General features: G+C 48.8%; 2 protein-coding genes and 1 long non-coding RNA gene across 15 annotated transcripts; 2 read left to right on the plus strand and 1 right to left on the minus strand.

Moving 5' to 3' along the window:
• The first annotated feature begins 32,317 nt into the window (after positions 1-32,317).
• On the plus strand, positions 32,318-204,432 carry WIZ (WIZ zinc finger). Of its 6 annotated transcripts, XM_044994679.1 has the most exons (13): positions 32,318-32,453; positions 47,234-47,698; positions 140,640-140,700; positions 144,349-146,906; positions 147,219-147,584; positions 188,143-188,307; positions 190,414-190,920; positions 194,220-194,699; positions 196,545-197,081; positions 197,613-198,143; positions 199,353-199,877; positions 200,766-200,958; positions 201,568-204,431. In XM_044994679.1, the coding sequence occupies exons 2-13, from the start codon at positions 47,317-47,319 to the stop codon at positions 201,722-201,724; spliced, it is 6,462 nt and encodes a 2,153-aa protein (XP_044850614.1). In that variant the 5' UTR covers positions 32,318-32,453; positions 47,234-47,316; the 3' UTR covers positions 201,725-204,431. The 6 variants fall into 6 exon arrangements, with proteins under 6 accessions (XP_044850614.1, XP_044850615.1, XP_044850616.1 ...); XM_044994680.1 differs by lacking the exon at positions 32,318-32,453 and having other exon boundaries at positions 144,349-146,903; XM_044994681.1 differs by lacking the exon at positions 32,318-32,453 and having other exon boundaries at positions 199,434-199,877; positions 201,568-204,430.
• On the minus strand, positions 165,650-184,782 carry LOC123353541. Its single transcript, XR_006574527.1, has 3 exons — positions 183,544-184,782; positions 182,135-182,263; positions 165,650-166,068 (listed from the first exon to the last, which is right to left on the minus strand). It is a non-coding gene; the product is annotated as an uncharacterized LOC123353541 (long non-coding RNA).
• Positions 204,433-263,978: 59,546 nt separating the features above from the next.
• Positions 263,979-280,838, plus strand: LOC123353539 (zinc finger protein 271-like). Of its 8 annotated transcripts, none has more exons than XM_044994687.1 (4): positions 263,979-265,034; positions 266,033-266,299; positions 268,109-268,170; positions 278,699-280,838. In XM_044994687.1, the coding sequence occupies exon 4, from the start codon at positions 278,746-278,748 to the stop codon at positions 280,330-280,332; it is 1,587 nt and encodes a 528-aa protein (XP_044850622.1). In that variant the 5' UTR covers positions 263,979-265,034; positions 266,033-266,299; positions 268,109-268,170; positions 278,699-278,745; the 3' UTR covers positions 280,333-280,838. The 8 variants fall into 8 exon arrangements, with proteins under 8 accessions (XP_044850622.1, XP_044850623.1, XP_044850625.1 ...); XM_044994688.1 differs by having other exon boundaries at positions 278,735-280,838; XM_044994690.1 differs by having other exon boundaries at positions 278,738-280,838.
• The last annotated feature ends 5,953 nt before the right edge of the window (positions 280,839-286,791 follow it).

Here is a 286,791-nt window from a genome sequence, read left to right on the forward strand (position 1 = left end):
GGGTTGGTAATTGGACAGGACAGTCACCTTTACCAGGGTACAGACACGGGGGCAGGTTCAGCAGCAGGTCACACACACAGTGCAGTCACTAGGCACCCTGGTCAGTCTGGGAGGTAGTTTTCATGTTCTGTGGGGGGGGAGGGGCTATGTGACTTTGTGGCGGGGGAGGGCGGTTAGAGATCTTAAGCAGCGGTCCTTATCCTGGATCACAGAGCCACGCAGCAGGGGATCTGTAACCATCCTCCCCCGCCACAAAGTCACATAGCCACCACACACAGAGTCCCGAAAAGGAGAGGTGGCAAGCTCCATTGAAACAACCAGTCCGCCACTGTGGACCACTCTAGGAGCAGGAGCCTGTCATTCCTCGAGTTTAGAAGCGGTCTTTACTTCACTACGCACCCTACCCACCACAGTCTGCGTCCCATTTTCAACCCTTTACCGCGAAATCAGTAATAAAGAAAACGGTGTTAATTAACAAAGTTCCATGTATTTTATATTTAAGCGTGCATTGGAAGGGGGTGAACGGGGTGAACGGGGTATGTAACTGCAGAGGATAGTCAACATTAGCTGGGTAAAGAAACGGGGGGCAGGTTCAGCTTCTCAGTAAACAAACATAATAGTCACAGGTTACCCTGCTCACTGAGGAACCTAGCTTTCAAAGCCTCCCGGATGCACAGCGCTTCCTGCTGGGCTCTTCTAATTGCACGGCTGTCTGGCTGGGCGTAATCAGCAGCCAGGCTATTTGCCTCAACCTCCCATCCCGCCATAAAGGTCTCCCCCTTGCTCTCACAGAGATTGTGGAGCACACAGCAAGCTGCAATAACAATGGGGATATTGGTTTCGCTGAGATCTGAGTGAGTCAGTAAGCTTCTCCAGCTCCCCTTGAGACGTCCAAATGCACACTCCACCACCATTCTGCACTTGCTCAGCCGGTAGTTGAAGAGTTCTTTGTCACCGTCCATAGCGCCTGTATAGGGCTTCATGAGCCAGGGCATTAGCGGGTAGGCTGGGTCCCCAAGGATCACTACAGGCATCTCCACATCCCCAACAGTTATTTTGTGGTCCGGGAAGAAAATACCTTCCTGCAGGTGTGTAAACAGACCAGAGTTCCTGAAAACACGTGCGTCATGAACCTTGCCCGGCCATCCGACGTTGATGTTGGTAAAGCGTCCCCTATGGTCCACCAGTGCTTGCAGCACCATTGAAAAGTAGCCCTTTTGGTTAATATACTGGCTGGCCTGGTGGTCCGGTCCCAGGATAGGGATGTGAGTTCCATCTATAGCCCCACCGCAGTTTGGGAATCCCATCGCGGCGAAACCATCTATGATGACCTGAACGTTTCCCAGGGTCACTACCTTTGAGAGCAGTAGCTCAACGATTGCGTTGGCTACTTGCATCACAGCAACCCCCATGGTAGATTTGCCCACGTCAAAGTAGTTCGCTACTGACCGGTAGCTGTCTGGCGTTGCAAGTTTCCAGAGGGCTATGGCCACTCGCTTCTGCACAGTCAGGGCTGCTCGCATCCGGGTGTCCTTGCGCTTCAGGGCAGGGGACAGCAACTCACACAGTTCAAGGAAAGTTCCCTTACGCATCCTAAAGTTTCGCAGCCTCTGTGATTCATCCCAGACCTGCAGCACTATGCAGTCCCACCAGTCTGTGCTTGTTTCCCGGGCCCAGAATCGCCATTCCACAGCATGAACATGACCCATTGCCACCATGATCTCCACGGCGCGGTGTACCGTGCTTTGTGAGAGGTCTGTGCCACTCTCTGACTTCATGTCCTCACCGCGCTGCCGTAGCCTCCTCGCCCGATTTCTCAGCATCTGCCTGTGGAAAAGGTGGACGATAAGGTGCGAGGAGTTGACAACGGCCATAACTGCAGCGATGATCACAGTGGGCTCCATGCTCGCAGTGCTGTGGTGTCCGCGCTGTCACTCACCAGAAAGGTGCGCAAACTGATTGCCCGCCGGCGCTTTCAGGGAGGGAGGGCGGGAGTGACGGTTGAATGACGACAGTCGACACATTTTTTCCCCCAGCAGGCATTGGGGGCTCGACCCAGAATTCCAATGGGCAGCGGGGACTACGGGAACTGTGGGATAGCTGCCCACAGAGCACCGCTTCCAATGTTGATGCCTGCCCCGTTAGTGTGGACTCACAAAGTCGAATTACTGTCCTTAGTGTGGATACACACGTTCGACTTTGTAAGGTCGGTTCCACAAATTCGATTTAAGTAAAATCGAACTACTCTGGTAGTCTGGTAGTCTGGTATGTCTGTTTCCTTTGGCAGAGCTACAGGAGCAATCAAATTCTGTATTCGTTTGGGGCACGTTCAATAGTGGCATAAACAATAGGTAACAAAAGGTGTATTTCTTGTGACAGTGCTTTTCATAGATGTGCTTTCAAACTACTTTTAACTCATGCTGCTGTGTTGATGGGCAGATGCAATTTACTTTAGGGTGATGGTGGGGGAGTTCCCACTGGATGAATCAACATTCCTATGCCTCTTGGTCAGTGTTTCCTGTCTCCTTTTAGTTGCAGATCCATAGGAGAGTATAAGAACATACTATTGCTACCAGATAATGGTTACTCCTCTAGTTCTACTGTAGTACTAATAGTGCTGATGGTCCTGGATTCAATCCCCACTGGTTATATATTTATTGGGGGGTTATTAAACACTAAACTGTTATGCTGGGCATGATAGAAATGCAGACTGATGTCAGCTCTTAGGCAATTTAGGCTTAAACTTCTGACACTAATCTAATCTCTCATGACCTGCTGCAAGTAACTTTTAACAGCCGGGAGATTTTGCAGGCAGTTAGAGCCCTGAGTCAGAAATAATTTTATTTTTGATGTGTAATCACAATGCAGGTTTGGAAAATAAAGCATAATGTGTCTGGTCATTATCTGTCTCACCCCTGAACAACCAAATCATTGTACTATGCCTTACCTGTCTAATCAGCCTCAGACTCTGCTCAGCCCCCCCAGCTGCACCCTCCATGTCCTCTGCAGCAGGACCCACCTTGGCACAGGGTTGTGTTCCCATTGGAGGGGATGTAGCCAGCCCGGCACTTACACCAGTAGCTCCCATTGGTGTTGATACACATGATCTCAGGGATGCAGATATCTGGGGTCTTGCGGCACTCGTCGAGGTCTGGGAAGGGATAGCGGGGTAGAAGGGGGTCACACACAGCAGGGCAGGGGGCTCACTGGGGGTGAATAACCATGGCGGCGTGGTCTGTCGGTCAATCTGTCTGCTCCATCTAACCCCCCCCATTCTATTCTCCTTTCTTCCCTGCTATGTGCAGTGCCTCAATCCCTTCAGCACCTCTCCCACCCCATCCCAGACTGGAGACCAAATCTTATCCAGACCAGGCCCCTGCGATCCCCCCTAGAGCGTTGGGCACTGGGGCTATTCCCTGCCCCCAGGACCCATGGCGGAGGATCGGGGGCATGGCTGCGGCACACTGGGCTGTGCTTATTCTCTGCTCCCCAGAGCCCATAGGGGGTAGAGCGCACTGTGCTATGTCTATGGACCATATATGAGGCTCCTTCCCAGGCTCAGGGGGGCCCTAGCAGCCCGGATGCTGTGTGCTGGGGACAGCGAGGGCCCCACCCATCTCCCTGGTGCTTTTCTGCAAACCTTGGGGTTTATTCCCAATCCAAACACCGAGCCAGGGGAGATCCTGCCCTCACGTGCTGGGGCAGCAGTTGGGGGTCATGACTGATCACAGCCCCGGTGAGTGGATCGGGTGCCTTTGCTGCAGCTGGCAGCAGCCTCTGGTGCAGCACCAGGCCTGGAATGAGCCCAGGGGTGTGGGGGACTGAGCAGGGCATAGTGGCAGCAAGGGGAGAGCTCACCCTGGCAACTGTTCTCGGGTGTGGGAACTTGGCTTTCCCAGACCTGGACTCGTATCCATCGATGCAGCTGCAGGAGTAATTCCCAGTCACATTGGTGCAGTTGGTGTTGGGTCCGCAGTTTACTCCACTGAGCCCCAGACACTCGTTAATATCTGCTTCCCAGTCTTTATTCAGGCCATGTACATTGGCCAAACCGGACAGTCTCTATGCAAAAGACTAAATGGACACAAATCTGACATCAGGAATTATAACATTCAAAAACCAACAGGAGAACACTTCAATCTCCCTGGTCACTCAATAACAGTCCTAAAAGTGGCAATTCTTCAACAAAAAAACTTCAAAAACAGACTCCAACGTGAAACTGCAAAACTAGAATTAATTTGCAAACTGGACACCATCAAATTAGGCCTGAATAAAGAGTGGGAGTGGTTGGGTCATTACAAAACCTAGTTTTCCCCATACTAATTTGCCGCTACTGTTATTCACACCTTCTTGTCAACTGTTTGAAATGGGCCACTCTCATTACCGCTACGAAAGTGATTTTTCCTCCCTTGGTATCCTATTGTTAATTGAATTGACTGACCTCCCACTTGCTAAGGCAACTCCCATCTTTTCATGTGCTGTGTATTTATACCTGCTACTGTATTTTCCACTCCACGCATCTGATGAAGTGGGTTCTAGCCCACGAAGCTTATGCCCAAATCAATTTGTTAGTCTCTAAGCTGCCACAAGGATTCCTCGCTACCACTCTGAAACCTTTCCAGTTCTGAAGATTCTGGGTTTCCTTTCTGTTGGTAAACCGTATGGTCAACTGCTTGACTACACTTTGGTTTGTTACGCAATATGCCCAAGAGACCAAATAACCAATATCGGTCTGGTTTATTGCTAATACTCAGTAACAGCATATTACAGGAACAAAGGTTCAATACAACTCCAATTTTCAGGAACCCGTCTCCTGCAGCAGTGCTGAATTCACCTTACAAAGAAGGCTTGTGTCCAGAGTCAGATCCCTAAAGCTGTCCTTTTTATACCCAACCTGTTTACAAGAAAAGAGGTACCGTATGCACCCCTCTGAGGCTATTCTTAACTGATCATCTTTCTACCTTGTTTTTCCTGGTACCACACGGTACCCCTTAGCTCTTTGTTCTGGACTCAGGAATTCCAGGTACCAAGAGCGTGATGCACCTCCTAGGCTTGTCCCGTATATATTGTCCTTATCTTTGGGACATTCCAATGAGAGTAACTCCCTGCCTGTTACTACAGTAAAACACCCACATGTGCTGATCCTGACAGTTGTCCTGGCTAATACAGGTGTTATGGGATACTTAGCATGGGTGAACAAGACTATAGGAAGATACAGGCCACCATTCCAGGCCATGTAACTGCTAGAGGCGTATATACAATGGAATGTTATATGTGTTGTTAGAGGGTTTATTCCTTCACTCTCCCACTTCCCTGGTCCATCTTGCATGAACAGAGAGCAACAATACCCGAAGTCCGAAGGTTCAAACAATTCGATGTTTATTGGGGTGAACTTCCAGCAAGCTTAAATTCAAGTTCATTTTTCCTTATTTTCGAATCCAAACTTCCTGTTTGCCCCTAATTTATATAGTTATATTCACAGCTATACCTTAACCAATCATTCTGCTAAAATTTACCTAACCAATCCTAACATATTGTAACATGATTAGCTAACCAATTATATCCCACCACCTTAATTAGTTTACACCCAGCAAAATTAATTATACAGCAGACAGAAACAATCACAGAACCAGAGGACCTGTGATAGATTGGATCACCTTCCTAACAGCCCCAGATTGCCTTATTTCCATGTGACTAAACAGGGCCTCAGACTGTCCCAGTGAGGGAAGGCCCTTACACAGATAGTCAATGATTTTGATTCTTTCTTTTATACCTCTGTAAGTAGCTAAGGGATAAGAATACACCTAAATTCTTAAAGTATAGGCCTTTGCACACAGGCTTGAATATCTATATCTAACATGTGTTAAGCACATACTATCCATATTAATATATGTAATTTGAATGATACCTATTGATCATGCAATATATTGGCCCAGCATATATGGGTGAATGTGGTGGAGTAGGGACTGTCTATGTGGGGGTTGGGAGAGCCAGGGAGGATTTTAGGTGAGACGCAGGTATTCTCAAAGGCCATCAGGAAGGTATCTATGTCCTCCCCCTCCTTACGCCGGGCCAGGAAGCTCTTATCAAAGCTCTTTGTAGGCTTGGGTCCCCCCTCACTCACCGCCGCTGGGGCCTTACTGTTGTTCAGCTGGGCCAGTTCCAGCTCATGTTTGCGCTGCTTCTCCTTCTCCTCCCGCTCCTGCTGGCGCTGGTTCTCCTCGTGTTTACGGTGGTTCTCCTTCTCCTCCAGCTCACGCTGCCTTTGTCTCTCCTCATGTTCCCTCTGTTTCTCACGATCCTCCAGCTCTCTCCGTTTTTGTTCCCTCTGTTCCTTACGCTCCTCCAGCTCTCTCAGTTTTATCTCTCTCTCCCAGTCCAGCTGCCTGCGCTCCACGGAGGCCGAGCGTCGCTGGGACGATCCCCTGCTGGGGGGTGAGCTTCGCTGGGACGATCCCCTGCTGGCCGGGGGGGTCACGGTGTCCTCGGTAGCTGGGCTCCTCCTCCCCTCCCCCAGGCCTAGCTCATGTTACAGTCTGAATACCTGCGTCTCACCTAAAATCCTCCCTGGCTCTCCCATCCCCCACATAGACAGTCCCTACTCCACCACAGTGAACACTTCAGAAATAGATTTAACCAGACTGATCCATAGTTATTCCCTGGGACTCAGTAGCTGTGAAAGTTGTGAAAAGCCATCTGGGACCCCTCCACGCTCTGGTCTGATAGCGAGCCCATCTCAGCCAGCCCCAGAAATCTGGCCCAGTAAATCTAAGGGTGTTTCAGAGAATCTGCCTTGAGTTGGTGCAATGTGAGCATTGGCGGGAGCAGAGGAAATTGCACGTAACACCAATGTAGCATATGCCTAGGTGTAAAATCTATCTCGAGGCGACATACCCGGGCTTGCTCTGACCCAGGTGGCATGCAAAAATTGAAGCATGGCCGCGCTTGGGCAAGTAACAGGAGAGGCTCCCTGCCCCAAATACAATCCCGTTCAAGTCCACAGGTATCCACTCAGGGTGGCCAGCCTCTCCCACCACCATGGTGACACTTCTATTTCTAGCTAAATGAGAACTAGCGTGATTACGTCGTCTCAAGCTGGAACATTCATTCACCTTCTAGCCCTGGTGCAGACAGACCTATAGGCCCGCCGGACTCTCCTAGCCCCACCTGAGTTCAGCCCATGGACTTTGTTCCACTCACCCAATGGATACACGTCACCTCGAGTTGCCATGGTGGCACACATGCTATCAGGGCAGGTCGAGTTCTGAGGATTTTGAGCTTTGCAGCCTCCTAATCTTCGATAAGTTAGACAGGAAGCCAAGTTGACTCATGTCCTGTTACATTACATCGTATCAACGAACAGTACTGCACACAGGAAAACGCTGTCTTCTCAGCATAGAATCATAGAATATCAGGGTTGGAAGGGACCTCAGGAGGTCATCTAGTCCAACCCCCTGCTCAAAGCAGGACTAATTCCCAACTAAATCATCCCAGTCAGGGCTTTGTCAAGCCTGACCTTAAAAACCTCTAAGGAAGGAGATTCCACCACCTCCCTAGGTAACCCATTCCAGTGCTTCACCACTCTCCTAGTGAAAACGTTTTTCCTAATATACAACCTAAACCTCCCCCTCTGCAACTTGAGACCATTACTCCTTATTCTGTCATCAGGTACCACTGAGAACAGTCTAGATCCATCCTCTTTGGAACCCCCTTTCAGTTAGTTGAATGCAGCTATCAAATCCGCCCTCATTCTTCTCTTCTGCAGACTAAACAATCCCAGTTCCTTCAGCCTTTCCTCATAAGCCATGTGCTCCAGCCCCCTAATCATTTTTGTTGCCCTCCACTGGACTCTTTCCAATTTTTCCACATCCTTCTTCTAGTGTGGGGCACAAAACTGGACACAGTACTCCAGATGAGGCCTCACGAATGTTGAATAGAGGGGAATGATCACGTCCCTCGATCTGCTGGCAATGCTCCTACTTATACTGCTCAAAATGCCATTAGCCTTCTTGGCAACAAGGGCACACTGTTGACTCATATCCAGCTTCTCGTCCACTGTAACCCTTAGGGTCCTTTTCTGCAGAACTGCTTCCTAGCCATTCGGTCCCTAGTCTGTAACAGTAAATGGGATTCTTCCATCCTAAGTGCAGGACTCTGCACTTGTCCTTGTTGAACCTCATCAGGTTTCTTTTGGCCCAGTCCTCTAATTTGTCTAGGTCCCTCTGTATCCTATCCCTACCCTCCAGCGTATCTACCACTCCTCCCAGTTTAGTGTCATCTGCAGACTTGCTGAGGGTGCAGTCCATGCCATCCTCCAGATCATTAATGAAGATATTGAACAAAACCGGCCCCAGGACCGACCCTTGGGGCACTCCTCTTGAAACCGGCTGCCAACTTGACATGGAGCTGTTGATCACTACCCGTTGAGCCCGATAATCTAGCCAGGTTTCTATCCACCTTATAATCCATTCATCCAGCCCATACTTCTTTAACTTGCTGGCAAGAATACTGTGGGAGACGGTATCAAAAGCTTTGCTAAAGTCAAGGAATAACACATCCACTGCTTTTCCCTCATCCACAGACCCAGTTATCTCCTCATAGAAGGCAATTAGGTAAGTCAGGCATGACTTGTCCTTGGTGAATCCATGCTGACTGTTCCTGATCACTTTCCTCTCCTTTAAGTGCTTCAGAATTGATTCCTTGAGGACCTGCTCCATGATTTTTCCAGGAACTGAGGTGAGGCTGATTGGCCTGTAGTTCCCCAGATTCTCCTTCTTCTCTTTTTTAAAGATGGGCACTACATTAGCCTTTTGCCAGTCATCCGGGACCTCCTCCGATCGCCATGAGTTTTCAAAGATAATGGCCAATGGCTCTGCAATCACATCCGCCAACTCCTTTAGCACCCTCGGATGCAGCGCTGTGACGATGCGGTTCTGGCGGGACCCAACTGAGAGTGCCAAATCAGGACCAATTGCTTAAAGAGGGCAGTCACAGCCCTAGGCTGGGGTTTTTCCACCTCTAGGGCAAACCAAACCAGCCAGACAAAAAGGACTTTGGTCTCACCCCACTGGCTAACCACAAGTCACACAAGCAATTTCCTTAGACACTCCAGTCTCCCAGTATCACCACCAGTGCACTCGTCCTGGGGATGAATGGTTATGAAAACCAACACCCCAATAAAAGGAAAAGGTTCTCTCGATCGCAAAGGACCAAGCCCCAGACCCAGGTCAATATACACATCAGATCTTACCCACAAATCACGCTGTTGCCAATCCTTTAGAATCTAAAATCTAAAGGTTTATTTACAAAGGGAAAAAGGTAGAGATGAGAGGTAGAATTGGTTAAATGGAATCAATTACATATAGTAATGGCAAAGTTCTTAGTTCAGGCTTGCAGCAGTGATGGCATAAACTGCAGGTTCACATCAAGTCTCTGGAAAACATCCCCCGCCAGGATGGGTCCTCAGTCCCTTGTGTAGAGCTTCAGTTTGTAGCAAAGTCCCTCCAGAGGTAAAAAGCAGGATTGAAGACCAGATGGAGATGATGCAGCAGCCTTATATAGGCTTTTCCAGGTGTAAGAACCTCTTTGTTCTCACTGTGGAAAATCACAGCAAAATGGAGTCTGCAGTCACATGGACAAGTCTCTGCATACCTTGCTGAGTCACAAGGCGTATCTGCCTTCTCTCCATGGGTCAATTGTGTAGCTGATGGTCCTTAATGGGCCATCAAGCAGGCTAGGCAGAGCTAACACCAGCTTGTCTGGGAGGCTTCCCCCAGCAGCACAGCACAAACTTGAAATACAGACAGCATAGAGCCAACATTCATAACTTCAACTAAAAATGATACAGACATACAGACAACATAATTATAACCAGCAACCCATAATCTGGTCTTAGACACCTTAGATGACCCCCTTTATCTACGATTTGGTGCCACTGCAGGACCTTGGTTGCAACCCATGTTCTATATGGTCCTAATTTATATCAATAATGTCACAAGCGCATCCGGCCCCATGGACTTGTGCTCGTCCAGTTTTTCTAAATAGTCCTGAACCACTTCTTTCTCCACAGAGGGCTGGTCACCTTCTCCCCATACTGTGCTGCCCAATGCAGCAGTGTGGGAGCTGACCTTGTTTGTGAAGACAGAGGCAAAAAATCATTGAGTACATTAGTTTTTTCCACATCATCTGTCACTAGGTTGCCTCCCCCATTCAGTGAGGGGCCCACACTTTCCTTGACTTTCTTCTTGTTGCTAACATACCTGAAGAAACCCTTCTTGTTACTCTTAACATCCCTTGCTAGCTGCAACTCTAAGTGTGATTTGGCCTTCCTGATTTCACTCCTGCATGCCTGAACAATATTTTTATACTCCTCCCTGGTCATTTGTCCAATCTTCCACTTCTTGTAAGCTTCTTTTTTTGTGTTTAAGATCAGCAAATATTTCACTGTTAGGCATGCCCTGCTCTCCTTCCTTCTGCCCTACACTTCTCCCAGCCCCAAAAGCATTTACTGAGTACCTGATACCCTATGGGGGAAAATGACCACAGTGCAGAGGGCCTATCACCACTTCATAGAAATGTGGAGTCGAAGGGACTTCAGGAGGTCAAACAATCCAACCCCATGCACTGAGGCAGGACCACGTGCACCTAGACCATCCCTGGCAGGTCTTTGTCCAGCCTGTTCTTAAACCTCCCAACAACAGGAGGCTGTTCCTGAGAACCTTTTCTTTTGAAGTTTGCCCTTGTTATGAACCTCACCCATCCTCCATGAGTTCTGGAAGATAATTGCCAATGGTTCAGAGATTGCTTCAGTGAGTTTCTTAAGTACGCTAGGGTGAATTTCATCAGGTCTTGCCGAGTGGCATAGATCTAACTTAGCTAAATAGCCTTTATCTGTTATTTCCCTATTCTGGCCAGTTTCCTTCCCTCTCATTAAAATTAATCGGTCGTGAAGTATCTGTTCACAACTAACATTTTTAATCCTGCATTCAGTAAAACTGAAGAGGTGCCCATACTGAGTGGCTGGTTGCTAACATTATGGTCAGAGATGTCAGTGTCTTGGGGTTGTTAATGAGTCTTGCTGTAAGCAGTCATCTAAGGTGGTGCAGCTGTAATGTCGAAGTCACTTTCTGAGCAGTAGCTCTTCTTAACAGAAACAAACAGAAGAACAGATCTTCATCCAGCTCACAGTACAGCTCCCTATGCGTGAGATGGTGATGTCCAAGTCTCAGCTGTGATTGTAGCTCTTGTCTGCTGCTGTCATCTTGGAGAACATCAGTCCTGTTCCAGGTGGTGCCGTAGTAACAGGGTTAACACAGGAAGAAGATGGAAGAGGCGGCTAATGACTATCCGTGCTTGACGGTGTCAGAGAGCGGGATGTGGGTGGTCAGGTCTAGTGGTCAGAGCAGGACCTGGCAGCCAAGAACAGGAGCCGCGGGTCAGAGCCAGGGGCCAAATGCCAGCGCCAAGCGTCAGAGCCAGGGGCAGGAGCCAGGAGTCAAAACCCAGGGTCAGAATCGGGGTTGGAGCTGATGTTGGAGATGAGGAATCGGAGCTGAGGGTCAGAACCAGGTTACCTGGAGAGAGGCAAGGCAGGAGCAGGGCTGCACCAAGGCCGGAGCTATCACAGCTGTGGGCAAAAGCTTTGAGCAGCTACTGAACTGCCATTGCTGGGCTTAGGAGCCTCTCTGCTGACCCTTCCCACCAATCAGGCAGCTTGGTACAGGCTACCTGAGCTTGTTAGGTTGCCTGGAGACTGGCTCTGCTGCAGGCCCTGATTCCCGACAGATGGTCCTTGTTGATGGTCCCATAAGGCAGGTTCTTCAAGGGAGGGACTCCTCAGGACTTGGGACTCTCCAGTCCTCCCATCCAGGTGTCCATGGGCTCAAGGTGAAGAGAGGCAAAGAAATACACGCATGCTCCTCCTCCTATGATCACTCTCATGTGTGGGTCTTACCAGGTCCCCTTTTCTTGTGGCCCCTCCTAGAGGAACAGCTCTGGTCCAATCAGTGTCACAAACGTGCTTCTTCCAAATAGATCAACCTTCCACTGAGGAAAAACACTGCACACACAAGTGGGTTTTTCCCATATAAAGTCAGTTCCTGCTCAGTGACGTCCCCTTTCTCAGGTGTTTCCTGGTGGTGAGCTCTGTCCTGTCTGGATTGTGGTGAGCAGTGGGGTGTAGTTCACCTGCCTTATTTCCTCCTCTGTCTGCTTTAGAACAACACATTCCCTGTGGCTAAAGAATTTTTTTCCTCTCCTGTTTGCCATTGGCCAGTGGAGTTTATCATAGAATCAAAGAATCCCCCTAACAACATAGGGAAGGATGGGAGAGAGATCCTGGAGGCCAAATTTAGGCTGCTGGGTAAGAGATTGAATTCTAGGACTTCCATGGTACCATTTTTTGAAATGCTTCCAGTTCTACACGTCTGGCCAGTTAGACAGGCAGAACTGCAGGGTCTCAATGCATGGATGAGATGATGGCTTAGGGTCAAGGGGGTTAGATTTATTTGGAACTGGGGAACCTTTTGGGAAAGGGAGAGTCTATTCAGGCAGGATGGGCTCCACCTAAACCAAAATGGCACTTAAAATTAAAGAGGTCATAGAGCAGTGTTTAAACTAAGGGCTTGAGGGAAAGCTGACATGTGCAGAGGAGCACGTGGTTCGGACAAAGACATCCCTTAGGGGAGGATCTGTTAATGGAGATTCTCTATGACCTAGTATCAGAGGGGTAGCCGTGTTAGTCTGGATCTGTAAAAGCAGAAAAGAGTCCTGTGGCACCTTATAGACTAACAGACGTTTTGGAGCATGAGCTTTCGTGGGTGAATACCCACTTCATCGGATGCGTGTAGTGGAAATTTCCAGGGGCAGGTATATATATGCAAGCAAGAAGCAGGCTAGAGATAACGAGGTTAGTTCAGTCAGGGAGGATGAGGCCCTCTTCTAGCAGTTGTGGTGTGAAAACCAAGGGAGGATAAACTGGTTTTGTAGTTGGCTAGCCATTCACAGTCTTTGTTTAATCCTGAGCTGATGGTGTTAAATTTGCAGATGAACTGAAGCTCAGCGGTTTCTCTCTGAAGTCTGGCCTGAAGTTTTTTTGCTGCAGGATGGCCACCTTAAGATCTGCTATTGTGTGGCCAGGGAGGTTGAAGAGTTCTCCCATAGGTTTTTGTATATTGCCATTCCTAATATCTGATTTGTGTCCATTTATCCTTTTCCGTAGAGACTGTCCAGTTTGGCCAATGTACATAGCAGAGGGGCATTGCTGGCATATGATGGCATATATTACATTGGTGGACGTGCAGGTGAATGAACCGGTGATGTGGCTGATCTGGTTAGGTCCTGTGATGGTGTCGCTGGTGTTGATATGTAGGCAGAGTTGGCATCAAGGACAGAACAGGTCATGCTGGTGGGGGAGTGGCACTAGAAAACATTGAGTCAAATGAAGTAAAAATCTTAAATGAACAAAACTGTATGATGGAATCTCTATGGATAGTAATTCCCTGCCCTACTAATATAGTAGTAGGGATATACGACCGACCACCTGACCAGGATGGTGATAGTGATGGTCCCTTCTCTACCTGCGCTGCATTGATGACATCTTCATCATCTGGACCCATGGGAAGGAGACTCTGGAAAAATTCCACCATGATTTCAACAGCTTCCACCCTACCATCAACCTCAGCCTGGACCAATCTACACAGGAGGTCCACTTCCTAGACACCATGGTACAAATAAGTGATGGTCACATTAACATCACCCTATACTGAAAACCTACCGACCGCTATGCCTACCTTCATGCCTCCAGCTTCCATCCCGGGCACACCACACGATCCATTGTCTACAGCCAAGCACTGAGGTACAACCGCATCTGCTCTAACCCCTCAGACAGAGACCAACACCTACCAAATCTCCACCAAGCACTCTCAAAACTACAATACCCACACAAGGAAATAAGGAAACAGATCAACAGATCAACAGAGCCAGACGTGTACCCAGAAGCCTCCTACTGCAAGACAAACCCAAGAAAGAAACCAACAGGACTCCACTGGCCATCACATACAGTCCCCAGCTAAAACTCCTCCAACGCATCATCAGGGATCTACAACCCTTCCTGGACAATGATCCCACACTTTCACAGGCCTTGGGTGGGAGGCCAGTCCTCACCCATAGACAACCTGGCAACCTGAAGCATATTCTCACCAATAACTGCACACCGCACCATAGTAACTCTAGCTCAGGAACTAATCCATGCAACAAACCTCAACAGGGAAGGCCGTCTCCACCACCAAGCATCTCTGGCTCCCCCAGCTTCAGGGCCCAGAGGCTGGCGTAGGGCTCCTTGGTCTCCAGGCTCTATGCCGCTAGGGCACTCCCCTTGTTTGTCCTTGGGACCAGGGAGCATCCCCTCTCAGGGTACGTCTACACTACAAGACTATTTCGAATCAACTTAATTCGAATTTGTGGAATCGACCTTATGAAGTCGAAGTTGTGTATCCACACTAAATACACTAGTTCGACTGTGTGAGTCCACAGTAACGGGGCCAGTGTCGACTTTGGAAGCGGTGCACTGTGGGAAGCTATCCCACAGTTCCCGCAGTCCCCGCTGCCCATTGGAATCCTGTGATTTCCCCCAATGCATGCTGGGGGGAAAAATGTGTCGAGGGTGGTTTTGGGTAACTGTCATCATTGAACCGTCACTCCCGCCCTCTCTCCGTGAAAGCGCCGGCGGGAAATCTGTTCGCGCCCTTCTCTGGTCGGTTACAGCTCGGACGCCACAGCACTGCGAGCATGGAGCCCGCTGCGATCATCGCTGCACTTATGGCCGTTGTCAACTCCTCACACCTTATCGTCCACCTCTTCCACAGTCAGCTGCTGAGAAATCGGGCGAGGAGGCTCCGTCAGCGCGGTGAGGACAGGAAGTCACAGAGTGGCGCAGACCTCTCACAAAGCAGGGTACGCCGCGCAGTGGAGATCATGGTGGCAATGGGTCAAGTTCATGGTGTGGAACGGCGATTCTGGGCCCGGGAAACAAGCACGGACTGGTGGGACCGCATAGTGCTGCAGGTCTGGGATGAATCACAGTGGCTGCGAAACTTCAGGATGCGTAAGGGCACTTTCCTTGAACTCTGTGACTTGCTGTCCCCTGCCCTGAAGCGCCAGGACACCCGGATGCGAGCAGCCCTGACTGTGCAGAAGCGAGTGGCCATAGCCCTCTGGAAACTTGCAACGCCAGACAGCTACCGGTCACTAGCGAACCACTTTGGCGTGGGCAAATCTACCGTGGGGGTTGCTGTGATTCAAGTAGCCCACGCAATCGTTGAGGAACTGTTCTCAAAGGTAGTGACCCTGGGAAACGTCCAGGTCGTCATAGATGGCTTCGGCGCGATGGGATTCCCAAACTGCGGTGGGGCTATAGATGGGACTCACATACCTATCCTGGGACCGGCCCACCAGGCCAGCGAGTACATTAACCGAAAGGGCTACTTTTCTATGGTGCTGCAAGCACTGGTGGACCATAGGGGACGTTTTACCAACATCTACGTGGGGTGGCCGGGCAAGGTTCATGACGCGCGTGTGTTCAGGAACTCTGGTCTGTTTAAACGCCTCCAGGCAGGTAGTTTCTTCCCGGACCACAAAATAACTGTTGGGGATGTGCAGATGCCTACAGTGATCCTCGGGGACCCAGCCTACCCGCTAATGCCCTGGCTCATGAAGCCCTATACAGGCGCCTTGGACACTGACAAGGAACTCTTCAACTACCAGCTGAGCAAGTGCAGAATGGTGGTGGAGTGTGCTTTCGGACGTCTGAAGGGGAGATGGAGGAGCTTACTGACTCGCTCGGATCTCAGCAAAAACAATATCCCCATTGTCATTGCAGCTTGCTGTGTGCTCCACAATCTGTGTGAGAGCAAGGGGGAGACATTTATGGCGGGATGGGAGCTTGAGGCACATCGTCTGGCTGCTGATTACGCTCAGCCAGACACCCGTGCGATTAGAAGAGCACAGCGGGAAGCCGTGTGCATCAGGGAGGCTTTGAAAGCCAGGTTCCTCAGCAAGCAGGGTAACCTGTGACTATTAACTTTGTGTATAGAGAAGCAGAACCTGCCCCTGTTTCTTTACCCAGTTTCTGTTGACTCTCCTCTACAGTTTCATATCCCGTTCACCCCGTTTGCCCCCTTCCAACACACGTGTACAAATAAAGTTAATAGAGCATTGTTCAGCAACAACCTTCTCTGGACTACTGACTTCGCGTGAAAGGGTTGACACAGGGACGGTGACTGTGGTGGGTTGGGTGTGCAGTGATGTAGAGACCGCTTCTAGACTATAGGACTGATAGGCTCCTGCTCGTACAGCGGTCTCTGTGGTGAGGACTGGTACAGGTGCGTGTGCAGGAATGGGTGAGTGGTGCAGGCTTTGCGACGGAGTTTGGGTGCAGGCTCTGGGCTGGGGGCATAGGAAGGTGTGAGTGGTGTGTGATAATGGGGAGGAGGTGTAGGGGGTTGCGGGCTGGGGACTGATGGTTTGATGCATTGTAGAGGCTCAGGGCTACGATGGAAGGGCAGGGTGAGGGCAACCTGCCTTGCCACTTGTGGATGGCATGCTCGATGACCCTGGGGCAGCAGACAGCATTTCTGCGGGTAGCCTCTCTACTGTGAGACAGGGACGCGGCACGGCGGGGGGGGGGGGGTGAGACGACATGCCGGGGGAGGGGTGGCAGGTGGGGGCTGGTACCTGCTCCAGGCAGGGAATTGACGGGGCTGGGGGAGACCCGCGTGGGACAGGGCACGATCCAGGCATGGCCGGTGGAGAGACCCACCTGCAAATATACCTGGCGCAGGGCACTTTCCGCCTATGAGCAGAACATGAAAATCACCCCACAGACTGACCAGGGTGACTAGAGGCTGCACTCTGTGAGTGACCAGCTGTTGATCTTGCCCCCATATCTGTACCACTATTAACGGTGAAAGTCCTATGCAATTCCCAAACCATTCTCCCCCCTTCACGGAAAGTATTCTGCAAAGAAACCTGACGGGAAAAGAAATTACCAAAAAATAAAAACTTTTTATAATGAACAGCACATTAAGGGAAGGACTTCTCAAAAGTAAGGTACTGAGAGTGTTTTGTAAGTTTAGCACTCTGCTGTGGTGCATTAACATTTTTCACGGCCCCTGGTGCCCCTTCCTCTTGTCATTTTGGGTGATGGTGGGATTGGACTTTGCGGCGGGGGGCGGCGGTCGCAGATGCAGTGAAGGGGAGCTCCGTCCTCCTTCCTGCGGTGCTGCAGAACATCGACAAGGCGCCTGGATCAGGTAGGGATACAGTTGCACCTGTGTGACGGGAAAAAGTGAGTGAATTCCATAGAGAGATATTTTTGGTCAAAAAAGAAACAAAGTCTACTCAGTGTGTGTGAACAAGAGCAAGCACAGCACCTCTCTCATGAGCACTCACTTGGGGAAAGTTCGATTTCTCTGGGTTCGCTTTCATTGCCTGTGGTATTGCACTGCAGACCAGAGAAGCGGGGCAGGAAAGAAGAATCCATGGAGCGGCCAGGCATGGTAAGCCAATTTTTTTTTGCAGCTTTAAGTTGCATCTACAGCACTGTCCTCCTGCTGCAGGCAAACATGAAAGCAGAATCGGTGCCCCTGTTGCAGCCCCTCGCGGCCGTTCCCTGTTAGAGATCCCTGTATTCTCCCACTCTGCAGCCTCCTACACGTGGCTGTACAGTGACGCTTCTTGTTATGCAAAGGAACAGTTAAGCACAACCATTACTAATGGTACACAAATTACTCTAATTACATGCAGGAGTCTGCGCGCGACATCACACTGAGGAGAGTGTCACGGAGAGAGAGAGCGCGCATGCTGGAGGAAAGCCAACACAACCCTGGGGCCTATGCTGCCATGCTCGTGAAGGCGCTGGTCCCCGAGTTCCAGCTGAGAGCGTTGCGTGGAAAAGTGTGCTTCCTCGGGGCACCCAATAAGCAAGCCCTGCCCAGGAACCTCATGCAGAGGCTTGGCGATTACCTCCTGGAGAGCTTCCTGGAGATGTCAGAGGAAGATGACAGTTCCATCCACCTGTACATAGACCTTGTGTTCGCCTAGTTGTTTTCCCAGTTTATTTAAAAAATAAATGTTAACATGTTTGAAGCAGTTACCGATTGATCCTTCTCCTGATTCAGGGTCCGTGGTAACGGGTGGGGAGTGTTGGTAGGGGATCTCATTGACGGTGACGAAGAGATCCTGGGTGTCGGGGAAATCTGTGTTGTAAGCGCTGTCGACTGCCTCGTCCTCTTAAACTTTCCCGTACGCGAACATCTCCGAGGAACAGTCCGTCGACAGTATCCCATCCTCTCAGTCCACGGTCACTGGTGGGGCAGTGGTGGCAGACCCACCGAGAATGGCATGCAGTGCCTCGTAGAAGCGGCATGTCTGGGGCTGGGCTCCGGAGCGTCCGTTTGCCGCTCTGAGTTTCTGGTAGCCTTCTCTCAGCTCCTTGACTTTCACGTGGCACTGCGTTGTATCCCGGCTGTATCCTCTGTCTCTCATGGCTTTGGAGACCTTCTCGAAGGTCTTTGCATTCCGTTTGCTGGAGCGCAGCTCCGAAAGCACAGACTCATCGCCCCACACAGCAATCAGATCCGAGACTTCCCGGTCAGTCCATGCTGGGGACCTCTTTGTAGTGTGAGATTGCCTGGACTCCTCTGGTGGAGAACTCTGCATCATTGCCGGTGCTGCTGAGCTCGCCCCGATGAGCAACCAGGACATGGGATTCAAACTGTCCAGACAGGAAAAGGAATTCAAATTTTCCAGGGGCATTGACTGTGTGGCTGGTCAGAGCATCCAAGCTCGGACTGGCGTCCAGAGCGTCAGCAGAGTGTTGCACTCTGGGATAGCTCCCGGAGCTACTAAGATCGATTCGCATCCACACCTAGCCTAATTCGACATAGCCATGTCGAATTTAGCGCTACTCCCCTTGTCGAGGTGGAGTACCGAAGTCGAACTAAAGAGCCCTCTATGTCGAATTAAATGGCTTCCTGGTGTGGACGGGTGCACGCTTAATTCGATTTAACGCTGCTAAATTCGATTTAAAGTGCTAGTGTGGACCAGCCCTAAGATACAACCACATTTGCTCCAACCCTTCAGACAGAGACAAACACCTACAAGATCTCTATCAAGCATTCTTACAACTACAATACCCACCGGCTGAAGTGAAGAAACAGATTGACAGAGCCAGAAGAGTACCCAGAAGTCACCTACTACAGGACAGAGCCAACGAAGAAAGTAACAAAACGCCACTAGCCGTCACCTTCAGCCCCCAACTAAAACCTCTCCAGCGCATCAAGGATCTACAACCTATCCTGAAGGACGATTCCCTCACTCTCACAGATCTTGGGAGACAGGCCAGTCCTCGCTTACAGACAGCTTCCCAACCTGAAGCAAATACTCACCAGCAACCACACAACAAAACCACTAACCCAGGAACCTATCCTTGCAATGAAGCCCATTGCCAACTCTGCCCACATCTATTCAGGGGACACCGTCATAGGACCTAATCACATCAGCCACACTGTCAGAGGCTCGTTCATCTGCACATCTATATATGCCATCATGTGCCAGCAATGCCCCTCTGCCATGTACATTGGCCAAACCCGACAGTCTCTATGCAAAAGAATAAATGGACACAAATCAGATGTCAAGAATTATAACATTCAAAAACCAGTCGGACAACACTTCATCCTCACTGGTCCCTCAATTACAGATCTGAAAGTCACAATACTCCAACAAAAAAACTTTAAAAACAGACTCCAGTGAGAAACTGCAGAATTGGAATTAATTTGCACACTAGACACCATTAAATTAGGCTTGAATAAAGACTGGGAGTGGATGGGACACTACACAAAGTAAAACTGTTTTCCCATGCTAACTTTTCCCACTGTTACTCACACCTTCTTGTCAACAGTTGGAAAGGGGCCATCCTGATTATCACTACAAAGGTTTTTTCTCTTCTGCTGATAATAGCTCACCTTAATTACCCTTGTTACATTTGGTATGGCAACACCCATTTTTTCATATTCTGTGTATATATATTTTCCTACTGTATCTTACCCTGCATGCATCCAATGAAGTGGGTTTTAGCCCACGAAAGCTTATGCTCAAATTTGAGTACTCTACTCTACTTTTTTTTTTTAGGCTGAAATTTCCTAGATCTGCTCTCATTAACATAAATTTTGGCACTGCCTGACTTGTGGGTGCTCAACTGTGGGACTGTTGTGATGGATTTTGGACTGATAATACCCTCTTAGCATGCTTGTTTGATTATACAGAGCTTCCAGCGTATGAAAATCACTTTTAGGAAGATACACAATAAATATTAGTTTCACTGTCACATGTACCCTTCAGTAACTATGGATTTCAGACTCCCAAACCACTTGTGGTTGCCAGGTCCTAGTACACCTCTACCCCGATATAACGCAACCCCATATAACACAAATTCAGATATAACGTGGTAAAGCAGTGCTCCATGGGGGGCAGGGCTGTGCGCTCCAGTGGATCAAAGCAAGTTCAATGTAATGTGGTTTCACCTATAACGTGGTAAGATTTTTTTTTTTGGCTCCCGAGGACAGTGTTATATGGGGGTAGAGGTGTCCAATAAACTTGGGACACACAGGAGAGCTGGTAAGAGACAGCTGACTTGTCTTGCTTACACCCCTGTCACATGAAGGGGATCAATATCTCTGGGTACTATGACATCACAGGCAAATAAATAATACCAATCAAAATTAACAAAATAATACAGCTGATTAATAGAACATGGAAATGGAGATGTCTAGGATGGAAGTCAGGACACATGACCTGAAGACCCCAGGAGGTGAGAGGATTGTTCTGCCTCTTGAATGTTTACTGATCAATGTCCTAACCAATAAAGACAAGATGGGGTATTAGTTGGTGTCAGCTACAGACCACCAAATCATACTAGGGAACCATCTCATGTGCCTGTCAGTAATGTGTAAGGGGGGAAAAAAAGCTGAATGATGATGGGGGGACTTCAATCTGAGTGACATATCCTGGAGGTCTTACACTGCCAGTACTAAAACATCCTTGGAATTTCTTAAATCAGAAATTAGGAATTACAGAAAACTGATAAGGGAAGCAAAGGAGTACAAGGAGAAATCTATCACCTGCAGAGTTAAGAACAAAAAGGAGTTTTAAAAGATATAGTAGGAACAAAAAGAATCCTGATAACGATATTGGTGCATTACTAGGTGAAAATGGTAGAACTCTCAGTAATAATGCAGAAAAGGCAGTGATCTGCAACAAGTATTTCTGTTTTATAGCTGAGACTGTCATCTGTTTTTCCCCATCATTTGGTGATAACACTCTTTCCATTCACTAGTATCGCTGGAGGATGTTAAACATAATCTCCTTAAGTCAGATATTTTTAAATCAGCAGGTCCAGATAACTTGCATCCAAGATATTTAAAAGAGTTGTCTGAGGAGCTTGCTGGCCAGTTAATGTTAATTTTCAATGTCTTATAACACTGGAGAAGATCCAGAAGATTGGAAGAAAGTTAACATTGTGCCAATTTTTTTGAAAATCATAAATGGGATAACCTGACAGCCTGACACTATCCTGGACTAACGTAATGGAGCAGCTAATATGGGACTTGATTAATAAAGAATTAAAGGAGGGTAATGTAAGGAATACAACTCAATATGGATTTATGGAAAATAGAGCCTATCAAACTAACTTGATATCTTTATTGATGAGATTACAAGTTTGGTTGATAAAGGTAATAGAGTTGCTGCAATATACTTACTCAAATACCTTACATAAATTTTGGTGCCACTTAACATTTTGATTTAAAAAATTAAAACAACATAAAATTAACATGACATATTAAATTGACTAATGGATAGGTCTCAAACTGTAATTGTAAATGGAGAATGATTTCGGTGTGTTATTGGTGGGGGTCATACAGGGATTGGTTCTTGGGCCTATGCTATTTAACATTTTTATCAATTACCTGGAAGAAAACATAAAATCATCACTGATAAAGTTTGCAGATGACATAAAAATTTGGGGAGTGGTAAATAATTAAAAAGACAGGTCACTGATTCAAAGTGATCTGGATCCCTTGATAAATTGGGCACAAGCAAACAATATGTGTTTTAATATGGCTAAATGTAAACTCAAATCTAGGAACAAAGAACATAAGCCCTTCTTAGAAGATTGCGGGGGGCTCTATCTTGGGAAATAGTGACTCTGAAAAAGATTTGGGGGTTTGTGGTGGATGTTGATAAATTGGAGAGGGCTCAGAGAATAGAATCATGGAATATCAGGGTTGGACAGGACCTCAGGAGGTCATCTAGTTCAACCCCCTGCTCAAAGCAGGAGCAATTCCCAACTAAATCATCCCAGTCAGGGCTTTGTCAAGCCTGACCTTAAAAATCTCTAAGGAAGGAGGTTCCACCACCTCCCTAGGTAACTCATTCCAGTTCTTCACCACCCTCCTAGTGAAAAAGTTTTTCCTAATATCCAACCTAAACTTCCCCCACTGCAACTTGAGACCATTACTCCTTGTTCTGTCATCTGGTACCACTGAGAACAATCTAGATCCATCCTCTTTGGAACCCCCTTTCAGGTAGTTGAAAGCAGCTATCAAATCCCCCCTCATTCTTCTCTTCTGCAAACTAAACAATCCCAGTTCCCTCAGCCTCTCCTCATAAGTCATGTGTTCCAGACCCCTAATCATTTTTGTTGCCCTCCACTGGACTCTTTTGAATTTTTCTACATCCTTCTTGTAGTGTGGGGCCCAAAACTGGACACAGTACTCCAGATGAGGCCTTACCAATGTCGAATAGAGGGGAATGATCACGTCCCTCGATCTGCTGGCAATGCCCCTACTTACACAGGCCAAAATGCCGTTAGCCTTCTTGGCAAAAGGGCACACTGTTGACTCATAACCAGCTTCTCATCCACTGTAACCCCTAGGTCCTTTTCTGCAGAACTGCTGCCTAGCCATTTGGTCCCTAGTCTGTAGCAGTGCATGGGATTCTTCTGTCCTAAGTGCAGGACTCTGCACTTGTCCTGTTGAACCTCATCAGATTTATTTTGGCCCAATCCTCTAATTTGTCTAGATTCCTCTGTATCCTATTCCTACCCTCCAGCGTATCTACCACTTCTCCCAGTTTAGTGTCACCTGCAAACTTGCTGAGAGTGCAGTCCATGCCATCCTCCAGATCATTAATGAAGATACTGAACAAAACCGGCCCCAAGACCGACCCTTGGGGCACTCCGCTTGATACTGGCTGCCAACTAGACATGGAACCGTTGATCACTACCCATTGAGCCCGACGATCTAGCCAGCTTTCTATCCACCTTATAGTCCATTCATCCAGCCCATACTTCTTTAACTTGCCAGCAAGCATACTGTGGAGGCTTTATCGAAAGCTTTGCTAAAGTCAAGTAATCCACTGCTTTCCCCTCATCCACAGAGCCAGTTATCTCCTCATAGAAGGCAATTAGGTTAGTCAGGCATGACTTGCCCTTGGTGAATCCATGCTGACTGTTCTTGATCACTTTCCTCTCCTCTAAGTGCTTCAGAATTGATTCCTTGAGGACCTGCTCCATGATTTTTTCCAGAGACTGAGGTGAGGCTGACTAGCCTATAGTTCCTCGGATCCTCCTTCTTCCCTTTTTTAAAGATGGGCACTACATTAGCCTTTTTCAAGTCATCTAGGAGTTTTCAAAGATAATGGCCAATGGCTCTGCAATCACATCCGCCAACTCCTTTAGCACCCTCGGATGCAGCGCATCCGGCCCCATGGATTTACGCTCATCTAGCTTTTCTAAATAGTCCCAAACCACTTCTTTCTCCACAGAGGGCTGGTCACCTCCTCCCCATGCTGTGCTGCCCAGTGCAGCAGTCTGGGAGCTGACCTTGTTCATGAAGACAGAGGCAAAAAAAGCATTGAGTACATTAGCTTTTTCCGCATCCTCTGTCACTAGGTTGCCTACCTCATTTAGTAAGGGGCCCACACTTTCCTTGACCACCTTCCTGTTGCTAACATACCTGAAGAAACCCTTCTTGTTACTCTTAACATCTCTTGCTAGCTGCAACTCCAAGTGTGATTTGGCCTTTCTGATTTCACTCCTGCATGCCTGAGCAATATTTTTATACTCCTCCCTAGTCATTTGTCCAATCTTCCACTTCTTGTAAGCTTCTTTTTTGTGTTTAACATCAGCAAGGATTTCACTGTTAAGCCAAGCTGGTCACCTGCCAAATTTACTGTTCTTTCTACACATTGGGATGGTTTGTTCCTGCAACCTCAATAAGACTTCTTTAAAATACAGCCAGCTCTCCTGGACTCCTTCCCCCCTCATGTTATTCTCCCAGGGGATCCTGCCCATCAGTTCCCTGAGGTAGTCAAAGTCTGCTTTTCTGAAGTCCAAGGTACGTATTCTGCTGCTGTCCTTTCTTCCTTGTGTCAGGATCCTGAACTCGACCATCTCGTAGTCACTGTCTGCCAAGTTCCCATCCACTTTTGTTTCCCCTACTAATTCTTCCCGGTTTGTGAGCAGCAGGTCAAGAAGAGCTCTGCCCCTAGTTGGTTCCTCCAGTACTTGCACCAGGAAATTGTCCCCTACACTTTCCAAAAACTTCCTGGATTGTCTGTGCACCTCTGTATTGCTCTTCCAGTAGATATTAGGGTGACTGAAGTCTCCCATGAGAAGCAGGGCCTGCGATCTAGTAACTTCTGTTAGTTGCCGGAAGAAAGCTTCGTCCATCTCATCCCCTTGGTCTGGTGGTCTATAGCAGACTCCCACCACGACACCACCCTTGTTGCTCACACTTCTAAATTTAATCCAGAGACTCTCAGGTTTTTCTGCAGTTTCATACTGGAACTCTGAGCAGTCATACTGCTCTCTTAGGGTATATCTACACTATGAAATTAGTTTGATTTAATAGGTCGGGTTTTTTAGAAGTCGATTTGATACTGTCGTTTGTGTGTGTCCCCACTAAGTGCATTAAGTCAGCGGTGTGCGTCCACAGTACTGAGGCTAGCATCGACTTTCGGAGCTTTGCACTGTGGTAGCTATCCCACAGTTCCCGCAGTCTCCACCCCCCATTGGAATTCTGGGTTGCACTCCCAATGCCTCATGGGGCAAAAACATTGTCACGGTTGGTTCTGGGTACATATCGTCAGCCCCCCCCCCTCCCTCCATGAAAGCAACGGCAAAAAATCATTTCTTGCCTTTTTTCCTGGGTTACCCGTGCAGACGACATACCACGGCAGCATGGAGCCCGCTCAGCTCACTGTCACCGTACGTCTCCTGGGTACTGCTGACAAACGCGGTACTGCAGTGCTACACAGCAGCAGCTCCTTGCCTTTGCAAGTTGGCAAAGACAGTTACCAGTCATACTGTACTGTCTGTTGCTGTCTCCTGGTTGCTCCTGGCCGGCCTTGGTGAGGTCGGTCAGGGGCGCCTGGACAAAAATGGGAATGACTCCCCAGGTCAATCCCTTCTTTAAGTTTTGTCTAATGGAGATTCGGTCCTGCCTGGAATATCAGGCAAGCCTACTAAAGAACCAGAGAGGCAAACGGCTGCTCCAGGTCAGAGCTCCAGATATCCTGCAGAAATGATGAGCTGCATGCCATTCTAGAGAGTGCCCCTACACCTACCCCACCCGTTGCTTCCCTCCTTCCCCACCCCTCCCGGGCTACCTTGGCCGTTATCCCCCCATTTGTGTGATGAATTAATAAAGAATTGGAATCAACAAGGGCCGGGTTCAGTATCTTGGGGTTCCGTTTCAATAATGCAATGCAAAACCAGCTCGAGCCTCCACCCAGTGACCTGGGACAATTACATACCACCCCCCGGGCACCTCTAGGAGGCAATATTTCCCCTCTCGCAAGCATGGAGTTTGAGTGTAGCAAAATCCTTTCAATAAAGGAGGGAAATAATGCAGTATTATGTCGGGGAAACACCACAAACAGGATTCATAACACAAACCATGAGCAAAAGACCCACCCCCAAATAAGTTTGGCAGTATCCTTTTCCTCTCAGTGTCTTAAATCCAACCACCCAAAAGATCACCACAAAGTCCCAAAAGTCTCTTGAGTCCAGCAACCAAAAATCATCCAAAAGTCCAACAACCCAAAAGTCTCTGTCCCTGGTCAGTGCAGCCCCAGAGTTCAAAAGTTTATCTGCAGAGTTTTACCACCCCACCAGCCTGGGTGGAAATGGGGGGGAAGGGGGTGTGCGGGGTACCTTTCGTGGTCTGAGGCCAACTGCCCCTCCTCTCCGTGGGGTTCTGCTGCAGCCTTCACCATGAACTGCTCCGCTCTACCAGCCGTCCCCGCAAACTGCTCAGCTCCGCTCCTTGTTCCATGGGCCACTCCAACCATCCCACAAACTGCTCCGCTCTGCCAGCTACTCCACTCCAGCTGTCCCCACAAACTGCTCAGCTCCGCTCACTGTTCCATGGGCTGCTCCAACCATCCCACAAACTGCTCCGTTCTGCTAGCCGCTTAGCAATATATCGTCAGGCTCCCCCACTAATTAACGCAGCACTCAGTGATCTCAGCTCAGTAATTTTAGCTCTTTAGTGATTTCAGCTTGTAATAGGGGAGCCCTACTGCTGGTGCACCATTGCCCCAAAGTGAATTCAGCACAGCCATCTGTAACTAGACTCTTAATGGAATCAAAATTAGCTCTGCTATTTAACAGTGGAGGGGGAAGAAGGACATGCGATTGGTGTTCTAGCCCCACAAAAGGGGCCCATACCATCAAGTACACATACCTGTCCCCACCCTCTCTCTATTCACTGGGTTTTGGAACCCATGTCCCTTGTCTAGCGAGTGCTACTTAGTTGATGGTGAGACTCTCTGTCCGAAAACAGTTTCATTGTCCTTGTTTCACATAATCAGGGTAACAACCCTTTATTCCTCCTGCCCCAAGAACAGAGAAACTGTGGATCCCACAGCTGTCAAAGTGACCATTTTGGGCTGCTGTGGGCTCATGCTAGGCGGGGTGGGTGTGCCTATGCAAACAAGATCAGCCCCTGAAGTTCTTTTCCACACTTGCCACAATTCACCACCAGATGTCAGGGTAGAGCTCATCCTGACTCTGCTTACAAATGCATGAATTTGAAACAACACTGACTTTATTGCCTCTGCAAGCAAAGATCAAAGGGGAGGGCAGTTGGCTTACAGGGAAGTAGAGTGAACCACCATTCTGCACTTGCTCAGCCTATAGTTGGACTGCTCCTTACTACTGTCCAAGCTTCATGAACCATGGGAGCAAGGGGTAGGCTGGGGTAGGTGCGACCGCATGATCCTGACAACTGGGAGAGCAGCCTGAGGCAGAAGCCTCCAGCTGGCATGATATTCCAGGCAGGACTGAATCTCCATTACACAAAATTTAAAGAGAGAATGACCTGAAGTCATTCCCATTTTTGTCCAGGCACCCCTGACCAACCTCACCGAGGCTGGCCAGGAGCACCCATGTCTACCCAGGTGCCCCTGACTGACCTCACCGAGGCCAGCCAGGAGCACCCACAGGATGACAATGATGGCTACCAGCCATACTGCAAGGCAAGGCAAGGGGATGCTGCTATGTAGCACCGCAGTACCGCGTCTGCAAGCAGCACCCAGGAGACATACGGTGACAGTGAAAAAAGCCAAGAAACAATTTTTTGCCTTTGCTTTAATGGGGGGCCTGATGATGTACCCAGAACCACCCGTGATAATGTTTTTGACCCATCAGGCATTGGGAGCTCAACCCAAAATTTAAATGGTTGGCAGAGACTGCGGGAACTGTGGGACAGCTACAGTCATCAGTTGCCCCTCCTTCACTGAGAGTAATGGCTGAGAATCGTTTTTTTCTGTGCAGACGGCATAGCATGGCAAGCATGGAGCCCACTCAGATCGCCGCAGCAGTTATGAGCACTGTAAACAGCACACGCATTATCCTGTAGTATATGCAGCACCAGAACCTGCAAAGGCAGGCGAGGAAGGCGATGGCAGTGACGACAGGGTGATCACAAGAGTGATGAGGGCAGACTTCTCTAAAAGCACGGGCCACGGCAATTTATGCATCCTGGTGACAATGGGGCAGGCTCATGCCATGGAACGCCGATTCCGGGCCTGGGAAACAAGCACAGACTGGTGGAAGCACATAGTATTGCAGGTCTGGGATGATTCACAGTGGCTGCAAAACTTTCGCACATGTAAAGGAACTTTCATGGAACTTTGTGACTTACTTTCCCCTGCCCTGAAGCACAAGAATACCAAGAGGAGAGCTGCCCTGACAGTTCACAAGTGAGTGGCGATAGCCCTCTAGAAGCTTGCAACGCCAGACAGCTACCGGTCAGTCGGGAATCAATTTGGAGTGGGCAAATCTACTGTGGGGGCTGCTGTGATCCAAGTAGCCAAAGTGATCTTTGACCTGCTGCTATCGAGGGTAGTGACTCTGGGAAATGTGCAGGCCATAGTGGATGGCTTTGCTGCAATGGGATTCCCTAACTGTGGTGGGGCGGTAGACGGAACGCATATCCCTATTTTGGGACCAGAGCACCAAGGCAGCGAGTACATTAACCGAAAGGGGTACTTTTCAATGGTGCCGTAAGCACTGGTGGATCACAAGGGACGTTTCACCAACATCAACGTGGGGTGGCCGGGAAAGATACATGACCTTCGCATCTTTAGGAACTCTGGTCTGTGACAATGGCTGGAGCAAGGGACTTACTTTCCAGACCAGAAAATAACTGTTGGGGATGTTGAAATGCCTATAGTTATCCTTGGGGACCCAGCCTACCCCTTAATGCCATGGCTCATGAAACCATACACAGGCAGCCTGGACACAGGGCCAGTGCAAGGATATTTTGCACCCTGAGCGAAACTTCCATCTCTACTCCCCCATCCCTACGAGCATCGCTTATTGAAAACTTTCAAAAATGAATACTGCATAATGTGGCATTGTTCATTAGAACTGATACACATTCAGCTTGAAAATTTATTAATTTTTTAGTCTACATATTTAATTAAAATAAATGAATAATCTGACAGTGCTGACATTGTTATATACAATACACTGTCACAGAGTAATACGTTATAATTTAGAATTTATTTTTCCATGGGGAAGGGAAGCAGACCGGGTTGAGTCAGTGGGGTATCGGGTTTGGTGGGGAAGGGAAGCAGACCAAGTCAGTGGGGGATTGGGTTTGTCTGGGGAGCGGAAAGGAAGCAGACTGGGTTGAGTCAGTGGGGTATCGGGTTAGGTGGGGAAGGGAAGCAGACCAGGTTTGGTCACTGGGAGGCTCGGGTTTGGCTGGGGTGTGCAAGGGAAGCAGACCAAGTTTGGGTGTGGAGGGGGGTGAGGTAGGATTCAAAGAGCCGCAAGGTGAAATGGGCACTATCGTCTCCAGTCCCTGGCATGCAGCAGCAGCAGGCCAAGTGGACTTGCAACAGGGCAATGGGAGCATGTGGCCTGCTTTGCCTTTATGAGTCCATCTTGCTCTTGCTCCAGCAGGGGTGTGTGGGGGGCAGGCAGGACTGTGAAGGTAGAGAGTGCGCAGCCCTCATGCCAAAGCAGAGTTGGGAGGGTAGAAAGCTGGGGCGCAGGGAGGTGGGTTAAAGCGGCTTAGCTGACCCTCCATGCAAGAAAGTCTGCAGAGCTGCCAGCTGCGGCCTCCCTCCCTTCTCTCCCCAGGGAGCAGAGCCTCTGCCCTGGAAAACCTGCAGCCCGCTCTCCAAGGAGCATGCCATGTGCAAGCCGGCCCCGCTTGCACCACACTGACAGCACAGCTCAGTCCCAGCGGGGGGTCTTACACTTCCTGTCGCAAGCTGCTCCACTCTCCTTCTGGCTGTGCAATCTAAAAGACAGAGGAGCTAGTACTGTAATAATGTACCTACCAACACAGCAATCTGTACAATTATCAATTCACAATCAAAGAACTTCACTGGCTTTCTAAATGGCAGGAGTTGGAGAGCAATTCATTGGGAGCATGATTCTTAGTCTGCGATCTAATCAAAGGACTTTGCTAATCACTGGCTGTCTAAATGGCAGCGGCGGGGAGCTCTGAGCCCTTTAAATCCCAGCCGCGGCTGGGATTCAAAGGGCTCTGGGCTGCCCGCAGTGGCGGGGAGCTCTGAGCCATTTAAATCCCAGCCGTGGCCGGGATTCAAAGGGCTCTGGGCTGCCCACAGCTGCGGGGAGCTCTGAGCCCTTTTAATCCCTGCTGTGGAAGCCGGTGCGGTCCAGCACAGCGTACTGGGTCTTGCCAGTATGCCAGACCGGACCGGCTTACTTTCACCTCTGCATATTACCTTCCTTCTAAGAGCTTCCTCAGCTGTTGCAGTAACTACTCAGAGAAGCCTGCAAGATGAAACCCTCAGTGGGCTCTCCCCAGGTGAACTTCCAGGCAAACTCCCTCTGTTAGCCTCTGCTGTTCGCCACAAGAATGATTTAAAAGATTAGAAAATATGCCTTAAAGTGATAGACTTAAAGAGATCAATTTATTTAGCTTAACAACGAGATGGTTAAGGGATGACTTAAGTATCTATAGAAGGAATCACTATTTAATAATGGGCTCTTCAATATAGCACAGAAAGAAATAACACAATCCAATGGCTAGAAGTTGAAGTTAGATCAATTCAGACTGAAAATAAGGTGTACTTTTTTAATGGTGAGGGTATTTAACCACTAGAACAATTTTTCAAGGGTCATCACTAACAATTTTGAAATCAAAATTGGACACTTTTAAAAAAACTATGCTGTAGGAATTGTTTTGGGGAACTTCTGTGTTCTACTGGAGGTCTGACAAGATGATCATAATGGTCCCCTTTGGCCTTGGAGTCTATGAATCTTATTGCACACCTGTTGATAATAATTCTATCTGAACATCAGTGGGTTTTTGATCACATGACCACCACTACAGCTCCATTACCTGGTGCCTGTTTGAGGTTTCTAACACTTCACATTGTCAGGCTGGAGGAGTGTTTCTTTTGTCAGCAGAATTGTGTGTCTTTAGCAAGAAGTGCCAGCATTCTCCTTGATGTTGTCTGCCCTCCTTTTAGGCTGACCTTCAGTGGTGTTGGTGGTAGTGGCACAGATTGTGGTGTAGCCGCTTCTTTTGCAGGTTGCCAGCCACACGCTCTTCAGAATCTACTGCTCTCTCAAAGCCAATGACAGTACCTGGCATTGTCTTGGCCTAGATTTTTTTTGCTCCAGTTTCTTGAGTCACTGGAGACTGATCATGTGATGGGCAGAAAATATTGGTGCCACATGGCTGGGGTTAATATCCATTGATATCACTCTAGGGCAGCGGTTCTCAAACTGTGGGTCACAACCCCATTTTAATGGGGTCATCAGGGCTAGAGTTAGACTTGCTGGGACCTGGGGCCAAAGCCTGAGCACCATGGCCCAGGGCCAATGCAGGAGGGCTTCAACCCCGGGCTTCAAGCCCCAGGCCTCCCACTGGACCTCCCCCACTCCTGGGGTTGTGTAGTAATTTTTTTTGTCAGAAGGGGGTCGCGATGCAATTAAGTTTGAGAACCGCTGCTCTAGGGGTTACTTTTACACCCAGTCTTCTGAAGGACACACAGCCACCTGCAGCACAGCTCCAAGCCTGCTGCCTGCAGAGAGGCTCCCACCCTGTGAGAGGGAGCGGGGCAAATGCTGAGCCAGTCACTCATTGTGAGTGAGAAGAGCCTGCCGCTTCCCCGGGCCTGTCACCCCGCGGAAGAGCCTGACAGTCTCCTTCGAGCCTGTCACCTATGGGAGGGAGGAGAGGCTGACTCCAAGCCTGTTATCCCCTGAGGGGGGAAGAGCCTTCTACCCACGCGAGGATGAACGAAATCCTAGGACTTGTCTTTGCCTCCCCTGCCTCTTCTAAGATGGCGGTAGCGAATAGGCGTCGCTACTCGGTGACGCAAAACACCTGAGCCACGACAATGGGGCGTGGCATCCTCAGGTCAGTTTGGCTTGTGTCTCCTAAGATGGTGGGGGCTCTGACGGTCATACTGCGGGTGACGTAATCCAGCAGTGCCGCTGGGAGGGAAGCCAGGCTTTTGGCAAATGACTCCTTTGCCTCTCCTAACATGGCGGCTGCGAGTCGCGAGAGGCCCGGCCTCGGCCCTGGGACTTGCCTTCCCTGCCTCTTCCAAGATGTCGGCGGCTGCACTGTCGCACGCTCAGTGACGAGATCTGGCGCCGCCGTTGGAAGGGGGGCGGGGGAGCGGCCGAAGCGGCGCAGGCAGCGGCAGCAGCGGGACTGGCTGGGCCCCCGGAGGCGGGGGGGGTTTAAAGGGACCATGTCCCCGGCGCTGCTGCTGCTGCTGCTGCGGAGGCCGGAGCCGGGTAGGAGGCGGCGGCTGCACCGGGGCCGCTGAGGAGCCCTGCGGGCCCGGCCCCCTTGGGCGCCCGGGAGGCGGGGACGGCGCGTGACCGGGTGAGTGTCCGCTGGGAGCCCGGCCGGCTGGGAGACAAAGCGGAGCCGCCGCCGGGGACTCGGCGCCCGGCCCGGCCCTGCGGGGAGGCGGCGCGGAGCCTGGGGAGCGGCCCCGTCCGGGGTGCTGAAACCTGGACAGTTTGGGGCGGGGGCAGAGACCCAGGTGTCCGGGCGAGGCGCGGGGGGTCCTGGGAGTGGGGGCAGGGATTCAAGTGTCCGGGAGGGAGCAAAGGGGGTGCCGGGGGTCCAGGTGCCCGGGGTGGAGAGCGGTGGTTGCTGGGGGCAGGGACTTGGGTGTCCGGGGAGGGGAGTAAGGAGGAATGTTGGGGGTCCAGGTGTATGGCAAGGGGGGAATTCTGGGGGTGGGGCACCAGGTGTCTGAAGTGGGGAGGGAACATGCTAGGGCAGGCCCCTAGGTGTCTGGGTTGTGGGGGCAGCAGTGTGGCAGGGCCCCAGGTGAGGGAAGTAAGGGGGGAATTCTGGAGGTGGGGCCCCAGGTGTCCGAGGTGGGGAAGGGACACAACGTAGCTATTAGGGGAAGGGAGTAAGGGCAATCAAGCTGTCTGGGAGGGACAGCGGAGGGATTGCTATGGGGCTCAGCCCCAGGTGCCTGTGGATGGAAGGCTGATGTCAGGGGAGGGGTCGTGGGATGATCTAGGGCTGGGAGCCTGATGCTAGGGGTTGTTGGGGTGGCTGGGAGCCAGGTTTCCTGAAGAGGGTCTGATAGAACTGGGGGTCAGGACCTGGAGTTGATGGTGCTCTAAGGAGTAAAGGAGCAGGGAGGCTGGTGCCTGGAAATGAGTGCAGGGGGATGCTGCCATGCTGAAAGACAGATGCTGGGGGTGGAGGGCAGACTGCTGGGGCAGGGAGGATGGGGACAGTGGGCTTATGCCACTCCAGGAATGGAAATGAGAGGGAAGCTGATAGGGCCTTGGGAGGCAGCAGCGAGGTTGTCTTTTCATGAGGAAAGGGGGCCATGGGCATGGTATCCACCTGTTATGAGCTGCCTGACATTTAGGTTGTGAGCTCTCTGGGGCAGGAACTGTCTGCCTTGTTACTTGTCCGTAAAACTCCCAGCACAGTGGGAACATGCTCCTTGATTGGGATTCCTAGGTGTTAACATAATGCCAATAACGATGAGGATCATCTTACCAGGCAGGTGGTGCATAAGGCACAATGCTTGGCATGGGGAGGGCTCTGGGACATGATGGCTTGCTACTGACAGGCCTGGCCCATGCTAGGATTTTCTCCCTAAAGTTTTCTTCTATTGCTGCTGCTGGTTCAGATACATCAGTGAGAGTGTTAGCATGGATACTATGCCAGCAACTGTTGGCATTCTAACCACAGTGTAATCTAGAGCTGTATTGAACGGGGTGAGACAGTAGGGTGCTTAAAATGCTGGGGGCTGGTTAGACCATGTGGCCACTAGTGCTCCCAGCACGGCTCCTGAAGATGGAGCACAACTATTGGAAGCAAGGGTGAGAATTTAAAGGTGATAAAATCCTACTATAGAGACAAGACACAGTGCCAAGTCTTTGGAGTTAGCTGTAAAACCCCATAAAGTAACTGCACCAGTGGCAGGAGGAGAGATAGGGAACCTTTCTATTCAAGGTTCTCATGCCTGTCACTGTGCTGTCTGATCATCTTCCAGAAGGTCACTAAGTGACATGACTCATCTGTTGCAAACTTCTTCCTAGCCAGTGACTGTGGTTGGATTATGTCAGGGTGGCTGATACAGCCCTCTGTAAAGGAGCTGTCAGGGATGCTGATGGTGCCTGAGTTGGTTATGTGCAGTTGGAGTAGGGATGCTCATGATGTAGGGGATGAGTTGTGATAGGAAAGATTGAAGGCTGCTGGTGATCTAGGCATGGGAGGTGATGGGGATTCAGACAGGCTTGGGCAAAGAAGGCAACAGGGCAGTTGGCTGTACTTTAAGGATGTGAGGCTAGTGGTAGCCCGTTGAGGGAGGTAACCTTCGTGGTGTTGCCTGGGGCAGGGAGGCAATGGGCATGCTAATGGGTAAGGCATCATCCCTTGAGGTTCATCATACCTGAATTATTGTGCTCTATGTAGCCTCTCCCCCTCACAAGTACAGGAACCTTCGTTGTAGTATATTTTGTGCAGCCTCTGAACTGTCACTTTTCTTCAAGGCTTGGATTTCTGTGTTGAGAGCCAGCAACTGCCTTGGAGGGAGCTGGCAGGGAGGGAGAAGCTGGAGGCTTTGGCAGCAGGTCTGAGACAGTTGCAGGTTTTGGCATAGAAGGTGATCAACAGTGAAATAATTTAACAATATAGGCCTTTAAATAGCAGAGTACAGCCCAATATGGTGAATAGGCCAGTTCATCTCCCCTGCCCCTCTCCAGAGCAGTTGTTTCAGGCTTTCTGCAGACTCGAGCATTGCTTAAACATGGGACGTGTTTTGAAGGCTTGTTGTGCAATGAGAAAGGGTGGAATATTTTTAAAATTGGGGATGGGGGAGAAAACCAAGTTTAATTAGATAGCAACTAAAAAACACCCTACAATTGTGCAGAAATGTACAAGGCCACGTGACCATGGGACCCTACTGGTAGTGGGAAAGTAATGTTGTCATCCTGGTAGGGGTGAGGTGCCTCAGGGATAGCTTTCCCAGATAATGTTGCTGAAGTCCCTGAATGCTTATATCTCTGCTTATCTTACTGCAGCATGAAATCTCGGGAGAGGAAATCTCTCCCTGTCAGATTCTTCCATAAGTTAATTGTCATGGAAGACCCCTGGAGCCAAATTCCCTGAAGATCCTAGCACCAACCAAGTTCAGATAATCCAAATACCAACAAAGCCCTGTATAGCTAAATGCTTGATGCTAGATTTGCCAGCCTGCCTAGCCTTGGCACTATGACTATGTAAGCAGAAGAGAAGGAAGATCTCTGGGGATACATCCCTCTCCAGTTCCAGCTCTGGGAGAAGAAAAGCCCCTCTTCCTCTGCTAAATGCTCTCATTAGTGTGACTTCAGAGAAAGATTTGTGCCATTCAAGTGCTTGGAAGATGTCTTGCTGATCTTTTGAGGTTTCTCTGAGGAAGGGAAATCTTATGGGATCCTGTCTAACCTGACTTCACCCCTGATGTGGCATTGCCATTAAGGGGTGGGGGTGGGGGGTAGGCACAGAATTGCTTTGGGAGCTTCCCAAGTTCCCTGAATTCCCATTTGATTTGATTCCAGAATAATTGTTCTTATTTTCATTTATCTTCATTGACTCACCAGTGGTTGTTTTGCATGTAATATTAAATTTCACAGGTTAAATATCCAGCTGATGCAAAAGTTAGGGTTCATTGGCATCTTTAACTTGGCATGGGTTTGTACGCACCTCTCTTGTTAAAGGTTATTTTAAGCTGTTTTTTGTTCTGTTAAGTCTGTACCATGAAATGGGGTTCTCAGGCTTGTTCATAGGGTGGAGTGCATCTTTGGGAAGAAGTGTGTCTAAGACAAATTCATGATCCCCTGGCTGATTATGCAGCATCTCTATAACAACTACAGCAAATCCTTCATGGAAGAGTAACATCAGGAAAGTGTTCGTGTCTATTTGTCCTATTTAAAAATAAGTTCATCACACTGTCTCCTGCTCCCTTTTCCTCTGTCCTGCTGTTCTTTTTCCCCATGCAGGCTGACCTGTTGCCCAGCTGCTGCCTCTTCTCTGCTTCTTTTTCCCCTAGACTTTCCTTTCCAGCTGGTGCCTTTGGATCTGTTGATGGCTCTTGGTGGTGACTGGCACTTCAGTCCTGCTGTTGGCTTTGGCCTCATCCTGTTTGTAGGTCATGTCTACACTACAGAGCCTATATGAGCATAGCTATGCTTGCATAGCCCTAGTGTAGACACAGCATAAGCTGATAGGAGTCCTTCTGCCGGTACAGGAACACCACTACTTCGAATAATATTAGCTACACCAACAAGAGCACTATTCTTTCAGCAGCACTGCAGGTTTTATTGGCATAGCTATGGTGTGTGTGTGTGTGTGTGTGTGTGTGTAAAAATCATACCCCTCACACTCCTAGCCAACATAACTATCTCAGTATAAGTTTTAGGAGTAAACCAGGCCTTAGATAGCAGCAGCATCCCCTGTTCTTATGTGCCTAGGACCTTGGAGAAGAACCTGGGTGCCTGAAGAAGCAACTGGGAAGAACCTAGTTCCCATAGGCACTGACTCCGTGGGTGTTCCAGGGCTGGAGCACCCACAGAAAAAAATGGTGTGTGCAGAGCTCCCTGCCCCACTCCGCCGCCCCAGCTCGCCCCTGCTCCACCTCCTCCCCTGAACGCACTGCATCTCTGCTTTTCCCCCTGGCTCCAAGCGCTTGCACCGCAAAACAGCTGTTTCACAGTGGCAAGCGCTGGGAGGGAGGGGGGAGGAGGGGGAATGCTGCACACTCGGGGAAGAGGCGGGGCTGGGGCAGGGATATGGGGAAGGGGTCCAATAGGGGCAGGGAGGGAGTGGAGTTGGGGAGGGGACTTTGGGGAAACGGTTGGAATGGGGATGGGAGGGGGCAGGGCAAGGGTGGAGCTGAGGCCGGGGGGAGACTCGAGCACCCACCAGCGCTGGAAAAAGTTGGCGCCTATGCTAGTTCCATGTAGCCTGTTGGCTGTCTGTGGACCTGAGACACATGCCCAGCAGACCCTGCCATAAAGTATACAGCGTGGGCAGCATGGGGGAAGTAACGTTTTTAGATGTGTAACTTTACACCTGCAACTTTCCATTTGCAAAGTTCTGGCATGGAAGAGCCTTGTTTGGTTTGATTTTTAGGAAAGGAGGTGATTGTTCATAGTTAACCACTTTAGCATTCAAATTCCCTGGTTCTGCTTTGAAGCATGGAGGTGAATGGAGCAGGAAAGAATTTTGATGTTGCCATTTGGCAAGAGGCACTTTGCTGCAAGTCTGGGTTAACAGGACAAATGTGCATCTGTTTACATGGGTGGGGGCCGCTGTCTTGGCAAAGAGGAAAGATAGAAACTTTTTTTAAGCGACTGTTGAATTTTCAGAATGCTACAAAAATTATGTGGTAGCCCCACAATTGAGGGATCTGCAACTTTTATTAGACCCCCTAGGTTCCTGGTGAGGCAAATGTGATCTCAGAGGATTGTGTTGTGTGTTTATGATCTTTCTCAGGCAGATTTTCTGAGGAGCCTGGTCAGATACTGAACTTTAAAAAGAGGTGTGGAGATCACCATGTCACCTCGCTACCTATCATCATGCAATTTAAAAACAACTGATCAGGTGTTTGAGAAGGGAAAAATGGTGACACTCCATAGAAAATGGTTTACGAGGAGAGATTTTTGACAGGACCGATTGGGGAGGAAAATATGTATTTTGCTAATGAAATAAGAATGGTCTTTCCTAACTAGAGGCCAGTTTCCATGTTCTCCTGAGACCAAGTATGGAAAACTTGAGGCCAAACACAAATTTGTGCCAAGTGATGGTTGAATGAAATCAGTAGGTCACATTTGAAATTGCTTTGCAACCTTTCCAGTAGCAGGAGTTCACCAGAAAGGAATACGAGATTGGGAGCGTGATGAGTCTTCCCATTCCAGCCAATTTAGCCATCTAGAAACTCAGGCCCAAATTCTGCTGCCCGTTGCCAAGATAAGCCCATTGATTTTTATGTAGTCTCTGGACTAGAGTGGCTTATGGCTTGCCTTTGTCCATGATTTTTTGCACTGGTGTAGCTATACTAGAGTAGACATGCTGGTGTCAAGGGGGTTTGCACTGATTGAGCAAACCCTGAAGGTAAGTTGCACTGGTGCAGTTTGTCTGCACAGGGGGTTTGCACCAGTACAGCTCCCTCCAAGTAGCTACGCTCATGGAAAATCCTGAATGTGGTTGTGTCACTTGAGGCGGGTGAAACACAAGACAAGGTGGGGAGTGTAGAATGGAAATCAGTGGTGGCACCCCAGCTAAATTTGTCCCATGGCACTGCACCATATAGATTTGAACATTTACCAGTTTATGTGGAGTGATAGCACCAGCCGAAGGCTCAGTCTAAAACACATATTTGCAGCAGTTTAACTAAAGGTGTGACTTTAAACAGGTGTCGTTGCTGTATGTGTGGATGCTATTGGGTTAGCTTAAATCTCTTTTAATTGACTTAAGCTAAAATGGTAGAGCTACACAGATTGTGCTTGTGCTGTGTCAAGGTGCTTTGGGTTCATCTGGTTACTTGAAGGGGGAACAAGAGGGACTTTGCCGTGTAGCAATGTCACATGCCCTCTATTAACTTGCATTCTCTTGTGCTGACTGATGTGATGTCAGTCAATCATTGCTATATAATAAAATGAATTAGCTACTTACAAGTGTGTCCCTCTATCCTTTGGGAAAATGCTACCAGAGAACATGATTGTATTAGAAAAGTTAAACAAATTAATTGTGTAAAGTATCCAAAAGCTACATAAAACACAGTTTAGTAGTGGTGGGTCACAGGTGGCAAAGGTCCTTGTCTGTGTGTATCTGTACCCACAGGAAGCAGTTTGTGATTCTGAGGGAATAGGGGCTGTCCGTTTGGGAAGAGGAGGAAGGTCTCATTTCCCACTGCTGATTGGATACACAGCTGGAAATTTTGGAGAGTCGTCTTGTTATCTGGGGTTTTCTGAACCCGAAACTATGGTAACTAGTCTGTTTTTCAGGCAGTTTCAGGACATAAATCAATGTGGACACAGCTCCTCTCATAAATAATTGGTACACATGAGTGCTTTCACCCAAAAATCCTTGTTTTTTATTGTCTCAAGCACACATCTAAAATAACAATAGTCTAAAGAACCCCAGATATAGTTACCCAAAGTCTGAGATGGTGTTGAGTGGTCAACAGCAGGTTTCCAGTAGCCAGCTTTCCTCCTAGCTGCTGGGGAGTTGGATGTCAGACTCCTAGCTTGTCAAAATCCTCTCCGATCTTCACCAGATTGCACACTCTAATCTCCAAGACACCAGCAAGCCACTGCTGTTGTCTCTATCCTTTAGTGCCTACATGGAGTGGAGACTGTCTTACTTCCGATGCCTCGGGTTTGGCAGGTCTTTCCCTTCAGCAAGCTGAAAAAGAGAAAGTGATCTGTGGGACATGCTAGGCATGGCAGCACTGTTAGGCTCCATTGCACGGTGGCTCACTCTGGGAAGAATCCAATGTGCATTGGGAGTGGCTGTCAATGAAATTGGGAGAGTCTATGGGCCATTGTTCTCCTGCTCAGATTCATGACCTTGGCTCCTGATATATAATTTAAGACTCCTCTCTTTTATAATGCTGTTCATTCTGCCTATTTGCCACCCAGATCAGACAATCTACTCTGCTATGGCTACTTCATTGTAAGACACTTGGAAAACCCTTGTACATGTTCCTATGCTCTGGTGCTATCCATGATTTCTAATGCAAAAACACTATATTAGGGCCAGTACAGGGATGCCAAATTCTCTCCTCGCTTTATAGCCTAATGACACTGGTGCTCATGACCTGAATGTTCTTCCAGGAGCTAATCTACCACTGGGCTGCTGCAGAAACCAGTCAGCTACTCTGCTGTGCTGCTTAGGGTCAGGATAGCTAGTAACTCTGGATGCACTTGAAGTGGCCAGATATTGTATGCAGGTTCAGCGGAGAGTGTTCACTGCCTGTGATCCTACTGCATAACCTAGAACTGTGGCTGTCAGAGTTCTTGGTGAGCTCAGATAAAGATTCAGGGACAAAGGAGCAGGAGGGTACCAGTAAAGAGAAATTCTTATGTTGGCCTGAGCTCCAGAAAGAGCAGGGCAGCAGAAATTGATTAATAGATTTTAAGTCCAGAAGGAACCACTGTGACCATCCAGTCTGACTTCTTGCATAACACAGGCCAGAGAACCCCACCTAATAATTTCTGCATCAAGCCCATAATTTCTTGTTGACTTAGAGTGTATGTTTTAGAAAGACATCTAGTCTTGATTTAAAGACTTCAAGCAATGGATAATGCACCACAGATCCTAGATCAGTTATGCCAAGGGTTAATTGCCCTCCATTGGTTTTTTTTTTTTAATTGCCTTATTTTCAGTATAACTTCAGCTTTTCTGTCTTTGTCTGATAAATTAAAGAGCCCTCTGCTAGCAGAAATTTACCCCGGGGGTTTCTATAGACTATGCTCAAGCTACTGCTTAATCTTCAGTTGGCTACAAAGCTGGTGTCCTGAGTGAATTCCCTAGATTTGCTGGCCTATTCATTGTTTGTATAACCACTTCCTTGTTCTGGGTTTTTTCACTTTCTCAGCATGCTATTTGTGTGAGCTCAGGAATTCACAGGCTTTCTGTAGCCTGGTCATCCCTTAACAAGAGTGTCCTGGGGATGTATCTCCCACAAGCCCATTCATGATCTCACAAGGTCTTGGTAGCAGCTCCAGAGACCCTAGTCTCTGCTTCTCCCCTCAGTCTCTGGAGCTGGACAGGTCTGGAAATGCAGCTGTACAAGGTTAATTTGGTATCTGGAGCCCCATCTCCTGCTTTTCTCCCGTGCTCCAAATAGCACTGCTTGGGTTCTTAAACTTGCCCTTTCCTGCTGCTCAGTGTCTTTCCTGCTGATTCCACTCCCAGCCACTTTCCCTCTGCAATGTGTGGCATTGACAAAGGGTTATGTGTGACTCCTCACACAGAAACAAACTAGCCCTTTCCAAGAAGGAGGGAAACCTATGAGAACTCCCACAGACTCTAGTTGTAAATTGAAATTAAAATTGCCCCAGCACACATTGTTTCCTGATGGGGTGTGTGTGCATCATGACAACATATTTAGTTGATGCAGTAGCATTGACTAAAAGGAGCAAGCAGTTAGTTGTTTGTAAAGTGCTTTTAAGATTAGAAATGCTGGTTTCATTGTGCTCTTCTAGGGTTGACGTCACTATGGAAAATATTTTTAGGGTTACCTGGAGTCTGGGTAATGAAACTTTAACATGCTTCTTACAACCTCCTCCAACCTAGAAAACCTCCTCTGTGGTCAGAACTGTATGAGTTCTGAATATATGCAGTGTTGTTGTAGCCATGTTGGTCCCTTGATATTAGAGAGACAAGGTGGGTGAGGCAATACCTTTTATTGGACCAGCTTCTTTCTTTGATAGTTGTTCTGGATTTCTTGCATAAGTAGAAGTAGGTCCAATAAAAGATATTACCTCACCCATCTTGTCTCTCTAGCGTTCTGAAGAGTCGTGTTTGAAATGAGTGCTAGAAATTAGAATTTGAAAATCTTACTTCTTGTTTAGGGTCTATGGTACCAGGTACACTACATGAAGCGAAGCAAGTGTCTGCCAGCAGGCCTGGATTGCTTCCTAATGTGGGGCATGAGCGGGCATAATGGGTCAGTTACTCAGCTCTCTAGACAGGGGTTTTCTTTTGCTACTCTTTTCAGAGGCATTGAGCATCCTCCACTCCAGATGAAATCGATATCAGTGACAGATGTTCTGTATTAAGTGGCTCATGTCAGATGCCCCAAACTAGTGGATATTCTGTATTTATTTAAGCAAAGAATTTTGTCTTAATTCCAGTTTCCTTATTTGTGAAACTGGGGGAACTAATGTCCGAAGTGCTCTGGGATCCTTGGGCAGAAGGCCCTTGAGAAGCATGAGTCACCCTTCTTTCTCTACCACGCCTTTTAAAAATAGGTGACAAGTGCTGTGCTGGTAGCAAAGAAATTAGCACTCTGGCCTTCATGTGGCAGCAGAGTGTCTGAAGGCTGTTCTCTCTCTCTCTCTCTCTCTCGAGTGAGCCAACCCGAGAGAGGGAGAACACTTGGTTCCTTGGCAGAGAGAGCAGGGTATCTTGTGCCACACAGCAGAGACATCTTTGCACCATTAGAGAGAATCCTTGGTGTTCTTGTCCAGCCCTTCTGGGGGAGAGTATGGGCACTGCAGTATGAGACCCTAAGGCAGGGTTGGGCAAACTTTTTGGCCCGAGGGCCACATCTGGATATGGAAATTGTATGGCGGGCCATGAATGCTCATGAAATTGTGGGTTGGGGTGCAGGAGGGGGTGAGGGCTCCAGCTGGGGGTGTGGGCTCTGGGGTGAGGCCAGAAATGAGGAGTTCAGGGTGTAGGAGGGGGCTCCGGGCTGGGGCAGCGGCTGAGGCCTCTGGCTGGGGGTGCAGGCTCTGGGGTGGGGATGGGGGTGCAGGGGGTGCTCTGGGCTGGGACTGAGGGGTTTGGAGGGTGGGAGGGGGATCAGGGCTGGGGCAGGGGGTTGGGGCACGGGATAGGGTCAGGGGTGCAGCTCTGGGCAGCACTTGCCTCAGGCAGCTCCCAGAAGCAGCAGCATGTCCCTTCTACAGCTCCTAGGCAGAGGCGCAGCCAGGTGGCTTTGCATGCTGCCCTGTCTGCAGGCACTGGCCCTGCAGCTCCCATTGGCTGCAGTTCCCAGCCAATGGGAGCTGTGGGGGCAGTGCTTGGGGAGGGGTAGTGTGCAGAGCCCTCTGGCTGCCTGTACACGTAGGAGCTGGAGGGAAAACATGCCGCTGCTTCCAGGAGCTGCACGGAGTGGGGTAAGCCCTGGACCCTGCTCCACAGCGGGAGCTCGAGGGCCGGATTAAAACATCTGGAGGGCTGGATGCAGCTCCTGGGCCGTAGTTTGCCCACCCCTGCCCTAATGGCTGGGTGAGGAGACCCTTCACGGCTCTAATGAGCACAAAGAGTCCCTTGAGGAGAGCCATGTATCAGTCTTTAAAGTATTGGGTACATGCTGTGAATCCCAATGGGAGGTCAGTGTGGGTTTTTTGTGTAGTGATTATATATGTTCCTGAGGGACTTGTACAGAGTCTGAAGCACTGAAAATGTGCAGCTGTAGGGTTGGCTGGCAAGAGCCCACTGGAATCCTAAAAAACCTTGGGAAAAGATTTCAGCAGATCCTCACTATCAGTATTTTGGACTTAGTGCTGCACTGGCATGCCACGCATGGGCTCCTGATGGAGTCAGTCAGCCAGCCCTCTCCAGGTGTCTTGGCTCCAGGTGGAATGGTGCTTGTTGCTAAAGGAAGCTCTTAGGAATCAAAGCCAGCTGGTAGGTCCTACCCCTGCTGGCTAGAAAAAGAGCATTTGAAGCAATTTTTGTGTGTGTCTTGCTGAGGGTGAAACTGGACTAGGCAGGGGGAGTGGGTTAATGGTTCTGTGGGCAATGTGTGTGAGAGCCAAGGCTGCAGGGAGCAGAAGAGTTGAGACTTAAATAAGCACAAGGCATCTCTGTTTGTTCTGCGGTGGCTGTGTCCCCTCCTCCCCAACACTGGGGGGAGAGCCGAGTGTTCCTCAGTGCGAGTCCTCTCCAGAAAGCTTTAAAAGACACAAGCGTGAAGGTCAGATTCTTTGTGTTACTGACCTGCTAGCCTGTGGTTGTTTTGGGTTTTTTCTCCTCCCCTTCTGTAGCCCCTGTAGAGTAGCTAGCACAAGTGTGTGTGTGTGTGTGTGTGTGTGTGTGTGTGTGTGTCGGGGGGGGGGGGAGGGACAGACAGAAAATCATAGGGAGTCAAGCCCATCACATGGGGTATTCAGTTTGATTTCCTCACCTCCCCACATGCAGCGCTCACAGGACTCTTCTCTACATCATTCCCACAGATGCTTGGTCTCTGATCATTCCTGGCTCTCAGCAGTGGTGGAGACTTCATCTCCTATCATCTCTTCTAGGGCTCCTTTGCTGTCATGGTTAAGAACTTTTTATGTAAACGGCTCCAGGCTATTGCTCATTGTATGGTAATAGCCTCTTAGGAGACAGCAAATAATTCCCTCCCTTCATTTATATTGTTACCTTGAAGATATTTTATAGACTCAAGTCTCTCTCCTCTGGCCTTCTCTTTCCTTAACTACATAAATTTAGCTCCCTTGCTTCCTCTACTCATGCACCTTTATTCTCTAGCTCTCTGGTACATTTGCTCGCTATCCCTTGTGCTTTCTTTAGCGTTCTTTCTGGATCATGGAGTCTGGAGCCATTCATGCTTATCTGAAACGTGGCCATATTGGGGTTATGTAGGCCAGCCTTATCTCCTCTCCAGCTCATGTATGTGATTTACCCCCTCCTATGTGCAATAATAACTTTGCCTTGCAGCACACCATGAGAGATTGTGGCTGTGATTCTGGGAGATATGGTTCACTGCTTTTCCCTGAGTATAGCTCAAGCTCTGTTCAGACCCACTATGAAAAATGTTTTGTTCACTTCACTAGTGATTGAAGTTGGTTATACAGTGACTTCATCCCCAGGGAGACTGGATGAGTTGGGATCAATAATCATCTTGACTTCCACGTTGAAGTAGTCCTCCTCATATTGTTTCCTGTGTCTGCACTCTGATCATCAAGGTGGTAAACCACCCAGGGACCCTTTATTGCAGGGGTTCTCAAACTGGGGTTGGGACCCCTCAGGGGGTTGTGAGGTTATTACATGGGGGGGGTCACGAGCTGTCAACCTCCACTCCAACCCCACTTTGCCTCCAGCATTTATAATGGTGTTATAAATTAAAAACACTTTTATATATTTAAAGGAGGGGGGTCACACTCGGAGGCTTGCTATGTGAAAGGAGTCACCAGTAAAAAAAAAATTTGAGAACCACTGCTTTATTGGGTCCATGCCCCAGTAGCAAGTGATGCTACAATTGCTTTCTTACATCTGTGGCTAATTAGGATGGTGAGTCTCACCTAGCGGCAGCAAACTCTAGGCATGGCTAATGCAATGCATGGTAGCTATGAATTTAAGGAAGGATCTTGAAGCTCCTGCTGGGTCAACGTGTAATGCCTATCCTGCTAAGTAACACACATTGACATGAGCCAATCGTCCTGTACCCCAGACACTACACTGGCTGTCTACTTAATACTAGAACAAGTTCAAAGTCCCAAAGCCCTCAATGGGCTGGAGCTGTCTCTGCAGTCAGGACCTACCATGAAGCTGTGTCCCTCAGGAACAGTAGAACTGTCAACAGGATGAGTGTTGCTCATGGGAACCAGGGGACATGAGCATTCTCAGTTGCTGGCCCATAGCTGGGGAACTTTCCTTCCATGAGAGACTAGAACAGTCCTAAATTTCATTGCCTTCGGGGCAAAATCTTGTCTCTATTTGCTTCCCTACAATAAAGCCCACCTCCCAGGAAGAATAACTAGCTGAGCATTTCTCTTCTTTCTCCTCCCCTTCTCCCCAAACCCCTCAACAGGCAGAGGGGTGGAGGTGTGGGGGTGGGAAGAGACCCAAACTTGTGTGTGTGTGTGTGTAGGGTGTCTGTGGCTTGTGAGGCAGACTCAGTGTGAGTAGCAGTATAAATCCCTGGGGAGATGGTAAGGGGCTGTGCAAAGTCTTTAGCCTCTAGTTTGCTGGTTCAAGTGCATCCCAGGAGAGTGGTAACTGAAATCTGTTTCTCTTTGGCTTACATGAAGTGAGTGGCTAGCTTCAGTCCAGATCCTGCTTAGGCAGGTGTCCATTTTTCAGAACTATAGCGTGATTGGCCTCTTTGTTGGTGGCCTCAACAAGTTGCCATATAGCAAACTTCTTATCCCTGGGGGTAGGCAGTGGGAGATATGTTGGCACTTCTGCTGCTCTATCTGCTTGGGGAGAAATAGTCTGTTAACATGGTACCTTTCACCAGCATGAAATGTCCTTTAAAAAATGTAACTGCAGCTATTAGTAGCCTCTGGTGATATAAAGGGAGAGTGTGTAGGCCATGAAAATACCTGAACCTGTCACAGAGGGTGGATACGTGTAATTATATGGGATATTGGAAGTTGTGTGTTTCTCCTTTTTAGGAGAGTTTGTGTTAGGTCAACACTAAACATGAAACTTGGAGACAGCAAATGCTCAGAGGATAACAGGGAGCTCTGTAGTAATAGGAAGCATGGTGCAAATGAAGAGCAACAATGTGTGATGGAAATGTGCAGTGTTAGCCTGTGAATGAAGAAAGATGCTGCATGGTAGGGACCAGTGGAATAATCCTGCCCTTCTGCAGAACAGCTCATGATGCACACAGAGTCAAGACAAGGTTTTATGTACACATACATATGCTGGCATGTCACTAAGGTCTACGTCACCAGTGGGTAACTTCAGACATCTTGTATATTTCCCCATAGACTCCTCCAGCAAGGAGGGGACCAAGGTGTCAGCAAGATACACTGCTCCCAAAGCACAGATATTCAACAGTTTTCCAGTCTTTGTATTGGCCATTTGGCGGCTTCTTCCACCCTCTTGCTCTGAACTGCCCTTCTCACCTGTATAACCTCATTAGCCTTTCTCGTCCTTGTTCCATGCTAACCCTGTGGCCAGGAAGTGATGCAGAATCTTGCTAAGCAGGTCAGGCTCCTAAAGGGTCATGTGGTGCCTTGGGCACTGTATTGTTTTTTCTCATTTCCCCAGCCCTCCTGCATCACCGTGAAATGCTCCTAGGCTCAACAAGCTCTTGGGGTAAAAGCTTCAACGCTCCAGCATGGCTCTAGAGAGCACTGTGCTGCCAGAGGTGCCATGTTTACATATGGAAATGTAAAATGAAGGTCCTGACCAATTGCATCCTGAAATCCCATAGCACTAAGGGCATGGATCCAGGTGTCCTGGTTACATCCCATACTGGGATTTAACCAACTGGGTATTGATATTTTACTTTACGGCTGAAACAGCTGCTGCTTTGCCCCACTTGAAGCCAGTCATGTAGTGACACTGTAAAGGTGTTGGGCTGAAAGGCACAATAAGATTCTTTTGTTACTATCTGTTGTTACTCCAGGTCATGCCATCGGGCCTAAAGAGAGCAGGTGTGACCTGGGAAGGTTCATCACTTTCTGCAATTAAGAAATCCTCATCACTTTCTTTTCCCTTTTTAGATTTTCTGGCTACAGCTGCCTGTGAATCCTATGAAGTCCTGATGTTTGTTTTTTCCTAAGTGACACAACAGAATCTGCGAGGAATGGAGAAAGCTGTCTCTTCATCAGAGCAGCAAAGCGCACATTGGTGTGATGGAGGCAAAACCGTGTTAATGACACTGGAGCCAAACAAAGAAGATTTTTCTGCCCTTGAGTGCCCCCAAGGTGAACAGAGAATAGCTGCTTTTGTTAAAGATGCAAAAATGCCTCTGGAGAGTGCAGCTTTATCAGGGACATCAGTGGAAGGGGCGACTGATCTCAAGGAGACTGCCTTCTATGTTTCCGACAACGTGGCAGCCATGAACAGAGATGAGAGAGGGAATTCAGGTGCTGATGATATGTGCAGCTGTAAGAAGGATCCCACTTTTTTCTTGCCTCTAGCCCGCCAGGAGCCAGACGTTGCTTTGGAAGCACACAACGTGGCAGGTAAGTTCCACACCCTAAATCGATAGGTGACACTCAAATACCATTGGCTAATGGCAAGTCAAAGCCTCTTTCCTGGTGAACAGAAGGGAGGTCAAAAGCCTAGATTGCTGCAGAGTTTAATTTTCTTTTAAAAATATACCTGGCATTTTTAGTGGTGCTGGAAACCTTCTAAATGGGACAGCAGATCAGCAAGTCTTCCTGAGTCTGCAGACTGCTTCGGCGCCCCACTTCTGCTCATTTGCAGAGTGAGTTAAGAGCAGCAGCTGCACTAAGCAGTGTGTCATTCAGGACCCTGCAGGTTGCAGTGAAACTGATTAGAATCCCTGCTAGTTTTCCTTTGCTGCTGCTCTGAGCAGTGAGAAAGGCAGACACTGGAGATGTTCGCAGGAAATGAGGGAGGAGTCTGTCAGGAAGCTGTGGGTGAAGTCAAGAGACATCCCATCCTCTGGTTGCTGGAAGTGATGGGGGGAGGCATTCAAATTTATTAGGTATCTACACGCCAGAGGCACCTTTAATAAAAAAAAAAAAAAAAAGTCCCATGAACAGCATCCTTTTCCTTCCCTACACCTGCAGCCTTTCCCAGCATCTAATGGTAGTGGGAGGTGGGGTGTATCTGGGCATCTCACCTGCTCCAGGCTGAGGCTGTGGGGAGGGACCCCCTCATCTTTTGTTTTGGCCTCTGGCTAGCAGATGTCTTTTGAGCCTTCTTGGCAGTGGACTCTCCCTGGTGATCAACCCGCCTGCAGTGGCCAGCCATGCAACCTCTGCCTTGGCATGCATCTCCTTGTAGCACTCGGTTGATGAAAGCTCCTGTGCATTGGGCCTTTCACAGCTGTTTCCCCTCCTTTCCCATGTCTCCTGGATTCACTTTCTCAAAGGTCCAAGAATTAGTAGTGTTCCACATGGAGATCTCCTATTCGCAGCTAGGCTGTGGATATGAGTGCAGCACTGGGCTTCCTTCCTAGGTGAATAGCTCCAAGATCTTTACCCTTGTGATGTTGAGAGTTTTGGAGCTGGAGGGAGTGTGATGACGACACAGCCATGCTGAACAGTTCCTGTTCTAGTTCGTTTGAGCTTATACATTTGTTGGGGCAACCAGAAAAGAATCCAAATGTAATGCGTTAATTGGTAATTTAGCAATATGGTAATGATCAAGTTCAGCACCACAGACAGGGATGTAAAATTCAGTGGCAGTCATGAAGTGATAGCTCTTGGGAGGTCTGCTTGCCACAGTCAAAACTAACTGCTCAATTCATGAATTTTAGACTTGTCAGACCCATTAAATGGTGCCAGTCAGATGCTGAAACGCCAGTGGCACTTGGTAATTTAGTGACTTGTGTATGTGAACTGTGTAAAAAATGTTACTGTTTACTTAGAGCATACCCAGAGGAATAGTATGCTATCTTAAAGTGCAGTGTTTCTATCTATAAAACACATACGAACAGTTCTGCATTGAAACAACAAGGAGTCCAGTGGCACCTTAAAGACTAACAGATTTATTTGGGCATAAGCTTTCATGGGTAAGCTTCTTCAGATTCATGGAGTGAAAGTTACAGATGCAGGCATTATATAATGACACATGAATCCTGCATTGGGAGACCTAATTAGGCCCTTTGCACATCTGTGGATTGCACTACCTCCCACTTGTTCTCTTTGTACCAGTCCAGAGCTGTGGGGATAGACTCCTTTGCCAGCAGATGGAAATATGAACCCTGGAGAACTTGGAGTGATTTCTTTCTTTGCTAAGTGGAGTTCATAGGCACAAAATATTCCGTTGGTTACAGTCTCCTTGTCGCTGTGAAAAGCTGTACCTCCCAGGAACCTATGGCTTGCCAGTTATCTTTTTGGGCTCTGTGTGGTGCCCTCCTGCTATTGCATGTTTCTATACTAAGAACTATGGAGAGAAGTTCTCTACCTGGAAACAGGTGCATAGCTAATCATCTGGCCCAGATGTGTGTTATCTAAGCTTCATTCCCCACCTACTGCACCCAGGAATCCTGGCTGGGAAATAATTTTGGGGGAAGGAGGCTGTGATATATTATCTCCAGTAACAGTGGCCTCTCCAGGTGAGATAGGTGTGTGAGCTTGCAAGACTGTTAGTTGGGCATGGACTTGTGTTGCTCTGGGTATGGCTACACTGGCGATTTGCAGCACTGGAAAGCCTCCACCAGCGCTGCAATTAGTAAGTGGCCACACCTGCAGGGCACTTCCAGCGCTGCAACTCCCTGACTGCAGCGCTGGCCATACACTTCACTCAGCATGGGGAATAAGGATTCCAGCGCTGGTGCTGCAGCGCTGGTCATCAAGTGTGGCCACACACCAGCGCTGTGATTGGCCTCCAGGGTATAAGGATGTATCCCAGAATGCTTTTAACTAAATTACTCTTTGTTTTGTAATGCAGCCTCTCTTTGTTTTGTTGTGAATGAGCTCCGCGCGGAGCTCCGTTGCCGTTGCCGCTGCTGCTTATCTAAAAAACAAACAGAGCTCCTGTTTGCTGTGATCATCTGTACCTGGCTGTAAACAATCAAATGAGATTGCAGGCAGGGAGTGAATGAAACAGCGGGGAGTCGTGTTGGCTGCAGGCTGTTTGCAATTAAGAGTTAAGACTAAGGGGTTGGAAACATGTTCTGATTTTTCAAGGCAGGAAGCTAAACACACAGTGTTGGCTCCAAAAATCCACTCTCTCTCTCTCCCCCCGCTCCCTGTCACACCAGACCCCACTCCACCCCCCTCTTTTGAAAAGCACGTTGCGGCCACTTGAATGCTGGGATAGCTGCCCATAATGCATCACTCCCAACAGCGCTGCTAATGCTGCAAATGTGGCCACACACCAGCGCTGCTCCTACACAGCTGGATGACCAGCGCTGCAAACCGTAAGTGTAGCCATACCCTCTGTATAATTTTATGAATGCAATCTCTGTGCTGGCTGAGGGGAGGCCTGGAAAGCTCATGCCTAAATTCATTCTCTCCAAGAATCAGTCTAGAGGTAACGAGGTTAGTTTAATCAGGGAGGATGAGGCCACCTTCTAGCAGTTGAGGTGTGAACACCAAGGGAGGAGAAACTGCTTTTGTTGTTGGCTAGCCATTCACAGTCTTTGTTTAATCCTGAACTGATGGTGTCAGATTTGCAAATGAACTGAAGTTCAGCAGTTTCTCTTTGGAGTCTGGTCCTGAAGTTTTTTTTTTTTCCCTGCAGGATGGCTACCTTTAAATCTGCTATTGTGTGTCCAGGGAGGTTGAAATGTTCTCCTACAGGTTTTTGTGTATTGCCATTCCTAATATCTGACTTGTGTCCATTTATCCTTTTACGTAGAGATTGTCCAGTTTTGCGATGTACATAGCAGAGGGGCATTGCTGGCACATGATGGCTTATATTACATTGGTGGATGTGCAGGTGAATGAACCGGTGATGTTGTGGCTGATCTGGTTAGGTCCTGTGATGGTGTCGCTGGTGTAAATATGTGGGCAGAGTTGACATCGAGGTTTGTTGCATGGATTGGTTCCTGAGCTAGAGTTACTATGGGGCGGTGTGCAGTTACTGGTGAGAATATGCTTCAGGTTGGCAGGTTGTCTGTGGGTGAGGACTGGCCTGCCTCCCAAGGCCTGTGAAAGCAACGGATCGTTGTCCAGGATGGGTTGTAGATCACTGATGATGCGTTGGAGAGGTTTTAGCTGAGGACTGTAGGTGATGGCCAGTGGAGTTCTGTTGGTTTCTTTCTTGGGCTTGTCTTGCAGCAGGAGGTTTCTGGGTACACATCTGGCTCTGTTGATCTGTTTCCTTATTTCCTCGTGCGGGTATTGTAGTTTTGAGAATGTTTGGTGACGATCTTGTAGGTGTTGGTTTCTGTCTGAGGGGTTGGAGCAAATGTGGTTATACCTCAGCGCTTGGCTGAAGACGATGGATCGTGTGGTGTGTCTGGGATGGAAGCTGGAGGCATGAAGGGAGGCATAGCGGTCAGTGGGTTTTTGGTATAGGGTGGTGTTAACGTGACTGTCACTTATTTGTACTGTGGTGTCTAGGAAGTGGACCTCCTGTGTAGATTGGTCCAGGCTGAGGTTGATGGTGGGGTGGAAGCTGTTGAAATAGTGGTGGAATTCTTTTTCCAGAGTCTCCTTCCTGTGAATGGCATTGCGTTCTGCACAATTTAGGTTATGAGGCAAGCGACGTTGTTTTTCCAGTATTTCTGCCTGTGCATGTCGGCAGAAGCATTCTATGTATAGGTCCAGACTGTCATTTCGACCCTCAGGAGTCCACATGGAGTTCTTCTTGTGCTGTTGGTGTGGAGGTATCTGTGTATCAGTCCGCTGTTCAGTGTTATCTTGAAAGTATTCTTTGAGTCGGAGACGGCGAAAGTAGGCTTCCAGATCACCGCAGAACTGTATCGTGTTTGGGGGGGGGGGGTTGTAGGGCAAAAAAGACAGTCCCTGAGATAGGGCAGACTCTTCTGCTGGGTTGAGTGTGTAGCTGGATAAATTGACGATATTGCTGGGTGAGTTAAGGGTTCCACTGTTGTGGCCCCATGTGACAGGTAGGATTTTAGACAGCTTATGGTCCTGTCTCCTTTGTAGAGAGGAGAAGTGTGTAATGTAGATCTCCTATCTTATTTTAGTAAAGTCCGTTTGTGTGGAAGGTTGGTTATTTATGAAAGTCTCTAGGTTGGAGAGCTCTTTTTTGATGTTTTCCTGTTTGCTGTATAGGATGCTGATCAGGTGGTGGCTGTGTACTGGCTGGGGACAGAGAGTTGTGAGGGCAATAGCCCATTGAAGGGAAGGGATTTGCATAATCTGGTGTAAAAATTTGCTGGAAAACTGTACAGTTGTGGGTCAATCATTGTTCAGCATCTCTACCTTCTGATTGGCTTAGACAGTGCAATCCTTCCCTATATTCTAGATGGGTTGTGGGGCTCGGTAAGTGTCCGTAAAGTGCTCTGACTCCTTTTGGAAGGAGTGAGGGAAGAGTAAAACATTTACACTTCCTTTTGTTGTAGGGTTGCTGGTAAATAAGGTTAAGATTTTTGTCAGCTATTTTTAGTGAAAGTCAGCACAGGTCACAGGCAATAAACAAAAATTCACAGAAGCCCCGTGACCTGTCTGTGACTTTTACTAAAAGTAATTGTTACAAAATGGGTCTGATGGGGAGATGAGAGCCCAAGCCCTTTTGCAGGAGGAGAGGAGGATCCTGCCTGTGGCAGCTGAGAGCTCTAGGGTTCTCCCTGCCACCTGCAGCAGCTGGGAGCTCTGGGGTCCGCACCAGCTGACAACTCTAGCTCCACCACCCTGGGGCTGAAGCAGAAAATATCATGGAGGTCTCTGCAATTCATGGAATCCGTGACCTCCATGACATAATCTTAGCCTTACTTATACCTGCTGGCACTGGCTTTTATTTCAGAAAAGCACGAACCATGTATCTGGGGAAGGATATGTGTGACATATAAGGAATGTATTATTATTGCAAACCTGGTGCTGGAGGAGAGGGGAAGTGCAAAGTGTCAGATTAGGGGCCTCCTGAACCTGACTGTGTCTAAGCAACCCAAGAACTGCCACCCACTTGGAACAAATAGCATTAAACCTGAAGGCTCTCAGCACCTGATGGGTCTCAAAATGTAATTGTAAATGGGGACTAATCATTGATATTTCTAGTGGTGTCCTGCAGGGATCGGTTATTGGCTCTACATCATTTAACTTTTTTTTATTATCATCAGTTAACTGGAAGAAAACATGAAATCATCACCGGTAAAGTTTGCAGATGGCAAAAATTGGGGGAGAAGTAGGGAACAGGTCACGATTCAAAGTGATCTATATCACTTTGTAAACTGGGTGAAAGCAAACAGTGTGCATTTTAATATGGCTAAATGTAAATGTCTGCATCTAGGAACAAAGACTGTAGGCCATACTCACAGGATAGGGGACTCTATCCTGGGAAGCAGGGGCTCTGAAAAAGATTTGGGGGTTGTGGTGGATAATCAGCTAAATGTAAGCTACAAATATGATGCTGTGGCCAAAAGAGCTAATGCAATTTTGGGATGCACAAACAGGGGACTCTCTCAAGTAGGAGTATAGAGGTTATTTTACCTCTGTGTCCAATTCTGGGGTCCACAATTCAATTTATTAGTGTCAGTCTTGGAGAGGATTCAGAAACCATGAAAATGGTTAAAGAATTAGAAAATATGCCTTATAATGGGAGACTCAAGGGGTTCTATCTGTTTAGCTTAAAAAGGAGATGAAGGGGTGACTTGATTCCAGTCTAAAAGTATCTGCATGGGGAACAAATATTTAATAACGGGCTCTTTGGTCTAGCAGAGAAAAGTATAACGTGATCCAATGGCAAGAGTGTCCTGGTGTAGTCTCCTTGATTTTCACCATGAAGTCTGTCCAATAGGAGCAGATCTAATTTTAGCAAACCTAGGGCTGGGGGAGAAAACACACTCCATCCCGATGTTTGTAGCTCAACAAGTTGAAGCTGGACAAATTCAGACTGGAAATAAGGCATAAATTTTCAACAGTGAGAGTAATTAACTACTGGAACAATTTACCAAGGGTCATGCTAGATTCTCCCTCATTGTCAATTTTAAAATCAGGATTGGATGGTTTTCTAAAGGACCTGCTCTAGGAATTATCTGGAGGAAGTTTCCCTGGCCTGTGTTGTACAGAAAGTCAGACTGGTCTTTTCTGGCCTTGAAATCTATCAAAACCTTTTGGGATTGAGCCCCAACTCCTGTTGCCTTCAGTGGGAGTTGCAGGTGATCAGCACTTTGCAGCATCAGTCCAGTGTTCCCGTTTCCTAGACAGTTTGTTTTGTTTTCGTTTGGTTGAGCTGGAAACCTCAGGAGTGGAGAGTGTGTGTGTTTAGGACTCTTCTGTTCCCCCACCCCTGGGTTTGTTAAAACTAGATCTTCTCCTGGTGGCCAGAATTCATGATGAAGACCAAGTAGACTACCAGGACTCTCCTGCCTAACAAGGGTAGGTTATTTGCATTATTAACGACCTCAGTGAATACGCAGCTTGGTGCACAGTTTAAAAAGCTGTAGTATTTATTGAATCTCTAGCTTCAGTTAAAGCAGTCTGTTAAAGCTTATTTTACATGATGGTGTTATGCTGGTAAGACAAACACTTGTTGCATTAGAACCTTATCTGTTGGAGCAGACAGTGCACCACATGAATAAGAGCTGGCATCTGCAACTGTGCACCTTTGGGAGGGTGTGGTGGATTTGTTGAGCCCCCAGTGACTTCCATGCTTGAAATTCTGTTAGCTGTTTGGGGGAGAGGGGTGAGAGGGATAAAGAAAAACATCCTTTAAAATGTCTCTCATTACTCATGCATCATCTCTATTAACTTCCAAGGCAGCTTTTACTGTGTTAAACACCTAATGTGTTAAAGGCCAAAGTGGATGACAGTATTTTGGGTTTCACAAGGGAACTGAATTGGCAAATTACTGGCATAAGCCTGAATGATTATTTACATTTACATAATGTCTTACCCCAAGTGCTTTACAGACTTGGGGTCTAATCCATGAGATTACTCACATGAGTAAGGATGGCGGAATCATCCACTTTATGTATTGAGATTATCTTTGACTGCCAGTGAAATGTAAAAGTCTAAGGCTTAAATGTACAGATCAGCACTGCACATCCGTTTAGGACAGGAAGTGAAGAGAAATGCCATATCCAAATGAAAAAGCAAGGGCAATTTTATGAGGCAAAATCCTCATAAAATTTTTGCCTGGGGATACCATGAGTAACATTCCTTCACTAACAAAAAGGGCCATGGGATCTCTAATGAGTTCAAGTGGTCAGGCCCCTGCATCCTGCTGAGCCACCCACGCTAGTTCCTTGTTCTTTGGGGGTCTCCCATCCAAGTATTGGCCATGCCCAGCCCTGCTGTGTTTGGGAGCCTACAGGATTGTAACGAGGTGGCGTGACTGCAGATCATGACAGATGAGACTGGTCACAACATAGATCAGATAGGATAAACATATTTCAATGGGCTGGCCCTGACCATTTCCATGCAAAGGTTTTGAAGGCCATAGAAGAGGAAATGGTGGGCTCGTTAGCAATAATTTGCAATAAATCACTAACCCAGGGGACTTGCCAGAAGGATGGAGAACAGCAGAGAGCTGAGCCTTCAAGAGGAGCCATTGGGGAACAAAGGAAGCATTAGCTGAGCTTCTATGATCATGAGGAAGCTTTAAACATGTAAATGATGACAGTTTGATGGCTTGGAGGATGCAGGGCTAGATAATTCCATCAAACCTGATTACATCCCTTGATAAAGCCACAAGGAATAGGCTGGGCTGGCAGCCTGGTGCTCTAAAGGGGACTGGGAAAGAAGTCACCAGGACCTGGGCTAAACACAGTAGTTAAACCTGGGTAACTGTAATGTGATTGTGTGTGGGTTTTTTTTTAAACAGTTTAGTTAAACTGCTGTCAGGTGGGTATGGACAGTCTAGACTGATATAAGCATATCCACATGGGTTTACACCACATGGGTTTAATTAAACAATGTAAACCAAGGATAAATTTGTATGTAGCCAAGCCCTAGGTCTCTGTGGAAAGGATGGAAGGAAAGCATTGTATCCCCTTTGTGCAGTTGCGCACACACACAAGCATGGACCATTTCTCTTCACCCAATGTGTTAGTGGGCTGTGTCACACTCTGGTTATAGCAAAGGGTTCTGCGAAGTCAGCTGGGATGAGATTGGAGTTTGCGGTTGGAGTGAAACCCTTCTCTTAACCTCCTTAGCTTGAAAAATCCCACATTTAATAGCAATGGGAAACTTAATGAGCATAATATTTCTAAATATTTCTTTGATCCAGTTCCACAAAAGTATCTGCTGGTTATCGGAAAGACATCTGTCTTGCAGCCTCGCAGCAGGACACAGCTGTCTCATGAACTGCTCAGAGTAACTAGGAGAACTGCTGTACCATGTTGGGGTGAGATTCTCTGGGCCAGGGATCTGGAGGAGCTGGTAAAATAACCCAAACTGCCTATTCCAAATTTGGGGGATGGAGGAGCATGAAATGGCACAAGGACTAGGGAAGTTTAAAGAAGTGTTTAAGGGTCAGCGTGAAATGGAATGTTGTTAAATCCAGATTATGTGCTGGGGACAAGGAATGATTGGAAACAAATCTGGAGGAATACAGCTTTCTAACGAGCAACGTAGAGCAGGAACTAGGTGGAGAGTAGAGAAATCAGATGAGTATGTGGTGATCTCTTGGAAAAGCCCCAAATTAAAGGCATTGTGTGCACATAACTGGTATAGTACAGTACAATTTAACAAGTTAGATTCTAGGCAAAAGGACTCTGTCTGTTTTTGTTCGTACAGCATCTGACAGTAGGACCCTGGACAACAACTAGCATTCCTAGGCATGATGGTAATACAAATAATGATAATCTGATCAGTATAGCTCAAGAGGTTTTATTGGTATAACTGTTTCCATATGAGGAGGGTAATAAGCTATGTGGAATAAGGCACTTTTATACCAGTTTAAGTATTCACACTAGGGTCTGTATTGGTATAACACCACTGGTTTATAAGAAAAGAAGGATCACACTTCTAACCAAATATCAGAGGGGTAGCCGTGCTAGTCTGGATCTGTAAAAGCGGCAAAGAGTTCTGTGGCACCTTATAGATTAACAAGTGTATTGGAGCATGAGCTTTCGTGGGTGAATACCCACTTCGTCGGATGCATACTGGTACAAAACCTTTGTGTAGGCCTCCTGTGTGCTGCCTTGGGACATGCACGTGTGAGACATTCCCTCTTCACTGGTAAAGCTGCAGTCAGGGTCCAGTGTCCACATCTGGGTTCCTCACTAGGTACAACGGACCTTGGTGGAGCAGAGAGTGCGCCCAAAGGAGGTGGAATGGTTCACAAAGGCGCATCTTGTAGCTGGCCAGAAGGAACTGGATATCCTAACTAGTAGAGTACTGGTAAAGGAAAACGCTCCATAGAGGTGCCACAGAACTCTGCCTTTTAATAAATACAATCAAATGCAGTGTCACATCTGTGTTTAAATGCTTCCACCGACTCCATTTTTGGGAGATACAGCAGTTTCCATAGTCAAGGCACTCTAATACTGAAAAGATTTTCAGGCCTGGATTTTGTTTAATTTCAGTTATTGGCCTCTAATCACCACCTCCCATCACACCATTACCTAAGGGCTGGATCTGGGGAGGTGTGAAGGTCCACCCACATAAGTGAGAACTGAGGGTGCTTGGCAACTGGCAGGATCTAGCCCTGATGGATAAAATTTGTGGCACAACCTGGTCCAGTCCCTCTTTCTGAATGGTTACCAGTTTGTTGTGATGGGGTCCCACATGCTCAGCACCCTAGGTCTGGGCAGTGACTAGTCTTTGATCTTAGCTCTGGTTTTGTCTTGCACGCTCCTGGATCTGACACCCTTCTTGGGGGGGGGTGGGGGGTGTCTGGCTGCCTGGACCCCAGAACCAGCCCTCCCAAGCCCCAGTTACTTAGACATGTTCCCCCAGAGTCTACCTGGCTGAGAAAGTTCTGGTTTCCTAGTTTATGCCCTTCAGGGACACCGTGGCAGTAAAGCAACGAACGGCTATGCTAAGGGATTTCCCATTCACATGCTTTACTCTTAGAAAACACAGGGGAGTTACAAATCTGTGGAAAAAAAATTTCTGAATGTAGCCCCCTCAGTCTGATCTTGCCCCCCTTTGAGAGTCCTGGTTTTGGCCTGAGCCAAAGGGGAGGCAAAATTCTACCTGGCTGCACTCTCTCTAGCTGTGTCTTCTGTTTCTGGCAATGAAACTGCATAGTTGCTTAGAGAGCATGTCTCTTTTAAAGCAGACTCTGATACCTGTTCTGCCCCTGCTCTTCTGCTGGGGAATTTCCATTCTCTAACCCCCGCGCTGGCTTCTGGGCAGAGTTGTTCAAGTCAGTGGCCTGCCCATAGCAACCCCACTATTCTAGCAGGGGAGAGCTAGGCAATATTGATGACCCTTGGTTGCTCTGTGTCAACTTCCCAGACATAGTCTCTGCAGTAGGTGTCAGGCTTCTGCTCCAGAATGAATGTGCAAAGCCAAATCTTCATAGATGGTGCTCACAGAACAAAAATGTAGTTAACAGGTTGACCAGACATACCTTCACAGCCTGTCACATAAAGAAAATGGCTCTTTCTAGTGAGGAAAGATGGTGCAGTGGTTTGGGAGCTACTTTAAAACTTGAGAGAGCTGGGTTCAAGTCCCTGCTCTGTCAGACTTCCTGTGTGACCTTCACTCTCTCTGCTTCATTTCCCTATCTGTGAAATGGGGATAATAGACCTGGTTTGGCTCACAGGTGAGTGGTTGTGAGGATAAATACAGTAAATATTGTGAGGCGCTCAGATACTATCAGATAAGTGCCTGAGAGAGAGAGACTCTACAAGGTATTTGGTACTCGTGTTAAAGTATAAGTTGGATAATGCCTTTCTGATCAGCGTGAAACTGTATTGGTAGCATTTGGGTAATATGGGCTGATAACCTGAGTCTAGTTAAAAGCCTGGTCATATCTGTCATATGTTTGAAACAACCATAGTGTGATAAGATGCTGTCCTTTTTACAGCAGTGTAGGCTGGGAATCCCACATTTTACAGAAGGGGAAACCGAGGCACAGAGCAGTGACGTGATTTGCCCAGGGTTAACCAGCGAGCCAGTGACAGAGTGCTTGAGCTTCTTCCTCTTCCTGGTGACAAACTGGGATTCAGCCTATGTTTGGTCATTGAATCCTGGTAATTAAATCTTAGTCTCTGGGACCCAGGTAACTTTGTGTCCAGTAACAGTTAACTTTAGGGATAATAAACCACTATTTAGTATCTCTGCCATATCCATTCTCTGTGCAATGAACTTCCACTTGCTTTAGTATGAAAATAGTTAAGACAATTTAGTAAGAGAAGAAGATTTATCAGTGGCTAATGTGTAACATGCAGGCCTCTTACATTGGTTGGTGGTATAATCGTGTTATCAAAACTGCTTGCTAAAGAAACCAGATTTAATGAGCGTTCTTGTCCAGTTAATAACATTTCAGCCTGTTGTGATTTTAATTTAATAGGATTCCCTGTTAGCTACCCTTCAACAGCATGCTGGCAACTGGCTAGCACTAAAGTGTGTAGAGTCAAGTGGTAATAACAATCATTTTAGTGGGGCGTAATGTAGCCCATATCTATGAAAAAGGAAATCCCAGTGGTTACCATACAAATGCACATAAATTAAAGGACCCAAAACAGATTTGAAAGCACAGACTTGTAAATTCTCTGCCATAGGCAATTTCAGAAATTCCTGGGAGAGATCAGCACAAAACCAAGTCCATGCTGCTCCACCCAGTGCTGCAGACAGATCAACAGAAGGTCATGTATCAAATACTGCTGTGAAAGGTCCAAATAGCCAGAAATGAATGACAACCCCCACCTGCAGCAATCCGAGTGTTATGTGTTATGCTTTCCATAGAGCAGTTCAGAGCTATGATATTGTTAGGTAAAAAGCAAGTCCTTACTCACCTCTCCAGCACCCGAGTTCGTGCGGAGTTGGTATGGGGCTCACAATCTGTCAGAGACCAGACACCAATTCGTTGATCAACGGGCTCACACTATCCTTAGCTTAAAAGGCTTCGGAGTAAGTGTGGCAAGTTTATTAGGGGTGAGCATCAATATTTATACACAGAAGTAAACAAAGTGATTAACAGATCATAATGGTCATGCATAATCAAACAAGATTCTACAGGATAAAACAGGTTAAAATGTAAATTTAAAAAGACAAAAGGGGAGATGGCTACTTAAGGGGAGGGGGGTGTCATGAGTAGTTCGCAGGTCAGAGCTTTGATTAAAAGTTTCAGACAGAGACATCAAGTCTGGGTTAAGTTTAAGCTCATCAAAAGTTCAGACTCAACATTCCTCCATTTGTAGCTTTGGGATAACTATTTACCAAAAGCTACACCCCATTTTAAGGAGCCAAGGGCCGCTTGGCAATTTCAGCCTGGGCCAACTCGAAGAGAGTAAGGCCTTTGGCTGAAGTAGGAAAAGAATAAACTGACCCACATGAGTCTATGAGGGAGGGGACACACTGAATACAGCAACACAGTATTATAAGGATTACTATGGCCTCAACAATACCTACCAAGAGTTTTTTAACCCACCCAAATCCAGGCAGCCAATTCCATAAGGCTCCCCACCAATCATAAGGTGGCTGGCCAGAGGAGTAGTTCTTAGCCATTTCCCTTAGATGTTTGGTACGTTGAAAGGTGTCAGGGTAGGTGTCATTTACAAGAACACAGCATTCTTCATTTATGAGGGCGCAAGTTCCTCCCTGGGCTGCTAACATTATATCTAAAGCCATTCGGTTTTGCAAAGCTAACTGGCGCAGTTGGGACATTTCCCCGGCCTGATTCTCAAATAGGGTCGCAGTTTCATTGGTTAAAGATTCTAGTAGTCCCTGTAGACGGATGACACCACCCCTCAAGCTAATGAGACCAGCTCACCGCTGCCACGACAAACCATCACGGATATTAATATCTCTGAAGGTTTCACGGATGTTACGAACGTGGGGAAAATGGGGGGTGAGGGGTGAGGGAGATGCGAGAAGGCGGTGTGAGCCACGCTAAATAACATGACCCTGCCCAATCAGGGGAGAGAAAGTAATAAGCTTTGGGCCCACACACCCAGTATGTTCCATACATTGCGTTTCGGGTATTCCATTTCTCAAAGTAGGAGGTAACCCACCACCCGTTGGACCACTGTTCCCCTGGTAACGCAGAGGGGTCGTTGTGCGAACTGCAGAGGCACAATTTGGTAGTGGTGTTTTCAAAGTGCAGTGTAGTACTGCTTGAGCAGTTGTAGAAGGCAATCGTATATCCCTTAACAATTAGTTGGACACCCTCGTGATCTGAGCAGGGCTTCTTAAAAGCTGACTCTGAAGGCTTGCCCACCCATGAAAAAGTTGGATCGGGGTGAGGGATCCACATATGGGATAAGTGGGATGCGCAAGGCTTGAAGCCAAGATTTTTACTAAAGGCGGTGCCATTAAAATACATGTTGCATTTACTTGTTCCCACAAAAGTTGACCCCTTTTCTTTAACAAAACACAGTGATCCTGTCTGATTGGTTACCCTGAGATATCTGTTAATTGGCACTCCTGTTTTGTCCCATGTAAGATTGTGTTGGACTGGATCTTTTACTCTAGCCGGTGGCATCCAAGTCATATTAGCAGTGGTCAGGGGAATGGGTGTGAAGGGGAGTCCCTGTTCTGCATTTACTGGAAATTGAGTACATACCCAGCAATTACTTCTATTTCCTAAAATACGAGTTTTAACCTCGTGGGAATATCTAATAAAAGCATTATCTTCATAAGCAGAAAATAAACTAAAAAGGCATAATAAAAAACATACAGTTGTCAGAATAAAAGGTCCTCTCATTTTTTCCGAGTCAATTTAAGTCTGATGTCTGAAAGAGGTAAGCTGGTCCACTGGTCAGAGGCAGTGTCTTCAGTGGTGGCAAGAGCTGTTGGTCCGTCACTGTGGTCCACTATGGCTGGCTTGACGTGGGAGTGGTGGATCCAGGATTTGCGTCCTTCCAGGAACACTGCAGTCTGGGTTGTTAAAAGAACCTGGTGGGGTCCAGTAAACCTCGGCTGGAGGGTGTCGCCACGAACGAACTTTTTGGCCCAGACGAAGTCCCCTGGTTGGAACGGGTGGATCTGTTCTTCTAGTGGCACGGTCTGGGAAAACTGCGAGGCTTTCCAAAGGGTACGGAGGCGAGCCTGTAGGGAGAGAAACTGGCACGCGGTCATATGATCCCCTCCCAATAGTGAAACATCAGCACGTGGTAGCGCCCCGCCTTTGAAAGGGGGGTGTCCATAGAGCAGTTCAAAGGGGGATAATCCCAATACACGGGTTGGGCGAGTACGAAGGTGAAACAGAACCAAGGGAAGTACCTGAGGCCACTTTAACCCTGTTTCCTGACAGTATTTAGCCAATGTGAGCTTAAGCTCCCTATTCATACGCTCAACTTTCCCGCTAGACTGGGGGTGGTAGGGTGTATGAAAGGAGTGTGAAATGCCCAGTCCTTGTTCTAAACGGCCAAGGACATTACCAGTAAAGTGGGGTCCGCGATCTGAGTCAAGCACGAGAGGGATGCCAAAACGGGGTACAATGTCTCTAAGGAGAATCTTTGCCACTGTGGCAGCAGTACAATTAGCAGTAGGAAAAGCTTCGACCCATGAAGTCAGAGGGCAAACCAAAACAAGGAGGTGCTTTTTCCCAAAAGCCTTTGGCATATCTGCAAAGTCAATTTGAAGATGTTGAAATGGAGCAGCAGGCGGAGCAGGTCCCTTACGCTGACATGTGCTGCATGCTTTCACTATTGACAGGCAGTAGGGTTGAATGCCTGGAGCATACCAAAAGCGAGCGATGGTGTCCACAAGGGCGTGCGTGCCGTAGTGACCCCCCTTATCATGGTGCCAGCGAACTGCCACGGGGTATGTGGAGCGAGGGAGGCAGGCTCGGCCATCCGGCATAAGCCAGGTCCCTTTGACCAGAGTGGCTCCGAGGCTCTCCCACGACTGTAGTTCAGCAGCGGGTACCGGTACGGGGTGCGGTGGAGTAAAGGAGGAGGTTGCAATAGCCAACGTGGGCATGGCTAAGGGTAAAACGGCAGCCGTCTTGGCGGAGGCGTCAGCCAGGGCATTCCCACGGGTGACGGGGCTATCATCTTTAGTATGGGCCCGGCAGTGAACTACAGCCAGGACCGAGGGTTCTTGGAGGGCGTCCAAAAGCTTGTGGATGAGGGGGAGGTGCTGAATGGGTTTACCGGCAGCTGTCTGGAAACCTCGGAACTTCCAGAGGTGGATGTGACAATGCACAACTCCAAAAGCATACTTGCTATCAGTAAAAATGGTAACGGTCTTACCAGCGGCCAACTGGCAAGCTCGGGCCAGGGCATAGAGTTCGGCGGCTTGGGCTCCCCAGTTGCCTGGCAGTGAGGCGGCCTCTTGAATGTCCCATTCAGAGGTGACTGCATAACCGGTGAAACGCTTGCCATCAACATAGAAGGAGCTTCCGTCCGAGAAGAGGATGCAATCAGGGTTGTCCAGTGGCACGTCAAACAGGTTGTTCCTTATCTGTAAGATGCTATGAACTACTTCCACACAGTCGTGCTGATCCTGGAGGACTGGCAGGTCAGGAAGCAAGGTAGCTGGATTAAGGGGCCCACACCTTTCAAAAATTAGGTTAGTGTCTTCTAAGGAGTTCGGCCTCTAGCTGCTGCTGACGATGGGCCGAAAAGACTTGGGTCGTGCCCCTACGCAGAAGGGCTGACAAGGCATGAGAGGTCCAGACCGTGGTAAAATGACCCAGGGTCAGGCTCTTTGCCTTTGTGATCAGCAGGTCAGCTGCTGCCAGAGTCCGGGTGCAGGATGGGGTTCCCTGAGCGACAGGGTCGATCTGCTGAGAGTAAAAAGCAAGCGGGAAATGGTGGGGCCCGCTCAGCTGGGTAAGGACGCCACTAGCAATTCCGCCCCTCTCGTGGACAAAAAGGTGAAAGGGTTTGCTGTAATTGGGGGGGCGGAGAGACATGGAGGAGGCCACACTGTCCTTGAGTAACTGAAAGGCTTGGATCGTGTCTGGGGACCACTGCAAAGGGTCAGGAGCAAGGTTAGCAGTGAGTCGGTGGAGCGGTTTGCTTAACTCCCCGCAGGACGGCAACCAGGGGCGACAGAAGCCAATTAATCCTAAGAAACCTCAAAGTTGTTTCTTGGTGTTTGGAAGAGGGCAGTTTTGGATAGTCTTTATGCGGACCGGGTCCATTTGTCTCCCCTCTGGGGTTAACAGGAAGCCCAGATATCGGACCTTCTGTGAGACCCACTGAATCTTGTTAGGGTCTACCTTGTGGCCTCTGGTGTGTAGGTATAATAAAAGTGCCTTACCATCGATGCGGAGGGCAGCTTCTTCGCGGTTACCTAATAGGATGTCATCTACGTATAGGACTAACGTGGATCCCTGCGGACTGGTGAAGCCTTCCAAGTCGTGGTGGAGGCATTGGCTGAAAATCGTGGGGCTGTCTCTGTAGCCTTGAGGAAGTCGTTGCCAGACATAACTTTGTCCCTCCCAGGTGAAACCAAAGAGATACTGAGAGTCTGGGTGCACAGGAATGCTAAAAAAAAGCTGATTTTAAGTCAATAACAGTGAACCACTCAGCATCCCAGGGGATTTGGCTGATGATAGTAGCTGGATCAGGAACTACTGCATGAAGAGGGACCACATACTGATTAACAACCCGTAGATCCTGTACAAAGCGCCAACGAATAGGGTCTCCGTCCTTTTTAGGATGCTTTTTGACAGGCAGTATAGGGGTGTTACAGGGAGTGCGCTGAGGGCGGACTAACTTTTGTGCAATGAATCCCTCGATAATGGGGCGGATGCCCTCCCGGGCTTCCAGCGACAGGGGGTATTGGGGGACTGACGGGGGGGCTAAGGAGGGCTTCACTTGAATCCTTACTGGCTCTGCCGAAAGGAGCAGGCCAACATCAGTGTCAGAAATTCCCCAGAGGGTTAAAGGCAAGTCAGTGAGGTCAGGGGAGGGGGGGGGGGTTCCCAATTACCCTGAGTTGGGGCCGAATCTCCTAACACTGTCATCAATAATCCTACCCCTTCAGGAGTGCAGGTTAAAGTAGCCTCAAGCTTACAGAGTAAATCCCGGCCCATCAAAGGGATTGGACAAGCTGGGGAAAAAAGAAAACGGTGAGAAAAACATTTATCAGCATAAATAACATTTAGAGGTAAAGTGAGTCCCAGAGACTGTGGGTTGCCCTCCACCCCAGTTGCAGTTTTAACCTCAGAGGATAGCCAGGGAGAGGGGGGCATGATTTAAAAGAGAGAAAGTAGCTCCAGTATCGATGAGGAAAGAGACAGGCAGTCCTTGGACTGAAAGGGTTAGACGAGGCTCTTTGCTGGGAGGGGAGAAAGTGAGGAAGGAGCCGGCTAAAGACATTAAGGAAATAAGACCATCACATTGTTTGCCTTCGCCCCCGGGGTACCGTCATTTAGAAGGCTGAGTTTGCTGCAGCTGCTGCTGTTGCCCGTAGTTGATCCAGGCCTGAGGAACGGGCTGGGCTGGTGGTGCAGGGGTGTATTCGTCCCTGGTGTAAGTATCTGCGGATGCGACCGGACCCTCTGGGCGTCCCCAGGGGCATTCATGTTTAAAGTGACCGGGCTGTCCGCACTGAAAACAATTTCCTGGTGGCTGGGGTTGCCAGGACCCTCTTCCCCGAGCACCCTGAAATCCCCTGCCACGGCCACGGCCTCTGCCTCGAATACCGCCGCGAAAAGCTAAAGCCATCAACTTATATTCTTCCTTTTTCTCTTTCTTTTTACTACTTTCCCTTTCTTTCTCCCATGCAAAATCAGCTACGTCCAACACTGAAGTAACTGACTCACCTCCCCAACCAGGGCGAAACTTTAAGAAATAATCCCTTACAGGGGGTACTGACTGATTCACAAAAAACGAAATAAGAGTAGGGTGGTCTGCTTCTCTCTCAGGATCCATCTGAGTGAACATTCGGGCCCCCTCCAATAGCCTCGACCAGAACTTTCTGGGTGGCTCATCAGATTCCTGCCGAATCTGCATGAACTTAGCCTGATTAGGCGAGCGGCGAGCCATTTCTTTGAGTCTCTCTAACAATCGCTCTCGATCTGTTCGCAGTTGAGTCAGCCTTTGCTGACTCCAGTCTAGGGGATTCCAGCCAGCGGCTTGATCCCGCCTATCCATCCAAGTGGTATTAACCGCATCGCTATCCCCCCATGTCCTTTCTGCCATCCACAATCTACTACGTTCCTCTCCGGTCAAAACTCTACTCAACAACTGATCTACATCCGTATAAGTAGGATTATGACTTGAAAACAATCTTTCTAAAAGTTCTGTGATCTTTCGGGGATTTTCCCCAAAGGACCCTGACAACCGTCCCCACTCTTTCAAGTCCCATTCTAGCCATCCTTTATATTCCACAATATTAGTATGTTGTAACTGGCCATTATTGTCCACAAAAGGTTGGTCGTGCACCTGTAAAGGCATTTCTCTACTTACACCTTCATTACTCATAAAAGGTTTGGCGGAGGCAGCCTCTGGGCTATCCTCAGGGGAGGGGTATGCATTCTGCTGCATCTGCTTGATCTTTTGCCTAGTAATTACTCCTCCCGAGGTGTGCCCCTCCATTTCCTCCTTATCCCTCTGCAGAGATTCCAATCTGGAGTCCTGCAGCCCCTCTGCGCTCTGGAGAGAGTCCCCCTGCGGAGGAATAGGGGCAGGTGCAGTGGGGACCAACTGACGAGTCAAAACACGCCGTGGTTTATACTCTTCATCGAAATAACATGGAGGGGATTCACTCTCGGGAGAATACCTGACTGCCATAATTTTTAAAGATTTCCACAGCTCTGCTGCTGTGTCCCAATAAAACCAGTAACATAACTGTCCCGGATGGTCTTTTTCGATCTGGCTCCTTACTCCTCTTAAGGCAGCCTGTTCGAAAGAGACATACGAAGGCCACCTCATCTCCGGGTCGGCCAATACCGCGGTATACCCAGTCCAATTCCTTACACACAGTGTGTACAACTTCCTCCTAGACATTCCTGTCTGTACTGGGAGTTTCCCTTCGTTCCATAACTTATTTACAATCCCCAGCGGACTCTCAAGAGGCACGCTAGTCCCTTGACCCATGGTGTCTGACAGGAGCCCTCCAACTGGCGTTTATCCTGCTGTCCAGTACACGACCCCTCAATATTGAATTGGCTGGGAGAAATCTCCCGTGGCGCCTGCCAATTCGTATATGAGTGGTCTGACCACTGGACAGAGGCACCGCACCAGAAGGATATCCCGGACGAGCCCCCAAATTGTTAGGTAAAAAGCAAGTCCTTACTCACCTCTCCAGCACCTGAGTTCGTGCGGAGTTGGTATGGGGCTCACAATCTGTCAGAGACCAGACACCAATTCGTTGATCAACGGGCTCACACTATCCTTAGCTTAAAAGGCTTCGGAGTAAGTGTGGCACGTTTATTAGGGGTGAGCATCAATATTTATACACAGAAGTAAACAAAGTGATTAACAGATCATAATGGTCATGCATAATCAAACAAGATTCTACAGGATAAAACAGGTTAAAATGTAAATTTAAAAAGACAAAAGGGGAGATGGCTACTTAAGGGGAGGGGGGTGTCATGAGTAGTTCGCAGGTCAGAGCTTTGATTAAAAGTTTCAGACAGAGACATCAAGTCTGGGTTAAGTTTAAGCTCATCAAAAGTTCAGACTCAACAATATTCATGGCTTGGCAAAGGAATTGTGTGGCAATAAACTGGAATATCTCTCCCCTTCCTGGCCACTATGCAGTGCAGAAGAGGGAAGTGACTGAGCAAATTCACTCCTCTTGCTTGGTGTCCCATGCCATCTGATCACATGTATCCTGCCTCCTGTGGCTTCCAATAGATCCACTCAGCATGCTTGAAAGGACAAACCTTCAGCGAAGGTGCCAGGTCAGGCCTAGGCACAGGTCAGGCCTTCTCCCAGTGGCTTGCCCTGCCTTACTGCAGAGTGCCTCCCTGGGAGCCTGCATGTTATAGGCAATCCATGCCGAAGGTGCCAGGGCATTAAATGTTTTGCTCTGATGAGAGCAGGGTACAGTTGTGGTTTCTGGGCAGTTTTTTCTCCTCTCCAGGTGAGATGGATCGCTCTGAGGATACATCAATGCTGAAAAAATAGACCTCCTGTGGCCGTGAGTTTTAGAGCCTGGGTCAACTGACTCCAGGCTCATGAGGTTCATGCGCAGGGCTAAAAATAGCAGTGCAGTTGTTGAGCTCAAATGGGAGCCCAGACTGAGATCCATCCCCCCTTCCTGGGTTTCAGAGCTGGGGCTCAAGCCCAAGCCTGAACATCTACACCGCCCTGTTTAGCCCCCTAGCATGAGCCCTGCAAGCTCAAGTCAGTTTACCTGGGCTCTCAGACTTGCTACGACAGGTCTTGTTTTACAGTGTAGACATATGTTGAGTTACTGGTCTAGGAATTGGGCAAGGATGTGGAACTGGGCTGGAAGAAGTTGAAAAGGTTCTTGCTCTGTCAACTTGTTTGTGCAAAGTTGGCAGTCCTAGGTGTGGCAGGAGCACTGGGGATGGATAGTTGGGTTATTCTCTTCTCCCCTCTCCCCCCCCCCCCCCCCCGCCCACTGCTCACAGCAACCTCTTTGGACAATATGAATGGCATTGGCAAATCCCATCCAGAAGTCCTTGGCAAGAAAAATTGTGGCTGCAACTTGGAACTTTTTTTTGTGGGGGTGGTTGGGGGGGGCACTGTAGAGAGGAAAAGTTAAAACAGTGGGGGGTGGAGAATGGAAGAATGCTGTGGAATATTGTGCTGCATGCTGCCCTGTGAGAGTGCTAACAAATGGATGATTCAGTAGGTGACTGCACATGCTTGATGAACCGTGATCTGGCTCTTTACTGTATGAGGCTCAGTGCAGATCCTGTGAATGGGCTTGTTGCCATAGGAGTGCTATGCAGGTCTCTGTTAGGCTGCTGCTGCTTGGCTCTGACTCTGAGCAGCACAAGCAGGGAATTCTGGAATGAAGGTTGGTTGTCAGGCTGCCACTGAGGGAATTCCTGGCCCTCTGAACCCAGACATGGCATGGCACTTGCTGTCAGGTATATGGGGAGTTCCTAAGTGATCGGTGACCCTTTGTGGCTGCAATGTCAATATTTTATGTGGAAAGTAATCTGTACAAGATCCTGGGTTTGCACAGTGGTGTGTGCTGCAAACAGTCCTACAAACGAGACTCCACAGGTCTCCATCAGGGACTAGGAACAAGAGAGAGGGCCTGGAGTATGGAACCAGGCCCGGTTAGATACCAGCTTTAATTTAATCTTTCAGCTCCTTGTTTTTTCTGCTCACTCATTTCACCTCCTGCCAAATCCCTGAAAATGTCTCCAGTTTAACTAGTGGCAGTCACACTTCTTGGGATGTTATTCAGGGTGCGCTGCCCTGTGTCTGCTTTCTGCTGGAGGGGCCCATCTAAAGAGTAGTTTGAGAGGCCTAGAGCTTAAAAATGGCTTAGGGAGATGGACCCAGAGATTGAAAATAGTTCAAGCAACCTAGCCTCCCTGCCATGGATGAAGGTAGCTTTGCTATTATGGAGACTATTTTAATAACATTATAGGGGAAGTGTGTGTGTGTGTGGGGGGGGTTTCTACATTTTAACCCTTTACCTCTCCCTCCTCTTCTCCCTGTGCCACTGGGCTCTTGCTCATTCTCTTCCCTCCCCCCCACCCCATTAGCTCTTGCTTTTTCTTCATTTTTAGGTCCATTTCTCTCAAGAATACAAGATAGAATCACTAGCACAGTGAACCATAGACAGGTTCAGATGCAGTAGTCCCAGCTTTTTGTGATTAGTCTATCAGATATGGATCTGTAGAAGTTTGTCTCAAAACTGCTCTCAGCTGCATTCTAACAGGCCATGATAACTCTTCCCTATATACCATGCTTTCATATCACCCCAAACATGTAGAGTATCTTCCCTGTATCAACAGGTGGAGACTGGGGCGGTTGGTGCCATGGTCATGTCACACCCCCGTGTATAAGCTCTTGCTCAGCTGTTTCCAATTCTCAGTGGGTGACAGCACTCTATCTGCTTGAGGCTTGATCCTGGGATCCCCTCCCATTTGAATTTGCAATGAGAACTGGGACTGGCTGGGCAAAGAGGAGCCAGAGTGGGCATAGGAGGTGTGGAGAGGAGACTGATATTGGGACTGGGAACCACTGGATGAGGAGAAACAGGTTAGGGAGAGAAATGAAGGCCAGGGAGGAGATGCAAAAGAGATGGATTGGCTAGGCAAGGAACTACTGGGGAAAGGAGCTGAGATTTGGATAGGGAGCCAAAGTGGGAGACTAGAACTGCCTGGGCAAAGAGACTGGGACTGGGGTGAAGAGTGGAGACTGGGACTGGTTAGGTGAGGTGAATAGGACCGGGCTGGAGAGCTGGGGGGGTAGGGGAAAAGGCAAGACAGGAACATGAGACATGAAGGAGACCTTCTGGGTCGTCAAGTGCAGTCCACTGGACCCCAACATATCATAAACTATCAAGCTTCATCTTAAAGCCACTTATGCTTCTTGCCCCCATGCCGCCTCTGATGGTTAGAAACCCGCTTCCCATTACCAGCCTCAGTTTACTCATAGCCAGTTTATCCCCTTTGTTCTCTAACAACATGGTCCTTTTGTTCTTCTCCCTCGTACTTAACCCTCAATGTATTTAGAGAGAGCAGTGAGACCCTCCTCTCGACCTTTGTTTTGCTGGCTAAACAAGGCCTTTTAGTTTCCTCTTATAAGATGGGCCCTCCATTCCTCTGGTCATGCTCTTAGCTCTTCTCTGCACTTGCCCAGTTTGCATTCATTTTTCCTGAACATGGCTGACCAGAATTGTACAAAGTATTCCAGATGAGGTCTTACCAGTGCCTTGTCCAATGGCATTATTAGTTTCTGGTCTCTACTGGAAATACCTCACCCGATGCATCATAGCATCACTTTTGCCTTTTTCGTGGCTGGATCACACTGGTGGCTTATAGTTGTCCCATGATCAACTAGTACATCCAGGTCATTCTCCTCCTCTGTCTTTTCCAGCTGATGAACCCCCAACTCATAGCAGAAGTTCTTGTTCTTAGTCCTAAGTCCATGACCTTGCCCTTTGTACTATAAAATTTCATCCTATTTTTATTGCTCTAGTCATCAAGGTTGCCCAGTTCTTCCTGTATAATATTCCAGATGTCTTTGTATTGCCAGTGCCTCTCGACTTTGTCATCAGGAAATTTCATTAGCAAGCTTCTTTTTATGCAAAGCTCCTTAATGGAAATAAGATCGGTCCCAAGACGAATCCTTGAACGCCATTAGTAACCTCCCTCCAGCCCAATAGTTCCTCTTTCAACACAACTTTTTGTCTTCACTACTTTAGCCAGTTCTTTACTCACCATGCAATTCTTGTATTGATCTCCATCTTCTCTAGTTTAACTAATTTCCCATGTGGTATGATATCAAATGCTTTATTGAAATCAGGGTAGATTAGATCTACCATGTTTCCCTTGTCAAACAAATCAACTGTCAAAAAAAATCATGTTAGTCTGACGTGGTCTACCTTTGGTAAACCCATCTTGCATTTTTCTCATTTGCCAGAGCTTTATTTTTTCTTTCCTTCAAAATTTGTTCTAAAGCCTTGCATACAATTGAGGTCAGGTTAATGGGTCTACAATTGCCAAGGTCACTTTTTTCCATTTCTTAAATATAGGTCTGACTTTTGCTATTCTCCAGTGATACAGCACCACCTCCAATTTCATAGATTAATTAAAAATCCCTGCTACTTGACTTGCACTTTCATGTGCCAGATCTTTCAGTATTCTGAGATGGACATTATGTGGTCCCCACCCCTCCCCCATTATGAGCACATTAAACTCTGAGTTTTGCTTCCATCTTGGATCTGGACACTCATTCCCATCAGCCGTTCTGCCTCTGCCCCCATGTTCTACATTATCATCCTTATTGAAAACTGAAGCAAAGTATTCATTTGGTTTTTGGGTCATACCTAGTTTATCTTTAATCTCTATCCATCCTTGCTCCATAGCAGCCCCACTTTTTCTTTCTTTTTTTCTTGATCTCTTTTTATTTATATATACTGCTTCCTATTTTGTTTTTAATTTCCTTTACAAGATTTAACTCAGCTTGACTTTTGCAATTCTCTGTACTTTCTGACCTCCAAGATGTAGTTTTCTTTGCAGTCAGTTCCTTCTTCCGTTCCTTGTAGGCTCTCTGCTTACACCTAATAGTTGAAGTGATTATTCATTGCCCCCCTCTGCCAAATTTCAACTTCCTGCTCCAAAGCATCTGGGCACTGGAGATTCTCAATGAGATGATCATAAGAATTTTTTTAACGTGGCAAAACAATGCATTGTCCCTAGGCTCAGAAACAACTAAACTGTTTTGGTTGAAACTTTCCAAAACAATTCAGCCTGAGGTAGACAACGGGCATGGAAAACTTGAACTCAAAGAGTTAGTCTGCAAAATTATAAGCAACTGAAAACAGGATCTTATAATGGGAAGTATTGGAAAACCTTAATAATAATTATGTTGACAGAGAAGCATTAAAGTTACATAGCTAAGAATTGTGCTTTGTTTCCTAATACTCAAGTTGCCTGCAAAACCTTAATCTTGTCTCCTTTTTAGCCCATGCATTATGATAGTCTCTTTTAATTACATGAATAGTATATAATTTCCCAAATACTACAGTATGATAGCCATGGGCTTTTTCCTCCAGCCTTAGTCATCTTGCAGTATTCATTCTGTCTTGACACTCTGTGTCCAGTGCCTCACTCACTTGAGAGATTTATCTAACACCACGAGAGATTCAGATTCTGCAAGTGAGGCCCTGATCCTGCGATTCACATCAAACAGATCGACTGCTGTGGCTGCAGGGAGCCCCATTTGACTTCAGTAGGGCTCTGTATGCATGTTGTAATTGGCAAGACTGAGTTTCTAGTTTAAGATTGTGAATAAAACATCCCAAGTGTTCAGAGTTCTCTTCCTGTGTTGTCTGACAGATTGAAACATGGCACTGGGATTGTGAATGGCTATTGTTTGCCTTAGTAAGGTGTTAACTCTTAAGCCTAATGTCACTCAGCCAGATTTTTCTATAATATAGGTACACAATTTTGCAACCAATTTGTGTGTCATTATAGCAATGCTATGTACTAATTGGGTTACTATATAGACAAATGGCCAGATCAGCAAAGGGCAGAAATAGCACTGGACTTAAAGTACTTGGGTCACTTTTGTCTAGAATGGTGCCTAATACAGATGTGACTTCAATAACTAAAGGTTTAATTATTACCGTATTGTGCCCTCAGTCTCTGTGCCAGTGTTTGCTGCTATTGGTGGGAGAGCCTCAGTGTAATTTGAGCCGTAATTGCTAGTGTAATCTGGCCCTCCCCACAGGCTGAGTATTACACCCCTTATCTACGTGAATGTGATTGTCCTAGCAGATGAGTATATTAAATGTATTATGTCTATTTTTCAGATGCTTATAACTTTAGCCAACATCCATTTTGGGGTGGGGGGGGGGGGGCTGGAACATTCCATCATTCATATCTGTCCTGGGGGCACTGGATTTCTTAAAACTTTGAAGAACGATCTGTTCTGTTGGGTCTTGATTGGAATGGTTGGGGAACATGAGACATTTTGCTTATTTTTGTACCTGTTAAAATTGTGAGTTCTTTGGGGTAAAGACTGTTTGTTTGTTTTTTTGTCCCGGGTTTGTCCTGGTCCTGGTTTTGTCCTGGGTTTGTCCTGGTCCATTACTGGGGCTCATAGGGAATACCGTACTACTACTAATTAATAAAAAATAATAATTCTTAAACTTCTTTAGTTTCTGCCTCTGATCTCTGGTCATATTACCTGGCTCATTTGAGAAGAGCAGAATTGGATAAAAGTTTCTGCAGAATATTCAAGAAAACAGGGTGACTGGTTCTCCTAAAACATGACATATCTTATTGGCAGCCAACCTAGAATATTAAATTGATAGGGTATTGGATGCCAAGCATGCAGCTTGTATGCACATAAGCTCTTTATGCAGCAATGACCATCTTTTTGTTGTGTTTATACAGCATCTAGCACATGGCTGTGGCTACTAAGCATCACTGTAATACACCTAACAAATAATGTACAGTGCCTAGAACAGTGGGACCCTGCTCTATGACTGGTGCTGCTAGGCACTACCATAATACACCTAATAAAAAATAACCATCCTTCATCGCTACCCCAGTGGAATCCAGCAGTCTTTGTAGATGAGACAAATTCAAGCTAGCACAGGGTCAGCCACCTTAAATATTTGGAAACATATAAATAAAAAAACCAAACCTGGTTATAAAACTCCCCTGTTCCCATTCACAAAGGTAAGCGAGTTGCTTTAAAGAGGAGGTCCCTGCATCTCCAGTCTAATTTTTATAGCCCCTCTTCCACAGGCAATACCCAGGATGCACTGCTTGGAGCTGGGATTAGATTCGGCCTGTATTCCATGTCTTTGTTTTCCTCCCCCCCCCCACTCTCCATCTCTTTTCCCTCTCTATCTCTCCTTTTGTCCCCTGACTCTCTCTCCTGATTTGTAAGGGGAGCTGCCAGTAGTGGGAGATGATCTCATGATTCATCCAAGCATTTCTCCTGAGTTCCATTGGGGTTTTCCCTTGTAGCTAAGAGCACTCTCTAGGAAGGGTTTATCCCTTCTCCTGTGGCTCTGGAGACAGGGCTGTTCTTACCCATACGCAAAGTATGCAGCTGCATAGGGCTCCAGGGAATTCGGGGAACCACATTTCCTGGTGCCCTGCACAGCTGTGTAATGATCCAGCCTCTGCTCTGCCCCGCCTCTTCCTGCTCCGTCCCTGCTCTGCCCCAGCCCCGCCACCACTCCCTAGAGAACTGCTGCAGGGGACAGGCCTACACTCACCGCATGGTAAATGGAGTAACCTGGCCCCAGCCTGCTCCACTCCCCTGGCTCCCAGCCGCGCTGCTGGCGAGTGCTGGGGGTGGTTCCCTCTTGCCCCCCAAGGCTGGGAGCAGAGTGGAGTGGGCTGGGGCTGGGGGGTGGTGGTCCCCCCCCCCACAGAGGCCTGGGGCCAGCTTCCCCCCCCCCCCCCCGGCAGAGGCTTGGGGCCCCACACAGCCCCCACACAGCTAACCTAAATGACTCGGGACGGCCCTGTCTGGAGAGATCACTTACCCGATGGGGAGATTCCTGCCCATAGTCTCTTGAATATATAAACCTGGTTTTCCTTTGCCAATGGAGCAAAACTCAAGAGCTTTACTTGAGCCTGCAGCTACACGCTAGAGAATGAAAGAAGCTGCCCAGGGCCGCTTTCCTCTTTGTTTGACTATGTCTACAAGGTCAAGTGACAGAACCATGCATTCTCTCAGTGAAGGAGGGAGGAGATCTGCTCCTGGTATGTCCCTTGTAATGCTGCGTGTGTAGGCAACTGTAGGCCCCGGCACACTGGGTTACTGCTTCCCCTAATTAGAAGGCATAACAGCAAAGGGAGAATAGGGTCTCTATGCTACAGGTGGATCCAGGAATCTGGCTTAGGACCTCTGCTTTAGGGAAGTCTGAAGTCATGTTGTGTGCCTGTACTTTGGCAAAGCCCTATATCCTACAAGCCTAAATACACGAAGCAGCATGCCTGAACTACAGTCACAGGTGAATAACCTTAGTATTTCCCCTTAAAGTCCCGTCCCCTCCCCCCCCCACACACATATATTCAAGGACTGCTCAGCTTTCTGGCTTCAGAGAAAGACCCTGTTACAGATACATCTGAAATCTTGTCACGTGGTTCCCTTCTACTTGAGCACCGTGATAAGAAACATTCTCCATCATTTAAAACATGGATCAAATTGGCTCTAGTTTCATCTTAAGTTATTGGCCTGTGTGCCAGAATCTTCAGGTGGAATTCTATGGCCTGTGTATTGCAGGAGGTCTGGCTAGAACATAATGGAGCCTTCTGACCTTTAAAACCTGTGTTATTCTTTGGAGCACCAAAAGCAGGTGAATTTGCTTCTATGTGCATAATCATAAATGGATCATCTGCATAATTTTACTGAGCTGCCTAATTCTCTTATATTGGACACAGGCCACTAGTGACTTCTTTCTTCTCTAAGAAAAGCATCTTTCCCTCCCTCCCTTTCACCAAATGGAACATTTTAATCAGGTCTCTCATTCTCTGGTCTGTTAGAAGACCGACATTTATTGCATAGTATAGTATCTCTTAACATGGAAATATTTTGTTTGCCTTGTGTCAGAGTTCTTCTTCATGCCTTTTTCTTGTTCCCTAATGAGACAGAAGAAAATGGATGATTTTTGCAGTGGTGACAGCTTTATTTTAAAAGTTGCATCTTTTGTTTCCATTATAAACCTCATCATCCCTTGGTGGTAATGTAACAATTTTATCTTTTTGTTCTTGGTCTTGACCTGGTGGCGATTTTCCTTTTTTAATTTATTTATTTTTCCTCTATAGAAAGTTTGAGCATAATTCTTAAAGAAGGTGGGTTATTTTGTTTGTTTTTTGGGCGGGTGAGAGAGAGGTTGAGATTAATTTAAAAAAATAAAAAAACACTGCACAGAACTACAGCTGCCCATCACATGGAGCTAGTTTTCAAACTTCTCTTCCTCCCTGAACAGTTATTTATTATAAAATGTATTACTTTTAATACCTAGGTCTTATATAGCATGTTGCAGTGATTTTAAAAATTCACTTTTATGCATGAGCAATTACTGCTTGCAGCTTTTGTTTCATAATTGCCCTTGGCATTGTGAATTTGTAAAAATCTATAATAAAGTGCACAGTTCCAGAGTGCAACTAGGCCTCACCCAGACACATAGATGGCCCAGTTTACATAAAGGTGTGGTGCTGCAGTGATTTTTGTGAAATTGTCACAACATTGTATGTCGACTAGGGTTGCCAACTGTATAATCGCACAAACCTAAACACTCTTGCCACATCCCCCATTCACTCCAGCCCCCCTCCCTCTGTCGTTTGCTCTCCCCCACCCTCACTCACTTTCACTGGACTAGGGCAGGTGGCTGGGGGTGTGTGGGAATGCTGGGTATGGGCTCTGGGAGGGAGTTTTGGGTTCAGGAGGGGGCTGGGGCAGGGAGTTGGGGTGCAGGCTCCAGCCGAGCGGCGCTTACCTTGGGTGGCTCCTGGAAGTGGTGGCATGTCCAGCAGTGGTTCTTAGGCTCAGGGGCAGCAGCCAGGCAGATGTGCGTGCTACCCCTGCTTGCAGTGTAATGCCAGCAGACCCTGGTTTTCAGCGGGCAGAATCAAACCTGGGATCTCTGGAGCTTAGTGTGTGAGCTAAAAGCCAATCGGCTCTTAGCTAAGGCTGTAGAGCAGACTCATTTTCTCTTTCTCTAAGTGGTCTCAGTGCCACTAGATGGGACAGAACACCACACCCAGAAGGTGCGTGGGTTACATACTTCCCCTATCATAGAATCTCAGGGTTGGAAGGGACCTCAGGAGGTCATCTAGTCCAACCCCCTGCTCAAAGCTGAGGAAGTGTTTCCTGAGCTTCAGAGACCTCTCAGTTGAAATCCCAGATGAGCCTCTTATGACGGGTTAGATCACAGAAACCCCCTGGGGCTGCCAACTGATGTGCCAAGACTACTTCTGTCCTTGCTTTCCCTGCCAGCTTGGGACTCCAGCACCCTGTCTTGTTGAGCCAGACACACCAGTCTGCTCCAACACAGAACCAGGGTCTGAACCACATGCCCCAAAGCTGCAGAATTAACTGAAAGCAACTTAAGAAGTGTTCCTGTCTTTAACACTCAGATGCCCAACTCCCAATGGGGTCCAACCCCAAATAAATCCATTTTATCCTGTATAAAGCTTATACAGGGTAAACTCAAATTGTTTGCCCTCTATTACACTGATAGAAAGAGATGCACAGCTGTTCTCCCCCCCCCCCAAGGTATTAATACATACTCTGGGTTAATTAATAAGTAAAAAGTGATTTTATTAAATACGAAAAGTAGGATTTAAGTGGTTCCAAGTAGTAACAGACAGAACAAAGTGAATTATTAAATAAAATAAAACACGTAAGTCTAAGCCTAGTACAGTAAGAAAACTGAATACAGATAAAATCTCACCGTCAGATGTTTCAATAAGTTTCTTTCACAAACTGGAGCCTTCCGAGTCTGGGCACAATCCTTTCCATGGTACAGCCCTTGTTCCAGCTCAGGTGGTAGCTAGGGGATTTCTCATGATGACCACTCACTTTGTTTTGTTCTACCCACTTAGATATCTTTTGCATAAGGCGGGAATCCTTTGTCCCTCTGGGTTCCCACCCCCTCCTTCTCAATGGAAAAGCACCAAGATGAAGTTCAGGTGACATGATCACATGTCACTGTAAGACTTCATTACCCACACTTGCCAGCATACACGTATACAGGAAGACTTACAATTAAAACAGAGCCATATACAGTCACTCGTCCTGGTTAATGAGAGCCGTTAAGGTTCCTTTGCATAACTACAGTAGTACCTCAGAGTTATATTTCTTATTTCAGATACAAGAGTGATACATTTATACAACTAGGATGACCAAACTCAGTAAATTCTAAGCTTTGTAATGATACCTTACAAGAGACCTTTTGCATGAAGCATATTTTAGTTACATTATATACACACTCAACAGCCTACTTTCATAAAATCATATAGAGTGCAACGTCTCACCCCCCACTTGTAACACTGACAGACTGCGGTCATCGGCGAGCAGGATTGAACCTGGGACCTCTGGAGCTTAGCGCATGAGCCTCTATGGCACCAGCTGCTAGCTAAGGCTGTAGAGCAGACTCATTTTAGATCTCTCTCTAAGTGGTCTCGGTGCCACTAGATGGCACAGAATACCACACCCAGAAGGTGTGTGGGTTACACGGGCACCACCCCTGCAGCTCCCATTAGCTGTGGTTCCCTGTTCCTGGCTAATGAGAGCTGTAGAGTTGGCGCTCAGAGTGGGGGCAGTGCACAGAGAACCCCTGGCCACGCCTCCGCCTAGGCGCTATGGACATGCTGGTCTCTTCTGGGAGCAGCGCAGAGCCAGGGCAGGTAGGGAACCTGCCTTAGCCCTGCTGCGCTGCCGGACTTTTAATAGCCTAAAATCTCCTGGATTGATTTCAGTCACCTCAATTTCAAGAGACTCCTGGCCAAACTGGGAGACTTGGCAACCCTAATGTGGACACACATTCATCAGTTTAAATCTGGCTTGTATTGGTTTACTTGTTCCCTGTTAGCTGGATTTAAATCAGTGTAATGTGTCCACATGCAAAGTTTGGACTGGTTTAACTCAATTGATGCTGTAATGTGATATGGGGAACTGGAGAAAGAGGATCAAGTTTCAGGAGGGAACCAGTTTGTATCATCAGGGCTCAAGAATGCAAGTCAGGGCACACAGTCTGTTCGTACTCAAACACAAGAGCATTGACAAGTAATGCTGGCAACTCAACTTGCATAATAACGATCTCTTTCCCACAGCTCTGCCTGCCTGATGTATATCTTATTACTAATGAAATACCTGCAACATTGTACCTTTAATTAAACCGATGCCACCCCTGTATGTAGACAAGCCCCAGTGTTTTTAGTATATCTGTCATGGTGATGGCTCCAATTCTTAGCTGCTTGGAACATAGAGATGACTCCATGTAGCTAGGGAGCCAGAACTTGGTTCAGGGATTTGTGAAAAACCAGTTTGTGCCTTATCTGCAGCTGTGTGTTTAATTTATTTATATATTTTGTTGTAAAACCAAAAGAAAATAATGTGCCTGAATCTCTCTCTTGCTCTGCAGCTTGTATGGTCACTTATACCAGAGCATGCCACTAACTGCTCTGATTGTGTACCATCTTTATGCCCTTTGCATAGGTGGAGATAAGTACATTGGGTTCTGGGTAATAGAGAATCAGATCCAGAGAAAGTAAAAAAGGAAAATCAAGATGATTGAATGAAGGAACTACTACAATGCAGTGCTAAGGCTGTAAACTTGAACGACCAACTGCTACTGGCTAAATGACCAAGATATCACTTTTTGATGAGATTACAAATTAGACTGATAACGGTAATAGCATTGATGTAATAGACTCCTGAAAGCCTTTGACATGGTGCTGCATGATATTTTATTAAGAAACCAGGACAATACAAAATTAACATGGCAAACATTTAAATTTGATTGAAAACTGGCTAACTGACAAGTCTGAGTGTAACTGAAAACTGGGAATTGTCATCAAGTGGGTATATTTCTAGTGGGGTCCTGTAAAGAGGAGTTTTTGGCCCTTTGCTATAACTTTTTAAAATCTTTTTATCAATGATCTGGAAGAAAACCATATAAACTAATCCCTGATAAAGTGTACAGATGATGTAAAGACTACGGGAGTGGTAAATAATAGAGATACAGATCACTTGGTAAGAAGGGCACAAGCAAACAATATACACTTTAATATGGCTGTCAGGGTTCCTCCCCCACTCTGAAATTTAGGGTACAGATGTGGGGACCCGCATGAAAGACCCCCAAGCTTATTTACCAATTTAGATTAACAGTAAGCTGCCACCACCAAGCGTGTTTTAAATTTTAGGGGAGAGCCACTTGGAACCCTGCCTTCCTCCAAATATTTTGCAAGTCCCTACCCCCCTCACCCGAGCAGATTTGAGACTAATTCTCCTCCCCCACCCCAAGTCCTTACACCCCTTTTCCTGGGTAGGCTTGAGAGTATACCCTCACCAATTAATTAGTCCTGGTGAACACAGATCGAAAATCCTTGGATCTTAAAACAATGAAAAATCAATCGGGTTCTTAAAAGAAGGATTTTATTAAAAGAAAAGGTAAAGTCCATCTCTGTAAAATCAGGATGAAAATAACTTTACAGGGTAATTAGATTTAAAGAGCCCAGAGGAACCCCCTCTAGCCTTAGTTTTAAAGTTACAGCAAAACTGGGATAAACCTCCCTCTAGCAAAGGAACATTTGCAAGTTGAGAAAACCAAAGATAAAACTAACACGCCTTGCCTGGCTGTTACTTACAAGTTTGAAATATGAGAGACTTGTGCAGAAAGATTTAGAGAACATGGATTGATGTCCGGTTCCTCTTAGTCCCAAGAGCGAACACCACCAAAACAAAGAGCCCAGATAAAAGCCCGTCCCAAGATTTGAAAGTATCTTGTCCCCTTATCAGTCCTTTTGGTCAGGTGTCAGCCAGGTTACCTGAGCTTCTTAACCCTTTACAGGTAAAAGGATTTTGGTGCCTCTGTCCAGGAGGGATTTTATAGAATTGTATACAGGAGGGTTGTTACCCTTCCCTTTATAGTTATGACGCCCCCCAAATCACAGATAGTGTTGGACAGCCAGTTCCACACTGGCTGTGATTTCTTCCTGGAGCTCTAGGAGAAAACAGAGTTAGTAAGACACATGCACCTTTAGACATACTACTGATTATATAAAAACTAACAATATGTCCCACATTTTAAGAACAGTTGATTTTGGGAAACTTTTACAGGAGAGTGCATTAGCCACTTTGTTAGAAGCTTCTGAAATGTGTTGTATTTCAAAATTAAAATTTTGGAGAGCTAAACTCCACCGAAGAAGATTTTTATTTTCCTTGGCGTTATGAAGCCACTTTAGCGCAACATGGTCGGTTTGTAGTTGGAAACGCCGTCCCCAAACGTATGGGCGTAGCTTTTTTCAGCGCGTACACAATGGCGTAGCATTCCTTTTTGCTGATTGACCAGTGGCTTTTTCTCTCAGACAGTTTCTTGCTGAGAAACATGACAGGATGGAATTTTTGATCCGGTCCTTCCTGCATTAAAACTGCTCCCACCCCACACTTGGACGCATTTGTGGTTACTAGGAACAGTTTGTTAAAATCTGGGGCCCTTAGCACAAGGTCAGACATGAGTTTTGCTTTAAGCTGATTAAAGGCCTTTTGACACTTTTCAGTCCACTGAACTGCATTTGGCTGGGTTTTTTTGGTTAGGTCTGTCAGTGGGGCAGCGATTTGGCTGTAGTGTGGTACAAATTGCTGGTAATATCCAACCAAGCCTAAGAAGGATTGGACCTGTTTTTTTGACTTTGGGACAGGCCACTTCTGGATAGCATTCACTTTGGCCTGTAGGGGGCTAATAGTTTCTTGATCCACTTGGTGTTTAAGGTAAGTCACTTTGTTTAGGCCCATTTGACACTTTTTAGCCTTAACAGTTAGTCCTGCCTCCTTATGTGCTTGAAGACTTTTTGAAAATGTTCCAGGTGTTTTGCCCATTAATCAGAAAAGATGGCCACATTGTCAAGATAGGCGACGGCAGATTCTCTCAATCCCACTAAGAGACATCTACAAGTTTTTTGGAAGGTGGCAGGTGCATTTCGCAGTCCGAAAGGGAGCACGTTAAATTCATACAGCCTGACATGGGTGATGAAGGCTGACCTTTTCTTGGCGGATTTATCTAGCGGTACCTGCCAGTTCCCCTTGGTTAAGTTTAAGGTAGAGATGAACTGGATACGTCCCAGTTTCTCTAATAGTTTATCTGTGCGTGGCATTGGATAGTTGTCTGGGTGAGTTAAAGCATTTAGCTTATGGTAGTCCACACAAAAACATATTTCCCCATCTGGTTTGGGAACTTGGACCACTGGAGATGCCCATGCACTGTCAGAGGGGCAGATTACATCCATCTGTAGCATATTCTTGATTTTTTTGTTCTATAGTAGTTTTAGCATGAGGAGACACCCGGTAAGGTTGGCCTCTAATTGGGTGAGCAATGGAGTGGTATGCCCGTTCGGTCCATCCTGGGGTGGCTGAGAACATCGGTGTGAAGCTAGTGCACAGCTCCTTGATCTGCTGTCGCTGCATATGTCCAAGGGTTATGGAGAGGTTCACCTCTTCCATGCCACCGTTACTTTTTTCTTTGTAGTAGACACCTTCAGGCCACTTAGCATCATTTCCTTCCTGGGCTGTGAACTGACAAACTTTTTTTTAATTTTCTGGAATAAAAGGGCTTTAGAGAATTAACTTGGTACACTTTAGGCTTTAAATTTGAGGTGGGGAATGTTAAGAGATAATTAACAGCTCCCAGGCGCTCTTGAACCATGAAGGGCCCTTTTCATGAAGCTTCCATCTTATGGGCCTGGAGCGCCTTTAAGACCATAACCTGGTTCCCTACTTTGAAGGAACGCTCCCTGGCATGTTTATCATACCAGGCTTTTTGCTCTTTCTGAGCCTCCTTTAGGTTTTCTCTAGCAAGGGTGAAAGAGTCTTGGAGGGTGTTTTGTAGGTTGCTTACAAAGTCCAGAATGTTAGTTTCTGGAGAAGGCGTAGAACCCTCCCGTTGCTGCTTCACCAACTGTAATGGCCCCTTAGCCTCGTGGCCATACACAAGTGTAAATGGTGAAAACACTAAACTGGGATGTGGTACAGCTTGGTAGGCAAAGAGCACCTGCTGGAACACTAGGTCCCAATCATTGGAGTGCTCATTTATGTATTATGGCCTCCGAAGTTCCATTAAACTTCTCCACCAGGCCATTTGTATGCTGGTGGTAAGAGATGGCCACCAAGTGGTTCACCCCATGAGCTTTCCACAGGTTTTTCATGGTTCTTGCCAGGAAATTAGTTCCTGAATCCATAAGGATGTCGGAGGGCCAACCTACCCTGGCAAAAATGTCTGTTAGTGCCTGGCACACACTTTTAGCCCTGGTTTTGCTTAAAGCTACTGCTTCCGGTCATCGGGTAGCAAAATCCATGAAAGTCAGTATGCACTGCTTTCCTCTGGGTGCCTTCGTTGGGAAAGGACCCAGAATATCCACAGCTACTCGCTGAAATGGAACCTTAATTATGGGGAGTGGCTGGAGAGGGGTTATGACCTGGTCTTGGGTTTTTTTACTTTTCGGCACACCTTACAAGACCAGACATAAGTAGAAATATCCTTGCCCATTCCCTCCCAGTAGAAGGACTTCCCCAAACGGTCTTTGGTTCTGTTCACCCCAGCATGGCCACTAGGATGATCATGGGCTAAGCTCAAGAGCTTTACCCAGTACTTAGTTGGAATGACCAACTATTTTTGAGGATGCCAGTCTTCCTGGTGCCCACCAGGAAGAGTTTCCTTGTATAAAAGTCCCCCCCCCCCTTTTTTTTTTTTAACAACAAACCGGGATCCATTAGAAGAGCTGAGATGCGGTGGGGTGCTCCGTGCCGCCGCCCAAGCTTTCTGAAGGCTGTCATCTGCTTCCTGTTCGGCCTGGAACTGTTCCCTTGATGCTGGAGACATCAATTCCTCACTGGATTCTGGACTTGGGCTTGGTCCCTCTGGAAGCGATACAGGTGATGGGGTTGTTTCTGATGACTGTGTACAGCTCTCTGCTGGTGCACTATGTGGTATTTCAGGCTCTGGCTGAGCCTCTTGGATAGGGTTGTCTGCTGCTTCTGCCAGTTCAGGCTCGCTGGTGCCCTCTGGTGTTGGAGTTGTAGTTAGGGTTGCAAGCGCTGGACTCACTGCTGGCACTGGGACTGGATGGGACTGGATTCACTACGGCTGTTGCACTTGCTGGCATGGAGTCCGGTTCCACCACCTCTGTCTAGGTCTTTGGTAACACAGATGGGGCCCTGGTGGACGGCTCAGGAACAGGGATAGGTGTGAAAGCTTGCTTAGCCTGGCTGCGGATGACCATTCCCATCCTCTTGGCTAGCTTCACATGGTTGCCAAATCTTCCCCCAGCAGCATGGGAATGGGACAATTATCATAGACTGCAAAAGTCCACATTCCTGACCAGCCCTTGTACTGGACAGGCAACTCAGCTGTAGGCAAGTCTAAAGATTTTTACATGAATGTTGAATTGTCACTTGGGCCTCTGGGTTGACAAATTTGGGGTCCACTAAGGATTGGTGGATAGCTGACACCTGTGCTCCAGTGTCCCTCCACGCTGTAACCTTCTTTCTGCCCACACTCAGTTTCCCTTCACTCTGAGGGTACCTGGGTGGCATCTGGGCCTGAGGACCTTGTGTGTGACTCCGGTGAAATGAACTGCAGTCGGTTGGGGTTCTTGGGGCAGTTGGCCTTCACATGCCCCAGCTCATTACATTTAAAACATTGCCCAGCTGACTGGTCACTAGGGCGAGGTGGGTTGCTGGAGACTGGTGTGGTGGGACAATAAGGTGTCTGGAGCTTTCCTTGGGATGTAGGTGGGGTCTTGGGTTGCCCTCGGTGACAGGGTTTTGGGGGTTGCCCCTTCTGATATTCGGTCCAACTGCTTTTTTTTGGTCACCTCCACCCATTTGGCTCCAGTCTCCCCCGCCTCGATTACAGTTTTGGGCTTCCCATCTAGGATGTACCTTTTTATTTCCTTAGCAATACCCTCTAGGAACTGCTCCATTTTCATTAGGAAAGACAGCTTTTCCAGAGATTTAATGCTTGCTTCTGATATCCAGGCATTTCAGTTTTTTTCAATGTGCTAGGCGTGTCGGGAAAATGCCATGTCCGGTTTCCACTTTAGGGCTCGGAACTGCCGACGGGCATGCTCGGGTGTTAGCCCCATTCTGATTCTGGCCTTGTTTTTAAACATTTTATAACTGTTCATGTTTTCCTTAGGCATTTCAGCCGCTGCCTCTGCTAAGGGTCCACTGAGCTGTGGCCTCAGCTCTACCATATACTGGTCTGTAGAGATACTGTACCCAAGGCAGGCCCTTACAAAATTTTCTAAGAAGGCCTCAGTATCATTGCCTGCCTTGTAGATGGGGAATTTTCTGGGATGGGAAATAGTACCTGGAGAGGGGTTGCTAGGGTTGTCTGGTATATTTTTGCCTAGCCCTTACCCTTTCTAACTCCAGTTTATGCTCCCTCTCTTTTTTCTTTTTTCTTCTTTTCTTCTCCATAGCTTTCTTGTGGGCAGCCTCTCTTTTTTTTTTTTCCCTCCATCTCTTTTTCTTTTTTCTTCTTTTCTTCTCCATAGCTTTCTTGTGGGCAGCCTCGTTGGCTTTCTCTGCTCATTTAGCAGCTTTTCTTCTTGAGTTGTTTTAATTTGAGCAGATTTTTATGATTCTTTTCATTGTCTTGTGCTTCTAGTCTGGCCAGCTCTAGTTTATTAGCAGCGTCACTGGTACTCATTTTCCTGCGTTCTTGTGCTGGGTCACACCCCCTCTGCATTTCACTGAAACTGGGATGCACTCAGCTCAGGGGCTGCTTAGTTAACAGAGACTTTCACAGCATTTAGTGTTCAGCCTTTTTAAGCTAGCTATACCTGAGAGGTAGAAAGGGGGGGGGGGGGAGAAACCAATTCAGCTTGTAAATTCCTTTTGCTAGCTGCTTGCTCACAGCTTGAACCCTTCTTTTCACAAAGATCCTTGTTTTAAAAAAACCCAAAAAGCTTAACACCTCTGTCTTTAGACAAAGAGAGAGAATATCTGTCTCCCCTTCAGCTCTGCTTTCTAAGTAGCTAAAAAGGAGAAAAAAAGTCTCACTGGCTTTTGGTTTAAAATGATCGCACTGCTACCACCAGGTCAGGGTTCCTCCCCAACTCTGAACTTTAGGGTACAGATGTGGGGACCCGCGTGAAAGACCCCCAAGCTTATTTACCAGCTTAGGTTAATAGTAAGCTGCCACCACCAAGCGTGTTTTAAATTTTAGGGGAGAGCCACTTGGAACTCTACCTTCCCCCAAATATTTCGCAAGTCCCTAACCCCCCCCTTTCCTGGGCAGATTTGAGAGTAATTCTCGCCCCCCACCCCAAGTCCTTACACCCCTTTTCCTGGGTAGGCTTGAGAGTATACCCTCACCAATTAGTCCTGGTGAACACAGATCCAAAACCCTTGGATCTTAAAACAATGAAAAATCAATCAGGTTCTTAAAAGAAGGATTTTATTAAAAGAAAAGCTAAAGTTTATCTCTGTAAAATCAGGATGGAAATAACTTTACAGGGTAATTAGATTTAAAGAGCCCAGAGGAACCCCCTCTAGCCTTAGTTTTAAAGTTACAGCAAAACAGGGATGAACCTCTGTAACGATGCGGTTCTGGGGGGACCCAACTGAGAGTGCCAATTCAGGACAAATTGCTTAAAACAGGGCAGTTACAGCCCAAGGCTTGGGTTTTTCCACCTTTAAGGCAAACCAAACCAGCCAGCCAAAGAGGACTTTGGTCTCACCCCACTGGCTAACCACAAGTCACACAAGCAATTTCCTTAGACACTCCAGTTTCCCAGTATCACCACCAGTGCCACTCATCATGGAGATGAATGGTTTGAAAACCAATACCCCAGTAAAAGAGAGGTTCTCTCGATTCCAAAGAATCAAGCCCCAGACCCAGGTTAATATACAAATCAGATCTTACCCACAAATCACGCTGTTGCCAATCCTTTAGAATTTAAAATCTAAAGGTTTATTCATAAAAGGAAAAAGATATAGATGAGAGCTAGACTTGGTTAAATGGAATCAATTACATACAGTAATGGCAAAGTTCTTAGGTCAGGCTTGTAGCAGTGATGGTGTAAACTGCAGGTTCAAATCAAGTCTCTGGAGTACATCCCCCGCTGGGATGGGTCCTTTTGTCTAGAGCTTCAGTTTGTAGCAAAGTCCCTCCAGAGATAAGCTGCACTGCTACAGACTAGGGACCGAATGGCTGGGCAGCAGTTCTGCAGAAAAGGACCTAGGGGTTACGGTGGACGAAAAGCTGAATATGAGTCAACAGTGTGCCCTTGTTGCCAAGAAGGCTAATGGCATTTTGGGTTGTAAAAGTAGGGGCATTTCCAGCAGATCGAGGGATGTGATCATTCCCCTCTACTCAGCACTGGTGAGGCCTCATTTGGAGTACTGTGTCCAGTTTTGGGCCCCACACTACAAGAAGGATGTGGATAAATTGGAGAGAGTCCAGCGGAGGGCAACAAAAATGATTAGGGGGCTGGAGCACATGACTTATGAGGAGAGGCTGAGGGAACTGGGATTGTTTAGTCTGCAGAAGAGAAGAATGAGGGGGGATTTGATAGCTGCTTTCAACTACCTGAAAGGGGGTTCCAAAGAGGATGGATCTAGACTGTTCTCAGTGGTAGAAGATGACAGAACAAGGAGTAATGGTCTCAAGTTGCAGAGGGGGAGGTTTAGGCTGGATATTAGGAAAAACTTTTTCACTAGTAGGGTGGTGAAGAACTGGAATGGGTTACCTAGGGAGGTAGTGGAATCTCCTTCCTTAGAGGTTTTTAAGGTCAGGCTTGACAAAGCCCTGGCTGGGATGATTTAGTTGGGTTTGGTCCTGCTTTGAGCAGGGGGTTGGACTAGATGACCTCCTGAGGTCCCTTCCAACCCTGAGATTCTATGATTCTATGATAAGAAGCAGGACTGAAGACAAGATGGAGATGAGGCATCAGCCTTTTATAGTCTTTTTTTCCAGGTGCAAGAACACCTCTTTGTTCTTACTGTGGAAAATTACAGCAAAATGGAGTCTGGAGTCACATGGGCAAGTTCCTGCATACTTTGCTGAGGTACAAGGCATATCTGCCTTCTCTCAATGGGTCAGTTGTATAGCTGATGGTCCTTAATGGGCCATCAAGCAGGCTAGGCAGAGCTAACACCAACTTGTCTGGGATGTCACCCAGAAGTACAGCACAAGTTTGAAGTATAGACAGTATAGAGCAAATATTCATAACTTCAACTAAAAAATGACACATGCATACAGACAGCATAATCATAACCAGCAACCCAGAACCTGGTTTTAAACACCTCATATGACCCCCTTTACATAAGATTTGGTGCCACTACAGGACCCTGGTTGCAACCATGTTCTATATGGTCCCAGATTATATCAATAATGTCACAACCTCCCTCTAGCAAAGGAACATTACAAGTTGAGAAAACAAAGATAAAACTAACACACCTTGCCTGGCTATTACTTACAAGTTTGAAATATGAGAGACTTGTGCAGAAAGATGTGGAGAACATGGATTGATGTCCAATCCCTCTTAGTCCCAAGAGCAAACGCCACCAAAACAAAGAGCCCAAACAAAAGCCTTCCTCCCGCCCCAAGATTTGAAAGTATTTTGTCCCCTTATCTGTCCTTTGGGTCAGGTGTCAGCCAGGTTACCTGGGCTTCTTAACCCTTTACAGGTAAAAGGATTTTGGTGCCTCTGTCCAGGAGGGATTTTATAGAATTGTATACAGGAAGATTGTTACCCTTCCCTTTATAGTTATGACAATGGCCAAATGTAAATATCTATCTGCAACTTGGAACAAAGAATGTACGCCATACTTACGGGGGGAGGGGAGGGCGGGAGGCTGTATCCTGGGAAGCAGAGACTCTGAAAAGGATTTGGTGGTCATGGTGGATAATCATCTCCTAGTGGAAACTAATGAGATCCTTAGATGCATAAACTGGGAAATTCCAAGTAGAAGTAGAGAGGTTATATTAGATACCTCTGCATTTGGCACTGGTGAGACTGCTGCTGGAATCCTGTGACCAGTTCTGGTGCCCACAATTGAAGAAGGATGTTGTTAAATTGGAGAAGATTCAGAGACTAGCTACAAGAATGATTAAAAGATTAGAAAACATGTCTTACAATGAGACTCAGAGCTTTCTCATTTAGCTTAACAAGAATAAGGTTAAGGGGTGACTTGATCATGGTTTATAAGTACCTGCATGGGGAACACACATTTGAGAAGATGCTCTTCAGTCTAGCAGAGAGAGGTCTAATATGATCCAGTGGCTGGAAGGTGAAGCTAAACATTGTTTTTTCTAGTCTAAATTTGCAAATTTTCAACAGTGAGGGTAATTAAGCTTTGGAACAACTTACCAAGGGCTGTGATGGATTCTGTCCCTGGAAATCTTGAAATCAAAGCTGATGACTCTTTTTTTTTTTTTTTTTTTAAGGCATGCTCCAGTTCAAACAGGAATATATTCAGGGAAGTCCTGTGATATACAAGTGGTCAGACTAGACCAGCAGTTCTCAAACTGTGGGTCAGGACCCCACAGTGGGTCACAATCCCATTTTTAATGGGCAGGGCTGGCTCTGGCTTTTTTGCCGCCCCAAGCAAAAAAAAAAAAAGGGGGGGGGTGCAGAGCCACCAGAGCAGCAAAGCAGGGGGGGAAAAAAAAAGGCACGGCAAAGTGGTGGGGTGGGAACATGGCACGGCTGGAGCGGCAAAGCGGGGGGGGGGGGGAACATGGCGCAGCTGGAGCAGCAAAGCAGAGGGGGAGCGGGGGGAGAAACACTGGCATTCCTGGCAAAGCAGGGGAAAAACAAAACAAAAAACCCTACAGGGCGGCCGGAGCCAGGGGACTCCCTGTGCTGCAGAGTGCGTGCCCGGTCTAATGGGGAGGAAGGGGAGGGAGCGGGGGGCAGCCAGCGCTTCAGCGGGGCACTCACCACGTGGCCCCGACCACTGCGCTGCCTGCCGGGAGGGCTCCACTCCGCTCCAGTTGGCGGGGAAGGAAGGACGTGGACTGCCCTGCTGAGTTTGCTGCAGGGCGCTCCCCTCCTCCGCGCTGCCGCCCCCTACAGGGCGGCCGGAGCAGCGAACCAAAAAAAAAAAGTGACCATGCCACCCTAGGTTTGGGCGGAATGCTGCCCCGTAGAATCTGCTGCCCCAAGCACGAGCTTGCTCAGCTGGTGTCTGGAGCCGGCCCTGTTAATGGGGTCACCAGGGCTGGTGTTAGATTTGCTGTGGCCCGGGGCCGAAGCTGAAGCCCGAGCCCCACCACCTGGGTCTAAAGCCGAAGACAAAGGGCTTTGGCCCTGGGTGGCAGGGCTCATGTTATAGGCCCTCTGTCTGGGACTGAAGCCCTTGGGATCAGTCTCGTCCCCCTGCCTGGGCAGTCAGGCTCAGGTGGACTCATGCTTCAGTCCCCCCTCCTGGGGTTGTGTAGTAATTTTTGTTGGCTGAAGGGGGTTGCGGTGCAATGAAGTTTGAGAACCTGGACTAGACAATCACAAAGCTCCTCTCTGGTGTTAGTCTGTGAATATATTTAATATACCCTAGGCCAGGTCTTCAGCTAGTGTAAATCAGTATAGCTTCATTGAAACCTATGGAGCTGCATCTGTTTGCACCTGTGTGTGCAATGTAACCACTTTCCCTTTGTTGTTCTGACTCTGTGTTCAGATCACTGTTACATGCAAAACCCTTCATTAATGAAACAGATATTTGGAGGAAGAAACAACCCATAAAACTTTGTAGTATAGCTGCCACAGAATGGCTGCGATGTGCCACCCCAGAGATGGCTGCATGACTGATCGCTGCATGACTGACAAGTGCTTTGGGAAACATTCGATTAATGTCGCTTTGTAAATATATTTGTATTCTTTGTTTCACCTACACTGATCTTTATTAACTTTACAGTAGTATTTTAATATGCTGACTTTTAGTGGTTTGATTTTAATTTTAATTCTAATAGCAACACTGCAGTTCACAATTTCTTATGAATAATAAGGTAATCTTGTAAATATAAAACGTTCATTAACATTTCTCTTATCCTAACGTGGAATTTGTGTAACTTTTTATGTTGAGCCATCTTGTCTGAGCAAAGGTATTTTTGGCTTTCATATCAATGAGATTGTAATTCTTTTTTTTTTTTAAATCTGTAGTCCAGTAAGAATACGTTTATATAGGGCCTTTCATATGGAATATCATAACGCATTTTACAGACCTGTGTATAATTTTGCTTCATACTTAATTTTGCTGATTTAATGGCAACACTTACACAATCAATTTTGGATAAAAAGTGAAGAATACAGTGTCCAGTAGAAAATCCAGGAGGGCAGGATTTAGGTATGAGGTAATCACTAATAGAGCTTTGGCCACAATGCACAGTGGAATTAATATCTGTTGCAAAAAGTGCCACAGGATCTCTGATAATGGACTGATTGGAGCCTCAATTTTAAGTCTCATCCAAGTGTTTTACTGGTTTAACTGAATGTTCCCTAGAACTGATTACTGACCCAGAGCTCCCTGATTGCCCCTCATTAAAACAAATCTGTATCTAGGCGAACTCTCTCTCTGTGGAGGAGGGTGGGAAGGAGGCATGCAACGTGGTCCTTGAACACGCCACCAGCAGAACCATGCAGCGGTTGATAAAATGCTTATTCATTTTACAATGCTAGTCTCTGGCAAAGTAATTTGGAAGTGAGGTGAGTGCTCGGGGTTTGTCAGCTGACCTTGCTCATGGGGGAATCTCTTCCCAAACTCTTCTCTCCCTGTTGATTAGCAGCCAGGATGGTTCCTGATGTGGAGGAAAGTGTTTCAATCTTGCTATTGGTAGCAATTGTCCGAGCTCACTAAACACCTGCCATGCCAGTCTTTCAACTTCTATAAATAGCCTCCCAACCACAGCACCCAAGAGCCAGTGCATGCCTCATGCTGTCACTCACGCTAACCAGGGCGCATTTTAAAAATAAGCTGCTGGGGGCATTCCGGGCAGAGGCTCTGGATCCCCTTGCCGTCTTTCCCTCTCAAGAGCCTTTCAAACTAGGACGTTCCCAGCTCTCTGTCTCAGTGGCACCATGTTACAAGGCTACTCAGTGATGTTACACAATTGCTCCATTCCTCTCCGAAAGCCATTGCAGGGAGGTGCTTGCGGGTCGGAAAGGGGCTATGCCTGTCACTTACAGCTGGGCATAAAGTGTGAGGCTAGAATGTGGCTTACCCATGCTAGATCAGACCATTGGCCTATGCAAGCTCATTTTTTGCCTCTGATAATGACCCACATGAGATGCTTCCCAGAAGGGCAAACAATTCTCCAATCCAAGACTAGTGACTGTGTAGGGTTGTGGGGGTGGTAGTGGGCAGTGAAGACAATGCCTGAAGCACAAGACCAGATTAATCCTGTATTTGTAGCTTTGCAAGCTGTTCTTGGCCATAATATTTAACCTTAAAATTCAGCTGCAGCATTCCTCCCTGAGATCCTGGAGTGCTGCATTCTGGGAAAAGTTCTTCAAATAACTTTGTCATGACAAGCTGCGCAAAGTTAGCTGGGGCCTGTGTGAAACAAATAGCAGCTGATGAAAAAGAGCTGATTTTAAACATTTAAGTTAAATTATTATTTATTAATTGCAACTAACATATCCAAACTAGAGCAAGGTGCAATATATGCCATGCTATTTCTGCCACCTCTCTCATTTCACCTCAAGTAATAGACCATTTTCTTTCTATTTGCTTTTCAGCATAAAGAGTTTGGATTTTTTTATTAGTACTACGGAAGGCATAATAGCTGTTCAGATTCTCCTTCCTTATACTATAACCTTTGTTTCCAGTATAGGTTGTGCCTCAATTGCTATGTCCTCTAGTCACACTGTGTATACTATCCCCTGGGTCCCAAGGAGCTCTGAGCTATGGTGCTGGGGCTGCCCATGCAGAGCCAAGGCCAAAAACCCGTCTTTCTCGTTCAGATCTGGTGCAAGATTTTGGAAACAGAGAAGGGAGATGCCATGTACCCATGGGAACAAATGCCTCTGAGGCTTGTGAACCTAGTTTTTTAATTTGGGGTATACATTTAAATTCAGCTTGAGGTGGTGGAATCTCCTTCCTTAGAGGTTTTTAAGGTCAGGCTTGACAAAGCCCTGGCTGGGATGATTTAGTTGGGAATTGGTCCTGCTTTGAGCAGGGGGTTGGACTCTTGAGGTCCCTTCCAACCCTGATATTCTATGATTTTTATCTCTGGAGGATGTTAAACAGAAGTGACTAAAGTAACACATTTTTAAATCAGCAAGTCCAGATAACAGCAGTCTTTAAGAAGTTTCCATGCAGCTTGCAGGGATTTCACTTTTGGGACTGTACCTTTTAAAATCCTGTTTAACAAACTTAATTTTTTTTTTTGGTGTCATTTCCCTTTCTGAAATTAAATGCTGCCTTGGTAGGCTGCTGTGGTGTTTCTCCCTGCACAGGGATGTTAAATGTTATGGTCACTATTACCAAGTTGTTTAGGTACAGTCATTGCTTGGACCAGATCCTGTGCTTCACTTAAGACTAAATCAAGAATTGCCTCTCCTCTTGTGAGTTCCAGGACTAACTTTATCTCTGCATCCTGTTCTGAGGTGACATGGACCAGTCAACATGGGGATAGTTGAAATCCTCCTTTATTATTGGATTTTTTATTTGTATTTCTTCTCTAATCTCCCTGAGCATTTCACAGTCACTAACACCATCCTGGTCAGGTGGATATCCTTACTGCTAGATTCTTATTATTCAAGCATGGAATTATTATCCATAGAGATTCTATGGCACAGTTTGGTTCATTTAAGATTTTTACTTTACGCTTTTTTTCACATCTAGTGCCATTCCCTGACCAGCATGACCTATTCTGTCCTTCTGATGTATTTTGTACCCTGGTATTACCATGTCCCATTGATTATCCTCATTTCACCAAGTTTCTGGGATGCCTATTATATCAATATCCTCATTTAATACGAGGCACTCTAGTTCACCCATCTTAGTATTTAGATATCTAGGATTTGTATATAAGCACTTAAATTGTCACCTTTTTTAGCTATCTGACATTATGTGATGTAATTGAATGGCTCTTTTTTTCATTTGACTGTTTCTCATGAGATCCTACCTGTATTTTATCGTCTTCCAGCCTCTCCACCTTACAAGGGTATAGAGAATCTCCATTAATAGATCCTCCCCTAAGGGATGTCTCTGTCTAAACCTTGTGCTCCTCCGCACCTGTCAGCTTTCCCCTAGCCCTTAGTTTAAAAACTGTTTTATGACCTTTTAAATTTTATATGCCAGCAATCCAGTTTCATTTGGGTTTAGGTGGAGCCCATCCTTCCTGTATAGGCTCCCCCTCTCCCAAAAGTTTCCCATGTTCCTAATAAATCTAACCCCCTTCTCCCTACACCATTGTCTCTTCCATGCATTGAAACCCTGCACTTCTACCTGTCTAACTGGTCCTGTGTGTGAAACTGGAAGCATTTCAGAGAATGCTACCATGGAGGTCCTGGACTTCAGTCTCTTACCTAGCAGCCTAAATTTGCCTTCCAAAAGGGACAAAAAGGCAGACTGAGTGTTACATTTCTTGAAAGACCTGTTAATTTTAACTCATAATGAGAATCATTTAAGAACACCTTACTAGATGCCAAAAAAGCCACAATCCTACAGCTGAGGAAGAAGGTCCAAAAAAAATAATTTAAAAAATCACCTGTTAAGGGAAAGTGAAGGCAGCTATAATATAAAAAGTAATGAATGTAAATCAGAAGTTAGGAATTGTAGAAAATTGATAAGGAGAGCAAAGGAACACAAGGAGAAATCTATGGCCAGTAGAATTAAGGACAATAATGGGGAGTGTTTTAAATATATTGGGACCAAAAAGAATCCTGACAATGGTATTGGTCCATTACCAGATGGAAATGGTAGAATTTTCAATAGTAATGCAGAAAAGGCAGAAGTGTTCAATAAATAATTGTTCTATATTTGGAGAAAATGATTATGTAGTCTCATAATTTGGTGGTGATAACACTCTTTCTATTCCAATAGTATCTATTTTGAAGCACTTAAAGGGAGAGGAAAGTGATCCGGAACAGTCAAAATGGATTCACAAGGGCAAGTCATTAATAATTGCCTTCTATAACGAGATAACTGGCTCTGTGGAGGAGGGGAAAGCAGTGGACGTGTTATTCCTTGACTTCAGCAAAGCTTTTGATACGGTCTCCCACAGTATTCTTGCCAGCAAGTTAAAGTAGTATGGGCTGGACGATTGGACTATAAGGTGGATAGAAAGCTGGCTAGATCGTCGGGCTCAACGGGTAGTGATCAATGGCTCCATGTCTAGCTGGCAGCCGGTATAAAGTGGAGTGCCTCAAGGGTCGGTCCTGGGGCCGGTTTTGTTCAATATCTTCATTAATGATCTGGAGGATGGCGTGGACTGCACCCTCAGCAAGTTTGCAGATGACACTAAACTGGGAGGCATGGAGATATGCTGGATGGTAGGGATAGGACACAAAGGGACCTAGACAAATTAGAGGATTGGGCCAAAATAAATCTGAGGTTCAGCAAGGACAGGTGCAGAGTCCTGCACTTAGGACGGAAGAATGCCATGCACTGCTACAGACTAGGGACTGAATGGCTAGGCAGCAGTTCTGCAGAAAAGGACCTGGGGTTACAGTGGATGAGAAGCTGGATATGAGTCGACAGTGTGCCCTTGGTGCCAAGAAGGCTTACAGCATTTTGGACCGTATAAGTACAGTAACTCCTCACTTAAAGTTGTCCTGGTTAACGTTATGATGCTGATCAATTAGAGATCTTGCTCGTTTAAAGTTGTGCAATGCTCCCTTATAATGTTGTTTGGCAGCCACCTGCTTTGACTACTGCTTGCAGGAAGAGTAGCCCGTCACAGCTAGCTGGTGGAGGCTTGGAACCAGGGTAGACCGGCAGCCCCCCTATCAACTCCCCACTCCCCTAAATTTCCTGTGCAGCAGCCTCCCAGCAGGCTACCAATTACCGCCAGTTCAGCTGTCCCTTCCTCACTGCCATGTGCTTCTCCTGCCCTCTGCCTTGGAGCTGCTCCTCCTTCTTGCTGTGCAGGGGAGTGGGGAAGAGGGGTGCTAATGTCAGGGTGTCCCCCTCCCCCTACTCCTGCTCCCCGCTTACCCCTTCTCCATATAGAGCAGGGTGGGGACACAACAGGGCTCAGGATGGAGAAACCTTGCTGTCCGCAACTGCTGTCTCAACTTCCTGATATATTTTTTTAAAGCAATGTACTTAGAGTGGGGTCAGCATACTTAAAGGGGCAATGCACGTCTCTCTCTCTTCCCCCACAGACAGGATATATGTCTCTATCTGCCATGCTGTCTCTACTCGTGCTGCCTTGTAGAGTGTGAGGCTACATTAACAACAATGTGTTTAACCCTTGAGGGCTCAGCCGAATGCTAGTTCATCATTTAGCAGTAAGCCATTTGCCAGGAAATATCCCACCCTCTAACTTCACCACCTCAACCAAGCTTCACAATCATTGCTGTGTACAGTATTAAATTGTTTGTTTAAAATTTATAGTGTGTGTGTGTTTCCTTGGAACCTAACCCCTCCTATTTACATTAATTCTTATGGGGAAATTGGATTCACTTAACATCGTATTGCTTAAAGTGCATTTTTCAAGTACATGACTACAACATTAAGGGAGGAGTTAGTGTAGGAGCATTGCCAGCAGATTGAGGGACGTGATCATTCCCCTCTATTCGACATTAGTGAGGCCTCATCTGGAGTACTGTGTCCAGTTTTGGTCTTCCCACCACAAGAAGGATGTGAAAAAATTGCAGAGAGTCCAGCAGAGGACAACAAAAATGATTAGGGGGCTGGAGCACATGACTTATGAGGAGAGGCTGAGGGAACTGGGATTGTTTAGTCTGCAGAAGAGAAGACTGATGAGGGATTTTATAGCTGCTTTCAAGTACCTGAAAGGGGGTTCCAAAGAGGATGAATCTAGACTGTTCTCAGAGGTAGCAGATGACAGAACAAGGAGTAATGGTCATAAGTTGCAGTGGGGAGGTTTAGGTAGGATATTAGGAAAAACTTTTTCAGTAGGAGGGTGGTGAAGCACTGGAATGGGTTACCTAGGGAGGTGGTGGAATCTCCTTCCTTAGAGGTTTTTAAGGTCAGGCTTGACAAAGCCCTGGCTGGGATGATTTAGTTGGGAATTGGTCCTGCTTTGAGCAGGGGGTTGGACTCTTGAGGTCCCTTCCAACCCTGATATTCTATGATTTTTATCTCTGGAGGATGTTAAACAGAAGTGACTAAAATAACACATTTTTAAATCAGCAAGTCCAGATAACTTGTATCTGAGAGTTTTAAGAGTTGTCTGAGAAAAGCTCACTGGACCATTAATGTTGGTGTTTTGTTTTGCTTTTTCCCCAAGAAGTTTTAGAGCACTGGGGAAGTTCCAGAAGACTGAAAGAAAGCTCATGTCGAGCCAATTTTTTAAGAGTAAACCGGATCACCCGGGTAATTGTAAGCCTGTCAGTCTACAATGATAATGGAGCAACTTATATAGGACTCAATAAATAAAGAGTTAAAGGAGGGTAATATAATTAATGGAAATCAACATGGGTTTATGGAAAATAGATCCTGTCTAACTTAACTTGCAATTGCATCAAAAAAGATATTTTGTTGACGAATATAATAATGTTGAGGTAATAACTTAAATTTCTGTAAGGTGGTTGACTTTGGCACACACAATATTTTGATTAAAAAAACTAGAATGATGTAAACTTAACACTGCATACCTTAAGTGGATTAAAAATTGGCTAATGGATGAGTAGGTCTCAAAATGTAATTGTAAACAGGGAATAGTCATTGATTGGGTGTGTTTCCAGGGTTTCCCACAGTCATTGGTTCTTGGCCCTTCACTATTTAACATTTTTATCAGTGACCTGGAAGAAAATGTAAAATCATCATTGATAAAGTTTGCAGATGACACACAAATTGGAGGAATAGTAACTAAGGAAGAGGACAGGTCACTGATTCAGAACAATTTGGATTGCTTGGTAAAATGGGTTCAAGCAAACAGTATGCGTTTTAATACAGATAAATGTATACATCTAGGAACAAAGAATGTAGGCCATGCTGACAGGATGGGGAACTCTATCCTGGGAAGCAGTGACTCTGAAAAGATTTGGGGGTTGTGGTAGATAATCAGCTGAATGTGAGCACCCTCTAGTATGCTGTCGCCAAAAGAACTAATCTGATCCTGGGATGCATAAACAGGGGAACGTTTAGTAGGAGTAGAACGGTTATTTTACCTCTGTATTTGGCACTGATGTGACCGCTGCTGCAATTATTTGTCCTGTTGTGGTGTCCCAATTGGAGAAGATTCAGAGAAGAGCCACAAGAATGGTTAAAGGATTAGAAAATATGCCTTACAGTGATAGACTCAAAGAGGAGGTTCAGGAGTAACTTGATTAGTCTATAAATACCTACATGAGAAACAGCTGTTTAATAGTGGGGTCTTCAACCTAGCAGAGAAAGGTATAACATGATCCAGTGGGTGGAAGTTGAAGTTAGACAAATCAAGACAGGAAATAAGGTATACAATTTTAATGGTGAGAGTGATTAATCATTGGAACAATTTACCAAGGGTCATGGTAGATTCTCCATCACTGACAATTTTTAAATCAAGGCTGGATGATTTTCTAAGAGATCTGCTGTAGTAATGATTGTGGTGACATTCTCCAGCCTGTGTTATACAGGAGGTCAGACTAGATGGTCACAGTGCTCCCTTCTGGCCTTGGAATCTATGAATCGGTAAACTAATTGAGAATTCACAAGTGAATCCATTAGAGCATAAATTCTATGCTCAGAAAGGCAGCACAGTAATTTTGGGGAGATTGTCATGTATTTAGAACGGAAGAATCCCATGCACTGCTACAGGCTGGGGACCGACTGGCTAAGCAGCAGTTCTGCAGAAAAGGACCTGGGGATTCTTCTTCGAGTGATTGCTCCAATCCATTCCAGTTAGGTGTGCGCGCCGCGCGTGCACGGCTTCTCCGGAACTTTTTTACCCTAGCTACTCCGGCGGGCCGGCTGGCGCCCCCTGGAGTGGCGCCGCTATGGCGCCGGTTATATACCCCAGCCGGCCCGTCCGCTCCTCAGTTCCTTCTTACCGCCCGTGACGGCAGTTGGAACTGTGGAGTGCTAAACAGTTCTCCACGTCCCTAGCTTTCTCTCTTCTTCATCGTTGTATATAGTTACCATAGTTAGTTGTAGTTATTTAGTTAGTATAGTTAGTGTTAGATAGATAAGGTAAAAAGGGGGTTTTTCCCCTTTTTTGCCTTAGCCGGTGCGGGCTCATGCCCAAAGCACTGGGCTTTAAACCCTGCACGGGGTGCCAGAGACCGATGCCCGTGGGAGACCCGCACGACGCCTGTCTCCGCTGCTTGGGCGAAGGGCACCGAACAGACAAGTGCCCGATCTGCTCGAAGTTCAAACCGCGGACCCGCAAGGATCGAGATACCCGCCTAAAGCAGATCCTCATGGAGGCGTCTCTTCAACCAGCGGCACCGCCCGCACCGGTCCCGCGGCCTCCTCCCGTGCAGGACACACCGCCGGCACCGAGTCGCTCCACGTCTGCGGCACCGCCGGCAAAGAAGGCGGTGACGAAGTCTCGGCACCGCTCGCTTTCGCCCGCCAGGAAACAGAGACTGGCGAAGGCTCTGGCTCAGGCTCGCGTAGAGGACTCTGCCAAAGCGACTCCGCAGCCTGCAGCCCCCGTGGTGCCTCTGCACAAGCCGTGCACCGCACCGGTGACTCCGGCGCCGCCACGCTCCCCGGTGCCGTCCGTGGTCGAGCCTCGGCCGCCGTCAACGCCGGAGACATTCGCCTCCGCGCGAGAGCTGATACAGCTCCTAGAGGCTCCAGGCCTCCGGCCCCCGGCACCGCCGGTGCGGGCTGTCGTGTCCAAGGGAAAACCGGCCGCAATGATCCGGCCACCATCCCTGGAATCACGGCGTGGACGTCGTACACGGTCCCGGTCTCGTTCCCGCACCGTCGACAGGTCCCCGTCCCGCCGATCGCGATCCCGGCACCGCTCTCCATCGCGGCACCGATCGCAGTCTGCTCGTCGGTCGCAGTCCCGGTACCGCTCCTCTTCGCGGCACCGGTCGTACTCCCGGCGTCGCACCAGATCCAAGTCGCCACCGCATCGGCACCGACGGTCTCTGTCACGGCACCGTTCCCGGCGCCGCGACTCCTGCGGACGCTCCAGACGTCGCAGCTCGCGCTCTCGGTCGAGCTCCCGGCACCGGTCGAGCTCCCGGCACTGCGATGACCGTGGTCATTCCCGGCACCGGAGATCTTACTCCCGGTTGAGCCCCCGGCACCGCTCCAGCCCCCGGCGCCGGTCGAGCTCCCGGCACCATGGAGAGAGTCATGCGAGGTCGCCTTCCCGGCACCGAGTGGAAGGGCATCCCGCTGCGGTATTCCCTGGAATCTCCTCGGCACCTCCCTGGCCTTCTCGCCCTGAGTCGGTCGCCTCCGGCGCAGAAGCCTACGGGCTCCCGCCTCCGACGCCACCAGCCCAGCCTCGCGGTGCGCAGCAGTGGGGATTTTGGGTGCCATGGGCCCAATATGAGTCGGACGGTGTGCCCTTTCTGCCGGGGCCTCCAGGGGCCCAGCGCAGAGTCCCAGAGGCGTCGATATCTCGACCACCGCCATCACCACTACCAGCTATTCCGGTGGAGTCAGAGGGCCCCTCCGAACCCCCAGCGCACCACGCAGTGGACCCCTCGTCGGCCGAGGTCGTCCAGGAGTTATCCTCCGCATCCTCACCCGATGAGGCGGTGGCCGGTGCGGCGTCAAAGGAGCCGCCCCCCGTTGATGCGAAGGCGCATCAGGACCTGCTCTGCCGTGTGGCGACGGCTATGGCCCTCCCTGTGGAGGAGGTAAAGGAGGACGAGGACCCCATCACAAACGTGGTGGGGTCAGACATGCCAGTACGGGTTGCGTTACCTTTTGTGCGCACAGTCCAAAGGAACGCCACCACTATTTGGCAAACGCCCGCATCTGTGCCTCCCACAGCCCGTGGCGTCGAAAGAAAGTACTTGGTCCCTCCCACGGGCTATGAGTACTTGTATGTGCATCCGGCTCCGGACTCCCTAGTTGTACAGTCCGTCAATGATAGAGAGCGAAACGGCCAGCCGGCCCCTGCTCCAAAGTCAAAGGACGCACGACGGATGGACCTGCTCGGCCGAAAGGTCTATTCTGCGGGGGGTCTGCAGATGAGGATTGGTAACCAGCTGGTCCTCCTGGCCAGATACGTGTTTGACATACTCACGTCTCTGGACAAGTTCTCTGACCTCCTGCCGTCGACATCCCGCCAGGACTTCACCACTATGTTGGAAGAAGGGAGGCGATCCTCTCGGTCCTCCATTACAGCCGCCCTCGACGTGGCGGACTCAGGGGCACGCACCTTAGCATCGGGGGTCACGATGCGGCGCATCGCCTGGCTCCAATCTTCGACCCTGCCTCCGGAAGTACAGTATACTCTCCAGGATTTGCCCTTTGACACCAAGGGGTTATTCTCGGAGAAGACGGACTCGCGGATCCAGTCTCTAAAGGATGGCCGGGTGGCGATACGTACACTCGGTATGCATACGCCGGTGACGCAGCGCAGGCCATTCCGCCCAGAGCCTTCCCGGTATCAGTCGCGGTACCGACCCTACCCGGCTCGGCGACCGGCCCAAAATCGCCGTCGCCCATCGGGCAACCGCCGAAACCAGGGCCAGGCCGCTTCCAAAGCCCCGCACGCGGCCAAGCAACCCTTTTGATGGGACGCACGAGGGCTGCACATCACTCTCCCCTCCGGATCCTTCCCGTTTATTTCATGACCGCCTCTCCCGCTTCTTCTCGGCGTGGTCCCGTGTGACGTCGGACAGCTGGGTACTCAGCACGGTCCACTCGGGATACCGTCTCCAGTTTGTTTCACCCCCTCCTTCCCACCCACCTTCCCTGTCCCTCTTCAGGGACCCCTCTCATGAGCAGGTCCTCATACAAGAGGTCCAGACTCTGAGCGTGGGTGCCATCGAGGAGGTGCCTCCCTCCAGGCGGGGCAGGGGATTTTACTCCAGGTATTTCCTCATCCCCAAGGCGAAAGGCGGGCTACGTCCTATCCTGGACCTTCGCGGGCTGAACAGGTACCTGCTCAAGCCCAAGTTCCGCATGGTCACCTTGGGGACCATCATTCCCTCCCTGGATCCGGGAGACTGGTTTGCTGCCCTCGACATGAAGGACGCATACTTCCATGTCGCGATCTACCCCCCTCATCGGCGCTACCTTCGGTTTGTGGTCAACGACGCCCACTACCAGTTCGCCGTGTTGCCGTTCGGCCTATCGACCGCCCCCAGAGTGTTCACCAAATGCATGGCGGTCGTCGCCGCAGCCCTACGACGGAGTCAGATACATGTTTACCCGTATCTGGACGACTGGCTGATTCGAGGTCAGTCCCGACAACTGGTGGGGAATCAGCTGACAGAGATCCTGGCTCTCTTTCGGCGGCTCGGCCTTCTCATCAACGTCGACAAGTCCACTTTGATTCCGACACAGCGCGTCGAATTCATCGGCGCGGTCCTCGACTCCACGGTGGCCAGAGCCTCTCTCCCTCGAGCTCGGCACCAGACAATGGTCTCCCTCATCCGGGACCTCGTCAATTTCCCGACTACGACGGTGCGGGCATGCCTTCGCCTCCTAGGCCACATGGCATCATGTACGTATGTCACCGCGTATGCGCGGCTCCACCTCCGTCCGTTCCAGTCCTGGCTCGCGACGGTGTACCGCCCGCGTCGCGACTCCATCGACATGGTGGTCACGGTCAACAGGACGACCCTCGACTCCCTCCGCTGGTGGCTCGACCCGGAGGTCGTGTGCGCCGGAGTCCCGTTCCACCCTCCTCGGCCATCAGCAACGTTGACCACAACGCCTCTGCGCTCGGATGGGGGGCTCACCTGGGGGACCTTCACACTCAAGGCCTCTGGTCAGCGCACGAGCTCGCACTCCACATCAATGTCCGCGAGCTCCGAGCGATCCGCCTCGCATGTCACACCTTTCAGTCCAACCTGCACGGCCGCTGTGTGACAGTGTTCACGGACAATACAACAGCAATGTTCTACGTGAACAAGCAGGGCGGAGCTCGCTCGTCCCCCCTCTGCAAGGAAGCGATCCTCCTGTGGGACTTCTGCGTGACCCACTCCATTCACCTGGAAGCGTCTTTTCTTCCGGGAGTGCAGAACACGCTGGCCGACCATCTCAGCAGGTCGTTTCTCTCCCACGAGTGGTCCCTTCGTCCCGACGTTGCACACTCGATCTTCCAGAGGTGGGGGTTTCCCCGGGTCGACCTCTTCGCCTCCAAGGCGAACAGGAAGTGTCTCCAGTTCTGCTCGTTCCGGGGTCACTCGCCGGGCTCTCTGTCGGACGCCTTCCTGTATCCCTGGGAGACTCACCTCCTCTACGCCTTCCCTCCGTTCCCGCTCGTACACAGAGTGCTCCAGAAGCTTCGGAGGGATCGAGCCACCGTCATACTCGTGGCTCCGGCCTGGCCGAGGCAGCATTGGTACACCCTGCTCCTCAAGCTCTCCGTTCGGGATCCCATCCCGCTCCCGTTATGGCCGGACCTCATCACGCAGGACTTCGGCAGGCTCCATCATCCGAACCTGCAGTCCCTCCATCTTACAGCCTGGTACCTGCGTGGTTGACCCACGCAGAGAGGGATTGTTCGGCGGCCGTGCAACAAGTCCTGTTGGAAAGCAGAAAGCCTTCCACTCGTTCCACCTACCTGGCGAAATGGAAGAGGTTCGCACTCTGGTGTGACCAACAGGGGCTCAACCCATTCGTGGTACCGGTCCCTACCATCCTGGACTACCTCTGCTACCTTAAGGAGCAAGGTTTGGCGGTTTCCTCCTTGAGGGTCCACCTCGCAGCAGTGTCCGCCTTTCGTCCATCGGTGGAGAGTCGCTCCGTCTTTTCCAATCCGATGGTCTCCCGCTTCCTGAAAGGCCTCGACCGCTTATACCCGCCGGTTCGACGTCCTGCCCCGACCTGGGACTTGAACCTCGTCCTGGCCAGACTCATGTGTCCACCATTCGAGCCTATGGCCACATGCTCTCTCCTTTACCTCTCCTGGAAGACGGCCTTCCTGGTTGCCATAACATCGGCAAGACGAGTATCGGAGCTCCAAGCGTTGACGGTGGGCCCGCCCTACACCGTCTTCCACGCAGATAAGGTGCAGCTTCGTCCTCACCCGGCCTTCCTGCCAAAGGTGGTCTCGGCTTTCCACCTTAATCAAGACATCTTTCTTCCGGTCTTCTTCCCGAAGCCCCATACCACGCCTCGGGAACAACAGCTCCACACCCTCGACGTCCGTCGAGCGCTTGCTTTTTACATCGAGCGGACGAAGCCCTTCCGGCGTTCCACACAGCTCTTCGTAGCAGTCGCCGATCGCATGAAAGGCGAGCCGGTCTCTTCTCAGCGCATCTCCTCCTGGGTAACGCAATGCATCCGGACATGCTACGAGCTGGCTCACGTGACGCCGTGACGCCTCACCGCTCACTCCACGAGAGCGCACGCCTCGTCTACCGCCTTCCTGGCCCATGTCCCTATCCAGGACATCTGCAGAGCGGCCACCTGGTCTTCGGTCCACACCTTCGCCTCCCACTACGCGTTGGTGCAGCAGTCTCGAGACGACGCAGCCTTTGGCTCAGCAGTTTTACACTCTGCCACGTCTCACTCCGACCCCACCGCCTAGGTAAGGCTTGGGAATCACCTAACTGGAATGCATTGGAGCAATCACTCGAAGAAGAAAAGACGGTTACTCACCTGTAGTAACTGTTGTTCTTCGAGATGTGTTGCTCCAATCCATTCCAGACCCGCCCTCCTTCCCCACTGTCGGAGTAGCCGGCAAGAAGGAACTGAGGAGCGGACGGGCTGGCTGGGGTATATAACCGGCGCCATAGCGGCGCCACTCCAGGGGGCGCCAGCCGGCCCGCCGGAGTAGCTAGGGTAAAAAAGTTCCAGAGAAGCCGTGCACGCGCGGCGCGCACACCTAACTGGAATGGATTGGAGCAACACATCTCGAAGAACAACAGTTACTACAGGTGAGTAACCGTCTTTTACAGTGGATGAGAAGCTGGATATGAGTCAGCAGTGTGCCCTTGTTGCCAGCATATTGGGCTGCTTTAGTAGGAGCATTGCCAGCAAATCAAGGGAAGTGATTATTTCCCTCTATTCGGCAGTGGTGAGGCCACATCTGGAGTATTGCATCCAGTTTAAAGCCCCCCACTATAGAAAGGATGTGGACAAATTGGAGAGAGTGCAGTGGAGAGCAATTAAAATGATTAGGGGGCTGGGGCACATGACTTACAAGGAGAGGCTGAGGGAACTGGACTTGTTTAGTCTGCAGAAGAGAAGAGTGAGGGGGGATTTGATAGCAGCCTTCAACTACCTGAAGGGGGGTTCCAAAGAGGATGGAGCTCGGCTGTTCTCAGTGGTGGCAGATGACAGAACAAGGAGCAATGGTCTCAAGTTGCAGTGGGAGAGGTCTAGGTTGGATATGAGGAAACACTATCCCACTAGGAGGGTGGTGAAGCACTGGAATGGGTTACCTAAGGAGGTGGCGGAATCTCCATCCTTAGAGGTTTTTAAGGCCTGGCTTGACAAAGCCCTGTCTGGGATGATTTAGTTGGTGTTGGTCCTGCTTTGAGCAGGGGGGTTGGACTAGATGACCTCCTGAGGTCTCTTCCAACCCTAATCTTCTATGATTCTCTGATTTTTCATACATAAAATAAGAGGTTGAATCTCTGCTTTTAAACTCAGCTCAGCCTTAACTGTGGAGCAATAACTGGCACCTTCTTAATATCTCCACTGGAATCAAATATTAGTGAGATAAATTTGAGAGATTATGGAAATGCGGGTTCTTCTTCCCCATCTGGTGAGAATGCTCAAAAGTGAAAGTCTGCTGTAGGGTCCTAAGAACTCCAGTAACACCAGTAGTACATTGTACTCCAACAGTTAATGAGTTTCATTAATTGAGTTTTGAGACCATCAAAAGCACATTTCAATGGCACTGACTCTTGTTGCTTGGTCCAGCTGTATTTCCTACAATATTTGAAAATGGTTTTGAAATGGAACAGAGCCGCCATTTCAAAAGGTAATGTGATGTCAGAGGAACAGCCTCAGACTCTTTGGGGCTGAATTCTCATCACAAAGGAGCCATTTGCAGCAATGCAATCTTGGGACTAGTTCTACAGTTCCCTGTCCGTGGAGTAGTCCCAGATCGGCTGTAAACTGTACTAGCTAGCAACAGCCCCCAACAGGCCATTACACAGCAGGGGATTGCTCCAGTATAACATTGTCTGGGCACACCCCTGGCACACCATGAGTAAACCCTGGTGGTGCAAGCTGTTTCACTCAGGGATTCCCCCATGCCAGCTAACTGCAGCTGGAAGGCTGCACGAGCATTCTGGCTCTTCTGCACTGCTGGGATGGTATAAAGAGGCCAGAGTAAAATCAAGGAAGTAATCCTGTGAATTTAGTGCACAGGTTCAGTCAAATGAAATCTGTAGGGTTGAATCCTTGCTCAGCAAAAACTTGGAACTAATGAGATCTCAGTTTTGTTTGACTTGTGTGCCATGGCATGCATGTACACTCCACTTCTTGGTGGCTTGTAAGCAGTTACATATCACTGCTTGATTATTCAGTGGCAGAGAGGACAGCTTTATAAGCCTTGACAGCAGCCAGCAATATCAGAAGAGGAACCTGAGAAGGATCCCTCAGGCACACCGCATCAAGCAGGGGTGATGAGATCTCAGCTGAACCATGGAGTCTGTCACAGTTGATGTTTTTGAACGAATCAACGATTCAGTGGCCAGCAGCCTAATGCTACCTCCAAGGGCCCAGTCCTGTTTCTACTGCAGTGATTGGCAAGACAGGAGGCTTTGCAGTCAGGCCTTTTGTGCTGACAGGATCCCGTACCTGATGAGGCTGCTAAGAGAGATGATGAAATTTGGAGGGAATAGGAGTCTGAATTGGCTGCATTCAGCGCCAGTAGAATCAGAGCAACAGCTCTAGCAGAGCAACAACCGTGCTGTGAAAACTGGTGAAAACTTCAGAGATGAAACTGGACAAGAATGTGGTTGCTAGAAAACAGCAAGCTAGGTATAAGATCAAAATGACATGTTGCTGCACTCTGTATTATATTATCAGATACCAATATCAAAGAATGGATTCAGAGGACCTGTGAAGTATGGTGAAGGAAAACAAAAATTTGCAATGGGAGAGAGCATAAGCAGAAGACTGAGTGGCTATGGACTCTAAAATAAAGATTGTGTATGTGCATGAAGTATCATAGAATATCAGTGTTGGAAGGGACCTCAGGAGATCATCTAGTCCAACCCCCTGCTCAAAGCAGGACCAATTCCCAGACAGATTTTTGCCCCAGATCCCTAAATGGCCTCCTCAAGGATTGAACTCTCAACCCTGGGTTTAGCAGGCCAATGCTCAAACCACTGAGCTATCCCTCATTACTGCAAACCTCATTACAGATGCCAGTGGAAGGAGCTGCCGAAGTATTAACCGATCATTCTGCATGTAAGGTTGTCTAGTATCCGCAGTAGGATTGCACATTGACTCTAGCAAGAATACTCCTGAAATTAGCATATTTAGCTTTGGCCAGCATATTCTGATATTTGGAAGTGGCACCAATCCAGATTCATTAAAAGATGTAAGCTAAGGCTAGGGGTTTGGCTTCAAAGGAGCTGAAGGGAATGAGTCATCTAACTTTTTGTCCTGGATTTCAATGCGGTTTGAATACTAAACTCCCTGAGGCTGCTTTTGAAAACCACAGTGTGAGACTTGGTGCACTCCATTTCTATGTAATGTGCTAACAATGTGCTTGGTGCTGTACAATACACATGAGCCAGTCCCATCTCCAGAGGGCCATGCTCTCTCTAGAAGACAGAACTAGAGAAGTAAGTTCTTCTGGGAGAGCCAGAGAAAGAAGCTACCTTCTATAACTTTTGAATAAAGGGGGAGGAGGCTTTGCAGAAGAAGTGGGTCTCTGGGGGGATCTGTATGTGGTGAGGTTGGGGAGCCATTGTGTGCACAGGGTAGAAGGTGTAGGGTAGGGTTAAGACCAAATTGTCATCAACAGGAATAAAATGAGGTTTCTGGCCATTTGGGGTGGGATGAGCGAGATTTTTTTACAGACACACTCTAGCTCAGTGAGGAGCCATGAAGCAACACAATCTGGTCTGCAGACGTGTGTCTTTGGTTGGTGAAAATGCCACCGTTTCAGAAAGCTCTTTTGTGCTTCCTTCCACCACCCAGCATCATCAAAATCTTGTTGGGGAGGGTGAGGAACCCTGGAGAACCAAGGTAGTTGTCCTACTATTTAAACCTTCCTGCCCAGGTCCTCCCTTATTTTTTGCCAACTGCCTTTCTCCTTTCGTCCCTGCATGGGCATCTATAACATCAAACCGATGGGTCCTCAGTACGGTGGTGCGGAGTTACGCCCTTCAGTTGCTTTCTACCCCTTCTTCCCACCCCTCCTCCCAGTCCCCCTTCAGGGACCCGTCTCACGAGAGTCTCCTCGTGCAGAAGGTAGAGGGGTCACTGCAGCTAGGTGTGGTGGAAATCGTTAGGAACAAAGGGTTCTATTCCTGATACTTTTTAATCCTGAAGGCCAAGGGCAGTCTACGACCTATCCTAGACCTGCAAGACCTGAACCACTTTCTAGCAAATCTGAACTTCCGCATAGTCTCCCTGGCCTCTATCATCCCGCTCCCTGGATCCAGGAGACTGGTATGCTGCCCTCGATCTGAAAGATGCGTACTTTCACATAGCCATCTTTGAGGGTCACAGACACTTCCTCTGGTTTACAGTAGGCCCGTTATGAGTTAGCGGGAGTCCTGCCACTGCCGATCATCAGAGCCCACTTGACTAGAGCGCAGGCATCCTCGGCAGCCTTCCTGGCACACTTCCTGATCCAGGAGATCTGTTGAGCCGCAATGTGGTCCTTGGTTCACACGTTCACGGCCCATTACGCCAGCACTCAGCAGGCCAGGGAGGATGCTGGGTTTGGCAGAGCTGTGTTGCAATCTACATGTCCATGAACTCCTATCCACCTCCGAGGGGTACTGCTTGGGAGTCACTTAAGTTGAATGGACATGAGCAATCACTCGAAGAAAAGACAATTACCTTTTGATCTTGGGAGACAGACCAGTCCTCACTTACAGACAGCCCCACAACCTGAAGCAAATACTCACCAGCAACCACACAACAAAAACACACAGTAACCCAGGAACCTATCCTTGCAACAAAGCTCAATGCCAATTCTGTCCACATATCTAGCCAAGTGACACCATCATGGGACCTAATCACATCAGCCACGCCATCAGGGGCTCGTTCATCTGCACATATACCAATGTGATATGTGCCAGCAATGCTCCTCTGCCATGTATATTGGCCAAACGGGACAGTCTGTACACAAAAGAATACAAATCTGATATCAGGAATCATAACATTCAAAAACCAGTAGGAGAACACTTCAACCTCTCTGGTCACTAAGTAACAGACTTAAAGGTGGCAATTTTGCAACAGAAAACCTTCAAAAACAGACTCCAACGAGAAACTGCTGAACTAGAATGAATTTGCAAACTAGATACCATTAACTTGGGCTTGAATAGAGACTGGGAGTGGTGGGGTCATTACAGAAATAGAATCTATTTCCCCATGTTAAGTATCCTCACACCTTCTTATCAACTATCTGGAGTGGGCCGTCTTGATTATCACTACAAAAGTGTTTTTTTTTCCTCCTGCTGATAATCATCTTAATTAATCAGCCGCTTAGAGTTGGTATGGCAACTTCCACCTTTTCATGTTCTCTGTATGTATATATGTCTTCTTACAATATGTTCCATTCTGTGCATCTGATGAAGTGGGCTGTAGCCCACGAAAGCTTATGCTCAAATACAGGGCCAGCTCCAGGCACCAGTGGAGGAAGCATGTGCCTGGGGCGGCATTCCGTCCATTCTTGGGGCGGCACAGTCCCGGTGGGTTTTTTTTTGTGTGTGTGTGTGCTTGGGGCAGCAAAAATGGTAGAGCCGGCCCTGCTCAAATCAATTTGTTAGTCTCTAAGGTGCCACAAATACTCCTGTTCTTTTTGCGGCTACAGACTAACACGGCTGCTACTCTGAAACCTTTTCCATAACTGGTGTTCTTCGAGATGTGTTGCTCATGTCCATTCCACAACCTGCCCTCCTTCCCCTCTGTCGGAGTTTCTAGCAAGAAGGAACTGAGGGTGGGGGAATCAGTGGTGCCCTATATACTGCAGCATATGCACACCACTCCAGGGGGTGCCAGAGCCAGTCCCCTACGGATACTGCTGAGGGAAAAACTTCCGACACCGGTGCATGTGGCGAGCCCACACACCTAAGTTGAATGGACATGAGTAACACATCTTGAAGAACACCAGTTACGGAAAAGGTAACTGTCTTTTTGCTGTGGCTGCTGTTGGAGTCTGCTGGGTATTAACACTACTCTGCTACCTAGATAGTTATAACTGAGTATTCCCCCAGATGTGTGATAGAAGACAATGATCTAGACCAGCCAGTCCTGCTAACCTGCATAGATTTCTGTGTGCTTGGGAGAAGCTGTGAATGCTGGGAGTAGTATATATGGTAGCTAAATGATCATGAGCCACTAAAACAACTTCCCCTGCGTTCATTGTCTGCAGGTATTTGAACCTAGCACCTCATATTTGAAAAGCAGGAGTCCTTTCCTGCTTGAGCTAAAGGTCCAGCTCTGTTAGCCCCAGAGGCAGTACAGACTCATTAACCTCAGTATGTAGTGTGGCCACTAGAGGGGGACAGATCCACCCATTGTCAGTGTGAGTTACACAAACTCTGATTAGAAATAAAATTATATTCAAACACCGGAGTCCTCCAGGTGCTTGGACAAGTAAGTGCTTATTTTGCTACCAAGTTAGCACATCCAGCACCACCTCCTCTCTTCTTTCAGCATAGATATTCTTCATCTCTTCCTGCCATCTGTTGCTGAAACCACTTCATGAGAAGTCTCTACCTCTGTAACTGCTCAGACGTCTCACAGGAGAGCAAGTGTGGAATATGTGAATGGTTCAGACCTCTGTCAGAGGCAGGATCCCACAGCAGATGGGTTGCTGAGGTGAAATACAGAGTTAAATGGGCACATGCATCATTTACAGAATAGTAGGAAGTGGGATACTGAGCTGATGGTCTCCCCTGGCAAGACAGGAAATAGGCACCAGGCTGATGGTCTGTTCCAGCATGACTGTTCCTGGTGGAGAATGCACTCACCTCCTTACTCTTAATATTGAACCCTAAGAGGAGAGGAATAGTAATTTGGGGACTGCACCGGGAAGGGTTCCTCCTGCCATGGGCTGTGTGTGTAGCTGGCTGAGCAATAATACTGTGTGCTGCATGGAGAGGAAGGCTGTGGGCTGGAGTCCTGTGATTTCTAGGGGAAGCAGAGAACAGGGCAAGCTACTGTCTGATACCATGCAAGCCATTGGCAAGAGCCAATCAGGAAGTCTGAGTTCAGCAGCCAAAGTGCTGAACAGTTAAGTCAAGGGTTACCACCAGGCTTGATTAAACCTAGTGAGACCTTAGTGTGTGCTCCTGGGGAAAGGTGTGTTGCTAGGCATTTTCACAGCACTGTAGGACTTCGGCTCCATTACCCTTTAGATTTGGATAGTGCATTTGTTATTGTCCTTTATCAATTTGTTTGCTTTCATACAACATGAAACCAGGCGTGGGCAAACTACAACCCGTGAGCTATTTTAAGCCAGCCCGCGAGTCGCACCACGCCACTTGGCCCTGCTCCAGCATTCCAGCCAGGGCGGTGGGTTGGGGGCTGCACCACATGGCTCCCGGAAGATGCAGCATGGCCCTGCTCTGCCTCCTACGTGCTCCAAGGGCCCCCTCTGGCGCTCCAATGGGAGCTGCAGGGGCGATGCCTGAGGATGGGGCAGCATGCAGAGCCACCTGGCCACACCTCTGCTTAGGAGCTATAGAAGAGACATGCTGCTGCTGCTTCCGGGAGCCACTTGAGGTAAGCGCGTCCAGGAGCCTGCACCCCTGAGCCTCCCCCCATGCCCCAAACCCCTTAGTCCCAGCTCAGAGCACCCTCCTGCACCCCAAACCTCTCATCCTCAGCTCTACCCCAGAGCCCGCACCCCCAGCCGGAACCTGCCCCCTTCCCGCAGCCCTGCCTCAGCCCTGATGCTCCAAACCCCTGCACCACCTCCTGCATCCCAACCCCTATTTTGTGAGCATTCATGGCCCGCCATACAATTTTTCTATTCCCTGATGTGGCCCTCGGGCCAAAAGTTAGCTTACCCGTGATTTAAACAGATCAGGGTAGAGCCTAGAGTTGCCAACTCTGACTGACTGAAGTTATTTTGGGGTGGGGGTTTCCCTACAACATGACATAATGTCATTTTCTCAAAATATCCTATTAAAATCCCAGAATGCTTTCAACAGTCACTGGGAGATCAATGCCGATTCCAGGAGACTCCAGGCTAATCCTGGAGGATTGGCTACTCTATTGGGACCCCATGTTGCTGGGTGCTGTACAGACCCACAGAGAGAATCCCTACTGTGGTGGGACTGGGGCCCCGTGGTGTTGGGTGCTGTACAGACCCCGAGAGATGATCCCTGGCCCATCAAGATTGCCATCATAACCAGATTTTAAACCATTTATAAAGCTACTGTGAAGCTGAAGACAGCAACAGCTAATCTCCTGCCTTACCAAAGTGATTGCTGGGGAGGCCAGCGGATGGAGAGGCAGGTATGCATGACAGCTGCTGGAATTAGAGAAGACTGGTGAAACAAGCTCTGCTGACTGAGAGAACTCACCAGCCTTTGCCCTGACGTCACAATGAGCATGCTTCACATCGGCCAGCATCTTAAAGACTTTGGCTGCCAGCACACAAGGGTCAACTTCATAATCTTCAGCTCTTGCTTCGGCAGCTTCCCCTGGTGATATTCTTTAGACGTGCTTCTGAGCTTAAGATATTTCTCAGATCTAAATGTGAAGGACATCTGGGAGCTATGAACATTGAGAAGGACCTTAATTTAATTCCCTCCCCCTCTGCCTTGATGTACTGCTCCAGAAACTGTCTCCAAGCACTCACCTAGCCTAGATGCAGGAGGAGGTGATGTTCCACAGGCCAAATGGAACTAGTACCTAGGCTCCAGAGCTAGCAGTAAGGTGTCTACTGTCTTGCTACCCTTCTAACCTGCTGCAGAAATCCTAAAAGCCAGGCATGGTGTGCAGCAGGCTTTGAGAAGGGAAACTCTCTTAACATTTGTTATTTGTGTGCATCGGGCTGTGGTGGCTTGTAAAAGTCATGGTTATATTGGTCTGTACTATACTGTACATCAGTTGCCACTCTCCTCTGCCCTGGATGCAGAGGAGCCAAGCTCAATACCTGTGGGCATGTTGGTATTTTAGTAATGGCTTGTAGATTAAGCAAAGTGACCTACGAACCGATTTCCTGGGAGGCTGAGGGTGGTTGAAACATGAGATCATGCTAATGTAAATAGTTGTTAGATGGGTGTGAGCTTGACTCTTCTGTAACTAAGCTTTCCTCTAAATAACAATCTAGAGGCTGAAATGGGTCGAAGGTTTGGTGAGACAAGCCTTGTTGCACAGTAATTTAGTGGAACAACTCATTCATGGCACAAGGAATATTCTGAATGGTCCAGTGGCCATAACAGTGAGGTCATTGAACAGACCAAAGCCTTTATAAACTTGAGGCAAATAATGATGCTTTATAACAAACTACAACAGTTAGGCTGGTGGTGTTTTGAGACCCCTGGTCCATGACTGGAGCTCCTAGACTCTATGGTAATGCAAATACACACTCCTGGTGCCATTCATGCAAAGATCTCAATGCGTTTTGCACATAATTAGCCTCCTAGCACTCTTGGGAGGTGGGAACTATGCCCATGTAATAGATGGAAAGGCAGAAGGTAGAACAGAACCCAGGAATCCTGACCCCTAGACCTCTGCTCTAACCATTTAATAACACTCTGCCTGAAATTATACCATTCTGAAATTTAGTTTTATTTTATAAACATGTTCCTACCATGGTCTCTGGTCATTGTGTGGCACTGTGTCAGTGTCAGCACTGAAAGACTCTTGCAGTTGAGACTATCGTTGGCCTGGCTCAGAGGAGACCATCCTACGAGCTTGCTTCCAGCTAGCCTAAAGCTGCCTTGTGGGTTCAGGTCTCCCATCTGAGGAGAGGAGAAATCATGGCTAGCTGACTGTTGTATGCATGCCCTAGCGTATGACCGGGTGGCAGAGCAACTGGGGCATTGCCAAAAGCAGTGCCATGAGACGATAAAGAGGCTTCAGGTCCAGTATAATGAGGCCCAGGATGGCAGCAGTTCATCCTACTCAGAAAGGAAATGTGCCTGTTTACAAAGTGCACTTCTGAATCCTAGGGACTGCACCCAGCCTGGCACAGGAGCACCTTGCAACTTAGTCATTAGAGGAGGTGCTAAGCAGACTCTGAGAACTACACAAACCAGAGCAAAGAGGAGCAGTGCAGGTGGTGCCTGGTAAATTGCTGGGATCTCAAGGTTTCTTGAGCAGACCTAGCACCTTGGCACAGCTGCAGAGGTAGCAGCTGAGCCAGTTTGGAGGTGGAGGAGGGGTTCTCTACAGCAGGTATGCAGCTCTTCACTGAGAAATGTTCCAAAAGAGCAGATCTTGATTCCCATATCACGTTGTAACCTCTACTCCACCTTTTAAAGTTTTGTATCTAAGTTCTAATGTGTCCTTAGCCTTTGTAGCTCAATGAGAGAGTGGCTTTCAAGTAGGCACTGGAATGCAAACCTGACTTGGAATCTCTGCTTTCCTGGCATTCCTTGGTATTGCAAAGATGGCTGGGAGACTGCTATTAACTCTACCATTTGCTTTACATTGTAGCGTCCACCCCTGCAGCACAGGTGACCCAGAGCCAGCAGGGAGGTAGGTGGACCTAGATCTGCAGAGATGGAACCTTGAGGTCCAGGGATGGGGAAGAGCAGAGAGGGTCTATTCCTGGAAATGCACAGAGACACAAATAGGGACTCTGAGTTGATGTGCCAGTTGTAGAAGCGCAAATGAGAGTTGCTATGAAAAGATAGGCTAAGGCACTGATGCAGGAATGTGTTAAGAATGAGAGGGAGATGTGCAGGGAAAACAGATCCAGTAGAAGTTATTTAAAGGAATATGAAAATGTCTGCTGCTTTGACCTACCATCTGCATCCTTCATGCCCTGATAATGACAGGTAGTGCAATAATTCAGGGCAACAGAAGTTATGAGACTGTCCTCCTATGCCCCCACTTCTTCCTAACCTTTTCTCGGGCATCTTGCTTCTCTGCAAGAATGTGGGAAGGAAAATGTGGCCAAATGAGAGGCACTTGCAAGAGACTAGCCCCAGTGCCCTACCCTGGTTTGTATGTTAGAACTTCGTTACACACAAACAAGCTGTACTAAGTTTATTCGTTGCATACTTTGCACATCAGCAATACTGCCCTTCAACATCAGTACAATATCAGTTCACACCTCCTTGCTGTAAGGACATAACCTCATCCAGAATATAGCTCTGATCCCACAGTAATCCACTCTTTCAAGAACTTCTTTGCTGGGCCAATAAATGGAATTGTCTAATTAAGAGAGGCTGGTTTTAAAACAGAAGTTATATTCACTTCACTTGATCAGGATCTAATTCTCTAGTGTGTGGACATATCATTCCTTATTTGTGCATCATGCTGACAACCTCAGATGGAACTGCTTGTCTGTCTGGCTATTCGTGGGTTGCTGTCAGTCTGGCTGCCTTAGCGCTCTGCTGTTCACTTGCTTTCACATATGTTATGCAAAGTGCAGCCGGCAGATACATTAGTGGCTGAACAGTCATTCCAGCTCAGCAGACACATCCATCTAGCTTTCAGTCTCCGGAACATATGTTCCACCATCTTCCCGCACCTGCTGAATGTATTGCTCAATCTGTGTGTCTGCCATGGCAAGGAGAAATATGAGGTCATCTCCAGGCTGAAGGGAAAGCATGTCCATGCTCTTGCTGCCTAACATCTGTGCAACATTTCATGTTGATCACCCACCTATCTTGCCCTGCTCTGACCCTCTCCAGCAGAGATAGATGGGAATGTCCTGAAATGGCTCAGGACTTTCCTCTTGCACAAAACTGAAACTACTATTATCCTATTGAGTAGTCATACAGTGCCTTTGGGAGAGCTAGTGAGGCAGTGGAGGCTGGTGCCCCAGCAGTATGCAGACAGCACCCAGTTCTGCATAACTTTAATGCCAAACATAAATGACTCAATTTCTCCGCTTGCACAGTGCCTAGAATTGGCATCGCAGTGAAGCAAAACTCCAAAAAGCTGAGGTGAAGCCAGTGGGAGCACCCTTCCTCATAACTACTCTCATTTTCAGGAGCATCTGTACCTAAATGGATTTAACAATTTACAGCCCTGGGAGCTTCCTTCAGCTCTGGCCTGAATAGCCACAGCAGCAAAACACCTCTTCTTCCACCCGCAGGTGGCCAGAAGGTATCGCCCAATTTGGGTCTGGCCATGATGATCTGCACTTTACATCCACATCAAGCTCACATTAAAAATGCTCACCAAAAAGATGAGTAGCGATTGGATGTCTAACATAGTGAATGCCAGTGAAAATGGGGTAGGATCAGAGGTTAAAATAGGGAAAGAACAAGTTAAAAATTTCTTACAAAGTAGATGTCTTCAGGTCACCAGGACCTGATGAAATACATCCTAGAATGCCCATAGAGATGTCAGAGGAGCTATCTGAGCCATTAGCCATTACCTTTGAAAAGTCATGGAAGATGGGAGAAATTCCAGAGGACTGGAAAATGGCAGTACATTTGCCCATCTATAAAAAGGGAAATAAGGACAACTTGGGGAATTACAAACCAGTCAGCTTAACTTCAGTACTCAGGAGGATAATAGAGCAAATAATTAAGCAGTCAGTTTGCAAATACCTAGAAGATAAGGTGATAAGTAACACTCAGCATGGACTTATCAAGAACAAATCATTTCAAACTGACCTAATAGCTTTCTTTGACAGAGTAACAAGCCTTGTGGATGGGGGGGAAGCAGTAGATGATATGATATATCTTGACTTTAGTAAGGCTTTTGATACTGTCTTCTCATAAACAACTTAGGGAACTACAACCTAGATTGAGCTACTATAAGGTGAGTGCATAACTGGTTGGAAAATCGTTCCCAGAGAGTAGTTATCAATGATTCAGTCAAGCTGGAAGGGCATATCGAGTGGGATCCCGCAGGGATCGATTCTGTTCAATATCTTCATCAATGATTTAGACAAGGGCAGAGAGAGGACACTTATAAAGTTTTTCGGACGATACCAAGCTGGGAGGGGACCTACAAACTGATTTTTTTTCCAGAAATGCTGATTCTACTTGTTCTCAATGGAAGATCTGGATGACCTTGTAAACTGGAATAATAGTAATAGGATGAAATTTAATAGTGAAAAGTGCATTTAGGGATTAATAACAATTTTAGTTATAAATTGGGGACACATCAGTTGGAAGTAACAGAGGAGGAGAAGGACCTTGGAGTATTGGTTGATTACAGGATGACTATGAACCTCCAGTGTGATATGGCCGTTAAAAAAGCTAATGCGGTTTTAGGATGCATCAGGCGAGGTATTTCCAGCAAAGATAAGGAGGTGTTAGTACCGTTATACTGGTGAGACCTCATCTGGAATACTGTGTGCAGTTCTGATCTCCCATGTTTAAGAAGGATGAATTCAAACTGGAACGGGTACAAAGAAGGGCTACTAGGATGATCTGAGGAATGGAAAACCTGACTTATGAAAGGAGACTCAAAGAGCTTGGCTTGTTTAGCCTAACCAAAAGAAGGTTGAGGGGGGGATCTGATTGCTCTTTATAAATATATCAGAGGGATAAATATTGGGGAGGGAGAAGAATTATTTAAGCTTAGTACCAATGTGAACACAAGAACAAATGGATATAAACTGGACACTAGGAAATTTAGACTTGAAATTAGACAAAGGTTTCTAACCATTAGAGGAGTGAAATTCTGGAACAGCCTTCCAAGGGGAGTAGTGGGGGCAAAAGACATATCTGGCTTTAAGACTAAGCTTGATACGTTTATGGAGGGGATGGTATGATGGGATAGCCTAATTTTGGCAATTAATTTGGCAATTGATCTTTGATTATCAGCAGGTAAGTATGCCCAGTGGTCTGTGATGGGATGTTAGATCTGAGGTGGGATCTGAGTTACTACAGAGAATTCTTTCCTGGGTGCTGGCTGGTTTTTCGCCTTCCTCTGTAGCATGGGTCACGGGTCACTTGCTGGAGGATTCTCCGCAGCTTGAGGTCTTCAAACCACAATTTGAGGACTTCAATAACTCAGACATAGGTTAGGGGTTTGTTACAGGAGTGGATGGGTGAGATTCTGTGGCCTGCATTGTGCAGGAGGTCAGACTAGATGATCATAATGGTCCCTTCTGACCTTAAAGTCTATGAGTCTATAAGTGCTCAGCCCCACTGAAAAGCAGCCTAGGACTTGGGGGACTCAAGTCCCTGCTCTTTCATAGACTCCCTGTATGACCTGGGGTGTCTCTTAGCCTCTCTGTCCTTCAGGTCCTCCTGCTGTACAATCAGCAAAGAATCCTGTGGCACCTTATAGACTAACAGACGTTTTGCAGCATGAGCTTTCGTGGGTGAATACCCACTTCTTCGAATGCAAGAACTGTTAGTCTATAAGGTGCCACAGGATTCTTTGCTGCTTCTACAGAACCAGACTAACACGGCTACCCCTCTGATACTTCTGTACAATGGAGATAATGGCAGTGCTCTGTATCACAGGGGTTTTCAAGGGCAAATACATTAAAGTTTGTGAGGTGTCCAGATACTACGGTGCTGGGGGGCCAGATAAATACCCGGGAGAGAGTATGATTTTATCTTGGTTCTCTTGTAACCAAAAGCGGCCGAACATATCTGGTATGGGAGCTGCTTTGTTGCTGCATTGGTAACAGGTTAGTAGCTGTACACTGTACAGTAGGGCAGCAATCTTTACTATACGATTTTTACTTTGTGCACAGGCATACACTATGTTGCTTCCACAAGCAGCCATGTAAAAGGCCAACTCAGTAGTTGGTATTCTGGTGTCTGACTTGATATGTTCCTCATAGTCAGAGCAGACACGGTCATGGTTGTCTCAGTCAGCACATTACCCTTTGCTTAGCACAGACCCTGCTGTTTGGGTTAACATATTATATTTTTTGGCACTGATGGTTACTCTGCCATAGCTTTGCCTTAGAACAGCTGACTGTAGAATCACTGCATTCCAAGATAGGGACAAGACAGTGATAATGTAGTTACCTGCTAGTGCAAGGTCACCAGCAGAGCAGTTTCAGTACCTGTGCTCATAAATGAAATACCATAGATTCAAAGAAACTGCTCAAGTGGAATTTAGTCTTCTAGAGCTAAACCATGATTTGCTTCATCTTATGTTGCTGTGAAGATTGGGCAGTGACTGTCACCCGTTGCTTAATGCCATGGCTGAACATTATCTGTCTGTACAGACTTCTCTAACAATGCTACTGTGGAGATGCTGAAATGTGTTTGTCTTACCCATGCCAAAATTTATCTCAGAAGCCTCTGAAGACTGACACCTGAGTGTAATCCAAGGCATTGCTCAGGTCAATAAAGACTTCGTTGAGGTGGTAGTTTGGTCACTGGACGTTTTTCTGTAGCTGCAAGACAGCAGCAAACTCCTCGACAGGAGTGCATTTTCCACCATCACACCACCTGAGTATATGGTGTCCATAAGACCATAGATGCTAGAGATGGAAAAGTCCTGTTTGTCTGTCCTTGGCTAGTGAATGCTACAAAATGTTCTCCAGGACTTTGCCCGGTCTAGTTTTGAATGTCTCAAGTAATGGCTCTTTCACTGTATCCCTTGAAGAGACCTGTACACATCTGAATAGATCTCTACCACTAAGGAAATATTTTCCTAACATCCATCTTAAATTTTCCTTCTCTGTATTTTATCCCATTCCTCCTAGTTATACTGCCTTAGACCATCCTAACCAATTCCTGGATGCATATTGCCTCCCTTAGTCATTGGTGCATTGCACAAATCACATATTAAGAGTGGGATTTTCAACACATTCCACTTTGGCCTAATTCTGCTCCCATTAAGTAAAACTAACATTGACTTTGATGTGGGAGTCAGACCAATGCTAAATGCCTTTGAAAAGCCCACTCTAACAGTCTTCAAGTTAATTTAATATTTGTGGGCACCATGCTTTTTTGTCCAGAAATCTGTCTGAAACATTTTATTAATAATAATCCCCAGCCCCTGTATAGCACTTTCCATCAGCAGGTCTCAAAGCACTTTACAAAGGAGGACAGTATCATTACCCCCAGTTTATAGATGGGGAAACTGAGTCACAGAGATGCACAAGGATGCAGCTGGGGGTGGGTCTGAGGCTGGGAGTGGGCCGTGGCTGGGGCCAGAAGTGGAAGCAGAGCCGCAGCTGGGCCTGGGACTAGGTGCATCTCTGCTCCCAGCCCTGACCCCAGCCTCAACCCTGAGTGGAGGCGGGACTGAGAGCAGAGCCACACCAAGGCTAGGGATGGAAGCCAGGGACACAGCTGAGGGTGGGGAGGGGCTAAGTGGTTCGTTCTCCTCCCCCTCCCTTGGGTGCTAGCCTGGGCCCTGCTGTCCCCCCCCGACGTTCCTCTTTGCCCCCCACAATTTGGGAACCTCTGTTCTAGGCCAAGCTCCCTGTAGCTCTCTCTAGAGATGCCTCTAAAATTAGCATAGTCCTTCTTGGGACCTTCATTTGTGATGAGGCTGGTGTTATTTTGCAGAACTCTTCTCTGCATTCAGATATTGCAGAGGAGTTCTGTTGCTGTGGATGGTATGTCCCATCCACAGCTATAGAGTTGTACATCACTTTCCAGTCCAGACTGGGGGCTATTATTATATGAGTGTTTATTAACACTTTTCCTTAGGAGTTCAGTGGGTGCAGTGAAAGATGGTTCTGTGCTTTACAAGCTTTATCACCTACACGAAGCATGTCTGCTATCCCATGTGAGCAAGGGTATTCCTTTTGATAATAGGTTGGTGACTAAGCAAAATCTTCATGCTGTTGATGTGCAATGGATGCATCTTCAATATGCAATTCACCTCTGTTTACCAGGTTCAAGTTGCAGTAGTTTTTCTAAATGAGCCACAATTTTTTTTAGTACTGGTCTCAAAAGGTTGGTATTTCTCAATTACCTGAACGTTAAAACATGGCATGTAAATAGCCCTTAGCAAAGAGTTTATCTAGAACTAAGTCCATCGTGTAGAGAAGGACTCTTACCTCTTGCTCTAGCAAAAGCCATGTAGAGTTGGACCTTGCAAAGGGAATTAAAACCAATAGTAAAAGGTTCTATAGCCATATAAATAAGAAAACAAAGAAGAAGTGGGACCGCTAAACACTGAGGCCCAATATCCAAACAAATACTTTGCTTCGGTCTTTAATGAGGCTAATGAGGAGCTTAGGGATAATGGTAGGATGACAAATGAGGAATGAGGATATGGAGGTAGATATTACCACATCTGAGGTAGAAGCCAAACTCAAACATCTTAAGGGACTAAATCGGGGGGCCCAGATAATCTTGATCCAAGAATATTAAAGGAACTGGCACATGAAATTGCAAGCCCATTAGCAAGAATTTTTAATGAATCCATAAACTCAGGGGTTGTACTGTACGACTGGAGACTTGCTAACATAGTTCCTATTTTTAAGAAAGGAAAAAAAAGTGATCCAAGTAACTATAGGACTGTTAGTTTGACATCTGTAGTATGCAAAGTCTTGGAAAACATTTTTGAAGGAGAAAGTAGTTAAGGACATTGAGGTCAATGGTAAGTGGGACAAAATACAACATAGTTCTATAAAAAGTAGATCGTGCCAAACCAACCTGATCACCTTCTTTGAGAAGGTAACAGATTTTTTAGACAGAGGAAATGCAGTAGATCTAATTTACCTCGATTTCAGTAAGGCATTTGATACGGTTCCACATGGGGAATTATTAGCTACATTGGAAAAGATAGGGATAAATATGAAAATTGAAAGGTGGATAAGGAACTGGTTAAAGGGGAGACTACAACGGGTCATACTGAAAGGTGAACTGTCAGGCTGGAAGGAGGTTACTAATGGAGTTCCTCAGGGATCGGTTTTTGGGACCAATCTTATTTAATCTTTGTATTACTGACCTTGGCACAAAAAGTGGGAATGTGCTAATAAAGTTTGTGGATGACACAAAGCTGGGAGGTATTGCTAATACAGAGAAGGACCGGGATATCATATAGGAAGATCTGGATAACCTTGTAAACTGGAATAATAGTAACAGGATGAAATTTAATAGTGAAAAGTGCAAGGTCATGCATTTAGGGATTAATAACAAGAATTTTGGTTATAAATTGGGGACACATCAGTTGGAAGTAACAGAGTAGGAAAAGGACCTCGGAGTATTGGTTGATCACAGGATGACTATGAGCCGCCAGTGTGATATGGCCGTGAAAAAAGCTAATGTGGTCTTGGGATGTATCAGGCGAGGTATTTCCAGTAAAGATAAGGAGATGTTAGTACCATTATACAAGGTACTGGTGAGACCTCATCAGGAATATTGTGTGCAGTTCTGGTCTCCCATGTTTAAGAAGTATGAATTCAAACTGGAACAGGTTCAGAGATGATTTGAGGAATGGAAAACCTGTCTTATGAAAGGAGACTGAAAGAGCTTGGCTTGTTTAGCCTAACCAAAAGAAGGCTGAGGGGAGATATGATTGCTCTTTATAAATATATCGGAGGGATAAATATCAGGGAGGGAGAGGAATTATTTAAGCTTAGTACCAATGTGGACACAAGAAACAAATGTTTCTAGAACAAATTCTAGAAAGTTTAGAATTGAAATTAGACAAAGGTTTCTAACCATTAGAGGAGTGAAATTATGGAACAGCCTTCCAAGGGGAGCAGTGGGGGCAAAAGACATATCTGGCTTCAAGACTAAGCTTGATAAGTTTATGGAGGGGATGGTATGATGGGATAGCCTAACTTTGGCAATTAATTATCTTTGATTATTAGCAGGTAAATATGCCCAATGGTCTGTGATGGGATGTTAGATGGGGTAGGATCTAAGTTACTACAGAGAATTCTTTCCTGGGTGCTGGCTGGTGAGTCTTGCCCACATGCTCAGGGTTTAACTCATGGCCATATTCGTGGTCGGGAAGGAATTTTTCTCCAGGGCAGATTGGCAGAGGCCCTGGAGGTTTTTTCCCTTTCTCTGCAGCATGGGGCACGGGTCACTTGCTGGAGGATTCTCTGCACCTTGAGGTCTTTAAACCATAATTTGAGGACTTCAATAACTCAGACATAGGTTAGGGGTTTGTTACAGGAGTGGGTGGGTGAGATTCTGTGACCTGCGTTGTGCTGGAGGTCAGACTAGATGATCATAATGGTCCCTTCTGACCTTAAAGTCTGAGTCTATGTGGTGCCTCCTCTGAAAAAACACATAATGCAAAGTTTATTTTTTTTGTTTGGCTGCATATTTTGGCCTCCTCTTCCCTATGCTCTCATGCGGTGTTTTTGCTTTTGAAAATGTCTTCGTGTCCCAGCCAGTTGGACTGAACTTCCCTAGTGCAATATGGCAGAGTAGCAAAGGCCTGTGTCTGTGTAGTGATGGCATTTTACCTCTTGAATGTTCCTGTAATTAGTGAAAAGAGCATAAGCTTGAGAGCTACTGCTGCTGTTGAGAGCAGCATGTAAAGTCTGCATTCTATCTCTCCTGGAAAAATACACAGTCCCTACTCTTGCGATTTAGAGGATAAGTTCTCCTTGGATTACCATAGAGAGTAAAATTGAACCCACCAAGTCCAAGACATTAAACTCACTTGTCTCTTACTGTTCCCAAGATACCAGGGTTTGCAGGGAGTGCAGCTACGTGCTCATCCAGAGGAAGATAAATCACTGCATGTTTTCCTCTAAAGGAGATAGTTTCTAAAAATAGGAGCCATGCTGGAGCTACCAAGAACAAAAGAACTCTTGGGAACCACCTCTGCCATTGTCCTTCTCTCCATATATGCACTCTCTGGCGCTCCACACCTAGCTACATGCCCGTCTGCCAGATGCCATCTATTCTCCATATAGATTGGAAGTCTCCATTGGAAGTCTTTAAAATCTGTCATTTTTTTGGTGTGTCAGATTTTAAAGATTGCAGCTTCTGTCCCCTCCCCCTGGCATTCCAAACTGGTGTGACAGCTTCCTGAACACTGCCCATTTAACATGATCCTGCAGTTTGTTACCAGACTCTCTTATTGTTCCCCTTTAAAAGAAAAGTGTTTGAAACATTCTTTCTGGATCCTAGGGACATTTGTCCTTTTGGTGCAGCATTTTCAGGCCAGACGTGATCACAGAATGGTATAAATCCAGAGTAATCCCAGAGACTTCACTGGAGTCACTCTGGTTTTAGATTGGTGTAAATGAGATCAGAATTCAGCACTCACTCTGGAGGATATTTTTGAATCACAGGCAGAATGTTTAAGGCTGAGATTTTCAAAGTAGTCTAGAGGATTTGGGACTCTGGATTAATGGGGTTTACAAGTCCGCTCCATGATTTTAAATCTCAGCCTGAGTCTTTAAGTAAAAGTTCTTTTCTTTGAATGATCACGGTGTCTGTGCTCCTCGCTTCCCTTCGTAGCTATGACAACATTCTGGACTCTGCATTTGCTGGGGGTGTCCTATTATGTTTACTGTGCAATAAAAATGACTGAATAACTGATGCTTCATGAAACAAATGCAAGATCCTTGAAAATTATGAGGTTGCTGCCTTAGAATTTGCTGTCCTCCTAACAGAGGAAAGCAAACCCCAGATGCTAAAAAGCATAGAGACAACACTCATGAGAAGGTCAAGATTGGAAAGATCCAAACTGTTCTCTTCCATGGAAGAGAAGGAAGTGGACTGCACCCTGTTAAAGGTCTAAAGTAGCTCTCCGAGGTCTGAGCCTGCATATGCACAGAGTACTCTAAGTAAAGCCTGACTCCCCTGCAGCGCCACATTCCCTGAGAGCCCATCGTGCCTCTGTCAGTGCTGGCAGCTTCCATTTCCTCTCTCTCTGTAACTTGTCTTAAGGCTAACTATTAAAGGATCTCTCATTAGTAATGGCCCAGCTCCCTTGTACGGTCAGTGTTGGTGGCTGCTGCACCTGTTAATTGGGTATCCCCTCATCTCTGCTTGCAATGTGAAATGCTCAGTAAATTCTCTGGTTACTGTGTAAGAATCCTGTGTGTTGACTACCCCTTCACCCGATCTGTCAGGGTGCAGGAGCACTTTGAGACTGGACCTGTGGTCTCTGCAGGCTGCATCTTTGCTTAACTGGGTAATCCTAAGGCATAGCTGGCTTCCTGGGTTAGAGCCAGGTAGCTACAGGATACTGGGATGGAGAGGAAGGCAGCACTGTAGCTGCTAGGAGAACTGTGTGACCCGAGATGATGATGACCGAAGCAGGGTCATGAGATGTTGATTTACCATGACAAAGATATAAAAACCTTTTCCATTTGGTGACAGAAATCAAACATGGGTGCCCGGCTGGGATCCTAAAACTAAACAAGAAGCAAGGCGGGTTTAACTGACTACTGTTCTGACTCCTTGAGCCATCTGCATGGCAGGCCTATTCTGGCAAAGCAGAGACTGGAGTGACCTGGACACTGGTGCCTTGAATCTCCCTTGCCCTGCATTTTGTATAGTCCCTTACCCCAAGGCAAAGTGGCTGTCAAATGCTGTCAGCTCAGAATGGTGGCAGTTTACCCCCTTTGTGGTGGTGTAAGTGGCAGCAGGGCCATGGAGAAGCAGGTCCTGGAATTCTGCATTGCATTCTATATGTAATGCAGCCTGTGGTTCCTGAAAGCTTCAGCTGAATGGAGCTGTGGCTCTCATTTACTTTAGAGGCGATTCAGGCATGGAGCATATCACACCTGTGCTCCATAGAATGTACTGGCTGCTAGCCGGGATCTACAGAGCTCTACAGTAATGTAGGTCTGCGCTGTCTAAGGGTACGTCTACACTACAAGACTATTTCGAATCTACTTAATTCGAATTTGTGGAATCGACCTTATGAAGTCGAATTTGTGTATCCACACTAAATACACTAATTCGACTGTCTGAGTCCACAGTAACGGGGCCAGCGTCGACTTTGGAAGCGGTGCACTGTGGGAAGCTATCCCACAGTTCCCGCAGTCCCCGCTGCCCATTGGAATGCTGGGTAGAGCCCCCAATGCCTGCTGGGGGAAAAAAAGTGTCGAGGGTGGTTTTGGGTAACTGTCATCATTCAACCGTCACTCCCGCCCTCTCTCCTTGAAAGCGCCGGCGGGAAATCTGTTCGCGCCCTTCTCTGGTCGGTTACAGCTCGGACGCCACAGCACTGCGAGCATGGAGCCCGCTGCGATCATCGCTGCACTTATGGCCGTTGTCAACTCCTCGCACCTTATCGTCCACCTCTTCCACAGTCAGCTGCTGAGAAATCGGGCGAGGAGGCTCCGGCAGTGCGGTGAGGACAGGAAGTCACAGAGTGGCGCAGACCTCTCACAAAGCAGGGTACGCCGCGCCGTGGAGATCATGGTGGCAATGGGTCAAGTTCATGGTGTGGAACGGCGATTCTGGGCCCGGGAAACAAACACGGACTGGTGGGACCGCATAGTGCTGCAGGTCTGGGATGAATCACAGTGGCTGCGAAACTTCAGGATGCGTAAGGGCACTTTCCTTGAACTCTGTGACTTGCTGTCCCCTGCCCTGAAGCACCAGGACACCCGGATGCGAACAGCCCTGACTGTGCAGAAGCGAGTGGCCATAGCCCTCTAGAAACTTGCAACGCCAGACAGCTACCGGTCAGTAGCGAACCACTTTGGCGTGGGCAAATCTACCGTAGGGCTTGCTGTGATTCAAGTAGCCCACGCAATCATTGAGCAACTGTTCTCAAAGGTAGTGACCCTGGGAAACGTCCAGGTCGTCATAGATGGCTTCGGCGCGATGGGATTCCCAAACTGCGGTGGGGCTATAGATGGCACTCACATCCCTATCCTGGGACCGGCCCACCAGGCCAGCGAGTACATTAACCGAAAGGGCTACTTCTCTATGGTGCTGCAAGCACTGGTGGACCATAGGGGACGTTTTACCAACATCTACGTGGGGTGGCCGGGCAAGGTTCATGACGCGCGTGTGTTCAGGAACTCTGGTCTGTTTAAACGCCTCCAGGCAGGTAGTTTCTTCCCGGACCACAAAATAACGGTTGGGGATGTGCAGATGCCTACAGTGATCCTCGGGGACCCAGCCTACCCGCTAATGCCCTGGCTCATGAAGCCCTATACAGGCGCCTTGGACAGTGAGAAGGAACTCTTCAACTACCGGCTGAGCAAGTGCAGAATGGTGGTGGAGTGTGCTTTCGGACGTCTCAAGGGGAGATGGAGGAGCTTACTGACTCGCTCGGACCTCAGCGAAAAAAATATCCCCGTTGTTATTGCTGCTTGCTGTGTGCTCCACAATCTCTGTGAGAGCAAGGGGGAGACCTTTATGGCGGGATGGGAGGTTGAGGCCATTCGCCTGGCTGCTGATTATGCTCAGCCAGACAGCCGTGCCGATAGAAGATCCCAGCAGGAAGCGCTGTGCATCCGGGAGGCTTTGAAAGATAGGTTCCTCGGAGAGCAGGGTAACCTATGACTCTCCAGTTGATTTACAGAGAAGCTGAACCTGAGCCTGTTCTTCTTCGAGTGATTGCTCCTATGCATTCCATTTAGGTGTGTGCGCCGCGCGTGCACGGCTCTCCGGAACATTTTTACCCTAGCAACTCCGGCGGGCCGGCTGGGCGCCCCCTGGAGTGGCGCCGCTATGGCGCTGGATATATACCCCAGCCGGCCCGTCCGCTCCTCAGTTCCTTCTTACCGCCCGTGACAGCCAATTGGAACAGTGGAGTGCTCCCTTACCGCCACAGCCCTAGCGTTTCTCCATCTCTTCCTTTGTATATAGTTCATTACTTAGTTGAGTAGTTAGTATAGTTGTATAGTTAGACAAGTTTAGTAGTTAATAGTGTAAGTAGGGAATTAGAGGGGTTAGCCCCTCTTCTTCCACTCCCGGTGCGGGCTTATGCCCGGGGCACCGGGATTCAAGCCCTGCGCGGCTTGCCAGCGGCACATGCCGGTGAGTGACCCACACGACTCCTGCCTTCGCTGCCTCGGGGAGTCACACAGGACTGACAAGTGCCCGATCTGCGTGGCCTTCAAACCCCGAACGAGGAAGGAGCGGGACTCTTGCCTCAAACAACTGCTGATGGAGGCTTCGCTCCAGCCTCCGGCGCCAACTCCACCGGCGCCGAAGCCTTCCTCGGCGAGCAGCGCACCGGCAGCACCGAGCCGCTCCGGTGCCGAGGGCCCTCGACACCCGGCACCGACGTCCCGGCGCCGCTCCCTCTCCCCAGGAAGGAAGCATAAGGCGCCGAAGACGGTCTCTGCAAAGCATCCGCAGAGACCGTTAGCCCAGCCGCCTCCGACACAAACGGTTCAGGCTGAGGCAGTGCACAGGCAGTGCACGGTACCGTCGACTCCGGCGCCGCAAGGGCCGTCGAGTCCGGCACCACCCAGCTCCCCGGTACCCACCGAGGATGAGCTGCGGATCCCGTCCACGCCTGAGGCGTTTGCGACGGCGAGGGAGCTAATCGAGCTCGCGGAAGCTCAAAGCCTCCGGCCCCCGGCGCCGCCGGTGCGGGCGCTTAAGTCAGTGGGCAAACTGCTGATGATGCGGCCTCCTTCCCCTGACGAGCGAGACAGTCGGCGCTCCAGGAGTCGGTCTCGATCCCGGTCCCACTCTCGGAGACGGTCGCCGCCGCGCCGATCCCGATCCGAAAGACGATCAACATCGCGACGCCGCTCCCCGTCTCGGCACCAGTCGCAGTCCCGGCACCGCTTTCAATCGCGGTACCGGTCGCACTCCCGGCAACGGTCCCGGTCACCGAGTCACCGGCACCGCAAGAGGTCCGGTTCCAAAGACCGCTTTCGGCACCGAAACTCCCGGAGCCACTCACACCGCCGCCGCTCGCGGTCGAGGTCGAGCTCCCGGTACCACGCCACACGCAGGTCCCGCTCCCCGATTAGGTCACGCGATGACCGACACCGACCTTCGACACCAGCTAGGCACTTGACGCCGGCATGGGTCGCACGCTCGGGGATCGCCTCAGCTCCTCCCTGGCCCTCTCGTGAGCCCTCCATCGCTTCCCCTGAGGGCAGTGCAGTGGACTTCAGGGCAGAGTCTCAAGGACGGGACCATGGACCCCAACGGTGGGGATTTTGGGTTCCCTGGGCCCAACACGAACGAGGGCCTCCCCTTCCGCTGAGGCAGGCGGGTATGGAGCGTTCGGTGCCGGAGGCCACAGTCAGCAGGCCCCCCCCGTCTCCAACGGGAAAGACCAACTCGCCTCAAGGCCCGGCGTTGGGGCACGAGGCCGTGGCGGCTGATCGCCCAAGGGCAGAGCAGACATCTGACGACGTGCTGCCAGGCCGCTCCTCGTCCTCCTCACCCGACGAGGCGGTGGCGGGGGCATCACCATCCGAACCCCCACCTATTGACCTAAAGGCACACCAGGACCTTCTCCGCCGTGTGGCAAAGGCTATTAACCTGCCCGTTGAGGAGGTCCCAGAGGACGATGACCCAGTAACTGATGTCGTGGGAGTGGAGGCCCCCGTGAGAGTGGCACTGCCCTTTATCCGCACGATACAGCGGAATAATGCTACAATCTGGCAGTCGCCTTCCTCAGTCCCCCCCACGGCGCGAGGGGTGGAGAGGAAATATTCCGTCCCGCCCAAAGGGTACGAGTACTTGTACGTGCACCCAACCCCGGACTCTCTGGTGGTCCAATCGGTGAACGACCGGGAGAGGCACAGGCAGCCGGCCGCTGCGCCAAAATCTAAGGAGTCGCGACGCATAGACCTGTTGGGGCGAAAGATCTATTCAGCGGGTGGCCTTCAGCTCCGCATAGCGAACCAAATGGCGCTCCTTTCCCGGTACACTTTTAACATCTTGGGGTGCCTGGGTAAATTTTCGGAGCTGACCCCACAAGACTCCCGCCGGGAATTCTCGGCGCTCCTGGACGAGGGCAGGACGGCCTCCCGGACCTTAATTCGAGCAGCCTTGGACTCCGCTGACTCAGGAGCCAGAACTATGGCTTCCGGGATAACCATGCGGCGCATTGCGTGGCTGCAATCCTCCACCTTGCCGCCGGAGGTGCAATACACCCTCCAGGACCTCCCCTTTGATACACAGGGTCTCTTCTCAGAGAAGACGGACTCAAGAATTCAGACCCTGAAGGATGGGAGGATTGCTATTCGAACTTTGGGCATGCACACGCCGGCCACCCAGAGACGGCCGTTCCGGCAGCAGCCCTACCGGCCCTTCACCCAGGCCAGGTCTAGGCCATTTAACAATCGCCGGACGGCCCCCTACCGCCGCAGGCCGTCGGGGGGTAGGCGTAACCAGACCCAGGGCCCCTCCAAGGCCCCTCAAGGCCCAAAACCGGCCTTTTGATGGGACGCCCGAGGACGGCCCACCACTCTCCCCCCAGGATCCATCCCTATTATTTTCAAATCGCCTTTCCCGCTTCCTCCAGGCGTGGTGCTCCATAACATCGGACAGCTGGGTCCTCAACACCGTCCAGCACGGCTACCGCCTGCAGTTTGTTTCACCCCCTCCCTCCCACCCACCTTCCCCGTCCCTCTTCAGGGACCCCTCTCACGAGCAAGTCCTCTTACAGGAGGTCGAGACTCTGTTGAGCGTGGGTGCTATAGAGGAGGTGCCTCGCAGCAGGCGGGGCAGGGGATTCTATTCCAGATACTTTCTCATCCCCAAGGCGAAAGGAGGCCTTCGTCCCATATTAGACCTCCGGGAGCTCAACAGACACCTGTGCAAGCTCAGGTTTCGTATGGTGACCTTGGGGACCATTATTCCTTCCTTGGATCCGGGAGACTGGTTTGCCGCCCTCGACATGAAGGATGCATACTTTCATGTGGCAATTTACCCCCCCCACAGACGCTACCTGCGCTTCGTGGTCAACGACGCTCACTACCAGTTTGCGGTACTACCCTTCGGCCTCTCCACCGCACCGAGAGTGTTCACCAAGTGTATGGCGGTCGTGGCCGCAGCCCTCCGCCGTCGTCGCATACATGTGTACCCGTATCTCGACGACTGGCTGATTCGCGGTCAGTCCCAAGAACTGGTAGCGGCTCAGGTGACCGAAATACTGTATCTGTTCCGTTCTCTAGGCCTGCTTATCAATGCCAAGAAGTCCAGCTTAATTCCAGCACAAAGGGTGGAGTTCATAGGAGCGGTCCTCGACTCCAATTTAGCCAGAGCCTGCCTTCCTCGTCCTCGGCACGAGACAATGGTCTCATTCATACGGGCGCTGCAGGCCTTCCCTACAACGACGGTGCGATCCTGCCTGCGCCTACTGGGTCACATGGCAGCGTGCACGTTTGTGACCGCGCACGCAAGGCTGCGACTTCGCCCGTTCCAAATGTGGCTGGCATCGGTGTACCACCCCCATCGCGACCCCATAGACATGGTGGTGACGGTTACAAAGCCCACTCTCCAGACGCTCACCTGGTGGCTGGATCCGGGGATTGTCTGCGCAGGGGTCCCGTTCCGTCCTCCTCGCCCGTCTGTCACCCTGACCACAGACGCCTCGGCGCTTGGATGGGGTGCTCACATAGGAGACCTGCATACCCAGGGTCTCTGGTCAGCCCAGGAGCTCTCCCTCCACATCAACGCCCGGGAGCTGAGAGCGATCCGCTTGGCGTGTCTCGCCTTTCGGGCCCACCTCCAGGACCGCTGTGTAGCGGTGTACACAGACAACACCACAGCAATGTTCTATGTGAACAAGCAGGGCAGAGCCCGATCCTCCCCGCTTTGCAAGGAAGCGATGCTCCTATGGGATCTTTGCGTGACCCACTCGATTCGCCTAGAAGCGTTTTTTCTGCCAGGGGTGCAGAACACGTTGGCCGACCATCTCAGCAGGTCCTTCGCCTCCCACGAGTGGTCCCTTCGCCCAGATGTGGCTTACACAATCTTCCAGAGGTGGGGGTTTCCCCAGATAGACCTGTTTGCCTCCAGGGCCAACAGGAAGTGCCACAGGTTCTGCTCGTACCAGGGTCAAGCTCCGGGCTCCCTCTCAGATGCGTTCCTCCTGGCATGGACGGATCCCCTCCTCTACGCGTTCCCCCCGTTTCCGCTCGTACACCGGGTGTTACTCAAGCTTCGGAGGGACAGGGCCCGCGTAATACTCGTCGCTCCGGCCTGGCCGAGACAGCACTGGTACACCCTGCTGCTCGAGTTATCAGTTCGGGATCCCATTCCCCTTCCGTTATGGCCGGACCTCATCACTCAGGACCTCGGCAGGCTTTGTCACCCGAACCTGCAGTCGCTGCATCTTACAGCTTGGTTCCTGAGTGGTTGACCAAGGCAGAAATGGGTTGTTCGTTGGCGGTGCAACAAGTACTGCTCGAAAGTAGAAAGCCTTCGACGCGCTCTACCTACCTCGCGAAGTGGAAACGCTTCGCGATCTGGTGCGACCAACGAGGTCTTAACCCATTCTTGGTCCCCATCCCGACCATCCTCAACTACCTCTGGTACCTGAAAGATCAAGGTCAAGGTCTCGCGATCTCTTCCCTGAAGGTGCACCTGGCGGCTCTGTCGGCCTTTCGGCCCGCCATAGGAGGCCGGTCCGTCTTCTCTAACCCGATGGTTGCCCGCTTCCTTAAAGGTCTAGACCGTCTGTACCCGCCAGTACGTCATCCTACTCCAATTTGGGATTTAAACCTGGTTCTGGCTCAGATGATGAGACCACCCTTCGATCCCCTGGCCACGTGCTCTCTGCTTCATCTCACCTGGAAGACGGCCTTCCTCGTGGCAATCACATCCGCCAGACGAGTCTCGGAACTCCGCGCCCTGACGGCCGGTCCCCCGTATACCGTCTTCCATGGGGACAAGGTGCAGCTTCGACCGCACCCGGCCTTCCTCCCCAAGGTGGTGTCGACCTTCCACCTCAACCAAGAGATCTTCCTCCCGGTCTTCTTCCCGAAGCCGCACGCCTCACCTCATGAGCAGCAGCTCCACACCCTGGATGTCCGCAGGGCCCTCACTTTTTACATCGACCGGACGAAGCCCTTCCGGCGTTCGACCCAGCTATTTGTGGCGATTGCCGATCGCATGAAAGGCGAGCCGGTCTCCTCGCAGCGGATTTCATCCTGGGTGACGTCATGTATACGAACGTGCTACGAGCTTGCTCGCGTCCCCCCCTGCCGACTCACCGCACACTCGACGAGGGCGCACGCCTCGTCGGCCGCCTTCCTGGCCCATGTCCCCATCCAGGACATCTGTAGAGCGGCCACCTGGTCTTCTGTACACACCTTCGCTTCCCACTACGCGTTGGTGCAACAGTCTCGAGACGATGCGGCCTTCGGCTCAGCAGTCCTACACTCGGCCACGTCTCACTCCGACCCCACCGCCTAGGTAAGGCTTGGGAATCACCTAAATGGAATGCATAGGAGCAATCACTCGAAGAAGAAAAGACGGTTACTCACCGTAGTAACTGTTGTTCTTCGAGATGTGTTGCTCCTATCCATTCCAGACCCGCCCTCCTTCCCCACTGTCGGAGTAGCCAGCAAGAAGGAACTGAGGAGCGGACGGGCCGGCTGGGGTATATATCCAGCGCCATAGCGGCGCCACTCCAGGGGGCGCCCAGCCGGCCCGCCGGAGTTGCTAGGGTAAAAATGTTCCAGAGAGCCGTGCACGCGCAGCGCACACACCTAAATGGAATGGATAGGAGCAACACATCTCGAAGAACAACAGTTACTACGGTGAGTAACCGTCTTTTTCACTGACTGTTGACTTCGATCTGCGGTTACATACCCCGTTCTCCAGGTTTCCCCCCTTCCAACACACGTTTTAAAATAACTTTAATGGAACACTGATTATTAATAAAGTTTTCTTTAATTATGAATTCCTGTTCAAGGGTTGAAACATGGACGCGGACTGTGGTGGGTACGGTGTGCACTGATGTACAGACCGCTTCTACACTAGAGGAATGACAGGCTCCTGCTCCTACAGCGGTCTCTGGGGGGAGGACGGTTGCAGGTGGGTGTGCAGGAAGGGGTGGGTTTGCAGGAAGGGGTGAGGGGTGCCGTCTTTGGGACGGAGTTTGGATGCAGGCTCTGGGCTGGGGGTTGGGGCGTAGGAAGGGGTGAGGGGTGTGTGGGAAGGGTGAGTATGTGTCCGTGGATGAGGGCTCTTGCTGGGGCTCAGGGCATCGGAGAGGCTCGTGGCTAGGGTGGAAGGGCATGGTAAGGGCAGCCTGCCTTGCCATTTGTGGATGGCAGGCGCTAGGACCCTGGGGCAGCATACACCTCACAGACTGACCCGGGGCAGCATTCACCTCACAGAATGACCCTGGTGCCTAGTGACTGCAGTCTGTGTGTGTCCTGCTGTTGATCCTGCCCCCAAGTCTGTACCCTGGTAATGGAGGCTGTCCTATGCAATTAAAAAACCCCTCCCCCCCCTTCACACAAAGTCTTCTGACAAGGAAAACGTGACGGAAACAGTGAATAACAACAAACTACTCTTAATACTCAACTACACAGTGGGGGGATGAAACTTGGATTTGGGACTGGGTGATCCAGGAAGGGAAGCACTTCTCATACTTTAGGGAATGAGAGCTGTTTGGTACATGAGCGCTCTGCTGGGGTGGAGTGACAGTTTTCACGGCCCCTAGCGCCCCTCCTTCTTGTGATTTTTGGTGGGGGGGGGGACAGTACTTTGTGGCGGGGGAAGGCGGTTGCAGATACAGTTCAGGGGGGCTCTCTGCTCCTGCCTGCGGTCCTGCAGAACATCTACAAGGCGCCGGAGCGTGTCCGTTTGCTCCCTCATTAGCCCAAGTAGCGTTTGAGTCGCCTGCTGGTCTTCCTGCCGCCACCTGTCCTCCCGTTCACTGTGTGAGGGCTGGTGCTGACATAGGGTCTCCCTCCACTGTCTCTGCTCGGCCGCCTCGGCTCTGGAGCAAGCCATCAGTTCCGAGAACATGTCGTCCCTAGTCTTTTTCTTTCGCCGCCTAATCTGCGCCAGCCTTTGTGAGGGGGATGCCGGGGCAGTTCGTGAAAGAGCCACATCTGTGTGATGGGAAAAAGGAAGTGATTTCCTTGAAAAGATACATGTTTGCAAACACTGAACACAGTCTAGTCAGTTTCTGTGAACAAGACCATACAGGGCACCTAGTCTCACGAGCTCTCAGGACAAGTTCGAGATTTCGGAATACGCTTTCATTGGCTGCGGTCTTGCACAGGAGATCGGACAAGCGGGGCGGTACAGCTGAATCCGTGTAGCAGCCAGGCCTGGTAAGCACTACACTATAGGCTGCTTAACAGTTAATGGATAGCTGTGCCCTCCCGCTGAAGGCAATCTGGAAAGCATAAAGTCTGACCCTGTTCCAGCCCCTCGCGGCTGTGCCCGGGAAAGATCACTGTATGCTTTTCCTCTGCGGCCTCCAACACGTGGCTGTTAAACGAAGGTCATTGCTATGCAAAGTAAAAGTCAAGCATTCACAATAGTAACAGTACACTAATTGCCCTAATTAGATGCAGCAGTCGCCGAACGAGATTACCCTGAGGCAGGTCACTCGGAGAGAGAGAGAGAGAGAGAGAGAGGATGCTGCTAGAATCCCTGCACAGACCAGGACCGTATGCTGCCATGCTGGTGGAGGCAGTGATTCCGCTGTACATTAGGATGGCCTGGCGCGGAAGAGTGTGCTTCCACGGAGCACCAAATAAGGCACCTCTCCCCAGGAACCTCCTGCGGAGGCTTTTCGAGCTCCTGTACGAGAGCTTCGTGGAAGTGTCCCAGGAGGATTTCTGTTCCATCCCTATATGTGTGGACCTTCTTTTTATATAGTTTTATATGGAAAAGTTTTTATATAGTTTTTATATATTTTTTATTCCTGTTTTTAAAAAAATAAATGTTTCCATGTTTATAGCACTTACCGACTGATCCTTCCCCTGATTCTGAGTCCGGGTTAACGGCCGGGGAGGGTTGGTAGGGGATCTCTGTGAGGGTGATTAAGAGATCCTGGCTGTCGGGGAAAGCGGTATTGTAAGCGCTGTCGCCTGCGTCGTCCTCCACAAACCCTTCCTCATCTTCCCCATCGGCGAACATCGCCGAGGAACTGCCCCTCGACACTATCCCATACTCAGAGTCCACGGTCACTGGTGGGGCAGTGGTGGCAGACCCACCTAGAATGGCATGCAGTGCCTCGTAGAAGCGGCATGTCTGGGGCTGGGCTCCGGAGCGTCCGTTTGCCGCTCTGACTTTTTGGTAGCCTTGTCTCAGGTCCTTGATTTTCACGCGGCACTGCGTTGTATCCCGGCTGTATCCTCTGAGTGCCATGGCTTTGGAGACCTTCTCGTAGGTCTTTGCATTCCGTTTGTTGGAGCGCAGCTCCGAAAGCACAGACTCATCGCCCCACACAGCGATCAGATCCAGGACTTACCGGTCTGTCCATGCTGGGGACCTCTTTCTATTCTGGGATTGCATGGACTCCTCTGCTGGAGAGCTCTGCATCGTTGCAGGTGCTGCTGAGCTCGCCCCGATGTCCAACCAGGACATCAGATTCAAAGTGCCCAGACAGGAAAAGGAATTCAAATTTTCCCGGGTCGTTTCCTGTGTGGCTGGTCAGAGAATCAAAGCTTGGACTGCTGTCCAGAGCGTCAACAGAGTGGTGCACTGTGGGATAGCTCCCGGAGCTACTAAGTTCGATTTGCATCCACACCTAGCCTAATTCGAGAGAGCCATGTCGAATTTAGCACTACTCCCCTCGTCGGGGTGGAGTACCGAATTCGAACTAAAGAGCCCTCTAGGTCGAATTAAATGGCTTCCTGGTGTGGACGGTTGAGCGGTTAATTCGAATTAACGCTGCTAAATTCGATTTAAAGTCCTAGTGTAGACCAGGCCTAAGACCCTGTCTGTTCTAGGGAAATTGTTTAAAACATCCCACTATTGTCAATACTGGCTCTGCTATCACCAGTGTCTACGTTGTGTGTCTTAATGTGGACAGGCTGCTGGTGCCATTGTTAAGATCATAAGAGCTACCAGACTGGGTCAGACCAATGGCCCATCTAGCCGTGTATCATGTCTCTGGCCAGTGCCAGAGCTTCGGGGGAGTGCACAGAACAGGACCATTGGAGTGATCCACCCCATCTTCCCCTCCTGGTTTCTAGCAGTCAGAGGTTTAGGGTTGTCCCAAGCATGAGTTGCATCCCTGACCATCTTGGCTAATAGCCATTGATGGATCTATCCTCCATGAACTCATCTAGTTCATTTTGAACCCAGTTATACTTTTGGCCTTCACAGTGTCCCACGGCAATGAGTACCAGAGGTTAATCATGCATTGTGGAAAAAGTACTTCCTCTTGTTTGTATTAAACCTACTGCCTGTTAATTTAATTGGTTGACCCTTGGTTTGTGTATTGTAAATAAAACTTGCTTTCTCCACACCATTTATGATTTTATAGACCTCTGTCATATTCCCCCAACCCTTTAGTTGTCTCTTTTCTAAGCTGAATAGCCCTAATCTTTGTAGTCTCTCCTGGTATGAAAGCCTCAGAAATCTTTGTTGCTCTTCTCTGAAACTTTTCCAGTTCCATGATATCCTTTTTGAGATGGGGGGTGGATCAGAACTGCACAGTTTTCAAGTTGTGGGTGCATATTGTGGCACTGTTTTTTTGTTTTGTTTTTGTTTTTTGCGGGGAGGGGGGAGTTGAGTTTTTTTCTTGTTTTCTATCCCTTTCCTAATAGTTCCTAACATTCTGTTAGTCTTTTTGACAGGAGGGAAGGATTTTCCAGTGATTAGGGCACTAGCCTGGGATTTGTGAGAGACAGGTTCAATTCTCTGCTCTGCCACAGACGTCCATTGTGTCCTGGGGCAGGTCATTCACTCTCTCTGTGCTCAGTTCCCCTCTTTGAAATAGGGATAGCAGTGCTGCCCTGCCGCCTAGGGGGTTTGTGAGGTGATTGTGAGACATTCAGATATGATGGTAATGGGGGAAGAGGCAGATAAGTACCAAAGATTGATAGGGCATGTTGTGAGGCCTTTCTTACTGTGGTTTTCCCTGAGTTACTTTTGCTCATTTGGAGTTCTCTTGAACTGATAGCACTTGGATCCCCACTTGCAGTAGGCATGTTTGGTAAAATGGGATCCATATATTGAGTTGACAGTGCAGTGTACAATAGCAGACCACTGCGCTGATAACACTCCAGGCCATGGTAAGATGAGATTGGCAAAGCAGCCTGTGGGAGTTCAGTATCCAACATCCATTGAAGTTAGACATTTGAGCACCTAATTCCCTTGGGCTCTTGGAAATTCCAGCCTTAATGGCTGCTCACATTGTCCATATCTCCAAGTGTAGCCTCCCTGGCCTGAGACACCTGTGACTTAATGTGGATACCCATCATACAGTTTGAACAGCTCCACCCTGCCGCTGGCTTTTGTGTTCTTGGGATAAATGTTCATCCCACAGGCTGTCTCTGGAAGTTGAGCTCAAAGGCTGTGTAGGGTATGAACTGGCTTTTGATGGAACACAGAAATTGTTCTTATCATTTGTGTTACGGGACCACGTTGGAGCCCCAGTCACGGTCCAGGACCCCGCTGTACTGTTCAAACGCAGAACAAAAAGATGGTCCCTGCCCTAATGAGTTTACAGTCCAACTGTAAGAGAAGAGATAACAGGTGGATACAGACAGATGGGGGAAGCATAAGGAAACAATGAGACAGTTGTGATCAGCTCGATGGGCAGGGCTCTCGGCACACCAGCGGCCTAACTGTTGTGATGTTTTTGTAGGCGTCATGGCAAAGGAGAGATTTGAAGGAGTATAATGAGTTCATTTTGTGGGTGTTTATGGGGAGCATGTGGGGCAGCATGGGAAAAAGCACAAAGGTGCTTGTTTGAAAATTTAACTAGTGGGTGGATGGAGGCTGGGATCATGGGTTGATTTAGAGGCGGGGGGTAGAACTTTTGATGCTGAATGAGAGATGAGTGGGGCGTGGGGATAGGCCACAAAGGGCCGTGGAGCTGAAGACAAGCAGCTTAGAGAGGGATGACATGGTCAAAGCAATAGGCTAGAACCGTGCTTCTCAGCCTGCGGCCCAATCAGCACAGAGCTGCTGCCCATGTGACATCCTCAGGGCCTTAGAGGTAGTATTTGATGCGGCCCACAATAAAATAAATAGGTGGGGAACCACTGGGCTAGGACAATGATCCATTGCATCAGCATTTTGAATGGATACCTCTAGCCTAAGGGCAGGTCACTCCAGTTCAAGGGCAGTAGAGGGCACATCACTGTGTTACCTGCACAGGTTCCATCATTTTCACACGGTTCCCTTTGCAAGGGTTCTTTACAAAAAATCAACCACCACCCAGTTGCTTGACTTCAAATGGACTGGGTGCCCCTCTCAAGAGAGGGTGGGTGGGAGCCAGGCATTGAAGCATGTGCATTTTAATTTTAAACTGCTTACTGGAAGAGTGATTATAGATCAAATAGTTGGTGCACAGGATTAAACCCTCTTCAGTGTGGGTTAGAAATGCTGCAGTAATCTCAACCCGGCTGCAAGAGGGGAGGAGGCGCAGCAGAAGCAGAGGAGGGGGCGGTTATCTGCCAGGAAAGCTTTTTAACACAAAATATTATTCCAAATGGCAGTAAAGAAGCCAAGATTCGGCCCTGATCGATGAAGCTTTCCTTCTCTCTGTTGCAGATGAGCCCGATCCTGCCCTCTGTGGTGCTGTCCCGATCACGCCTCACAGGAAGGAACTCTGGTAAGTGCTGATGCTCCTGGAATAAATCACACATTTGTGTCACTGCCACTGAACTGATCCCGAGGACTTTCACTTTTAACAGAGCTTCTAGGTAGTAAAGCCTGAGGATGCCCCTCCCCCTGCCGTCATTATCCTTCCTGGCCAAAGAGGAGCTCCCCTTTGGAGCCAGCCAGTGTCACTCCTTGCTGTTGAGCAATATTGGACATCTTACTCTCACTCACGCTTGCCAGGCAGGGCTGAATGCATGTCCAACCCAGGTGTCCTACTTGATGACATCATTGGGCCTCCAAGCCCAACCCGTGCAACATTCTCAGTCTTAAAGTAAAAGAGACTAGGGTGAGGAATCAAACACAGCTCTCCTGATTACACCTCTAGTGACCTGTGTTTCCCATGATGACATGCTACAAAATGGCTTTTGGGAGGGAATGGAGGTGCATGTCCTGCCATTCAGTCTTTTGCTTTTTCTTGTTTCTGTCTTCTCCCATATCCACCAGCTGCCTGCACGCACATCACCTCCTGCAGGGGTGTCTGAGGCCAGGTAGTGTACCATTCCTCTCCCAGTGCCACTATTATGGCTAATGGGGGCTTGCCTGCAGCCATTATCTCTGAGTAGGCTGGCAGTGGTAACAGAGATTGAAGGTTGATGGAGGGATGTTCAAGGAGTAGCTGTGGAATACAATGGAGAAAGCATGTCAGATATTGTATGTCCCACATTGTGCCATTGAGTGATAATTCTGCAGGGCAGTATGGACCACTGACCTGCTCAGAATCCCCCTTGTTTATCCTGCTTACGCAACATAACTAGTGCCCAGCACATTTTAATGGGTTTATTTTTGTATCCAGTGTTACTCAGTGTTCTGATCCTTCCTGGGTTAGGAGTTTCCTTAATGAGTTATTCTTAATAATACACATGGGATTTGCAGTGCATATGGTTATCACCTTTCCTTGGTGACCATGGAGAAACTCTCTTCCAACCAGCAGTTATTTTGCTTGGGTAAAAAGGGGATTATACTGAGCTGGAAAAATGGATGTGAATTTGTGGGGAAAGGAGGTTTCTTAAAACAGAAAATGGAAGTGCTGTGTGGGAATTTTGTGGGCTTGGCAGCTGTTCTATCTTAGCCAACAAAGGTGCTTTGTTCTCAATTCAGTAGAACTTGACCTGTTGGATAATGCAGGGCGGCTGTTGCGGTTTTTATCGCCTCCGGTCACCTCTGCAATTGGAGGCATTTGCGTCTCCTGTCTGTTAGGTTCTCTGGCCCAGTGCCCATCATAAGGAGCAAGTGGAAGTCTTAGTGTTTTTCTATGAGGAAGGCTTGGAATAAGAGAGGTGGTGTATTGAATGACTCAGTTGATTAATAAAAGAGGTTCAGGGGGTTTCCACTGAGACAGGTTTGTAATGAGCCAAAGCTATGAGTATTTAGTGGCTGGTGCGAACTGAACAAGTGGGGGGGTCTCAACCCAGATGTTAGTTGACAAGCATCCACATCACACAATCACTGCCACGTTTGTCACTGACAACAGAGAAGCCAAGGACTGAGTAGGCTATGGAGATTCAAGTGTAGTCCTTGTAATCCAGGAATAAGGTATATTGGCAGGAGCTGGTGTGTGGAGGAATCTTACCTTGCTCTCTGGCTGTACAGAGGCCTGGAGTCTGTATGGCTGTCACTGTACTGCCTTTTGCACCGTGTGTGCTACACCCAATCGTCTGTGAAGCGGTACCTCTGATAGCTGCCATCGGACTATCGCTCTCAGCATGCAATGCTCTTTCTCAATCAAAACCTGCTGGGATCTGTGGTCTCCACAATCTGCACCTCTGTTTTAATAAAGACACTTGCCTAGCTTTTTTTCATCCATAGATCTCCAAGCACTTTGTAAAGGTGGGTAGAATCATTATCCTTGTATTTGCAGAGGGAGTAGGAGTGGTTCAGAGCAGTTGAGCAGCTGGTCAGTGGTAGAGAGGGGAACAGGAGCCTGATCTGATCCGCAGTTGCCCTCATGTGGTGTCCACAGGCACCTCTTTAGATTTCTGTGGTACCTCTTTCCCAAGGGGGTTGAAATTTTAGCCATAGCTGACCTATGGGTGTTGCTTCTCGAACCCTAGTCCCTTTGGGCATCTGCCCCTCTCCTTCCCCTTCCTACCAGCAGCCATGTTGGCAGTAAAAAGCCTTCAGCCCTTTCAAAACTGGTGCAAACACCATAGGGATCATCTGTGAATGATGGAGATTGTAATGTCTTCCCCGCAAGACTGCAGTTGCCTTAGCAGCAGTGCCCTCGTGTCTATTTGCTCCACTTAATGCAGATGAGATGCAGCCATCAAGATCCTGGCAGACGGTTAGCACTGTCCTGTTCTGTGCCCTAGCGTAGAAAGAGTAGGTGCGGGGAGGAACCTTTTTAGGGCTTATTCTCTCTACTTTGAGCCCCTACCAAGGTGTGAGGGGATGCTCCTGCCCCCATTGGCTTGTGGCCCCTGTACAGAATGCTGAAGCTGGAGAAACAATAAAGAGGAGCAAAATGGTTCCTAATTTCTCTCACTTCCTCTAGAGAGCTGCTAGCTGATAGAGCTTTCCTCTGAATAAGCCACTGGCAAGGCTCCTATGTCTGGACTCAGAGAAGGTTAAAAGGTGATTTGATTAGTCTGTAAGTACCTACAAAGAGAACAATAATGGGCCCTTCAATCTAGCAGAGAAAGGTAGAAGCATGATCCAATGGCTAGCTGTTGAAGCTAGACTACTTTAGACTAAATTTTTAACAGGGAGAGTAATTAATGACTGGAGCAACTTAGCAAGGATCTTGGTGGAGTCTCCATCACTGATCATTTTGAAATCAAGATTGGATGTTTTTCTAAAAGCTCTGCTCTAGGAATTATTGTGAGGCATTTATCTGGCCTATGTTACACAGGCTATCAGACGAGATTATCATAATTCTAACCGTGGAATTTATGGATCCAAAAGGCAGGGTGCTTGGGGCCATGCCTGCACTGTCCATTAAGCTCTATGAAAGCCTCACTGCTTCCTGTTCGGCCTCATAATAAAATATCTGTCCTCCCACAACAGCAAATATCCATGGGCAGCTTGGTAGAAAGAGTGATAGAACTGTCTAGGAGCCTGTGTCCCGAAGATCTCTGCAGAGAGTGAGGCGGATTTTTGAGCAGGGAAAGGGAAAATTTTGTTTAGGTGGGTTGGAGCCAGTAATCCAGGAAGTGATGATGGAAACGTTCAGCTGGACTTCAGGAAACCCTCCCTAATAGGGTCACTTCTAATATGTGGGTCAGCTTCTCTAGGGAAGCTGCTAACGCTGTTGGAATCTTTGAAACAAAACTGGACCAAGTCCTTGAGGATATGCAGAAGAAATTCATCTTGCACATGGCATTGGGAGGGGGAAGGAAAAAGTGAAATATGCATCCTAATAGGTCCTTTCCATCCTTAGTATATTTGATTAACAGATCAGCCTTGTTAATTTTAAATGGGCTACATACAGGGGAAGCCTGGTGACGTTCTCTGGCACTTATTATGCAGGAGCTCAGAGTATATGATCTAATAGTCCCTTCTGACCTTAAAAGCTATGAAAATGAAGTGATGTGTTTTATGTAAACAGAAATGTTTGTTCATATCCTTTAACTAGCTAATAAATGTCAAAAATTATTTGCAGCACCAGGAATGAAGAACATGTAGAACTCAAGAAAGGGTTTTACAGAGCAGATTCCAGGGGTTCAGCAGAGCTAAGCAGCATGACTGTGTCTGGCAGCACATCATGGGATTGTTCCACTCTAGAGACAAGAGGAGGTGACTTGAGAGAAGAAAGCACTTTAGAAAGACTTTCTGGTTTGAAGGACTCAGCAGGCTCAAAAGAAGTGCAGTGTGTAAATCCTTCACATTCAATGGAGTCCACGTTTACAGTGGAGTCCAAGATTGTAAATACTGTGCAGATGGACACTGATCAACTGGAGAGAGACTCTGAGGACTTGAACACTCACAAGGCTACAGCAGAAACTTCCATTGCTTGTGCTGGAGTACGGTCTGTGAGTGGAGAGGAAAAATATCATAAAAACGAACCAAAGCAACTTGAAGCCTTCAGCAAAGAGCACTTAGTTAAAAAAAAGAAGGGCATTCAGAGGTTTGACTGGATTTCTGGGCACAGTGAGAGTTCTAGTCCTCACTATAAAGACATAAACAAGCCAACAGATGGAGCAACTAACTTATCCACCAGGGGACAGGCTGTGCATGAGGTCCCTCGTCTGTTGACTCTGCCAGTATTCAGAAAAACGCTAAACCCTGTCTTGAGCAAGTCGAAAACTCTGGAGAGTGTATCTTCCCACAGGACGGGGCTGGCAATGGAGGCCAGTTTGAGTGACTTGAGTTCTCTTAATGCTGCAGAGTGGACATTGCAAAAGCCAAGCCTCCAGATAAATGCAGATCTTGCTGTCAACAAACAGTCCTGGACGGTAAACGCTGAAGACTCTGTGGAGCGAATCCCACTGATGTCTCTAGAACCGACTCCCTGCAGCTCCTATGACATTGAGATGAGGCCGTATGTGTGCAGTGTCTTGTTAGAGGAGCAGGGAAAGGACGAGCTTGGCCAGGAGGAGGATCCCACCGTGTACACGTGCATTGAATGCAGCATTTACTTTAAGAAAAAGGAACACTTGATGGATCACATGCTTCAGCATAACCAGGGACCAGGGCAGGACCAAGACAGAGATGCAGTTGGGGGTCCGTGTCAGTTCTCCTGTAATGAATGCGGATGGGCATTTGGGGACCCTGGCTGTCTGGAGCAGCACAAGAGGCTTCATCAGGAGTCCAGAGAGAAAATCATTGAAGAAATCCAGAAGCTCAATGAGTTTTCAGACGAAGGTCGAGAAGCCCGGCTGCAGTGCCCCAAGTGTGTCTTTGGAACCAACTCCTCTAAGATCTTCGTCCAGCATGCCAAGATGCACGTCAAAGAGAGGAAGGACCAAGGCATGAAGAATGTCAATCTCTTTAGCAGCACTGGCAGTGGAGAAATGCATGACAGCCCAGTGCACAACATCTACAAACACTTAAAACCAAACAAACACACCCCTGTGCAGGTGCAGCCACACAGCAGCAGTAAAGGACTCAGCACCTGCATGCTCTGCAGCTTCCCCGCCCCCAATGAAAATATCCTAAAGGAACACATGAAATATGCCCATTCCCATCTTCCCTGGGACATAGAGATTTTTGAAGAGGACTCTAATCAGCCCGGAACTAGCAGGGATGCCTACAGCCCTGCTAGGCCAGGCCGATTTTCAGAGATGGATTATTTTGGCAAAGCCGAGAGACTTTTTCCCCAGCCTCACCGAGAAAGCAAATCCCATTATGAATCTGTCCATAGTTTTGCCATGGGTCACCAGAGACTCAATAAAAGCAATGGGACTAATAAAAAGGACTTCCAGACATCAGAGTTTTACACCAGGAAAGCAGCCCCATACGGTGCCCTGTACAAAAACGTAGGGCTGTCCACCCTTACCTCAGCAAAAGTTTGTTCTCAGTTTGCCCTGCAGCAAATGAAAAAAAAAAGCACAATACAGCACCTAGAGAGTGATGGGGACGATGTCAGGAGTCACCCGGAGAGGCTGGAGGAGCTCAGGCACAAATGGGCATTGGCAAATGATGTTGGGAGCATGGAAGAGGAAATTTCTTTAACCACGGAAATAGATTTGACTGAGAATAGAAGCTTCAAACCCTTTGCTATTCCTCAGTCTGCTTTGGCCCTCAAGAGGACTTTCGGAGACACCTTGAAAGCAACAGACTCTTCTATAGCATCGGAAGAACAGCAGCATCAGTTACAGAAGATGGTCCCTGTTGTCCTTCTAGAGGAGATGAACCTTCATCCCCAAAAGACAAAGCGGCCAAAGGGGAAGCTGTACAAGAAGAAAATAGCAGCTCCTTCCAGGGAGTTCATGATGGACGAATCCCTCCCCTTAGATATTCTCTTGCTGGACTCCCCTCTAGAGGGTTCCCTAGAGCTAGATGATCTCTTGGATACAGACTCTCCCATGCTGAAGAACGAAGAGAGGAAATGCCCATATTGTCCTGACAGGTTTCACAATGGGATTGGCCTAGCCAACCATGTGCGGGGACACTTGAACAGGGTGGGTGTGAGCTACAATGTCCGTCATTTCATCTCAGCAGAAGAAGTGAAAGCTATTGAGCAAAAATTTTCCTTCCAAAAGAAGAAGAAAAAAGGTAGTATGTACTCAATTTATTATTTTTTTTACTTTTTTTTTTTTTTTTTTTTTTAATTCTTCCCACTGAGGCTGGGTATGTATATTATGGTAGCTGATCTGAATCTCTGAGTCTCTTGTCACAATACAACATCCATTCATGGCTTTTTCATCTGGCTTTTCTCTTTTGGCATTACCACCTGGCTGGGGCTTTTACCATGTTATGTGCAGTAAAGTCCTCCCTTGGGCTTCCCATGTCTGGAAATATTTGTTAGGTGCTTTTAATATTGGTTAGCTGCTCCTGGATGATGCTGACAAATTGTCCTTCTTTTCGCAGTTGCCAACTTTGACCCAAGTACTTTCAGTTTAATGCGATGTGAGTTCTGTGGGGCTGGTTTTGATACACGTGCCGGTCTGTCCAGCCATGCCAGAGCCCACCTGAGGGACTTCGGTATCACCAACTGGGAGCTCACCATCTCCCCAATTAACATCTTAAAGGAGCTGCTGGCCAATTCATCCCAACACCCTATGCTGCAGTCTGCAGTAGGAACGGAGCCTTCATCCCCAAACCGAGAGAGGGAGGTGCACGGGTTTGGACACCGAAAAAGCATGACCCCCATGTCTGAATGCAGTATTCCACGGTCTCCTTTATCCCCGTACCCACCTGCGTGGGGAGACGAGTCCATGCAGTCCTTCCGAGACGGTAAGCAAGTCCTGAACTTACCTTGCAAGCCGAAAAGTGTATTTACTGCTAATCTAAGGCCAGATCCTGCCATCTTTACACTGAGTAGAATTCGATGGAGGGGACGATTTGCAGAGCAAGGTTCTACTCAGCATGAATAAAGGTGGCAGAATTGGGCCTCTTGTTGTTAATCTCCATCCATACCTTGTTATCCGTTTGTCTTGCGATAAACTGAAGCTTGAGCTGTGCCAATGAAACCTGACACTGGCTTTTGAACAGGCAAATAGATCTGCGGTGGTGGAGCAATAGGCAAAAGAACCTGCCTTTCTCTTCACACACAGCACAACATCCTTGAAAGCTCCTGTGGAGAGACCCACGTCTTACCACTTAGGAGCAGTCACCTGTATTTGAAAGGAAAGGATTTTTTTTTTTATTAGAAGGCCCATTCTCCTGCATTGAATTGGGTTTCTGTCACTAAAACCTATAAACCTGGAGTGAGAGTTGGCCCAGTTTTTTCCTCACTCAGCAGAACTTTGGTAGGAGGGAGAAATGGCAAAGTTGAAGACACTGGGACCAGTTCAGTGGCTTCCAGTTATTTATTTATTCTACTAACACTCAGGTGTGAATAGAGTCCATGGCCTGAGAAGCTGTGCATTTGCCCCATCTGCTGCACTCTCCCTGAGCCTAACATAACTCTGAGGGACAGGTATGTGTTCAAAGTAACTATCAGCCACCCCAAACAAAACTTGTTGCTGGTAAACTCACCCAGAATGGTGGATGCAAGTGACAGAAACCCAATGTCCTGGTTTTTAAAAATGTCTGTCTGAAACTATGGGTGCATTAATCTAGAACTGCAGTTCCCATTAACATAGGAAAGGGCTAGAGAGCATTCACTAAGGCAGTATATTCCAATCTTAATTCCAGAATTCTGGCTGTAGGGAACCAGTGGCTACCCTACAAATCTCAATACATGTAATCTTATGTTCAGAAATGCAGTCCAAAAAGTGGACTCTCTGTAGCCTCTCTGTAGCGAAATGGCTCCTACTGCTGCAGCATCTGAGCATCTTGCAAACATTAATTTATCCTTGTGACATACCTTTCATATCAGCAAGGATTAGTATGCCTGTTTTACAATTAGGGAAATTGAGGTACAGAAGCGCTAACTCCTCCAAGGGCTTGCATGGAGTCTATGGCAAAGCCTGGAATTGAACCCAAAACCTCCCAAATCTCTATCCAGTGCCTTAAACAGAGACCAGTGAGCATGGTAGCCTGCCTGTCTACTTCTGTAGGGTTCCTGGGTACAGAAGCAGAGTATATCAATGCTGTTGCCCTGGGGGTTTTTTGCCTTCCTCTGCCTAGGGCATAGGTTACTTGCTGGTTTGAACTAGAGTTCAGTAACTCAGCCAGAGGTTGTGGGTCTGTTACAGGAATGGGTGAAGGAAGTGCTGTGGCCTGCAGTGTGCAAGTCAGACTAGATCAGTGGTTTTCAACCTGTGGTCCGTGGACCTCGGGGGTTCCACAGACTATATATCAAAAATTTCCAAAGGGGTCGGCACCTCCATTTGAAAATTTTTAGGGGTCCACAAATGAAAAAAAGGTTGAAAACTACTGGAGTAGATGATTGTGATGGTCCTTTCTGGCCTTAAAGTCTGAGTCTGAGTCTTCCAACCGCCCTCAATGGGTAGCCCTTCTGCTGAATGGTGACGGAACTCTGGACCTTGCAAGTCCGCTTCCCAGTGGAAGAGAAACTACTGATGCAGAGTCTGGGTCTATCCTAAGTGTGCCTTGCTTTTTATCTACCCATGCACACCAGTTCTGGAGCAGAGGCAGTCACAGACAGCATGCAGGCAATCCCTTCTTCCAGAAATCCCACCCCAGTTCCCAGGAAGCTTCTCTGTCCCAAGAATCCACTCCAAATGCAGAGAATAAAACAAAGAAATTTGCCTATCTGCCACAGCTTCTCTCCAAGAATGACTGGATAACAAAATGACCAATAATACAACATTTCTTCAAAGACTAAAAACTCAATAAAAGGAACTTCTAAGGCTGTGTATGACAGCACTCTCTGCTGACACCTACCACAGCAATAATATCCTGGCAATTTTCTCAAAGCCCTTGAAACAGATGAAAAAAGGATGGTCACTGGAATTCCAAACTTAGCAGTCATCTTAGCTGCCTCTAGTTAAATAAGGAACATGCAATGTAGGGTGTGCTGGCATGCTTCTCGTGCCCTATGTGCATCTAAAAGGATTCTTGAAGATGAATATAAATGAATTATCTGAAAAACACAGCTCTACTTGGCAAGTCAAATCACAGTAGATGCATATAGCTTTGTGACTGTGGCTGGCTGCTAGTAAGATGTGAGCTATGGGCTTGTCATAGACACAGTGCCTTGATGCACCTCTTGCATATGCTCGTAAGCAGTTTTGGTGTCTTAGAAATGTTGCTGTCTTTGGCTGGCACTTCAGCAGCTTCAAGCCACAGGTTCCATGAAAGACTGCAGATATGCTTTTCTAATACATGCAGTTTACTTACTTAGAATACTGTGTTGGTCTTGTTAAAAATCAGCCCTACTCCCAGAATGTACATGTGCTCTTGTTAATAAATTAAATGAATGGAAAGGGAAAGTGCCTCAGTCAGTTGAGTCACTTCAAAAGCCTTTCAGTAGCAAATCATTCTCAATGAAGACAGAGTTTAAAAAATGGGAGACCCTAACCCTCACTTTGGATTTTCAGTGTAATTCTAGTTCTACAAATTCCTCTTATCCAAAAGTCCTAGTTATCCAAAACAACAGCATCCCTCAAGTAGCCTGATGTTAGTTAATAGCACTTCTGCTTATTCGAACACCCAGTTATCCAAAACTTTCAGATGTCCCCAGGCCATCCAATACAGGAGTGTACTGTAAATGCAAACAAGAAATGAGGGTGATTGATCCAGTGTTCTAAGTTCAGGCATATTAATTAGGGCCAGTAGTGCTAATATTAGTGTTAATTCCTATCTCAATTGTTATGCCATTAGTCACCTTTAGGAAGTAATGTAGACCCAGTACCTAAATTGAAAATGTTTCCTGCTAAATTTTGATCAATGCACATGTCACACCCCTCTCAGCCTCAGAGCATTGCCAACTGTTTGGCTTTTATCAAAGTCCAGGAAAAAAATTACCTACTCCAATATACCTGTCACTTTGTGCCATGATAGTCAAACTGTTTAGCTGTGTGATCCAATGTGAATCTCTCCATAAAAACAGCATTCTCTTGACTTCCCAATACAAAGCCAACCTGACTGTGTCATGCTCTGGGACCTCCAAAGTGTACTCCACTTAGGGCATAATATTTCAGCTTTGCTCAAGGAAAGCTACTGCTACAATCATGTGAACACTGAAGCTATTGCACGGATTCCTTACAATCCGGACTCATCCATTTGATGCTGCTACAGTGTCAAAAACTATCTAAAAACCTGTCCCATGAAGTACAGAAAGAAAATGGGACTCCTGGGTTTGGTCAAAGAAACAGTAAAGAAATGTCTTGCCCTCTCGGAAAGCACTGAGGTCCCACAATGATTAGTACCGTACTGGAGCCTGAGTGGAACAGAGTCTCCTATGCTTCCATTTCTTATCTAAACCTCGATCAGCTTGTTTATGCCAAAGTGTGTGTGTTTAGGAGAGAGTGAGTGTTAAGTGATATGGCTGTGGGGAAAACCCAGCGATAAGCCTTGTTGCTCTGAAACCAGGGCAAGAGTATGGCAAATCCTTTAAAAGCTATCTCTTGGATTTAAATATTGCTTACTTTATTCTGTTTTATAGTCTCATTACTAGTGTGCTGGGGCAGTGGGATCTCAGAAAAAGAGATTAATCTGGAAAGCTAAAGGCCTATGTTTAGGGCTTCAAAAACTTGAAGTGTAACTAACACACACCCAGCATTATGTAGGTGATAGACACAACTCCAGAGTTAAGACTGAGTTGAGTTTTGCATTTGAACAAGGAACAAAGCCTCTTGATTATGCATAGAGAACACAGCTATCCACCCCAATTTACAGCACTCCCTCCCTGAGTACAAAATCTGCTTTCTGAGAATTTGAGTAAATCTTTTAATTAGTTTGAGTCCGGCTGAATTTTAAAATGGCTCCTTCAAGACCTCTAGCACTTAGGTAATTCCTTCTCCTGAAACTAACAAATCTCTCTCGTGAGAGACTTCTGGGTTGTTGGGTTTTTTTACGCTAATTCCATAATATACACATTTTTGTAACTGCAAAAAAAGTTAATGGGACACTATAGTTTGCAATTGATAATCCCAAAAGCCAGCACATGAAGAGTTTCATACAGCTGTTCCTTTGTGCATAGATAGTATTTTATGTTTTGCTATGTCTTCTGTTGAACTTATGCTTGTAAAGTCTATGACTTTGCACCACAGTAACAGTCTTCATCTCAAAGTCCCTTATGAAGGTGAGTATTATACACCAACCCCACATCCAACCTCCATTTTACAGGTGGGTAGTTAAGGGCACATGGAGGCAAGCTGATTTGCCAAAAGTTACTAAAAAGGTCAGGAATAGAACCCAGGTTTCCTGTCTGCCACTCCTCTACTTTTAACTACTAACTCACACTGCCTCTTGTGAGTTACAGTTGATGTGGGAATCATAAGGCTTAGCTGAGATGCATTAAACCTGTCCCTGGACTATTGTGAGTGGAGAATGTATAACACCTGTGCTCACGTCTCTCAGAACAGAGTTCCTGTTTCCTTCCTGTCCCCTTCCAGGTGTGGATCATGGAAAAAGCCGACTGGTATTGACTCTGGTTATTTGAGAAGCTTCTCTCCAGGCAGGGAATAGCTCACTGTTAGACCCTACATTTAAACCATACATTTCTGGTGGCAAGGCCCCTGTTGTCAGGATACACTTTGATTGTCAGGACCTGCAGCTCAGCTTCAGGAGAAGATAGACACTAATTTCTTTTAGCACTTTATTAATTGTCCTCTAGGTTGTGTCAATTTTCTGAAGTTGTCACGGTGTCTGGTGTTACAGGAATTAGCCAGATAAAGCCCTAAAAAGCAGCACCTCAGGTATGCCACAGTAGCGCTGTAGTGTAGTCACTTGCTAGAGTGATGGAAGGCCTATTCCCATTGCTGTAGTAAATCTACCCCTCCAGAGGTGGCACCTAGAATTCTTCCGTTTTAGCAGTGTTAGGTATACTGCATCTCAGAGGTGTGAATTTTTCATAACTGCAGAGCGACATAGCTAGGTAAACCTAAGTTTTAGATGTAGACCAGGCCTTAGTCTTCCTGCGGCAGAGGCTCTCCTACTGTCGTCTTCCTGTAAACCTCCCCATTTGCATGATACACAAACAAAAACTAACCAGAGAGTATCAGTGGAAAAGGGTTGTCTTGCTGAAAGATCTGCTCTAGATCAACCATGGGCTGGATGCAGGAATTACTGGGTGGTGTTCTCTCGCCTAGGTTATGTAGGAGGTCAAACCAGCTGATCATAATTGTCCCTTTTGACCTTAAAATCTGATTTGTTTGTAAAAACATCTGAACAAATGAAAATAAAAGTGTGGGGGGGGGAGTGGAAATATCTGATGTTCAGGCCCATGGCAAGAGTTTTAAGTTGGATCCAATAGAAGATAAGAACTCGGGACATGTATTTGGATAGGAAAATGCAAGGTATAAAGAGGGTGGTGCAAAAAATGGTGCATTCTGAGTCAGGACTGAACCAAAGGGAGAATTGTGCTGTTGGAGCTGTCATGTCTGTGTGAAATGTAAAGAAGTTTTGGCCCTGGTGGTAACTGAAAACCTCACAATGCCTTTTCTGAGTAAGGATGATAACCTGTCAAGTATCAGAGGGGTAGCCATGTTAGTCTGGATCTGTAAAAGCAGCAAAGAATCCTGTGGCACCTTATAGACTAACAGACGTTTTGCAGCATGAGCTTTCATGGGTGAATACCCACTTCTTCGGATGCAAGTAGTGGAAACTTCCCTCAGATCCCACTGAGGAATACACTAAGAAACTGCATCATCTACTCAGGACACTCCCTACACTAACACCGGAACAAACCAACATACCCTTAGAGCCCCGACCAGGGTTATTCTGTCTACTACCCAAGATCCACAAACCCGGAAATCCTGGACGCCCCATCATCTCGGGCATTGGCACTCTCACTGAAGGACTGTCTGGATATGTGGACTCTCTACTCAGACCCTATGCCACCAGCACTCCCAGCTATCTCCGTGACATCACTGATTTCCTGAGGAAACTACAATGCATTGGTGACCTTCCAGAAAACACCATCCTAGCCACCATGGATGTAGAGGCTCTCTACACAAACATCCCACACATAAATGGAATACAAGCTGTCAGGAATAGTATCCCTGATGATGCCACAGCACAACTGGTTGCTGAGCTCTGTACCTTTATCCTCACACACAACTATTTCATATTTGATGACCATATATATCTCCAGATCAGTGGCACCGCTATGGGCACCCGCATGGCCCCACAATATGCCAATATTTTTATGGCCGACCTGGAACAACGCTTCCTCAGCTCCCGTCCACTCACACCCCTTCTCTACCTATGCTACATTGATGACATCTTCATCATCTGGACCCATGGGAAGGAGACTCTGGAAAAATTCCACCAAGATTTCAACAGCTTCCACCCCACCATCAACCTCAGCCTGGACCAATCTACACGGGAGGTCCACTTTCTAGACAGCACGGTGCAAATAAGTGATGGTCACATTAACACCACCCTATACCGAAAACCTACTGACCGCTATGCCTACCTTCATGCCTCCAGCTTCCATCCCGGGCACACCACAAGATCCATTGTCTACAGCCAAGCACTGAGGTACAACCGCATCTGCTCTAACCCCTCAGACAGAGACCAACACCTACAAAATCTCCACCAAGCATTCTCAAAACTACAGTACCCACACGAGGAAATAAGGAAACAGATCAACAGAGCCAGACGTGTACCCAGAAGCCTCCTACTGCAAGACAAACCCAAGAAAGAAACCAACAGGACTCCACTGGCCATCACATACAGTCCCCAGCTAAAACCCCTCCAACGCATCATCAGGGATCTACAACCCATCCTGGATAATGATCCCACACTTTCACAGGCCTTGGGTGGCAGGCCAGTCCTCGCCCACAGACAACCTGCCAACCTGAAGCATATTCTCACCAGTAACTGCACACCGCCCCATAGTAACTCTAGCTCAGGAACCAATCCATGCAATAAACCTCGATGCCAACTCTGCCCACATATCTACACCAGCGACACCATCACAGGACCTAACCAGATCAGCCACACCATCACTGGTTCATTCACCTGCACGTCCACCAATGTAATATACGCCATCATATGCCAGCAATGCCCCTCTGCTATGTACATCGCCCAAACTGGACAGTCTCTAAGGAAAAGGATAAATGGACACAAATCAGATATTAGGAATGGCAATATACAAAAACCTGTAGGAGAACACTTCAACCTTCCTGGCCACACAATAGCAGATCTTAAGGTGGCCATCCTACAGCAAAAAAACCTTCAGAACCAGACTTCAAAGAGAAACTGCTGAGCTCCAGTTCATCTGCAAATTTGACACCATCAGTTCAGGATTAAACAAAGACTGTGAATGGCTTGCCAACTACAGAACCAGTTTCTCCTCCCTTGGTTTTCACACCTCTACTGCTAGAACAGGGCCTCATCCTCCCTGATTGAACTAACCTGGTTATCTCTAGCTTGCTTCTTGCTTGCATATATATACCTGCCCCTGGAAATTTCCACTACTTGCATCCGAAGAAGTGGGTATTCACCCACGAAAGCTCATGCTGCAAAACGACTGTTAGTCTATAAGGTGCCACAGGATTCTTTGCTGATGATAACCTGAGTGTCTTGGTCAAATTCCAACTGGGGAATTATTCTGCCTCCCTGAATTTCCCCCCACTCCACTTTCAAGTGGTTATTGTATTCTTCACTTCCTGCCCTAGCCTATTGTGCTCAGTTAAACAGCGGCCAGTATCACCTGGCAGAAGGCTGTGCTTAAGTGGCAGGCAAAGCGATCTTTGCTGATTGCTTGTAAAGCACTTTGAGATTTTTCTGCTATGGAAGGTGCTAGGCAAATGTGAGCTCCTCCTTGCTAGAGGTAAACTTAGCTAGGATGATGTTTGGTTGCCCATGATTTATCCTCTCCACTTGTTCAGTGTTCTTCACGATCTATATCCTTCCAAGTACGTACTATAGCTCTCCTCCCTTAGGCTGTTGTTGCCTTTCTCTGTCCTGGGGACTGCTCTCATATCTAGCAGTCAAATGCAAGAAACATATTAGGTATAGATCTAGAGACTTTTTGTACCTTTTCACCTCTTCCTGCTCTGGGATAGCTGATGCAGTAGCAATGGTGCCTGCCTGTTTGACTGATCTGCACCTTAATTTAAAAGAGCAGAATGCTAATCATGAAGAAACAGAAAACAGATGTTATGCTGCCTTACCCAAACCCATGTGTCATTTTCCATAGGCACAGCACTGAACTGCAGTAGTATTGCAGGAGCAAATGTGCATTTGTATCATTTGTTAATCTGCTGCCCTGTGGACATTCAACACAGAGCCTGTTGGTGGACTTTTGCCTCTATGGCTGGAAAGCAACTGGAAGAAGTGGATGTTAAGGAGGAGATGCCTGGTGGAGAACAGAGAGATTATCCCCGCTCAGAGGGCTGGATGGTTTGAACTAATCTCAGCTGACTGCTGGATTGTTCAAAGATAACCCAAACCAGTGTTTAAAAGGGAGCTGCCCCCATTTTGCTTAGAGATAAATAAACCCATCACTACTTAGCTAATGTGAGTGAACCTGAAGGTCTTATGCAGCAGAGAGAGCTTCTTCATAGCTAAACTCAGGGGCAGCCCTGTCGTTTTTGTAATGTCTGTTTGTTTGCAGCCCAAGCATTGATGGACTAAAGCTTTTCAAAGATTGATTGGATGGTTAATAAGAGAGCATGCAAATATCAGTTGGTGCTTAGAGCTAACCATGATCCCAGGCTTCCCATTCATGTGCACAGCAGTGGTCCTCTGTGATTAAGCATCACCTGTTGAAAGTGGAATGCCACTTACACAAAGCCAGCCCCTACACGCGTATCCGTTTGGAAAGGATATCGGTTGTGCTGTGCTTTTCCTGGAGGTTTTCTTTGATGTTTTCATGGATCACTGGGTCAGTGGTTTTAATTTGTGCAGAGTACTCACCTTTCTTGCCACCAGCTGCTCTAGCTGGAGCCTTCTAGGTGTGGCTTGTTGGTGGCTACCTGCTTGTAGTGACAAGGGAAAGTCACAGTCATGTCTGTCTGTCCCTGAGACCAGTATATCTGTTTGGAGCCTACATATTCCAAGGATATGTCTTCCTGTCATACCTGCATTCTATGAGGTACCCCCTGAGAAAAGAAAGTCTCAGCACTTGTGTGTCTGTGTGCACATGCACAGGACTCTTTCACCTCCCTTCTCCAAACTCCCCCTGCAGGCTTCATGCTGAACTGCCTCAAGGAGGAAGGCTCCACCACCTTCAGTCATGATTCTCCCTTTGGCCCAGCCCTAGCTTGTCTATCTGAAGGTCTTTTTCTCCATTTTTGTAAGCCTCGCCACCCTCTCAAGCTCCACCTGCAGGCTTAATTTTAAGCTCTTCTATCCTGCTGCTTCTGTTAACCTGTATGGGAGGGCCACAGCTGCGCAATCTAAAGCCATAGAAAGCCTGTCCTTGGTTACTGTGCGAGCATTACAAGCCTGTCCTGTTAGGCATCCAGCAGTGTAGTCTGTTCCTAACACAGTGAGATCAGAAGGGATCCTTTTTAGTTGTTTCACTCATACTGAATCACAGTCATTCACGAGATCTGCAATGCATCCATGGGAGGGTAGCTCATGACTTAGCAATGACCCAGTGCTAACTCTTGCACACCTATTTCTGTTAGTACTTCATGCTCTTCCGCCACGGTTTCCATTACGCCAGAGGCTGGAGTGCAGGTTCCCGCTGTTTCTCTCGGTCAGTCTCCTGCTCAGTGTGAGGAATGGAAAGTTACTCATGAGAGCAGAGAGTGACCTGAGCTGCTTTGCCTGCCCAGGTTTTGTTTAAACAGGGTGTGCAGTGACCTTTCATGGCAAGTGTGTGCACATGAAAACCAAGTTGGCAACTGTGAGAAGCTGCCACCTCTGCTGATCTGGGCTCTTTCCCTCAGAAATTTACTCCTTCCACTGATTTGGATTTCCAGATAAGTACCAAATATAGCCTACAATTCTGTGAACTGGACTCAGACTACGAGGACCCTGTGAATTTATGGTCAGTATATCCCAGACAATTCACTTCTTCCATAGCCCCTACAAAATTAAGAAATCTAATCTAAGATTAAGGTCAGGCTTGACAAAGCCCTGGCTGGGTGATTTAGTTGGGGATTGGCCCTGCTTTGAGCAGGGGGTTGGACTAGATGACCTCCTGAGGTCCCTTCCAATCCTGATATTCTGTGATTCTATTATGATGTCATAGAATTTCTTCCTGGCTCCATATCTCCCAGTTCACCTAATCTTGCAGTGAAGTACGCTCTCCTGGCTCTGGCTGTATGTCTCAGAGGCGAGGCCTTGACTCCTTTTAGCCCCACGTAGAAGGCCCTTAGCTTAGTAGCACTCCATGAACATCTCAGTCTGTTTGCAGGGGGGAGGGGAGCATGGAGTGAATGGGCTGCAGCCTCAACAAAAGTGGATATGATGTTTTTAATTGTGCATAATGAACTAAAAATATTCCAAGAACTTGAAGGAGTCCAGTTGTTTGACTTAGTTTGCACACCACTGGCATGAGAACACTGTGGTCCCAAGATCTGACTAAACTGCAACTTTTTTTTTCTCCCCATAGATTCATAGATGTTAAGGCCAGAAAAGACCATTATGATCATCTAGTCTGATCTCCTGCATAGCACAGGTCAGAGAGCTTCACCTAATTTTTTTGCATTCAGTCCATAACTTCTAGTTGAGCTAAAATGGATCTTTTAGAAAGACATTCAGTCTTGACTTCAAGACTGCAAGTGATGGAGAATTATTAAGTTATTCCAATGGTTAATTCCCCGCACTGTTAAAAATTGGAACCTTTTTTTCTAGTTTGAATTTGTCTAGCTTCAACTTCCAGCCATTGGATTTCATTGTGCCTTTTTTCTGCTAGATCAAAGAGCCCTCTGCTTATCAGAAATCTCCCCTCCGTGTAGGTACTTGTAGACCATGTTCAAGTCCATCTCTTAACTTTCTATTCAATAAACTAAATAGATTGAGCATCTTCAGTCTCTCGCTCTAAGGCAGTTTTTTCATACATCACAAATCATTCTTAATTCTCTTTCCAGTTTTTCAAATTCTCCTCAAGTTTGGACACCAGAGTGTACATAGGGTTCAGTAATGGTCTCATAATGTTGTATAACACTAGTCCTGCTTATTTCCCTGTTTATACATCTGAGGATGGTGTTCATTCTTTGAGCTACAGCATCACACTGGGAGCTCATGTTCAGTTGATTTCCACCATGACTTCAGAGTCTCTTTCAGAGTCACTGCTTTCCAGAATACAGCAGCATCCTACAAGTATGACTTATGGTTTTTTTTCCTAGATGTGGCTGTTTTTAAATGCATGTTGCTCAAATGAACCCATCTTACCAAGTTATCCAGCTCAATCTGTACAACTGACCTGTCCCCAGGGCCGGCTCCAGGCACCAGCCTAGCAAGCAGGTGCCTGGGGCAGCACGTCCGGCCATTCGGCAGCAATTCGGCGGCGGGGCTGTCACTCCCTCTCGGAGTGCTGCCGAATTGCCGCCGTAGAAGAAGCGGCGGTAGAGCTACCACCGGGTTGCCACCGATCGCAATCATGGTTTTTTTTTTATTATTTTTATTTTTGCTGCTTGGGGTGGCAAAAACACTAGAGCTGGCCCTGCCTGTCCCCATCATTATTTACCACTCCACTGTTTTTTGTGTAATGTTCTGCATCATAGATATAAAATATTGAATAGCACTGGGCCAATCACCAATCCTTGTAGGCCCCCACTAGAGATTATTGGATTTTGATTTCCCATTTAGAATTCCTTTTTGCAACCTATCACTTCCCTCGTTTTAATCCTTTTTATGTAGGTTGCATTGATTTATATTTATATAGTGCTAATTTTTACCAGAATATCATATGGGACTAAATACTTACAGATGTCTAAGCGTATTGTGTCAGTTACCTTTTATCAACTAAAATTATACTCTCATAAAACAAAAATCAAGATTGTTCTGTTTAAAAAAAAAAAAGTTGACTGGCATTATTTATGCTAGCATCTTTTAATCCTTCGCTGCCTTACCATGCCTTTTAATCCCATATCTGCCTTACCATGATTTCGTCCAAGATTGATGTCAGACTGCCAAGTCTAAAGTTTTCTATATCCATCCAAGTTTTTACCCTTTTTACACGTTAGTTTTTTTTCCAGGCCTCTGGAACTTCCGGTATGTTCCATGACGTGTTAATGAACATCAATGGTTCAGAGAACTCCTTAGCCAATTCTTTTAATACTCTTGGGTGCAAGTTATCCACTCCTGCAGCTTTAAAAATGTTTTACTTTAAAAGTTTCTGTTTAACGTCTTCCTTAGTTACTAATGGAACAAAGTATTTCATTATTACTGTCAGATACATAATCCAGCTTCTTTCTGAATTCAGAATAGAAATGTTTATTGCATTCTTTGGCCTTTTCTGCATCATGCTGATAATTTTATCCTTGTCTAGTATCATACTTGTATTACTGCTAGGATTTCATTCATTTCTGTTATATTTTGAAGAACACTACTAGCCATAAATACCTTTAGCTTCCCTTATCCACTATCTGCATTGCCTAACTGCTGATTTGTATTAATTGCTTTCAGCTTCCTGTACTCCTGAGGGAATTATGCACCAAAAATTAAAATTCTGTGCACAACATTTTAAAATTCTGCAAAATGCTGCATATTTTATTTTTCAAAATAACCCAATATAATCACATCAGTTTCAGTTATTTTGGTAATTTATTTCAAAATACCTGTCAACAAGTATGTCGCTAACAATATAGACAACCAAAAAAGATTCAAGAAATGTTTTTTGACAAACAGATTCCTTACTAGGCATATTAATACAGAACTCTGAGTAATAATTCATTTAAACTACAATACAGAACTGTATTTCCCGCACCCCTCAGAAGCAGTGCAAAGGCTTGGCGAATACAGAGGGAAGTAATTGCTGGGAAGGAGTCTGGGTGTGAACTTGGAAGGTTGTTGGATATGGGTGGAAAAAGTATGGAACAGGGAGTTGTTTTTGTTTTGGTTTGGGTGGGTTTCGGCGGGTGGGAGATTGTTAAGGAAGCTTTGCCCATGCAGACTCTGGCTGACCCCTAGCCTCTCCCATTCAGTCAGGCACATCAGCACCCGTCCCAATGTGTCCTTGCACCCCCTCCCCCCATCCCTATGTGTCTCTGTGACCCCACTCAGCATCCCCCTGCATCTCCTCCCCCTATCCCCTTAGAATAATAGAACTGGAAGGGACCTCGAGAAGTCATCTAGTCCAGTCCAGTCCCCTGCACTCAAGGCAGGCACTCAAGTATTATCTCTAGACCAGGCCTGACAGGTGTTTGTCTAACCTGCTCTTTCAAATCTCCAATGATGGAGATTCCACAACCTCCCTAGGTAATTTATTCCAGTGCTTAACCACTCTGACAGTTAGGAAGTTTTTCTTAATGTCCAACCTAAACTGACCTTGCTGCAATTTAAGCCCATTGCTTCTTGTCCTATCCTCAGAGGTTAAGAAGAACAATTTTTCTCCCTCCTTCATGTAACAACTTTTTATGTACTTGAAAACTGTTATCATATCCCCTCTCAGTCTTCTCCAGACTAAACAAACCCAATTTTTTCAATCTTCCCTCATAGGCCATGTTTTCTAGACTTTTAGTCATTTTTGTTGCTCTTCTCTGGACTTTCTCCAATTTGTCCACATTTTTCCTGAAATGTGGCACCCATAACTGGATACAGTACTCCAGTTGAGGCCTAATCAGCATGGAGTAGAGCAGAAGAATTACTACTTGTGTCTTGCTTACAATACTCCTGCTAATACATCCTAGAATGATGTTTGCTTTTTTGCAACAGTGTTACACTGACTCATATTTAGTTTGTGATCCACTATAACCCCCAGATCCCTTTCCACAGTACTCCTTCCTAGGTAGTCATTTCCCATTTTGTATGTGTGTCACTGATTGTTCCTTCCTAAGTGGAGTACTTTGCATTTGTCCTTATTGAATTTCATCCTATTTATTTCAGACCATTTCTTCAGTTAATTTTGAATTTTAATAGGTATATCTCCATATATTTATTTATCTCGGAACTGGAAGGGATCCTGAAAGATCATCGAGTCCAGCTCCCTGCCTTCGCTAGCAGGACCAAGTACTGATTTTTGCCCCAGATCCTTAAGTGGCCCCCTCAAGGATTGAACTTACAACCCTGGGTTTAGCAGGCCAATGCTCAAACCACTGAGCTATCCTTCCCCCATCCTCTAAAGCACTTGCAACCTCTCCCAGCTTGGTATCCTCCACAAACTTTATAAGTGTACTCTGTATGCTATTATCTAAATCATTGATGAAGATATTGAACAGAACCGATCCCTGTAGGATCCCACTCATTATGCCCTTCCAGCATAACTGTAAACTACTGATAACTGCTCTCTGGGAATGATTTTCCAACCAGTTATGCACTCACCTTATCTGACAAAGTGGGTATTCACCCACGAAAGCTCATGCTCCAATACATCTGTTAGTCTATAAGGTGCCACAGGACTCTTTGCTGCTTTTTCATCTAGGTTGTATTTCCCTAGTTTGTTTTTGAGGTCGTCATATGAGACAGTATCAAAAGCCTTACTAAAGTCAAGATATACCACATCTACTGCTTCTCCCCCCTCCACCCCCCCATCCACAAGGCTTGTTATCCTGTCAAAGAAAGCTATCAGGATGGTTTGACATGATTTTTTTTTTCTTGACAAATCCATGCTGACTGTTGCTTATCACCTCATTATCTTTAGGTGTTTGCAAATTGATTGCTTAATTATTTGCTCCATTATCTTTCCGGGTACAGAAGTTAAGCTGACTGGTCTGTAATTCCCCAGGGTGTCCTTATTTCCCTTTTTATAGATGGGCACTATATTTGCCCTTTTCCAGTCTTCTGGAATGTCTCCTGTTTTTCATGACTTTTCAAAGATAATGGCTAATGGCTCAGATATCTCCTCATTCAGCTCCTTGATTATTCTAGGATGCATTTAATCAGGCCCTTGTGATTTGAAGACAACTAACTTGTCTAACGGTACGTCTGTACTACCCACCAGATTGGCGGGTAGTAATCAATCTGTCGGGGATCAATTTATCGCGTCTCATCTAGACGCAATAAATTGATCTGCAAATCGATGCCCGTACTCCACCTTGGCAGGAGGAGTAAGCAGCGTCAACGGGGGAGGCCACGGCAGTCGACTCGTCGCTGTGAGGACGGCCAGGTAAGTCGAACTAAGATACGTCAACTTTAGCTATGCAAATAGCATAGCTGAAGTTGCATATCTTAGATCGATTTCCCCCCTTCCCCCTAGTGTAGACCAGCCCTTAGTAATTTTTGACTTGTTCTTTCCCTATTTTAGACTGATTTTACCTAATTTCACTGGCATTCACTATGTTAGACGTCCAATTGCCACCAACCTTCTTGGTGAAAACCAAAACAAAGAAGTCATTAAGTCTGCCATTTCCACATTTTCTGCACCTCCTCTCCCCCGTCCCCATGTATCTCTGTGCCCCCACTCATCTGTCCCCCTTCTCCCATGTAGCCCTGCACTCTCTTCCCCCTATCCCCATGTGCCTGTGCCCTCACTCAGCCCCCTTCCCTCATGTGGCCCTGCACCTCCACTCCCATTCAGTCTGTCCTCCCCGACTATCCCGTATGATGCCCTGTGTGTTACCTCCAGCAGCCCTATGTGCCCCACGCTGTCAGTATCCCATAACCTGTCTCCTGACCTGGCCCGACAAGTGCTGTGAAGAACGCACTGCAGGTTCTTTCTCTGCCCTATGGTATCTGGGGCTGGCTGGGAGCAGCTACTCTGTTCTAGTGCCACAGCACACTCTGGTGAGCAAAAGGCAGAACTTCCTGGCAGAAGCTATTTTCTGCATAAAAAATTAAAAATATGCACAGCACATGAATTACGCGCACATGCAGTGGCGCAGAATTCCCCCAGGTGTACTATATATAAATATATCAAATGTTATATTTTAATTTATTCTTTCATTTCCCCCCTTCAAATAGAATTATTTTTTTTATTTTAGTGAAAGAACCCTATCATGATTGCAGAATTGTGGTTTGAGGGCATCTAATAAAGTATTGTAAGACAATTCCCAGTTATTACTCTCACTTGATATATTCCAATACATTTTTTGTTAGAAAGTTTTCTATAATGTTTAGAAAATAATTCTTCTTCCACAAACACCCACCCCTCTCCCACTCCATGCAAGAGCATCCACATCTCACCCTTCCCCGGACCCTTCCTACTTGGCTGACTGCTATCTGTTTAAAGAAACAGTGCACATGTACTCATAGCCTCTCACTTTTTTTTCCCTATATAAAAACATCTTTTAAAAGATTTAATGTTTATAAACAAATTGTAGAGGCCAGGTGAGTCACCAGCTTCCTCATCTCCTAGCCCTGAACTGATTCCCTTGTGTTATCGAGTCTCAAAAGTATAACAGTGGCCAGCTCTTGCAATATTGTGCATTTTTAAAGCTTTCTCCAGATCTCCTGGTATCTGGCAGGAATCTTATGAATTTTTGCCCTTGCTCAAAATAGCCAACATACCATTTCTTGCAATGGGACCGAAGCTACAGGCTCCTCGCTGTCAAATTGGTTGCCATTTACATATAGCCTTTGCAGGTGTAGGAGGTAGGGTTACCTCCTGGCTGGTATTTGACCGGCTTGGCTGGTTTTGTATGGATTTGCTAGTTGCCAGAAAAATAATTTAAGCTGCCAGGTTTGTTTATGTGGGTCTAAAGATTTGCATTATCATCACAATAATGGGACATCTAATGTTAAAAGCTTGTGTCCAGCTAAAGATACTGCAGTGTTCCCACTTCCACAGTTAAAGCAATAACAGATCAGAACTGTTGAAAATATAGCTGCTGTCTGCCCACCAACATACAAGTGCCCTTTTGGTGTATGTGTGAGAGAGGGTTTGAGTCACATGAGAGCGAGGAGGTGTGCAATGTTATCAATCTTATCTCTGTGTTCTCTCACTAGATACTATAAGTGGCTGTTGAAGTGGGGATTGCGGAGTTGCCTTGTGGTTGGGGTTGTGGTAGACTTGCCTTGTGGGGCGGGAGGGGTGTGCTGGTTTTTTTGCATTTCAAGAGTGGTAACTCTAGGTGGAGGTGAGGCTGCCCCAGTCAACATGGCTGCCTCCTCCCATTATTTTCAATGAGACTGAAGACTGGCTGACCTCAGAAGATGGCTGCCACCTGGACTCTATATTTAAGAAATGAAACTGGGAACTGGTGGGGAATCGGGGGGGAGGGAGCAGAGAAGGTAGACTGGGTGTCTAGTGAATGGGAAGCAGGGAGATGGAGAGAGGCTAGGTGGATGGGGAAGATGACAGGAGAATACTAGGGGAGGATGTGGGAGGAATATGAGGGCAGCTCTTGTACTCCAGGAGCTAGCAGAAGGAAGTCCCTTCCAAGAGGCCAGCAGTAAGGATGCATTTTGGGATGCTTTTAGGGTGAATTTACACATGAAATGCGCGCTCTCAAAACTTGTGGGCAGGTAGCTTCCCGTGTTTTCTATTACATTTATGCTCTTTGAGAGGAAGGGAGGGTGTCAAGGGTTACAGTGGTACACTGGGATTCAGGAGGCCTGGCTTCAATTCCCTACTCTGGCACACAACTCCTTGTGTGACTTTTGGGAGAGTCACTTAGTCTTTGCCTCAGTTCCCCCTTCTGTACAATGGGATAACAGCCCTGCTCTGTCTCCCGGGCATGTTGTGAGGATAAATACATTAAAGATTGTGATGTGCTGGGATATTGTGATAATGGAGCCAGAGAAGTACCTTAAATAGAATGTATTTAATTTATCCAAGGGAAGCTTAAGGGTTGACTTTCAGTCTCTAAATACTTACACAGGGAGAAGATTTTTAATAACAGACAACTCTAATCTAGCAGACAAATGCATAATGAGCTCTAATGGTTGGATGCTGAAGCTAGACAATTTCAGATTACAAATAAGGTATATATTAACAGTGAGTGTGATTAACCATTGGAATAGCTTATCTAGGACCATGGTGGATTCTCCATCATTTGCAGACTCTATCTCAGAATGGGAGGGCTTTCTAAAAGATCTGCTGTAGCTCAACCAGAAGTTATGGGCTTGATGTAGGAATCACTGATGAGGTTATCTGGAAGTCAGACTAGATGAATCTCATGGTCTCTTCTGGCCTTAAAATCTACAAAAGGCAGCAGACAAAAACAATAATATTGTTACAATAATCTCATAATTTTTAAGCCAATTTTGAGGGCGGTTTTGAGGTTTGACTCATGATTTTTGAATGCTACAGGGTTTGCATTACTGGAGTAGATTCCTTTTTGTTTAGAACTCTTCTTAGCAGGACAGTATCCTGGCAATAAGGGTGTAGTTTCCATTTGGATCACGCACAATTCAGCTCAGTTTGGAACCAATGGAAAGTACCACCTGCATCTCCTGTATCAAATAACTTGATCACTCTGATACACAGGATCTTGGGATGCAGCTGTTTCCAATTACATTAGCTGGTGTCCAATATTTTTCCTCTCCTAATTTTGTTAGGACTGGGTTTCCTGGCTTAAATGTGGGTGAGCTTCTTGCTGTATTCAGACAAATTAAAGCCTGAGATCTCTTAGATTTGGTGTCCCTCTGTTTCACATCCTTTTAAGTAGGGCCACTTAGGACAAAGATGTTAACTCTAAGGTTGGCAGCGCTGTTCTGATCTGTTGACTGAGCTGGGCTTACTGCAGTGATTAAGATTTGGGTTGCCCTAGAGCTCAGCAGAGCTAATAGGAGGTCTTTGCTAAGTGAATTCTACAGCAAATCTCTCTGCCAATCCATTCTCTTGTGGGAGGCAGGGCTGGTGCTACCATTTAGGCGGACTAGGCGGTTGCCTAGGGCACCAAGATTTGGGGGCGCCAAAAAGCGGCACCTCCAAATTTGTTTTTAAGTGTTTGAGCGGCCGCTGCCCTGGGAGGGAGAGGGAGTGGGAGTCTGAGCTGCCGCCGTCAGCCCAGGGGTTCCCCTGGGTCAGCGCGCCGCCGTCAGCCCAGGGGTTTCACCGCGCAGTCGCTGCTTCGCTTCTCCCGCCTCCCAGGCTTGCGGTGCCAATCAGCTGTTTGGCGCTGCAAGCCTGGGAGGAGAATTAGAGCAGGACAGCATGCTCGGAGAGGACGCGGAGCAGAGGTGAGCTAGGGTGAGGAGGTACCGCGGGGCTCCCCGGGCCAGGGGGCGGGGAGCTGCCACGGGGGGGGGGGTGCCTCAGGGCGGAGGGGGGGGCGGGGAGCTGCTGCGGGGCTGGGGGCGCGCAAGGTGGAAGTTTCGCCTAGGGCGCGAATCTTCCTTGCACCGGCCCTGGTGGGAGGTGATGGTTGAAAGCAATATGCTTATCCCAAAAGCTTAGCATTCTGTGATGGGAAGTGGGTGTTCCACAGTCAATGACTGTTTCTTCTGAATGCCAAAATGAGAGAGAGAGATGTTTTACCTTGTGAGTGTAGTGAGAAGTAGTTCTGCAAATCTAGAAAAATTGTCACTGGCTGCCAGATAGGTATGTGTCTTCTGTTCACCATAGGGGTAGCGCTATTTTGTTCTCCTTCAGGGCCTATACTGTAATGCTCTGCTATGTGAGGTTGCATGAGTTGTGTGTGTGGCATTTTGGAAAAAATCCTAGGACGCCACCTTGGGTTTTAGACCCTGCCCTATCCTGAGCCAATGTATACATTCAGCTCACAACCAGCACTTTGTGATAACTCACATATCCTTCCCAGTGTCATAGGCACTGATTCTGTGGGTGCTCTAGGTCTGGAGCACCCATAGGAAAAAATTAGTGGGTGCTTAGGGCAGCCAGCACCCGCATCTTCCTCCCAGGACCTCTTGTCCGCCACAATCAGTTGTTCCGTGGCATGCAGGAGGCATTGGGTTTAGGAGGAGGAGTCGGGACAGGGTGCGCTCAGGGGAGGGGGTGGAACTGGACAGGAAGAGGCAGGGCAGGAGTGGGACAGGAAGAGGTGAGGTGGAGGCCTTCAGAGAAGGGGTGGGGGCAGGACCTGGGGAGAAGCAGGGGGTTGAGCACCCCCAGGGCCTGGAGGAAGCTGACGCCTGTACCCAGTGTTTTCCTGGGGGGATAATGGGACAACAGTATGACTGCCATAGGTCATGCTTCAGGTTCAGAGAGTTCCTTTCTCATTGCATAGACATCACAGTTGGATGTGGGATCCTGATAAATAACGGGGTCAGCCATGTCTTGTAAACTTGAATATAGTTTATAACTGTGGAATAGCACTAGTGGCTTCATTAATCAGTTCCAATTTCTGGGCTGAGGCTGGCAGGCCATTCAGACTGACCCCAATGTGCGCTTCTGTAGCATTCCAGGCTTCTAGGGGCTTGTAAGATATTGGCCACCACTAGGGACTTTGCTGGTGCCTGTTCTGATGTATATCTCAAATATGTAAGTAGTCTCTGGCATCTAAGCGATACCTTCTCCAAGTCTTTGCCATTTCTTAATGTTATGAGTGGCTCTTGGTCAGTCATAAGTCTGAAATCAGGATCCTCCAGATGTCTTGCGAACCTATGTGCTGAAAGCCATCTGGAGCAATTTGTCCTGAGTGTCCAGTCATTCCTGTGTAGCTGGAATAGCACCCTCTGAGACTATAGCTGTTGATATCCACTGAGATGGCTGTGGCTTTGTAAACACTGGAAATATTGAATAGTACCAGGGTTCCACAGAGGTCAGTTGTGGGTCTGGTACTAATAAATATTTTCGTTAATGATTTAATGACTTGAATAATAGAGTGAAGAGTATGTTTATAAAAATTGCAGATGACATGAAGCTGAGAGGGGTTGCAGGCACTGTGGAGGACAGAATTCAACAAATGACCTCAACAAATTATAAAAAGTAACTCCTCACTTAAAGTCATCCTCGTTAACGTTGTTTCATTGTTACGGTGCTGATGAATTAGGGAACATGCTCATTTAAAGTTGTGCAATGCGCCCTTCTAACATCGTTTGGCAGCCGCCTGCTTTGTCCACTGCTTGCAGGAAGAGCAGCCCATTGCAGCTAGCTGGTGCGGGCTTGTAACCAGGGTGGACCTGCAGCCTCCCTATCGGCTCCCTGCTCCCTTAAGTTCCCTGTGCTGCAGCCGCCCAGCAGGCTATCAAGGCAGTTCAGCTGTCCCTCACCCCCACTGCCATGTGCTGCTCCTGCCTTTTGCCTTGGAGCTGCTCCCAGACACTCCTGCTTGCTGTGCAGAGGGGAAGGGGGGGGCTAATGTCAGGGTGTCCCCCTCCCCCTTGTTACTGCACCCCACTTACCCCTTCTCCATATAGAGCAGAGAGGGGACATGGATGGAGAGAGACAGAGAGGGCTTGGGGCAGCAGCTGCTGTCTCAACTTCCTGATCCACTTAAAAAGACAATGCACTTAAGAGTGGGTCAGCTTACTTAAAGGGGCAGCGTGCATCTCTCTCTCTCCCCCACACACAAGGTGTGTGTCTGTCTGTCTGCTATGCTGCCTCTCCTCCCTTGTGTTCGTGCTGCCTTGTATGAGAGGCTACATTAACAACAATGTGTTAACCCTTGAGGGCTCAGTTCATAATTTAGTAGCAAGACATTCCCTGGGAAATATCCCTCTCTCTTCCACCCTCTAACTTCCCCACCTCAACCAAGCTTCACAGTCATCAGAGCTGTGAACAGTATTAAATTGTTTGTTTAAAACATATACTGTGTGTATATCTATGTAATATATAGCTTTTTGTCTGGTGAAAAAAAGCCCCTAGAACCTAACCCCCCTTCCCCCAATTTACATTAATTCTTATGGGGAAATTGAATTCACTTAACATCATTTCACTTAGTCGCATTTTTCAGGAACATAACTAAAACCTTAAGTGAGGAGTTACTGTAATTGGATGGGGCAGGGGTTTCCTGACCTGGCTGCCTCAACCTCGGGGCATGCTTCTCCTAAGGAAAGGAAGTCTTTGGAGCCCACTGGGAAGAGTCTCAGAAAGAAGAATGCGCATTCCCACTCTAAGGAGCCAACTCCAAAAAAGGCCAGGTCCCCGGCAAGGTCCTCCAGCTCAAAGGATATTGTTGAGGCCAAGGACTCTTTTCCCCAGTCCTGGCAGGCCTGTGAACCCCTGAGCTCCAAGCACAAGAAGCACAGCTCCAATAGAGCAGAGGTTCTCAAATCGCGGGGCATGGAATGTATTCTGGGGAGGCATGAGAAGCTTTAGGGGGAAAAAAACCTTACTGTGCACATTCAGAGCTGAGTGGCCAGAGAGCAGCAGATGCTGGCTGGGTGCCCAGCTCTGAAGGCAGCCATCACTACCATCAGCAGCGGAGAAGTAAGGGAGGCATGGTATGGTATTGCCATCCTTATGCACTGCTGCTGACAGTGGCACTTCCTTCAGAGCTGGGTGCTCTCCGCTCTGACTTCAGAGCTGGACAGCCAGAGAGAGGTGGCTGCTGGCCAGGCACCGGGGTAGGGGGTGTAAACTACTACAGACACAAAGAAGAGGGGTGCGATCAAATAAGTTTGCGAACCACTGCAATAGGGCACTGCTACCCTCCACCGGTAAGGAAAGTAAGCACAGGGTACCATTGAGTTCAGTCTTGCCATCATCACCAAGGCATCCCACTCAGCTCTTGGTGCCATTGTGTACCTTAACCCAGCTATCAGTACCAATGCAAGCAGTTCAGATGTGGGTGCCTGTGCAAGCAGTATCCTCAGTACTGATCAAGACACAGCGCCAGACATCTACAATGCTAGCAGTACACTCATCATAGTCAATACCATCAGCTTCAGCTATGGTGACCTAGGCTACAGCATTGACACCAGGGTCCTTTCTGGTACCACAGGAATTCCAATACTCGAGGGACCTCTCCGTGTCAGATGAACCAGTCCCCGTTGCTGACTGGTACCAAGCATCTCTTGATACTGAGCCATCAGTCTCCACGCAGCCATCCTGTGGCACAGGATTCTCCTCCATCTTCAATAGCTGCTTCACCATAGGAGGATGTGGAGAAAAGAAGACTCATAATTGGTCTCCTTGATTTCAGGGAGGAGTTCGCCTACATTCCCCTTTGGGAATCTGCTTTTGACCAGTCACAGGGAGGACCATGCAGATCACTAAGTATGGTGGAACCAGCATTGCATGCCACTCCTGCTTCATTATGGACTCCTGCAATAGCCATATTGGGACCCAGACCACCAGTACCATCCCTCAGGGGACCCGGGTTTCACATCCTCCCCATCCCCATCCACCATTTGAGGAGCAGGAGGTTAGACTAGATAAAGAAACCACTCGAGACTCCCATCTCATTATTGTCTCTGGATGAGGTGGTTGTGCCGCCAGCAACTTCAGGCAGTTTCAGGACCTCATTAGAAGGGTAGCGGACACTCTGCAAATCCCTCTGGAGGAGGTCAAGGATTCACAACACAAGCTGGATCTCTTGCAGTTCACAGTGATGCTACCTATTATTGAGGATCTCCTGGACCCAGCTAAGATAGTGTGGCCAACACCTGCCACTATTCCACCAACATGCAGAAATGGGAAATAAGAAATATTATGAGCCCCTTAAGGAGTCTAACTTTTTTTTTTCCCATCCCCCACCTAACTCCTTAATGGTGGATGCAGCAATAAGCAGAACTTTTCAAGATCTATCCCCTATGACAAGGACCAAAAGCGACCGGATCTCTCTGGACAAAAGTCATACTCATCTGCAACCCTCCAGTTCCAGATCACAAACTGTCAGGTGGTCATGGCCAAATGCAACTTTACTAATTACAACAAGCCCATGACTTGTATTGAACAGCTGCCGTGTGACTGCAGGGAGCAATTCAATTCCATAGTCGCAGCAAATCAGCTATTTGCCTGTACAATTCTCCTAGTGTCCCTAGATGCTGTGGACCCTGCTGCCAGATCCATCTTCACCGTGGTAGTTAGACATAGGGCATCATGGTTCCAACTTTGGGGGTTTCCGAGAGAAGTTCAGAACACAGTAGAGGACCTCCCCTTTGGTCATAAGCTTTTCTCAGAGACCTTGAACAATTCCCTTCACATGCTGAAGGACTCCAGGACTATCCTACGTTCCCTGGGCATTTACACACCTATGAACAAGGAACATTTTATACAGACGGTCCAGAGGTCACACCTTGCTCAATTCTCGGGATATCATAGACCAATGGGAACCCCTCCCAGAAAGAGAGAGAAGTTTAGAGGAAGAGGGTTGCCCAAGAACCCTCCACAACCACCCAGGTGTCAAATAAACAGTAGTCTTAATGGGTTGGCCAAAGGTTCAAAGTCTCCCACTCCTCTGGATTTACAGTGGGGCCCTTTAGCCCACCTCCCCCTTCCCCCTTCTGAGGACTGCCTTGTCCATTTCCCCCAGGCTTGGGAGAAGGTTACCACAGACCAATGGGTCTTGGAGATCATAACAACGGGCTATACTATTCATTTTATGTCACTCCCTCCTTTCCACCCCACCTTTCATGTCCCTCTCTAGGGAACCCTCTCACAAGCTTCTACTGAAGCAAGAGTGAGAGAAACTATCCTGTAATTAGGAGCTATAGAACCAGTCCCTTCCTTTCACGGAGACAAGGGGTGCTACTCAGAATAGTTCCTGGTGCCAAAGAAGGATGGAGGGTGGAGGCTGATCTGAGATTTAAGACTGTTGAACAAGTTTGTAAAGCCTCAAAAGCAGAATGGTGACTCTAGCAACTATAATTCCTTTACTGGAGGAATGGGATTTGTTTCAGCCCTCAATCTACAAAACACCTACTTCCATGTATCTATATACCCGCTGCACAAGAAATACATATGATTCGTGTGATTGGCTGGACTAGCCCTGGAGGTCCCCTGCTGAAGGCCTCGTGGCCCTTCCTCACCCCGCCCCAGAAAAGAGCAGAGAAGTCCTCCAGGCAGCATAGAGTGGCTACAGGGGAGCAGCCAATCAGAGGGGCTGGTGTAGCAACCAATGATGGGTCAGAAGGACCATATAAAAGGAAGCAGCAGGGGCAGAGCTGGCAGTTGCTGCCTGGAACTCAAAGAGGGAGGACCATGGACAGCTACTGCATGCAGGACTGAGCCCAGGGAAGGCTGCTGAAAACTGGGTGCCTGGCTGGCTGGAAGAGCAGCAGGACCATGAACAGGTTAGTGCAGGCAGTCTGAGTCCAGTGGACTGAGCCCAGAACCTAGCCAGGTTAGGCAAGAGTACCGTGATGGGCCCTGCTAGTCTGGCTTAAGACTGAGCCCAGGGAGGGCTGCTGAAAGAACACCAATTGAGAGTACTGAGATGAGCCCCTGTTGGGTTGTTAAAGAAGGCAGTGTCTCTGGGGAGGAAGCCTTGGTGCTACAGCCCCATACCAAGGCTGTGAGAAAGAACTAGACACTGTATACCCCAAAAGAGGGACAGTGTGTATGATTTGGCCGAAGGGCTGCATCACTGAAGACCTGCTGACAAACCATCAGCCCGGGGACATCCATGAGAGGTGGTGCCACTGAGTGGGCCTGTATTTCTATCAGTGTAGTTTCTCTTGACCAGTGAAAGTGCCTTGTTTAAAATCCCAACATCTCAACAATCTCTTGTGTGCTGTTCCTTGCTGACAGCAAGGTCACAGTGCTCTGTGCATTCACACAGGCCTGTTTTTATAAAGGCTTTCTTGCTTTCTCTGGGTTTCCGCATCCTTTGGGAAAAGCACATACTAGTGTATTGTATTCCTTTTGGAATGAAATGCTCAACAGTCTCTTCTTCTTAGAGTACTGTCCCTATGGGTGCTCCACTCTAAGTGCGCTTGTGTCCCTGTGCTGCTGATCAGAGAACTTTTGGTAGCAGTTTCTATTCAGCCTGCACATGTGCTGTTCCCGCCTCTCCTCCCCCCCCCCCCACTCTGCTACAAGGCTAACCAGCGCTGCGCAGGCAAACCCCCCTCAGTTCCTTCTCAACAGCCTTTAGCAAAAGACAGCTTCTCTCTCTCTCTCTCTCTCTCTCTCTCTCAGAATTTGAATAGTTAATCCTTTTCTTAGTTTTAGAGTTTTCTTTAGTTTTCTCTTTTAAAAACAAAAACGTATTTTCCCCTTTTGGGGTCCATCCGGTTCACCGAGCTTTAAGAGGTGCCTCTCATGCAAGGAGGACATCCCTGTAGCAGACAAACATTCCCACTGCATCTGTTGCCTTGAAGAAAGCCACATTTCCCAAAAGTATGGTCTCTGCCAACAGCTCAGGTCCAGATCTCAGAAGGACCGAGAACTGAGACTAAAACTCCTCATGGAGGCGGCCCTTCAGCCATCCCTGGACCCACACCAGGAGTCACCCAGATGGCGCAATGCTTCCCGACAGCCCTCGACATCTAAGGACTATGGATCAAAGAAAACAGCCGCAAGTCCCCAGAGTGAGATGTGAGAGAGCCAGAAAAAATCATAGGCACATTCGGTATTATTGGTACCATCGGCACTGAGACACTCCAGACATGGTATTCATAGGTCATGAGGGTCTGAAGTGACAGGTACCCTCAACGTGCCTAAGGACCTGATGGGCATAGGCACTGAAGCAACAGTACCGACATACAAAGGCAAGGACAGAGACCACACCACCACCAAGCAGAAGCTGCCAGTATGAGCATTACCATCAGCATGGTCAACAGCAAGCCATCCAACTTCTGAGCGCTCAGTACAGCCCAGATCACCAATCCCTTCAGTGCTGTGGGCACCGAGTAGGACAGCACCACAAGAATTCAGACACTCTAAGGACCTCACAATATCTGAGATACCGGAGTCTCCATTGCTGCTTGCTACTGGGCTCCAGTACAGAGTTTACTTTGGACATGGGACTCTCCATCAGTAGTGTGTCATGCACCTCTGTTTTCCAGTGGAGAATCTGATAGCGAACAGAAACAGGAGGAGGTTGTCTCCCATTATTCCTCCCACATTCTTATAATGCCCATTATCAACTTGGGGGCCCCCTCAGTCATACCCTTCGCCTGCTCCTCAACCACCATAGTATGGCCAACCATGGGCTCAACCACTGGGACCCCTTCCACCACCCCAGTGGACCTACTGGGATCCCTGGGTGGCATACAGGCTCCATGCCTCCCAAACATCTAGCATGGCCCACCATGAGCCTTTGGGGTGCTCTCCCTCAGCCATGGTATGCAGAGCCACTGAATCTCCAGAAGAGATCACAGAGGAACAGGAGGTCGGATTTGAGGAGGAGGTCACACCACAGACTAACATCTTTCTCCTCTCCAGCTGAGGCAGTGATGCCCCCTCCGCCATCCCTAGCCGACAACTTCTGGCTATTTCAAGAACTAGCAAAACAGTTTGCAAACACATTGCAGATATCTCTTGAGGTGAAAGACACCCATCATAAACTCATGGACATTTTTGCACTCCTCTTCCTGCAGAATACCCCTCCCCATCAATGAGACCCTTCTGGACCCAGCCAAGCTTGTATGGCAAACCTGGCATCAGTCAGATATGGCAAAGGGGCCAATAAGAAATATTTATTTTTTCCCATTTTCCCCCCAATTCAATTGTTGTGGATGCAGTAAACTCCCGGGGTTGCCAACACCAGGTGAAGTTCACCCCCTTTGATAGGGATTCGAAGCACCTCAGCCTACTTGGGAGAAAGGCCTATTAATCCACCACACTATAATTCAGAATTTCAAACTATCAAGCTCTGACAGCAAAATACAACTACATCAGTTAGGCCAAGCTGAACGCATTTATTGATCAGCTCCCGGAGTCACACTGCAAACAGTTTTGTGCCATTGCTAATGAAGGACAACTGGTGGCCAAGACAGCACTTCAATCAGCATTTGATGCAGCCAACACAGCAGCTTGGTTCATCTCTACAGCTGTGGCTCTTCTTTGTGCTTGTTCATGTCCATTCCAATATAGGGGTGTGCTTACCCCAAGCACCGCCGCCACTGGAAAGTGTTTTTCACTCAGTGGTATCCATCAGGTCGGTTCTGATGCCCCCTGGAGTTGTGCTCTCATAGCGCTGATATAAAGGTCCCTGCCAACCCATCACCCCCCCACACACACACCACAGTTCTTTCTTACCGCTCATTACGGTTACTGGAACTGCTTTTCATCCTTGGTTCTGCAAGTATTCCCTAGTGGAATCTCTCTACTCTTGTTTCTATATAGTTTATTGCAGTTTAGAAGTAAGTTTCAGTTATTAGTTGTTAGTTACTTAATGGGGTTCGCTAACTGGGATTAACCTCCCTTTCCCCCCGGCATTGGGACATGCCTCGATCTCCAGGCTTTAAGCCTTGTGATTCCTGTCACAAGCCTATATCTGTGAGTGACCCCCACTCCAGCTGCCTTATGTGCCTGGGGGAAGCTCACATGTGAGAGTGGTGCAAGATTTGTAAGGAATTTAAGGATTAGGAAGCTAGACTTTTGCTCTGTCCTCATGGAGGCAGCGCTCCGACCTCCATCAGAGCCAGCACACTCGGACCTGTGCCTGACTACCTCAGTGAGGAGTGCCCTGGCCTTACTTCAAGACACTCAGTGCTATTCCCCGTCTCCAGCACCAAGGAGAGACACTCTGATTGCATCTCCAGGGACGAAGAGAGATGCGCTGACAAGAGACACTAGGCATGGTTCACCATCGTCGGTGCCTAGGAAGAAACAAGGCCAATCACCAACACAGATTGGCAAGACATGGAGATACAACCAGAGTGCAACCTGGCTAGGGCCACCCTGTGGCACTGGCATTCCATGCCGTGCCACTGACTCCAGTCCCAGAAAGGGAGCCATTAAGTCCCGCACTGATAGACTCACCACTGCGAGAGAGGCACCAGAGCCCCACAATCCTACACGTGCCATTGACACTGGAGGCCTTCATGGCAGTGAGAGACTTACTGGTGCTACTGGTACTGTCATCTCCAGCCTTATGGGAACTTTCAAGGGAGGCACCGAAGGACAGACCACTGCAAGCTCGAGGCCACAGATAGTTTCAAAGGGGAAACAAGCCATGATGGTACAGTCCCAGTCCCCTCCCCCTCCTGGCACCAGTCTACACTGGTATCCAGAGGGATCCTCAGAGATGGACTCGGAGGTGGGGTCTTGCGTCTCATGAAGAAGCCGACATCATAAGTCTAGACACTATCCGGCTATGGACCCGAGTCAAGGGGTCTGACCAGCGGTGTGGCCATCAGGGCAGTGGCAGTTCCCCATGCAATGGCCTTTCTGGAAGCCCTGGGCATTCCCAGCGCAACCTGGGTCCCATTCCAGGAGGTCATATTTGGTGGGTTCAGAGCCCGGATCACCTCCACCACCAGAACGTGATCCAGACCCTGGTACCGAGGCCACTGTCGTGTATCAGGAAACTGCACCGTGGGGCCTGGTGGGTGCCAAAGGCAAAGAGCAGGGCTCAGTGCCAGTCCAAGCATCCTCCTTCTCTTTCCCAGATGAAGCAGTCATAGGAACTGATGTTGTGCCCCCACAGGGGGATTATAAGGCACATCAAGAGCTCCTAAGGAGGGTAGCTCAAAACCTGGGGATCCAAGTGGAGGAAATTAGGGAATCCTCCCACTCTCTTGTGGACATATTGCCAGCAACGAGCCCCATGAGAGTGGCGCTGGCCCTGAATGATGCCATCATGGACCCTATCAAGGTATTGTGGCAGACCCTGGCATCCCTTCAGCCAACGGCAAAAAGGACTAAGGAAATATTTTGTCCTGGCAAAAGGGTTTGAGTTCCTGTACATACACACACCACCAAGTTCATTGGAGGTGTCAGCTGAGCGGGAAAGGCAGGGCCAACAGGGACCGACACCTAAGGCCAGGAAGGTCTATTCAACAGGGGGTCACCAGCTCAGGATTGCCAACCATCAGGGACTCCTGAGCAGATAAGATTTCAAATCCTGGAACTCTATGAAAAAGTTTAAGGAGTTGCTACCTCAGGAAGCAAGACGAGAGTTTGCAGCTCTCTTTGCGTTGGACTCGGCAGCCTGCTCTATGGCTTCAGCAGTCACTATGTGCAGGAGCTCGTGGCTTCAATCCTCGGGCTTGCCACATGAGGTCCAATAAACTCTGCAGGACCTCCCCTTTGAGGGTACATCGCTCTTTTCTGAGCAGACGGATTCTAAACTACACAGCTTGAAGGACTCGAGCTACACTTAAATCCTTGGGCCTTCACACTCCAGCCCGAGTGAGGAAGCATTATAGGCCACAGCTGGTGGTTTGCTTCTTCCCCCACCTGTTTGACAAGACTATAGTAGGAGAAGGAGCAGGGGCTACAGGATGAGACCTCCGACAGTCTTCCTCTGCATCTGCAACCCCCAGACACTTGGCAGGGTTAAAGCAGGAATTTTGATGGTACGCTCGGAGATGACATGCCAGGACAATGCATGGATCCAGGTTCCCCAATTTTTGTAGACCGGTTTTCCCACTTCTATCGGGTGTGGGCCTGTAACACCTCAGATCAATGGGTGCTATGCACGATAGCACTGGGATACACCCTTCAGTTTTGTTGTACCCCTCCCTCCCCATCCCTCTTCAGGGACCTTTCTCATGAACAGTTTCTAGCCCAGGAGGTGCAGTCTCTCCTAAGGGTAGTCGCAGTGGAGGAGGTTCCACCAGAGCGAAGGGGCCGAGGGTTCTATTCCTGCTATTTCCTAATCTAGAAAGCCAACAGTGGTCTCAGACCGATTCTGGATCTGCAAAACTTCAACAAATTCACGAAGAAGCTGAAGTTCTGCATGCTCTCCTTGGCCTCCATCATTCCATCCTTGGATCCGGGGGACTGGTATGCCACCCTCGACTTAAAGGATGCTTATTTCCACATTGCCATCTTTCAGAAACACAGAAGATTTTTCAGATTTGTTGTCAACCAGATGCACTACCAATTTATGGTGCTCCTGTTCGGTCTCTGAGTGTTCCCTCACATGTTCACAAAATGCTTGGCAGTAGTCGCGGCCTTTCTCAAGAAGCAGGGGGTCCAGGTCTATCTCGACAACTGGCTGGTAAAAGGTCGGTCCAGACATCAGATAGAGGCAGACGTGAGTCTAATTCAGTCAATCTTCCAGGATTTGAATCTGCTCATAAATGCGCAGAAATCCACCTTCTTCCTGGTCCGATGAATTCTATCCTCTGGGGCAATTCTGGACTCAGTACAGGCCAGGGGTTCTCTCCCAGATGCACACTTCCAAGCATTAAAAAGGCTTATAGTGGTTGCACCAGCTAGCAGTTTGCGCAGGAGTCCCTTTCTCGAGACCAAACCATCACTGTCCCTCATCACAGATGCATCCGCAATGGGATGGGGAGCTCACTTGGGGTCCCTCAAAACTCAGGGCCTCTGTTCTCTGGAAGAACTTTTGTTACACATCAGTGTCAGAGAGCTCAGGGCAGTTCGCCTGGCCTGTCGGGCAGGTGCATGTCAGTCCTCATAGACAACACAACAGCCATGAACCATATCAACAGGCAGGGTGTAATGTGCTCCTCTCACCTGTGCCAGGAGGCACTTCATTTATGGGAAATTGCATAGCCCACTTGATTCACCTCAAGGCCTCCTACCTGCTGGGCTCTCAGAACGAGCTAGCAGAGCACCTCAGTAGGGTCTTCTCCAACCATTATGAATGGGTCCATTCATCCAGAGGTCCTACAAGTCATCTTGTGGAAGTGGGGAGCTCCCCAAATAGATCTATTTGCAACCAAGCACAACAAGAAGTGTCTCGAATTCTGCTCCCTCCTGGGCCACAGTCTAGGATATCTGACAAACGCCTTCCTCTTGCCTGGACAGGTCATCTGTTCTATGCATTTCCACCCACTCCTCTCATACGTGAGGTTTTGCTAAGGATCAGATGGGACAGAGCGCAAGTCATCTCGATAACCCCAGCCTGGCCATCACAGCACTGGTTCACTATGCTCATGAACCTGTCAGTGGAGACGCCAATTTGGCTACCTCAGGTTCCAGATTTGATATCCCAGGACCACAGCTGCCTGCGTCACCCGAATCTCAAGTCGCTTAACCTCATGGCCTGGAAACTCCATGACTGAACCCCTCAGAGCTAGCATGCTCCAGTCTGGTTTGAGAAGTTCTTCTAGGGAGCAGAAAGCCATTCACTAGACCTACATATCTGGCAAAGTGGAAAAGGTTCTCCATCTGGTCAACACGGAAAGGTGTCTCACCCACGTGGTCATCAGTAGCATTCATTCTGAAGCAGCAAGGGCTATAGTGTCATCAATTAGAGTCCACCTAGCTGCTATTTCAGCATTTCACCCATGAGTGAATGGCCAGTCTGTCTTTGCAAACTCGATTTGTAGTTGTTTTCTGAAGGGGCTGGACAGACTGTACCCCCAGGTACAATGACCAGTTCCATTTAACCTGGTGGTGTCAAGGTTTATGGGTCCTCCATTTGATCCCTTGGCAACGTGTTCTCTTCCCTACTTGTCCTAGAAGGTGGCGTTCTGGGGGTCCATTACTTCAGCTAGGAGGCTCTTGGAGATTAGGGCCCTCACCTCAGAACCTTCATACACTGTATTCTTCAAGGACAAGGTCCAGCTGTGTCCTTATCCATGCTTCCTCCCGAGGGTAGTTTCACAATTCCATAGTAACCAGGACATGTTCCTTCTGGTCTTCTATCTGAAACCACATACCAAGAGCCAGGAGCAGAGACTTCACTCACTAGATGTCAGACGTGCACTGGCTTTCTACATAGAAAGGACTAAATCATTTTGGAAAACTATTCAACTGTTTGTGGCGATTGCAGATAGGATGAAAGGCTCTCCAATCTCAGCCCAGAGAATTTCACCATGGATAACCTCTTGTATTCACACGTTAGGACCTGGCAAAGGTCCTTGTTCTGGCCCTGATGGCACATTTCACTAGGGCACAGGCATCTTCAGCTGCATTCATGGTATAGGTCCCTATCCAGGACATCTGTAGAGCAGCAAAGTGGTCTTTAGTCCACACTTTTTTGCATCTCACTATGCCATCAGTCAGCAGGCCAGAGATGATGTTGGATTTGACAGAGAGGTGCTATAGGCTGCTTGTCAGTGAACTCCGAACCCATCTCCTACACCTGCTTGGGAGTCACATATATTGGAATGGACATGAGCAAGCGCTTAAAGAAGAAAAAACTGTTACCAACCCTTCCGTAACTGTTCTTCAATATGTGTTGCTCATATCCATTCCAAAACCCATCCTCCTATCCCTCTGTTGGAGTTAGCCAACAAGAAAGAACTGGGGGTTCCCTTAATACCAGCGAGTGAGTGAGTGAGTGCCCTTAATACCAGCGCTATGAGAACATGACTTCAGGGAGCACTAGAGCTGATCCGACAGATACCACTGCGGGGAAAATTTTCCAGCAGCGGTGCCTGGGACGAGCACACACCTACATTGGAATGGACATAGGCAACACATCTTGAAGAACAATGATTACAGAAGGTTAGTAACCATTTTTTATGTGGTGAATGTCCTAGTTGCAATATGTGTTGCTCATATCCATTCCAAAACCCATCTTCCTATCCCTCTGTTGGACACCCCCGTAGAGCTCCTAGAGTTCATAGGAGCTGATCTAGACTCATTACAGGTGAGGGCACGCCTACCAGAGCACTAGTTCCAAAGCTTGTCCAGGCAGTACAAACCAGCTCTCAAATATCAGCTAGACACTACCTCCAACTCCTTGGGCATACGGCTGCAGGCATGTCTGTAATATCTCATGCCAGACTTCACATGTCCAAACATGGTTCAGCTCGGTCTACAGGACAAACAGTGACAGACTAGACAAACCTCTGTCACTGCCCACCAAAGTTAAACACTTCCTGGACTAGTGGAAAGACCCAGAAAATGTCTGCACGGGGATCTCCTTCTCACAACCTTCCCTATCACTACTTCTCACCACCGCTGCATCCCGCATGGGGTAGGGCGCACATCTCAGCAATCTTACGACACAAGGTAAGTGGTCATCCACAGACATATCTCTTCACATATCTCCTTGAACTCAGAGCAGTCAGGAATGCCTGCCCCCACTTCTTTCTGGTAATCAAGAGTCTTGACAGACAATATAGCATGTATGTACTACATAAATTGTCGGGGAGGTGCCAGATTGCCCTCCCTTTGCACAGAAGCACTAAAGCTATGGAACTGGTGCATTTCCCACAGTGTCACAATAGCAGCAGCATACCTTCCAGGAGTACTGAACACGAGAGCAGACAGTCGCAGCCACAAGTTCCCACACAACCACAAATGTGAGATGAACTCAACAGTACTACATGACATATTCTGACACTGATGGAAAGCAACTATAGACCTGTTAGCCACTTACCTGACCAAGAATTGTCCATGCTACTGCTCCAGAACAGGCCTCGGGCAGCATTCCTTAGGGGATGCTCTCTTTCTATGGGTCAAGGACCTTGTATACACCTTTCTCTGGTTCCCTCTATTATCAAAAGACCTGTTTACAAATAAAAAAAGAGAGAGCAAATGTTTTATTGATTGCTCCCTCCTGCCTGAGACAAACATGGTACCCTTAGCTGTCACAACTGGCAATGTGTCCACCTATCTCCCTTCAACCCACTCCATGCCTCCTCTTGCAGAACGAGGGACACACTCTCCACCCCAACCTACGGACACTCTGACTCGAGGCTGGGTCCTTCAGGGTTCCAGCACACAGAAAGATTCTGCTCTGAGGAGGTACAGGAAGTGTTACTACACAGTAGGAAATCAGCTACCTGTCGTACTTTCCTGCAAAAGTGGACCAGGTTTCAGACTTGGTGTAATTCAAGATAAATTTCCCTGTCTTCTTCTACTCTCCCAATGGTCCTAGATTATATACTGACTCTCAAGAAATCAGGACTTTCTCTTAGCTCACTCAGATTTCACCTAGTGGCCATAGCATCCTTCCATCAACAAATATAGAGGGATACTCAGTGCGCACACCCAACTACAAAATGATTCCTCAAGGTAAACCTTTCCCCAACCCAGACATCCCACCCCAACATAGAATCTAAACTTAATACTGAAGAGCCTGAGTAAGCCATCCTTTGAACTCATGGCCCCTTGTTAGGTCAAAAACCTGTCTATTAAGACAGCATTCTTGGTGGCAATCACTTTGACAAGGAGAATAAGGGAGATAGCAGCATTTATGGCACATCCCCTTAATACATTATTTTTTGGTGATAAGGTTACTCTCAAACCACACCCAAAGTTCATCCCCAAGGTGACCTTGTCTTTTCACATAAACCAGCTGATTTACTTCCAGACCTTTTACCCTAAGCCTCACTGTGATAACAGGGAGATTACTCTGCACACACTAGACATTAGAAGAGCCCTGGCCTTTTACCTGGACAGAACAAAGGCCTTTAGGAAATCTCCTAAACTTTTCCTCTCCACTGCAGAAAGGTCTAAAGGCACAGCAATATCGTCCCAGATACTCTCCAAATGGGTCTCAAACTGTGTCAAACACAGCGATCAGGTCACAACACCATACCTCCATCCAGAATCTGCTCACACTCCACTAACTTTCCTCCTCTGTCACCTTCCTCAAGAATGTCCTTATCTCAGAAATCTGCAGAGCAGCAACCTGGGCATCTGCACATATCTTGACTGCTTCAGTTCTGCAGTATTGTCATACTCAACTCCTGAGCAGTATCCCTAATGGGTGGCTGAGGCTTTGGAGTTAACTACAGTGGAGCACCCATAGGGACGCTACTTGAAGAAGAGGAAGTTACTCACCTGGTGCAGTAACGATGATTCTTTGAGATGTATATCTGTATGGGTGCTCCATGACCCTCCCTCCTTCCCTCTGCTTTGGAGTTCTTGTCAAGGACTCTAGTAGAGAAGAAACTGAGGCGGGTTTGCCTGCACAGCACTGGTTAGCTGCGGACAGCACAAGTGTGGGCCAAAGGGATACTGCTACAAAAGTTCTCTGAGCAGCAGCATAGGGATGCAAGCGCAGCTATAGTGGAGCACCCATAGGGAGAGACAGCTTGAAGAACCATTGTTACTGCACAAGGTGAGTAACTTCCTCTTTAAGAATTATGTCACAATCACATGTATTTCTTCTCCTGGTGAAGGCAAATCATTTTCTCTTTACATTGCACAAGTTAATGAGTGATTTGGAGTTAAGGCTCTCAAACTGCCTTGTGGTTCAAAATCCAGCAAAGCACCCCTTATGTTCAGGCCATTCTATGGCTCTTAATAAGGGGGCATTGTGGGGTGGGGCACTTTATTTTCCTTGTATTTTATGCACGTCCAAAATGAGCTGCCACTTGACATGTCATGGAGCAATTAATGCTGCAGTGCTTCCTGGGAGCTGTAGTAAGTAGGGGTTGTGCTGGCTATCCCTGCTGTGCTATGTTAGCAGACTGGCATGGGATTTTAAATAATTTCTGATGGCCTGTCCCCTGGGGCTGCTGTGAGGGGGTCTGTCCTTCCCCTTTCCCTCCTTGAGCCTTTCTTGACAATACAGGCACAAACAGGGGAAGATTAGCCATCTATCAACCTCCTGCTGCCAGGCTTTGCAACAATCTGAGCAGGACAGTCTGCCTCCATTCAGAACCTGCTTCAGGGGAAAGGGACAGGCACGGGCAGGGAAAAGTTGAGAGGGTGTGAGGAACTAGGGGCAGGAGGGAGCACTAGGATTTCAGTAACTGGGGAGGTGAAGATGGGGGAACCTGTAGCCTAGGCTCAGAGACACTGCCCCTTGTAGGAGAGATGTCCAAGTGCCTGTTGGCCGAAGGCTGGGGTACTGCTCTGCTGGCAGAAGGCAAGGGGTCACTTGGGGTGGCAACCCTGCCTCACACTGCCCCAGGCAGCACCAACCAGACATGGCCTTGAGGCCCCTGCCACCCCCCTGGGGGCCTCCACAGCCTGGGTCTCCGCCTGGGCCTGTAGGCCCTACGCGAGCTCGGCTCTCCTCTGCTCCTGCCTACGTGCGTGGCAAGTGTGTACGGCTCCCGCCTAGAGGGCTGACTATCGATTGCTCTGCAGGTGACTGTTCCTATCTGGCTTTGTGGGTTCTGGTTCGGCGGCGGCCGCCTGGGCTGGCTCGGCGCTCGGCTGCCCCGCCTGGCCTGGAGCGGCCCCTGGCTCGGCGCTCGGCTGTCCCGTCTTGTGGCCGCCCTGCATGTGCCGGACCCAAGATGGCGGCCTCCACCTCCTCGCCGCTGAAAGTGACAAAAGCGGCGGCGCCGCCGGGGCCCCGGGAGCGGGACGGGGAGCCTGAGCCGGAGGCGGTGCCCGAGACCGGTGAGGACCCCCCTTCACTCCACGCCTGGGCGCGGGAGCGGCCCCACCCAGCCCGCAGCCAGACGGGAGAGGGAGCCGGAGTGGAGCAGGCCGGACCCCCCCCCCCCCGCCCCGGGCGGTGGCTGGTTCGGGTCTGGGTCTCACCGGGTGTCTGAGTTCGCTCCTCGGCCCCTCCCGTTGGGGAAGGAGACACACTTCGCTGTAGTCCGTCCTTCCCCCCCCCCCCGCCCGACAGGCCGTGCTAAGCGTCCCCCTGCTGCCGGTGGGGGCCTCTGCTCAGACAGCCTGGGCTTAGCACACTCCCCCGCCCCCCGGGGCTCCGTGTAGCATCCCCCCGCTCCCGCCTGCACTGACAGCCCGGGTGTAGCGCGCTCCCCTGGGGCTCTGTGTAGCACCCCCCGCCTGCACAGACAGCCCGGGTTTAGCGCGCTCTCCCGCACCACCCCTCCCCTCGGCTCTGCCCAGCGCCTCCCCGCACTGACAGCCCAGGCTCGGCACGCTCCCCTGCCCCCATCCCGGGGGGCTCTGCCCAGATCACCCCCTACACTGACAGCCTGGGCTCAGTGTGATCCCCAGTTTCCCCAGGGCTCTGCCCAGCGTGTTCCCCCTCTCCCAGACTGACAGCCTGGGCTTGCTTTTGTCCCCCCACCCCTCCCTCCACTTGCACCGACAGACTAGGCTCACTCACCCTAGCTGTGCTTAGTACACACACACACACACATACATACACGCACAGTGACAGACTGGGCTTGCTCCCCCTGGACTGACAGACCAGGATCGCACACCCCCGCCGCCCCCTTACACACACACTATTAAACCAGGCTCAGTGCATTCCCTGTCCTTACCTTGGGGGCTCTGGCCTGCTTCCCCCCCACACTGACATGCTGGGCTCACTCCCCAGGGGCTGTACCTAGTTCCACCCCCCATTTCACATTGATGGGCCAAGCTCATTGCCCCCATCTCTGCCTCCTCTTTCACTTCTAGGAGGCTGTGTTGTCCTGCTAAACCCGGGGTTGTGAGTTCAATCCTTGAGGGGGCCATTTGGGGATCTGGGGCAAAAATCTGTCTGGGGATTAGTCCTGCTTTGAGCAGGAGGTTGGACTAGATGACCTCCTGAGGTCCTTTCCAACCCTGATATTATATGATTCTTTCATGTTGTTGGATTTTATATATCACCATGATGCCCAAGCAGTAATCTCAGGGAGCAACATGAATATTTACCAACAAGAGCCTGTTTAAAAGACACTGTTTTTGAATCATTTTAAAAAACTCTTGTCCTGTTGTGTCTCCAGCTAGTGAATGAGGCTGAGATATTTCTGCAGAAAGTGACTAGTCCCAGTTTGACGATATGAAACAGAACAGAGGAAATTGGTGTCACCCTCAGAAACTTTGAGTTACAGAGACAGCTCTATAGTTAAATTTAACCAAAAGAAAAGGCTTGAGTCACTTTAATCTGTAAAACTAACTATAAAAACCAAGCCTATGCAGCAGTTTACCTTAGCATAACTGAAACAATTAGCCTTTTCCTGCTATATAATAAAGCAGCTAAAGCCCTACCTTGCATTTCCAAACTGACAGCTTCCTGTTTGATTTTTTTAACTATTGTTTAATATTTAAGAGACAAGGGAATAACTTTTATTGGACCAACTTTTGTTGGTGAAAGAGACCAGCTTTTGAGCACACACAGGACGTTTCTTAAGCTCAAAAGCTGGTCTCTTTCACCAACAGAAAATGGTCCAATAAAAACATTACCTCACCCACCATGTCTCTCTGATATCTTGGGCTGCAACACTCCAAACAACACATTTAATATTTAAGGCATTTTAAAGAGCAGTGGCTTACTCCCCTGTAGCTGGACACATTGCTACGAATTCCTTTTTGTGTTACAGTGCAGTTTTTCTCTAAACGACCATTAAGTTTTTGTTTTGTTTTATGGCTTCTAGAAGTAGGTAAAATAAAAGTGATTTTTATAAACTTCCCACATTTTATTTTGGAGATTTCTTGTTGCCCTGTCTGTTCGTGTCATCTTTAATATTTTCTGTCTGCTCCAATTTGGGATTCCACCGATCTCTGTGCCTCTGTCCCATGGTTCCAGGCATCCTTCCATTCAAATACTCCTTCAAAACTTTTTTGATACAGCTTGCTATCAGTAATCTCAGTTGTGCCACTGGGTGCTTCCCCTATCCTGCTGGCTCTCAATGAAAATAAAACAAACATTACAAACACAACATAAACAGTCCAACTGTCTGTAATTAATGCTCTCCAAGAAGCAATGTACCAATCCCGTTGTGTTTTCTCTTCCCTGTGGTCTATTGTCACTTCTTGTGCCTTTAGCCATCTAACCTGGTAATGTAAACACTACTAAGCATAGTTCTTGTGCTATGAACAGTCCTATTGATGTCCTGATAGTAAATGCTACACACGGTAGGAAGTGTTGGCAGGATTGTAATATCCTCAGGGCCAGGACCTGTTGGCTTGACTGTAAAACTCTGTGGACATCAGTGATGCTATGTAAACTAACAACTCACTAGCTATAGAGAAATGGTCAGAAACCCTCTTTTTGTTTTGTGTTGTACGATGCCAGGCTCAGTGGTGTCCTGATCCATGGCTGAGGCTCATTGGTCCTATCAGTCTAGAGACAAGAAGATATGGAATGTGTTTTGCGCTGTGTGGCGAATACCATCATTTCATACCACTCTTTGTTCCCTGAGTCACTGCTGATAGCATGGGAAGCTTACACTGAGAATTTCTGTATATTCCAATGCAGTGATGACTTAACCCCTTTATTTGCATCAGTGAGCTATAGTCCCTATTCTCTTAATGACCCAGGTCCAAAAGCATCTGTTTGCTGTAAACCTACCTATTAAAAACTTGTTTTTCCGTTAGTAGATAGTATTGACTGGGATATTTTTTCACTTCCATTCTTGGTGCCTGGTTGATAATATGGAGCTAATGAGTAACTTGTAGGGCATTTTAATCAAATGTGGAATGGTTTAACCTTTATTCACTGCTCCCCTTGAGTGAGTTTCATTAATGCTTTACTGTTTACAGCTCGGACTGAATGTTTCCTTCTCTCCCTGGCAGTTATGGCCTCTGAGGAGGAAGAAATGGTTGCCATGGAAGTCGGGTCACCACCCATCCCAAAGAAGAGTACTCCGGCCGGGCAATTGGATCAAACTCCAAACAGAATAGGGACCAAACTGTCTCCTGAACCTCCTGGAAACAAGCCAGACTCCCAGGATTCCAAAAGTGAGTACTTTTCAGATTAGGGCTCAACTTCATTCTGTAATTTGGCTCTGTGGCAGCTGGCCTCTCCTGCTTATGGGGAGGCACTTTCCTCAGCTATTTCAGAGGAATCCTGGGAGCCTTGTTTTGTTGTTCTTTGTTGCATGTAATTATCATTGGGGAAAAAAATAAGCTTTTTTTTCCCCCTACATGAACAAATTATTGCCCAAGTCCATCACTTACAAGGCATCTTGCAGTTATGAACAAGCACACAAGAGTGGCCCTACAATAGCAAGTCAATGGGTGTGACAAAATGGGAAGATATCCATAAAGGAAGAACTCGATTATGATAATTTATTAGTGATCACACCCATGCCAGTCACTTTCCAAAACTTTAAGAAGGATGGTCTCTGCTCCAAGGATTAAGAACCAGACAAGGCCTTTATTGGCTTCTGTTCCTGATTATCCAGACCCCACATGCCTGCTTTTATTCCTACCTGTTTGTGATTTAATAGACAGCAAGTCATGTTAAAAATAAATGAAAACTCCTTGCTCTTGGCTGTTTCCCTGTTGCACAGAATTATGGGGAATTGTCATTGATGTGGGAAGGTACTTGCAGTTCAAACTTCTTCTATCCTTATAACTTGGCAGAAAGAGACTCTGTGGTATTAGTCTGCCTTGGGCAACAGGTGGAGTTTTCAAGTAATCTCTCTTAAAATCACTGGATTAGCACCATTGGGCTCTTCTATTGCAATCCCTCTTCATTCAAAACTGAGAAAGGAATGGAACGCTGAGAAAGGAATAGAGCTGGCAGGCAGGCCAGGCCTCTGTGCCTATTCAGTGCGTGGGATGATAGAATGAAAGATGGTCCTGTTGGAGCAGGGCAGTACTCACATGTTGCTGTGGTGAGGAGTCATGTTGGCAACTTGCCATGAGCTGAAGGGCTGGCTCTAATATGAATAAATTGGAGGGGACTACTGATACCCCTGTTCTTAGTACTCTAGTGTGTCTCTGGAGGCTACAGGTCCCAAACTACAGCACCTTATTGTGATTAGAGCAGTCATGGACAATTTGCCAAACAACACGCGTTGTGACAGAGCATTGCATGGCCTCTTAGACTATCTGCTCCACTCTACTGCCATGCAGGATAGTTCCCATGATACGTTCAGTACCCCAAATGTGGGTTTGTCCAGTACCTTCCATAGCAGATGATTCAGCATAAGTAGAAGGTTGCATGATCAGGAAGCTTTTCCTGGTGTCTGTCCTGAATTCTGCCCTTACTGGAAGAGATTGGTTTAGTTACACTCCCAAATAGCTGTGTAAATGATTTCTCTCTGTCCTGGGTGTTGGCACCTTTCAGATGTCTTTAGGCAGGTATGTCCCTTCTCTGTCCTTGTTAGGGCTAACTTAAACAGTCTCAGTCTGACCTCATAACTGAGTCTCTCCAGTTTCTTCTCCTTGGTTTCTTCCAGTTTCTGGGTTTGCTGATAATGAGATGCCTAGAAATGTACACACTGTGCCAGCTCAGTTTGCACCATATCCCTTATTGTAGGTCCCCCTGGGTACCATTTTGAAAAGGAATATGGGTGCTTCTGAAAACGTTACCCATGGTCCCTGACCTGAGATTTATAGTATAACTTAGAAGCAATACAATGAAAGAATAACAAACTGTGAGGGGGAAGGGAGGGCAAGGTGAGCAGCAAAGTTAACAACTGTAATGGGATGGCCCAGATCTGTTGTCCTTTTGCTGCCGTATCACACTGCCTGATTTGTCTGCTTCCCCCTCATCCCCAGCTTCTCCCAGTTTATTGCTGGTGGTTGCATTGATACCCAGAGGCCTTGGTCAGGGCCTTAATGTGCTAGGCACTCTACAGACAAGTGGACCGAAGGCAGTCCCTGTCCCCAAGTGCTCACAGTGCAGGGTTCTGATAGGAGGCGACAAGGCAACAGGAAAGATAGCTACATTTGCATAAGTAGTCTTGGGAGTTAAAGTAGTTTAGAATTGCACTTTGGGATGGGGGGCTGCTTCTGGGTGCTGAGGACAAGGGCACCCAGCATGAGCTATGCAGGGATTGTGCACTGCATCTTGTGAAGCTCTGTGACTCGCTAACAGCTGCTTTTCTTTTTCAGCTCAAAACCTCACAACATGCGAGGTCTGTGGTGCCTGCTTTGAGACCCGCAAAGGCCTGTCCAGCCACGCTCGCTCTCACCTTCGGCAGCTGGGCGTGGCAGAGTCCGAGAGCAGTGGAGCTCCCATCGACTTGCTCTATGAACTGATGAAGCAGAAGGGCAAACCTGACAGCAGCCCAATGTCCCCAACGCTCAGCAAAAAATCCAGCTCCCCCAAAGAAGGGACAGGCAGCTCCCCACGGCCAACACTGCTGTCTCTCAGCAAGACAGGCGACCGCTTGCCAGATCCCCCTGTAAACAAAGCGATCAAGTCCCCACCAGGCTTCTCTTCAAAGAGCCTTTCACAACCAGGATCCCCCCTCCTCAAAAAAGTGCCACCCACACTCTCAGGATCTCCCCCTCCAAAACACCCCGAGGACAAGACCCCCAAGTTGCCCCTGAGCCCTCTGCAGAGCTCTCCAAAAGCACAGTGGCCGCAGCCCGAGGAGGAAGGGCCCTTAAATCTAAGTGAGTCTCTTTACCTTTGGTGTTTCCCACTAGATATGTGGCAGGAGAGCTGAGTGTGTGGGAACTTGCTGACCAAAACTCAATGCTGCTGGCTTGTTGGGTAACCTGCTACAAGGCATCCCTTCGCTGTCATGTGGGGAGAATGGGTGCGGGGCTTTCCTGTCTTTCAGCCATGGGTGGGACTCAGTGTAGCTGTCAGCAGTTTTCCAACGAGGTCCCATAGGGGCTGCTGCCGTCTAATCTGGATACGTCTTGCAAACATCCACAGGGCAGTGAGTCCCAACTTGGTCCTGGACTACATTCCGTGTGGCTTGCTGACAAGCATGTGCCTCCTTTCCTGTCTCTGGAGGATGAGTGCTAATCATAGCTCATTGTGGGAGGTGATTGTCATCTGTTTCTGTTTTAGCTGGTGAGGGTTTCCTTGCTCCTTCTCTCCTCCCCCGCCCAAACAAATCTGGGTAAAGTAAGTGCCCCTGCTACACCTGCAGCTTTCCACTGCTCCCCCAGCTCCTACCATATTTCTCTCCAGCCAGATAAGTGGAGCAGGCTGCCTCCTCAGAGACCGCTGCTGCTTTTGCTGTGTGTTTGTACCAGGGCAGCCAAATTGGTCGTCCATCTTGCTGTTTCTCTCCATGTGTGCAGCAGTCGTCCATCTTGCTGTTTCTCTCCATGTGTGCAGCAGCCATCCCCCCCAGGCCTGTTCTGGGGGCTAAGCAAGTCTATCAGCTGTGCACCTGACCCCACTTATTCCTGGAGGGGAGTCCTAGGGGAGTTTCTAGAGGGCACCCTCCTGTAAGATGCCACTTGCTGCTTTCGAACTTTGTTCCTAGACTCTATAACTGTTCCCTGCAGTGCCCTGTGTCTGTTGGGAAGCAAAGGGCATTCTGGGATACAACAGCCAGTCGGGGAGGAATCCTAGTCAACTAGTTTGCCAACCAACTAGCTTTCCTTTTCTACAACATCTGAGCTGAGACACCCCATAAACCAGACTGAGTCAGTGCAGCGACTGTTCCAACGCGTCGTGGTTGAGTTCTGAGAAGACGCTTCAGTTCTGCATAGAAAGCACAGGTGGATTTTTCTCAGCAGCTCTTGTCCAAACTGGGCTGCAGCAGTTCAGTGTCTGGTAACCCTGAACGAGAGGTGAGGCATCGGGTGCTGACTGCTTGTGGAATTGGCAACTGGAAATAGTCCTAAATACACACAACAAATTACCCACTCTCCTCCAGCACATGCACTCCACTCCTTGCTAGATCTCCTGCGTCAGGGCAGCCCATGGTTTTACACACTGTAAATGCTGCCATATCTAAGCTCAGCATAGTATGGTTTGGAGCCTAACTTCTGTTACTTTTCAAGTAACGTTAGTTTTGATCTGACAGGATTAGACTCAACTTCTCTCTCTATGGAAGTGGACCAAAGCAGCACAAACTGTTGCATACTCCCCTTTCCCCAGGGTCCCGGGTATGACCTGGAGCAACCTTCTCTAGCACTAAATGGAGTTTGGCCTCTGTGGCACATCCAGTCCTCACCCTCTGCAGCAAGGTGGCAATCAGTCCTACTTGTGCTGATGTGTCTTGTCTATCGTCCATTTGGATCTGGACTTTCACAGACCAGCCATCCTACCCAGGCCCCTGCAGACGAACAGTTCCATGTCCCAGTCCCCCTTTCTATTGTTCATCAAGGTTTGTCATTCCAAATGGGTGACTGACCTTTATGTATCACTTAGTGAACTCTTCCACAGCCTAGTTTGCCTGAGCACTAAAGCCCTGAATCCAGGCTGATTAGATGTGGGTGATTCTGCTGCTCTTATTCTGCTGAAAGAAACAGTTGGGAAAGTGACTGTCCGCTTGACATGTTTGACTGTCTCATGCCCTGGCATCCTCATGTCCCAATCTTCCTTAGCCCAGTTATGACGACCAGGCCTAGACTTCTCAGTTATCCAAGTTATTGAGACAGCATTGGGCAGTGCTCCCATTGATATTAGGGCTCCTGTGTTAACCTTCACCTAGGCTGCTGGGGTCTGGCTGGGCAATCTGGGGAAGAGCCATATACCTGAGTGCAGATTTCAAATCAAGAGGCTTGCCATTACCTTGACATCTTATGTGCTTGCTTGACATTCGTAGACTTGCATGGAAGAGACAGCCACTATAAGCACATATGGCAGTTTTTCTGCAGAAATGTGCATGAACTTTGTGAGCTTGTAGTGATCAATGCACCAGTTCTGCATGTGCTCAGTAACAATGTTCCAGTCTTCACTCTTAGTTGTTCAAGTGAGGGCTCTTTCCCTCAGAAAGTCCCAGCCCTCGTTAATCTCTTGGTGCCACCTGTGGGATAGCCTTGCCATGCTTGCCCTTGGGGAAGTCACCAACTTCATAAAATGAAATCCCTTTTAAAATCAGATCATGTTTAAAATTAGGTCTGAGATGTTCCTTACTACTTAGCAGGGATGGGGAAAGAGAATGCTCTGGAGCTGACTGTATTCAGTTCTGTACCAGCGTCAAAGGAGCACAGCTAGCGTGAGGAGCCTGTGTGCCCAGTATGGTTTTAAGGTTTGGTATTGCAAAGAACTGGGGCTAGGGAACACCAGGCATTTAGAACTTACACCAAAGCTTTGGTTTTAGTCCCATCCTGTCACAAAATATTGGACTTTAAAATCACTCCATTCTGATTTATCTTCTTGCTTTTCCCAACGTTAAATCTGACCTGACTGTAGCAGCTGGTATCACTGGGGTCAGCCAAAGCTGAAACTAGAGCCTTATGCAATCTGACACTTTAGCGTTCCAGCTTTCAAATGGTGTAAAGCGCTAATCTCTAAATTTAGCGATTCATGAGATATTGGCTATTGAAGTAATGTGGGAAGGACTGCTTAGCTGGAGGAGCAACACACAGGTTTTCAGGAACAGTAACATTCTCCAGAGGCTGCTCCTGGGCCAGCAAACACAAAATAAAATGTTGATCCCTGATTACTATGCACAGCCTTTGGCTACCACTTCCTAAAGCTGTTGGGCACATGTAAATGGAGACCCAGAAATGATGGAGAAGCCCTGAAAGTCAAGGTTTCTGATGGAATTCCAGCATAACCATCAGGGAGCAGCAGCAATGCTGCCTGGGCCAGCGTGATAATTTACCTTTCCTTTAGGGCTGCCTGTTTAAAATCTCTAGCGAACGCAGCATATAACCTCTTCACTGGAGAGACAACCCAGGCCACTTGAACCAAGTCCCTTGTGGGTTGTAACTGGTGCTTGAAAGACATTCTCCTCAGTGACCGTATGTATTATGATCGATGTGTTTTCTTTCCGCAGCTGTAGATAGTGACTCGGGCAAAGAAATTGACTGCCAGTTATGTGGTGCCTGGTTTGAAACCAGAAAGGGGTTATCGAGTCATGCTAGAGCCCACCTGAGACACCTGGGAGTGAATGATCCAGATGCTAAAGGCTCTCCAATTGATGTTTTAAATGACCTCATCCAAAGTGAAGACTTCAAAAGCCGTCTTTCCTCTCTCCTCCCTAGTGAGAGAAAATCATTAGTGGAGGCTGGGAGCTCGGACAGACCCAGCCCAAAGAGCACAGCAGCAGCACCTGCAACAGGCATGAAACAACCACCTCCACCAAGGCCTTTGGGCAAACAGCCAGCGATCCTCTCACCTCACTCCCTTCCACCATCCAAGAAACTGAAGCCACAAACCCACAGGTTGTCAGCTGAGGCCAGTCTGCAAAGAAAACAGGGTCTTTCCTCCAGCGCGTACTGGGCTTCAGATGCTGGGATGTCTCCACTCAACCTCTGTAGGTTCTCTCTCATCACTGCCTCCTCTTCCCTCCTCCTCTCCCCCTTGTTTACATTAAGCAAGGCCTGATGCCACTCCCTATCAAGCCTTCACCGTTGTTTGGCTAAAGCAGGGAACTGGGCATCAAGACTCCTGGGTTTTGTTCCCAGTGCTGGGATGGAGTGTGGCCCAGGGGACTGGGAGTCAGGACTCCTGGGTTCTGTGTCAGGGCAATGACGGAGAATAAATGACTCTTGGTCGCACGCCCTTTGCTTTTCCTTTTCCCCATAAAGTGCTCTCTCTCACCATTTTCTGAGCCAGCTTCTGTGTCCTTCCTCAGCCAGGCACACACACCATGTTCCTACCTCAGTCCTGAGTAGATAAAAAGCCCAGCCCCTTCCCTTCCAAGGTAACACCAGGCACCTGCTTGGGCACCATCCATTCAGGAATGAATCCTTGAGTCAAATGGGTTCTGACTGCTTGACCACCCAGATCAGGGAGGGGAGGCCAGGCTGTTTGGTGCTCTCATGTTGCAGAATGCCTGTCGCCTTGTGCAGGCTGAGCGCTCTCTCTGCTGCTCGATAGACAGGGACTGCTGCACTTTCTGTGGTACTCGGTGGCCTAACCTGTACAGTATGTCATGGTGACTCAGTGCCTGGACCCTGCTAGAAAACCCAGTGCTGGGTGTTTTCATCTTGGGTTGAAATTGCCCTGTCTGTCCTTGGCAGAGGGGGAATCAACCTCTCTTGTCCTTTCATTTCAGGCCAGCATTCATGAGGCCTTTGGCCTGAGTCTGGTCCCCATTCTGGGAGGGGGGTGTCTGTTTCCATTCTCCCCTTACCTTGGTGCAGAGAAGGAGGCAGGTTCTGCCTTCGCCTTCAAATGGGGAAGGGTGATCAGTGACTGTGGCTAGTTTGTGCATTCTCTTCTAAATTCTGGTGATTTAATGCTGACTGGCTGCTAGGCTTTCCCCCTTTCAAGCAGCCTGTAAGACGATGTGTAAGTTGCACCCACTCACCGCTAAGCATTTACCTCCAGGAGATTGCATGGCTCAGACTGCAGCTTGCTTATGGTGGCAAAAAATATATACTGCGTCGTGTTACTCCTCTTGCTCCTTCCAAGCACACACTGAGAAATCAGGGTTTCCTGGATCATGCTGCAGGCAGGCAGATCTGCAGAAACCAAGTGGGGATGGGGTTAAGGATACATTGCATTTGAAGGAAGAGTGCTCAGCACTTCGATTAGCCAAAAATGACAAGGACGCCCACATTTGGTTTAGCTGCTTGGTGGACAGCAAGCCAGTGCGCGATACAAACCTGGGTTGCCGGGCTTCCTGGACAGATCATTCCAGTGTCTGTGGGAAGGAGATTCAAACAAACGTGGAATGTATGCCTTCATCCGGGCTCTAGCATGCCTGCAGGTCCCCTTCCTTTACTCAGCACCCAACACACATAGACACCCACCTCTAAAGCCTTGGGCAAGCAGGACATGCACACAAAGGAAGACACTGAAATGACTATTCTCCCAGGCCTCCTGGATCACAGCTCCTAACAAGGCCTCCAGCCATTGCGGTTGCTGTGTCTAGGCTCACCAAGAAGGCCTGCTCTCTGCCCTACCATCAAAGCCTGCTCTGTCCTCCCTGCACTGCCCCTGCCTATCGCATTTCCCAGGGATCGTTCAATGGTTTGATTCCGTTCATTGAGTTTGTTCCGGGATCAGCTTTGCCATTGTCTTGACTTCTGGCACGTGGCATGTTTGCTTTGTGCTGTCTGGTTGGGGGGGATGAAATTGCTAGTGTCCCAGTGGCATAGGGCTGTGCCCGCCACGTGCTACAGTAAATGCACGTCTCCCCTCCTTGTTTCAGCCTCTGGATCGGAGCCCGTGAGGGATATCAGATGCGAGTTCTGTGGGGAGTACTTCGAGAACCGGAAGGGGCTGTCCAGCCATGCCAGGTCCCACCTGCGCCAGATGGGGGTGACCGAGTGGTATGTCAACGGCTCCCCAATCGACACGTTGCGGGAGATCCTCAAGCGCAGAGCTCAGCCCCGGGGTGGCACCACAAATCCACCAACCCCAGGGCAGAAAGCCATGACCAAGACCGTCATCGGCAGCATGGGATCGCTGGAGCCTCACAGCCCAGGAGAGATTCATGTGCCCTCCATGCCCAAAAAGGTCCAGCAGCCAGGAAGTCCCATGGGACACTCTCCTACCTCCTCCCCTCCCCCAACAGCCAGGAAGATGTTTCCAGGGATGGCCCCTCCCTCTTTTCAGAAGAAACTGAAACAAGACCAAATGAGAATGGAGATCAAGCGAGAGATGATGTCTGGGAGCTTCCACGGTGAGCCCCATCCATCCAACAGGACCTGGTCTCCACGGGAGGAGATGTCCCCCTTGAACCTCTGTAAGTGAGAGCAGCAGCACTCCTGCTAGCATGGACTTTAGTGATCACCTGCCATAGTAGACAAGAGCTTGGGGGGGTTGGGGAGATCAAATCAGTGTTTGACCACAGCAGGGGACTGGGAGTCAGGACTCCTGGGTTCTGTTCCCAGCTCTGCCACTGGCCACTTCGGGCATGTTGTTTCCCGATCTGTTAATTGGAGATCACATTTATCTCTCGTAGGGGGGTGACAATGTTGGTAGCGTGGTTTGAGATCCTCAGGTGCCACATTATAGATGTGGCAGAATATTAGCAGCTATGTTTAATCATGTTTAACATGATGTCCTGGTGCCTCCTTGCTACAGAGATAGAGGGCTGCAATAGCAGAGGTATGGCTCGCCAGCCTTTGCTGTTAGATCTTCTGTGGCATGCAGGTTGACGGGGCGGGGGTGGGGGTGCGCCAGTCTGCAATGCCTGGTGAGCCTTCCAGTGATGTGGGGCTGGATGCTGCCTGGGGATTCTAGGCACTCCCTTCTCTGTCTCTGCTCCCTGCAGCCTCCCGTGCTGACCCCGTGAGGGATATCCGATGTGAGTTTTGTGGGGAGTACTTTGAGAACCGGAAGGGGCTGTCCAGCCATGCCCGGTCCCACCTGCGCCAGATGGGGGTGACCGAGTGGTCTGTCAATGGCTCACCCATCGACACACTGCGGGAGATCCTCAAGAAGAAGTCCAAGCCCTGTATGATCAAGAAGGAGCCCCATACTTCCAGCATTGAGCCCCCCAAACCGATGGCAGAGGAAGGTGCAGCCCTCAAGTCCCCTGGTAAAATGCTGCAGGCCATGTCCCTCTCCCCTCTGGGTGGAAGGACGGGAAAGCCCGGCCCCAGTGGTTCCAGCATGAGCCGGGAGATCTCGCTCTCGCCACTCACCAGCAAACCCCACGGGGGCTTCCTGACTCCACTCTCCACCAAGCGGCCACTGCAGGAAGATCGTCTTGGGGGCCATGGCGAAGTGAAGCAGAAGACCTACATCCAGACCGAGCTGCCCTTCAAAGCCAAGGCGGCTCATGACAAGCCGGCACACACATGTAAGTGGGGGTGGGGGCAGGCAGAGAGCTGTGCCAGGGCTCCATCATGGCGGGGGAGACAGGCAAAGAGCCCTGCAGGTGCTGTGTCCCTTCATAGAGGGTCCAGTGGAGTGCCATGCCAGGGCCCCATCCTATAGGGAGGGATGGGTGGGTGGAGAGCCCTGCTGAGCTGTATCCCAAGGAGAAGGGGACAGGTAGCACTCTGCTGGGGTGTTAACGCTTTCCTTCCCACTTCCCAGCAGAGAGACGTCCTGCTTTGTTGTCTCCTCCATTGCTGTCCCATCCCCAGAAACCAAGAGAGCGTAAAGGGACTGGGGAGTCCACTGCTCTGGGCCTCAGATGTGGTGCCACAAACCTGCCACGTCACAAGAGCAACTTGTCTGGTATCAGAGAATGTTCTGAGCCCTTACCCCAGGTACATCTATACTACAGCTGGGAGGCTGCTTCCCAGCACAGGTAGATGCACTAGCTCTGCTGAAGCTAGCATGCTAACAATAGCAGTGTAGCTGGGGTAGCATGGGCGATGGCTCGCACTAGCACCTGTATACAAACTTGCCCAGACCACCTGGTATATATCCAGGTGGCTAGTCAGAGCTGCCCACCTGTGCTATTCCTGGCTACACTGCTGTAAGAACTAGCCTCAGAAGAACTAGCACCTGTCTGTCTACCCATGCTGGGAAGTAGCCTCCCAGCTGCAGAGCAGACCAACATTCAGTGGGAGCTGGCTGAACAAGCAGTGAGAAGACCTCAGGGCACAGGCAGCAGGATTTAGTTTAGCCACCTCCCTACTGAGCTTGGCCTGGAAAGCCCCCTGCAGCTCTCAGTGGACTACAAAGACCTTTACCAGTGGTCTCTGGACACCGTATAGCCAAAGTAGCGCAATTCGCTACTGGGTAGCCTGGGATAGTGGTCTGTGACCCACAGAATGGCCAACAATCATCATGCAGCCCACTCCATCCCACAGCCCTCTGCAGATGCAAAGGATTGTGGGGAGTTGGGTCACAAGACAAATCCAGCCATTTTGTAGGTTACAGACAGTAAGAGATGTAAGCTCCAAAGCAGATTCCACAGCCTATGGAAATGCTGCCCCCTCACACACACCCCCACCGCCCCAGACCGACCCCGCGGAGGAGGATTGGGGAGAGGGCCAGAGAGCAAGCAACTCCTTCCTGTTGGATCCTAGCACCCCAGTGTTTCTCTGCTTTCCAGCTGCTGCGAGGTGCCCTGCTGGCTGCCAGCTTCTTCCCAGACCCTCTGCAAGCTTTCACTCCCTGCTCTCTCTGTCTCCAGCCAGTGAAGCCTGCTGCGAGCTCTGTGGCCTCTACTTCGAGAACCGCAAGGCACTGGCCAGCCATGCTCGGGCTCATCTGCGGCAGTTTGGTGTGACTGAATGGTGCGTGAATGGCTCACCCATAGAGACGCTGAGCGAGTGGATCAAGCACAGGCCCCAGAAGGCCGGAGCCTATCGTAGCTACATCCAGGGGGGCCGGCCCTTCACCAAGAAGTTCCGCAACTCGTCCCACTCACGGGAGCAGGACAGCGCAGGGAAGAGGCTGCCCCTGGGCCTGCAGCCAGGCGCCATGCCCCTCATGAGCAAGAGCCTGGTGGGCGAGATGGGGCACAGTGAGCCCAGCAAACTCCTGGATAGGGGCAGTGGTGGGGGTGGCGAGCGGCCCATGGTCACCTCTCCCCTGTCACTGGTGAAGGTGGAGGAGCATCGCCAGAACATCAACAGTGAGTTGGGAGCCGCCTCTTATTGCCCCAAACTTACTGCCAAGCAGGAGCATGCGAACACTTTTACCCTGGGGTCCCTCTGGGGATGCTGTGGGCTGGCAAAGCTTGGGAGACTCTTGTCCAGAGCACTACCCCTGGAGGGAGGGAAGGATGAGCCCACAGGTGGGCAGTCAGCATCCTTTGTTTTCTGTCCTCTCCTCCCAGCCAATCCACCACATGATGACACAGTTCCTGTTGGTGAGAAGTGGTGGGATCCATGGGCAGCAAATGAAGCTTCCCCTTGGGGATGCTAGCCCCCTGCCCTGCCTCTTCTGGCCAAGGCCACACCTCCACTTGCTGCTCTCAGCCCTCCTGTGGCTCCTGGGTGGGGGGCCTGAGAGCTTATCATAGAATATCAGGGTTGGAAGGGACCTCAGGAGGTCATCTAGTCCAGCCCCCTGCTCAAAGCAGGACCAGACCCCAGTCAGCTGGGACCATGATGAAGAGAATTCAAAGCCTGGAGTCTCTTCCTTCCCCCACAGTGGCAGAGCTCTGAGTTTGGAGCCCCTCCCCTGTTCTGCCCATGGCCCCACCCATGGCCCCATGCCATTCCGCCCTGAGGCCGTGGTGGGGGGAGATTTTTCCAGGGACTCCAAATTGCCAGAGGCCCCTGGGCACAGGCCCCATGGGCCAGTGCAATAATCCACCACTGCCTTTCCTCTCCCCCATGCCCCCCCAACCATTACTCACTGCCCATGGTGGGATCATATGGCCAGTCCCCTGGGATCGGAAGTGCGGGGAGCGGAAGGGGGGCATCGTAGGTCCTTGCAGCTCAGCATCAAGCTTGTAGCCTGGGTGACATGTGCCTGCCAATGGTGCTGTGTTCTGAAGATGCCTCTTCTGTCCTAGAGTTTGAACGAAGACAAGCCAAACCCCCAGAGGCCTCCCTCTCCCGAGAGGAGGAGGCCAGCGACTTCCAGCAGAAAATGGAGGAAGCTCGCCAGCCAGCACCCAGGATGAGACCAGTGCCCTCACTGGTCCCCAGGCCTCCACAGACATCCTTGGTGAAATTTGTGGGTAACATCTACACCCTGAAGTGCAGGTATGTCTACAGAGAGGGATCCATGCTCCCCCATCCGGAGTGCTGGATGGCACCCAGTCCACAGCACTCTCTCCTTGAGGGCATGGACTCCTGGCAGTGACTGTGCAGTACATGCAGAGAGACCCCCACCTCTGTGTAGCGTTTCACAGTGATTCCTAATGCCAGCAGCTGTCCCTCAGCCTGCCATCAGTGCCTTTAGTCTTAGAGCCCTTTCATACTGTGTAATGACAGCCAGTCCTGACTATGGGACCCCTCTTCCTTTAAGGTCCTTCCCAGTATTTGCCTGCGTGGAGTTTAAGGTAACGTTTGGTTTCCAGAAAGGGCCATGTCTGTCTTTGTCTGGTGCTGAGGTCAGTGGTAGCTGCTTCCCCGAGACTGGCTTCTCTGGATGCCTGACAGTCAATGCAAAGTCTTGACAGTTAATTAAACAACCTCCTCTGATGCACTGCGCATATCTGCATCCTCTCTCCCCATTTGTTTGCTCCTTAGAGTTGGGCTGCAGTGCCCAGAAAAATGGGGTTGGTCCCAACTGGAGCCATAATAGAAATATTCAATGAGTGTCTCATCCAGGGTCTGATATTGTTCCCCCTTCCCATTCCCTGGGTGCAGGTTCTGCGAGGTGGAGTTCCAGGGCCCTCTCTCCATCCAGGAGGAGTGGGTACGACATCTCCAGCGACACATCCTGGAAATGAATTTCTCCAAAGCCGACCCCCTGTGCAGTGAGCCAGAGGCCCCCGAGGTGCAGGCCGTAGCTGAGGCTCAGTAACGGAGCCCGCTGGCCGGCGTCCCTCTGCCCCTCTCTTGTACGAGCACGTTTCCAAAGGAGCACGCTGAAGGACTCTGATGCAGACGGTTACCAAAGGGAGGTAGCTAAATTCTTACTGCTGGGCTCTGCAGCCTCCCGGAGCCCAGCTTCCCCTGTGCTGACTCACATTGCATGGGAGTGCCAGCGTTGAGCACTACGTGACATAAGACATTCTTCTGGGGGAGACAACCATTACAGACTGGAGATGGGAGCCCCATGGGGCTCCCATGAAGCAGGCAAGGAGGCTGCTGCACGGAATCCTGATGGGTGTGAAATGAGACTCATTTTCCCAGCCGGGAATGGGAGCTCCCTGCAAAAGGGGATGAATGTGGGGATCCCTCTTTCCCGCTAATGAATGCAGATTAGTCCAGAGACTCTGGTCCAGGGAGGGGAGTGCGTGTTTGCTCTGCTGCGATTCAGGTTTCTATGAGTATTGCGAACGTGACAGTCCATCAGGCCATATGTAACAAGATAGGGAGAGAGGAGAAAGCAACTCTGTCTGTGATGGTGAATGTTGTTAATTATGTATATGGCCCTAGAGTTAATGTATATTCGATTCCTTAGACGATGATTAATTTAGTTCACATAGATGTCAGAGTCCATTCTTACTGGGTTGCGCTGCATGTTACCCATCCCCCTCCCCCAGACAATACATCATTGGTCAACTTCATCCCACACATTAAATGGCAAGTCATGGATTTACTGATCCTCCACCTGTCTCGTAATGTCTACATTCATTCTTTCCCTCCCCACAACTTCTTGCTGCCAGTTGTCGTCCTAACCATTTCACTTGAGATTGTGCAGTGCCCCGCGGGTTCCTGTTGCTGTTAGCTTCCCGTGGCGGTGACCCAACACTACCAGAGGGGGTAGCTTTAGGCTGCACGCTGCCTTCCTTTCCTTTCTTAGCCTTCGATTGTAGAATGTCTTAAGATCTCTGCAGTGCGACCTCCCGCCCCACCTGTCTGAAGGGTGGGTGCGTAAACTCCTGACTGAGTTCAGGTGTGTAAATACCAGCTAAGTCTATCCCAGGAGGCATGACAGCAGGCATGGGCTTCCAGGGTTCTTTGGTGAAGTGCTGAGTGCTACTAACACTTTTCCTGCCAATTCAGACTCCAAAACAGCAACAGTGGCAGTCGCCAGCTCTCTCCAGGAGAACCTGGACGTTCTCCACACAGCCCTGCTCGCTGTTGCTTTTTATGTCTAGCTGCATAGAACCTCGACTTTTTTAACTCTAGTTTTGTGTAGAAATAACGAGCATTCATTTTTATTTGGAATCCTAAGCTGAGCAGAGCTTGGAGGGAATTTACCTTTTAACTTTTTTCATTGGGCATATTCTGGTTATTAATGTACCTAGGAATATGTAAATTAGATTAAACTTCTCTTCTGGAAACTAAGCCAAGCATCCTACAGTGTGTGCATTTATATTATCCAGACAGAAAGGAGGGGGAATCGGATGTTGTTTGCACAGGGGACCATCACAATTTAAGAGGCAAAATTCCTTCTGTGATGCTTTGATAGATAAACCCAGTTGGGAGTTTTCTATGAATTGTTACTCTTTATTTACTGACCATAAGAAGTCAGCTTGGGAAGATTTGCTTTTAGGAATTTCTGCAGATGTTTTTCCAAGTATCTTCAGATTTTTTCACTAGCAGGAAATCTCCCCCCCCCGCTCCCATTACTGGTTCAGAATGGAATGGCTGCAGAAGGCAACTCAAACCAGAGTCAGCAAAACCATGTAACCGTAATTCACATTTCTTCACTGCAGTGATGGGCACCAATTTCAATTCACAAACTCTGATCCTAGAAGTGATCGCTATGACTGATCTGACCAGCTGTATCCAGAGACTAGAATTTTTTATAGGAGCTAGATAACAGCAGGTTGTCTAGACAGAGCTAATCTCATAAAAATCAATCATTAAACACCAGTTTAAACTGAATCTTTTCACTCACATGATAACCAAGCTGCCCAGAAGGGAATGGGTAGCAGTGCCTCTGCCTAGTGCAGGTGTCTGAAGGCAGCCAGCAATGAGGATCCATCCATGGAGACTCTCCGCGAGTTCGTGCAACACAAAGCTAAGGCCTGTCCACGTTGCAAGGAGCTCAGAAACTTATAGAAGGGCCCCTAGGAATGCTAGCTTCAGCCTCTGCATTTCATCAAGGTCAAGGCCTCCCTCCAGCCATACGGAATAGGCAAGAGAATTTCAGCCAGTGACTCCTGTATCTTGTAGTTGAGCTGGAGCTTGTATTCTGCTGAGAGCTGGGATTGTCGATTAATCTCACCTATTATAGGAAACCATGTCTGTTTTCTCTGCTGCTGCCTCCTGCTCTGTGGGAATGGGTTGGGCAGAAAAAAGTCAGGTCTGATTTCTCTGATCCCCTGTGGAGGCCCTGAGTTGAAGTGAACTGAGCCAGCCTCCTAAGGCATTTCCCACCTCCAAGCCATGTGTATGCTTGGAAAAAAGGTGTAATATCCTCACAGAGCCAGGGGAAAGGTGGAGTGTTTCCTAGGGGCAGCTGGTCAAAGTGAACCCTTGAGCACGTAACCCCAGAAAGCTTTGCAGCTTACCTCTCTCCCTGCTCCCGGTGTTCCACATGCCTGGTCCAGCTGCTCTCTTTGGAGAGGGGTGACTTTTGGCCCAGCAGGAGTTTGGATTTGAATAAACTCTTTGGTTACCATTACATTGACCAGTCAGTTGTGTTTTGGGGGCGTTGCATAATTCTCCCTGCTGAGCCCCATTCTCAGAACTCCCCCGGACTTTTGTTAAACACACACCAGGAAGTACAGTGAAAGCCTCTGAAACTGTGCGCTTTGAGTTTTTCTTATTCCCTATAGCTGTCCAAGGGAAAGATTCCATGGCATTGATTGTAGTTTGGGGTCTTGTCCAAATCTCCTCCTTTTCCCTTTGACAAAACACAAAGAAAAGTCATAAGGCTGGACAAGGCAGCGTCTCTTCTTGCTGGGAGGTTACCAGTGTGGTAAGCAACTTTAGCAGTGCCCCTGAGAGCTGGCCAGCTGTTACCAGCATTGGGCTCTTTGAAGCACTACCACCCCCCATGCTGCTATGATAAAGGCAGGCTCAATGTGGAGTTGATGTGATGGCTGAGCCTCTCTTCAGGTGACAAGGAGGGGAGGAGAGTGACACGCAAGGGAGAGTGTGGCCACCAGAACTAGATTGGTCTATATATCAGAGGGATAAATATTAGGGAGGGAGAGGAATTATTTAAGCTTAGTACCAATGTGGACACAAGAACAAATGGATATAAACTGGACACTAGGAGGTTTAGACTTGAAATTAGACAAAGGTTTCTAACCATTAGAGGAGTGAAGTTCTGGAACAGCCTTCCAAGGGGAGTAGTGGGTGCAAAAGAAATATCTGGCTTCAAGACTAAGCTTGGTAAGTTTATGGAGGGGATGGTATGATGGGATAGCCTAATTTTGGCAATTAATTTGGCAATTGATCTTTGATTATCAGCAGGTAAGTATGCCCAGTGGTCTGTGATGGGATGGGATCTGAGTTACTACAGAGAATTCTTTCCTGGGTGCTGGCTGGTGAGTCTTGCCCACATGCTCAGGGTTTAACTGATTGCCATATTTGGGGTCGGGAAGGAATTTTCCTCAAGGGCAGATTGGCAGAGGCCCTGGAGGTTTTTTCCCTTCCTCTGCAGCATGGGGCACGGGTCACTTGCTGGAGGATTCTCTGCAGCTTGAGGTCTTCCAACCGCAGCTTGAGGTCTTCCAACCACAATTTGAGGACTTCAATATAACAGACATAGGTTAGGGATTTGTTACAGGAGTGGGTGGGTGAGATTCTGTGGCCTGCGTTGTGTAGGAGGTCAGACTAGATGATCATTAAGTCTATGGTGGGCAGATAGGAGGGGAGCTGCTGCTTGTGCTGGCCCAGGCAGATAAGGGCATCTTTTGGGAGCAGAAGAGAGAGGTTGAGGTTGCAGAGCTGCAGCCTGATAGCACTGCTCGCTCACTTCCCTGTTCTTCAGTAGAGCTGAGCTCTTCAGTTTGCAACCTCCAGTCATTAAGGAACCCAGGAAGGAGGCAATAGCCTCATCTCCTCAGAGCTACCCAACAGTCAGATCACCTTTATAGAATCACTCAGCACACCATTGTGCCACCTGTGACCTTGGGCATGGGGGGGACAGATGTTAGCAATCCCAAACTGGTGTGTCTGTGTGTGTGGGGAGGGGGTTACCTTTAAACACAGCCAGCTGATGCAGGGCTTTGTATTGCCAGCTTCTGCTTAGTGTTAGAGACCATGCTGTGCTCTGGTTACCCTTCACTTGCTTTCAGCAATTAAAATCCAGGCCTCTTGCACAACACAACCCACTGTGCAGCTGCACACGCTGGCTGGAATATGTGACAGACTCCAGCTCCTGCAGGGGTGGAGATGATAAAAAATCAGAGAAGAGTTTGAATCTCACTGGATTGCTGCAAGGGCATAGGGGACCCAACAGGGGCCACAGGAAATCCACTGGAGTTTGGCAGGAGAAGCCCAAGACAACCGTCCGTCTGGGAAGGGGGTTGGGTGCAAAGGCTGAAGGGAGCAGCTGTGGAAGGGGATGTACAGTGCAAGCAGAGATGACCTGTAACTCTTGATGGGGGTATCACAATTTAAAGGTTGGGGGATGGCACATTACCCCCCACATGTTGCCTCTGGTCTTTTCCCAATCCTCCAATGCCCCCCACAGACTCTTCAAGCTGGCACCACCTTGCCCCCTATCATCTCTCAGCACCTGCCACACTTACCTCTCCCATTGCTTCCGTGTTGCAGGCACAGCACAGGCTGGGTTAAGTTCCAGACACCTACCACCTGAGCAGCTGTGGGCGAGGAAGGGATGGGAATCAGAGGGCTTCCCTCTGGCCAAGCTATGCTGCCACCCCATGGCTCTTGCCTTCTCCAGGCACTTCCTAGCAGGCCCCAGAGGGAGCACTAGAGGCTGGTGCCTTTCCCAGGCACATCCCCCTCAGCCATGCTCAGCTCAACTCTCACCCTGGCAGAAATCTGGGGGAGGAGGGTGACCCCCCCCCGCCCACCATGAGTCACCATGAGTCATGATGCACTGTTCTCTCACCACTCCAGTCATTGGACACTAATAGAGATGACAAGTCAATCTTATTGTTCAGAATTGGCTTGTCCTTGTTGTGATCCTTTCCCCTGCTCCCCAAGTCATATGGCCACAGCCCCACCTCTGTATCCAAGGGCTGGGACCCTTCAGGCTCTGCAGCCACCATGATGCTTTGTGGGGACTCAAGAATACAGCATCTCCTGTATATGTCACTCTGGCTGGGTAGCACAGTCCTTCCTTCTCTTGCAGTGAAGCTGCTCCCCAGCCGACTGCGGAGATGGCCCCTTGGAGCCATGGGTTTCAGCTGATGCACAGGGTGTCCAAGGGCCAGGTGATAGGCTGCCCCTCTACCCCCCTTAGCATATTTGTTATCAGGCAGGGGTATTGCTAGCACTAGAACGTGGCCAATGAGGCACTTGTTCCTCCCAGCTAAATGCCAAGGTGTGGCTTAAGACCTGTGCCTTTTGTTTCTGTCCTTGTGGCCCTTTTTGCCCCTGGAGGCCCCATAAGACCTGCACGTGCCCCCTGGCTCCCTAATCTCCTCCTGGTCCACACGCAGGCCGGGGTTTCTTGCTAACCTGGTTTCTGGACCTGTTGGCAGTATGAGCCTGGAAGATTTTCCAGCTGGTTCCTCCAGGAGGCACTAAACACCTCATCCACAGGATTTACATCTCACAGACCATGTGTGTGTTCGGCTCCGGAGTGTGGCCAGCCTGCCAGAGGCCAAACAGCAGGCAAGCAAACAACTATGAGCAATGCGGGGTGGCCAGTGCACAGTGCTCCTCCAACTTCTGGGGAAGAGGTAGTACCTGATTCACTGCCCCAGGCACATGCAGATAGAGTACTTCGTCTTCACCCTCAGTCTGAGGCGTGGACTACACTACACTGTTAGGTCATTGTAAGCACCTTGTTCATCCTATTTGTGAATGTGTCTGCAGCCACACAGTAAAACCACCTTCCTGAACCACCATGAGCCCTGATCAACATGTGATGCTTTGCAAATCTAGACACTGCCTAGCCTATGTCAACCCCAACAGTCCTCCAGCAGCTGGCCCACAATGCCCCATTCCCAGCGACAGTGACTGCTTTGGTCACAATTGCAAACGCCACTACCTGGGTCATGGAGACTGACAGCCCTGCCCACAACTTTAAAGCCTCCTGCCTGTTTTTGAAATGCCTTGATGCCCAGCATGGTGTGCATGCCTAGCACCACTCTCCAATGGACCAGGCCGGCTCCATGCACTAGACACATTTCTGCCTGTAGGAGACAGGGGATCACCTGGACTTTCGAGGAGCAGAGGCTGTGCGGGTACAACTACAGAATAGCTGTAGAAATGTGGCCATCTATGACCAGATTGCACAGGGGATGCAGGTGATGGCATATGACAAGGATCAGCAGCAGTGCCACATGAAAGCAGAAGAACAGCAGCAGGCATACCATGGCCAGGGAGGCCAACAATCAGTCTGGCGCTGATCCCCAGAGCTGCCAGTTTTACTACAAGCTGCATGCCGTACTTGGCAGAGATCTCTCCAGCACCCCACAGACCATAGTGGATACCTCCAAGGACACCAAAACAGAAACCATTCCTGTGAGCAGGGGAGACGTGGTCCAGCTATGCCATGAGCCAGAACCTGTTCAAGACTCCACTGCAGTCTAGCCAGTCCCTCCAACTGGGCATGGACAAGCCCTGTGAGGGGAGAAGAACCTTGGGAAGTGTGTGTATGCATGGTCTCTTGCAGTGTTTAAATGTAAAGGTGGCACCTAGTCCAGCCCCCACATTAAGAAGACATAGGTATCGACTTTTCATTGTTTTATTTATACAAGAGCGGTGGCAGTGCAACAGACAGAGGAGTAGTTGGCATGTGCAGTTCATTCTTCTATAGGGTTAGGCAGGGAGACGGAGCAGTTTGTTTATATACTTAGGGATGTTCTTTGCATCCTCCTGAGAGAGCTCAATGAAACATCCATTGAGGTACTCTGCAATTCTCTTGCAATCTTCTCCTGAAGGTTTCATGGGATGGCAGCCTTATTTCCTACTCCATAGTAGGATTCTGTCCCATGCCACTCAGACATGAGTTCAGCTGGCTCCATTGCAGTAAACAGGCTAGTGGCATATGGGCCTGGGCAGCTTCAAGATGCCAGCAACAGCCTTGCTTTCTTGTGCCTTTGATACCCTCAGGAGTGAGAGAGCAGCTAACATCACCACCACCTGTGGACAACAGTGCCAATATTCAGTGCCAGTGCCCTATGCTCATACCCATGGAAACAGGGCCCAAAATGTTATTGTTTAATACAATCAAAACTCTTAGTGCCTTTCTCCTTTCCCACCCCCACCCCCTCTTTATGGGCCATATTTCCTGGGCTGGAACCTGTGTTGTGCAGAGGCGACGTGTCAATAAGCATGTCTTATTTCTAAAAAATGGGGAATAAGGGAAGGGAGTTCAGAAACTCCCAATTTCCATTGTGACTGTAAATCCAATGATGATAGTATAAGGGCCCCACCGTCAATCAAACCCTACCCCGCCCCTTGACCCCTTAAGCCCTCTCCATCTGTCACCAGAAGTCCCGCCCTATGGGGGTATTACTTCCAGGGTCAAGATGGCCACATGACCAGAAGCAAGGTGTGTGATGTGACCCCTCTAAGAACTCCCCCCACAGCCCTCTACCAATCAGGATGGGTTTTGCCCCGAGAGGACCACCCCGAAAGGAGATTTTCACCAATCAGGGCGAGTTCCGGGGCAGGGTGACCCATCCGGAAGTGGGTCGTGTGACCCCTCTAAGAACTCCTCCCAAGGCCCTCTGCCAATCAGAGAGCAGCACCATTACCCCTAAGTCCCAGCGCCAGACAGAGGAGGCCCTCTTACCAAGGACACACGTTTTAGAAATCATGGAAAGGCTGCTGAGAGGAAACATGGACTCCTTCACCACCCCCGTGAGAACATCGGACTTTGTTTTAGCCTCTCAGCACCTTTGGACTTGGGTGGAGAAAGCGCTACATCAGCAGCAGTTCCGAGGAGGACCCTTTGACCTGATGGATATGCTGGAACCCGACCCCAAAACCCTTGTGATGCACTCCGATGAGCGTGACGGCCTCTCTTTGTCCACCCCCTTAGAGGTGCAAGGCAATTGCAGGTCAGGGGAATCACCGGTGGACAAGGTGAACAGAAAAGACGGCGCTCAGGTAAATGAATGCTTAAGAAGCGGCGGTCGAGGAGGGGTGAGTAATGAGGCTAGGAACCAGGGCTTGTGTAAATTAAAAACAAGCAGTGGGGTGCTTACACTATTTCTTTTCTGAAAATCTCTCAACAGCTCGACGATGCCTTTCTAGAGGCCTTTGAGAACTTACACATCGGTAGCCCTGTAGGAGTAAATATATTGTGTGTCAGCTGTTTTTGCTCATGTCTGAGACACAGATCTCAAGAAGAAAAGGACAAAATGGAAGAATGAACCAGCTCAGACTCCCTTATGGTAGGGGTTATGGCATCCATTTTTACAGGCGGCTGTAAAAGGCCGTGTTAAACCAGGCGATTAATAAAACTTATTTAAATGTGTCAATATGAATGTGTCCCCTTTCATACTCGTGGTAGTAAAAGACGGTACCAGTAACAGTCATGTCTACACAGACAGCTCTGTTAAAGAAAATATATTACACCCCCGGGAAAGTTGGGAGCTTTGGCGGGGGGAAATCCTCTTTTTAAAGTGGCCAGAAAGCATAATAAAACTTTAAATAGAAGACAGGTAACAGCTTGGCTTTCAGACCAGGATGCTTACACTTTACATAAACCAGCTCGAATACGTTTTGAAAGAAACAAGACCATTGTTTCAGATGTGGATGCGCAATGGCAGGCAGATTTGGTGGATATGCATCGGTTCTCCAAACACAACAGCAGTTTTAAGTACATCTTAACAGTGATAGACATTCTATCCAAATATGCCTGGGTCTTAGGCCTAAAAGACAAGACGAGGGATGAGGTATCCAAAGCCTTTAAAGCTATTTTCAGCAAAGGTTGCATGCCTCAAAAATTACAAACTGATCAGGGGAAAGAATTTTTAAACAAACCTTTAAGCGGATTGTTAAAGAGGCATGGAGTTTACCATTTTGTTACTAATAATGAAGTCAAAGCAGGGATTGTGGAGCAATTTAACAGAACTTTAAAAACTAGGATGTGGAGATATTTTACAGCCCATAACACCTTTCACTATGTTGATGTCTTACCGGACTTTATAAAGAGTTACAACCAGAGCTTTTACAGAACTATACGTACCAGACCCGCTGATGTTAACCCTTCAAATTCTCTGAAGGTATGGAAAATGCTTTACGGAGATGGTTTTAAAATAAAACCAGTTGTTGCCCCTTTTAGCAAAGTTGTCCACGTGAGACTATCTAAAACCAGAGGTGCTTTTGAAAAAGGTTATGAACAGACGTTTACCGATGAGAGATTCATAGTGGATGAAGCCTTAACCAGGGGCCAGAGACCTGTATACTGATTAAAAGATTACGAGGGTGAGGCATTTACTGGATCTTTTTACCCTGAAGAATTACAAAAAGTAAACCCCAAATGAGACAGGATTTACAGGATTGAAAAAGTTCTAGCAGAGAAAGGAAAAGGGAGAAAAAAGCAGCTACTGGTGAAATGGTTGGGGTGGCCCGATAAGTTTAACAGCTGGGTGGAAGCTTCTCAACTCTGACATTTAGACACGACCAAAAAAAAAATTCCTCCTACGAAGACAGAGAGAGAGAGAAAAAAAAAGCGACGGCGGGTTTTACATTACTTTGCCCTGCACTTTTCCCCCCAAAACACCATCTTGAACTTTACAATATGGCTAATTAAGCCCTTGGATCTCTCCGGTGCCTGGGAGGTGGGATTAGTGGAAATACAATACACACAGCTGGAATACTATCAATGAAGACACCCCTTTCGAAATCACCTTTGGAGATACGACATGGAATTTCATCCTACGACAAGGTTCTTCTTCGAGTGATTGCTCCTATTCACTCCATTTAGGTGTGTGCGCCGCGCGTGCACGGCTCTCCGGAACATTTTTACCCTAGCAACTCCGGCGGGCCAGCTGGGCGACCCCTGGAGTGGCGCCGCTATGGCGCTGGATATATACCCCAGCCGGCCCGTCCGCTCCTCAGTTCCTTCTTACCGCCCGTGACAGCCAATTGGAACAGTGGAGTGCTCCCTTACCTCCACAGCCCTAGCGTTTCTCCATCTCTTCCTTTGTATATAGTTCATTACTTAGTTGAGTAGTTAGTATAGTTGTATAGTTAGACAAGTTTAGTAGTTAATAGTGTAAGTAGGGAATTAGAGGGGTTAGCCCCTCTTCTTCCACTCCCGGTGCGGGCTTATGCCCGGGGCACCGGGATTCAAGCCCTGCGCGGCTTGCCAGCGGCACATGCCGGTGAGTGACCCACACGACTCCTGCCTTCGCTGCCTCGGGGAGTCACACAGGACTGACAAGTGCCCGATCTGCGTGGCCTTCAAACCCCGAACGAGGAAGGAGCGGGACTCTCGCCTCAAACAACTGCTGATGGAGGCTTCGCTCCAGCCTCCGGCGCCAACTCCACCGGCGCCGAAGCCTTCCTCGGCGAGCAGCGCACCGGCAGCACCGAGCCGCTCCGGTGCCGAGGGCCCTCGACACCCGGCACCGACGTCCCGGCGCCGCTCCCTCTCCCCAGGAAGGAAGCATAAGGCGCCGAAGACGGTCTCTGCAAAGCATCCGCAGAGACCGTTAGCCCAGCCGCCTCCGACACAAACGGTTCAGGCTGAGGCAGTGCACAGGCAGTGCACGGTACCGTCGACTCCGGCGCCGCAAGGGCCGTCGAGTCCGGCACCACCCAGCTCCCCGGTACCCACCGAGGATGAGCTGCGGATCCCGTCCACGCCTGAGGCGTTTGCGACGGCGAGGGTGCTAACCGGTGCGGGCGCTTAAGTCAGTGGGCAAACCGCTGATGATGCGGCCTCCTTCCCCTGACGAGCGAGACGGTCGGCGCTCCAGGATTCGGTCTCGATCCCGGTCCCACTCTCGGAGACGGTCGCCGCCGCGCCGATCCCGATCCGAAAGACGATCAACATCGCGACGCCGCTCCCCGTCTCAGCACCGGTCGCAGTCCCGGCACCGCTCTCAATCGCGGTACCGGTCGCACTCCCGGCAACGGTCCCGGTCACCGAGTCACCGGCACCGCAAGAGGTCCGGTTCCAAAGACCGCTTTCGGCACCGAAACTCCCGGAGCCACTCACGACGACGACGGTCGAGGTCGAGCTCCAGGCACCGCCGGTCGACCTCCCGGCACCGCCGGTCGAGCTCCCGGCACCATGCCACACGCAGGTCCCGCTCCCCGATTAGGTCACGCGATGACCGACACCGACCTTCGACACCGGCTAGGCACTTGACGCCGGCATGGGTCGCACGCTTGGGGATCGCCTCAGCTCCTCCCTGGCCCTCTCGTGAGCCCTCCATCGCTTCCCCTGAGGGCAGTGCAGTGGACTTCAGGGCAGAGTCTCAAGGACGGGACCATGGACCCCAACGGTGGGGATTTTGGGTTCCCTGGGCCCAACACGAACGAGGGCCTCCCCTTCCGCCGAGGCAGGCGGGTACGGAGCGCTCGGTGCCGGAGGCCACAGTCAGCAGGCCCCCCCCCCGTCTCCAACGGGAAAGACCAACTCGCCTCAAGGCCCGGCGTTGGGGCACGAGGCCGTGGCGGCTGATCGCCCAAGGGCAGAGCAGACATCTGACGACGTGCTGCCAGGCCGCTCCTCGTCCTCCTCACCCGATGAGGCGGTGGCAGGGGCATCACCATCCGAACCCCCGCCTATTGACCTAAAGGCACACCAGGACCTTCTCCGCCGTGTGGCAAAGGCTATTAACCTGCCCATTGAGGAGGTCCCAGAGGACGATGACCCAGTAACTGATGTCGCGGGAGCGGAGGCCCCCGTGAGAGTGGCACTGCCCTTTATCCGCACGATACAGCGGAATAATGCTACAATCTGGCAGTCGCCTTCCTCAGTCCCCCCCACGGCGCGAGGGGTGGAGAGGAAATATTCCGTCCCGCCCAAAGGGTACGGGTACTTGTACGTGCACCCAACCCCGGACTCTCTGGTGGTCCAATCGGTGAACGACCGGGAGAGGCACGGGCAGCTGGCCGCTGCGCCAAAATCTAAGGAGTCACGATGCATAGACCTGTTGGGGCGAAAGATCTATTCAGCGGGTGGCCTTCAGCTCCGCATAGCGAACCAAATGGCGCTCCTTTCCCGGTACACTTTTAACATCTTGGGGTGCCTGGGTAAATTTTCGGAGCTGACCCCACAAGACTCCCGCCGGGAATTCTCGGCGCTCCTGGACTAGGGCAGGACGGCCTCCCGGACCTTAATTCGAGCAGCCTTGGACTCCGCTGACTCAGGAGCCAGAACTATGGCTTCCAGGATAACCATGCGGCGCATTGCGTGGCTGCAATCCTCCACCTTGCCGCCGGAGGTGCAATACACCCTCCAGGACCTCCCCTTTGATACACAGGGTCTCTTCTCAGAGAAGACGGACTCGAGAATTCAGACCCTGAAGGATGGGAGGATTGCTATTCGAACTTTGGGCATGCACACGCCGGCCACCCAGAGACGGCCGTTCCGGCAGCAGCCCTACCGGCCCTTCACCCAGGCCAGGTCTAGGCCATTTAACAATCGCCGGACGGCCCCCTACCGCCGCAGGCCGTCGGGGGGTAGGCGTAACCAGACCCAGGGCCCCTCCAAGGCCCCTCAAGGCCCAAAACCGGCCTTTTGATGGGACGCCCGAGGACGGCCCACCACTCTCCCCCCAGGATCCATCCCTATTATTTTCAAATCGCCTTTCCCACTTCCTCCAGGCGTGGTGCTCCATAACATCGGACAGCTGGGTCCTCAACACCGTCCAGCACGGCTACCGCCTGCAGTTTGTTTCACCCCCTCCCTCCCACCCACCTTCCCCGTCCCTCTTCAGGGACCCCTCTCACGAGCAAGTCCTCTTACAGGAGGTCGAGACTCTGTTGAGCGTGGGTGCTATAGAGGAGGTGCCTCGCAGCAGGCGGGGCAGGGGATTCTATTCCAGATACTTTCTCATCCCCAAGGCGAAAGGAGGCCTTCGTCCCATATTAGACCTCCGGGAGCTCAACAGACACCTGTGCAAGCTCAGGTTTCGTATGGTGACCTTGGGGACCATTATTCCTTCCTTGGATCCGGGAGACTGGTTTGCCGCCCTCGACATGAAGGATGCATACTTTCATGTGGCAATTTACCCCCCCCCCCACAGACGCTACCTGCGCTTCGTGGTCAACGACGCTCACTACCAGTTTGCGGTACTACCCTTCGGCCTCTCCACCGCACCGAGAGTGTTCACCAAGTGTATGGCGGTCGTGGCCGCAGCCCTCCGCCATCGTCGCATACATGTGTACCCGTATCTCGCCGACTGGCTGATTCGCGGTCGGTCCCAAGAACTGGTAGCGGCTCAGGTGACCGAAATACTGTATCTGTTCCGTTCTCTAGGCCTGCTTATCAATGCCAAGAAGTCCAGCTTAATTCCAGCACAAAGGGTGGAGTTCATAGGAGCGGTCCTCGACTCCAATTTAGCCAGAGCCTGCCTTCCTCGTCCTCTGCACGAGACAATGGTCTCGTTCATACGGGCGCTGCAGGCCTTCCCTACAACGACGGTGCGATCCTGCCTGCGCCTACTGGGTCACATGGCAGCGTGCACGTTTGTGACTGCGCACACAAGGCTGCGACTTCGCCCGTTCCAAATGTGGCTGGCATCGGTGTACCGCCCCCATCGCGACCCCATAGACATGGTGGTGACGGTTACAAAGCCCACTCTCCAGACGCTCACCTGGTGGCTGGATCCGGGGATTGTCTGCGCAGGGGTTCCGTTCCGCCCTCCTCGCCCGTCTGTCACCTTGACCACAGACGCCTCGGCGCTTGGATGGGGTGCTCACATAGGAGACCTGCATACCCAGGGTCTCTGGTCAGCCCGGGAGCTCTCCCTCCACATCAACGTCCGGGAGCTGAGAGCGATCCGCTTGGCGTGTCTCGCCTTTTGGGCCCACCTCCAGGACCGCTGTGTAGCGGTGTACACAGACAACACCACAGCAATGTTCTATGTGAACAAGCAGGGCAGAGCCCGATCCTCCCCGCTTTGCAAGGAAGCGATGCTCCTATGGGATCTTTGCGTGACCCACTCGATTCGCCTAGAAGCGTTTTTTCTGCCAGGGGTGCAGAACACGTTGGCCGACCATCTCAGCAGGTCCTTCGCCTCCCACGAGTGGTCCCTTCGCCCAGATGTGGCTTACACAATCTTCCAGAGGTGGGGGTTTCCCCAGATAGACCTGTTTGCCTCCAGGGCCAACAGGAAGTGCCACAGGTTCTGCTCGTACCAGGGTCAAGCTCCGGGCTCCCTCTCAGATGCGTTCCTCCTGGCATGGACGGATCCCCTCCTCTACGCATTCCCCCCGTTTCCACTCGTACACCGGGTGTTACTCAAGCTTCGGAGGGACAGGGCCCGCGTAATACTCGTCGCTCCGGCCTGGCCGAGACAGCACTGGTACACCCTGCTGCTCGAGTTATCAGTTCGGGATCCCATTCCCCTTCCGTTATGGCCGGACCTCATCACTCAGGACCTCGGCAGGCTTTGTCACCCGAACCTTCAGTCGCTGCATCTTACAGCTTGGTTCCTGAGTGGTTGACCAACGCAGAAAGGGGTTGTTCGTTGGCGGTGCAACAAGTACTGCTCGAAAGTAGAAAGCCTTCGACGCGCTCTACCTACCTCGCGAAGTGGAAACGCTTCGCGATCTGGTGCGACCAACGAGGTCTTAACCCATTCTTGGTCCCCATCCCGACCATCCTTGACTACCTCTGGTACCCGAAAGGTCAAGGTCTCGCGATCTCTTCCCTGAAGGTGCACCTGGCGGCTCTGTCGGCCTTTCGGCCCGCCATAGGAGGCCGGTCCGTCTTCTCTAACCCGATGGTTGCCCGCTTCCTTAAAGGTCTAGACCGTCTGTACCCGCCAGTACGTCATCCTACTCCAACTTGGGATTTAAACCTGGTTCTGGCTCAGATGATGAGACCACCCTTCGAGACCCTGGCCACGTGCTCTCTGCTTCATCTCACCTGGAAGACGGCCTTCCTCGTGGCAATCACATCCGCCAGACGAGTCTCGGAACTCCGCGCCCTGATGGCCAGTCCCCCGTATACCGTCTTCCATGGGGACAAGGTGCAGCTTCGACCGCACCCGGCCTTCCTCCCCAAGGTGGTGTCGGCCTTCCACCTCAACCAAGAGATCTTCCTCCCGGTCTTCTTCCCGAAGCCGCACGCCTCACCTCGTGAGCAGCAGCTCCACACCCTGGACGTCCGCAGGGCCCTCGCTTTTTACATCGACCGGACGAAGCCCTTCCGGGCTTTGTGGCGATTGCCGATCGCATGAAAGGCGAGCCGGTCTCCTCGCAGCGGATTTCATCCTGGGTGACGTCATGTATACGAACGTGCTACGAGCTTGCTCGCGTCCCCCCATGCCGACTCACCGCACACTCGACGAGGGCGCACGCCTCGTCGGCCGCCTTCCTGGCCCATGTCCCCATCTAGGACATCTGTAGAGCGGCCACCTGGTCTTCTGTACACACCTTCGCTTCCCACTACGCGTTGGTGCAACAGTCTCGAGACGATGCGGCCTTCGGCTCAGCAGTCCTACACTCGGCCACGTCTCACTCCGACCCCACCGCCTAGGTAAGGCTTGGGAATCACCTAAATGGAATGCATAGGAGCAATCACTCGAAGAAGAAAAGACGGTTACTCACCGTAGTAACTGTTGTTCTTCGAGATGTGTTGCTCCTATCCATTCCAGACCCGCCCTCCTTCCCCACTGTCGGAGTAGCCAGCAAGAAGGAACTGAGGAGCGGACGGGCCGGCTGGGGTATATATCCAGCGCCATAGCGGCGCCACTCCAGGGGGCGCCCAGCCGGCCCGCCGGAGTTGCTAGGGTAAAAATGTTCCGGAGAGCCGTGCACGCGCGGCGCACACACCTAAATGGAATGGATAGGCGCAACACATCTCGAAGAACAACAGTTACTACGATGAGTAACCGTCTTTTATTACTCGACCATACCCGAATTACTGGATCATATGAACAACACCGTGGCTCATCATCCCGGACCACCTGAGGTGGTCATGAACTATGAACCTGTGGGTAGAAAAGTTAGACTTAAATCTACCGATTTTATGTATATGTTTTCTACTGGCAGAGAGCTAGCTAACATTCTGGGTTTGGGCCTCAAACGCAACGTCCAAAAATTCCCCTTCTCGGCAGACATCACAGGGGGTTTTAACTCATTGTATCTGTACACGGATATCGTAGAACACCAGTTTGTGGGGGACTTTTCTGTTACGCTGCGTCCCTGTCCGAGGAAGGAACAACGAGTTTGTTACCATCACCTACGATAAACCTCATTACATCCCTGTCAGTAAACACCACATTGACACCATCACCATTGAAATAAAGACAGATCAGAACAGAAGCATCTCATTTCGCTTTGGCAAGATGATCGTCAAGCTGCATCTGCGTCCGCGAAGAGAGCTAGGTTTCTAAAAAGCAAAACACTATTATGGCAATCCTAAAATAATTATGGCGACCCCACCACCTACAGGAACTATTAGAAAGCCCAGGCTGGATACGCCCTTCCTGGATATCATGCCCCCCCCCATGATGTACAGGGCTGGTGTGGGTGGAATATTTTGTAGCCTCTTTCAAAAAGCTGTACCGCTTTTGAGGCGGGGGCTAGAGATTATTAAACCCCACGTAAAAACCACCGCTCAAAACATAGCTAAAGATGTGGTAGGTCATGTCTCCCGCGCTATTCTGAAGAAGGTGGGGAATACAGCTTCACAGGAAGGATCAGGGCTGATGTACATTAGAAGGAGGAAGAGAAAGAGAAATACGTCATACCCGCAACGCACAGGTCCCCCGAAACCCTTTAAAAGAAGGGCTTTGACACACAGGGCTGGCCATAAGCAAAAGTCAAAGAGGAAGCCTGGGCAAAAGAGGAGCCGCGCTCTGCCTGGTAGAAGAGAGATATTTTAATCAACATGGCTTTTGTTCACTGTGGGTCTGAAGTGTGCACCAAATCCGAACTAGACTTGTTTCAAATAGCCCCTATGCAGACCAGCATTGAGAAAAGCATCTACATCGAGGTGCCGCCTCTGTCAGCCATTACGGCGTCTACCCCCATTGACTTTTTTAATAGCAGTGAATGGCATAGATTATATGGATTTAAACAACACGCTGCTGTACCTATGTTGCAAGATTGTAAAAGGAGACGGAACTGAACTCGCCGTGGACGCCAAAGTGGGCCTGGTGAATTACCCCGTGGCCTCTATTTTCAGTCAGTTGGCTGTCACGCTGGGAGACCACCTCATAAGCCAAAGCAACAACTGTTCCCCTTACAGGGCCTTTACAGAATCGGTGCTCAATTACAGAGACGACACCCTCATCACGCAATTTTCCGCCGTCCTGTTTACAAAGACACTGCTGGACAACATGAAAAAACAGAGTTGGCTGGAGGGAATCTGGGGTTTGTGAGGCTGCTGGGCCATCTACACAGTGACCTGTTTTTTCAAGAAAAACTTTTGTTGAACGGAGTGGATGTGAAAATTAAACTGACGCACAGTAAAGACGCTTTCTGTTTAATGGGCAGTGCGGCTGAAGGCTTTAAACAGCACATCATATCAGCGTCCCTTTTTGTGAAGAAAATACAGGTGGACCTGGGTGTCTGTCTGGGGCACGCAGAGGCCCTGCTTACCGCTAATTCTAAATACCCCGTGGACCGTGGGGGAATGAAAGTGTTTAGCATCCCCGTGGGCAGCAGGGTCAGTAACCAGGAGAACCTGTTTTTGGAACAGTTACCCAAAATGCTTGTCCTAGGGTTTGTGGATAATGATGCCTTTAGCGGAAGTTACGCTAAAAATCCCTTTCATTTTAAACATTACGATATTAATTTTGTGGCCTTGTATGTGGATGGTGAACAGACACCAACCAAGCCTCTGCAACCAGACTTCGAGGCAGGACACTGCGTGAGAGAATACATGAATTTGGTACAGACGGCTGGTAAACACAGGAAAGATCGTGCTCTGTTAATCGACCTTGAGGAATTTGCACAAGGTTACACTTTGTTTGCCTTTGACCTGTCTCCAGATCACTATTCCCTGATTAAAACTGGGAACCCGAGAGCAGAAATACATTTTGGGAAGGCTTTAACGGTCACCATCAATATGATTGTGTATGGGGTCCTTGACAATGTCGTAGAGATAAATCAGAGGAGAAACTTTCTGTTTGACTACATGTGAACATGGACACCATGCAGCTTTCACGTGTCTTATCAACGAACCCTTACATGAAAAAGAATTCCTTAGATGTGTTCCCTTGTGATTGGCTTCCTGGAGGCAAGCTGTCTCAGAGACCCCTAGGTTTGGTGGTGAACACGCATCCACACAACCAACTGGGTGAACACTGGCTCGCCTTGTATCTGGCGGAGCATAACTGTGGAGAGTTTTTTGACTCATATGGGCACCCCCCGAACAGTGTGTTGTTTCCTAAAAGCATTATGAATTTTTTAAACAAAAATGCCACAGACATGGTGTTTCACAACAGACAATTACAAGACTCCTGCTCCGTCGCCTGCGGCTATCACTGCGTGTTTTTCTTACATCATCGTAGCAAGGGTTTGTCTTTTGACAGGATTTTAAAATTGTATTCTAACAACTTAGTGCAAAATGACTGGATGGTGATGAATTTTGTAAAAAATAAATTTAAATTCTTGGGCATGCCTAGCCTTGCTCAAAACATGTTTCAACGATCCCAGACATGTGTATCTTGCAGGGGCGGCTCCAGGCCCCAGCACGCCAAGTGCGTGCTTGGGGCGGCATGCCGCTGGGGGCGCTCTGCCGGTCGCCGGGAGGGCGGCAGGCGGTTCCAGTGGACCTCCCGCAGGCGTCCCTGCGGAGGGTCCGCTGGTCCCGCGGCTCCAGTGGACCTCCCGCAGGCGTCCCTGCGGAGGGTCCGCTGGTCCCGCGGCTCCAGTGGACCTCCCGCAGGCGTCCCTGCGGAGGGTCCGCTGGTCCCGCGGCTCCAGTGGACCTCCCGCAGGCGTCCCCGCGGAGGGTCCACTGGTCCCGTGGCTCCAGTGGACCTCCCGCAGGTTAGCTACCGTGTTAGGCTCCAAAAACATAAACCTGTACATAGCCATGCAGACAGATGCCAGTGTTATGTACCAGAATGGATCCATACACAGTTTTATCTCGGTGAATTTACCAGGTTCTTTCTCTACTACATCTCCCTTCTCCGTCATTTTCATAATCTCTTTTCTGTATAGGATACAAGCCTGTCTCAAAATTTTGACATCCTGCTGACAGTGATTTGCAGAAAGAGCTCATGTATTAAAACGCCTCAGAAAGTCTGCTTTTTCCCTGGGCATCATGCTTTCTACACCATAGTACTCCATACCGGGCATAGGCCCCACATAATTGTTTTCTAAAGTGTTAAAAAAGTGTGGAAAATACCCTTTGCACCCTTCAAACCCCCATCACCTGTGGTAGCTTGCCAAGCTTCATGGGCAAGAAGTTTAAAGAGTCTATAAAACGAATGCCCAGGGCCTTCCACACACATTAGTTTACTACTATGAGTGATCAGTTCTAGGCACATCTTTTCCTTCAGTAACTGCCTAACGATGAAGTACGCATCGTAACCTTTGGAATTGTGCGCTAGGAATGTGTAGTCCCAGAACTCTTTGCCAATAAAGGTCTTAACAACCATAGAAAGACACTCATTGCCCTTAAATTCCCAGGACTTTTCTGGCTTTAAGGACATAGCAAAAATGTAATTGGGAGTGTGCAACCCAGTCTCCTGCGTGCATTCAAAATCATAAAAAAAATATACTTTTCTGAGGATTTGGGCTTTCTAAGGCTGCCCATAAAACAGAGGTGACTGTCTACATCACCAGCGATCAAACCCTGACACTGCTTACAGACCCTCCCTTTACACCTGTGCCGCTTGTCCACGTAAGACTGACACTTATCACACAAAGTTTTAGACAGGCATTCAACTTGTTTTTTCGATGCACAGTCGACGTGTCTGTCCAAACACTCTTTGGACTGACAATAAAGTCTACAGCTAGGACACCTCAGCTGCACGCCCACGCCCTCGGTGTATGTTACTCTCAAGCAGAGGCGGCAACGATACCTGCAAGAGTGGTCGTGACTGTACACCGTGTGGCAAAACTCACAATAATTTTTCGCTCTAAACAACATTTTCACAACCAGAACCCCACAGTAATGCTTATCATGCAACAGGCTGAAATAAGTCTTGGGGTACACTGGGCCCCCCCCCCCGTTTTAAAAAAGCCCCAGCTGCCTTTTGCCGTATACAGCACCTCCTGTATGTTAACTCCTAAATGCTGTTCAAACTTTGCTACGTCACTGAGTGGAACCTTTTTTTGATCTGACCACCCCAGTTTCTCATGCAACTTTCTCGCCTTTGCTAACAATTCCGTGTCCGTAGGTTTATGATCGGGCATGACGGCCAAGAGCCCACCCACAAAACACAGATTGGTACCAGTGTAAGTCAGGTCTACTAAACATTGTCTCTTTTTATAAATAATTTGACTACTAAGGATAGAATTTAAAACTCTACAAGCATCCCCACCCCTGTTTTTTACAACTGTCACAACGAGGCACAATGTCCTATCGACATGCAACTCTCTATTGCTCTGTAGCAGCTTTGAGGTCTGATTTAAGAAATCCTCAGCAGACAGCTCATCTCTAGTTCTTCTGACCAAAAACAAAGGGTTAGTTAGTTATGGCTCTCTAAACGTACCTGAACATAATCATCAGGGCCTACCCTACCATTAACGTCATCAAGCACTAACTGTATTCCCCTGCGTATGGCTTCAACAACCTGCTGAGCTGAATTTTATTTGCTCAAGATTGACAAAACGAAATTCTTCACAATACACCGACCCCCCCAAATCTAAGTAATTCACGTTGCCAACTTCTCACTCTCTCCATATACACCTCTGCATTTTCAGGGTTACTTGGGGGTTCCTCTACGGAATCATTAGTGGCATCTTCTACATCAGATGCTATTTGAGAGTCAGACTCTGAAGTGCCTCCATGAGGGTCATTGGGAGTAGAACGGGACCCGTCTAGAGAGCCCTCTGGGGAATTTGCTAAACCAGAGTCTGATTCCATCTCCCCATTTTCAGACAAGCCAGTCTGAGAGCCTCCAGTAGGGGGCCATTTCTTTTTTTTCCCCCTTATTACCTCTTTAGCCCTTTTCTAAATTTTTACAATGACCCTGGCCAGCAACTTTTTGGCAGCCATCTGTTTGTCCACCAAGCGCTGTCCCCCCTTTTGTTTACACATGAGCTGATGTGTACCCTGGAGTGTGCCCCTTTTACGCAGGCCCCTTTCCACAACTAGTCACACCTGCTCAGAGCCACCCTTTCCAGCCCTCCAGTCTTTTAGATCCCCTGAGGATACAGACTTCAGCACTGTTCTGAACAAAGCATCATATTTTTCCCAAATCTTTTTAGAATGCCGTTCTTCTAGACTCTCCGAGGATACAGCATCCATCACTTTTCTGATGGAAGCATCAAACTCTTCTCAAACACTAGAATATGGGGGGGCTTATGGTTTTTGGAGAATGGTTTGTCAGTCCTACGTTTTTTATTCACAACCCCTAGAGCGCTTGTGAATGTGGGCATTTTTGCTCACAGTTTCCTCAGGGCTTGGTGTGGCGGTAGCCGCTGAGGAACTGGAGTTGTGTTTGTGTGGTTGTTTTTTACCAGAGTCTTGTTTTGTCCTTCGGTTTGACGTATATGAGGTCTGGACCGCCCGGATGCTTCATCTGCACTCTTGTGCTGTTTTGTGTTGTTAAAGGTCTCAAAGCAGATTCCTGGTTCTTTGGCAGTTCTGGAGGTGGTGTTCTTCCTACAGCATTGTCAGAAAAGTTGCCCATGCCTATTTTACAAAACTGAACTTTACCATCTCTCACCCACACCTATGTATTTACTTAAAATACAAAACCTCACAGAACAACCAGACCAATAAGCAAAATATATTTACTGGGCTTCATCCATCCGTCAGTCACTGATGCTGGTGAATTTTCCTTTTCAGCTGTCTCTTTCCTTTTTCTTTTGAGCTTGTTTTCCCTCTGGTCTAAGGATCTCTCATGTTTTGTCTGTACTGTGGAGCAAACAACATTATTATAAAACACATGAAACCATCTTGTAAACTATATATATATATACACACACACACACACACACACAGAGGTGTTTTTCTATTTAAAAAGTCATAGCTTTAAAACAAAATAATCCATTTCAGGCTGTACAACAAACACAGATTTTGAGTTTATTTCTACCACTTAAAAAAACAAACAAACCAGCCAACCCACAAACATTTTTTTAAATACATCTCATTTTGCAGAATAAAAAACAAAACTGCTTTTAAAATCCATTTTGCACAGAAACCCTTGTTAGTTTGAAGCACACATACCACCAGTTTAAAACCCCACAGTTTGCAACCAAATACTTTTCAAAAAACCCACATGCATTTAAAAGCCACATGGTTGTTCTATCTCCCAGCCATGGGTGCTTGGGCCTTTGGGTTAGTTAGTAGTATTTGCCCCCCACCCCCCAATTGCCTCAAACCCCATTTTTAAAAACACATCACATTATCCACAGCAAAAAACCCTGTTAGTTTGAAACAAACCAAGTACATAAAAAACAAAACAAAACAAAAACCTATGCCTTGCACAGACCCCCCCCACCCTCTCTCTAACACACAAAACAGCAGATTTATAAAACACACCAAACCAAGTTTGCAGCCATATATTTTTTAAAAAGCCACATGCATTTAAAAGCCAATTGCAAAAAAGTTACCTTTCACTATGGGATAAAGTGTTGCAAGCACATGCTTGTTCTGTTCCCCCCCCCCCATGTGTGTTTGGGCCTTCAGGTTAAAGAACAAGCAAAAATGTTAGTTAGTATTACCACCAAATCCCTTTACAACCTGTGTAATACTTTTTTTTTTTTTGTCAACAGTATTAAGTACAACTATAGTTACTGGTTCCACGCTAAACAGATCACACTGCAATAAACATAGGCACCATTATTTATTAAGACAGCATGGGCAAAGAGTAGCATTATATAATATATAGTTTCAGAGTTAAAGACGGCAAGTCTTACCTCTTTTTGCAGTCCAGCAGCTATCCAAGAAAGTTTTCTGTTGAAAAAGACAGCCTCCAGCATACCTGAGGTTTTTATACTATCTTAGCCCATTGTTTCAAACAGACTTCAACACAGTTGCTAACAGGTTAATTTAATCATCTCAGCTCTGAAATAATAGATCCTTAAGGACTTTAGGCACCCCTCCCATAGCACACCCCTTTGTGATCTGGGGTGGGGGAACCATGTTGTCTGCACAACAGGGCTTCCCCCCCTCCCCCATAAGTTAAAATAAATTTGCGGCCTTCTTACAGTATTAAACAGTACCCATTTCCAAGTGTGGGGGCCCTTTGCAGATATCAATGAATGGCTTGGGGGGTTGGTTGTTGTTTTTTTCATGCTTAAAGTTTAGGGGGTAGGGGTGTTTTCTAGAAAGAATGACCCATAGCATTCAACCAACTCCTGGGCCATATTTAAACTGTCCAATAGCGTTTCACCAACTCCTGGGTCCTTTAAACTGTCCAAACTCCACCAATCCCAGGGGTTATATTTAAACTGTCCAATAGTGCTCTACCAACCCCAGGGGTTATATTTAAACTGACCAATAGCATCTGTGAATTCCTGAGGTTTTATTTCATTTCATATTAATCAGAACTCACCATCTACACCCCCCACCCCTCTTACTATAGGTGCACTCCCATCAAATGTAACCCTATGGCAACAAGGGTAAGCAATCGCAGTCACCCTGGCTATTCAGTGAGGGGTATGTGTGTGTGTGGTTAAACCCATTCAGTTCAACAAAATAAGGATAGCTCAGTGGTTTGAGCATTGATTTGCTAAATCTAGGGGTGTGAGCTCAATCCTTGAGGGGACCACTTAGGGATGTGGGGCAAAATCAATATTTGGTCCTGCTAGTGAAGGCAATTCTATGAGATAGGTATATCTCCATATTAACTCTATTGTACTCAAACACATGTCTGAACTAACCCTGTTTGTTCTATTGTAAGCACATTTTTAGGATTCTTTTTTCCCCTCCCAGAACATACATTTCAGCTTTTTGCTATAAATGGGTCTCTTTTACACACACACAAAAACACAAGAGCTAATTCTCACAAACAATTTATTTATTTATTTTTATTTAAAAAACATACAACTCCTTGAAAACAAACCAAGATGCTTCATTAAAACTTAAGGGTCAAAGGCCTTCTAACAAAACACAGATAGTCACAACCCCCCCACCTTTTTTTTTTAAATTTACAGCTACCAATTTTAATTTGCATGTTTGTCCCCTCACCATTCTCTAGCTTAATCCTTTTAGATTTCTTACAAATAGACTTTTTCTTAAGCAGGGCTCTGTAACTTTTTGTGTGGACCAGATTGTTGTGTATTTGGTTGTCATGGTTTTTGTTCCTATGGCAACTGAGTTAGATAATTAGGGGATAGCCCAGCCAGCTTCAGCCGGTTGTGTGAGCTCTGTGTCTGTAAATAAAATGGTAGTTATGTTAGCTGTCTGCTGTCTGGCCTCAAGTGATTTCTTCCTAAACTGGCTGCCCCCAAGGATATAACAAGTGGCGACGATGGATGGGATTCCGGTGCTGCTCCGGTAACAGAAGGAAGTAGAAGTCAAGGTAAAGAACAAACAAACAAAAAAACTGCTTGTTTGCACTGACTGTGAAAGTGAAACTAAAAATCATGGCTACTCTGACTAGGCCACTGGAACCTTTTGATGAGAATATAGAGCAGTGGCATGTGTATGCTGAGCGTTTTGAGCTTTTTGTTATTGCAAATGACATTACAGAAGCGAAGAAGGTGCCAATATTCTTAAGTGTTGTAGGGGCTAAAACCTACTCCCTGCTACGCAGCTTACTACACCCTGTTAAGCCTGAGACATAGGGCTTGGCTACACTTACAAATTTGCAGCGCTGCAGCAGGGTGTGAAAACACACCCTCTCCAGCGCTGCAAATTGTGGCGCTGCAAAGCGCCAGTGTGGTCAAAGTCCCAGCGCTGGGAGCGCGGCTCCCAGCGCTGTCCGTTATTCCCCACAGGGAGGTGGAGTACGGACAGCGCTGGGAGAGCTTTCTCCCAGCGCTGGCGCTTTGACTACACTTAGCACTTCAAAGCGCTGCCGCGGCAGCGCTACCGCGGCAGCGCTTTGAAGTGTAAGTGTAGCCAAAGCCTAAATCTTACAGTGACATTGTGGAAATCCTGGGGTCCCATTTTTCCCCAAAACCACTGGTAATTGCTGAAAGATATAGGTTCCACAAAAGAGACCAAAAGGAAGATGAAACAGTTGTACAATTTGTAGCAATTTAAAAAAAGCTAGCAAAACACTGTGAATTTAAAGAGATGTTAAACGATGCCCTGCGTGACAGGTTAGTGTGTGGCCTCTACAGTGAAGCTATATGGAAGCGCCTACTGACAGAGGCTCAGCTTACATTACAGAAGGCTGTTGATATTGCCGTCTCCATGGAACTGGCTAGAAGGGAGGCGCAATACATCGGTGCATCCCCTAGGGTTCAAAAAGTGTCACAAGAACTGACCCACAAAACTGTGCAGAGTCAAGAATGTTACCGCTGTGGTAAACTGGGTCACCAGGCATCAGAATGCTGGTGTAAGGACCTGGTGTGTCAACACTGTGGCAAAAAGGGACACATTGAGTGTGCCTGTAAACAAAAGAAGAAGAGGCCTGTGGTCTGGCCGACAAAAAGAGGAACCCTGCATACCCTAGAGCAGACCCAGGATGATCAAGGTGCCACTGCATGTTTTGTCTTTGGCAGTGGGCTCACATGAATACTGGGTAACCCCGTTGTTGGATGGCAAACCTATACGCATGGAACTGGACACCAGTGCAGCCATCTCACTGGTCTCCTAGACTGTGTATAAAGAAAAGCTACAGCATCTTCCGCTTAAGGCAACAAAAACTGTTCTGAAGACGTATACGGGAGAAGCTGTGTCCATGTTGGGCACTATTGATGTTAAGGTGGAGCTCAATGGACAGGCTGCTAAATTGCCACTGTTTGTGGTGAGAGGTAACTACCCAGTCCTAATGGGTAGGTCTTGGCTTGGGAAGATTCAACTGAACTGGGCAGAAGTGCACCGGATGACTAAAGAAGAAACCAGTCTAACCCCTATACTAAGGAAACATGCTGCTGTTTTTGGAGATGATTTGGGAAGTATGAAGGGAATCACTGTGACATTGAACATTAAACCTGACAGTCCACCAAAATATCTGAAAGCCCGAACTGTGCCATATGCCATCAGGCCAAAAGTTGAAGCAGACCTGGAGCGCCTGGTCACCAATGGAGTCCTAATACCAGTTACCCATAGCTCATGGGCCACTCCTATCATTCCAATAGTGAAGAAAGATGGCGGTGATTTTAAAGTCACTGTCAGCCCAGTGTTGTGTGCAGAGCAATACCCACTTCCCTGCATTGATGACCTCTTCGCAGGCCTGGCTGGGGGACAAAAGTTCAGTAATATTGATCTGAGTCAAGCATATTTACAGATGCACGTCGATGAAAAGTCCCAAGAGCTGTTGACTATTGTGACTCATAAGGGGCTTTATCGATACTGTCGCCTACCCTTCGGAATAACGTCTGTTCCCGCCCTGTTCCAGAGGGCTATGGACCAGATCTTGTGTGGCTTGTCAGGAGTTCAGTGCTATCTGGATGATATCCTGGTCACTGGAAGAAATGAAGAGGATCACTTAAAGAATGTAGAGGCTACCCTACAAAGACTGGAAGAGTATGGCCTATGAGTTCGCAAAGACAAGTGTGAATTCTTCAAGCCCTCTGTTGAATATTTGGGACACATCATTGATTCTGCAGGTCTTCATAAGGCCCCTGCAAAAGTTAAAGCTATTGTGGAGGCTCCCCCACCTTGAAATGTAAGCCAGCTGCGCTTGTTTCTAGGACTCCTGAACTATTATGGAAAGTTCATCTCACAGTTAGCCACACTGCTAAAACCACTTCATGAGCTCCTTGGGCAGAACAAGGCCTGGAAGTGGACTGAAGCCTGTGATGTTGCATTTAACAAAGCTAAGGATGCATTGCTAAATTCTGAAGTTCTAATGCACTTTGATCCATCCTTACCCCTACAATTGGCCTGCGATGCCTCCCCTTATGGAGTGGGAGCAGTCGTGTCACACATTATGCCTTCGGGAGAAGAGAGACCTATTGCTTTTGCTTCACGCACTCTAAGCAAAGCAGAAAATAACTATGCCCAAATCGAACGTGAGGCATTAGGAATTGTTTTTGGAATTCGGAAGTTTCATCAGTACCTGTTTGGGCGAAAGTTTACTCTTCTCACAGACCATCGACCTCTGACGTCAATTTTTGGACCCTACACAGGCATTCCCCCATTAGCTGTTAGTAGTATGCAACGTTGGTCATTGTTACTTTCAGCACACACATATGAAATCAAATATCGGAAATCCACTCTGCACGGCAATGCAGATGGCCTCTCAAGGTTGCCTTTGCCGGTCAAACATCAAGCTAGTGCCCAAAAGGAAATCTTCTACTTTGAACAAGTAGAGAATACACCCATCACTGCTACTCAGATAAAGAAGGCAACTCGCGTTGACCCAGTATTGTCCCAAGTTATGGACCTGGTGATGCATGGAAAATCTCGACAAACCTCTCCGGTCTCACCCGACCTTGTTACCTACATGTCCAAGAGGATGGAGTTATCGGTCCAATCTGGTTGGTTGTTGTGGGGGAGACGTGTCATTATTCCACCACCACTGAGATCACAGATGTTAGAACAGCTACATTCCGGTCACTGTGGAATAGTGTGCATGAAGGAAATTGCACGAAGCTATTTTTGGTGGCCTGGATTGGACAGTGCTATTGAAGAGAAGGCAAAAGCTTTTATGTCATGTCAGGTTGTGAGAAATAAACCCCAGTGGGCACCCCTACACCCATGGGACTGGCCTGAAAACCCGTGGCAACGTATTCACATTGACTTCGCTGGCCCCCTTGAAGGAAGCATGTTCTTGGTGGCAATAGATGCCCATTCTAAATGGCCAGAAGTCTCTATAATGCAGTCCACTACTGCAGAGAGTACTATCCAAAAACTACGAGGACTCTTTAGTCGTTTTGGTCTGCCAGAACAACTTGTGAGCGACAACGGACCGCAGTTCGTCTCTCAGGAGTTTCAAAATGTTATTAAGGCAAATGGGATACACCACATCACATCAGCACCATATCATCCATCCACCAACGGATTAGCTGAAAGATTTGTGCAGACAATGAAACACACTTTGAAATCAGCAAGGGGACAACACTCCATTCAAAAGCGTCTGGATACCTTCTCACTTTCCTACAGAAACACACCTCATGCTACGACCCAGGCATCCCCGGCCTTTCTAATGATGGGACGACAGCTGCGCACTTGCTTTGATCTGCTGAAACCTTTTGAACCCCAACAAATTGTGCAACATCAGGTCATCAGATGGGCACCCAGAGCAAAAGACCAAACCTTTAGCCCGGGACAGCCAGTTTTGGCTCGGAATTATACTTCCAGAGCTAAATGGGTCCCTGCCACAATCATCACTCAAACAGGACCTGTTTCCTACACAGTTCGGACTGCAGAGAATCTTACCTTGCGGTGACATGTAGATCAGCTGTTGCCAGGTCATGCCAGTCCTCAGGACACATCTGCAGTTGAGTGGTCTGACTTCACCTCTTCTGGTGAGACACCAAATCACGAATCACCTGTCCCTGACTGTTCTCCTCCATTACTGCCGGTGGCTGAGATACCCCTTTGCCCAGCACGAGCTGATACCACCTCCTCACCTGTTCGTGCTGCGGACCCTGAGCCCATGGTACTTTCGGGTGCAACAACACCAGAAGTTCGCCGTAATCCACCTAGAGACAGAAGGCCTCCTCATCGGCTGTATCTTTAGCTAGGGCGAACCCACGGTTATGGGGCAAAATAATCCCCAGGGTTTAGCCGGGAATGGAGGCAGTCTACCCTCCTTCTCTAGTCTAGTGTGTGTTTTATTTAGGGGATGTTCTTATTGGGGGGGAGGAATATGTTGTGTATTTGGTTGTCATGGTTTTTGTTCCTATGGCAACTGAGTTAGATTATTAGGGGATAGCCCAGCCAGCTTCGGCCAGTTGGGTGAGCTCTGTGTCTGTAAATAAAATGGTAGTTTTGTTAGCTGTCTGCTGTCTGGCCTCAAGTGATTTCTTCCTAAACCGCCTGCCCCCAAGGATATAACACAGATGGTCAATATCAATGTAAGCAGAGTCAGGATGAGCTCTACCCTGACATCCAGTGGTAAATTATGAGGAGTGGGCAAAGGAATTTCAAGAATGTGCATTTGCATTGGTAAACCCACTCCACTTAGCATAACACACAGCAGCCTGGGATGGTTATTTTCATAGCTGTGGGATCCCCAATTTCTTTGTTATTGGGGCAGGAAGGAAAAAAAGTGCTGTCACCTTAATTATGTGAATGAGGAACTATGAGACTGCTTTATGACAGAAATGACTCAACCTACATTAAATAGTACTTGCTAGACAAGGGACATGGGTTCCAAAACCCAGTGAGGGGAAGAGAGGTTGGGGACTGGTGTGTGTACCTGATGGTATGGGCCCCTTTTGAGGGCCTGGAACACCAATTGCACATCCTCCTCTCTCCACTGTTAAAGAGCAGAGCTAATTTTGAATCCTTTAGGAATCCATCTAGAGGCTGCTGACCTGAATTCACGTTGGGCCAATGTGGCACTGGGGCTCCCCTACTACAAGCTGAAACCACTAAGAGCTGAAATCACTAAAAGAGCTAAGCTTACTGTTCTGAGATCACTGAGTGGGGGAGCCTGAGGATGGATCGCTATGCTGCTGCCAGAGTGGAGCAGTCTGCAGCATGTTGGAGCAGCCCATAGAACAGTGAGCAGTGTGGAGCGGTTTGTGGGGACGGCTGACGTGGTTCACGGGTCTGCTGGAGGAACAGCACAGCTGGTGGAGTGGAGCCAGTCGTGGTGAAGGCTGCAGCAGAACTCCATGGAGAAGCGGGGCAGTCGGCCCTGGCCCACGTAAGGTGCCCCTTAACACCCTGTGTGCGCCCCCCCCTTTCCACCCAGGCTGGTGGGGGGTAAAACTCTGCAGATAAACTTTTGAACTCTGGGGTGGCACTGACCAGAGACAGAGACTTTTGGGTTGTTGGACTTTGGGGTGATTGGACTTAAGACCTAAGGGGGAAAGGACAGTGCCAAATGTACTTGGAGGTGGGTTTTTTGCTTATGGTTTGTGTATAGTCCTGTTTGTGGTGTCTCTCCAACGTGATGCCGCATTGGTTCCCTCCTTTATTAAAAGGATTTTGCTACACTCAGACTCTGTGCTTGCGAGTGGGGAAGAATTGCCTCCTAGAGGCGCCCGGGGGGGGGTGGTAGGTAATTGTCCCAGGTCACTGGGTGGGGGCTCGAGCCGGTTTTGAATTGTGTTATTGAAACGGAACCCCTGGATACTGAATCCGGCCCTTGTTGCTGCCAACTTAGAGGGGCAGAAGGGTTACATCAATATAACGCACATGACACACCTTGCTTCCGGTCATGTGGCCATCTTGACCCCAGAAGTAATATCCCCATAGGGCAGGACTTCTGGTCAAGGGGCAGGGTTAGGGTTTGATTGATGGTGGGGCCCTTATACTACTAATGATACATCTGTCTGTTTTATCCATTGCAGCCTTGGGGGATGCCACCTCCACAGCCTCGGAATGCCTGACCCTGACAAGGAGAAACACAAGGACTAGGGACGACATATTCAGCGAGATCCTGCAAGCCAGTGTTGCATCGGACTGCGAATAAAAGGCCTGATGAGCCAACATGGCAATGGCATGGTGTGGGACAGAGAAATCAGGAGACAATGGAGAAAGACCCAGAAGCCCCAGCAGGAAAAGGAGAGGGAGACATACCAGGATATACTGGAGCTTCTCAGGCAGCAAACACAGATGCTGCAGACTCCGCTTGACCTATAGACTCGCCACCCATTGCAGTCCTTGGAGAACTCCAGTTTAGCAGCTCCCTACCCCTATCCCTCTATGCCAGGGGACAGCACAGCTTCACGTACAATGACCTGGGAGGACCATGGTTGGTGTATGTGTAGTCAAAAGGGATTATCTTGGGAAATTGGAATGGACAAAAATGTTTGGTGTTTGGCCTTTCTAATTTTGAAGTTTTGTTCTGCTAATTTATGATAGACGTTTGTCTACTTTTATCTGCACATTGTTTTGATGGGGGTTTTTTTTTGTTTTGTTTTGTCTTTTTAAAATAATAGAAATTTGAGTGGTAAAATCTGCTTTATTAATTCACACTACATATTGTTGAATGCAGAGCGGTACTCGAAGCCCCCAGTACAGGTAAGGGTACAGCACATCAGAACACATAGCAGTAAGAAAACACGCAGGGATATGTACTGTAAGCACAGCATAATTCAGAGTTCAGTAAAAACAGTGTAATATTTATAAATGTTCAGCAAGCACCTCAGAAATCTTTCCAGCACCCAAAGCTTCATGCCCATAGAATAGTCTAGCACAGCACATTAATATGTGTTTAAGTGTTTAAGTGTTCTTTCAAAGCCTTACTCAACAACATAACTTCATGCTGCGCTCTTATAATGGCCCTTGTGTCTGGCTGTTCAAACTCAGCAGACAGCTGCTGTGCCTCTGCCCTCCATCCTGGCAGTGACTTTTCCTGCCTTGCCTCACCAATATTATGCAGGACACAACAGGCAGCTTGAATCATTGGGATGTTTTTCTAATGGAGATCCAGTCTGCTGAGTAAACGCCACCAGTGTCCAGGGCCGGTGCAAGGAAGTTTCACGCCCTAGGCGAAACTTCCACCTTGCGTCCTGCCCCTCCAGTCCTGCAGCAGCTCCCCGCCCTCCCTCCGCCCTGAGGCGCCCCTTCCCCCGCGGCAGCTCCCCCTCCAGGGAGCCATGCAGCACCTCCCCACCCCAGCTCACCTCTGCTTTGCTCTGCGTCCTCCCCTAGCACGCTGCCCCCACTCTAATTCTCCTCCCCTCCCAGGCTTGCGGCGCCAAACAGCTGATTGGCGATGCAAGCCTGGGAGGCGGAGGAGAAGTGGAGCAGCGACTGCACACTTGGGGAGAAACTGCTGTAAAAAAAATTGGGGGCATCGCTTTTTGGTGCCCCCAAATCTTGGCGCCCTAGGCAACCGCCTAGTTGGCCTTAATGGTAGCACCGGCCCTGCCAGTGTCCAATCAATCTGCCAAAAGTGCATTCAATTCCCATTCTGCCCCTGCTGAGCTGGTAGTTGTATCTTTTCTTGGTGCTATCAAGATGGCTGGTGCATGGCTTCGTGAGCCAGGGGTAGGCTGGGCCTCAAGATCACTACTGGTATTTCAATATTTCCAATGATAACTCACCGGTTTGGGAGGGTGGGGGGGGGGCAGGGCAGGGAATGCCCCTGCTTGCAGATTTCTGAACAGCCCTGTGTTCTTAAAGATGTGAGTGTCATGCACCCACCCTGACCAGGTCACACTGATGTTGATGAGGCATCACTGCTGATTGCATAACTATAGAAAACCAGCCCTCTGTGTTGATGTACTCTGTGGTAAGGTGGGTTGGGGCCAAATTAGGGATATATGAGTGATCACCCCCAGTGTAGTTCAGTCACCCCACTGCCCTGCACCTTGTCCTGCATAGCAGGAGACAATTAAAGGCCCTCCACACTTGCATCACAGCAGCCCCATGGTGGATTTTCCAAGTTCACAATTATTTCCTGCTGACCGGTAGCAATCCAGCATTCCAAGCTTCCAGAGTGTGATCACTGCTCACTTCCCCACTGTCAGTGCAGTTCATTCTGGTGGGTTGAGGTGAGCTCAGCACACAGTTCTAGGAATGTGGCCTTTCGCAGCCAAGAGTTCTGCAGCTGCTGCTCATCATCCCAACCCTGTATTACAATGCGCTCCCACCTGGCAGGGCTCATTTCACAGGTGCAGACGCAGTGTTCCATTGACTGCAGCTGCTCTACCACCACCAGCCTTGAATGGGTTTCACTATGTCCCTTAGCAATCAGCCTTTGCAGACATCGTCATGGCCCATGTTGTTGCAATTCCTCCTGCGGGTCTATGAATACCACAGGATCACTCAGCCTGCATTTTCAATGTTCATGAGAACAGTGCAGAGCTGTTCAGGCTACCAGCTTCTGTCAGAGATGAGAGGCTGAAAAGTGCTATGTGGGTTTGTGGGATTTTTTTTTAAATGTGCAAAAATTATGGAATCTGGACATCATTATGGGATGGCAAAAGTTGCATGCTGGGACTTGACCCCCTAGATTCCTGTGTAACTCATTTCTACCCCTCAACACATGAAAATTTCCCAAAAGTCATTGCGCTAGATGTGCAGACACACAAGCACACCCAGTGAGTATATGCATTGCGGGCACAAGCGGCCAAGTAGGCCCGCACACAAGCCATATGAAAGCTTTGGCAGCTGTACACCAACATAAGTTGTGTCATCCAATATGTGCAGTGTAGACATGGCCTACCTGGGGATTGTGAGGCTAGCCTGGGTGCACATCAGGCTTTCAGAAATCTGCACAGAATCGCATCATGCCGTCCTCCTGGCGGCCAAGTTAGTAGGTCGTTTAAATGCGTACACACACAAGCTCACATACCTTCCCAGGAGGGTGTTCATGTGTGCACACGTGCGTACACACACAAAATCACAGCAGCTGTCCTTTCTCTCCAGAGGCTGCGTCCATTTCCCGGGGTCAATGAGTAGCTCACCAAGGGATCAGGGTAGGCTGTGCAGAGGATGATGAATCAATCACGCCATAGTCCTACCTCCAAACAATGATATAAACCTGCAAGGCTGCCCCCCACCCAGGGCCACCCAGGGTTTTTGCTGCCCCAAGCAGCAGAAAAAAAAAAAAGCTGTGATCGTGATTGGCAGCACTTCGGTGGCAGCTCCACTGCGCTGCTTTCTTCTTTGGCAGCAATTTTACCGCCGAATTGCCGCCGAAGAGCCCAACGTGCCACCCCTTCCCCTTGGCCATCCCAAGCACCTGCTTGCTGAGCTGGTGCCTGGAGCCAGCCCTGCCCCCACCACCCCAAAGGGGCGTGTTTTGGGGCTGAGACTGCTCCTCCCTCCATGAGCCAGGCTGGGCCATAGCCACAACCCCAGGAACCTCATGCAGCACCAGGCTGGTCTGCTGTCTCAGGCCCCCCGGCTCTGAGCATGTTTACACAGGACAATCCTGTTGGGCACCGTTCCCTCCTCAAGACCTCACTAGGGCCTTGCCTTTTGGGTGACAGCAGCATAGGTGGCTCTGGGATCAACTCCCGTGCCTGTGCACCATGCTATATCCCTCCACTCCTGAGGCGGTTCGCTCTTGTCTGCCAACTGGTGTTTCCCTTGGAGTGTGTAACTAGCACATCCCTCCACCACTACAAGCATTTTTCTAGCTAAGCTTCCCCCACCTGGTCATAAAGAAGCTCAACCAGCAAGACTCTTCCCCCTGTGGGTTGGGCTGAGGCCTATTGTTAGAGGCAAAGAATGGAAATGGCAGCTGTTTGTTTCCCATGGGTTACGTTTTCATGACATGGATTTCAGAGTCAAGCTGAATTGTTAGACCAGGCTAGGAGTTAATGTTTGACAGACTTAAGAAATTTAACTCTGATATGACCAGAGCATCACCTTGCAAATGTAAATCAGACACCATCAGTTACACTTTGCTTGGGTGCCCCTGCCCTGGAGATGGGCTGAACCAAAGTTTTTTCTACCCATCTCTTTGGCCCAAGCAATTCCCCAGTATTCAGTGCCTTGCAACACTGTTTCCATGAGGAGAAGAAATGCTGCTCCAAGTCCTATATTTCTTTGTCTGTAAATAAACAGGATTGCAACAAAGACCTGTCTCCATAGATGCAGCAGGAACAAACAGCAGCAGGCAGTTTTCTTGCTCATGATTTCCTAGCTGGCCTCACCAGCCAGTCCCGTGCCTAAAGAGCTCTGGCTCTGCTTCCTCTCAGGGCAGCCCTCACCCCTGCTTCTCCCACTTTCCCAACCCTTTCCACCTTATGCACAGTTGCAACCAGTCACTGCCCAACTCCTGCATTTGCAACAGATCCACATGGCTGGCCAGTGCCTTGAGCGATGGCTTCCATTTCCAGCTATCACTACACAAAGGGGCATTTAATTGCTCCTTCATTTAGCCTGAATGAAGGGTGCTTAGTATATGCATCGACTTAATGCAGCACTACCACTGATGGCAGCCATTAACACTTTCCAGTACTGCTATTCTTACAGAGAAAAGCCAGCAGATACTAGGCAGCACAGCTGTTCCTTCTCCAACTACAGTGACTTTTAAGGTAATTTTGCTCCAAGAGAGTCAGTCATTTCTATTGCAGCACCAGTTTGGATCAAGGCTCCGTCATAAGCCCCACACCAGGGGTCCCCAACGCGCTGCCCCGGGTGCCATGGCACCCACTGGGGCGTCTAAGCGTGCAAGCATCCACCGAAATGCCGCCAACAAGCAGCAGCATCCAGAGGCGTCGCCGCCAAAATGCCACTGATTTTCGGTGGCATTTTGGCGGCGACACCTTTGGATGACGCTGCATTTCGGCGGCAACGCCTAGTGACGTTGCTGCTTGTTGCCAGCATTTCGGTGGGTGCTTGTCTGCCGCCATGGTCCTCCGTGGCTCATCGTCTGGCGCCTGCCAGATGAAAAAGGTTGGGGACCACTGCCTACACCATATATGACAGTCCCTGCCCTCAAGAGGAAGGAAGAATCCCATGCACTGCTTCAGGCTGAGGACTGATTGACTAAGCAGCAGTTCTGCAGAAAAGGACCTGGGGATCACAGTTGACAAGAAGCTGGATATGAGTCAGCAGTGTGCCCTTGTTGCCAAGAAGGCCAACGGCATATTGGGCTGTATTAGTAGGAGCATTGCCAGCAGATTGAGGGAAGTGATTATTTCCCTCTATTCGGGCACTGGTGAGGCCACACCTGGAGTACTTTGTCCAGTTTTGGTCCCCCCACTACAGAAGGGATGTGAACGAATTGGAGAGTCCAGCGGAGGGCAACGAAAATGATTAGAGGGCTGGGGCACATGACTTACAAGGAGAGGCTGAGGGAACTGGGGTTATTTAGTCTGCAGAAGAGAAGAGTGAGGGGGGAATTGATAGTAGCCTTCAACTGCCTGAAGTGGGGGTTGCAAAGAGAATGGAGCTCGGTTGTTCTCAGTGGTGGCAGATGACAGAACAAGGAGCAGTGGTCTCAAGTTGCCATGGGGGAGGTCTAGGTTGGATATTAGGAAACACTATTTCATGAGGAGGGTGGTGAAGCATTGGAATGGGTTACCTAGGAAGGTGGTGGAATCTCCATCCTTAGAGGTTTTTAAGGCCCGGCTTGACAAAGCCCTGGCTGGGATGATTTAGTTGGTGTTGGTCCTGCTTTGAGCAGGGAATTGGACTAGATGACCTCCTGAGGTCTCTTCCAACCCTAATATTCTATGATTCTAAGAGCGCAGTTGCTGATAGCACTGTTAGGATATAGATATTCAGGACTGTCTGCAAAGGCATATACTTTAAGAATTTAGGGGTATTCTTATCACTTAGCTAGTTATAGAGGTATAAAAGAAAGAATCAAAATCACTGTCTGTCTGTGTAATGGCCTTCTCTTACTGTGACAGGCTAAGGCCTTCAGCTAAGATGTAATGAGGCAGCCATAAGCTGGGAAGTGTATGGCCACATCCTCACATTCCAAACTAGTCACATTGAAATAAGGTGCTATTGGGCTATTAGGAATACAATCCTGTCCTGCTATTTCTCCCACCTCCAGAGAAAGGGAAGAGCCTGGAAGATGTAAAAGGAAACTTAGTTTGATAGTATCCTGTCTGGCAAGAACTCACTTATCAATAGACAGCTGGAAAACCCTTATGTCTGTATAGATGTAGTTGTGAAATCCTCACTTCTGTATTGTTTCGTATGTTTATTTGCATGGTCTCTGTCTTGTTCTGTGATTGTTTCTGTCTGCTGTATAATTAATTTTGTTGGATGTAAACCAACTAAGGTGGTGGGATATAATTGGTTAAATAACCATGTTACAATATGTTAGGATTGGTTAGTTAAATTTCAGTAAAATGATTGGTTAAGGTATAGCTAAGCAGAACTCAGCTTTTACTATATAGTCTGCAGTCAGTCAGGAAATGGAGAGGGGGATTGGGAACAGGACTGGGGATGGGGGAATTGGGATCATGTTTTGCTAAAGGAGGAAGTGGGAACAGGGGATGGGAACAGAAACAGGGACACAGGCAAGGCTCTGTGGTGTCAGAGCTGGGAAGGGGGACTGTAGCAGGGTGGATCCCTGCTCCTGGTTTTAAGGGGTTTAAAAGCGGCTTGGCAGGGCTTGAGAGCTGCTGCTCTCAAAGCTGGGCTGATTGGGGAAGTAGCCGCAGCTGGGCCACACCCCAGTCAGGCCACAGCTGGCCCCTATAAAAGGCTGTGAGCCAGGAGCCCAGTCACTCTCTCTCTGTTTCTAGAGGGAGATGGGCCTGGCTGCAGGGAACTGAGACAAGGTACCTAGGGTGAAGCAGGGCTGGGGAAAGGCTGAGGAGCTGGAGAAGCTCCAGCCTAGAAAACCCCAGGCTGCGGCCTAGCATAGGGCAAAAGGTACTGGGGGTTGCAGGGGGCAACCTAGGGGTAGGCCAAGGCAGCAGGTCCAAACCCCCTTTGCTGATGATGAGTGCTGGCTGCTGCAGTCTGCCCCAGCGAACGGGGGCTAGATAGAGACTGGGCAGTAGCCACTACTGAGGTGAAGTGGGGATAGTAGGGTGGGGGTTCCCCTGGGAAGGGGAAACCCGGTTAAAGGGGCACTGGGGTCCTGGGAGGGACACGGGGGCCAGGAGAAAACAGGGGGATCACCGGCCTGCAGAGGGCGTTCCGAACACTGGAAAGAGCTAATTCCCCAGAGGACGACCAGCAGGAGGCGCCGCAGGGGTGAGTCGAACCCGTTACAGGGACACTAAGGAAGGAAACTGGAATCATGCTTGCTGGAAGTTCACCCCAATAAACATCAAATTGTTTGCGCCTTTGGACTTTGGGTATTGTTGCTCTCTGTTCATGCGAGAAGGACCAGGGAAGTGAAAGGGTGAAGGAATAAGCCTCCTAACAAGCACCATGCCCACAGATGTTTGAGAGATTGGAACATAGAACACAAAGAGGTGGGGCAGGCGACCACCTTCTTACCCTGGGCGATCTCCTGGCATGCGGAACAGGCTGAGCCACTCCATGGCAGTGGAGTCTTCTAGTGACCCCCTCTCCACTATCTGCTGCCCCCAAAGAGAGTGGGGCCTGTGCTCAGATCCTTCCCTTCAACTCTTTGGAATATGTGCCTCTGTGTCCCCCCTTCCCCCACAGAGTGAGTCCTCCTCTAGCATCGTGTCTCATTTGGGTCCATCTCAGGTTGTTATTACACTCTCTGTGGGCCCCCCAGTATTGTTCACCATTCCCAGGAGTGGGCAGGAGGGAATTGGCAGAGTTGAGGGGGGCCCATGGTCAGTGGTAGATTCCACAACCTCCAGCCTTTGAGTCGCCCACCCCCAAAACCCTGCCTCCCTTCTCTGTTTGCTCCAGAGCTGCAGCTCAAAAGCTGCAGCTCAAAAGGGGACTGATCTGGTCACCAGGGAATCCTGGACCAGTAGCAGAGGGTGGGGAATTTCCCATTACTCACCTGCATACAAGACACTGCTGTACTCCCTCTGTTGAGACCCAGCTGTAGAGCAGGATAAATCCTCTGGCCCCATGGACACAACCTACTTAGTAGCAGTCAGTTGGTTTGAGGCTTTCATGATGAGCCATCTGCTACAGCCAAGGGGCCAAGAGCTTCTCCCCTTCTGTAGCGTGAGGCCAAGCACTGGTTAGTAACATTCCCCAGGCAGCAGTGCATAGCTCCCCCCAGGTACCACAATGATGCTGACTCTTTGCTCTCCTAATAGCACAGGCCCCAGCTCCAAGCCCTGTTTCATCACAACAGTATCAGGGGGATGGAGTGATTGATGGTACTTAGCCCCGTTACTGTAGAGTCACAATGCTCTGGGGGGCAGGGATGGTATCACAGAGAGACCCAATGATGGGCACAGGGCGTCTGGTAGACGGAATTGAACTCAGACCTCCCCATGCCCAGGCTACCATCTGTCCTGGCCAGTGGAGTTGTCCCTCTCACTCCCTGATGTACCACCCTTCAAGTCAGCAGAGTCCTGGACAGTCTTTGGTGGCTCTCTGCCAGCCTCACCATTCTGCAATGGTCAGTGGCTAGTGCTTGAGGCGCCAGGTACCAGTTTCCTTCCCAGCACAACCAGGGACATGAGGGACTCTCCAGACTGCATCCAGTGCAAGTTGCCCATACTGGCTTCTGGGTAGTGGCGTCACCAGGTGGCAACTCAGAGGCTGTCAATGCATTTGTTCACTAGTCCAGTGCCATGGCAGGGCAACTTCCACCCTATCAGCAGAGGATGTTGTTACTCCCTCCCTTTCTTGTTAAATAATGTGTAATACAAACACACTGCAGCCACTGACACGCCTGGCCCAGCAGAGACAGCCAGGAGTCAGCTCAAATGCATAAGGATTCCCTCTCTGTCACTGGAGACCTGGTGCTGGGATGGAGCTGCCTTCTGGAGCCTGCGTTTGCTGCACCTACTGCGCCAATGACTTGGGAGAGGAGTGTTGTGCTGGCAGCAGCATTCTTGGTGCCCTCAAGAAGCAGGTCACCAGGCTCTTCCCTAGGCCTGTTCCATATTGTCTCTACCTCCGGCAAGGCTGGCACACAGGGTGGTTGTGATGTGCGACTTCAGTGCAGCTGGCAGAGAGCTGCTACTTTGACCAATTGCAGGACACTTATTTGGAGTCCAACATTCTTTTTCACTTGCAATGGAGGCAACTGTTTGTCATAGTTTCATAGAGTGTCAGGACCAAAGGAACCCTTAGAGCATCTAGTCTGACCTCCTGCCTAGCACAGGCCATTCAGTTTCACCCATTTACCTTGTAGCTTGGGTTAGAATGAAGTGTTGCAGCCCTCAGGAGACTAAACTGCTGTATGCCCCCAGCAGGGACCAGGAGCGCCTGAGCAGCTTAGTTGATGCTACAAAGTTACATTGACGTAAGTCACTGTGCATCGACTGATTTGTACTTGTGTCTACACTCGCATTTGTCTTCAGCTAACATGAGTGTCCCATTACGGTGATGCAGTAAAACAGCTGCCCAAATGGCACCGAGCCATGGACAACCTATCGAGGTTGATGTAGTGCAAGTGTAGACACTGCATGACGAATGTCACCCTAACAGGCCTCCAGCTGCTGTTCCACAATGTCCAACAATGACTGTTCTGATTGTGAGCCCAATGCCCAGGGGTCACAAAGAACAGAAGGACCCCTCCCCCTGCACTTAAAATACCCCATGTATTTTGGAAATGCCCACCTCAGTGAGCACATCGAGCAGTTCTCCATTGTTGTGCACAGCTGCCCAAGCAACCATGCCGGCTCCACACACTAGACATGTTCCTGCCTGGAGTAGACAGGAGGTATTGCATCGACTGGGCCTGTGGGGAGAAGAGACCATGCAAGCACAGCTACAGCCAGCCATAGAAACAGGGATATCTATGAAAAAATTGCATGGAGGATGCCTGCAAAGGGGCATGACAAGGCTCAGTAACAGTGCCATGTGACAATGCAGGAACTGCAGCAGGCATAGCACAAGGTCTGGAGGCCAACAGTTGATCTAGTGACTAGCCATAGACCTGCCACTTTTACAATGAGCTGCATGCCAAGTTTGCCTGAAACCAGTGTTCCCGCTAATTTTTCCCACCCATGTGCGGAATGAATTTTGTTATGTGCAGCAATATGGAGGTGATGTGTGACATATCACCTCCATACTGGTGCACATAACAAAATTCATGTGGTGGGAGTGGAGCCGAGGGATTCGGAGTGTGGGAGGGGGCACAGGGCTGGGGCAGAGGGCTGGGTGCAGGGGGAAAGGGCTCCAATTAGGGAGGGTTGGGAGGGGCGGGGATAAAGAATTCAGGGTGCAGGAGGGGGTCAGGGCGGGGGCAGAGGGTTAGAGTGTGGGGGTGCAGGTTCTGGGGTGGGACCAGGGATGAGGGGGTTGGTGTACAGGCTGCCCCGGGGCTGCAGTGGGGAGAGAGGACTTTCCCTGGCATCTTCGGTGGGCCTGGGCCAGGTTGAGGGAGGAGCTCCTCTCCCCTGGCAAGTCCGGAGCTGGACTGTGCTGGGATGGCGGGGAGAGGCGCCTGAGTCTCTCCCCCAGCGCCTCCTGCCACCCCCGCATGCCTCCTGGCCCCTCCTGCTGTCCCCAGGTGATTTAAAAGGGCCCGGGGGCCCCCAGCCACTGCCACCACCAGCAGTGCAGCTGCGGCCGTGTTGTGACATGAGCAGTGTAGTCACGCTTTCTCGCTGGGGGAGGGCTCTACCAGCAAATGACGGGTGGTAGCATGGGTCCCTGTGATAAAGCGCTGTCTATACTGGCGCTTTTCAGTACTAAAACTTTTGTCCCTCGGGGGGTGTTTTTTCACACCCCTGAACAACTGAAGTTTTAGCACTTAAAGTGGCAGTGTAGACTCAGCCTAAGGTGGCTTCCTGCCTGCCTGCTCTGCGCTGCTCCGGGAAGCAGCTGGAACGTCCCTGCAGCCCTTAACATTACACGTGCATCATGGGCCACATCCTTACCCTACCACTCCATACCAGGAGACAGCAAGGAAAGCCACAGCTTCGCATACACTGACCTGTGAGAACCACAGCTGGTGTATGCATAGCCAAATCAGACTATATTAATGCACTAAAGTGACCAGCAATGATTACTGCCTTTTCAGTTTTAAAGTTCTATTCATTTATGTTGAAAGTTAGTTTTGAACTGCCTTTTTTTTTCACATTGTTTTTCTGCACTGTATTTGCCACTTAATACATTTATATTTTTTAAAAATATGATTATCTTTATTAGTTCACAACACATATTGCAGAATGTATAGCAGGGGTTAGCAACCTTTCAGAAGTGGTGTGCCAAGTCTTCATTTATTCACTCTAATTTAAGGTTTCGTGTGCCAGTAACACATTTAAACATTTTTCGAAGGTCTCTTTCTATAAGTCTATAAATATATAACTAAACTATTGTTGTATGTAAAGTTAATAAGGTTTTTAAAATGTTTAAGAAGCTTAATTTAAAATTAAATTAAAATGCAGAGCCCCCTGGACCGGTGGCCAGGACCCAGGCAGTATGAATGCCACTGAAAATCAGCTCACGTGCCGCCTTTGGCATGCATGCCATAGGTTGCCTACCCCTGATGTATAGCAAAACCCAGCACACCCAGTACTTGTAAATGTATAGCACTACAGAATTCACAGGTTCAAGAAAACACCCAGTCATATGTATAAATGTAAAGCAATCACCATATAATTCATAGCTTCAGTAAAACACATCTAATATTTATAAATGTACAGCAAGCACTACACAATTCCTGCCAGAATCCAAAGCTCCAGTGCCAGAGAATAGTCCAGAATAGACTACTGTGACTTGACAGTGCTCTTTCAAAGCCTCCCTCAACCACACAGCTCCCCATTGAGCTCTTGTAGTGGCATTTGTATCTGGCTGCTCAAACTCAGCAGACAGCTCCTGCACCTCCACCCAGTTGGCAACTTTTCTCCCTTTGCAGGACATAACAGGGAGCTATAACCATTGGGATGTTTTTCTCACTGAGATCTAATCTGGTGACTAAACACCCCCAACATCCCTTCAATCTACCAAATGCACATTCAACTGTCATTCTGCACCTGCTTAGCTGGTGGTTGTATCTTTCCTTGGTGCTGTCCAGGTAGCCAGGGTAGTAAGGAATAGGCTGGGTCCCCCAGAATGGCTGTTGGCATTTCAATCTCACCAATGGTAAGCTGTCAGTTGGATAAGAATGTCCCTGCTTGTAGTTTGCTGATCAGTCCTGTGTTCTTAAAGAAGTGAGCGTCATGCACCTTCCTTGACCAGCCAATGTTGATGTGATCCACTAACACTTGCATAACCAGAGAAAAATTAGAATTTTTGTTGATGTACTCTGTGGCAAGGTGAGCGGGTGCCAAAAGAGAGATATGCATGTGTCTATCACACCCCCTGCAGTTTGGGAACCCCACTGCTGCAGATCCATCTACTATATCCTGCATATTGCTGGGAGTCACAGTCCTGTATAGCAGGAGGCAATTAATGGCCCTGCACACTTGCATGACCAGGGCTCCCACTGTAGAGTTTAGAATCATAGAAGATTAGCATTGGAAGAGATCTCAGGAGGTCATCCAGTCCAACCCCCTGCTGAAAGCAGGGCCAACACCAACTAAATCACCCCAGACAGGGCTTTGTCAAGCCAAGCCTTAAAAACCTCTAAGGATGGCGATTCCACCACCTCCCTAGGTAACCCATTCCAGTGCTTCACCACTCTCCTAGTGTTTCCTAATATCCAACCTAGACCTCCCCCATGGCAATTTGAGACCATTGCTCCTTGTTCTGTCATCTGCCACCACTGAGAACAGCTGAGCTCCATCTTCTTTGGAACTCCGCTTCAGGTTGTTGAAGGCTGCTATCAAATCCCCCCCCCCACTCTTCTTTTGTGCAGACTAAATAAGCCCAATTCCCTCAGTCTCTCCTCATAAGTCACGTGCCCCAGCCTCCTAATGATTTTTGCTGCCCTCCACTGGACTCTCTCCAATTTGTCCACATATCTTCTGTAGTGAGCGGACCAATACTGGACGCAATACTCCAGATGTGGCCTCACCAGTGCCAAATAGAGGGGAATAATCACTTCCCTCAATCTGCTGGCAATGCTCATATTAATGCAGCCCAATATGCCGTTAGCCTTCTTGGCAACATGAGCACACTGTTGACTCATATCCATCTTCTCATCCACTGTAATCCCCAGGTCCTTTTCTGCAGAACTGCCACTTAGCCAGACTATCCCCAGCCTGTAGCAGTGCATGGGATTCTTCTATCCAAAGTGCAGGACTCTGCACTTGTCCTTGTTGAACCTCATCAGATTTCTTTTGGCCCAATCCTCCAATTTGACTAGGTCACTCTGGACCCTATCCCTACCCTCCAGTGTATCTACCTCTCCCCCAAGATTAGTGTCATCCATGAAATTGCTGTGTGTGCAATCCATCCCATCATCCAGATCATTAATGAAGATGTTAAACAAAACCAGCCCCAGAACCCACCCCAGGGCATTCTGCTTGATACTGGCTGCCAGCTAGACATTGAGCCATTGATCACTACCCATTAAGCCAACAATATAGCCAGCTTTCTATCCATCTGATAGTCCATTCAGTGCTGAGTTTACAATGGTGCCAGTGGCACCATGGAGCCGGGCCCATGCTCAGAAAGGGCCCCGGACTGCTTTGCTTGCACTGTACCCTGAGACTCCCACCAGCCCGCAGGCTCCCGCCCCGCACCCTGCCCACCACTTGCTCTTCTCGGCCTGCCTGCCAGCTGGCCAAAAGCTCCTCTCCACCCCCTGGCCTCACCCGCTGTCTTCTCTCTGCCTCCTGGCTGGACCTCAGTGCACCTCTGCTCTGGGCAGTCTCTGCTTCCCACCACCTGTGGGGCCCCACCTGTCTCCCTGGAGCTGAGCCACCTGGGACTGAGGCAGAAGCCTGGCCAGTCTTGTCCAGTTGTGTGGGGGGGGGGGAGTGGGGGGGGGCTTGGCTGAGCCCTTCAAGGCAAGTGGGTCCGGAGGGAGCCTCAGTGGGGCAGGCCCTGGCCTGGCTGATTGTGCCACTCCTTAGGGGCCAGAGTGATTCCTCGCCCCAGGATGATGGTGGCTCAGCCTGGCAGACACAGTCATCTCCCAGCAAGGAGAGTGAGTGGGGCCAAGAGGCAGGGCATAGGGGAGTGGGTCTCTGGAGGGCCTGGGGGGGGTGCTGGGCTGTGAGGGGGTGGGGAAGATCTCTGTGTGTTGGGGCACTAAGGATTGGGGGTTGTGTGTGGGGTGCTGGGCAGTGGTGGTGTTGTGCAGGGCTCTATGCATTTGTGACAGGGTCTGGGGAGGTGCTGGGCATAGCGGGTCCAGGGGGGATTTAGCCATAAGGAATCGGTGTGTGTGTGTTCTGGGGTTGGGCAGGGGGGCTGTGTGATGTGGCATGGGCTCACCCCTGAGGGGAAGAGGCATGCTAGCAGCACAGGGCTGGGCAGGCCATTGTGCGTCTGGCAACTGCCAGTTTGTAAGGAGTGCCCTCACACTGGGCTGGGCTGAGCGGGGCCACCCCTGCCATGCCAAGCCCCATTGCCCCTTGCTGGCTCCTCACTCCAGGGACTGTGTGATAGATTTCTTTCTCTCCCCCTCCCCCCAGCCTCTCATACTCCTGCAAAGGAATCTTCCCCACTCACACTCCTTTGACCCTCTGCAAAGTGCTTTGCTATGCTTGCAACAGCGTTAGCCACATACAATGTGGAGCTGCCTTCCCCGGGGACTCCCTGAGGGATGGGGCCATTGGGATGTGATAACTGAACCCCCTGCGCCATGCTCCATTGCCCCCATGGGGGCCCACAAATATGTATGGTGCTGGGCCCACAAAAGTTAATCCAGCCCTGAGTCCATTCATCCAATCCATACTTCTTTAACTTGCTGGCAAAAATACTGTGGGCAGCGGTGGCTCCAGGCACCAGTGCACCAAGCACGTGCCTGCGGCGGCAAGCTACAGGGGTGGCCTGCCAGTTGCTGTAAGGGCGGCAGTCAGGCTGCCTTTGGCGGCATGCCTGTGGGAGGTCTGCCGGTCCCGCGGCTTCGGCGGCAATGTGGCGGTGGGTACGCTGAAGATGTGGGAATGGCGGATTTCCCGCAGGCATGCCGCCGAATCTGCATTACCAGTGGACCTCCCACAGGTATGCCGCCAAAAGCCGCCTGACTGCCGTGCTTGGGGCAGCAAAATACATAGAGCCGCCCCTGACTGTGGGAAACCGTATCAAAAGCTTTGCTAAAGTCAAGTTATAGCACATCCACTGCTCTCCCCATATCTACAGAGCCAGTTATCTCATCACAGAAGGCAATCAGGTTGGTCAGGCATGACTTGCCCTTGGTGAATCCATGCTGACTGTTCATGATCACTTTCCTCTCCTCAAAGTGCTTCAAAATGGATTCCTTAAGGACCTGCTCCATGATTTTTCTGGGGACAAAGGTGCAGGCTGACCAATCTGTATGTCCCCGGATTCTCCTTCTTCCCTTTTTTAAAGATGGGCACTATATTTGCCTTTTTCCAGTTGTCCGGGACCTCCCCCGATTGTCATGAGTTTTCAAAGATAATGGCCAATGGTTCTGCAATCACATCAGCCAACTCTCTCAGCACCTTTAGATGCATTGCATCCGGCCCCATGGACTTGTGCATATCCAGCTTTTCTAAATAGTCCTCAACCTGCTCTTTCACCACTGAAGGCTGCCCACCTCCTCCCCATACTGTCCTGCGCAGTCCAGGAGTCTGGGAGCTGATCTTGTCTGTGAAAACTAAGACAAAAAAAGCACAGAGTATGTGCCGGGTTCAGTCACAGATACCCCCTTGGGACTGTCACCTGATCATAGAATCATAGAATTCAAGATCAGAAGGGACCATTATGATCATCTAGTCTGACCTCCTGCAAGATGCAGGCCACATAAGCCGATCCACCCACTCCTGAAATAATTCTCTCCCTTGACTCTGCTGTTGAATGCTCCAAATCATGATTTAAAGACTTCTAGTAGCAGATAATCCACCAGCAAGCGACCCCTGCCCCATGCTTCGGAGGAAGGCGAAAAACCTCCAGGGCCACTGCCAATCTACCCTGATGTGCTGAAATTACCTCTGAGCCTGTTTTCCCTGCCAGCTTGGGACTCCAGAACCCTGCCTTGTTGAGCCAGACATGCAAGCCTGCTGCAATACAGATCCAGGGTCTGGGCCATGTCCCCAAAGCTGGCCCACATGTACACAGGAAGGTTTGCAAGTAAACAGAGCCATTTATAACTAATTGTCCTAGTCAATGGGAGCCATCCAAATTCTAAACCACCATTAATGGCCCACACTTTGCATAGTTACAACAGGACTTTAGAGTAATACTTCATATTTCTAGCTTTAGATACAAGAATGATACATACATACAAATAGGATCCACTAAATTATAAGCTTTGTAATGATATCTTATGAGACCTTTTGCATAAAACATATTCCAATTACATTATATATACACTCATAAGCATATTTCCATAAACATATGGAGTGCAACGTCACATGGCCCCACAGTCGCACAGCACCTCCACGTCTAGCTTCCTCCTCCTGGTATGGTGGATGGCCACCGTGGCCAACACCAGAAGGAGGTTGATGTGAGGAGGTCTCGTGACTTTGTGGGGCCACAGGTGGGGTATGCATATATCAGAAGATGAGGGGGAAAGTGTGGCTAGAATGTGAGGAGGAGGTTCTGGAGGAGCTAGAAAAGGGGCTACAACCTGGCACACTCAAGGTAGATGTTCGCCAGGATCTCCCCCTCAATGCAGGAGGAGCAGGTGTCAGGGGAGGTGGTGAACCATGCCTGTGCTCAGGGCTCTGTGAACGAGCGCCAACTACAATGCCAGGCGGGCAGCGGGACGAGGGTGGAATATAGACTGGCCCACCGGCATTCCTTACCCTCCATGGGTGGTAGGAGGTCCTGGGTGTGGGGGTGAGACACAAGGGTGAGGAAGTGATGAGTGTGGAGCAGCTGTTTCATGGTTGCAGTTCACAGGTCATGCAGCCTGCTCAGGTGATGCAGCCAGGAAGGTTTGTGGGGACAGGGGCCTGATGGTGAGGTCCAGAGGGCCAGAGGTGAGGGGTGGACGGAGAGCACCCTCCTGCAGGGCCTGATTGAGGAAAGCATGAAAGGCATGTAGTAAGGCTGCCCTCACCTCCTGGAGTATACACTGGGGCATGCGAGAGGTAGAGAGCCCCATGAGCCGGCTGAGTGCCTGGAGGTCCATCCAGTCCCTCCGGTTGTAGTCTCCTGGATCTCCAATCCTGGTGATAGCAGTCAGGACCAACCTCCAGTGCACTGAGAGGGACTCCACCACATGCACAGCGAGATGGGGGTTGTGCAGCAGTGGCTCCGCAAGGAGGTCCTGGTAAAAGACTGGCAGCTCATAGAGGTCACGCAGGGGACCCTTCAGATGGAGATAGTAGAGCTGCCAGTCAGATCCCTCAGAGGCAGCGGAGGAAGGTGTGTGCCAAGCAGCGTAGCTGCAGCAGCATGGGCAGGGGTCTGGTTAGCCACCTCAAGTACAATCTCATCTGAAACCTTGGGTATGTATGCAGGGCAGCTAACCTGTCCTGCCACAGCTACACTGCTGTTTTTACCATGCTCAATCAGAGCAAGAGTTGCCACCTGTTTTTGAAGTAGCTGTCCTGGGAAATCTGTAAGTCTTCCCAAGACATTGAAAGTCCTGTTTTTTGTCACTCTCATTCCCCAGCTCTCGGCCTGCCTTTCCCTTTGGGTTACCCCTCTGAACAAGGAGCCACCCTTGGTTTGGTCTCCAGATGAATCTCTGCCCTGTGGATGGGAGGGAGCATGGCCCACCTCAGAATTGGGAGGTGGGCATTGCCTGCAGGGGAGGCCAAGACCCAGGCTAAGGAGATGCAGGCATTTTCAGACCTAGAATAAGGGGAGATGAGGGCCCATCAATGGCTCGAAGGAGGAACATGGGACTAGGCCTAGGTATGCGGGGCCCACAGCTGGCTTGACAGGGGAAAGTGGAGCCAGGTCTGGGCCAGCAGGTCCTATCAAGGGCTTGGTGGGGGAAAGTAGGTCTGGATTTGGGAAAGCAGGACTAGGTGTGAATATCTGGGGCCCATTGATCACTTGGCAGGGGAAAGCAGGGCCAGGTCTGGGTCTGCATGGCACATGGATGGTTCAGCAGGGGAAAGCCAGGCCAGGTCCGGGTTGGCAGGGCCCATTGATGGTTTGGTGGGGAAAAGCAGGACTGGGCCTGGGTACGTGGGGCTCATCAATGGCTTGGTGGGGGAAGGCGGGACTGGGTCTGGGTATGTGAGGCCCATTGATGGCTTTGTTGAGGAAAGTGGAGCCAGGACCTGGTCTCCAGGATCCATCTCTGGCTTGGCGGGGGAACAGGTGGCTGGGCCCCACTCTGCAAGGCCCATTGATGGCTAAGTGGGGAAAGATGGGGGCCCATAGCCAGGGTATGTTGAGGCCACAGCTAGCTCAATTGGTGAAGATGGGAACTGGGACCGGGTCCACACCATCCATCAATGGTGGACAGCGGGGCTGAGACTGGACTGCAGGGCACAGCGATGACTTAGCAGAGAAGGTGAGACCAGGAAGCCCATGGGTGGCTCGTGGCACCGGGTGACCCATGGCTGGCTCAGCAGGGGAACGCAAGGCCAGGCCCAGTTATGGGGGGCTCTCTGTGGGGGAATGCGGGACAGGCCTGCTCCTGACACAGGATGCTTCTCAGCACGTTGCCAGCCATGTGGGGAGCGCAGTGAGCGGCACCGAGCCTCCCCCAGCCTGCTGTGGTGCCCTCCCCAGCACAGCCCTAGTACCTGTTCATGCGGGCGCGGCTGCTGCGCTGGGGATCCCGCCCCCACTCCAGGGCAGATGCCTCAGTGTGCAGCAGGTGCACGTTACGCTAAATACGCTGTGTCTTGCCCTAAGGGGCCAGGCGCCGCCATCCTTGGGGGCGGCCTGGGCGCAGACAGGCTCTAGACGGCTGTGCTCAACAGCTCAGAAGCCCAGCTTGGGCCTCGGGCAGCCTGGCGGGGTGAGCCCCCGGGAGCAGGGCCTGTACCGCAGCCAGGTGTTGGGAGCCCTGCTTGGGCCTTGGGCAGCCTGGCAGGGAGGCTCTGACAGCTGCACTGTCCCATGTCCCTGCGGACGCACCGTAGCCTAGCCAGCCTAGGTTGGGTCCCCGCCCTGAGACAGGCCCACACCATCACGGCCCCGCCAAGGTGGAGTGGGTCTGTGTATAGCTAAGGCCAGCCTAGCCTGCCTCCTTCTGACCAACTAGAGAGCAGGATACGGCCCGTGACCCTGCCTCCTGAACAACAGTTATCTTAGCCAATCCCCCCTCCTTGCTTTGGCGTTTCATCATCATCATCATCATGATGTTACTATTACGCCTCTGGCATTTAGGGCAGTGACAAAGCTCCTCCACTCCTGTCTGTTTCTGGCAAGTCTTTCAATGATTCCCCAGCTGTGCCCCAGGTTTTTCAGGTTGGCTTCCACAGCTCTTTGCCATGTTGTTTTCGGGTGACCTCATTTTCGCTTGCATTCAGGTATCCATTTATTGCTACTCTGGTGATGGAATCAGTTTCCGTCCGAAGCATGTGACCGATCCATCTCCAACGCCTCCTGGCAATTATGGTGCTCAGATCCTCTTGGCTGCACGGTGTCACTAGATCTTGGTTTGATATTATTCTGGGCCAAAAGACACAAAAGATTTTTCTGAGGCAGGTTGTATGGAATGAAGGCAGTTTGGACATGTCATAGTTTCTCATTTTGCAGCATTCTGCACTATAAAGTAGTACTGAAAGTACACAGCTCTGATAAATCTTGAGTTTGGTGTTGGTGTTGTATGTTGATGATTTCCAGACTGTATTTAAGCTCCTGAAGGTGTTCCTGGCTTTATCGATTTTGTTCCTGATGTCCTGGCTTGTTCAACAATCCACAATATAATGCCGGCATCTGTAATTTTCACTCCATGCATCTGAAAGAGTGAGGTCTTTTACCCACAAAAGTTTATGCCCAAATAAATCTGTTAATCTTTAAGGTGCCACCAGACTCCTTGTTCCTTTTGTGGCTACAGACTAACACGGCTACCCCCGTATACTGCTCAAGGCATTTGTCCTTTAGCGTCTGAGATTTTGTGTCTAAAACCTTTTTCTTCAGGGCTCATCTGGTTTCTAGGGCGTTCCATGTGCGGGGTGTAATCCGCGCCTTCCTTCTCTTCTGTCTGTAGTCTAGACGGGCTTCACTGCACAGCTTTGGCGTCTAATGACTGACAAATATCTTGACCAATGATCTGTTAAAATCTTTTCGATAGACGTTAATGTCCACCTTTCGCAGTTGAAGCGGTTCTTGATTTACATCTGTCTAGCCTATGGAAAGTAAGAGTGATTTTGATTGATGGCTTTTTTCTTCTAACGGCAACAGAGCACTGCGGGAAATTTCCCCAGTGGAAGGAGAATAGGGCGGGCGTGGCAGCCCCGGCCACCAATGACTTGCGGGTGGGCGGAGCAGCGCGTCCAATGCGGCCGGGAGGCGGGGCTGGGCAGCTGCCGTTACCGTCTGTCGCAGGAGGCAGCAGCGGGCTGGTGGTGGGAGTGTGAGGTGAGAGTGGGACGTGGAGCTGCTGTCATGAGCTACTCAGGTGAGAGGCTGCTGGGGCCGGGCCCTCGGGGAGGGGGTCGGCTGGGTGCAAGATGGCGGCTGCCCCCGTTTGGGAGGGGGGTTCGGCGCTGCCCCTCCTCTCCTGTCCCTTACGGCGGCCTGCGGGGCCTACTCCGAGCTCTCTTCCCCCCCCCCCCTCGCGCCCTGGGCGGGGGGGGGGGGGGGGGGGGATGTGGGCGAAGGGTTGGCCCAGTCGCTCGCTCCTTACTGCGCACTGCCTCCTCCGTGGGGCTGAGGTGACGGTGGAAGGGGGCCTAACCGTCACTTTCCACCCGCCTCATAAGCATAGGGCTTGTGGGGTTCTGACCCCGACATCCACAAACATCCATAGACCTGCAGGGGGTGGCGGCGGCGGCTGTGTTGCCGCCACTGACCCCGACCACCTACCGCATGGCACAGGGCCTGAGGGGATTGGTGCTGGCACTGATCCTGATACACTACCACAAACATGGCCTGGAGACTTGGGGTGGGGCTGGCCCTGATCCCGATCCCCTGTTGCATGCCATGGCATTCGGTGCCACTGCCCTCCCCCACCACTGTATTGCATGGCATGGTATGGGGGTTGGCACGGGCCCTAAGGGGGGAGGAGGCCCTGACCCCCTGCTGCATGGCACAGCTCGGGGATCAGCACTGGCTCTGACCCTCTAGTGCATGGCATAGTATGGGCCTGCAGGGGGACAGGTATGGAGCCTGGTGGGGTGTTGGTGCAGAACCCGTTCCCCTACTGTACAGTGTGGGGCCTGGTGGGGCACTGACCCCATACTCCTACTGCATAGCATTACAGGGGGCCTGTTACTCCCCCCCCACACATTATCCCCACCACACAGTGTGTTATGGACCTTGGGGAGGGGGGTGTTTCTGGCACTGACATATACACCCATACATACCTCATCTGCATTGTGAAGTACTGTGTGGGGAGAGCTGGCACTCACCACTCCGCACACACCACATAATAGAATTGCCTGGGGCCTGCCAGGGGCAGGGGGGGATCAGCCACTGACACCCCTCACATACACCATCACCCATCTTGCATTACATGGGTTTTGGACATACGGGAAGATATACAAGGGGCAGGGGACAGACACACACCCACACCATTGCACAGGCTCTGGGGGGATTTAATAACCAAGAGGAGGCATTGGCAGTACTGTTCTGCCATACATAACATTGAATGGGCCTCTGGTGAGTGGGTATAATAACTAGAGGAGGCGCTGACATGCTTTCCCCTTTATGCAGTATTGCATTGGTGTGAGTATGTGTGGAATAAATAATGAGGGAGGGGGAGACCCAGCGCTGCTGATATTTCTCCGTCAGTTGTGAGTTTTGGAGACAATGAGGGTAAAGGTGGAATCGATTATACCCTTACCGTTACTGCATCGTCTTGGCAATCGTGGAAGAAATTTACACTGCTTCCTTGCATACACTCACCATTGCTTGAAGGAATGGGGTATAATAAGGGTGGAGAAGGTGATTGTGATATCTTTTTTCCTTTCTACCTCACACCATTGCATGGGCTTTGGGGGGCATGTAATCATAGAATATCAGGGTTGGAAGGGACCTCAGGAGGTCATCTAGTCCAACCCCCTGCTCAAAGCAGGACCAATTCCCAACTAAATCATCCCAGCCAGGGCTTTGTCAAGCCTGACCTTTAAAACCTCTAAGGAAGGAGATTCCACCACCTCCCTAGGTAACCCATTCCAGTGCTTCACCACTCTCCGAGTGAAAAAGTTTTTCCTAATATCCAAGCTAAACCTCCCCCACTGCAACTTGAGACCATTACTCCTTGTTCTGTCATCAGGTACCACTGAGAACAGTCTAGATCCATCCTCTTTGGAACCCTTTCAGGTAGTTGAAAGCTGCTATCAAATCCCCCCTCATCCTTCTCTTCTGCAGACTAAACAATCCTAGTTCCCTCAGCCTCTCCTCAATAAGTCATGTGCTCCAGCCCCCTAATCATTTTTGTTGCCCTCCGCTGGACTCTTTCCAATTTTTCAACATCCTTCTTGTAGTGTGGGGCCCAAAACTGGACACAGTACTCCAGATGAGGCCTCACCAATGTCGAATAGAGGGGAATGATCACATCCCTCGATCTGCTGGCAATGCCCCTACTTATACAGCCCAAAATGCCGTTACCCTTCTTGGCAACAAGGGCACACTATTGACTCATATCCAGCTTCTCGTCCACTGTAACCCTTAGGTCCTTTTCTGCAGAACTGCTTCCTAGCCATTTGGTCCCTAGTCTGTAACAGTGCATGGGATTCTTCCTTCCTAAGTGCAGGACTCTGCACTTGTCCTTGTTGAACCTCATCAGGTTTCTTTTGGCCCAGTCTTCTAATTTGTCTAGGTCCCTCCTGTATCCTATCCCTACCCTCTAGCGTATCTACCACTCCTCCAAATTTAGTGTCATCTGCAAACTTGCTGAGAGTGCAGTCCACGTCATCCTCCAGATCATTAATGAAGATATTGAACAAAACCGGCCCCAGGACCAACCCTTGGGGCACTCTGCTTGAAACCGGCTCCCAACTAGACATGGAGCCGTTGATCACTACCCGTTGAGCCCGACAATCTAGCCAACTTTCTATCCACCTTATAGTCCAATCATCCAGTCCATTCTTCTTCAGCTTGCTGGCAAGAATACTGTGGGAGACCGTATCAAAAGCTTTGCTAAAGTCAAGGAATAACACATCCACTGCTTTCCCCTCATCCACAGAGCCAGTTATCTCCTCATAGAAGGCAGTTAGGTTAGTCAGGCATGACTTGCCCCTGGAGAATCCATGCTGACTGTTCCTGATCACTTTCCTCTCCTCTAAGTGCTTCAGAATTGATTCCTTGAGGACCTTGAGTATCCCTTGGGAAATAAATGCCCAGAATGAAATATATTAAAAAAAAATAAAAACTAAATAGCTCATCTTTGGAAGAATGTGTGCAGACTTTTAAGCTAGATAAATGTGGCGTGACACGAGGAATTGGTTGATTTTGGTAATTGTGGGTTGACTTTTTGGGAATTGGGTGCCAGAAATTGCCAGCTACTAACACAGACAGAGCGGGAAGGGTATGACGATGCAATTACTTGTGTGCAAAAGTGTGTGGTAAGAGGTGTGATGAGACCAGTCTCTTTACAGTACCCAGAACAGGCCCCATACTGGGGCCCAGGTGTGGGGTTTGTCAGGGTGAGGGTTTGATGGGCCTGCCTAATAGAGGAGCCCCAGCTGCTGCTGCCAGGATCCCTCCCCCATCCGCTTCTCTTCCCTATCCTATCCCTTTCTTCACTGTCTCTTCCTCTCCCTGCTGTCCTCTGCTCCTATCTCCCTCCCCTCACTCCTACATCCCATTCCCCCATCCAATCCTGTCCCTCTTTCTTCCCCACTGCCTCTCCTCCCCCTCCCCGCCCATCCTTGCCATGACCCACCAGTGGCACTCACCATTGTATGGAAAACAGGATGGCTCCCAGCACACATAGAAGAGGGGTATGACTGGCACTAGGACCCAGGAGGTGGAGTCAGCTAGCAGGAGGGGCACTCTCCATCATCCAGGCAGCTCTGCACTTGCAGAAATGGGCAGTGGCATGTGACCCCACACAGCCCTCCTATGCCATGCTTCTGTTTGGGGGGGCAATACGTACTATGCTCATGGAAGCCGCCCCCCCCTCCCCCCGGTGACTTACCTCTCTTCTGACTGCTCCAGGCACCGAATACCACACACCTGTGCTGCTGCGACTTCCTTTTTGCTTCCCCATCCTTATCTGCAGAGGATATGAATTCTGTATGCTCAGTGCTGCAGAATTCCTCCAGAGTAATATAGGTTTGTCAAGCTCTGATCTCTTTTTAGGGGTATCCACTTGATATAGTCAGGCTTATTTGGGTGCATTTGATGGTCAGATCTTAGATAGAATTGATTCTCCTTATGCTCTAGCTAGAACAGCTGGCATTACCATATAATTTGGGTTTTGACCTCCTTTTGGTCTTTTTCTAGGTTATGGCAACTGGAACTCTGGGACAAACAGAGGCAAGTATAGTAAAATCCTAATACATTATCATGAAAACATTCATTAAATGACAATCAGTCAAAAAAATGATTATAAAATTGAAGGTTTTCACAGCTCAAATCTGTTTCCCCATGTCAAATAATATCCTCTTAGGTCACACACAACTCTATTTCTGTCAGCATTGCAGAGCCCATATAACTGACAGTCAAGTGTGATGAAGTAGGAATGTTCTTAATGTGCCCCTTGAATACTGGGTGGGGAGTATTGACCTGGGAAGGTTGCAGAGGAGTTTTACTGGGACTGTCTGCATTGGAGATGGGATTCTTTCCTTGTGGGAGGGTACCTGAGCACGTAACCTGAGAACCCAGGAAGGGGGTTGGAGGCCAGGTGACACCTCTGCCCGGGAAACTGGACAAAGGGTGGGGGAGGAGCCAAGGGTAGACTGAGTGAGACAGCTGGAGGGAGGTTCAGTTTGTTTCTGGCTGGGAAAATGCAGGGGAGCCCAGATGGGGCTCTGGCCTCCCTGCCCCCCATCAAGATGGACCTAATTGAGAGGGTCCTGTTGTCTGTACCTGCAAGACCTGTCTTGGTCTGTGTTCCTGTTGTCTAAATAAACCTTCTGTTTTACTGGCTGGCTGAGAGTCAGCCAGTCAATTGAGTCAGTGAATTGTAGGAAGCTGGGTGTGCAGGGCCTTGTCTCCCCCACACTCCGTGACAGCTGGTGGAAGTGGTGGGATCTACTGCACCCCATGGATGGCGCTTCATGCAGTGACTGGGGCGCAGTAAAACGAACGGGGATTGATGGGGACTGGGTGTGCTGAAGAGTCAGAGAGACGGTTTCAGGGGGCGATTAACCCCTGGGATTGTGACCAGAGAGAAGGACTTTTGCAGTAACAGGGTTCCCCTGGGGACTGCAGCGAGCAGTCCCAGGGGTGGAGGAATCTGCAGCTCGACCCTGGCAAAGAGGTGGTGACCTCAAGAAGGGCTGGCACACTAGGGGTTCTTCCTGGAAACCGTGGAAAGCTGAGAGCACAGACTTGTGAGTGGCCAGCAGGAAGATGTATGCTAAACGCCTTAAGAGCGACCTGGTGGAGCTGTGCAGGCAGAGGGGGCTGCGCATTGGGAGGTCCACCAAAGAACAGCTGATTACCCAGCTGGAGGAGAAGGATCGCTTGGATGAACCGATCCCTGTCCCTGAGGGAAGCCGCCCAGCGGACACAGCGTGGGCCCTGGGGCCTGACCTGGCTGGGAGAGGTCAGATTGCTGCCGAGGACATCCCAAGACCCTTCCTACCTATGCCTAGGGGTTGGGGGAAGCCCAGCAAATACCGAGGGCACCCTGACCTCAGTGGCCAGCAGGGGATCGTCCCGGTGGAGCTCCCCATCCCTGGAGCTGAGGCGGCTGGAATATGAGAGGCAGATGAGACTGAAAGAGCTCGAGTTGAGGCAGCAGAAACTGAAGCAGGAGTGGGAAGAACGGGGGAAAAACAGGCAGCATGAAGAGAGACAGAGGCAGCATGAGCTGGAGCTGGCCAGGCTGAGGAGCAGGGGGCCCCCAGCTGCGGTGCGGGGGGAACCCAAGACTGCAAGAAGCTTTGATAAGTGCTTCCTGGCCCAGCGGAAGGAGGGGATAGCTTCCTGACAGCCTTTGAGAATGCCTACGAGATGCACAGGGTTGACCCTGCAGACAGGCTCCAGTTTCTCACCCCTTTACTGGACTCCACAGCCATGGAGGTGTACAGCCAAATGAAAGGGGCGGAGGCAGGGGACTACGAACTATTCAAAAAGGCCCTGCTCCGCGAGTCTGGGCTGACTCCCGAGATGTACCGGAAGAGGTTCCAGAGTCAGCGTAAAACTCCTGCGGTCACATACCTACAACTGGTCAACCGGATGCAGGGATATGCCCGCAGGTGGACAGCTGGTGCCCAAACTAAGGAGGACCTGCTTGACCTAATCGTACTGGAGCAACTGTATGAACAGTGCCCATCTGACCTGAGGCTGTGGTTGGTGGAAAAAAGCCAGAGAACCTGCAGTATGCAGGGCAGCTGATGAGTTTGTGAACAGTCGGGCAGGGGATAGCAGGGAGGAGTCCCAAAAGAACAGGCCTGCCACAATGCAGAGAGTGACCGACCCTGGGACCTCCCATAGGGGAAACATGGAGACCCCCTCCCAAGGGGAACATCCGGCATCAGGGCCAACTGACCGGCTCGAGGGGACCAACAGGACATGGGCTGCTGTTACTGTGGCCAGAGGCGCCACATACGGACCCAGTGCCCCAAGGTCAGGGATAGACTGAGCAGACCGAACCCACACAGGGTTAACTGGGTAGAGACCCAGACGGACGAGGGGCAGGCTTCCCAAGCAAGGGGGGCTGGCAGCTTATCAACTGCTCAGGAGAGAGAAGGGCCCCAGGCCAGCTCCTCTGGAGGGCTGGATGCCCCAAACTCAAGGTTCTCCATTTACAGCGTGGGCATGGGGTGGTCCCTGCGGAGCGAGTGCCTTGTTTCCCCTGGAGGTGGATGGGAGGAAGGTCCAATGGATACTGGGGAAACGGGCGCTGAGGTGACGTTGGCCCAGCCTGAGGTGGTAGCTCCAGATCGGGTGATGCCCAACAACTATCTGACCCTGATGGGGGTGGGCGGGACCCCATTCAAGGTGCCTGTGGCGAGGGTACACCTGAAATGGGCCAAGGAGGGCCCCAAGGAAGTGGAGGTGCACCCCCATTTGCCCATTGTGCTGTTAATTGGGGGGGGGACCTGGAGGACAGGCCAAGCAACCCCCAGGGTGCCCTGGTCGTGACCTGTAGCCAGAGCTGGCGAGGGGCACTGCACCCTGACCGCGGGGTGGATACCTTGATTGAGGTGCAGGGCTCTAACCCGGTGGTGAGGGAGTGCCCAGGGAAACCGCTCAGGGAGGCTGCGTCTTCAGACCCAGCTGGTGAGAGGAAGCAGGTACCCACCCCTGTCCCAGCTGCTAAGTTCCAGGCTGAATTGCAGAAAGATCCCTCCTCGCGGAAGATAAGGGATCTGGCTGACCTCGGTGCAGTACAGACCATGAGGAGAGGTGGCTGGAAAAGGTTCCTGTGGGAGAAGGGATTCCTGTACTGAGAATAGGCTTCCCCAGGGGAAATGGAGTCACGGGGGGATCAGGAGGCAGCTGCTGTTCCCCTGGAAGTATCGCCACCAGCTGCTATACCTGGCCCATGACATCCCCCTCTCAGGGCACCAGGGAATCGGGCATACCCGGCAGAGGCTGCTACAGCACTTTTACTGGTCTGGGGTCTTTATTACTGTCCCACAGTATTGCTGATCTTATCACCCCTGTCAGAAGGTGAGGAAGGCCCGGGACAAGGGGAAAACGGCTTTAGGACCCTTGCCCATCATAGAGAAGCCTTTCCAGAGGGTGGCCAAGGTCAAAAGGGGGGCTCTTAACCAAGAGAGCCCAAATCGCAACCCTCCAGACTGGAATGCTGGGAGAAGACCCAATCCCAGGTTGAACCCCAGGGTTATTGGGGTGGCAAAAGGACATGGGCTGCATAAGCTTTCCCACATGCGGACTACGAGTGAATTCGAGCACACCCGACCTAAAGGGGGCTGTGAAACTGGAAAGGCCTGGTGTAATTCTCACCAAGGAATGGGAGGGATGCTGGGGCATCCATGGTGGGTTCGAACTTCCCCAGGTCACTGGCTGAAGTGACCCTGCTCAGTTCGGTCTTGAAGGGGGGAAAGATGTGATGAAGTGGGAGTGTTCTTAATGTGTTGTTTGAATACTGGGTGGGGAGTATTGACCTGGGAAGGTTGCAGGGGAGTTTTGCTGGGACTGTCTGCATTGGGGATGGGAGTCTTTCCTTGAGGGAGGATACCTGAGCACGTAACCTGAGAACCCAGGAAGGGGGTTGGAGGCCAGGTGACACCTCTGCCCGGGAAACTGGACAAAGGGTGGGGGAGGAGCCGAGGGTAGACTGAGTGAGATGGCTGGAGGGAGGTTCAGTTTGTATCTGGCTGGGAAAATGCAGGGGAGCCCAGATGGGGCTCTGGCCTCCCTTTCTCTGCCTCTCTTCCCCCCCCCACCCCATGGACCTAATTGAGAGGGTCCTGTTGTCTGTACCTGCAAGACCTGTCTTGGACTGTGTTCCTGTTGTCTAAATAAACCTGTTTTACTGGCTGGCTGAGAGTCATGGTGAATTTCAGGAAGCCAGGGGTGCAGGACCTTGTCTCCCCCACACTCTTTGACAACTCAGGTCTTTACTATTCAGCCTTGTGCATCAACAAAACCAGATATTTCTGTTCCCAGAAGTCAGCAGTTTGTATCCACTATCTGTTTTCCTTCAGTCTTTCTGTCTGATATCACTTTTCTGTGAAATGGCACTGAACATTCAAGTGCTGTCATAGCATGCTAGAAGACTGAATTTCTAGTTCTTGTGCCAGAAAGACACGAAAAATGTCACTGCGTCTGCATTTAGACCTAAACTTGAAACAGGCCTGCCTTTGTAAATACTTGTCTTTTTCCAGAGGCTGTGCTCACTGTGCTCAGACTAGTGAGATTCTACCATACAGCTGGGCATCACACACTAATCTGCACACTTTAATTAGCACAAGGAAGCCTCTCTCCACTCCTTAAAGACTGACTAGCAGAGCAGCATAGTATGTTTTTTATATCACTGACTGGTAATTTAAACTGTAATCAGTGTTGTACCAAGGATTTTATGACCTTTTCACTATCTTCAGAGCTAGCTGGAAAACTTATTTTTGTCAAAACCAGAAAATATTATTTTTTCCCATTTTTCAATCAACTACACCTCTACCCTGATATAATGCAACCTGATATAACACGGGTTCACATACAGTGCGGTAAAGCTCTGACACACTGCTCTGAGCAGCATGTTAAGGGTGCTGGGCCAGGCCGGGGCTGAGGGGTTGGATACAGGGTAGAGGGTTTCAGGGTGGTCAGGGGTGCCCCCACCCCCGCAGAGTCTAGAAGGCAGGAGCTGTGGGGGGGGGCAACTTTGGGGGCCCCGCAGTCCCAGAGTGGCCTGAGGGATTAGCTGGGGGCTGGGAGCAGCCTGCTCCACTTCCCTCACCCCAGCCCCAGCTGTGTCGCTTGGGGGAAAGGATCCCCCCCACACACACACTCACCGGCAGCAGCAGAAGCGGAGCAGGCTGGCCCCAGGACAAAGGAAAGCGGAGCAGTCTGGAGCCGCGTCGCTCCGCTTCCCGCTGCAGGTGAGTACGGGGGGCATTCTTTCCCCAACCTCCCCACACTCACCGGTGGCGGGAAGCGGAGCGCTGCAGCTGGGAGGTGGCGGAGCAGAGTGGAGTGGGCTGGGGCCACATTGCTTTGCTTCCCACCGCTACCGGTGAGTGCCTGTCAAGGAATGAGGAATATCCAGACAAGCCTATTTCTGCTCTTCTGGCATCTAGAAGCGTCAGCCACCAGCACTGACTCAAAACTAGGACAAATTCCAGGAGCTGGCACAACGAGCCGAAGTGTGTCAAACTAAGGCCCCGGTAGGAAGCAGGATGGGCCAATGATTCAGGCATGAGCTAAGGACTTGGGAGACCTGGGTTCAATTCCCTGCTCTGCCATGAGTTTCCTGTGTGTCCTCAGACAAGTCACATCTCTCTGAGCCTCAGTTTCCCTATCTGTACAAAGGGGATAATAGCCCTACCTTGCCTTTCAGGGGTGAGGGGACTATACGAACCTTAGAGTGTGAGGTGCATTTCTAACTTAGAGATAACAACTTTAGCTGATCCACTCTCCCATGGTAATAGTACCTTTAGGTTAAACATTATGATTTTCATCTTTCTAGAAAAGAGCTCTTTTTAAACAAAAAGTTAACTTTAATAGAAGCAATGGCATCTGGTAGTTGGGAAATAAAAGAATTAAAACAAATCAATCTTTGTAGACCACTTTCTTAACAAAAACAAAGTCCTGTAGCAGGGTGGACCCTGCTCCTGCCCGAAGGGGTTTGAAAAGTGGCCTGACAGGGCTTGAGAGCAGTGGCTCTCAAGGCTGAGCTGATGAGGGAAGTGGCTGCAGCTGGGGGCCACGCCCCAAACAGAGCAACAGGGCCTTATAAGAAGGCAGGGAAGCCAGAAGCCAGACTCTCTCTCTGGCTATAGAGAGAGATGGGCCTGGCTGCTTAGGAGCTTGAGACTAGATACCTGAGTGCAGCAGGGCTGGGGAAGGCTGAGGAGCTGGGAAGCTCCAGCCTAGAAAGCCCCAGGCTGCGGCCTAGCAGTGGGCCAATAGGTACTGGGGGTTGCAGGGGGCAACCTAGGGGTAGGCCAAGGCAGCAGGTCCAAACCCAACTTTGCCTGTGATGAGTAGGCTGATACTGCAGTCTGCCCCAGAGTGTGGGGCTAGACAATGACTGGCAGTAGCCAAATACTGAGGCAAGGTAGGGATAGAGGGTGGGGGTTCCCTGAGACAGAAGGGGAGACCCAGAGAGAAAGGGGTTGCTGCCAGGGGGCAGCACCCCATGTAGAAGGGCACCGGGTCCAGGGAGGGACATGGGGGCCTACGAACAGGTGGATCACCAGCCTGCAGAGGGTGCTCCAGGGCTGGACTGAGCTAAATTCGCAGAGCAACCAGCAGGAGGCGCCGCAGGGGTGAGTCGACCCGTTTACAGTCCATATCTGACATGCTAGGAAAAGGATTTGGACTGACCAATTACCCCAGAGGAACAGGGTTTGAACTGGGAAAGAGCAGCAACTGTAGCATGATACAAGAAAATGTCTTTAAGGTACTGCTTCAATGGTACTTCACATCGGTCAGATTAAAAATAGAAATTGAATGGGGATAAGTGTTGGAAAAATGATGATGAAAGAGGAGATTGTATATATGTACGGTGAAGCACTGGGATAGAATTTGTAATAAATATCCAACAATTTGTGAAGTTTGGTTATGAAGGATCCTATGATAATCCTTCTAGCAAAAATGGTCACACAAACAGAATGCAGAATTAATTTCTCATCTGCTAGTAGCTGCTAAGCTACTGCTAGCTTCCTATCAGGAAAATAAATAGTCCAACTCGAGAGGACTGGTCCAAAAAATGTGGCGGGTCATGGAAAAATTAATGCACCAATTATATACTCAGCAAAACAAAGGACACTTGGTGTATTGAATAAATAGTAACCAAATATCTAAGTACATTCTCCTGCAAAATACCAGTGCACCTGTCCAATTTTTTTGAATATTACTATTTGATAGACAGGCCTGGCTTGTTCAATATGTGCAATCAGAGATTTCACTCTCTGTGATAAAATCATAGAACCCGCGTGTTGTGGGTATTGTAAAGAGACTCGCTCTGTCAGTGGTAACACCTTGTGAAATAGAGAGAGCTGATTTATTGTATGACTAGGTTGCTCTAAAGAAGAGCTCACTGTTGTAATGACTGTTTTGTCTCCAACGTTTACATGGCAGAGATTTGTAAACCTGTTAAACCTTCCTAAATAAATAGTTAGAGAAGATTGTGAGGGTCCGAGGAGGGAACATCTGTCCCTACTGTGGTGCTGCCATCAAAGGGCCTGGGAGAAGCTCTGTTCAACACCTTGGAGTCTACAGGCAGAAGGTAAATTTCTTTCTACCAAGACACTTGTCAGGGTTCCCTCCCCACTATGAACTCGGGGGGTACAGATGTGGGGACCCGCATGAAAAACCCCTTAAGCTTATTTCTACCAGCGTAGGTTTAAAACTTCCCCAAGGCACAAATTCCTTCCTTGCCCTTGGTATCGCTGCCACCACCAAGTGATTTAAACAAACATTCAGGGAGGGCCACTTGGAGCCCTACCTCCCTCAAAATATCCCCCCAAGCTCCTACACCCCCTTTCCTGGGGAGGCTTGAGAATAATATCCTAACCAATTGGTTACAAAGTGAGCACAGATCAACCCCCGTGGGTCTTTAGGACACTTAAGAACCTGATTGTTTTTCAAAGAAGTTTATTTAATTTATATATTAAAAAAAAAGGATAAAATAATCATCTCTATAAAATCAGGATGGAAGATAATTTACAGGATAATCAGATTCAAAACACAGGATTTCCCCTCTAGGCAAAACTTTAAAGTTACAAAAACAGAGATAAACCTACCTCTTAGCACAGGGAAAATTCACAAGCTAAAACAAAAGATAATCTAATGCATTTCCTTGCTATTACTTACTATTTCTGTAATATTGGATGCTTAGTTCAGATATGGCTTAGGGAGATGTATTTTCCCTGCCCTGGTTCCTCGCTGACCCGGAGAGAACAAAGGAACACAAAACAAAAAACTTTCAAATCTGTGGGGGAAGGAACTTCTCTCCTTATTGGTCCTTCTTAGTGAGGTGCCAGCCGGGTTATCTGAGTTTCTTACCTCCTTACCCTGTAAAGGGTTAATCCCTCCTTTACCTGTAAAGGGTTATTTTATGCTACTCTTAGCTGTATGTTTATGACAACACTAATGAAGCCACCCTGAGGAAGTGCTTAATCTACCTCCCCTTCCCCCTCCACACATGCATGGGGCTAATCCCTGAGGTCACTGAGCAAACTATCCTTCTGGGAATTGTCACTTATAGGGTCTCTCCTTGGCCAGGAGACTCGCAGCACTTGGAATCCTGTCCTTGGAAGCACAGCACTGTTCCTCACATGCAGAAAAGAAAATTGGAACGAATGTGGATTTGTCCCTATTCCACAGCCAGCAGGGAAGAGTGCACCAAAGGGTAGAGCACAAGTTAGAGGTGCAGGGATCCCAAACTCACAAGACTCAACGCTCCTCTTGTCAACCCATGCCACCTACCTGCAGAAATCAAGAAAGCTTCCAACACCTCCATCTCCAGACAGGAGTGCACCACCTTTCCTGGTAAGTACCCAGAACGCATCCCTCAGATAAGGAGGAAAGTGCAGATCCTGGATCTAGAACCAGGCAGAAAAATATCACAGACTAATACAAAGCCCTTATATCTGAGTGAGTCCCTAAGTCATCAGTCTCCCTGATGATGTAGAAGAGCTTGGGGGTGGGGATCTGCCACTCAGTGGATTTCCTGGGGAGAGGTGTCTGGGATCCACCACTTAGTGGATCTCTCTCTAGGAGGCCAGAAGAATCTCTGTGAAGCGCTGCTCTGTCTGTTTCCAATTGAAAGACCATGGAAACCTGGCCAGTAAACACCTGTCAGGGATGCTGTCTGTCCATCAGGTCCTGCCTCAGCACAGGGGGCTGGACATGGTGAATTCTCAAAGTCCTTTCAGCCTGACATTGTTCTTGATCCTGAATTATAGCAGTCTTCAGGACAAGGAAGGTCCTAGACTCCTCAGGACAATGAGGCCATTCAGATAATATCTGTTTATATAATAAACCACAGGACTTTCCCGGGCTTCAGTTTATATTGTATTATTAAAAGCTATAGTGCATTGTCCTCATCTTTGGCTGGGAGGGAGCATGGGCCATAATAGCAGGGATAAGGAAGAGACAAGAGAAAACAGAGAGGGCAAATCAATATCTTAGATATATGTATACTAATGCGAGAAGTATGGGGAATAAGCTGGAAGAACTTGAAATGCTAGTTAATAAACACAGCTGTGACATAGCTGGCATCATAGAGACTTGGTGGGATAATACGTACGTGTGGAAGGGTAGAGCTTGCTCTGGAAGGACAGGCAGGGAAAAAAGGCAGGAGATGTTGCCTTATATATTTAAAATGTATACACTTGGACTGAGGTTGTGATGGAAATAGGAGACAGACCTGTTGAAAGTCTCTGGGTAAGGATAAAGGGTTAAAAAAACAAGGGTGATGTCATGGTAGGGGTCTACTACAGACCACCTAACCAGGAAGAAGAGGTGGATGAGGCTTTTTTAAACAACTAACAAAATCATCCAAAGCACAGGACTTGGTAGTTTTGGGAGACTTCAACTACCCAGACATCTCTTGAGGGGAGGAAAAAACACAGCAGGGCACAGATTATCCAACAAGTTCTTGGAATGTATTGGAGACAATTTTTTATTTCAGAAGGTGGAGAAACCTATCAGGAGAGAGGCTGTTCTAGATTTGATTTTGACCCATAGAGAGGAACTGGTTGAGAATTTGTAAGTGGAAGGTAGCTTGGGTGAAAGTGATCATGAAATGGCAGAGTTTGTGATTCTAAGGAATGGTAGGAGGGAAAACAGCACAATAAAGATAATGGATTTCAAGAAGGCAGACTTCAGCAAACTCAGGGAATTGATAGGTAAGATCCCATGGGAAGCAAGTCTAAGGGGAAAAACAGTTCAAGAGAGTTGGCAGATTTTCAGAGAGACGTTATTAAGGGCACAAGAGCAAACTATCCCACTATAGGAAAGATGGGAAGTATGGCAAGAGACCACCCTTGCTTAACCAGGAGATCTTCAATGACCTGAAACACAAGAGTCCTACAAAAAAGTGGAAACTAGGTCAAATTACAAACTATGAATATAAACAAATAATGCAAGTATGTAGGCCAAGGCACAACATGAGATTCAACTAGCTAATAACAAGTAAAGGGTAACAAGAAAACATTCTACAAATACATTAAAAGCAAGAGGAAGATCAGGGACAGGGTAGGCCCATTGCTCAATGAGGTGGTGGTGGGGGGAGACAATAACTGAACATGTGGAAATGGCAGAAGTGCTAAATGACTTTTTTTTGTTTTCTTTCAGTTTTCAGCAGGAAGGTTGGTGGTGATTGGACATCTAACATAGGGAATGCTAGTGAAAATGAGGTAGGATCACAGGCTAAATTAGGGAAAGAACAAGTTTAAAATTACTTAATCAAGTTAGATGTCTTCAGGTCACCAGGGCCTGATGAAATACATCCTAGAATACTCAAGGAACTGACTGCAGAGAGATCTGAGCCACTAGCAATTATCTTCGAAAAGTCATGGAAGAGGGGTGAGATTTCAGAGGACTGGAAAAGGGCAAATCTAGTCCCAATCTATAAAAAGGGAAATAGGGACAACCTGGGGCATTACAGACCAGTCAGCTCAACTTCAGTACAGTAACTCCTCATTTAACGTCATCCCGCTTAACATTGTTTCAATGTTACGTCCTGCTCAATTAGGGAACATGCTCGTTTAAAGTTGTGCAATACTCCCTTATAACGTCGTTTGGCTGCCTGCTTATAAGATTCTGTGGAAGAGGAGCGACTGTACAAGAGAGCATTGCACAAGTTCCGCTTCTGCGCTCCTCCCAGAAAGTCCCAAGCGCCGCCAAACAGCTGTTTGGTGGCACTTAAGACTTTGGGTGGGAGGGGGGAGGGATATGGTGTGCTCCGCAGAGGAGGTGGAGTGGGGGTTGGGAAGAGGTGGGCCTGGAGTGGAGCGGGGACAGGAAGAGGCGGGCATGGAGCATTCCCAGCAAAGTCTGAGCCTGTTCTTCTCCGGGGAAGCTGACGCTGCTGCTGCAAAGGTGCTTCCTAGCGTCCTTGCCTGCAGCGGGCTGTGCCTGTGTGGGGTAAGCCAGGGCACTTCCCAACCACAGTACAGTATATAATGCCTTTTGTCTGCCCCCAAAAAACTTTCCTTGGAACCTATATTAATTCTTATGGGGAAAATTGGATTCATTTAACATTGTTTCGCTTAAAGTTGCATTTTTCAGGAACATAACTACAATGTTAAGTGAGGAGTTACTGTACCTGGAAAGATAATGGAGCAAATAAGCAATCATTTGCAAACACCTAGAAAATAATGTGGTAAGCAACAGTCAGTATGGGTTTGTCAAGAACAAATCATGTCAAGCCAATCTAATAGCTTTCTTTGACAGGTTAACAAGCCTTGTGATTAGAGGGGAAAGTGGTAGATGTGGTATATCGACTTCAGTAACGCTTCTGGTACTGTCTCACATGACCTCATAAACAAACTAGGGAAATACAACCTAGATCAGTGATCCCCAAACTTTTTACCTCATACTCTCTTCTTACCCCTGTCCACATCTTCCCCCCCTCCACCCCCCACAGCTGGGGGTTGGGGCTGAGGCTGGAAGCAGGGCCACAAGCGGAGCCCTGGCTGGGGGCAGAGCTGTGGCCGGGCCAGGAGCCAGGGGGTGAGGCCAGGACTGCAGCTGTGGGCGGAGCCAGGGCTATGGCTGGGGGGCAGGGCCAGGAGGAAAGCCACAGTTGTGGCTGGAGCAGAGCTGGGGGCAGAGCGAGGCTTGGTGGTGCTTCCTCCCTGTTCCTCCTTGGGGCTGTCCCTGGGCCCTGCCACACCCCCACGAATGTTCCCCTTCTTCCCTCCCCCCAGGGGCATGCCCCACATCTTGAGGACCACTGATCTAAAGGAAGATTACCTTAACCAGGCCACCCCATAGCAGCGGAGGGCAGAGCTGCAGTACAGGGGCACAGAATAATTGCTGCCCTTTATCATTAAAACCAAGTGCTATATGGAAGAGTTAGCAGGAAAGTTACACCAAGCACTAAGCCAGCTGCTGCCCCCAGCAGTGTCACCTGCAGCATGGTTCTTGTTTTGTTCCCTACACTGCAACAGAAGCCCAAACAAAATAAACATGCCTGCATCATGCCCTGGAGCTTCCCACTAAAGCAACTTCCCAGCATCTTCAACTTCATGCACGACTCCTCTCCCTATCAATCCTGCTACCAATGGGTCTTGCGGGTCCACTAAAAAACTCAGAGGACTAAGGAGACCATCTCTGCCACCCAGTCTTCCTCGGGGCCCCCAGCCCCAACCAGTTATGATTATTTCCCCTACCACAACTCTGGGACTGATTCAAGGAGTAAAAGGTGATTTATGAATGGCACCCGACAAGTCAACCTCCCCATTACGCAACACTCCTCCCTCCCACAATCTGTTCTCTCCCTCTTCAAAGAACCATTCCAGCCCCAAAAATAGTTTCCCCCAATTCTCTTTCCCTGTGGAAAACCAATTCCTGCCACCACACAATAGACTCCAAAAATCAGTTCCCACACTCCCACCCCCACAACAGAATAGCCTCTTCTTCACAACAGAATAGCCTCTTCTTCCCAACAGCCAATGATCGCCATGATCAGTTCTGTCTCCCCCTCCCATAGGACTGTCTCAGTGACACCAGTTGTCACAAGTCTTGCAATATTTGGTGCTTTTCCCCACAAACCCCAGCTTCTGGAGTCACAAGACTGAGTGAGAACAGCAACACCCTTTATTTAAAAAAAAAGGTGAGGCCTCAAGCTAGGTCAACCTAGAACTTAGGTCAACCTAGCTACATTGCCCAGGGCTATTGAGAAATTTTGCACTCTGTGGGACATAGGTTGATCTAACTAACAGCCACTGTAGACTGAGGTAGGTCAATGGAAGAATTCTGTCACTGACTTTGCTACTGGCTCTTAAGGGTGGTGATGGAGAAACACCTTTCATTGTTGTTGTGTCTACATTACAGCAGCAGGGGTGCAGTGCTTGTAGTATAGACACACCCTAAGTCTCCAGCTCTTCATGTTGAGGAGTAATGCTTAAAAATGTGACCCAAGTGTAACCTTAAAGGCTCAGAAAGCAGAGAAAATGAAGCCAAAAATGTATTACTTAATCATGATTTTTCAACCAGACACGTGGTTTTTTGAGATCTGACTCATAATTTTTCAACATGTGGGGTTGTCAACACTGCAATCTCCCCTTCCCCAAACTCAAATCTCTGGATACATCAATTCTGACCCCTGCTCCCTAGATCAGTGCTCCCACATTCAGTGTTGTCTCCCTCCCTCCCCCAAAACAAGAGCGTGTCAAGGTGGATGAGATAATATCTTTTATTGGACCAACTTCTGTAGTTGAAACGGACAAGCTTTGGAGCTTTCGCAGAGCTCTTGTTCAGATCTGGGAAAGGTGCTCAGGGCAGGTCTACAATGAAAACATATGTCATAAGAACGGCCATACCAGGTCAGACCAAAGGTCCATCTAGCCCAGTATCTGTCTACCGACAGTGGCCAATGCCAGGTGCCCCAGAGGGAGTGAACCTAACAGGCAATGATCAAGTGATCTCTCTCCTACCATCCATCTCCATCCTCTGACGAACAGAGGCTAGGGACACCATTCTTTACCTATCCTGGCTAATAGCCATTTATGGACTTAACCACCATGAATTTATCCAGTTCTCTTTTAAACACTGTCATAGTCCTAGCCTTCACAACCTCCTCAGGTAAGGAGTTCCACAAGTTGACTGTGCGCTGCGTGAAGAAGAACTTTTTTATTTGTTTTAAACCTGCTGCCCATTAATTTCATTTAATTGGAGATATACCAATCTCCTAGAACTGGAAGAGCCTTCACTAGCAGGACCAATTTTTGCCCCAGATCCCTAAGTGGCCTCCTCAAGGATTGAACTCACAACCCTGGGTTTAGCAGGCCAGTGCTCAAACCCCTGAGCTATCCCTCCCCTGAATTTGGTGACCCCTAGTTCTTGTATTATGGGAATAAGTAAATAACTTTTCCTTATGCACTTTCTCAACATCACTCATGATTTTAAAAACCTCTATCATATCCCCCCTTAGTCTCCTCTTTTCCAAGCTGAAGAGTCCTAGCCTCTTTAATCTTTCCTCATATGGGACCATCTCCAAACCCCTAATCATTTTAGTTGCCCTTTTCTGAACCTTTTCTAGTGCTAGAATATCTTTTTTGAGGTGAGGAGACCACATCTGTACACAGCATTCAAGATGTGGGCGTACCATGGATTTATATAAGGGCAATAATATATTCTCCTTCTTATTCTCTATCCCCTTTTTAATGATTCCTAACATCTTGTTTGTTTTTTTGACCGCCTCTGCACACTGCGTGGACATCTTCAGAGAACTATCCACGATGACTCCAAGATCTTTTTCCTGACTCGTTGTAGCTAAATTAGCCCCCATCATATTGTATGTATAGTTGGGGTTATTTTTTCCAATGTGCATTACTTTACATTTATCCACATTACATTTCATTTGCCATTTTGTTGCCCAATCACTTAGTTTTGTGAGATCTTTTTGAAGTTCTTCACAGTCTGCTTTGGTCTTAACTATCTTGAGTAGTTTAGTATCATCTGCAAACTTTGCCACTTCACTGTTTACCCCTTTTTCCAGATCATTTATGAATAAATTGAATAGGATTGGTCCTAGGACTGACCCTTGGGGAACACCACTAGTTACCCCTCTCCATTCTGAGAATTTACCATTAATTCCTACCCTTTGTTCCCTGTCTTTTAACCAGTTCTCAATCCATGAAAGGACCTTCCCTTTTATCCCATGACAGCTTAATTTACGTAAGAGCCTTTGGTGGGGGACCTTGTCAAAGGCTTTCTGGAAATCTAAGTACACTATGTCAACTGGATTCCCCCCTTGTCCACATGTTTGTTGACCCCTTCAAAGACCTCTAATAGATTAGTAAGACACGATTTCCCTTTACAGAAACAATGTTGACTATTGCTCAACAGTTTGTTTTTCTATGTGTCTGACAATTTTATTCTTAACTATTGTTTCGACTAATTTGCCCGGTACCGACATTAGACTTACCGGTCTGTAATTGCCGGGATCACCTCTAGAGCCCTTTTTAAATATTGGCATTATATTACCTAACTTCCAGTCATTGGGTACCGAAGCCAATTTAAAGGACAGGTTACAAATCTTAGTTAATAGTTCCTCAACTTCACATTTGAGTTCTTTCAGAACTCTTGAGTGAATGCCATTGGGTCCCAGTGACTTGTTAATGTTGAGTTTATCAATTAATTCCAAAACCTCCTCTAGTGACACTTCAATCTGTGACAGTTCCTCAGATTTGTCACCTACAAAAGCCAGCTCAGGTTTGGGAATCTCCCTAACATCCTCAGCCGTGAAGACTGAACCAAAGAATCCATTTAGTTTCTCTGCAATGACTTTATCGTCTTTAAGCGCTCCTTTTGTATCTCGATCATCCAGGGGCCCCATTGGTTGTTTAGCAGGCTTCCTGCTTCTGATGTACTTAAAAAACATTTTGTTATTACCTTTGGAGTTTTTGGCTAGCCGTTCTTCAAACTCCTCTTTGGCTTTTCTTATTACACTCTTGCACTTAAGTTGGCAGTGTTTATGCTCCTTTCTATTTGCCTCACTAGGATTTGACTTCCACTTTTTAAAGGAAGTCTTTTTATCTCTAACTGGTTCTTTTACATGGTTGTTAAGCCACGGTGGCTCTTTTTTAGTTCTTTTACTATGATTCTTAATTTGGGGTATACATTGAAGTTGGGCCTCTATATTATGGTGTCTTTAAAAAGCGCCCATGCAGCTTGCAGAGATTTCACTTTAGTCACTGTACCTTTTAACTTTTGTCTAACTAACCCCCTCATTTTTGTATAGTTCCCCCTTTTGAAATTAAATGCCACAGTGTTGGGCCGTTGAGATGTTCTTCCCACCACAGGGATGTTAAATGTTGTTATATTATGGTCACTATTTGCAAGCGGTCCTGCTATAGTTACCTCTTGGACCAGCTCCTGTGCTCCACTCAGGATTAAATCTAGAGTTGCCTCTCCCCTTGTGGGTTCCCGTACCAGCTGCTCCATGAAGCAGTCATTTAAAGTATCGAGAAATTTTATCTCCGCATTTCATCCTGAAGTGAAATGTTCCCAGTCAATATGGGGATAATTGAAATCCCCCACTATTATTGGGTTCTTAATTTTGATAGTCTCTCTAATTTCCCTTAGCATTTCATCATCACTATTACTGTCCTGGCCAGGTGGTTGATAATAGATCCCTAATGTTATATTTTTATTAGAGCATGAAAATTCTATCCATAGAGATTCTATGGAACATGTGGATTCGCTTAAGATTTTTATTTCATTTGAATCTACGTTGTCTTTCACATATAGTGCCACTCCTCCCCCTGCATGACCTGTTCTGTCCTGATATATTTTGTACCCCGGAATGATTGTGTCCCATTGATTGCTCTCAGTCCACCAGGTTTCTGTGATGCCTATTATAGCAATATCCTCCTTTATCACAAGGCACTCTAGTTCACCCATCTTATTATTTAGACTTCTAGCATTTGTGTACAAGCACTTTAAAAACTTGTCCCTGTTTATTTGTCTGCCCTTTTCTGATGTGCCAGATTCTTTTTTATGTGACTGTTTATCATCTGATCTGTCCCTTACATTATCCTCTTCCGTCCTCTGCTCCTGACTATAACCTGGAGATTCTCTATCATCAGACTCTCCCCTAAGAGAAGTCTGTGTCCGATCCACATGCTCCTCTGCAGCATTCGGCTTTCCCCCATCTCCTAGTTTAAAAACTGCTCTACAACCTTTTTAATGTTTAGTGCCAGCAGTCTGGTTCCACTTTGGTTTAGGTGGAGCCAATCTCTCCTGTATAGGCTCCCCCCATCCCAAAAGTTTCCCCAGTTACTAATGAACGTAAACCCCTCCTCTCTACACCATTGTCTCATCCACGCATTGAGACTCTGAAACTCTGCCTGCCTACCTGGCCCTGGCCCTGGCCCTGGCCCTGGCCTAGCTCTCTCTCTCAAGGGTGTGAAAAATCCACCCCCGAGAGATCTGTGCGCAGGTTTCCCTTGAGGATGAGGACTGAGAGGTCAGATACTTTGTGAAAAGTGCTCACCCGTTGGAGACAGGGTGTTTTTGTCTTTTATCATTTGTCTGTGGGAGTTCATTCGACAGTGTAGTGTCTGTCTGGTTTCACCCACATAGCTGTTATTGGGGCAGTTAGTGCACAGCCCACCCTCATCTGCTTTGTCCCTAGCCACCATGCAAGTGGCCCAGACACCACAACTTGTTCCCATCTCTTGACCAGAGGCTAGGACTTTGCAGGCAGGGGCAGGTGTGAGGCATCCAGCACCCAGATCTGTGTAAGGGAGAATCCCTTCCAAGACTCTAGCCAGCAGGAGCAGCTGCATCAGCGGGGACTTTTAAGCACTGATGCCATCACAGGGACTGCTCCAGTTCTAGATATTCTCATCCCTCTGCTGATTGGCTGCAGGCTTTAGACTCTTCCCTCATGCTCTCACTCTACCTGCTCCCCTCAATGCTCCTTCCCCCTTAGTTCACCCCGCCTGCCTTAGTGCCTCCCTCAGCCAGCCACCCCCGCCCTGTCATACATTTAATGTAGATAAATAAAAATAGAGCAAAAAATACCCAATACTGCATTATAACCCAACCAACCCTATTTATACTCCAAGCTATTTGGGGAACAATTGTGCTAGGTGATCCAATTTCAGTTTGGGGTCTCTAAGCAAGACACAAAACATCATGGTACTAACTTGACATTAGCAAACCATCACTCTGATCGTATTCAAGATCACTTCCCTTAATGAGCTTTGTGTTGTTTGTTTAGGCTCTGATTCTACCAAGATTTATGCAAATGCTCAATTTTCAGCCTACATGGTGTGGGAAGTTTTTTGGCAGGATCTGGGTCTTCACTTGTAAGCTCTCCAAAGCACAGACTATCTCAACAGCTGCCAAATTTGGTACCGCTCCATGTGCAACATTTTATAAAAGTTATGTCACTAGTTAATTTGCATGCAATCATAAATTCCACCTTAATGCTAAATCCCTACAATTTTTAACTATATATTTGTCATGTAAGACAGGAGAGAAAGGACACATTTCCTGAGCGCAGTATCTGCTTTTATTTTTTAAAATATTTCCAGTCTTCGTGGCTGGGAGAAAAGCTGGATTCCCCCTCCACCCCCTTACGGAATGAGAAATGCTGCAGTGGGGAAGGCGTAACTAAATGGTTTTGGGGATGGGGAGGGGAACACTCAACAACAGCCCTGAACTCTAAATATTTCCTAAAGCCATCTTTTTTAAAAGTCACCCACACATTCCAAAATCAATAGATTTATTTTAAAAACCTTGTTATTCTTAAATATCATCCAGGGGTTCTTTTACCTGCTTCCCCAAACCTTTAGGGGGTCACGTTTTGACACTGGTGACTTCTGTTGCTCTTCTTCAAGCCCCAGCTCCTGGAGTCCAGTGATCACAGAGAAATCTCAGCTATTACTTTAACCAGAGCAAGTGTCTGGCCCTGGCATTTGCTGAGAAGCGCTGGAGAACCAGCCCTATGTGCACCCTTAAAGGCACAGGCAGCAAGGGAAAGCCCCTAGTATTGCTATGTGATAAAGGGGTGGGATTGCTGGCCCCCACGGGCTGTGATGGGAAAGAGCCCCAGGATGTCCTGCAGGAACGGGGAACATGGATTGGACTGGCCCCCCACGCAGCTGGGAACAGGAGTGATACAACCACAGAGGGGCCGAGTCCTCCAGCAGCTAGAGAGGCTCAGAAGTGCCCTGTGCGGGGGGGGGGAGCGTGTTAACGAGAGCCTTCATCCGAACTGGGGCCAGGCTGAGGGGCTCCCTGCACTGCCTGCACAGGGTGAGTTGGGGGCTACACTGCCCTGCAGGGACCTCCAACCAGCCAGCCCCAGGGCAGTGAGGGAGGATGAACTGCCCTGCAGGGACCCCCAACCTAGCCACCCCCAGGGCAGCATGGGGGGCATGCCCTACAGGGTCCCCCAACCCAGCCAGCCCCAGGGCAGTGAGGGGGTTGCACTGCCCTACAGGGACCACCCCCAACCCAGCTAGCATGGGGGTTGCACTGCCCTGCAGCACCAGGGGTGATGTGGGGGTGCACAGCCTAGCTAGGTCCCACAACTCAGCCAACTCCAAGGCAGCATGGGGGAAGGGTGGGGGAAATGTACAGTCCAGCAGGGCTCTCCTCTGCAACCCAATCAGCTAGCTGTATGGGAGAATGGTGGCCGCGTGAGGGGATGCACAGCCCAGTAGGGTTACCCCACCACAACCCAGCCAACTCCAGGGCCACAATGGGAGGAATATGCATAGTCTAGCAGGGTCTCCTAATCTAGTTCTGGGAGTGCACAGCCCAGCAGCCTGTGACAATTGGGAGGAAAGGGGAACTGCAAAACATATTTGGGGGGAAAACTAGAAAGAGGAATTTGCAAGAAAGTTTTGCTCTTGAACCTTTAAGAGCGCTCATGTTACAGGTGTTCTGGGACTTGTAGTACCTATAGCTCATGTGTTGACAGGCTGAGAGAAAGGCCTGCTCAGATTAGAAGGCTATAAAAGCCAAGTCACTGTAGTAATGGGAGAAAGAGAGTTTTTTTGTGGAGTGAATATGGGGGGAGCAGCTCAGGCTTTATCAATCCCAGCTGGATTTTTGGTGGTAGTCCCTCGCTTCATCTGTGCTCTCTGTTTTACTTCAGCTGCTCATCGGCTCTCCTTGTCTCTCCCCTCCAGACATGTTTGGGCAACACAGTGCTTGGTCTGTTTGTGTAGGAGGTTCAAATCACTCCTCCATCACCAGGGGTACAGTTGTGCCTCAGTTTCCCCCTTCAGTGACTATTGTTATCCCCAGTTACAAGTATTCAAAAACTGTCAGCTTCTCTCTCCCCCCCCCCCCAATACCATGAGTGACTTAAAAACCATGAGATTTAAGAAAACAAACCTAGGTTTATCTTCCTTCTTGGTTTTGAACCTTCAGGCTGCACACAAGCAGTTTACAAGCAGTTCTTTGCAGCCATGAGCGCAGGAAACCTCTCTGAAGAACTAAAGCTGAGATTCTCATGCAGTCTCTTAATTCCAGCCAGGAGGGCTTTAAGGCAGACATGAAATATCACACAATAGAGGTCACTGGAGTTGGCAATATTGTTTCTCACACACACGCATACACCCTCAGCTAGAGTTCTAAAGTAGCCTGACTTCCCAGGTCCTGGTTTTTTTTAATGGCCCAGAATATTCCAATACTTGGCATAGGACACCCTCCTCCAGTTCCAGCCACACTTTATCTTTATGCTACTAGACTACAGTCTGCAGACAGTCCAGCCTCCCTTGGATCACAGCTGACCTTCCACCTCTCAGCTACAGAGGCTCCCCTTAGTCCTCCCACTGGTCTCTGATGACAGCCCTTTCACTTCACTGAGCTGCAGGGAACTGTTAGCTTTCTCATCAGTGTATGGTCATAGTTCCAGACAGCTTCCTTCTCCAAGCTCTTGCCAGAAAAGACCTAACAGCCACAGCTGCTCACCCCATAAAAGATTCCTTTCTCTACTGCTACAGCAGCTTGGCATTTATATCTGTCTAATCCAAGCAGGCCTTGCTTTCTGCCTACCATGACTGAGGCCTAGGCCCAACAATTCCCAGAATGCCTGGCTTTAAAGAGATAGAGGTCCTGTAATAAGCATGCCCTTAAAGGGCCAGTGCTCTCTGTTAGGTCCAACAGTAAACCTTTTTTGCAAATTCCCCTTTCCAGTTTTTTCCCCAAAAAATTCTTGTGTTGCAGTTTCTCTTTCCTCCCAACCCATAGGTCAAGTGAGTGATTGCCTGGATTCTCTTATTTCAGCAGATGGGATCATGAGTGAGAAGGAGGCGGAGAGCCCTCTGCAGGGAGGTCCTGAGGAAGGGGCTAAACCCAAAGAGAACATCACCCAGGAAGTCGGCTCAGACAGTCCTGGCGGGTCGGAGTTGCTGGGGGGAAACGACAAAGAGCAGCAGCTACTGGGCAGATCCCCCCTCTGGGGGAGAGGGCTCCAATCCAAAGAGAAACGCTACAACTGCACTGACTGTAACAAGAGCTTCAGCCAGAGCTCCCACCTCATCCGGCACCAGGGCACCCACACGGGCGAGCGCCCCTACAAGTGCTCTGACTGTGGGAAGAGTTTCACCCAGAACTCCAACCTTGCCCAGCACCAGCGGGTACACACAGGCGAGCGCCCCTACCAGTGCCTCGACTGCGACAAAAGCTTCACCCAGAGCTCCCACCTGACGGAGCACCAGCGCGTGCACCAGGGTGTCAAGCCCTACAAGTGCACCAACTGCAACAAGAGCTTCAGCCAGAGCTCCCACCTCCTGCGGCACCAGGGCACCCACACAGGCGAGCGCCCCTACAAGTGCCCCGACTGCGGGAAGAGCTTCAGCCAAAACTCCAACCTGGTGCAGCACCAGCGTATCCACACGGGTGAGCGCCCCTACAAGTGCGGAGAGTGTGGGAAGAGCTTCAGCTGGAGCTCCAACCTCATTGAGCACCAGCGCGTGCACACGGGCGAGCGGCCAGACAAGTGCCCTGACTGTGGGAAGAGCTTCACCCGTAGCTCTGCGCTCATCCAACACCGACGCATCCACAAGGGGCTGAGGCCCTACAAGTGCACGCAGTGTGGGAAGAGCTTCAACAAGAGCTCCCACCTCATCCGGCACCAGGGCACCCATGCCGCTGGAGAGCTGCCCTGCACATGCACCAGTTGTGGGAAGAGCTTCACCCGGAGCATCCAGCAGAGGCCACGGCCACACCACTGTGCTGAGTGTGAGACACGCTTCTCCCGCATTGCTGGCTGCCAGCCACGAGCTGATGTGGCAGTGAAGCCCTACAAGTGCGGGGAGTGTGGTAGGAGCTTTGGGCGCAGCTCGTACCTGGTGCAGCACCAGCGCATCCACACGGTCGACAGACCCTACAAGTGCGGGGACTGTGGGAAGGGCTTCGGGGTCAGTGCCCACCTCACCCGGCACCAGCTCAGCCATGCAGGTGACAGGCCATACCGATGTCCCCAGTGTGGAAAGACCTTTGGGGAGAGCACAAAGCTGCTGAGCCATGCGGGTGAGCGTCCCTACCAGTGCCCTGACTGCGAGAAGAGCTTCTGCAAAAGTTCTCATCTGGTCAGCCACCAGCGCACCCACACTGGAGAGCGGCCCTACCGCTGCACCATCTGTGGCAAGAGCTTCTGCCAGAGCTCCCACCTCATCCGGCACCAGGGCACCCACACGGGGGAGCGCCCCTACAAGTGCTCCAACTGCGAGAAGAGCTTCACCCAGAGCTCCAACCTCACCCAACACCAGCGCATCCACACGGGGGAGCGCCCCTACCAATGCACTGATTGCGGGAAGAGCTTCAGCTGGAGCTCCAACCTCATAGAGCACCAGAGAACCCACCTAGCACAGAAACCCTGAACATGGGGCGGGCCAACATGTCAGTTTGCTGAGCAAGCTCCCAACGCTGCAGTAAACAGCATGGGGCCAGCAGGACACTTAATGGGAGAAACTACTGAGTGTACAATGCCAAAGACTAGAAACCCTCCTTCTTCACACTGCCAGAGGCAGCTGCCCGTCTCAGCCTCGCCTGTTGCAAGATCTGGGAGATGATGCCACTTGCCACAGGAGCTGTAATAAGGCAAGTCTAAGGGGGTCTAACATATGCATTCTTTCAACCTCATATGGACAGGCTGTCTACATAGACTGGCAGACAAAATGCAGGCCATTTCAGTCCCATGGGCAGCTCCCTAGCATTTGTTCCTTCTTTTTGTCTAGTCTGGCCAGACTCCATCCCAGGATTTTAATTCCTGTTGGCTACCTAGATTCTATTCCCATTTTTTTAAATTTGCTTTTAATACTGTATTTCCTGTTGTATTGCAGTCTCTCTCCATATGAAATAAAACCTGCTCCAGCATACCCATTTTCCATCCTAGTGTCCCATTTCAGATGCTGTGTCTTATAACAGTTGTGTGTCTGTCTAGCCTGCAGCTGTGATTTATTATGGGTTCTCCGATTGGTGTTCCCACAAAAGTTTTTCTTGTGATCGTTGAAGATGCAGCTGCTCTTTTCAGGGGGCAATATTTAGTCTAAGGTCCCATGGCATTTGCTCATAGACTGGCTTTACAGCTCTTTCCATCCCACCTTGTCAAGGCTAGAATGTTGTTCTTAAAATTTCCTCCATTTCATAGATTCTAAGGCCAGAAGAGACCATTGTGATCATCTAGTCTGACCTCCTGTTTAACACAAGCCATACAATTTCCCTGAAATAATTCCTCCAGCACAACTTTTAGAAAAACATCCAGTCTTGATTTAAAAATCATCAGTGATCTACCACAACCCGTGGTAAACTGTTAATTTTCTCTCTCTCTCTCAAAAATTCATGCATTATTTCCAGTCTGAATTTGTCTTGCTTGAAGTACCAGACATTGGATGGTGTTAGACCTTTCTCTGATAGATTGTAGAGCCCATTAATAAAAAGTTCCCCATATAGGTACTTATAGATTGTAATCAAGTCACCCCTTAACTTTCTCTTTGTTAAGCTAAATAGATAGACTCAAGGAGTGCAATCACTATAAGGCAGTGGTTCTCAAACTTTTGTGCCAGTGGCATCTTTCACATAGCAAACCTCGGAGTGCGACCCCACTTATAAATTTAAAACACTTTTTTAATATATTTAACACCATTATAAATACTGGAGGCAAAGTGGGGTTTGGGGTGGAGGCTAACAGCTCGTGACCCCCATGTAATAACCTTGCGGCTCCCTGAGGGGTCCTGATCCCAGTTTGAGAACCCCTGCTATAAGGCATGTTTTCTAATCCTTTAATCATTCATGTGGTTCTTCTTTGAACCCTTTCCAGTTTATCAATATCCTTCTTGAATTGTGGGCACCTGAACTGGACATGGTATTCCAGTAGTTTTTGCAATGATGGGTGGTGACAGGCATTAGCATTTTAATCACCGTGTCATCTAAACCTGAAGCCAGTGTACACTGGTGCTGCCACTATTGGAGGTGCACTGGAAGTAGTAACCAACTCATTTTAAGAAAACAATCATAGAAATGTAGGGATGGAAAGGACCTCTACAGGTCATCTGGTCCAGCTGCCCATGCTGAGGCAGGATTAAGTATACTTAGACCAACCCAGGAGGTGTTTGTCTAACCTTTTCTTAAAAACCTATACCCTTCCTCAGTAATCTGTTCATAGAATCATAGAACTTAAGATCAGAAGGGACCATTATGATCATCTAGTCTGACCTCCCGCAAGATGCAGGCCACAAAAGCTGACCCACCCACTCCTGAAATAATTCTCTCCCTTGACTCAGATGTTGAAGTCCCCAAATCCTGATTTAAAGACTTCAAGTAGCAGATAATCCTCCAGCAAGCGACCCCTGCCCCATGCTGCGGAGGAAGGCGAAAAACCTCCAGGGCCACTGCCAATCTACCCTGGAGGAAAATTCCTTCCCGACCCCAAATATGGCGATCAGCTGAACCCCGAGCATGTGGGCAAGACTCTCGAGCCAGACACTCAGGAAAAAGACTTTCAATATCCCAACATTGACCCTCGGTACTAATTACCAGTGGAGGCACATTATTGACCTATTGACTAAATCACGTTATCCTATCAAACCATTCCCTCCATAAACTTATCAAGCTTAATCTTAAAGCCAGAGAGGTCCTTCGCCCCCACTGTTTCCCTCGGTAGGCTGTTCCAGAATTTCACTCCCCTGATGGTTAGAAACCTTCGTCTAATTTCAAGCCTAAACTTCCCAACTGCCAATTTATATCCATTTGTCCTCGTGCCCACATTAGTACTGAGCTGAAATAATTCCTCTCCCTCCCTGGTATTTATCCCTCTGATATATTTAAAGAGAGCAATCATATCTCCTCTCAACCTTCTTTTGGTTAAGGAAAACAAACCGAGCTCCTCAAGTCTCCTTTCATACGACAGGCTTTCCATTCCTCGGATCATTCTAGTGGCCCTTCTTTGTACCCGTTCCAGTTTGAATTCATCCTTCTTAAACATGGGAGACCAAAACTGCACACACTACTCCAAATGAGGTCTCACCAACGCCTTGTAGAATATCAGGGTTGGAAGAGACCTCAGGAGGTTATCTAGTCCAACCCCCTCAAAGTAGGACCAATCCTCAGATAAATCATCCCAGCCAGGGCTTTGTCAAGCCTGACCATAAAAACCACTAAGGAAGGAGATTCCACCACCTCCCTAGGTAACCCATTCCAGTGCTTCACCACCCTCCTTCCTAATATCCAACCTAAACCTCCCCTACTGCAACTTGAGACCATTACTCCTTGTTCTGTCATCTGGTACCACTGAGAACAGTCTAGATCCAGCCTCTTTGGAACCCCCTTTCAGGTAGTTGAAAGCAGCTATCAAATCCCTCCTTATTCTTCTCTTTTGCAGACTAAACAATCCCAGTTCCCTCAGCCTCTCCTCATAATTCATGTGCTCCAGCCCCCTAATCATTTTTGTTCCAGTACTTGAAGTTAGAACATTTTGCCTTCTAGCTAATCTTAATCTCCCTTGCTGCAGATTAACCTGATTCCTTCTTGTCCTACCCTTGGTGCTCATGGAAAACAGATGACTGTCCTCTTTATAAGCTTTTACATATTTGAAGACAGTTGTTATGTTCCCCCTCAGTCTTCTCTAGACTAAACATGCCCAATTCTTTCAACCTTTCCTCACAGGTCATATTTTCTAATGCTCTGATCATTTTTGTTGCTCTCTGGTCTCTCCAATTTGTCTACTTCTAAAGACTGTACAGAGTACACCAACTGAGAGCTCACAAGGGTCAAGCAGAATGGAGCAATTGCCTCCCACGTCTTTTATGTAACATTCCTACTAATAGACCCCAGAATTACATTGGTCTTTTTTGCAATAGCAGCGCATTCTTCACCCATAATCATTGATTAAAAGTCTCCAAGTGATAGAGAATCCACCCTATCCGGGGGTTAGTTATTCTAATGGTTAATTCACCTCCCAATTAGACATTTGCATTTTATTTCTAGCATGAATTGGATAGCTTTAGCTCCCAGCTACTGCATTTCAGTCTGCCCTCTTCTGTCAGAAATATCCCCTGGGATGTGCTTATAGACTGTGATTAGGTCACCCTTATCTTCGATAAGTTACATAAAGTGAGCTCCTTCAGTCTCACTTTTCACCTTCTTCCTCCTATGCAACATCCTTCTGCTTATACATGAGCTTTCTGAGGGTATGCCTTCACTCAAGCCAACTCCTCTGGAGTTAAGCTAGCTTGAGTGAGAGCAGCTACAGTATGAAATAAAATTGGAGCTGCAGAGTGATTGGATTAGTGCAGAGAGTGATTGGGTAGGTCTATATGGGAGCTCAAGTAGACAAAGTGTATATATAAGCTCAAGTAGACATACCCACACTAGTTCATGGTAAAAATAGCAATGTACAGTAACTCCTCACTTAATGTTGTAGTTATGTTCCTGAAAAATGTGACTTTATGTGAAATGATATTAAGTGAATCCAATTTCCCAATAAGAATTAATGTAAATGGGGGGGGGTTAGGTTCCAGGGAATTTTTTTTTACCAGACAAAAGACATTATATACATAAACAGTATAAATTTTAAACAAACAATTTAATATTGTACACAGCAATGCATGAGTGTGAAGCTTGGTTGAGGTGGTGGAGCAAGAGGGTGGAATATTTCCCAGGGAGTGCCTTGCTGCTAAATGATGAACTAGCACTTGGCTGAGCCCTCAAGGGTTAATAGGCTGTTGTTCATGTAGCCTCACATTCTACAAGGCAGCATGGACTGAGGCAGGAAGGAGGAAACACAATAGATGCAGGGCAGTGGCTGCAAACACTTCCAATTAACAACTGAACATGATGATGAGCCCACACTCTCCAGCTGGAGCGCCCCACTCCTTCCTCCTGACAGCATATGCACAGCTTCAGAGGTGCTGACTTTCCAAAGTGCTGGGGCGTGTGAGATGTGCATTGCCCCTTTATGTATGCTGACCCCACTTCAAGTATACTGCTCTTTTAAGCAGATCAGACAGGAAACTACAGCTTCCTCCTTTCTGTCCCTGAGCCGTGTCACCATCCACTTTGTGGAGAGGGGGTACGGGGGGGGGCAGGAGCAGGGGGACATCCTGATATCAGCACCCCTTCCCCAGCAATCCAGAAGCTCCTGGGAGCATCTCCAAGGCAGAGGGCACGGCAGTTGGGGGAGGGGCAGCTGAACTGCTGCTGGACAGTTGTGGAGCCACATACCTTACAGGGAATTTAGGGGAGCTGATGGGGGCGGGGCGGGGAGGCTGCCGTCCTGCCCCGGTTCTAATCCCACCAAGAAGGGGCTTCTCTTCCAGAGAATCCTGCAAGCAGTGGACAAAGGAGGCAGCTGCTAAATGATGTTATAAGGGGGAGTATTGCACAACTTTAAACACGCATGTTCCCTAATTGATCAGCAACGAAACGATGTTAACTGAGATGACTTTAAGTGAGGAGTTACTGTATCTGCACCTACTGAGGCTCTGGGGGAAGCCCACCCACAACCAACAGCCCCTCCCTAGCATAAGGGGAAGAGCTACCAGACCCAGGTTTCAACTGAATGTGGGGGACAACAAATGAAAAAACGGACAGGAGCGAGGGTCACAGAGTCAAAAGCAGGACTCCAGAGGGGGACACCAAGAAGAGAACGCTAGACAGCACCCACTGCTTCTTAAGGCATCCAGGGAGCCAGTGGATATGGCCCAGAGGAACTCTGCCCAGAGATGTGACTTCAGGGACAATCTGAAATAGGTCCCGCAGTCACAGGTCACTTGCACATCTAGCTTTCTCCTCCTGGTATGGCTGACACCAGGAGGAGGTTGATGTGAGGAGATCTCACGACTTTGTGGGGTCACAGGTGGGGTATGCATATATCAGGAAATGAGGGGAAAGTGTGGTTACAATGTGAGGAGGAGGTTCTGGGAGAGACAGAACAGGGGCTGCAACCTGCGACTCAAGGTAGATGCTTGCCAGGATCTCCCCCTCAATGCTGAAGGAGCAGGTGTCGGGAGGTGGTGAACCTCACGTGCTCAGGGCTCTGTGAAAGAGCTGCTAACTACTTTGCCAGGTGGGCAGCGGGACCAGGATGGAATACAGACTGGCCTACCAGCATTCCTCACCTTCCATGGGTGGTAGGAGGTCCCGGCTGTTGGGGCAAGAGACAAGGGTAAGGAAGTGATGGGTGTGGAGCAGCTGTTTCCTGGGTGCAGTTCACAGGTGTCACAGCCTGCTGAGGTGATGCAGCCAGGGAGGCTTCCAGGGACAGGGGCCTGATGGTGAGCTCTGGAGGGCCAGAAGTGAGGAGTGGACAGAGAGCACCCTCCCATAGGGAAGCACAAGAGACAGGTAGTAAGGCTGCCCTCACCTGGAGCATACACTGGGGGATGCGAGGGGTGGAGCCCAGGGGTCAACCCAGTCCTTCTGATTGTAGTCTCCTGGATCTCCAATACTGGTGATACTAGTCAGGACCAACCTCCAGTGCACCGAGGGGGACTCTACCACCTGTTATAAGGTAAGTCTAAGGGGGTCTAACTTATGCATTCTTTCAACCTCATATGGACAGGCTGTCTACATAGACACTGGCAGACAGAATACAGGAGGTTAGCCACCTCAAGCACAATCCCATCTGAAACCTTGGGTATGTATGTAGGGCAGCTAAACTGTCCTGCCACAGCTACACTGCTGTTTTTACCATGCTCAATCAGAGCAAGAGTTGCCACCTGTCCAGGATTGTCCATTTTTTGAAGTAGCTGTCCTGGGAATTCAATGACTTCCCAAGACATTGAAAGTCCTGTTTTTTGTCACTCTTGTTCCCTGGCTCTTGGTCTGCCTTTCCCTTTGGG

Source organism: Mauremys mutica, chromosome 20, assembly GCF_020497125.1.
Source record: "Mauremys mutica isolate MM-2020 ecotype Southern chromosome 20, ASM2049712v1, whole genome shotgun sequence".
NCBI lineage: Eukaryota > Metazoa > Chordata > Testudines > Geoemydidae > Mauremys > Mauremys mutica.

What these genes read in the sequence shown, in the direction of transcription:
- WIZ (XM_044994679.1), top strand. Translation starts at nt 47,317, where the DNA reads ATGGAGAAAGCTGTCTCTTCATCAGAGCAGCAAAGCGCACATTGGTGT. An exon ending in GGAAGGGCCCTTAAATCTAA is followed by an intron (nt 190,921 to 194,219) that starts GTGAGTCTCTTT and finishes TTCTTTCCGCAG; the next exon opens with CTGTAGATAGTGACTCGGGC. An exon ending in GCATCGCCAGAACATCAACA is followed by an intron (nt 199,878 to 200,765) that starts GTGAGTTGGGAG and finishes CTTCTGTCCTAG; the next exon opens with AGTTTGAACGAAGACAAGCC.
- LOC123353539 (XM_044994689.1), top strand. Translation starts at nt 278,746, where the DNA reads ATGAGTGAGAAGGAGGCGGAGAGCCCTCTGCAGGGAGGTCCTGAGGAA.